The sequence below is a fragment of the Tasmannia lanceolata genome, unplaced genomic scaffold (assembly GCF_043159265.1).
Source record: "Tasmannia lanceolata isolate RefF3 unplaced genomic scaffold, GAP_Taslan_0.1 ptg000002l, whole genome shotgun sequence".
Taxonomy (NCBI): Eukaryota; Viridiplantae; Streptophyta; class Magnoliopsida; order Canellales; family Winteraceae; genus Tasmannia; species Tasmannia lanceolata.
In genome coordinates this window covers 22,920,104-23,208,461 of record NW_027518679.1, presented here as the reverse complement: position 1 = coordinate 23,208,461, position 288,358 = coordinate 22,920,104, and the positions used below count along the sequence as shown (strand labels likewise).

Below are 288,358 nucleotides of genomic sequence, written 5' to 3'. Positions count from 1 at the left end.
TTTCACAAAATGAATAAGCCATCACTTTTCGAGAATGATTGAAAATGTATGATCTTTGCTGAAGACAAGCCTTGAACAAAAAAATGAAGAAATTAGGTATTAACCCTTTAAAACAATTGAAAAGCATTCTGCTGGAGTTTGAAAATTGCAGGAGTGAATTCTAGACTCCGCTAGGGGAAGGGAAAGATTTTATGAAAACTTGACTTCCAAAAGAAAACAATTTGGTTGAGGAGCTTGAACAAAAAGAATGTGTTCAAGCTTCCTATTCTCTATTTGATGAGACTTGCCATCTCAAATATCAGTGTTTGACTATAATCTTTTATGACTCAAGTAATAAAAGATGTCCATAGTTTGATTACTTCCATGACGAGATTCATTGGAGAGTAACACAAAAGGGATCAAAAGGATAAGCAGAAAGCTTTCATTAATGAACTCTTGGGGTTACAAAACTTTTCTCATGAACACTTGGGCTTACAAAATTTTCTCATGTACAAGAAACTGATTTTGCTCAGAAACTCTCTTCATCTCTGCCAACCGCTAATACTTCAGATGGGTTTGAGACTTTGCCACCTTCTGAGCTTTGCTCTGCTTTGCATTGTCCACAGGAGCCTCAAATTCTCACCTCTTTTCCCATTTTTTACTTGTCACACCGGCTTTGGGAAGACATTGACTAAACATGACTTCAAAAATTGACTTTGACTCTGCAAAAGAAAGACTTTGACAAGTGACGAACAAGGACTTTGACAAAACACATGACATGAACACTAAGAGAGACTGAATCTGCTCCTCAGCCGATAAAATGTTTTAAAATGGTAAAAGTCTACCACTCTTAGATTCTTTTGAATACCATATTTAAAGGTGTCTCATTCCTCTTTTCAGTATTTCCGTCATGGTTATTATCCCTTTAGATTGCTTAGTTTCAACCTCCTTAACTCAAAGAGTACCAAAGGAAGGTTTGCTGGCGCTTACTCAAACATTGGAGTGATGCCAAAGGAAAATGAAAGTCTAGCTGACTCTTTGAAGCTCTGTCATCTCTGCATGAAGTCACTGCCATGACCAAATCGCCTTTTTAGGTTTTCGATTTGGCGGACCGTATGCCTTATATTTTGCCTCGACTGTCTGCCCTTGCAGATTTTCCATCCAGCAGGCTCTGCACCCTAATTTTTGCCTAAGTCGCCCTTTCGGGTTTTCAGCTTAGCAGGTGAATGACCCTAACTTTTGCCTAGACCGCCCTTGCGGGTTTTCAGTCTAGCGGGTCTAAGACTCCATTAATTTTTGTTTTCTTTCTGTTTCTCTACAAACCTGGGCCTAAGTACACCAGAAGGACTTTTAGGTAGGCTTAGGTTCAAGCAGGGTAAGCCTTGGTTTGTTTGAATTTATTTAAACTGGAATCTGGACCTTCCAGACTGCCTACGTATCTCTGAAGAAAATGGGACTCAGGTCTGCGTAGTTCGCCCATTTGGGTTTCAAGAATTGTTGTTTTCGAAATGTTACGAAAGATGTGGCCGAACCTGAATTGATCAGGCTACCTACGTACGCTGTAGAAAGGAATCAGGTCATAACGTAGTTCAAACCACTCTTTTTTTTTACTAAAAAAAATGCCCCTAGTTTGGGTTTATCAAAGAAAAATAAATTTTGTTGTTAAGCCCAAAGGGTTTACAAATGGTTTAAAACATTTGGGATGTTGGCTTGAAGCTCGAATTGATCAAGGATGGCCTTCTGATGTACTTAAGCATAATACTTCTTGAGTTGATCCAAGTTTGTAGGTTCATTTAGTTTTTCTCCATTTTCATTGAGGAGTTTTACGGCTTTTCCAGGCAGGACTTTATCGACGATGTAAGGACCAGACCAGTTTGGCCTGAATTTCCCTCGAGGATCAAATATCGGTGCCCTGTAGGACTTCAAGATGAGATCTCCTGGCTTCAGGTCTCGGACTTTGACTTTCTTGTTAAAGGCTATTTCGATTCTCCTTTGATATCCCTGGATGTGATACAAGGCTCTTAGCCTCTTTTCATCTATCATCTGCAGCTCATGGTATCTGGCTTTTGCCCATTCAGACTCTGGCAAGTCAGCTTCCACCATCACTCTCAAGGATGGGATTTTCAGCTCAACAGGGAGGACTGCTTCCATTCCGTACACTAAAGAATACAGAGTTACACCTGTCGAAGACCTGATCGATGTCCGATAAGCCCACAAGGCATAAGGGAGTTTATTCGACCAGTCTTTATAAGTCTCAGTCATTTTACTGATAATGACTTTGATATTCTTGTTTGCTGCCTCTCCAGCCCCATTTGTCCGTGGTCTGTAAGGAGATGACTTGTGATGTTTTATCTTAAACTCTTCACACAGGTGTAACACCTCTTTCTTGAAATGCGACCCATTATCTGAAATCAGCTCATGAGGTACTTCGTATCTGCAAATAATGTTGGCACGGATGAACTTCGCAACTGTGTTCGAAGTGATGGAAGCATACGAAGCGGTTTCAATCCATTTCGTAAAATAGTCAATCGCGACCAGAATGTACTCATGCCCGCTTGAAGACCTCAGATAAACTTTTCCAATGATACCAATCTCCCACACTGAAAACGGCCACGACGAAGTCAAAGAATGCAACTCCGACGGAGGAACATGAATAAGATTCGCATAAACTTGGCACTTATGGCATTTCTTCACAAAGGCAAAGCAGTCTGCTTCCATTGTGGGCCAATAAAATCCAAGTCTTAAAATATTTCTAGATAACATCTTGCCATTCATATGCGGTCCACAAACTCCCTCATGAGTCTGCTCAATAAGCTCCGCAGCTTTGTCCTCATCAACACATAAGAGTTGGATTCCGTCAAAAGATCCCCTATACAGCTCTTCACCACAAATGATGAAGTTAGTAGCTAGCCTCTGAAGAGTTTTCCTCTCTTTGCTTGAAGCTTCAGGAGGGTGACCCTTGCCAGAAATGAAGTTCTTGATATCCGTGTACCATGGTTTCCCATCCGGACATCTTGCCAATATTTCTATCACATTCACATGTGCAGGAGCCCACTGTAATCTAACAGCTAACGGTTGAACCTCCATAGTTGCAGAGATGTTTAGCATCGAAGCCAAAGTTGCCAAAGCATCAGCAAAATGGTTTCTGGTTCTTGACAAGTGAGTAAAAGTGATATTCTTGAATTTTTTAACCAGAGATTCCAAATATGTATTATAAGGGATCAATTTATCCTCTCGAGTTTTTCATTGCCCATTGATTTGACAAATAATGAGCATTGAGTCCCCAAACACATCTATGTCTTGAACTTGAAGAGCTAAAGTTGCCTCGAGTCCTGCTATACAAGCTTCATATTCTGCTATGTTGTTCGTGTACTCAAACTGCAACTTAATGGATATAGGGATATACTCTTTCTTTGGAGATATCAACACTGCACCCACTCCTTGACCTTGGTTATTGACTGCTCCGTCAAAATACATCAACCATTTGGTACTTGGAGTTTCTTCTTCAATATCCATTATCTCTTCATCAGGAAACTCAGTTTTCAGGAAAGCATTCTCCTCTGTAGGAGAATCAGCCAGCTGCTCAGCTACAACCCGTCCTTTGATGGACTTCTGAGTGACATAAATGATGTCAAACTCAGATAACAATAACAACCACCTTGCGGTTCTTCCAGTAAGGGCGGGTTTCTCAAACAAGTACTTCAGCGGATCCATCCGTGAAAGTAAAAGAACCTTGTTCGACAACAGATAATGTCTAAGCCTTTGAGTAGCCCAAACCAATGCTAGACAAGTTTTCTCCAAAATGGAGTACTTTATCTCATATTCCAGCATCTTCTTACTGATATAATAGATAGGCTTTTTTCGCTTAGACTCCGGATCTTTCTGAGCAAGCATACAACCCATTGCCGTGTCTCTGATCGACAAATACAACAACAAAGGCTGGCCCTGAATGACGGGTGATAAGACAGAGGCAAAGATAAACATTGCTTAACTTTTTCAAATGCTTCCTGACATTCATCATTCCACTTCTTTGAAGAATTCTTCTTCAAAAGCTTGAAAATTGGTTCACATGTCATTGTCAGTTGAGATATGAACCTCCTGAAGTATTGAACTTTCCCAAGGAAACCTCTGATCTGCTTTTCTGTCTTAGGTGGTTCCATTTCTTGGATTGCCTTGATCTTTTGAGGATCAACCTCAATTCCTCTTTCACTCACCATGAATCCTAAGAGTTTTTCTGATGTAACTCCAAATACACACTTATTTGGATTCAGGCTAAGCTGATATTTCCTAATCCTCTCAAAGAATTTTCTCAAGGCAACTGTATGCTCTGGTCTAGTCTTCGCCTTTACAATCATATCATCTACATAGACTTCAACCTCTTTATAAATCATGTCATGAAGAAGAGTAGTTGCAGCCCTCTGATATGTAGCACCAGCATTCTTCAAACTAAACAGCATTACTCTATAGCAATATGTACCCCACTGAGTAATGAACACTGTTTTCATCATGTCCTCGGGCGCCATCTTATTCTGATTGTATCCAGAAAATCCATCCATGAAGGATAAGAGTGCATGTCCAGCTATATTATCCACCAGGAGATCGATGTTTGGCAAAGGAAAATCATCTTTAGGACTTGCCTTGTTCAAGTTCCGAAAATCAACACACATTCGAACCTTCCCATCCTTTTTGGGCACCGGCACTACATTAGCAAGCCATTCAGGGTATTCGACCTCTTGGATGAATTTCACCTCTAGAAGTTTCTTGACTTCTTCATAAACTTTCAACTCCCCTTCTGTCTTGAGTTTTCGGAGTTTCTACTTCTTTGGCTTGATGTCAGGGATTAAAGGTAATCGATGTTGAACAATCTCCTCATTCAATCCCGGCATGTCATCGTAAGACCAAGCGAAAACCTCCTTGAACTCTTTAAGTAAGGCGATTAATTCTTCGCGCTCTTCAGGAGATAAAGTTTTGCCAATCCTTATTTTCTGAATCAAGTTTTCGTTACCTATATTCATGATCTCAACTTCCTCTTTGAGTGGTTTTGCTCAGCGACTCTCCTCCTGTTGAATCATATGTTTGATTTCAGGGGGAGGTTCGTCGGCATCCTCATCAGAGGGGGAGTCTTGATTATTATTATTATTATCAGATTTAAAAGCAGATTCAGTAGAAGAAATAGAAATAGGAAAGTACAATGAAGAGTCATTTATTTCACAGAATCAATGATTACATCAGTGATTGAATAGCCCACAGCAGGCTTTACAGACTCTGGAACATTATTTACAAACTCAGAAACAGACAAATTGACATCAGTGTCAACACACTCAGAAATATGTACATGTGAAGCATCAAGTTCATCAACAGAAATATCTTCAGACCCGACCTCACTAGCAGGAGACACATCACCAACTCCAAGGATTGACTTGACCTCTACAGTACCTGCATCAAAAGAAGAGTTAGAAATGACAGACTTGGTATCTGACTTGGAAACAGACTCATACTTAGACACAACTGACTCTTTTGGAGAAGTATGACTATACTGAAAGGTAACCTGAGGTAGGACCTAAGAGGTCCAGTTAGTCAAAGGCTCCTCTGCCGGGGTGATAAGGTGTGTCGGGTTCAGAATTACTGTGCTCTTGTCAATAACAGCTACAATTTGTGACCCGTCCTAAAAAAGTGAGTTTAGAAATTCTGGCACCATGCAGTCAGCCCAATCTGTATCTGACTCTATCTCTGCGATCTGTACACTTACTGGCTCATCATCTGGTAGCTCGAGGTCGAAGAAAATTTCAAACCCTGGCAACCTTTGCCCAGTCGACTCATCAACCCAGGCCTCAGCGAAACCGCAGAATGGAACATCTGCTCCCTCCTTAGGAAAATGGCCATTCATTGTCAAATTCAGAGGTCCCATAGGTAAGTCTAAGCCACGGCGACGACGCTCGGCCCATTTCAGCATATAACGCTTCATCTCTATGATCTCCTTCTTGGTGGGCTCATATCCAAGTCCAAATAAACCATTGAAAACTCGGAACTCTGGGAACTTAGTCATACCTTGATGATATTTACCCAACCCGGCACCTGGCATATACCCTTGTTTGCGAATCATCTTGACAACTTTGGAATTAGTGCTACTTAGGAAGAAGATCTCTTCATTCATCGCCTCTTTCATAGTAATAGCAGTCACCTCTAGTGAAAATCCAGTTAAACTTATATCATCTGCTTTACCAACAGTCAATTCCTGATAAATCCGGCCTATCTCTAAATTAGGGTCGCCTTTCACAGTGACCACCCTATTATTTCGAATAAATTTCAACTTCTGATGCAGTGTGGACGGTATGACCCCAACCCTGTGCAACCATGGGCGACCAAGCAGCAACAAAAAAGATGCTTTGATATCAAGGACTTAGAATTCTATTTCAAATTCCTCACCGCCTATTTGGATTTCCATGACCAAAGTCCCGATGACATCACGACGGGTTCCATCGTATGCTAGAATGCCTTGCTCAGAGGGGACAAAATTTTCTGGCCCCAATCCAGGGGTAGTTGTTGTGCTTAATGGGCAAACATTCAGAGGAGACCCATTGTCTACTAATACCTCAGGAACTTTCTTCTTGTTGCAGATGACTGTAATCTTGAGAGGTTTAGTATGATCTTGACCCTCCGGAGGAAGGTCCTCATCTGTGAAGGACAAAACCTTAGATGTCTTAGCTGGGGCGACTAGGCTCACCAATTCATCAGGTGTAACATCAACAGATACTTGTGCGGCATTTAACTCTCTGAGTATTACTTTCCTATGCTTGGAAGAAGACATGAGCAGACCCCATATGGAAATATTCGCTTGGGTTTTCTTTAATTGCTTCAACAAATTATCATCTTCCTCTTCTGCAACAGGCTTATTCAGCCTCTGATTCCCTGCAGCCCTTGCTATCTCTGCTGGATTCTCTGCACTCAACTCTGGAGGCTTGAATACACGACCACCCCTTATGATGTGTTGAAGCTCATCACACTGGTCATCGAGGAACAACAAATCATCATCCTCGATTCTTAAAACATATGGTACTTTGTTCATCTGCTCTTCCTCAACGTCTTCACAACGAAGTATATAAGATCGAGAAGAAGACTCTGCAAAATCACCATCAGCTAGAGAAAGGACATAAGGCCTTTCCTTCGTCAATTCTTCGATCTCCTCATCATCCAACCTCAGTACATAGGGTTTATCGGATGTTATGACACAAATGAGGGTTGAAGGGTCAAGAAGAGGCTCATTGACAAAAATTGCATTGGTAACAGGCGGAGGAATAGCACGATGATTTGGGAGGGGGTTTTGAGTAGTACTTGGTCGTTCCACTTCCAAATCTTTATTATCTATCATTTTCTGAGTAGCATACTTCATAGCTAGGCATCTTTCTGTGAGGTGACCCGAATTCGGATGATATTCGCAGTTTTAGTCTAATCTCCAATACTTAGGCAATGGATCTGGTACTGGCCTAATATCAGGAAGCTTTATCTTCTTATCCCTAATCAGTTTCTTCAAAATAACAGGGTAGGGATAAGGAAGCGGATCAAATTGCTTAGGTGCCTGCCTCTCTGCCGGTCTTGACACCTCAGTTACTGCTCTTGCCACTAGTCTGCCATAGTTCACACTATTCACCTCTTTCTGTATAACCATTGGCCTCTTGCCTTCTCTGACATCAGATGACGATGGTCTTGCCCTCAAACCTTTGCCGATGGCATCCTCAGTTTGCGTTCCCGTTTGTATAAAATGATCGAAATTAGGATAATGTTGTGGCGCCATGAAATGAAAATACTGGGTGGACAGACTCTTGACCACCAACTTTATCTGATCCTTTTATGATAACCTCTGATTTAATTGGGCAGATTTGTGCCTCCAGCCCCTGATGAATGAAGGTCTCTTGAGGACCTTGTTTCAACTGTTTGAGGTCTCTTTTTGTGACCTCTATCCCTTCCTCAATTGAAAATTGTTCAATAAGCTGGTCAGAGATGTCTTCCATGGTTCTGACCTCATCTGGCTTCAACCTTAGGAACCACTTCTTCGCTATCCCTATCTGAGAAATAGGAAATAGCTGGGCCATCTGTTCACGATTCAGGCCATATTACTGAGAGAGGATAATAAACCACCTTATATGATTCCGAGGACATCCGGTCTGTGGACCCCGATCCTGAGAGGACGGTGACGAAACGAGTCCCTCACATCCTCTAGATCTTCACAACGTGAAGGAGAGCTCTACAAAGGAACTCTCAAAACTGTTGCCACCCTCACAGCATAGCATGAGTGGTGATATAAAAAGAAAGAGATACATCCTGATCCGGAGCCAGGGCTCGAAACCAAGATATATCTAAAAATAACTCAGAGTCGCCATCCATGGATACGCCATGGAACCAAAACAAATGCTCTATCTGCAACGGATAACCAGAGATACAAAAGGTTCGTGCTTGATTACGAATGGGGAAGTTCCGAAGAGCACCCCCAATTCGTCCGAGTGCAAACACTTGGTCTCTTATGCCATTTATTATTAACCTCGAAGAGTTTTGGGCGAAAATCATGTGAAATGGGTACAAATATCCCCGAGTGGACATCTAACTAATCATGCATGACTCGGTGATGAAATAATAAGCATACACAACATAAATGAAAGAAGCGTGCCACCTAAGCATCGCTAGGTTATGTGTGACATGCCTAATGGGTGTCTAAGTTCTGGTGGGCAAACACATACAAGCTACAGCTAAAGGTATAGGATCAGTACAAGAAAGTAAGAGTGTTTGATGAAAATGTCAAACACTTGTGAAAAACTTAAGTCCTAATGGAAAATCAAGATGACAAGGGTTTGCTCAAGAAATCCCAAAAAAACCCGAATATCGATACTAAAACCCACAGGGGTAAAGATAAAAAAAGAAAAAGGAGGGGCTCCGAGTAGCCTCATCATAGCCCTTTTACCCTCTCCTCTTCGAGATGCCAAAATCAAAGTAGAAGACTCTGTAAAGTTAGGCTCAAAGACTAGACTCCATACTTCTATTTGAACGCCAACTCTATCATGGAATACAACCGAAGGGAGTGAACTTTCTAAAAGAAAATGAAATTTAAGAGAGATCAAGACAACACAATGTGCAAGAAGCCTGACCCCAAGCTCCCAACCTCTAGGATATAAGCGCTAAAAATCAGAAATAAACTTCAATGAACCTAGAGGGAAGACTTGAAAGAAGAGGATATTAAATGTGACCATGAAAAGTGCTAGGGCAAATGACAAGTAGCTATTCCAAAAATGCATGAGCACGTTAATCTTCAAATAAACATTACCAAATGACAACTTAGCATGCACGGACAGGGTAATACTTAACTCAAAATTAAAATGTGCTACACTTGGAGCTAACTACTATAAAATCAGCAGAAGAACAAAGATACAGACAATGACATTGATGTCTTAACCACTGCACAATATTCAATTTATCCGTCATTTCAACATAACCATTACTCCTCATCACAAATGAAAGTCCATATCAATTCAAGGTTTAACCCGTTACGGAAACTGAAATAGCATTTGGATACGCAACCAAAAGAAATCACGTGATGGAGGTTAATAATCCAAATCATAACAGAACCGAGACTTTGGTTATGAGACTTTTGTAACTATTTTCTCCGTTCTAATGACATTCAAATCAGAGTGAAAATCGATCCAGAGAAGAGTATAAAAATCAAATTGATATACTAAAAGACCAGAGAAGAAATGAAAAATTAATCACATCATGGAATCAAAATGCACTACACCGATCTCGTCCCAAGAAACCACACTGATTTAGAGATCTTGCAAAATGAAAGAGTAAAGAAGAATCAATACCTGGCTGAGAATTGGTTAGTCCTCCGTCCTTTTACTCGCCCCTAAAAAAAATCTAGAGCTATGTCCCTCTCTTCTACTTGGATCCCTCGATTTCTCTTCATTTCTCTTTCTCGGATATCTCTTCTCCCATCTCTCGTCTCCCTACTCTCTGCAATGAATAAAGCCCCAAGGTCTCCTCCTTTTCTTTTTTTCTTTTTTTAGGGTTTGTGTAACCCCAAAAAGGCAGCAAACCCTTTAGATCTCTCTCTCTCTCTCTATTGATTTCTTTCTTCCTTCTTGGATTTTCTCTCTGAAAATCAGCAAACCCCTTTGAGAAAATGGCTGAGTAATAAAGGGGATGATGGTGGTGGTTGCTAGGGAGATGGGGGTTCGGCCGGTGAGGGGATGGGGTAGGGTTGATGGTGAGATGGAGATGGAGGCCGATCGGAGCTCCGGCCGGAGATGGGGTTGATGGTGGTGGTTGCTAGGGAGGATGGGGAGATGATGGCGAAGATGGAGATGAGGCCAATCGGAGCTCCGGCCGGAGATGGGGTTGATGGTGGTGGTTGCTAGGGAGGATGGGGAGATGATGGCGAAGATGGAGATGAGGCCGTGGAGATGGCGGCTCCTCCCCTTCTCTCTTCTCTGCTGCTCCTTTTCTAGAAAAGGAAAAACCCTAATTCCTCTCCCTTCTCTCTCGAGCTCTCTTCTCTCTTTGCTTTTATAGCCTAAACATTTTCATCACTATGATCTAAACCCTTCATTGCAAAACCTATTTACCTTGCCTAATCTCCACCCTTGATGTCTTCCATTTGGTTAGCTTAAAGGGAAGTGATATATTCATGCCCTTCTCCTCGTTCCCTGGACTTCGTAACTACTTTTTTTTAACATAGGGGGGGCTTAGGAAAGAACATGGATCAGCATTTGGGCCCTGTTTCATTGTATACGATGTTAATAATGGCACACCCTGGCTGGGTAATTCACCTCTCTTTTGCATTGGTTTTGGGATAAAAATAAGTATTGGGGGACAACTCGGGTTAAATTTCCTGGGATTCAAGCTATGCCCTCAACATAAAATCGGAACGGGTTCAGGCCAATTAACCTCATTTCTTCACAAAAAAATTTAACTTGAAATGACCTGAATAGCACATTTAAGCGCGGGGTATCGAAGTTAGCGATTCAAGGCTCGAATAACGGGGTACCGGCATCAAAGCCATTTAGGCTTCATAACAATGGTCAAGGATATTGGGGCAACTAAACAAAGGGTCTCAGTAGGCACTTGGGGACCATTCAGGCTTCAAGAGATTTCGAAAATTATCCACCAATGAGAATTCTTCAGGATTTCTTTCATTTCGGCACTTCGACTCAACTTCATAAATGTATTCGATTTTGGGGAAGAGGGTTCAGCCAAAATGGGGTGTCTACAGATGCCCCTCTTTGTCAAAGTGTGCTTATCACACGAATGGCAAAGCTGATAAGACAACGCATTTTGGCCGACCTGGCTTTAAAAGATTAAATTTTGGAATTTTAGTTTTGAAAAAGGTTTACACAAAAGCAAATTGGTGAAATAGCCTTTCACCGAACTCTAACTCTGCAAACATATTTGTGAGATAGTCTCTCACTGACTCTTAACTCGGTGCTTGCATCGAAGATTCAAGATTTTGATCGACAAATTAAACCAAGAATCACTTGACTAATCATCGGGTGCTAAAAACGGGTAAAGAATACTTGAGAAGATTCAAAACTGGATTATGAAATTACCAAAACGGGTAAAGAAGTATTTGAGAAAACTCAAATTTTCGATACCAGATTACAAGACAAGTAGAGAATGTTTGAGAAGACTCAAACTATCAATACCGGATAGGATGATGATACATCGAGTTTTTATCCTGGAATCGAGAGCTAGATCATTCAAAACGGGTAAAGAATGTTTGAGAAGACTCAAACTTTCAATACCGGATTACAAGCCAAGTAGAGAATGTTTGAGAAGACTCAAACTTTTAATACCGAATAGGATGATGATACATCGAGTTTTTATCCTGGAATCGAGAGCCAGATCATTCAAAACGGGTAAAGAATGTTTGAGAAGACTCAAACTTTCAATACCGGATTACAAGACAAATAGAGAATGTTTGAGAAGACTCAAACTTTCAATACCGAATAGGATGATGATACATCGAGTTTTTATCCTGGAATCAAGAGCCAGATCATTCAAAACGGGTAAAGAATGTTTGAGAAGACTCAAACTTTCAATACCGGATTACAAGACAAGTAGAGAATGTTTGAGAAGACTCAAACTTTCAATACCGAATAGGATGATGATACATCCAGTTTTTATCCTAGAATCGAGAGCCAGATCATTCAAAACGGGTAAAGAATGTTTGAGAAGACTCAAACTTTCAATACCGGATTACAAGACAAGTAGAGAATGTTTGAGAAGACTCAAACTTTCAATACCGGATAGGATGATACATCGAGTTTTTATCCTGGAATCGAGAGCCAGATCATTCAAAACGGGTAAAGAATGTTTGAGAAGACTCAAACTTTCAATACCGGATTACAAAACGGGTAGAGAATGTTTGAGAAGACTCAAACTTTCAATACCGGATTACAAAACGGGTAGAGAATGTTTGAGAAGACTCAAACTTTCAATACCGAATAGGACGATGATATCGCGAGTTTTTATTCCGGAAGCGACAGTCAGATCGCTCCTAACATAACCTTCTAGAGGTCAGAGAGGAGGAGAAGACGGTTAAAACATAGCAAAGCTAGAAACGGTTAGGAAAATATGACTTTTACCAAAGGTACAACTCAAAGAAATTTGATGAAATCTTGCGGGCATCGACCCCTTTAAACAAGTGAACCAAAAACTCTGCTTATATTTTGAAAATTGCAAAACTGAATTCCAAATTTCAATGGGGATTGGATTCTTTTCTTTTATTTTGAAAAGAAACTGAAAATCGAGAGTCCATAGTAATAACCATGGAGAGCCACGCAGGGAATCAAAGGTCTGTGGCATTATACCACGAAGAGTTAACCAAACAGAAATTGAGGGTCCATGGTAATAGACCATGAAGAGTATAGCAATAAATCTGAGGTCCATGGTAATTAGCCACGAAGAGCCCAGCTGATAAGGAATCGAGGGTTCACGACAATAAACAGTGAAGAGCCAAGCATTAAATCCGGGGTTCCCAGCGATAAGCGACGAAGAGCCCAATAGGAACAAAGATAAGCAATGGAAATGAATGGAATGATCAAGGATAGTGGGTCCATGATATACCTTAAAGGATATATAACAAAGAGCCACTCATAGAGCAAGGGTCCATGGTGTACCTGACTGGTAGACCATGAAGAGCCAAGAATGAACAAGGATAATGACAAGCACTGGAGATGAATAGAATGAGTATGGATAGTGGGTCCATGATACAACTTGAAGGGCAGATCACGAAGAGCCACTTGGGAAGCAAGGGTCCATGGTATACTTGAATAGTAAACCACGAAGAGCCAAGAATGCATAAGACCTACACAGAGGACTTACTGAATGGAGAATTGATTTTGCTGGGATTAAATGTATCTTGCCGAGAAAATTAGAAGTACGAGTTCCTTGCTGAGGATCGTACTTAAGTAGCTTGATGGAGTTTTCCAGGTATTGACCCTTACATGTGAAAAACATTCTGCTGAGGTTTGAAGTTGCGGGAGCAAATTCTAAACTCCGCTAGGGAAATTGATTTTCTTTGGAAATTGACTCTTTTAAAAAGAGGGCTCACTTGAAGAGTTCAGAGATTTGGCTCAAGACGTGCTCGCATCTCTCTTACTTCAACTTGTTGTAAACACTGGCACTGATTGCCTGATATCTTTTATGACGCAAGTCATAAAAGATGCCCCTAGTGTATTGTACTTCCATGATAAGAGTCTCAAGGAAATTAGAACCAGGATAGATAAAGAAGTTTTGGATTTGTATGGGTTCTTTCTTTGGAATAAAGATGGGATAATGGCTAAGTTCAAAGACTTCTCCTTTCATTGACCACTATTTGAGGTTCGTTCTTTCCACCACCCACTACTTGAAACTTGACATATTCAACCTATCTGAACAGGATACCTAAACCAGTGGAAAGTATACACCCCTTCCTTTCAGTGCCGTATAATGCGGACCTTGAAAGAAGACACATACAAATGAGGAACAGACTTCCAAGGACTCTATCAAAGAAGATGTACATTATTCAACGAACTCAACTCACTTTTGATTCACCTTTAGATAAAATGGGTTATTTTTTAAATGGTAAGGTCAGCCACCCTCGGAATAATCTCAAAAACCATGTCAAGAGGATCTAATTTCCTCCATCAGGATTTCCGTCATAGTTATTACCCCCTTCGGATTGTTCAGTCTTAATGCCCATAGTTTAGAAAAGTATCAAAGCAAGTCTTGCCGACACTACTCGGATTCTGGGATCCTGCCCTGTTTGAGAATGCTTCTCCGTCTCCTTGATTTCTCTCTTCAAAAGAAGTCACAACTCAAACTTGAAAATTCTGCATAACTGAAGAACTCCTTCTGTATCTGATCAATTCTCTCTTCATGAAAATTCTTTTACTCTGACTAGATTGCCTCTTCAAATTTTCAATCCAGCAGACCGCTACCCTTGCCTTTGCATAAGCCAACTTCTTTGGTTATTGACTTAGCATGCACATGATTTCATTTAGGCCGCCCTTTTGGGTTTTCAACCTAGTGGGTCTTTAGACTCTCGTTTTTCTTATTTTTCTGTTTTTCTTTTGATTCGCCTCGAACCTTTGCTTGTTTCACCAGATGGACTTTCTAGGAAGGCTTAGGCTTAAAAGGGTGGGATATTTAAAGTTCAAATGATTTGAACCGAATCAGGTCTTGCCAGACTACCTACGTACCCCAAAAATGGAGGATCAGGTCCGCGTAGTTCGCCATGGGGTTTAACAAAGAATGATTTAGCTTTTTAGCTTCAAAATTTTAAAATAGGGATGATTTACCTTTTATCTCCTGGTTGATCGAATCTGAATTAATCAAACGCCTACGTACCCCTGAAGAGGTGGGGATCAGGTCATAACGTAGTTCAAACTAACTTTTTCTTTCTTAAAAAAAATGCCCCTGGTTTATAATGTGGTTAAAAGGAAATGGTCTGATTTGACTTTTGGCCCAAAAGGTTTACAAATGGATTTTAAAACGTTAGGATTTTGGCTAATAAAGGTTCAAACGTCCAAGGATGGCCTCCTGATATATTTGATGTACAAGCTCTTTTGAGTGAAGAAGGTTCAAAGGCATTGAATATTTTTGTTGAGGAGTCTGGCGGTTTCCTGGCGATACTTCAACCACGGTGCCCATCTCTTGTCTTGAAAATCTCGAATCCATGTCTAAGATTCTACAACTCTCATGAGTCTCCAAATGTTGAAGACAATAATCATATTCAATTTATCTCACTGACTCCATCATTTGGGTCCTTGATATTTCTAAGGAGTTGTCTTAGAGACTCATTCACTTCTCTTCTTTTTTTGTCTTTCTCTCACACCTTTTTTTTATACATTAAAAATGTCCATACGCTTGAGATGTTGTGACTCAGAATCCCATTGAATACACGTAGACCAAGTGTTTCTCTTCTTTAGGGCTCAGATCTGTGACTTCATTTTCTGAGAGTCTTCTCTCAATATCTTATCAGCTCCACTGGATGTCTGATGCTTCACTCTCTAAAATTTTCACTTTCAACTTGATGTCTAAAGATGGTGGAGCCCTGTCTTGCATCACACTAGAGCATTCACCCGGTTTATCCTTGTAGGATCAAACAAGACTTCCTTGAACTCCTCTAAATAGGTTTATCAATTCTTCACGCTCCTCGGGAGATAAAGTTTTGCCAATCCATCTTTCCCGAGTTTCGGATTTTGATACCACTATCGATAGCTTCGATTTCTTCTTCAAGTGGCTATGCTAGACGCTCTTCCTCTCGTTTGACCTTTTCAAATCTCGAGGGGAATTTTGTCTGCAATCTCATCCAAGAGGGTGTCTTTAGTTATTTAAACATTAGATCTAAGAGTGAATCATAGAACATCAATGATTCGAAACCAACAACTTTATTGAATTGAAGACTCTTAACTACATCAGTAACTCTCTTTTTTTGACGCACCTTAATGGGCTCTACATTGAACTTGACAAAGGACGTAAACTACAGACTCTGAATGAACACGACTGACAAACATGACACACATCCTCTTTTTTTTTACATTAACATAGTAAGACTTACCAACTCTGAGAGAAGAAAGTTGGTACAAACTTAATGAAAGACAAACCTTAACAACACAGGATATTTTTTTTTTCGATAATGATGAACTGGCACTGAAAATATATGAGTAGTACACCTTCTTCCATGATGTCAATGACTTGGGGTTCAACCCTGATATAAGTCTTGTTGACTTGATTAGGTGAAATGAAAGGAAACTGGTTCAACAAATGGGTGAGGTCAATTAGGTCAGACTCCTGTCATGGAATTGACAAAAAATGATTTTGGTATGAGGCAATCTCATGAAAATGATATACACAAGTTGAAACAAGAAATAATATAAACGCATCTCTGCATTGGGTAGGAACCAGCATCATAACCATTGTAAGAGGGATCATGGTAGGGTAAGCACATGACTTATCAATAACCCTAAAGGATAGCGATCACACTGAAAATGAGTTGAGTAAAATCCGGCAGCATGACGGCCCTAAAAGGATCGTGGTAGAGTAGACTCATGGCTTATCAATAACTCTGAAAAGATAGCAATCATGCTCAAGGTGTTTATATAAAATCCGGCAGCATGACGGCTTTATAAGGTGATCCCCACAACTCAACATAAGGGTAAATGAATAGAAACTCAGTAATGTAGGACTCTCAGCAAGGATACTTGCACTTAAATAATGATGGCAAGATAAGCACACAATCGGCAAGCAGAATATGGTCACCACGGAGATGTAATCACATAAAGGACTGACCATGAATGACGACGCTTGGTCATGGGTCGGATTTTGTGACCAAAAGACCAAAAGATATATCATGGCTATAGAGACAGCGGACAAGCCATCGACCAGATCGAAGACAAAACAAGTAAACAAGCAAAAACCTAACCTAATGAGTAATATATACACAACACGAATCTATGACACAACAAAAGGATGGATATACAATCAAAGGACAGCAAATAGACTGTGGCCATGAGAGTGACAAGTACAGGCCACCTGTCAGGTGAATCTAAAAGAATGTAAATATAATTGATTAAACCAAGAATCCCCCACTAGAAATGGGTCCTAATCTAATCAACCAACAGAATCATATACAAACAAGAGATATGTACAATTTGAGGACGAAATGACAGGTTATGGTTTCAACAATGGCAAGGGAAATGCCACCAACCAAATCAAGAGATTGTAGATAGGATGAATTAGACAAGGAATACCCACTGAAAATGGGTCCTAATCTAGACAATCAACTCAACAAATGGTGTAGGTACAAGAAGGTAACTACAAATCGATTCAGCAAATAAGTCATGTACAAAGGAACGACACAACTGTACACTCGAGAGACAAAATGCAGACCATGATCAGAATAACGATAGAGGAAAATTACTGACCAGGTCCGAAGGCTGGGGAATGAAACAATGTGGCTAATGGATAGACCAGAAAACTTCATTGATAGACAGGCCCTGGTCTAACAGCTAGCAAGGAATGATTAGGTTCACAAATTATAAATGAAACGGATAAAGGGATAACGAGGAATTGAGAAATGGATCATGGTCATAAAAGGTGGTGAACAAGAACCATCGGCCTGATCCAAGACTGAAATAGTGAACAAACTCTAATCGGCGATAATAGATCAGAAAATCTCTGTAGAAAGCAGGCCCCGATTTGACAGCCGACAAAACGGATGCAAATCCGAGATACAGGAATAATCATATGATAAAGATGACAGGGTAGACCGCGATCTGGATGATGACCAAGCAAGAGCAAGAGTCATCGACCGGGTCTGAAAGAATGGTATGACTGAAATAGATAAAGAAACCTTATTCGAAAGGATAAGCCCTAATATAAGAATAATACACTATACACACATATATATACATATATATATATATGTATATATATATATACACCCTAACCAGGGGCACCAGCCCTAATCTAATCTAACGGAGTCGAGAAAGTCTCGACTCAAGATAGACTGATGAGTGTACTAGGACCGTGTTATAGCCATATAAAATAAGCTACCCTAGTCTACAAGTGGGACAAAGCTCCTGACTCTAGGCTCCACATGTGTAAGCAACACGTGTTCGACCCTATATGAATGCAAAATATACATATATAAACACGGGTACTTCCTAGTTGGGTTTCACTAAGTCAGTAAGTATATACATAATACATAAAACAAAGTAGGGCTCCGGACTCAATCTATCGGGTACTATGCGTATGAACCATACTTAATATGTATAACTCAAGTGCACCGGGTGTTACACATAATATGCTTCATTGCTCATCGGCTGCTGTAAACACAAGTGCACCGAGTGTTTACGGGTGCAGCGCCGGTGCATAGCTTGGAAATAGATTCAACAGCGCCATCAGAGTAATGACATCCCAGTCGGGCGCGCATTGTATCTATCCCATGGAGCCAATAATAATGAAAAACAATAAAATAAGTAAAGAATAAACAATATGATAACATATGATGTGCAGTGTGTGAATCTCTTGTTTTAATTACGCACCTATCTGGTGCCCCTGGATTCTAACGATATAATTCCCATTTAAAATGATTTTAGCTCAAATTTCTCCAAAGTTAGTAAAAATGGCATTTTTATAGAGTTAGGCAATGTTTCAATAACTCCCCAGCAGAGTCGCCAGCCTATGGACCCCGATCCTGAGAGGACGGTGACGGAACGAGTCCCTCACATCCTCTAGATCTCCACAACGTGAAGGAGAGCTCTACCAAGGAACTCTCGAAACTGTTGCCACCCTCACAGCATAGCATGAGTGGCGATATAAAAAGAAAGAGATACATCCTGATCCGGAGCCAGGGCTCGAAACCAAGATATATCTAAAAATAACTCAGAGTCGCCATCCATGGATACGCCATGGAACCAAAACAAATGCTCTGTCTGCAACGGATAACCAGAGATACAAAAGGTTCGTGCCTGATTACGAATGGGGAAGGTCCGAAGAGCACCCCCAATTCGTCCGAGTGCAAGCACTTGGTCTCTTATGCCATTTATTATTAACCTCGAAGAGTTTAGGCGAAAATCATGTGAAATGGGAACAAATATCCCCGAGTGGACGTCTAACTAATCATGCATGACTCGGGGATGAAATAATAAGCATACACAACATAAATGAAAGAAGCGTGCCACCTAAGCATCGCTAGGTTATGTGTGACATGCCTAATGGGTGTCTATGTTCTGGTGGGCAAACACATGCAAGCTACAACTAAAGGTATAGGATCAGTATAAGAAAGTAAGAGAACATAACAAAACACACAACATAACAAATCCTAAGACTCTAAACGATTTAGCCCGAGTCCTTGGATGGTCTGATGTTCATCCAAAGAAGCCTACTATCCCCGCCTCCACGAGAATCAAGACAACGTAGTTCTCCGTGCCTATTCTAAGCTAGGATGCCTAAGACACCTAGACCTCTATCCTATACTCGACCTAAAAGACCGGACTAGTTATTAAAGTTTCTTGAGCGATTATTTAAATTCCAATGAATTGTAGATTTTAGGACACCCTATATGCCCTAACTAAATGCAGCTTAGCCCTAAGCTAATGCAAGTGGTTCCTACAACCTATGTGTAACTAGGCTGTGCGTCCTATGAAAAACAATGGGATCACTAGCGTATCCAAGACCTAGTCATCAGTCGGCGATGTGAATCGCCAACTGACCGGACGGAGGCGCGACAAACTCCTAACTCTAACACAAATACAAACAAGACACACAACACATCAAAGACAAACTCCTAACTCTAAAACTCTCTATCCAGGACAAACTCCTAACTCTAGAGGAAGATCTTGTTGAAAATAAGGTTTTGAAGTTGTTTGAATGATTTTTGAAAGATTTATAAAGTCTATTTACAAAGTTTGGCTGGACTTGGGATAAAGATCCCAAGCTGCACTACGTACCTCGTGAGAGAGGATCAAGCCAACGTAGTTCGAAAGCAAACTTTCTTAACTACGCACAAAAACTCAACACTTAAGATTTTTTTAAAGGTTTTTGATATTTTCAAATGCTTTTGATGTGTTTTTATATTTTTGGAGTTTTAAAAAGAGTTAACACCCTTTCAGCTAAAGGGGATCCGATAGAAGAGCCTCTATACCCACCATATCGCGGTAGAGTATTACAGAGGGAAACGGGATCTCTGACGCCTAAGGGGAAAGAAATCAAAACGGGGGAACTAAAAATTCTGATACGAGAAAAGCAATCTCAAAGAGATGACCAAAAGCTGACGAGGCTTAGCCAATATCCAAAAGAGACGAGCTCTGACCTGTGAAGGAAAACCCTAAACAAATGACAGATGAAAAGCCTCTAACCCTATGGGCAAACTTCTAAACAGAAGGGGACAGACAAAAAACTCTACAAGAAAATCTACTAAACGATCAATCACTTGGGAAGGGTCCTAACTGGCTAAACACTCTAAGAGGAGAGAATCCCTTAACCTGCGAAAACTCTAAGGCAGGAAGGGAAGAGATTGGCTCAAGAATCATTCCGTCATCGCCTCAAACCGACGATGCATTCCCAAAATCGATGAAATCTCGAAACTTGAAACGGATCCCGAGGAACGTGCAAAGAATAACTCCGAAAGATAAGAGAGGAATAAACCCCAAACCCCGTGAAGATCGTAAGATGGGAAAAATGATAAGAAGGGCAAGGGGCTGGCTCAAGAAACATTCCGTCATTGCCAGAACCCCAAGAGGAAAATTCTCAAAAATTGATGGAAATGTCAAACACTTGTGAAAAACTTAAGCTCTAATGGAAAATCAAGATGACAAGGGTTTGCTCAAGAAATCCCAAAAAAACCCGAATATCGATACTAAAACCCACAGGGGTAAAGATAAAAAAAGAAAAAGGAGGGGCTCCGAGTAGCCTCATCATAGCCCTTTTACCCTCTCCTCTTCGAGATGCCAAAATCAAAGTAGAAGACTCTGTAAAGTTAGGCTCAAAGACTAGACCCCATACTTCTATTTGAACACCAACTCAATCATGGAATACAACCGAAGGGAGCGAACTTTCTAAAAGAAAATGCAATTTAAGAGAGATCAAGACAACACAATGTGCAAGAAGCCTGACCCCAAGCTCTCAACCTCTAGGATATAAGCGCTAAAAATCAGAAATAAACTTCAATGAACCTAGAGGGAAGACTTGAAAGAAGAGGATATTAACTGTGACCATGAAAAGTGCTAGGGCAAATGACAAGTAGCTATTCCAAAAATGCATGAGCACGTTAATCTTCAAATAAACATTACCAAATGACAACTTAGCATGCACGGACAGGGTAATACTTAACTCAAAATTAAAATGTGCTACACTTGGAGCTAACTACTATAAAATCAGCAGAAGAACAAAGATACAGACAATGACATTGATGTCTTAACCACTGCACAATATTCAATTTATCCGTCATTTCAACATAACCATTACTCCTCATCACAAATGAAAGTCCATATCAATTCAAGGTTTAACCCGTTACGGAAACTGAAATAGCATTTGGATACGCAACCAAAAGAAATCACGTGATGGAGGTTAATAATCCAAATCATAACAGAACCGAGACTTTGGTTATGAGACTTTTGTAACTATTTTCTCCGTTCTAATGACATTCAAATCAGAGTGAAAATCGATCCAGAGAAGAGTAGAAAAATCAAATTGATATACTAAAAGACCAGAGAAGAAATGAAAAATTAATCACATCATGGAATCAAAATGCACTACACCGATCTCGTCCCAAGAAACCACACTGATTTAGAGATCTTGCAAAATGAAAGAGTAAAGAAGAATCAATACCTGGCTGAGAATTGGTTAGTCCTCCGTCCTTTTACTCGCCCCTAAAAAAAATCTAGAGCTATGTCCCTCTCTTCTACTTGGATCCCTCGATTTCTCTTCATTTCTCTTTCTCGGATATCTCTTCTCCCATCTCTCGTCTCCCTACTCTCTGCAATGAATAAAGCCCCAAGGTCTCCTCCTTTTCTTTTTTTCTTTTTTTAGGGTTTGCGTAACCCCAAAAAGGCAGCAAACCGTTTAGATCTCTCTCTCTCTCTCTATTGATTTCTTTCTTCCTTCTTGGATTTTCTCTCTGAAAATCAGCAAACCCCTTTGAGAAAATGGCTGAGTAATAAAGGGGATGATGGTGGTGGTTGCTAGGGAGATGGGGGTTCGGCCGGTGAGGGGATGGGGTAGGGTTGATGGTGAGATGGAGATGGAGACCGATCGGAGCTCCGGCCGGAGATGGGGTTGATGGTGGTGGTTGCTAGGGAGGATGGGGAGATGATGGCGAAGATGGAGATGAGGCCGATCGGAGCTCCGGCCGGAGATGGGGTTGATGGTGGTGGTTGCTAGGGAGGATGGGGAGATGATGGCGAAGATGGAGATGAGGCCGTGGAGATGGCGGCTCCTCCCCTTCTCTCTTCTCTGCTGCTCCTTTTCTAGAAAAGGAAAAACCCTAATTCCTCTCCCTTCTCTCTCGAGCTCTCTTCCCTCTTTGCTTTTATAGCCCAAACATTTTCATCACTATGATCTAAACCCTTCATTGCAAAACCTATTTACCTTGCCTAATCTCCACCCTTGATGTCTTCCATTTGGTTAGCTTAAAGGGAAGTGATATATTCATGCCCCCCCTCCTTGTTCCCTGGACAGCCCATACATAGCATATTCGTAACTACTTTTTTTTTGGGGGGCTTAGGAAAGAACATGGATCAGCATTTGGGCCATGTTTCATTGTATACGATGTTAATAATGGCACACCTTGGCTGGGTAATTCACCTCTCTTTTGCATTGGTTTTGGGATAAAAATAAGTATTGGGGGACAACTCGGGTTAAATTTCCTGGGATTCAAGCTATGCCCTCAACATAAAATCGGAACGGGTTCAAGCCAATTAACCTCATTTCTTCACAAAAAAATTTAACTTGAAATGACCTGAATAGCACATTTAAGCGCGGGGTATCGAAGTCAGCGATTCAAGGCTCGAATAACGGGGTACTGGCATCAAAGCCATTTAGGCTTCATAACAATGGTCAAGGATATTGGGGCAACTAAACAAAGGGTCTCAGTAGGCACTTGGGGACCATTCAGGCTTCAAGAGATTTCGAAAATTATCCACCAATGAGAATTCTTTAGGATTTATTTCATTTCGGCACTTCGACTCAACTTCATAAATGTATTCGATTTTGGGGAAGAGGGTTCGGCCAAAATGGGGTGTCTACACGGTCCCGTCATACTTATCATAATCTGGGACTTTGAAGTTATGCTGTAAAACCACTGCAGAGGACATCATCAACTCGGAGACGTCAAATTTCTTCGGGCCCTGGACTTTCATGTGTTCCATCTCTTGAGCCAACTTCCCGAACTTCTTAGACATTTCTCTCTCAAATTTTCATACATTTCCTTCTCCCTGTTGATCCTAGGGATACAATACTCTTCGGCATATTGTTCATCATCCATGTCAACTTCTAACGGCGAAATAGTAGGTCTATTTAACTCTGGAGATGCAACACGAGGAGGTTGATGAAATGTTGGTCCTCCTTTGGAAGTAGAGGTCTTATCGCTAATTTGGGTCTTCATCTGAGTCATTTCTTCCTTCATACTCGCCATGTCACGAGTAAGGTCTTTTAGCATCTCATGTATGGCTATCATAGGATCAGTGGGTTCTGCCATTGAGACTGGGGTGGGTTGGATGGGTGAGAGTATTTCTTGAAAATGAGACACAGGTAACGCTGGGGAAGTAAATGAAACAGGGGACAAAGATTGTCTACTCAGCCTGGAATCAGAAGACTGACGGGACCAGGTTGGTTTTGAAATTGTAATTTTCCTTGGAGCAATGGTTGCTCAGTCAAGAATCCTGTGAATGGAAGTGTAAACACTAGATTAAAACGAATGATAAATGAGATAAAATATTCTGACCAAATGGTGACAAGAGAAACAGAAACCCACTTTCATATAATGAAATTCAAAGTGCGATTACAATTGACAAAATTACTAATCTCTGATTACAACTGGATAAGCAAACTGACAATAAAGGGAACTAAAGAAGTCAAGATAACAAAACATGATAGAGATCTTCAAGGTCCCTCGATTCGAGCTCTCCTGCTTGCGGGCTCTTTCCATATTTCTCCACGTCGGATTTTAGATACTAAAGAAAATCTCCTCCCTATATTTTTGTTTTTCCAAGCAGCCACAATGGATCTAATGAGATCAGGAGTGAGGTCTTCACAAAGAGGAAGGACTATGGTTCCGGGAGGACATGGAATTCCCGTAACCTGATGGAGAAATCGCGTAGGTGCGTAAAAAGAAGATTTCTTGATACCCATGAGGTAAACAAACGGATGTGGGTAGGTGCTAGTGAAAACTTGGAAGCATGAATGACTAACCCAACGAAACTGGTTCTCCTCTACATGCTGCAACCAATTGCGCCATTCATCAATGGACTGAGGTTGATTAGCCATTGGTTGCCATGCACGGAAATTCTTCAGGGCATACAAAATTTGGTTTTGTTGCTGAAGAACCTGAAGTTTTTCACCAAGCCAAACATACAACAATTTAACACATCCACAAAAATTATTTTTGACCTCTTGAGAAGCAATAAGGTCTAGTCCCAAGAAGGTCTCTGCTAGCATGGTGGGTACATGATTCCTTCCTTCATTAATTTGGTCTACCACGGTTAACAAAGTTAACAGGGCAACACGAGAGTTTTTTCGAATGACATATCGAGCAAAGACACCGAAAATCAAAGCATTACGTCGACAACTCTGAAAACGGGAGTTAGCATGATCAACGTTTTCATAAAAAAGGGCAATGAGGTTTTGAACTTGCACACACGTATCCGTTAAGCATGGAAGAGCATCAACGATTTGATTTTTGAATAGCTTGTAAAAAAGAGAATGAGAGGAATCTATAATCGAATGTCGTATCCAAAGTCCCTCTGTTGGGAGCTCTAATAAAGCACACCAATCTTCAAATATAGGACAAAGCTCGAAGGATCCAAATTGAAAAACGTGAAGATTAGGATCCCAGAATCCAGCAGCTGCTTGGAGAAACTTCCAATTTATATCAGAGACACTCAAGTGATTGAAGGTGCAGATGAACTGATCAGCCATACTCCTTTCCGAAGATTCTCGCGGAAGGGCCCTAATAGTCTCGCTTATCCAGCCTTTCAATACATTATTCGCCATGATTTAACCTAAACACAAAGATAGGATGGGATAATCAGGGAATGAAGATAATCTGAAATAAACAAAGAATAGGGATAAATTTAACAATCAATCATAGGAAGGATACAATTGGCGACACTGAATATTCCATTGATGATCAAAGATTATCAGAAACTCAGAAAATAAACCACGGTCACAAAATGACAAAAGTAGATCATAGACCGGGTCTAAATCTGGAAGATAGACTTCAACTAGTATGATCAAAAGATCGATAATGATAGATTATGGCCATAGAGACAGCGGACAAGCTATCGACCATATCTAAGACAAAACAAGCAAAATCTGAGTAATATATAAGCGATACGAAGCTATGACACAACAAAAGAATGGATGAATGAGGTTTGAATTCAAAGGATAATAACAAGCAGAATTTATCATCACTAGATCAAGGAGTAAACCACGGCTATAAGTGTGACTAGTAGGAGTCACCAACTGGGTTTAAATTTGAAGGATGAATTTACATGATTGATTGATTAAGACTAGGAATCCCCACTAGAAAGTAGGTCCCAGTCTTATAATCAAAGAAGTATACAGACAGATTTTCCAAGAATAGATCCAAAGATAGATCACGACCATGAGAGTGATAGATAAGAGTCACTGGTCAGGTCTAGATCTCGGAGATGGACTGAGGAAATTGATTAGATTAGATAAGGAAACCTCACTAATGAGTAGGTCCTAATCTAATAATCAATATATACATATATATACATACATATCCTAACCAGAGGCACCAGCCTTAAATATAATCCCGCGGAGTCAAGACACTTGACTCAAGACAGACATGTGAGTATACTAGGACTGCGTTGTAGCCACATAAGGTGAACTACAATAATCTATAGACAGGACATTGCTCCTAAATCTAGGCTCCACATGTGTAAGCAACACATGTTCGTCCCTATATGAATGCAGTACATATATAGCCACATGCGACTCCTAATTGAGTTTTACTAATTCAGCAAATTTATTCATGTACATAATATATGTAAAATGAAAGTAGAGCTCCGGACTCAATATATCGGGCACTATGCATATGATCCATACTTTAAGTGTATAACACAAGTACACCGAGTGTTATACACAGCATGCTTCATTGCTCACCGGCTGCTGTAAATACAAGTACACCGAGTGTTTACGACTGCAGCACTGGCGCATAGCTTGGAAATAGATACAACAGCACCATCAGGGTAATGACATCCCATCTGGCACGCACTGTATCTATCCCGTGGAGCCAATAAAATCAATAAAAGAGAAAAAATATGATAATGCATGCCGTGTAGTGTGTGAATCCCTTATTTTAAACACCTATTTGGTGCCTCTGGATTCTAAGCGATTAAGTTCCCATTCATAATGATTTTCACCCAAATTTCTCCAAAATAATAAACATGGCACTTTTATTAGAGTTATGCAATGTTTCAAGAACTTTCCCAGCAGAGTCGCCAGCCTGTGGACCCCGATCCGGGAGAGAGGTGGGGGACGAGCCCCCAGCGGCCTCTTGGATCATCCACGTGTGAAGGAGAACTCTACCAAGGAACTCTCGAAATGGTGTCACCCTCATAGCATAGCACGAGTGACGATATAAAAGAGATACTTCTCGATTCGGGAATAAGTCCGGATTTGAAACGTACCTAAACAAACTCAGAGTCGCCATCCATGGTATACGGCCATGGATCCTTAAACAAATATTTTCTGTATACCATGATAACCAGAAATGAATGGGTTCGTGCCTGATTACGAATGGAGAAGGTCCGAAAAGCACCCCCAATTCGCCCGAGTGTGAACACTTGGTCTCTATGCCATTTTTATTAATTTTAAGAAATTTTGGGCAAAATCATATGAAATGGGAACAATCCTCAAGACTCGTTTACCTAAGCATGCATTTCCTGAGAATAGAAATAATAAGCACACAAAAAATAAATGAAAGAAGTGTGCCACCTAAGCACATCTAGATTATGAGTGACATACCTAATGAGTGTCTAAGTTCTGGTGGACAAACACATGCATACTACAGCTAAAAGTATAAGGTATGAACAAGATATAACAATAGGATAAGTAGAATAAGCAGGACAACAAAATAAGCAGTAAAAGCGATAAAGCTGTAAAAGCGATATAGCTAAGCATATAAGCAAGAAATAATAGACTGGTAAGCAATAAAGATCTACAGTTAAACATGTAAATGATCAAATAAGAAAAATAATCTCGATCTAAAAGAAAACACACAAGAAAATGATAACCACAAACATAAAACTCTAAAAAGAAACATTAAAAACAAATCCTAAGGTTCTAAAATTGTCCTCGACTCTTGGATGATCTGATATTCATCCAAGCAGCCTACGTATCCCTGCCTCCACAAGAATCAGAGGGACGTAATTCTTCGCGCCTATTCTAAAATATGATGCCTAAGACACCTAGACCTCTATCCTAGACTCGACCTAAAAGACCGGACTAGTTATTAAAGATTTTTGCACGATTATTTATGTTTAAGTGGATTATGAATTTTAGGACATCCTATATGCCCTAACTAAATGCAGGTTAGCCTTAGGCTAATGCAGGTGGTTCCTATATCTTATGGGTAACTAGGCTGTGTGTCCTAAGGGAAACAATAAGATCACTAACGTATCCTAGACCTAGTCATCATTCAGCGATGTGAATCGCCAACTGACCGGACGGAGGCGTTCCTATAACTCTAGGACGAACTTCTAACTCTAAAGCAAACACATAACCACTAAAACACTCCACCTAGGACATACTCCTAACTCTAGAGGAAGAGCTTTTTGAAAAACAAGTTTTTAAAAGATTTACAAAGTTTGGCTGGACTTGGGATAAAGATCCCAAGTTGCATTACGTACCTCGTGGGAGAGGATCAAGCCAACGTAGTTCGGAAACATATTTTTCTAAACTGTTTCTAAAAACTTTAAGATGTTTTGAATTTTAAATGTTTTAACACTTTTAGCCAAAAGGAACAAAATAAGGAAATACACTCTGTAATCCAAATTGCGGCAGAGTACAAACACTATAAGGTAAAATTCCTACGGCCAAAAGGTTAAAAACTAAAAAGGTAAACTGGTGATCCAACTATAAAAGTTAGATCCCAAAATAGACAGGCTCTAATAAGACTGAGCTAGTCTTTATGGAAGAATATGAAACACTGTCTAAAAGATAAAATTCTATCTAAAGGATAGACTTCTAGTCTATGAGAATAAACTTCTAAACTAAACTCTTTAAAAGAGGAGAGGCAAATAGGACATAGCATGTCTCATAACTCTATAAAAAGGGGTCAAAGAAGTCTAAAACTCTCTGAAGGGGTTCTTATAAATGAGGCAAGATATGCCTCCTATAAGTTTACTCTCTATAAGACCATGATAGACTCCTTAAGGATGGGATCTAAATGAGGCTTGTCTCCAAAGGAGAATCACCTCACAAGACAAAGTGTGTCTCCTAGTATGAACTCTAGATGACTTTTTCATTGCCCTTGCAATGAATAAATGTCCTAGAATCTAAAGTGTCTAAAAGACTGAGTGAGTCTACTAAATGAGAAGGGAAAATATTATTAAGACTTGGTAAATTCCCCCTAATATGATAGGCTTGGGATGACTCCTTCATCGCCCTAGCAATGATGAGAATAATCAAACACCATAGTTGGTCAAACCCCTATGTCCATACCAGACTCTTTTGCTCATATAATAACCAGCTGATACCTCAATTTACATTCCTACTTCATTTAATAGATGGCAAAAGATCAATCATGACAACCATGATCCAAACGTTAATGACCTGCCAACTGACTACTCTTTTGCAAATCCTCTACCTATTTTTGACGTTATTATAAAATTACTAAATTGAAGATACAGAGACTAAGTAAGGTCATCAAAACATGGCAATGTTTAGCTTGACAATCTGAGCACAAGATAGTGATCCCTGAAGCCTATGTCCGTGATATTGTTACAATTATATTTTCATCTTGCAATCAACTACTCTATTTTACAAACTAACAGCAGCTCATATGTGTTATCATGCAAAAGTGTATGCTGATAAGAAGATTTATACAGTTCACAAACTCTTTCAAAATCAACATTTAGCCCAAATTGAATTATCTCCATATCCTAAAAAAATAGAATTATGTAACTGATAATACATTGTTAGGTTGATATTTCTCTTTTTTTTTTAAAAATCAGAGAAGAGAATTTAAAATATGTCTTTCATCAATGAATAAAATGTAAATAACCACGTATAACCTACACATACATAAGTAGCTCAGATTCTAAAATGAATATGGGCAGCTGAAACTAAAACACATGGAACTGAAATGATTACTTTAGCATAAAAATTGAAACTCTTCCAAAATTTAATCAAATATCCAATGGCTCTTAATTATCACAAGCACCCAATCAGACCATTTGATATGAAAGAGAATTCTATATCCTTACTCACGATTGATGGTAGAAATGTATCAAAATTCCCTGTCTAGAATCATTCCAACAAAGGCTAACATAATTAATAATGCTATAACCATTATACCAAGTGAGAGTAGGGGTAAGGCTAATAAATAAAGAAACATAAATAAATAAATAAAATACCATCAACATAACCACATAAATTTAGTTTGTCTTAGATGTTCTAATCAACAATCATAACTATCATAACTTCAAAACAATGTTGCTAGCAGATACAAGATATGATTTATGCAATCATAACCTGATTATATTGATAAAAGTTGCACTCTTTTACTGAGACAAAAAGATTCTGGAAGAAAATAAAAAATAATAGAAAGCCTAAATATCAAAACAAATTCAAGAGCTGAAGTGTAATGAAAGGTTGTAATTCAGGGATCTCTTTACTACTCTAAGGATGGTTTCTGAATTCTCTTTCAATTCTCATATTTCATTAAAAATGGATTCAAGGCTCTTATTCACTTTGAATCTCTTTCACCTAAACTTTGTAATTAAAATTCCACAAGAAATTTCCCCTTTCTTTCTCTTCCTATTCTTCTTTTTATTTCTTTTTTTTCTTTACCACATTTTTCATAACAGCACTACCACCTCATATTCTTTTTTTTTTACAACCAAGCAGTATACCATCAGTAATGCTTACTACCTGGATGAAATATCCACACATACTATCAAAGAAAGGACACAACAAGTTTCAGGTTTACCATGACTTAATCACTTTAATATCATTCTAAAATGACAAACCTAAATTCTTCTATCATAGCACCATACAATTCAGACATTATGTACTGTCAAACAAGAATACACTAACGGATGTGTGCGCGATTTCAAAACCTGACATTTTAAACATGTATATTTTACTTTACTAATTTTTAAGCATGCGAGTCCAAAGGAATATAAAAAATCGTTTCCAATACTCAGCCTCAGATTTCACACCCTAACACTCAACAATTCTTCTATTGAACTCCTTATACAAGTAATTTTACAACCACCTATCATGATACCCTAAAAATATGGAATGGAAGAAAAATATATCCAAAATGTAAATTAAACTATGGTTCCTATACATAATATAGATATAAATTTCGATTGAATCAATTGAAAACATAAAGTAATTTCTTTCTAGGAAAATCTTATACATAATTCATATGTTTTTAAGATAAATTTCAAGAAGAAAAAAATTAAAATAGCACCATTACCCATTATTACAGACCTCATTTATACTATATCAATCATCTGGCTCTAATTTAATTTTCATAAGAAAAGCTGGAATATCCTTTATAGATCACTAAATTAAAGTATAATCCAATCGAAGCATCACGTAAAGCTGAAAATGCCGAAAATCAAGGCCAAAACGTACATAGTACAAGGTTCAGTAGCAGAAAACTAAAAACTGAATAAAAGATGTTCTCAGCAGCGAGTATATATAAAAAAAAAAAACAAAGAGCAGGGGGCTGCCACAATAAAAAAGGATATACAAAGCTAAGCCCAATTTATAGTCATAGCCAATGTAGACTCAATCACTATCCTACAAATTCTCAAACTACTACCAAATATCTTCCAAAATTCCTAAAAAGGGTATTTTTTCCAAACGAGTCTCAAAACTAATGGAAGACAACCGAACATAAAGAGGATAAGAAATAAACAAATTGTTGAGCATAAAATGAACAGGAAAATCACTGGTTCATCAAGAATCAATTTAATAATCTCTAAAATCTACAGAGAATTTACAAGGTTTCTCATTTATTTGCATTTTATAAAAAGATAATTAACAAAAGAATCTCTTAAGCTTTTCTACTAGAATAAATCTGAGCAAGTTAAATAATCTTATCCACATATCTGGACGTTTTTTTTATTTTATTAATTAGAAGGAACATTGCTAACGAGAGTAGCAGAAATTCCAGGCATTGACAAAGACAAACAAGATCAAACAAATATTCATGAACAAAGTATTAACTAGAAAATAAACTCATGATCATGATATTTAATCGGAAAACCTTAAAATGAAACTATAAGGCAAAATTAATTTTCTCCTTACCTCTCCCGATGAACTTTTCTCTGTGAAGATTTGCTTAAAAATACCTCTGCTTCTGGATCTGAGATTCCATATCCAAAATCTACCTCTTCTTCTTCTTCTTGATTTTATTCTCAGCAAAACAAAAAATCAATGATGATTTTTGAGAAGATTCCACAGATCTGTAATGCTTTTGTAAGTAGAAACTCCAATCTGAAGTTTTAGAGCTTAAACTAGTGTTTAAAAACGCCAAATCCAAGATTTCTTGCTCCACAGATGAAATCAAAACTCGTATTTCTCAGATCTGATATTTAGAAAAGAGCTAAGGGAGAGTTAAGAAATTGCAAAGGGATGAGATTGACAAAGTTAATGACGAAGATAGAATTAACAACGGCAAAGAAGTAACCGGATTCTGGCAAGTTTACCGGAATTAATGGAAGGTAGAGATGAATGAGGTTTTTACAGTAAAATAAAAGAGGGTTTGAAAGAGAAAATAGAAACTAGAGGTGATGGAACGATGATAGATGAAGTGAAGATGTAAGAAAAATGATGGCTTGTACCGAATTCTGACCGGACTCCGGTCGGATCTCGGCGGAGAAGATGGAAATGGGTTAGGGTTTCGGAACTTTGGGGCTTTCTCTCTGCTCTCTCATGTTCTCTGATTTGGGTAAAAAAAAACAGATTCCAAATGAAAAATGATGATTAAGTTGGTATTTATAGGAAAAACAGGTGTTGATATCGGCACTCCAATTTGATGAGCGCACAAATGCGCGATTCTGCCCAGATATTGCACCCCGCATTTTTGATATCAGCACAAACTTGCTCTGTCCTTAGCGCAATTTTTCATTAAAAATTTTTTGAAATTTTGCAGAGAGATTCCTGGGGTCCTAATTTGTTGAAAAATGTATTTATGGGCACCTAAAGCATTAATTTGATAAGGATTGTCCTCCAAATACATGGATTTTAAAGTGTACAGCTAGATTGGATTAGCTCACCCCCTACTGCACCACACTATACACTGAACTTGTTGAGGAGTAATTCTTATCTAATTCCTCTAAAAATTTGTGGGGATCTTGGTGGGACCCTAACCTATTCTAGAAAGAAATTTGGGCATTAGATCATTGATTTGAAAGGTTTATTGTTAAATCACTTAATTGGGGTTCGGTCAAAATGGGGTGTCTACAGATATTTCCATCCTCGGAGGCTAAACCGGGGTTACCACGTGCCCTGCTTTGATACCACTTGTTGGGATCCGGGTAGAACTCGCCTTCAAAAGCTAGCTTTTAGGGGTGAGTTCTACGCAGTTAGATTTCTTACAAATGGTATCAGAGTCAGGGCGTGGTAACTCCTGGGAAGATCTCGGTAATCCCGGTGTGCCTCCGAGGACGGTGGAATTCCCTAGGAGAAGATCTCATGGTTCCCACGTTGCTGCCACGTGGAGGGGTGAGATGGTCCACGTTGCTTCCGCGTGGAGGGGGAGATTGTTGGGGTTCCACGCAGAAGCAATAGTCCCACATCGGACATGTGAAATGGATGTGGATGGGTAATAAGGGAATGGGCACCCTCGCTCTAACAGCTAGCTTTTAGGGGCGAGTTCTACCCAGTTAGATTCCCTACACTAGGGACACCAACGCCAGTGTACTCGACAATCAAACCCTCTGGATTCTTCTGACATCAAGTACATTAGCCTCCCTTTAGTCATTGATAAACTGACGCTGGGTGTCCCTGGTGATCAAAAGGGGCGTAAATATCACTTCCCTTTTTTTTTATCATTCAACTCTTAATGCCAATGATCATTTTTAAGTTCATTCCATCTAAAATCCCTTTTATAAATCCAATTCTCATTCTTTTCTTTTCTTTTTTCAAGACCCATCGAAATCAATTCTCAAATCCTACAACAAGCCTCAGATGGAGCAATAGTGACCACTTCAAATGCCTCGGCTGATCACTTGAGTACCTTCTTTTCAAGTTTAGTCGAGTCTGTAAATCATTTCAGTTTAAACAAATAAAGTTGCTTTATTTGTTTAATGCATTGTTAGTTAGAAATTGGTCTATAATGAATTGAAAATGCCTGCAACCATAATTTTTTTTTCCACAGAAGAGTAGCTTACCCAATGTTGAGAGCGGAGGAGACGAGAGAACTGTGAGTTCCCGTTTGATTGCCAAAAAGTATGCAAGTTAAAGTAAAAGTACATTTTTTTCCATTTCCAGCTTTAGTTGATTGCCATTTACCACTCACATGGCTGTCATTGTCGCCTATAAATTTTCCAAATACTTTGTTTGACTTCCCTTTCAAATCAAGAGAAAGGGAAAGTAAACAATTGAGAATCTATACGCCTTTTCTTCTGCTTCTGCTTCTGCTGACCAAGATTTGTGCCTTTTTGGATGAGTGTTTCAAAACATGGACCGGTCAAAACGCTGCTGAAGAAACTCCTATTCCCGCTAGACATGACGCGGTCGAGTACTCAGTTAATGTGGTAGTAATTCAGAAGAGTCAAAGAAGTTTTTATGGATTATGTAGGGCGAAACGCGGAATGTGGCGGCAAAACTTGGAATGCGACTAAGTTAAAAGGGAGTCGACTCGGGAAAGTCCACGATGACGTGGGGGAGTTTTAGAACTATGGTTTGGATGCGCCGCATAGACTTGGAGGGTAGTGGAATAAGAAATCAACAAGGAAGAGACAAGCATTGGATTTGCTTGGAATTACCTCCGGGAATAGTGGTAAGTAGGGGGTGTCATAACCAATATAGAGGATAAGAGAGAGAATGGAAGGAGAGAGAAAAAGCAACATTTTCAAGACTTTTCAATTAAAATTTCACCTTTTTTGGAGAATTTGATTTGAAACTAACAGACATGCAATAATTATTTAGGAGACATCCCAAGGAGTAGGGCTGCAACTTGGGTCGGGTTTTACCCGACCCGCATCGACCCGACCCGAAAATAGCTTGGGTTGGGTTCATGTTTTGCGGGTTTCGGGTCGAGCCGGGTTTGAGGGGGCCCAACCCGACCCGAGTTACTTAAGTTATAATATGTTTTTTTTTTCAAAAAATTTATTACTTTAAAAGTGAAAACTTAAAAGTAAAACTCACGCACGCAATCACAGGGACTCTTTCCATCTTATGTTCGTTTCCCCCCTTTAGCTCTAGGGTTTCAAGTTTCAACTAAATCGTTAATGCACTAAATAGTTTGTTGTTTATTTCATATGAGTATAATCATTTTCATTTGGTAATTAATGCATCAATTAATTCTCTTTGGACTAGTTATTAGTTAATGCACTAAAGAGTTTGCCATGCTTGAGTTTTTCTACTTCTATGAATTGAGTTGCCTTGCCAAACAAGAGTTTTCCTTAAAAAATTGCGTCAACGTAAAAAAACCCGACCCGACCCGACCCAACCTGAGATATTTCTCGGGTAGGGTTGGGTTCTTCAAAACCCGACCCGCCCGACCCGAGTTGCAGCCCTACCAAGGAGTCACCCGAAAGTTCAATGCAATATTGACTACCAAACCAGGAATGGCATCCCGAATCCAAACAAATTCCCAATGGCTGCGGGGATTTTGTGCAACCAAACACAGCCCGGATTGAGAGAGAGAGAGAGAGAGAGAGAGAGAGAGAGAGAGAGAGAGAGAGAGAGAGAGACCCAAAAGGGGATCCGCCCCGACCAGGGAGGTGATTCCCCGGTTCAAGTGTGGATGGGGATTGAAAAAAATTCCCCGAAGCGGGGACACGGTGGGGATGGGGATTGCCCCACCCCGCCCCGTTATCCCAATACAAAATTGAATTTTCCGCTAATAAATTTCAGTTTGCCGCTTTTAATTTGGGTAGCCGCACTTGCCATCGAACAAATTTCCTTTGGTATTCTTAAATTTTCCATAATATCTTTTTCAAATGCATTTTTAGTAGAATTTTTCAATTAAAAAATAGATCAAAGACGTTTCACTGTAGTGTGCAGGACGGGGATGGGGAATAGATTTCCCCCGCAGGGCAGGGACGGGGATTCCACGCCATCCCCGAAGTGGGGACGGGGCGGGGATGGGGAATTTCCCTCGAGGCGGGGACGGGGAATACAACATCCGGCCCGCCCCCATCCCGTTGCCACCCCTAAGTTGAACCCAGGTCAGGTCAGGTTGACCCAACCCACATCAAAACTTGACTTTTTTTAAAAAATACCATTTTTCTTTTTTGTTTTTTTAGAACATAAAACCCTAAAGGGGAAAGATATCACCATAACTAGGTCAACCGGACCCAACCATACTCAACCTGGCCCGAATTGGGAAATCGGGTTGGGTTCGGCTTGAGATATTAATTTTTCGGGTTGGGTCAGATCATCAGGTTGAGAGTTGGGTCGGGTCGGGATTAGGTTGATGGTTTAGAGTTTTGGGTTGGGTTTGGGCAACCCGACCCAACTCGACCCGAGTTGCATCCCTACTACCTCTCTACCACTCTCTAACCAATTGATAAACTAATTTTCCATAGAAAAAAAAATTATGGTTGCCAAAAATTGCTACCTAGGTGATAGACTGTGAGCACCCAAAGTTAATCCTATATAGGTGCAGTTTGGATATATGGATTTTATGATCCAGGATTTTCTTTTTCATAATTTAGAGGGAAATGATCATTTGATTATGGCTAATTTAAAGGGATATCATCACAAATTATAGGTCCCTCTAACTAAAAATTGATTATGGTTGGTTCTGAGTTATCTTTTTTATTGTGCAAAATGTAGTGAATTTTAGAACTGCTTTTCCTTTCCAGGAAATTCCTGCAGTCCAATTAGAGAGAGCCGCCTTGGTGTGTGTGTGTGTGTGTGTGTGGGGGGGGGGGGGGGGGGGGGTTGGATGATGTGGGGTGGTCGTTGTTAGCATTCCCTCACTCCTAACCCGAGCCTTGGGTTGAGGGTGCTCAACCCTAACCCAACCCATCTAACCCGAAATTGGGCCGGGTTGAGTCGGATTGGGTTCCGGTTTCCCTAGGGCCAAACAGAAAAATACAAGAAAAAACATTACCCATAGACGATCAAGATAAAATTAGAAGACCGAGGTCGGGTTCAGTTCAGGTTAGGTTGCCAATGTCTCAACCCTAACCCAACTCGAAATTAGATCATGTTGGCTTTTCCCAACCCGAGAAAATGCCATTCCAGCCAGAGCCAAAATTGGATTGAACCTGTCGTGTTCATGTTGAGCCCGACCCAAGTTGTACCCCTATAATACAGAGAGAGAGATGACCAGAATCATATAAAGATGAGAACATAAATATTTCTCTTAAAGGGATACGATGTCAGCACAACCATGTTTTAACAATTGAACAAACCTTTTTTTTTAATTTTCTTTTGAAAGTTAAATTAGAGGTGTGCAACAAGAGGACTTCCCAGGAGGTCACCCATCCTAGTACTACTTTCGTCCAAGCACGCCTAACTTCGGAGTTCCGATGGGATCCAGTGCATTTGATCTTTTATTTTTTAATTGACTTGTGAAACCTATTTCGGAACTGTAATGACCTTTGGCAGCTCTTTAAATAGTAAAGGACAAGATGGGTTAGTGCAAATATCAAAACATGGTTGTGCTGATATCATTTTCCCTCTCAAATTGGAGACACGTGTTGCTCAAATTTAGTAGCCTTCACTGAATCAAAACTGGTAACAACTAGAGTTGATGATTTTAGCACAACAAAATTAATTGGAATGTATTTTTATACAGAATTCCCACTTCCAACAGATTCTTTCCTTGTGCATCTCCCTCTCCCCTCAAACCTACATTTCTTTGAGCCTGTTTTATGGCTTTCATCAAACATGAAGGAAAAAATTGATGAAAAATGAGAAGTTATGGGGATGTATATTAGGCTACGATCAAGCCACTGTATCTTGGTCTCCTCCTATCAACAGAAATGCCTTCATCCATGGCCTTTCTTTTGTTGTTGGATTGTTGTTTCTCTATAGATTTTCCCTTTAATAGATGTGGTCTAAGCCTGTTCATATCTGATAGTTGGACTGGTTTCAGAAAGAATTCTTCTGCCCCTTCTTCCAAGCATCTGTTCAATAGAATCATCATTTCAGGAACGGAATCCGAAATCCGTAGAGGATTTATTTTCTTAGTTTTTTTTTTTTTTTTGAAATATTGTTTCTAAAACTACGGGTCAAGGAATTTTATACATGTTTTGATGTAAGTTTCAAAATGATTGTAAAATTAGATTTCCAATGCACCTTAACTTATGGACACTAGTTGGCAAAACCCTTAAAACATTTGTAAACATCTCAAACCATCCTCAAAACGTGTTTAAAATTATGTTTCCAATGCACAACCAGTGCCCCAATCGTTTGCAAAAGCCTTTATTTTTTCAAGATTTGTTCTCTAAAGAATCTGTTCAATACCAATCAAAGCATTTCAGGTAGAAATCCATTGTGGGTTTCTTTTATTTTTTCCAAATTTGTTTCCAACAAGTTAGAAAATGCAATTCTTTTAAAGATGGGCAAGAAAAAAAAACTATTGGATTTTTGCATTAAAAAACTCTCTAAAAAGGAGCTCTTCTCATTCCTATGCTTACCTGTTGATCCTTGAAGGTACATTCTCAGATGACATGATCACAACAGGTATGTTTTTCAGGGATGATGATTCCTGATTAAAAAAGAAAAGGAAACTAAATATAAAAAAATTGGAGGGGAAAAAAAGAGATAAAAGGTCATGTAGAACAGAAAAAAAATTAAGGAAAAAGGAAAAGAAGGCTGGAAAAAATTGATGTACCTTGATTTTCTTGAGCAAATCGTAGCCAGTCATTCCAGGCATACAGTAGTCTGTAATTATCAAATTCACTTCCATTTCCTGCTTTCCCAATCAGAATGTCATCAAATTAAAACTATAATAGCACTTAATTCTCAGAGATCATTATTTCAAGATTTTATATGGTATAAGTCCACATATAGTCCAGTATTTTTCAAAAAGTACTGTACAACCCACATCATAGGATGATCCAAACCGTCCATTTGATGGGCCAGAACATAGATAGGCTGCGCCACAAAAATCATTTCCATAGGATGACCCTAACCCTCCGATATTTAGAGGTTTTCATAATAAGCAGTTCCTCTATAAAATGGAGTGCTAGGATCATCCTATGGAAATGATCCGTTGGTCACAACCTATATCCGTTGTGGCCCATCAAATGGACTGTTTGGATCATCCTATGGTGTGCGCAGTACAGTACTTTTTTAAAAATACTGAACTATATGGGCTTACACCATATAAAAACTCCAGAATTTCATTAATTCAAAAAAAAAAAAACACATCTTTCTCCTAAAAAATTGGCACCAATCACATAAGGAAAAAGAAATACCTGATTGTCTAGAGATACAGAAGGTGGGTCTTTATGGGTATCTTTCAAACCCAAAAATTCTAGAGCCTTGCTTCCAGAATCTACTGCAGTAACTGAAATACATAGAAGAAGAAAAAACCAATCAAGGAAAAGGTAAAATAAATGGTTAGATGATGAAAAGATTGGTTTTCAGACAAAGAAAAATCATACTATTCTAATTTTTACTTTGCACACATACCTTGATAAGATGAGGTCTTGAGGAGCCTCTCAATCAGTTTTCTATCTATAATACTATCATCAACAGCTAGAACATGAAATCGGGTTGCCATTATAAGCGAGAAGAAGAATAAGGAGATGGGAAATTTGTAAGAAAAAGGAAGCAAAAATTCTCTTGTTATAGACAAGTAGAACCAAGTTTGTTGAAATAAGACCCCCACCACAATCTCTCAAATCATAGAAAGCAAGATCCGATCAGATTTCATAGGAATCTTTAGAATAATAAGAGGATTTCTGAATTGTTGATCAAGCAAAGGTCTTGCTTTCCTAAAAGAGATTTTGTTATTTGGTTTAGATTCTTTTATTTCATGTGAGTTTTTTAAATGTTTAAAGGATTGGAGAGAGATAGAGAAGGTGTAACTACAGATTGGGAAATGGATAGAAAATCAAAGGATTGGGTCCAAACAAATCCCATTGAGAGATACTATGACGTCACAACTGTTCTTTTCCTTTGTGCCAAATCATGTGCGCCTGCCATATCTTGAAAAAGTGGGGTTCAAAGTCAGGAAAAATTTTATTTGATTCCCCCTAAGATTTGCTTCCCATGTCATTTAATGGACATGCATCCAACTTCACATGAATGCATGAGGGATCACCATAACCATTATAATAAGTGTCTATCTACTAGTCGACCTGTTGGCTGTTGCAGCTCAAATCAGGCCGAGTGTCCGAACGGCTCAATGCGCTGGGTCCCGCCTTCTATTTGGTTTGGATGGCAAGTGGATGGTTTTGACCTATGGCCTTCGCTCACAGACAGACGATTAGGGACACCCAGTGTTGGAACTAGGGGTGGACATGGTTCGGTTCGGTTCGGTTTTGGGCTAAACCCAGAATCGAACCATATATAATCGGTTCCCTGAAATTGGAACCAGAACCGAACCATATATGTATGGAACCGAACCGAACCGAACCAGAACCATATATAATCGGTTCGGTTCAGCTCGGTTCTGGGTTTACCCAACCTTCACCAATGGCCCTGTTTATATATGAATAATGAATTACACTTGGTTATTCTGTTCAACATGGGATAAAGACAATGTGGGCTCCCCCGTAGTGATATAGAAGATCAACGGTCTTGATCTCACTTACTCTATACCTTGTGGTGATATAGAATAAGGCCATGTTTGGAAACCATAATTTTTTTTTATCCATAAAATATTAGTTTATAGTGGAGAGAGATGGGTTAGGAGGGTGGGAGGAGACACTTGAGGACACGAGCGAGGAGAGGGTGAAAATTTTCTAAAAAACAGGGAGAAAATAATTCATATTTTCAATAGTTTTTTTTTTCCTTGTTTTTAGCCCAACATTTCTTGGGCAAAAAAAAAATCAACCATGAGAAATTATTTCAAGGAATATTTGTGGACCCACTTCGGTTCTCGGTTCGGTTCTTGGTTCCGGGATCCCAAACCCAGAACCGAACCGAATTTGCACCGGTTCCCGGATTTCTGAACCTGAACCGAACCATATAGAAATGGAACCGAACCGAACCGAACCAAATGTGCCGGTTCGGTTCGGTTCCTCGGTTCGAACCGGAACCATGTCCACCCCTAGTTGGAACCCCGAGAAACCCTTCAACACTCAAGTCAGATACGAGGCAAACAGAAAGAGAACTCAGCATTAGAAGTTGATGTGTTGCCAAGGGAATGAAGTGGAGCGCTCTCTTTTATAGGTGAAGGTTCCGTATTCTAAGGTACAACAACGCCGTGGCGTCGTATCAATTGCTGGAGAGGAGGTTCCAACATCTGGCATAGTACAACCACTAGAAGATACCGATGATTACAGGCTTTTGGGGCATGGTACGGCTGCCTGAAGTGTCAAGTACAGGGAATGGAAGTAATTTGAAGGTCTGGGCGGATTCTTTCTTCGGAGCAAGTAGCTGATGTGACATGTTCCATGGGAAGCGGCGCACTTAAGTGAGATGGCAAGCACTAAGGGGCCTTGTGCAGCCCCATAGTGTTGTTGTGCTTCAGAGGGTTGTCGGCGTGCTCATGGGTGGCAACATGTCTGCAATCTTGCGGGTGATCTGATAGTGGCGTGTTTATAGTTGGTTGCAAGACATTGGGCGTCAGTTGGCCGAGGGTCTCCTCTTGGCTACGACAGTGAGGGAGACGCGTGGTAGCACTCGGTTTTGGCCTTTGGATGAGAGGGCCCCTCCCGAAGCGACAAATTGGGATCTTTGGGCTTTCGGGCTGTCCAATGCCATGTCATGCCACGTGTCATCATCCGAACATATTCGTAGACTTTCTCTCATAAATAGTTTTCCTATATAGATTGAACTCAATGTGGCAAATGGACAATGCTGGGCCGGCACAGCACGTCAAATTCCGGCCGAGAGGGGCCCGCGGGCCGGGCACGGCACAGCACAGAAGGGTTCACGGACCATGTCGGGTCGGGCCATGCCGATTTCCTCCGAGGCTATGAAAGGCACGGCCCGCCGGGCCGTACCGGGCCGGCCCTCTATTATTTTTTTAATATTGTTTTTTTTATATGGGCCTATGCAGCCATTTTATTCTTTCCAACAGAAGGTCCCACGGAGCTCCATGGTTATTCACGGAGTTCCGTACATTTTATTTTTTTCAACATAAGGTCCCACGGAGCTCCATCAAGATCCACAGAGTTTTGTACACGGAGCTTCGTGGATACCCATGGAGTTCCGTGAAGGCTTTTGTTTCAACAGATTTGTCATTTTTGTGCTGTTTCGCTTTGGGGCCTTCGGAACTTGATTTTATCACAATAAATGAGATGCCATATGGGTTCAAAGATGCATGAACACCACTTGGTAATCCAATAGTTCATTTGAGTTGATTTTAATCTCTCTTTAGTTCATTCGGATATCACCTAACCTTACAATAGTAATTTTAAAAAAATATCGATTGTGCTCGGAATATTTATCTAGAAATCCAGCCGGCACCTTTAAATTTTATTAATATAAAAAAATTATTGCAAGAGAAGAGGAGCTGAGGAGGACATGGAACCTTGCCTCTGACCCACCAATATACAATGAAAGAAAAGATAAAAAAATAAATACAATTACATTGAATTTCAAATTTCAAATTACAACTTCTAAATTAAAAGTCTTCATCAATCTTCAAGTGACTCACCTGAGTCATCTTCCTCTTCTACTATCTTACAATCTATCATCTGTATTAAGCAAGTCCTTCAGGCACATACATATCTCTAATGTATTTTTATGACATTTTGGATCGTTTGTCATCTAAAACATTGTTACCTGCACTAAAAGCAGACTCCAATGCTACTGTAGATATCAAGGGGTTTAGTAAATCACGTGCATGACGGATATCACTGAATAAGTTTTTTCATTTACTTTCCACCACGGCAAAATTTCAAAAGTTTCCCATTATTTGGGATTGATGTAATGATCATTTTTCAAATACAATGATAACTCATTATAAGATGTAGCACTAGTACCACCAGGTTTGGTCTTTTTAGGTTTAATAACGTAAAAATTGGATAATTTTTAGGCCCAGAGCTCCTAGAAGAACTCGGTCTTCTTTATCCATGTGTCCACCTGATATATATGATACATAGATCTTAATACTGATCTAATTTCATTTAAATTCATTTAAACTATGCTCCAATTCATTAGGATCATTATCGAGGTTTTTATTGCACTCTTCTAACAAGGCTTCTAAACCTTCTAACTTAAACCTATGGTCCATTATTGCACTTAAGCAATATAGAAGTGGAATTTTATTAAAATATTTTTTAAAATTTAGTCTCCATGACTTCAATTTTTTGTTCATATTGTTCAGTTCAGTTTGATTAAAGATTAAGTAATGTTATAGAAGTTACTCATAATTATGTTTGAGGTTGGTTTATAAACAACAGAAAAAGTATTAGTTGCAGTGTAAAAACTTCACGCAAATTCATAAAACCGTTACAAACGTTCCAATCTTCTAGAGATACAGTGTAACAAAAAGGTTGAGGTATATTTTTATTACAAATTGATGTTATTAAATTTTATATGGAAAGCAGTGTTTGAACATTAAATAAGTTGAATTCCACCCATGCTTAACATTTAATTTGGATTTGAAAATTTTCTTTCCATGGGTGTTGCATAATTTTACAAATTCTTGTCTTTTATACATTGAAGAACTGATAAATGAAAGATAAGTCTTAATTTTTTCTATTTGTGGTTCAATAACAGTTAAACCATCTTGCACGGTCAAATTTAGAATATGACATTCATATCTAACATGAAAAAGATCTCCATTTAAAATAGGTTGCAACTCATATTTTAATAATTCTACTGAGGAATTATTATTACTAGCATTATCAAGAGTTGTAGGAATTTTTTTTAGAATATTATATTCACGAGCAATAGATAATATGTGTTGCGATAGCATTTTCAGTATGTGGGAATTCCAAAAGACTAAAACTAATTCTTCTTTTTTCTAACATCCAATCGGAATTGATACAGTATGCAGTTACACAAATATATGTTTTACCCTTTTTAGTACTCCAAATATCAAAAGTGAGTGAAAATTTTCCATTAAATTCTTGAAAACTTGAAATCAGTTTTTGCTTACGTTCATAAAAAAGTTTAAAAGTGCCTGATTTTATAGTGTTTCTAGGCACCTTTTTAAAAGTAGGGTTTAAAGCAGATTTAGCATATTTTTCAAAACGTTTCTTTCCCAAAAATAATTTTTTATTCGGAATGTATAATTTATACTACTTGTTCTCTTCTATTTTGATCTTGAGGGTAGGAAAATGTTCCTAATGAGCTAAACGTGTGACTTAGTTGGGTTTGTTTAGGGTCTAATGATCCATACTTTTTAGTACAAGCTTCAGCATACCTTTTCAAGTGGCCTGTTCCACCGGCAACACTATAACTAAGATATTTTTTATAATATTTACAAACTGCCCTAATTTTACTTTTTCATCAGGACGTTTTATCTCTTCATGAATAAAGGTAGACCAAACAGTTGAAGTTCTACCTCTTTTAGGTTTGGAACTAAAAGAAGCTTGGCTCCCACTAGCATTAGGGTTATGCTTATTTTGGACTTGCAATTGCAATTTAGGGGCTAATTCTCCCTCTTCCTCACTCCACTGACCTCCTAAATAAGCTTCCATTAACTCATCATTGTCCATGACTTGGTTGGAGTCATGGCTAATGATGAGGTAGAAGACTTCTTCGGAACCAGTACCCCCAACTAGCTGTTTGAAACACCTTTCGGAGGTATTCTCGGGTTTTCACAAAAAAACGCACATATTTTAAAATTGTTGGGTTTCGGGCCGACGGGCGGTGCCATGCCGGTGTGGGCTGGCAAACCAAGTCCAGCACAGCCCGCTGATATTAGCGAAACGGGCTGTGCCCATGTCGTGCCGTGCCGTGCCGTGCGTTGCCGGCCGTGGGCTGGCACGGCCAGTTGCCACCTTGAGATTGAACTCTAGACTGTTACTATTTTGACTTATACAACGTGTATGGGAAATAAAAGAAAGAATATAAAATATTAACTTTCATTTGATGTCTTTACCATAAAAACGGATTTCAAAAGATTTTTTTTTTATAGAAACAATAAGTCACCAACCATACATTCATTGAACTAAGTTTGCATCATCCTATCCTCTACAATTTCTTGATTTACAATATTTTATAGTTTTTTATTCGTTTTATTACTTTAAACTAGGGAATCAATGTTAAGGGTATTCTCATTTGTTAGTAATGACACTCTTAAAACAATTCTCAGATTGGATGTTGATAGCTATTGAAGATAGGTGTGCCATTATCAATAAGGGAGTATGGATATCATTTACCGTTAAAATAATGTGTAGAATTTCTTACTGATACCATTTTCCTTTAAAATAAACGAATCGTATTTTCTTATGATAAGATGCTCTCGCATTGCCAGCTCTTCTTTCTTGGTATTCCATAGACCTGGCAATCGGGTGGGCCGGGCCAGTTTCACCCAACCTGTAAGGATCCGGGTGGAATGGGCCGGGTGGACCTGCGGTTTTTTTATTTTTTATTTTTTTTGCTGTTTTTATTCCCACACTATAATAGGATGATCAAAACCATCCATGTTATGGGCCATAACGTACATAGGTTGTGCCCGAAAAATCATTTACATGGGATGATACTAACCCTCTGATCTATGGAGGAATTGCATATTATTATTTTTCAACATGGAGTACAGATAACATGTCCCTTTAAAATAACGTATCGAATTTCTTACTGATACGATGCTCCCTTTGCTCTTTCTTGGTCATTTACAAACAATTTCTTTATTTTAAAAGCTTTCTAATCTTGTTACGAATGGCAATCAATTTGCATGAGCTTAATATATAAATGGAAGGAGGGTGTCCAAGTGACCAAAACCAAGGGATGGCAACACCGGTTCCCTTTGGCAATCTTGTAATAGTAGGGTTGTCCAAGTTACTAAAAACAAGGGGTGGCAACACTAATTCCTTATGGCTGTCGCAGTCCGTATTAAATAATTGGGTGCAACCCCCCCTTTAACTCACTTTTTTTAGCATATCTTTTGGGTACCCCTTATTTGGGAAATGATAAATGCACCCCTTTTCATCACTTAGGACACCCAGCTATAGCGTATCAATGATTGCAAAAGGGCTGATGTACTTCACATTTGAAGGAATGAAGTGGCTTGATTGCCACGTACAATACAGCTGGGTGTCCCAAGCGATGAAAAGGGGCGCATTTATCATTTCCAATTCTTTTCTTTTCTTTTCTTTTTGAAATGGAAAGTGTATACATGAAACTTCACTTCTTTTCTTTTCTACACCATTCTAATTAGCATTTAAAAGGTTTTAACCGTTCCTGAAAAACTATCATCAACCAACTAAAAATGTTTAATATTGTGTGGAGTATCGATATCACTTCCTGTTGTAAAGATACGCCCACTAGCAATTTGCGATTTCAATGGCAAAGTAAAACAAAAGAAACCAAACACAAGCAAACACACAATAACACAAAGATTTATGCAGTTCGGCAAAGCCTACATCCACAGCAAAGGCGACGAGAAAACTATAGAAACATGAGATTACAAGAGAAGATCAGTGTCTATCATTAAAACCCCAAGATACCTTAGTACACCATTTTCCCATTTTGCTCTCAAGCCTCTTCTAAAAGAACAAGAGACCGAAAATTAGCCCTAAATCCCCTACATATAAAGCGAGCCGAAACTTACTCAAATCGGGCCGAAATCACTTAAAACAGGCTAGGACAGGCGGCCGGGGGCTTCACCTCGATAAGCAGGCTACATCCGAGTCGCACAAAATATTTCGGACCCCACCGGATTAAATTTAAGACACCCAACTCAACACTTCGCTATTGATCTTCTTAGAGGGAAGATTGGCTTCTTGATCCACTTCGAGGGAAGGATCGGTCCTCCTTTGTGCACAAGACACAATTTCTCAAACTAATTTCTTCATTGATTTCCATTAACAATAACATCTGCTTATATAAAACACGCAAAGATAAACATAAAAAGATCTAGAAAGATCTATTATAAGAATAGAAATAGCTAACTAGAGACTATCATAATCTAACCTAACTACTAAATATATTAAGATATGATCTTATACACTAAATATCTAATTAACCTATTCTACTAAGTGGGACCCAGCTAGGTACGTATCATTCCACCCACCATGAAATTAACATTGTCCTCAAGGTTGAAGATTAAGCACTAGTTGGAAAAAAATGAGATCTTGCGTCCCTTTCTTCCTCCCTTCGTCTTGTAATTAGTCATCGTTTCGCATGTCGTCATCAAGGGTCGTGACAGCTTCATCTTCAAATGAATCTCATCATGTAGTTCATCAAAGCTCTTTTGACATGCTTTTTTGAAATAATTGAGATTTGGATGCACGAATGGTCTTGGATGAGAATCTTCTCGATGGCGTTGGACATGTTGAGAGGGATGACGAATTTTCCGAAGACGAACTCGTCGAACTCGACGACACTGAAAATCAAAAGCGACTTTCTTTTGTGGCTTCTTCGCATTTTCTTCTAGCTGATTTTTTTCTCTCTTGTTCTTTTCTCCTCTTTTTCTATTTCGCTGTTTCCTTTTCATTGTGCAAGCCTTTCCGATCGTTGTGCCGATTTTGTTCAAGCCTTTCGCAAACCGTCGATGTCCTTCCATCATTTCCAAAACAAGTGCTTTAATCTCCTGCAAATCTTCACTTATTGATTCCCAAAACTTCGAAGACGCGGCCATGACGCTGGATCGACTGCTCTGATACCAATTGTTACGAACTCGAATCGGTTCGTAACACGATTGATCTTCTTAGAGGGAAGATCAGCCTCTTGATCCACTTCGAGGGAAGGAACAGTCCTCCTTTGTGCACAAGACACAATTTCTCAAACTAGTTTCTTCATTAATTTCCGTTAACAATAACATCTGCTTATATAAAACACTCAAATATAAACATAGAAAGATCTAAAAAAATCTTATTATAATAATAGAAATAGCTAATTAGAGACTATCCTAATCTAACCAAACTACTAAATATATTAAGATATGATCTTATTCACTAAAATATCTAATAAACCTATTCCACTAAGTGGGACCCATCTAGGTACGTATCAACTGTGCTAAAAAAGATGTGGGTATTCTATTTGTCCTCACAGTGAAAAATTCTCTTATTTCAATTAATCAAAGATCAACTATCTCAAATCAAATTCGGTGACCGGATATCCGATGCAGGAGCGGATAGCGGAAGCTTTGATACGAAGCGAATGGATGTAGGAATCTGTTAGAATCTTGAAGGAAGGTGATGTTCCAAGCGGTTACAAGTGGGTGGTTAGAGGGAAGGAGTAAATAAATAAAAAATGGGTTGTTAAACAAGAAACAAGAGGAAGCAAGGTGTCAATTTGGGTTTTGAAGATGTTGGCCTAAGTTTAAGATGATAATTAGATGTGGTTTTGGGAAAACAACTAGGCTGAGCATAAAAGGTTGAAATTGGCTTTTGGGTGGTATGGACAGCTAGCATGATATGGAAAGGTGTTATGGTTGGTGTTTTCGTGTGGCAAGGTGGCAAAGTTGGATGTGGTTGGGATAGATGGACTACAAGGGATATTCGGGACTGGTTTGTAAAGGTGCTGGGGCTAAAATTTATACAAGGAAAGAGAGGTGTTAAGGGTTGGATTTGCAGGGGATTTGGATAGTTTTAGAAAACATGCCTACATGGTTGTTATGAAGAGGTAAGTAGGCTGAGAATAAGGCAAAAGTTGGGCAGCTGATGGAAGGGTTTTGCCTCCTAAAAGACTAGGGGAAAGTAAAGCTGGTTGGCGTGGATTTGGTGAGAAACACAAAGGAACCGGTTTGGCTTGGGGTCGACTAAATTCCAAATGGGGTCTAAGTTACCACAATCTCAAGTTACTACGAGCTTATGGATGTTTCAAACCAAGTTCAATAAATCCATTTGATTCAAATGAGGTGAAAAGACAGACAAAATGAGTGAAAATACATGTTTGGATTGCAGGATTTTTCTGGAAAAGTTCGGAAAAGAAATTTTTTTTTTTTTTTTTTTTTTTTTTTTTCAGAATTTCCGGTTTGAAAAGAGTGACTTGAACCGCCATACTTCATGATTCATTTACAAGGATCTTTAGTTTATAATGATATTCCTCTAAATAGGCTATAACCATATCATTTTTCTCTAAGAAAAGATTTCCTGTAAGGAATATTTTTCCTGCAATCCAAACACGGATTAGGAGAAGATAAATAAAAGGGAGGGGATGAAATTAGTAGAAAAGTTGAAGAAATATCATTTTCCTATATTTATTTTTGATGAAAATTTTCTAGATTCTTTGGGAGAACAAATGGGCTAATAAGTTTGGAGATACCAAATACACCAAAAGGATGGTGAACCCACATAAACATCATCTCTTTCCTAACATTATCAAGAACAAACAGGTCTAAAGTACTATATAACCCAAATGAACAATGTACCCGATACCAATGTGATACAGAATCCAGAGTAGTATAAATTCAAGGGCTGTTCTTGAGTTTAAGTGTCCTTGGCCTCAAGATCAATCAAGTTCCCATCACTATCAAATTTTGCTGGAGGTTGGAATGCATGTAGGTAAAATCCTGGCTTGTTGAGGAAATGAAGATCAAGAAAAACTCCAACCTGACACAGATGATATTGGGCTCTCACACCAGCAAAACGTCCTCCTGTGCTTATAATGGCAGCAGGTTTACCAGCCCATACATTTGGGGGTCTAGACGCCCAGTCTATGGCATTCTTTAAAGGTGCTGGTGTCACAAAAAAGAGTTAGGAATAAAGAGCTGAAGGAATGGCATGCTATCAATGGGTATTTTAAACATCTGAACATTCTTAACATGAAGACTATATGCAATTTCAACCTGCATACAATACTTACATATGGAATTCTATTATGGACAAGGTTATCAACCATTTAATAAACATGCTAGCCTCAAACATCAACACAGTGTAAGTACCTAAGGATTCTTCCTCACAAAAGAAAAAGGGGGAAACTTGTAGCTCTTGAGGTATCAATCAAAATTAAAATCCTGCTTTCCAAGAACAATATAAATATGGTTTTAAATTTCCACCGAAACAGATATGAAATGACAAAATGTTTCTTTTTTTTATCCCCCACCAAAACAAAATCTCAACGGATTCACTCCACTTCATTATTTCGGTTGAAATTTCAAAATTTTCACCGAATCTTGATCGAAATTCGACCGAAATGGTTGAAACGACAAAAATATGTAAAGATATTTCGATTTAGTGTATAAAGCTATTTTTTCTTAAAACAAAAAACCATGCCCTAATCAATAGAAAATCGAAAAAAAAAACTTTGCAAATCAAAGAAACCCATTTTTTTCCTGCCTTTCTATGAATTTTTTCTGGAAAACCCTAAAAAGTTTGGAATTTTTTTTTCTAGAAAAGCTTAAAATGTTTGGAATTTTTTCTTTAAAACTTGTTTCTTTGATTTGATTTTACTAAGGCCCTGTTTTCAGTTTGAAATTTTTTCTATTTTTACTAAGGCCTGTTTTTCAACCTTTGAGTTATGCATGTATAGATAAATTATCATTCAGATGTAAATGGTGCAAATAGTGGTGCCAATACCAATTGCAAAGGTTGAAGAACATTCAAATGTGAATGGTGCAAATAGTTACCTAAATTTTAACTGAAGAAACATTCAGTCGATTATGACATTTTGGAAGAAGTGAAGCTGCTCTCCATATCAGTGTCTATAGTAACCTATACATATATCCGACCATCGCAGGTGTGAGTAGTGCTATCAAATTAAACTGGGTTCAGTTCAGTTTTGAATCCTTACAAATTTAAAGTTTAAGTAAATGGTACCAAATTTTGCTCCAGATTCTGTCACCTTTTACTTCAATACTAATTATCCCCAACTAAATTGAGTGCCATTTCCAAGTTTGCATGAAAATCTTATCTCCAATATTTCATAGGAACACAAATTTCTATTGGAAGGAACTTGCAACCCAAAAGTAGTATTAAAAGGCTTTCTCCTCTGCAAAGATATTAAACTCAGATTGCTGGGTATCACGTAGCCATCATTTTCCTTTTTAAATCAACATGAGGAAGATAATCCCATGACGAGTTTAAGCACTATGTACTGGCTTTGGGAGACTGTTGATAAGTTGATATTTGAACTTCATATATGAAGTTAATATCCCCATCATAGACACCTAACTAACAAAGTGAAAATCAAAATTGATGCATTTTTCCTCTTTGTGAAAGACTAGATAAGAATCAATTTGTATGGCTACTTTATTGTCATAATCCAAATTGGTTAAAAGTCTCATTGAGATTTCTAGACCTTCCAAAAGAGTTCTCAACCATGACATTGCAAAAGTCGGATGAGCCGTCGCTTTGTACTTGGCGTCGACACTCAAAAGCATGACAATTGCTTCTAAAATAGTGCAAAATCCAATTGTAGATTTTTCTATGTATACACGAACCTGGATATATAGCTACATTAGAGTACGCTTCCAAATTTTCCTTCTTAGAATATATGTGAACTTTAGTAGGACACTAAAATTCTATAGATAGTTTCAAGACTAGATGAGAATCTTGAGCATGCATGAAGCCATGAACTGACTAGACAAATGTGCTATGCATAAAAGGCCAACTAACAGTAAGGTATATTAGCTTACAAACAAGTCTTTGATTAATAACAATAACATCATCTAATAGTTTTCCATTTTAATATGTCGATGGTTTTTCTCTATGGAAGTTCACTTAGTTTTTCAGTAGGTTTACCTACCTCTCACATACAATAAAGAACATACTAATGTCGGGAATAAGTAGTTTTCCAGTAGGTTTACCTACCTTCCACATGAAATAAAGAATATACTAATGTCGGGACGAAGTGTTCCTCTCATGGGATGTACTAACTTAATGTCAAAAGGTACTTCGGAGAAAAGTTCTCAATGCCAAAAACTACTCCAAACTACTCCTTCAACTCTGAAGTAGTGTTAGTGATAAAAGGATCCCCCTCATGAGCTGTACTACCTTAATGCTCACTTGCTCAGTAGGTACTTTGGAGAAAAGTTCTCAATGCCAAAAACTACTCCAGACTACTCCAACTCCTAAGTAGTGCCAGTATTACCACTTTTTCCTGATTATATTGTCTACATATACTCTATTGTGATCCCATACCATTACTATCTACTACTTTGAAACCATATCTTCATCAAAACATAATTGATGACATGAATTCTCATCTCTAATTCCATAATCTGGATCCTTAAGCATTATTATGGGTGATGGATCATCCATCTTCAATTATTCACAGTATTTCTCCTTTTCAAATGTTGAGAAGGTGTAAGCCAGATTTTTTTTCCTCTTCATTCATGGGTTGCATTTGCTTCTTCCATGTTCCAAGAGTTATAGGACACTTTCTACAAAAGATGAGCTTACAGAGAAGAATATAAGGTTATGAATGCTACTCTCTAACAATTGAACCTTCAAATCAGCCTTTCTAGCAATTGGTGGAGCTTGACATGGGGCCTGAATCATATTCCTGGAATCTTAAAAAGAAGTGCTCGATGGTGATTGAGAAGGGAAGGATCTCAGAAACAAAGCTAGAACTGAAAATTCAAGTGCATGTCTAGTCAACAACCTGGATCTATTCAACGCAGTCACTATAGAACTTAACGATGCAAAAGGTGAATGGATTCCTGTGACTGCAATAAGGAGCAAAAGGAAAGGAAAAGCAACGGGTTATAGCATAAGCTCTGGAAAAATATATGGTAAAAATTTGCCACGATGCAATCAACGTATGGAATGCTAGAGGCATAGGAAATCCAATGACTCTTCACCAATTGAAAAACCTCATAAAGATTAATAGAATCTAAGTCTAAGCAATCCTACAACATATGCTCATGGAGGAAAAAATTTTAAAAACAGCCCAAACCATTATCTTGGAAAGATTCATACACAATTCACGCATATGGATCTTCTGGAGTAAATATCTTGGAAATCTCTATAGTCCCTACTAATGAACAAACACTCACCGCGGATATCAGAAGCCCAATGAGTAACAATCGTATATGTGATCGTATATGTGAGGTGCTGCCCCATTGTTAGGAAAAATCTTTGGAGCTACCTAGAAGATTGCAGCAACACCATCAAGCCACGGGTTGTGGGGGAGATTTCAATGCAGTGTTGAGCAGCTCAGAAAAACTTGGGGGAAGGCCACTAAACACCCATGCCTGCCAATACTTTTGGGATGCTATTAATAGTTCCAGGTTGATTGATCTGGGTTTGAAAGGGAGCCAGTTTACAAGATACAACAATCAAACTGGCAACAACTACATATGGGCGAGATTAGACAGAATTCTTGTAAATCACACATGGGTTAGCTACTTCCAATCCTCTAAGGTGAAACACCTTGCCATAATATGTTCGGATCATCACCATCTTTTGCTTTCATTTTCTGAAAACATATCAAAATATATCAGGCCTTTTAAGTTTCAGAACATGTGATTAAGTGATTAACACATGAAGGCTTCATGGATATCATCAAAGAGGAATGATCTAAGCCTACATATGGGAGGCCAATCGATATCTTCACTCTAAAACTCAAGAACATCAAGAAAAAGTTAAAGATCTAGAACAAGGAAAGCTTTGGAAATACCTTCCAAAAAGTGAAAGAAGCTGAAGATTTAGTCCTTCAAGCAAAAACAGAATTTGAAGATTCTCCATCTGATACGCTACCACATCAAATACGCTAATGCCAAGTTAGATCAAGTGCTCGAGAAAGAGGAAATCTTCCTGAGCCAAAAACAAAAAAAAATCAAAACAAAAGAAAAATGGTTACCAAAAGGAGACTGGAACTCAAAATTTTTCCATGCTGCCTTTAAATTCAGCAAGCCATTGTGTCATCAAAAGAATTTGGCATGCAGGTGAATATCACTAGACAAAAGACGTGAATATCATTAGCAAAGTTGTTAAAGATTACTTCTAAAATCTTCTCACTAATGGAGGGACAAGTGATGACAACGAGCTCTTCAATCTTATAACGTCCCTCATCAAGGATGAAGACAATGAAAGTCTTCTAAAAGATCCCGATGAATATGAAGTCAAAAGTATTGTATGGAGCCTTCCTAAAGATAGTGCCCTTGGCCCTGATGGATTTAGCAGATCCTTTTTCATTAGCTGTTGGGACATTATAGGAAAGGAAGTGGTAGAAGCTACTAGATAATTCTTCACAGGTGGCATGCTCACAAGGCACTACACCTCGACCTTCATAACACTGATCCCTAAAGTTTCCCAACCTAAATGCTTTGCCGATTACCGCACAATCAATTTATGCAACTTCTGCTACAAGATTCTTGCGAGGCTTCTTGTTAGAACTTAGAACACTTGCCCCTCTTCTTCCAAAAATCATTTCTCAGGACAAAAGGGCTTTTGTTACAGGCAGAAGCATTATAGAAAATATTGAAATAGCTCAAGAAATGATGCAACCCATAGATCAGACTAACAGAGGAACCAATGTTGCGATGAAGCTTGACATGGAAAAAGCTTATGATAGGCTAAATTGGAACTTCATCCCGAAAGTCATTGAAAGATTTGGTTTCAATGCCAAATGGAGAGAGAACATTACAGAGACCATTCACGGCTGCTGGTACTCAATTATAATTAATAGGGAGCCAATGGGTCAATTTCATTCATCGAGGGGTGTTAGACAAGGTGACCCCCTACCTCCAAGTCTCTTCATCATAGATGAAGAAATTCTAAGCAGGGGTCGCAAGGAGCAATTCCAAAAAGGATATGACCAAATTCTATTCGTTACCTGAGGGTAAACTTCCCCATCACCCATTGTCTTTATGTTGATGAGACAATCTTTGGAAAAGCAATAAACATATCGTAATAATTCTCCAAACTGTTATTCTCCTTTGCCTATAACCATCAATCGGGATCCACTCACCCAAACTGGCATCGTATTTCTTCGCAATCACAGTCCTACAGAGTTGGGATCGGTCCTACCCAAACCTTTAAATCCCACAACACACCCAAGGCTGTAGATGAAGCTTGTCAATATTGAATTTGCTTGTTCGAAACATCTGTAACTTCCAAACATAGTTTTAAAACTCCCTTGCGTCATCCTGGACTCCAGTCGACTCTTATTTTCCTTGGCTGCATTCTGCGTTTTGTCACTGGGTTCTGCGTTTTGCCCTACAAAATCAATAAAAATTCCAATGACTCTCCCGAGTTATGACCGTGTCCACTGAGTACTCATCCGTGTCAACTGTGTTCTTGGCCACATCCGCACTAAGTCGTCAAGGATTTTTCTTGGCCGCATTTTGACCTGCATATTTTTAAACACCACTTACAAATTATTGACTCCCTATTAACCACATGGTGTGAAAATTCTACAAAGACTTTGGAATAAGAATCTCATATGGGCTAGGGGATTTGCAAAGTAAATGAAGCAGCATCCACATCATAGCCTTCAACTTCATTGAATCCAAATACCCAGTTGGGAGCCCTTCACAACATGCTAGGAGAAAAGATCACAGAGAAGGCAAAGCTAGTTTCATAGTCCAAAAAAATCTTGGAAAGAACAAACTTGATACCGGTAATTAAAAATCAAATAATAATAATAATAAGGGAAAAAGGTTTATGAGCTCGAGCGCAGATAAATTATGTGGGCCCACATTTATGGGGTGATCCAAAGCATCCATTTGGAAGGCCCTTCCATAGATAGGGTGTGTACCAAAAAATCAGATCTATAGGATCATCCTAACCCATCCAATAGTGGAGGGCAGACACTGTTTGTCCACAAATCTGCCCATTTTTCTCCTCAACAAATGGAAGGGTTATGATGATCCAATGGAGCTGATTTTTTGTGGACACCCTATCTATGATAGGGCCTTCCAAATGAATGCTTTGGATCACCCCAACAATGTGGGCCCACCCTGTTTCTGCACTCGAGCGCAGATAAGCTTATCTAAGCTCGAGCGCAAGATCAGTAAGCTCTAATAATAATAATAACAATAATAGGACGATAATACCCCTTGCCCTATTATTGTTCATCTAAAATAGACTTCTATACAGTTTGTGCAAGTGAGTTCTGAAAAACGTAATGATATATTCGCCCCCTTTTCTTCCTTGCGACAGCCCACTCCAATGTATCTATGACTACCCTTTTGCACTACAAGAGGGTGGCCCAAGGAAGAAAAAGGGGCAAATTTATGAATTCTCGTTTTTCTTTTGTAAATCACAATGTGTACGTTTGGCTACTAGGAATTTTTTTTTAAGGAATGAATCCTTGTTTTTCTTTTGTAAATCACAATGGGCACGTTTGGCCACCGTAAATTTGTTTTACGGAATTTTTCTTTTTCCTAGAAAGCTTTTACAAGGAAAAGCTTTTCACAATTTTTTTTTTCTCTGATTTGGCTTGCATTCAACAATTTGCTTGCATCTTTAACTCCTACTAATTGGTAGCAGGTTTGGCTACTCTGAAATTTTTTCATTGAATTTTTGTTTTCGTCCTAATCACACAGTATATACAAGAAAATAATGAGACCAATGGAAGCTATGAATGCCTTAGCCAAAATCTCAATGGGGACCATCAACCGGTGGTTGAGATCTTGAAGCCTTTACACATGCCGGCTGAGACAAACACACTGATTCGGAGCGGAGGCCTTTTCTTTCAATTCTTCACTCTTGTGATTAAATTAGCCCGACCACATTATATTTGCAATAACAAATATAATGATATGGATAAGGAAATGATTCATCGCAATCATGTTTTACTAATTGCACTAACTCGTCTTGTCTTGTTATGTAAAGGGCAGCCAAAGGTTATTCCAGTTCCCAAAAAAACTCTGACCAGCCAATTTAAAAAGAAACACAGATTGAGCTTGTGCAACTATTAAATCATGGTTGTGCCTATATCATTTCTCTATGGATTTCCAAAAGCAAACTTCAATAATAAAGGAAAATGATTTCAATAAACTACACAGAATCATCAATGGACCATCCTATAGAAATGATTTTTTGGCCAACAAAAATTTACGCTCTGGCCCATCACATGGACGGTTTTGATCATCCTATAGTATGGTCCGTACAGTACATTCAGAAAAATACGGTACTATAAGGGCTTACACCATATAAAAACTCCCAAAAGAGGAACACAACACAATATCTGTCTTTAATATTAGATCTTAATAAGATAGTACTCAAAACTCACGCATTAGATGTAAATATAAATTGCTAATCCTATCTAAATTTCAATTAAGAGAGATGGGGTTAAGAAGGCTTCGAAAACCGTAGCGCTAATTAAAAAAAGAAAACAAAATCCAACATTTGTTTCTGTAACGGCACCTTTTTAATGAAAGCTTAGTTTTCCATCTGAGAGGTGAGAGATTGAAGGGTCTGAGAGGTGAAGAGATTGAAGGTAGGAGAGGAGAAAGATTGAAGGTCTCGAGAAGGCAGGATAAAAGAAGGCAAAAAACTAGGTATAATAGGGCAAAGGGTACTATAAGAGATTGAAGGTAGGGAGTTTTTATATGATGCCCGACCGTGAGAATCACAAGGGCTAGGTGGCAAATCACCTGGCCCTTGATTTTTCATCTGGTCAAAACACTCAAAAAAGGTGTTTTGACCAGATGAAATGAAAAATCAAGGGCTAAACCACCTAGCCCTTGTTGCTTTGACGGTTGGGCATCATATAAATTCTCAAAGGTAGGAGATGAGAAAGATTGAAGGTCTCGAGAAGGCATGATAAAAGAAGGCAAAAAATTAGATGTGGGTGAGTAAGATTCTTCCACATTGAAGACTCTTTAACACAAAAAATACTCAACTTTCATGAGGATGATAGTACCCCTAAACCCTTTAACGGGTACACTTTTAGGCGAAAAAAACTTAAGTCAGCAATTTCCTCCTCAACGTTGAGGAGCCAAGTTTTGTTCTTTTTTGCATTAAAGAGTCTTCAACGTGGAAGAATCTTACTAGCCCACGTGTAATTGTGCAGCAATTTCCTCCTCAACGTTGAGGAGCCAAGTTTTGTTCTTTTCAATAAAACACAAGCCGAAGGACTTCAACTTCCACAAGGGTACTCTGTCGATCAACTTACAAACTAAAAATAACCCAACAAATCTGTTTTTACTATCTGCTATTTATCAGAATTCAAATCAAACTAATTATATGCTAGTGAAACAAAAAACCCAATGAAAAAAGCAAAATGGAAAGAGAAAGAGGTGTATAGTATACCAGTGAGAGAGTAGTTGTATTCAGGAGAAGCAAAGAGAATACTATCAGGTTCAAAAATCTTGCTACGGAAGGATTCAACTGGGGTGGGATAAGAACCGTTGATCTCAAGATCAGTGTTGAGAAAAGGGAGGGGAGAGATGTCTGATGAGGTATGAAAAACAACAACTAATTAGCTGTCGACACGTGGCCCTTAAAGGGCCCACCACGAATTCGGCACTTGCCCAGGGGTAGTCTGGTAATCCTCCAAGAGCAAGCATACCTAAACCCACAAACAGGCCGACACCTGTCCTAGAGTAGGTAATTCAACCACCCTAGGGCTCTCTCTATAAAAGGTCTCTCAAGGCTCAAGAAGGAACTTCAAAAACTACCACTCTTAAAGTTTTGGCTTTGCACTTCTGCTCATACTGACTTGAGTGTTGAAGGGCCCGTCCGGAGTATGACTCCGGGTTGGTCTTCCGACCCCGTGCGTTCTTGTGCAGGGCTTCATTCCTTCACGTCCATCCCTTGGACCCGTCAGATCAACTCTTACATCACTGCCGTATCTGTTAGCAATTTTAGGCCTAACAGATTGGCGCCATCCGTGGGACCCTGAACTAAAAGCTGTTCAAATCCCCTTCATAAAATGCAGGACGGAGGAGTGTCCGGGTACCAACTGCTCGAACGGCCCGAGCTGAAGCGCCTCGCAGGACTCGGAGCGAACGAGTGGCCTCACAGATAGTGGCTCCTTCAGCAATAGCGGAACAGAGCCCGGCCCATTCGGAACACCTGAACCATGCTCCTACTCCCGAACAAGTCCGACCTCTCTTTCAACAAATGACCACCCTTGTTGGTCAATACCAAAATGTAATCCAAGCACCTCCCCAGCATCCCCAAGAGGCTCCGCGACCTGTACAAGAAAGGTCGAGTGCCCACAGGGGGGAGCCGGCACACCCTAGTAGAGACTGGACCCACCGCTCTACGAGGAGAGTTCATCACTCCAAGACCAGGCACGCCCACACGGAACCTCACTATCATCGCAGGTCACGTTCTCACTCAGTGCAAAGGCACCGAGCCCAGGAGGACCGTGCACCGCGAGAGAGGCCCAGACACCGTCGAAAAAGCTTGGAGAGTCACTCCGGCTCCGCGGTGAGTCCCTCTGTGGAGAGAAACAGATCAGTGGGCCGAGTAGACCAGAGGGCTGACCCGATGCTACGAAGGATAGAAGAGATAGACCACTGTATATAAGAGCTGGCAAAGGATCAAGGCCGGCCTGCCGCAAAGACGTTCTCAAGCAGACCGCCGTTCACCGACAATGTCATGAACGCGCCAGCACCCAGAGGGTTCAAAATGCAAACCGTTCCACAATATGACAGAACCACCGACCCGGTAGACCACCTGGAGACGTTCAAGACTATGATGCTCCTCCACGGCGCCTCTGACGGGTTCCTCTCCAAAGCGTTCCCGACCACGCTAATCGGTGCAGCCCGGGACTAGTACTCAAGGATCTAGCCGAACTCCATCAGCAACTTTGAGGACTTTGGGGATGATCTGGTCCGCCATTTCATGAGCAGCCGGAGGCCAAGGAAAACAACAGCATCCCTAATGGCCTTGCGGCAGGAGGATAATGAACCTCTAAAAATATTAGTCAGCCGTTTCAACAGGGAGGCTCTCCAAGTGCCAAATTTGGATCCTTCAGCCGCCATGAATGCACTCCTCGCGGGCGCCAAATCCAATAATTCCCGCCGATCAGTAGCTCGCCAAAACCCGCACTCACTGGCGGATTTGATGGCGGGAGCCGAGGAGTACATAGCTGTGGAAGAAACTCTTGCAGCCTTGGATTCAAACCGAAGGAGGACCTCTGAAGAAAAGAACCTTACCAAGCAGCGTAGGGATGATAAGGCCTCCAGAAGAGAAAGGTCCCCCCAAAGGAGGGAAGATAGTTATACCCCTCTGAACACCTCCCGAAGACACAAACTGACCACGATCAAAGGAGAAGAATTCGTAAGGTGGCCGACCAGGATGATCTCCAAAGAAAACAAGAGAGACAAATTGAAGTATTGTCGGTTCCACAGGGACCACGGGCACAACACAGACGAATCCTGGCAGCTTAAGGAAGAAATCGAGCTGCTGATCAATCGGGGATACTTGAAAAAATATGTCAAAGATGACGGCCACAGGAGAAAGCGCAGGGAGAAGAGTCTTCAAGGCCAAAGCCCTCGGCGGTCACAACCGCCCCCTGCGTGGAATCAATCTCCCCCACCATCAAGCCCACAGCCAGAGATGCGCTGATCCCAGCCTAATGGGGTCATCAACACAATTATGGGTGGACCGGCCGCCGGGGGTACATCATCTGCTGCTCGAAAGGCCTACGCACGCCGAGTCAATGCCGTGCACACATGCACCAAAAAGATGAAGACAGAGAATGAGATCTCCTTCTCAGATGCGGATCTCAACAACTTGATACTCCCCCATGACGACGCCCTTGTCATAACCATGCTAGTTGCAAACTGGGAGTTGAAAAAAATCCTCGTCGACAACGGGAGTTCGGCCGACATCCTCTACTATAATGCATTCAAACAGATGATGATAGGAGACGACCGCTTGAGGCCGGCGAACTCTAATTTGTTCGGTTTCTCGGGAGAAATTGTTAAAGTTGAAGGACAGATTGAACTCTCAGTCCTCGTCGAGGAACTGCCCTGTCAAGCTTTCGCAATGGTAAACTTCCTGGTAGTGAGGGTCACTTCGGTCTATAACGCTATCTTGGGACGACCCAGCCAAAACCTCATCTGCGCCGTTGCCTCTGCATATCACCAGAAAATGAAGTTTATAACGCCAAGCGGTGTGGGAGAAGTCAGAGGAGATCAACCACAATCCAGGGAGTGCTATGCCATGGCACTCAAAGGCAAAAACGCATCCGAGTCATTGCCGATTGAGCTTCTCGATCTAAGAGATGAAGCCCAAGTGATTGAATCAGCTGAAGACCCCATCCCCATTCTTATGTTCAAAAACGATGGCGAGAAGGTCATCCAAATCTGCTCCTCTCCGGACAGTAGCACCCGGCAGAACCTCACCTGGTTTCTTCAGGACAATGCAGACGTCTTCGCATGGGCTCCCACAGACATGCCCGGCATAGAGCCGGAAGTCAGCATGCACAGACTCGGTGTCGATCTCACCTGCAAGCCGGTAAAGCAAAATAGGTGACATTTTGCCCTGGAAAGGAGACAGGCGATCAAGGAAGAAGTGGAGAGGCTCTTGAGGGCTGACTTCATTCGAGAAATCCAATATCCGGACTGGCTGGTGTGGACCCCGATCCAAGAGAGGCCGGGGGGATGGGCCCCACACGCTAGTCTCTATGGATCATCCACATGAATGGAGAGCTCTACCAAGAAACTCTCGAATGAAGTGCCCCTCACAGCATGAGTGGTGATACAAAGGGAGATACCTCTCGATTCGGGGACTAGCCCAGATTCGAGACGTACCTTAAACAAAGAAGAGTCGTCATCCAAGGAAGTGGGCCTTGGATCCCATACTATGCTCTGTTGCAACGGATAACCAGAGATATAAAAAGAAGGTTCGTGCCTGGTTACGAATTTGGAAGGTCCGAAGAACACCTCGTCCGCCCAAGTGCAAGCACCTGGTCTCTTATGCCATTTATTATTAATTTTGAAGAGTTTTGAGCGAAAGTCATGTGAAATGGGAACATATATCTCCGAGAAGACGTCTACATAATCATGCATGTCTCGGAGATGAATAATAAGCACACACAAATAAATGAAAGAAGTGTCGCCTGAGAATATCTAAGTTATGAGTGTCATACCTAATTGGTTTCTAAGTTCTGGTGTGCAAACACATGCATGCTACAGCTAAAAGTATAGGATCTGTACATGAAAGTAAGAAAACACATCAAAACACACAACACAAATCAACTCTATACATGACTGGACAAGACGAATCCTAAAACTCTAATGCAATACTTGACTCGGACCAGAATGGCCATCCACCCTGGCTGCTCTACGTATCCCGGCCTCGGGAAGAATCGGAGTCAACATAGTTCGATGACCTATTCTAAACTACGATGCCTAATCATCTAGAACCGCTATCCTAGACTCATATCCACTAGACTCGACTGATTTTTAAAGCTTTTTGTACTTGCTTAAATTCAAGTGAATTATAATTTTTAGGACTCTCTATATGCCCTAACTAAGCAAGTTGATTAACCTTAAGCTAATGCAGGTGGGCCCTACATCCTATATGTAACTAGGATGTTTATCCTAGAGAAAACCATGGGCTGACTATATGCTTCCTAGTCTAGTCATCGGTTCGACTAAATGTCTAACCGGCCAAGACTCGAGGCCTCCTAACTCTAGGGACACTCACACGATAGGACACACCATATCAACACAAACAGGACAGCCTCCTAACTCTAAAACACCCCAAACAGCTAGGACAGACTCCTAATTCTAGGAGAAGATATTTTTGAAAAGGGTTTGAAAATTTTTGTATTTTTTGGAAGGTTTGAAATATTTATTTTTAAAGGTTTGGCTGGACTTAGGATAAAGATCCCAAGCTGCACTACGTACCCTATGGAAAGGGATCAAGCCAACGTAGTTCGGAACAGAATTTCCTAACTACTCTCCTATGACTCTTGACATTTTGAGATTTTTAGATTTTCAGATGTTTTTGATGTTTTTTGACTCAAGAGGACAGGATCCTATCATAAGGGTAGGATAGACTCCTGATATCCCGCAAAGGTTGGACAGCATCCTATGCTTTGCAGGGGAATGAACAGAATAACAACTCTGCAAGGGTTAGACAGCATCCTATACCTTGCAGAAGCGGATAAAAAAATCACATGATTTGATGAGAGGTTGGAAAGAATCCTAACCCCTATGATGATAGGACAGACTCCTGAAAGAATGACTGACTCTCTAGCTAAGGATGGACTCCAATGCTAATGGAAAGACTTTCTAAACCGATAACTATATGAGAGGGTGATATCTAGACAAAGCATGTCTTCTTAGAGAAAGGGGAGACAAGGAAAGGTGCTAATGAGACTAGGCAAGTCTCCTAAAAGAGAGGTAGGCTCCAAGTATCCTTGTCATTGCCCCTACAATGATGAAAGGATTAGGACAACTACCAAACCAAGTTGGTCTTCAACTAAGAAGGGACGCGACTTATGAGACTTGGATAGTCTCCTAAAGGGTAATCTACTAATGAGACATAGCCTGTCTCCAAAGGGCATGACTTTCTCTGCATGAGACATAGCCTGTCTCCCTGAGGATAAGCTTTTCTACGAGACAAAGCATGTCTCTCTAAAAGGGGGTGACTTTGTGAGACTTGGATAGTCTCCTATGTGTGACTCACTGACGAGACAAAGCTTGTCTCTAAAAGATTTGACTTTCTGATGAGACATAGTGTGTCTCCAAAAAGGTATAACTCTTTTCTACATGAGACATAGATTGTCTCTTAAAGGGGGGTTCTAATGAGACATGACATGTCTCCTAAAACAAAAGAATAAGTAGGGCCAATGAGCCAAAGCCTGTCTCCAAAAGATTTGAATTTTCCTACATGAGACATAGCCTGTCTCCTCCATGCTCAAGATGACTCTTTTACTACCCTTATAATGAAAAAGCTCTTAATGCTTAAGGGTATCGAAAAGACTGGGCAAGTCTTGAAAATAAACGATGAGACGGCTACTTGGACTGAGCGAGTCCTCTACGGATGGGCTTGGGCTAGCGCCTTCATCGCCCCTGCAATGAAGACTCATGAAACTCACTAAAATACAATAAAATAAAATCTTTGAAGACAAAGCAAAATGGTTGATCCTGAAGCAATAAGAAATCACATACACAATTATAATGCCTACTATTGCATTTAATCTTTACAACTGTATATTTTAATTCATACTGCTGACTTTATTCATAATTATTTTTGTTTCAGAAAAGCAAAAATCAGTATACTTACAATAACAAATGGATTTCCAGCAATTAACAACACTTAGCTATTATTATAATTGACTATCTCAATTAACTACTTAAAGCTTTCAATGAACAAGAATGACTAGTACACAATCTTCCGTTGACACAAATCAGTACAAAATACAAATATGATTCGGCAATTTATAAAATAGTGTCTCTATAATTCTTATAAATGCAAAATTGCTGACAACTACATATTTATTTGCTAAAGAAAATATATAACCAATCAAGAAATTTTCATCCAATCGGCAAGAAACAAGTTATGAATACACATTTCATCATATCCACTCAGTAATGGTGCTGACTTTGGACAGAACTATATGAATAAATGACTACCAAAGTCGAGAATTGCAAGGATTGCCAATATAAAGGTGTAAGGGCAGCCAATATCAAGGTGTGTGGTTTCTTAAAATCAAAGGTATGTGTTGGCTGCCATTAGCAAAATGAAGTAGGGTTGATATTAAAAAATAAAGGTGAGGTGGCTACCAATACAAAGGAGGTGAGGGCTGCCATTCAACAGAATTATACATGTCTGAACTTATCAAGCTACCTGAAATTTACACCCATTGCAAAAAGATATTGGCATAATTTCAAGCCTGATCAAACCAAATTTAGTACAAGTATATGATATCCTGCTCAATCACTCAATTCATCTCATAGATTTAATTTCTATTAAAATCATAGGGTAAACACAATATCACGACATGAACACAACATGGAAATTGAACTCAATTTACAAATCTTAAAGCTAATGAAATCAAAGCAGGGGACCAACACCTATTGATATTTAAACAAATGACCCTGCTAGTATTATAACAAACCTGAGAACATTAGTAGGCTGAATTAATCATATGCCTCTACCAGATCAAGTATAATTTGTACAAACTATCACAGGAAACTCTCACTGATCGATATATTCACAAGCATATTTAGAACAACTGTTCTTAAAACACTATCTGTAAATAATTTTTCATACATTTCAAGGCAATTTTATACAACTTAAAATCACATACATCATGTAAAGCCATGTCCAGATTATATCCCTATACGTTTACAAAACATCCTGAAATAACTATTTCGTGAGTTATTTATTTCAAATCCTAAAAACTATTTGGATCTCAATTTATTCATCCCAATCCGAAACAAAGAAAAGTAAGAAAACTATGAATCATAAATAAAGATAGAAATCAAATATAATGAATAAATGCTCATGATTAATCACTAAATGACTGGAACAAAGAGAAAAGAAAATAAAATAAATAAATACCTGAGATTCGGGATTTGTGAAATTACCTTCCCCTTAAGCTAGAACGAGATCTCCACTGAGATTTCCCTCAAAAATTAGTTGAAATCAAACGAAGAAGATGAATTTTCGACAGGAAAATTAAGGTTTGAAGCAAAGATCCCCTTCTTCTCTCAATCACAAAGGATCTTTGTGCTATTGAAACTTCAGTCTAGTGAAAATTTTTGACAAGATAACATAAATCCGAACAGATCATAAAAAATAAACTCAAATTTTCATGATGAAGATCTAATCTAAAATTAACAACTAAAACAAGATGAAAATTATCTAAATCTATGTATGAAGAGTAAAAGAATGAGTTAGGGTTTCAAACGAGTAGATCTAAGATTTATAGAGGAAATTGCTTGGCTTAGGGTTTAGATCAAGATCAAATTTGAAGCCGGTAGAGGAGCAAAAACAACTGTGATGTTGAAGCCGGCCGGAGCTCTTGATCTTGCAAGAATTTGATTGGAGAAGAAGAAGAGAAATTAAAGGTTCGGACATGAGGGAATGATAGATCGCAGGTTTTATAAGAAATAAGAATGGAGAAATAGCATGAAAGTAGTCTTGCCTTGCCGGAGCTTTGGCGATCCCACCGGAAAAGGTTGATCGAAGAAGATAAACAATCAGATCTTAGGGTTTCTTGAGGAGAAAAAATAGGGTTTCGGTGGAAAAATACCTCAGATCTAAGGTATAACAGCAAGTCCTAGGGTTATAGGTATGTAGAAGAGCGGGATAACAAATTGAAATTGACCGGCTAGAGCTTCGATTACTTCGCCGGAGAAAGGTGACTTGATCGGAAAAAATGGAGAACCGAGGTTAGAGTTTGGAAAAGTAAAATAAAGCAGATCTTGAATTGTGAAAATGAGGAGGATGAAGGATCTAGGTTACAAGTGCTAATCGGCATTCAAATCAGTTGGCCGGAGGTTTGCCGGAGAATGGAGATCGGAGAAGAAGACCGGTAGGTTAGGGTTTCATAAAAAGGGATTTTCTCCTCTCTCTCTCTCTCAAACGAAATTTCTTTTTTTTAAAAAAAAAACAAGCTTAAGTCTCTTATTTATAAGCAAATTTCGAAATTGATATTAGCACTTCAATTGATAAAGTGCGCGAAAAGTTGATATGGCGCGCCCGCCATTTTTGTCTTATTTGGCTCGGGTGCGTCCTCCACAGGATAAATTCACCCCCTTTTCTGGTTTACACTATGGTTCTCTCTCGGCTTGTTCGCTAGGCAAATGATCGCGGATTTCGATGAAATTTTGCAAGGACCTTGCTGGGACCCTAACCTACTTTGGGGTTAAATTTGGGGCTTTAAAACTATGATTTGGTTGGGTTTTGTACAAACATGGACGGCTTAGGGCACGGTCAAAATGGGGTGTCTACAGCTGGCGAACGTGGTCCTGGTAAAGAAAGCCAATGGGAAATGGAGGACCTGCGTCGACTTCACCGACCTGAACAAAGCTTGTCCCAAGGACAGCTACCCGCTCCCAAAGATCGACCAGCTGATAGATGCCACTGCAGGTCACGAACTACTGAGCTTCATGGACGCCTTCTCCGGGTACAACCAGATCAGAATGTATGAATCAGATATACCAAAGACTTCCTTCATAACAGATCAGGGGACGTATTGCTGCCGCGTTATGCCTTTCGACCTGAAGAATGCCGGGGCAACATATTAGAGGCTAGTAAACAAGCTCTTTGAAAAGCAAATCGGCCGCAACATGGAAGTCTATGTAGATGAAATGTTGGTCAAAAGCCGAAGCGCACACGATCATGTCTCCGACCTGAAAGAGGCGTTCCAAGTCCTAAGGAAGCATAACATGAAGCTCAACCCCACCAAGTGCACATTCGGTGTCAGCTCGAAAAAATTCTTAGGATTTATGGTAAGCCGGAGAGGGATAGAAGTCAATCCAGAAAAGATCAAGGTCGTGGTGGAGCTCACTCCACCAAAAACCATTAGATAAGTACAACGGCTAACCGGGATGGTGGCCACACTAGGGCGCTTCATCTCGAAATCTACAGAGAGATGCCTGCCTTTCTTCAATGTTGTCAAAGGAATCAAAACAGCACCCTGGACACAGGAGTGCCAAGTCGCATTCGAGGAGTTGAAGCAGTACTTGTCCTCTCCACCGCTGTTGATGAAGCCATAGCCGGGGGCTTTTATACCTATCCATAAGCCCCATGGCATTAGCAGCCGTGCTAATCCGATAAGAGCACAACCAACAGAAACCGATCTACTATGTCAGCAAGGTCCTACACGATGTTGAGATCAGGTACCATCGGGTCGAGAAATTGGCATACGCTTTGATCATGGCGGCTAGAAAACTAAGGCCGTATTTTCAAACCCACAAATAAAGGTCCTGACCAATCAGCCGCTCAGACAGGTTCTCCACAGACCAGACATCTCAGGGCGACTTGTGAAATGGGCCGTGGAGCTGAGAGAATTTTATATCCAGTACCTGCCTAAGCCGGCGATAAAAGCCCAAGTGCTGGCAGACTTCGTGGCCGAGTGCACCATCCACCAGCAAAGCATCGAATCCGAAGTCGCCCAGACCCCGGTTGCAGAGAATGCAACTACAACTGGGGAACGAACGGGAGCTGAGACTAAACCAGGAAGAACAGAAGACATCCCTGTACCGGCAGAACAGAATCCATCGTCTAACGAACCGGTCTGGGAAGTATATGTGGACGGATCTTCAAACAAGGTTGGTTGCGGAGCTAGTTTGATTCTCATCGGGCCAGATAACTTTGTTCTGGATTACGCGCTAAGGTTCGGATTTCGTCCGTCCAACAATGAGGCAGAATACGAGGCTCTCATCGCCGGAATGAACCTAGCAGTCCAAACCAGCGCCCAAAGGCTGAAGGCATATTGCGACTCCCAGCTGGTCGCAAACCAGATCCAAGGAGTCTATGAGGCCCGCGATGGGCGCATGATTAAGTATCTCTCCAAGGACCGCCAGTTGGCCAGCAAGTTCAAAAACTTCGAGGTCATCAGAATCCCTAGAACGGAAAATGCAAAAGCGGATGTGCTGTCTAAGCTGGCCGCATCCGGTTACACCACTCTTGAGAGCATATGTATGGAATTTCTAAAGAAATCCAGTATCGAAAATGAGGCCGTAGAAGTAATGCAGGTCGAGCACAAGCCGTGCTGGATGGACGAGATCATTGAGTACCTGCGTAGCGGGAAGCTTCCTGAAGCAAAGAAGGAAGCCCGCAAAGTGATACAGAGAGCAGCCCAGTTTTTCCTCAATGGTGAGAGTCTGTACAAAAGGTTGTACACCCTTCCATACCTAAAATGCCTCTGACCAAGCAACGCCGCATACGCGCTTGTGGACCCTGATCCTAGGACGGCGAGGGAACGGGTCCCTAACACCCTCTCTAGATCATCCACAACGATAGAGAGCTCTACCAAGGAACTCTCGAAACGGATGCCACCCTCACAGCATAGCACGAGTGGCGATATAAAAAGAAAGAGATATGTCTTGATCCGGAACCAAGGTTCGAAACCGAGACATACCTAAAATAAACTCAGAGTCGCCATCGATGGATATGCCATGGAACCCTAAAATCAAATCCTCTGTGCAATGGATAATCAGAAATATATATGGGTTCGTGCCTGGTTACGAATGGGGAAGGTCTGAAGAGCACCCCCGATTGTCCGAGTGCAAGCACTTGGTCTCTTATGCCATTTATTATTAACTCCAAAGAAGTTTGGGTAAAAATCATGTGAAATGGGAACAATCTTCAGGAGTCGTCTACCTAAGCATGCATTTCCTGAGGATAAAATAATAAGCACAAATAAAATAAAATGAAAGATGTGTCACCTAAGCATAGCTAGGTTATGAGTGACATGCCTAATGGGTGTATAAGTTCTGATGTGCAAACACATGCAAATTATAGCTAAAGGTATAGGATCAGTACGAGAAAGTAAGAAAAAATATCAAAAAAATACAATAACTACACAACAAATCCTAAGACTCTAAATGATTAGCCCGAGTCTTCGAATGGTCTGGTATTCATCCAAAGAAGCGTACGTATCCCCGCCTCCGCAAGAATCAGAGCCACGTAGTTCTTCGCGCCTATTCTAAACTATGATGCCTAAGACACCTAGACCTCTATCCTAGACTCGATCTAAAAGACCAGACTAGTTATTAAAGTTTCTTGTACGATTATTTAAATTCCAATGAATTGTGGATTTTAGGTCATCCTATATGCCCTAACTAAATGCAGATTAGCCCTAAGCTAATGCAGGTGATTCCTACAACCTATGTGTAACTAGGCTGTATTTTCTAAAGAAAACCAAGGCTGGACTAGCGTATCCTACTCTAGTCATCACTCGGCGATGTGGATCGCCGACTGACCGGACGGAGGCGTTCCTATAACTCTTGGACAGACCCCTAACTATAAAACAAGCACACAACAAACAAACAATCAAACAACCTATCAAAAGAAAATCCTAACTCCAAAACTCTCTATTTAGGAGAAACTCCTAACTCTGGAGGAAGATCTTTTGAAAACAAGGTTAGAAATGTTGCTTATTCAAAAAGATTTAAAATGTTATTTACAAAAGTTTGGCTGGACTTGGGATGTAAATCCCAAGCTGCGCTACGTATCTCTTGGGAGAGGATCAAGCCAACGTAGTTCGAAACGAACTCTCCTAATTAAAACCTAACAATCCAAAAGATTTAAGGTTTTTAATGTTTTTCAAATATTTTTGACATTTTTAAAGTTTTCAAATGTTTTTGAGTTTCGAATTTCTGATGTTTTTGGATTTTAAAATATTTCAATGCTTTTGGATTCTTAAATGTTTTTACCCTTAAAGGGGACACACAAGCATAACCACAAATTAGGGAAAAGCCCTAAATCAAAAGGGGAAACCCCGAACAAACAACAAGCGTTTCAAAGAGACGAACCACAACACGTAAAGAAGTACCCCAAGAACAGAGAAGACGAATCTAAGATCTCAAACAAGCAAAGCTCTAATAAGACTGAGTTAGTCTCTAATCAAAGTGGAATAATGACAACTCTAAAGGAGAAACTCCTAACTAATAACACTAAAGAGGGGTGCAAATGAATCAGGGACTCTTTAATAACACCACGAAACGATGAATGAGTCAAAGACTCTCCGATAATACTGCTAAGCAAGATAACCGAGTCAAAGACTCCCTACTATGGACAAATGAGTCAGAGACTCTCTAATAACCACCTAAAGAAAACTGAGTCAAAGACTCTCTAACAACACTGCCTGAAGGACGAGGGAGTCAACGACTCTCTAACAATGCTATCCAAAGGACGAGTGAGTCAATGACTCTCTAATAAAAACCACTAACGAAGACAAATGAGCCAAAGGCTCTCTAATACTACAACTTAAAGGAGGAATGAGTCAAAGACTCTCTAAAATGAGCTGCTCTAATATAAGGCTGGGTAAGCTTTCTAAAAATGGAAATCCTCTAAATGAGACAAGATTTGTCTCCAAATAGGGGCTCTATAAATGAGGCAAGGCATGCCTCCTATGGGTACATTATCTATCAAAATCAAGGCAACCTCCTTGAGGGTAGGCTCTAAATGAGGCTCGTCTCCAAAGGAGCATGGCCTAATGAGACATAGCATGTCTCCTAGTAGGGGTCTAATTTCTATCGGTGTCTAAAAGACTATTAAAGTCTACTATACAAAGGGAGGGGAGCTCTATTTGGACTGAGCAAGTCTCTTAAGGATGGGCTTGGGCTAGCGCCTTCATCGCCCTTGCATTACAATGACAAGGGAATCTAATGCCTAAAGGGAATATCTAAAAGACTTGGAAAGTCTCCTAAAGTGAAGAAAGAGAAGGGGACGTAGGACTTGAGCAAGCCCCCTAAATATGGGCTTGGGTTGACACCTTCATCGCCCATGAAGTGACTATTATTTTATTGCTTGCCCGCTGGGCTTAGAAAGAAAGCGTTGATGCTGAAGTGATAGAAATGATATCAAATTGAAGTAAATAGGTTGAAATGGAACCCTAGAATGTAAGGGTATTACAAGAAGGTTTCATTATCTGTGATGACAACTCAAAAAGGCTACCGCAAAATGGTGAAGCTCCCGGAGCTGTAGAGACTTCCGAAGAAGCTAATCAATTCTTTTCTTCCTTACTCTCTCTACTGACCTAATCCACATACAAGTTGTGTAAAATGAAAGTCCAACATTCATTGGATCCACATAGAAGATGAGCAAGAATCATGTAGATGACAAAGCATGGTTGTACTGATACTTACCCCAAAAGAACTAAAGAAAGGGGTTGCATACAAAGAGCAATCTTTCAACCAAAGAAATCAACACACAGTGGGTTCACATAATTTGATATTTCAATAAAGCAGATCCACATTATTGGACGCTCAAAACAACTGACTCACATCCCTAATGATCTGACAAATTAAATTCACATTGTTCGGTGATTAATAGACAAAAAGTTTACACCATTGGATACACACAGTCCTCTCAAATTGTTTGGTGAGTTAGCTACTCATTTGCTGAATTTCTAAGTTTTCCCACAAAACATAGCAGCTCAAAGAAAAAATTCATGATCTCTTGTAGACACATACCTCGAAACCATGAAACGAAATTTACTCATATTGCTACTGATATCAAAATTCATGATCCTATATTTAAGTAACAACACAAATCGAACTCTATTACTCCAAATACATGCATATTCCAGGAGATTAAATCATAAAATCAAAGATAGTCAAAAGAAACGAAAAATCCTCGAATAGAGTAGGAAGAAAATAAGCACTCACAAATGAGCCAAATGAGGGAAAATGGCGTGCCTTTCCTTCTTGCTATTTCTTTCAATTTTGAAGAAAGTTGTAGATGATCATTTGATCTTGATCAAATCGGAGCTTCAATGATTTAGATTTGAAGTTTCTAGGTCATGATTCGAACAAGTTATCAAGGCATTGACCGGCTGGAGTTCAAATCCACCAGAGAAGATGGGCGGAGGTGACAGAGGTGGCCGGCTGGAGATGGTGCTCGAGGAGAAGATCCCCAAAATCCCTTTCTCCCTCTCTGGTTTTTGCCTCCCCAGAAAAAAAAATCGATCCCTCTACAAATCGGGGGGGGGGGGGGGGGTTCTCCTTAATTTTTGAAAATCTCAGATCCAGATCTGAGATTTTCCTTCTTCTTCTCCCCTCTCTCTCTCTCTGTTTCCGTTTCAACAAGAATGAGATCTTCCTCTCTTCTACAAAAAATTATATATTTGCCTCCTTTTTTTTTCCGCGGACAACCTCATTTTCAGATGCATTCACTCCCCTTTTTTGTCTGTACTGCGCACATTCTCTCGGTTCGTTCACTGAGCAAACGCGCTCGGATCTCGATGAAATTTTACGGAGACCTACGGGGGACCTTAAGCTATGCTAGGGTTAAATTTGGGGCACCAATTCACTCTTTGGACGGGGTTTTGCACAATCAACACGAACTTGGGTCTGGTCAAAATGGGGTGTCTACAATGCTACAAGAAACGCACGAAGGAATTTGCGGGGAACACCTGGGGGCAAGGCCTTGGCCATCAAAGTACTACTGAGAGGCCTGTACTGGCTGACCTTGAGGCAAGACGCTCTGGACCTGGTCAAAAGGTGCGAGAGATGCCAAAAGTTCTCTCCCACCATCCATCAACCTGCTGTATCCATGGCCCCGATCATCAGCCCACTCCCTTTCACAGTATGGGGGATGGACATCTTGGGCCCCTTCCCACCAGCCTCCGGAAGACGTGAGTTCGTCGTGGTGGCCATTGACTATTTTACCAAGTGGGTGGAGGTTGTACCTCTGGCCCAGATCACAGACCAAAACATGCAGACTTTCTTCTAGAAGTCAGTCGTTTGCATATTCGGGATACCCCGCGTCTTGATAACGGACAACGGCAGACAGTTCGACTGCCAGAACTATCAAAAATTCTGCTCCGACTTGAAGATCGAACAAAGATTCACTTCTGTGGCACACCCTCAAACGAATGGGCAGACTGAAGTAACGAACGGAATCCTACTCCAGGGGATCAAAAAGAGGCTGGACGAAAAGGCAGGCCGATGGGTAGACGAGCTTTATCACGTCCTATGGGAGTATCGTACCACCCCACGCACCGCGATGAGGGAATCGCCATTCAACTTGTCCTTTGGAACGGAGGCCGTAATATCCGTCGATGTTGGCGTCCCGTCTCCCAGAGTCACCAACTTCAATGAGCAGCTCAATAGAGATGGGCTCCGTGCGAACCTTGACCTGCTGGAAGAAGCCCGGGAAGAATCCCGAATCAGGGTCGCGGCCTAAAAACAGAAAGTGTCCAACTATCACGACCTGAAGATACGTCCGAGAGAATTCCGAACATGGGACCTAGTCCTGAGGAAGGCAGCTATCTCCCAACCAAAGAAGGTAGGCAAACTCTCCCCGACCTGGGACGGGTAGTACCGAGTGAAAGAGGTAATTCGCCCAGGGAGTTACAAGCTGGAAACACTTGGGGAGCACCTAGTACCCCATGCCTGGAATTCGAAGAACTCCGAAAATATTATCAATAGTTAGCCACTTGGCGCAAAGGCGAATGCCGTTGTAAGCACGCTTGAATGTGAATGATAAAAAGGATACCGTTTCTTTGCAAATCTCTGAGCATTCCGTCTCAGAAACCTAGTTCACCAAAACTTGGGTACTCGCTGCTTGGTTCACCCTGGCTCGTCTCCACAAAGACCGGAAGCGCACTTGTGGTCAGGAACGGCCCGGGCAGAAAACCAAACCTGCTCAGAAACCCAGTTCATCAAAGCTTGGGTACTTGTTGCTTGGTTCACCCCGACTCGTCTCCACAAAGACCGGAAGCGCACTTCTGGTTAAAAACGGGCCCGGGCAGAAAACCAATTCACCAAAACTTGGGTACTTGCTGCTTGGTTCACCCCGGCTCGTCTCCACAAAGACCGGAAGCGCACTTCTGGTCAAGAACGGGCCCGGGCAGAACACCAAACCCGCTCAGAAACCCAGTTCACCAAAACTCGGGTACTTGCTGCTTGGTTCACCCCGGCTCGTCTCCACAAAGACTAGAAGCGCACTTCTGGTCAGGAACGGGCCCGGGCAGAAAACCAAACCCGCTCAGAAACCCAGTTCACCAAAACTCGGGTACTTGCTGCTTGGTTCACCCCGGCTCGTCTCCACAAAGTCCGGAAGCGCACTTCTGGTCAGGAATGAGCCCAGGCAGAAAACCAAACCCGCTTAGAAACCCAATTCACCAAAACTTGGGTACTTGTTGCTTGGTTCACCCCGGCTCGTCTCCACAAAGACTGGGGCGTACTTCTGGTCTGGAACGGGCCCGGGCAGAAAACCAAACCCGCTCAGAAATCCAGTTCACCAAAACTCGGGTACTCGCTGCTTGGTTCACCTCGGTTCGTCTCCCCAAAGACTGGAAGCACACTTCTGGTCAGAAACGAGCCCGGGCAGAAAAATAAACCTTTGCGAGATCCGGGTCAATAAAAACTTGAATACCTGCCAAGGGCGCCGTTCTATTCGGAAACAAACTATTGTACAAGTTTTATCGGCCCACAGTTTGAGTTGATCAATACTAGTCAGAGGCACACAAGCGGAGACAGTAGATAACAAAATGTAATTTCTATTCATGGAAAGTTGGGCCTCCAAGGGCCATTACAAAGATAATCAAGGAACGGTGCCAAAAAGGGTGAAACAGGGGGCTCAAGACACCCCATGACCACCATTCTGCGGGGGATCTGCCACCAATGCCTCAACTGCCGCGGTGGTGTCCTGCTCGTCGTCGTCCCCGGCCACCGGCGGATTAGGTAGGATGAGGCCCGCCAGAACGACATTCGGGTTGGATCCCTTGACCTGCTCAAGGCAATCCACGAATCTCAGCTTGTAGGATTTAATGGACAAACTAATGAGTTTGTCCTCCTTCTTCTGCAAGGCCTCTTCGACGGCCGCTATCTGCCTCTCCCGGGCTCTCTCCCTCTGCGCATTGAGGGCGTCAGAGGCCTTCTGCTTTTAGGCGGCATTATCGGACTTGAGCCTCTTTATCTCGTCGTCCCTCTCCTTGATGGACCTATGGAGCTCGACAGCGTCCTGCATCAGCTTGCCGTTCTCCTCCTCAGAGTTGGTGATTGCTTCAGAAAACTTCCTGCTCTTCTCGCGGAAGTCATAATATTACAATCCAATATGCGGGTCAGCGAAAATGAATGAGTAACGGGTAAAAAAAAAACGGTACCTGGTAAAGTGAAGAAAAGACGGCTTCGTCGGTCGCAGCTGGAGGCTCGTTCAGAACCTGGAGCTTGTCTCGGTTCAGTAGGCCTTTGGTGATGATCTCTGCGGCCACCCAGCTCTCACCGAAGCCGGTGTCGCTCTTCTGAACGGCCCAGTTGGGCCGAAAAACATTGTCCCCAGGCTTCGCCTGGGTGGGGCGGACTCCAGTAGATGCTCCCCCTGACTTGGAGGATCCCGCTCCCCGGCCGAATGTGCCAACCAGTTTTACTATGGGCTTGCCCTTTGGGGGCGGTGCGTCCTGAGTCGGGGCAGGACTTGAGGTCTCAGGAGCTTTCCTCTTCTGGCCCTGCTGCCCCTGCCGAAGGCTCCTTGCCTCACCTTCTCCAGCTGGGACTACGTCTGTATTTCTGAAACTCAACAAGAACAAACAAAAACTGGTCAGGAACAAAAGAGAGAAAAGAGGAGCTCAAAAGCAAGACTAGCCACATACGTGCCGGGGTCGCAGTACTAACGCCGAGCCCGACCAGAACCTCTTCCCTAGAGAAGTCCACACAATGAATCAGGCCCTCCCGGTGCAACTCCTCACAGACTAGAGCAAACGTTCTCATGTCCTCGCCCTCCAAGAGCAGCTTGCGGCTCAGCACAAGTGTATCTGGGGTGTCCCATTTTAAAGGAACCGACCAGGGCTCAGTAGGCTCGCTGTCCTCGACATAGAAGAACCTATTCTTCCATAGATGTATGGAAGATGGAATGCCAGTAATCATTTTCACCTCAGCGCGTTGGCTGATGTAAATCCAACTCCGTCCTTATGTCTCTTCAGGTGCGTACACATGCGAAACAGCGGTATGGTCAAGCTCCTTTGGAGCCGGCCCTGGACGAGGTATATGAATCCGACCAGCGTCCTCCACGAGTTCGGCGCGACCTGAGCCGTAGCCAGGCAGTAATATCGAAGGACTGCGACGAAGAATGGGTGCAAAGGGAACCTGAGCCCTGCTCTTAACGACTCATCATATATACAGACGTCGGTACTGTCGTTGCAAGTGCTATCTCCCTCTATCGCAGCCCTCAGCCTGAACCTTTGGAGAATACAATACCTATCCCTAATGTCCCCCAGCCTGGACTCATCAAGGATATTCTCCTCGTAGAGAGCCTGAATGTTATATTTGGAATCGGCATCCATTCGAGCCCTAGCTACGACCTGGACGGCCCGGCCCGAAAGGAATGTGGTGGACGCCTCGGCGGTGTCACTACCCCCACTTGCCTCTGCTCGGAAGTAGCTATCCGTTGGGGCCGGGGTGGTATTCAAATCCAAAATCACCTCGTCCCCACTTTCTACGACCTCTACACTAACGCTAGGACTCGCCATGTACGGATCGGGAACCCTGGGCAGATTCGTTTGGGTTCTCTCTAATGAACTAGACCCCGAACTACTAGAGGATGCGGACTCCCCTGAGGATGACCCAGAACTGGGCTCAGAACCAGATTCACTACGGGACATGAAGGACGCAGGAAAAGAAACGAGTAAAAGATGCGCTCAAGAAGATTACCGGTCTGAATAGGGAGGCTCCTAAATTCGCAGACGACCACAACCACGGGCTATCAGAGCCTAACAGGCGGAGCAAAAAAAGAAAACCGAGGCAGAAGTAAAAAGTGAAAGTGAAATATGAAAGGTGAAAACCTCCTTTTATAAGCTTGAGGCTTGAGGTGGTTCGCATTCACGATCCAAGAGGCGCCACGTATCCCTCATTAATGAAGGGCACACACTTCGAGGCAAGGGCGTGAGTAAATGCGTGTGTGTATGGGCTACGCACGTGCGATGTGGATGCGGAAAAATCTCCAAGTGACTAAGGGTTATCTACGAAGTGCTTGAGCACAAAGTACCTTCGAAGTGATTGTGCACGTCTTAAAAATCTGCCCGGCCCAAGCCGGACAAAATAGGACGCGTCCGCAAGAAGACAAAAATCTGCCCGGCCCAAGCCAGACAGAATATGACGCGTCCGCAAGAAGACAAAAATCTGCCCGGCCCAAGCCGGACAGAATATGACGCGTCGTATAAAACGACAAAAATCTGCCCGGCCCAAGCCGGACAGAATATGACGCGTTTCATAAAACGACAAAAATCTGCCCGGCCCAAGTCGGACAGAATATGATGCGTCCGCTCCAAGTTTCTGCCCGTCCCAAGCCGCCCAGATGACTTGGCAGGACAGATTTCAGTCCAAGTTTCTGCCCGTCCCAGGCCGCTCAGATGACTTTGCCGGACAGATTTCAGTCTAAGTTTCTGCCCGTCCCAGGCCGCCCAGATGACCTGGCCGCCCAGATGACCTGGCCGGACAGATTTCACTCTGAATTTCTGGCCGTCCCAGGCCGCCCAGATGGCTTGGCCGGACAGAGTTCATTCCAAGTTTCTAGCCGTCCCAGGCCGTCCAGATGACCTGACCGGACAGATTTCGCTCCAAATTTATGCCCGTCTCAGGCCGCCCAGATGGCTTGGCCGGACAGATTTCACTCTGAATTTCTGGTCGTCCCAGGCCGCCCAGATGGCTTGGCCAGACAGAGATCATTCCAAGTTTCTGATCTTCCCAGGCCGCCCAGATGGCTTGGCCGAACAGATCCTTTCACTTCATTTTTCCAGCCGCTCCGGAGCACAGCCTCATACTTCCCCAAATCACTACAATGACTTGGAGAACTGGGGGGCAACTGATGGGGTATGAAAAACAACAACTAATTAGCTGCCGACACGTGGCCCTTAAAGGGCCCACCACGAATTCGGCACTTGCCCAGGGGTACTCTAGTAATCCGCCAAGAGCAGGTAAACCTAAACCCACAAACGGGCCGACACTTATCCTGGGGTAGTTAATTTAACCACCCCAGGGCTCTCTCTATAAAAGGCCTCTCAAGGCTCAAAGCAAGAAGAAGGAACTTCAAAAACTACCACTCTTAAAGTTTTGGCTCTGCACTTCTGCTCATACTGACTTGAGTGTCGAAGGGCCCGTCCAGAGTACGACTCTGGGTTGGTCTTCTGACCTCGTGCGTTCTTGTGCATGGCTTCATTCCTTTAGCTCCGTCCCTTGGACTCGCCAGATCAGCTCTTACGTCACTGCCGTATCTGTTACCAATTTTAGGCCCAACAATGTCTATGTATTCTATGCTCATGTTAGTGATAGACTCATTGCACACCTCTATTGATAGACTCATTGCACACCTCTATGGCTGCACAACACAACAAAGCAAGGAAGAAAAAATAAAGAAGGTAAGAATTTGTTAGAAATTAAAGAGAGATTGTTGAGAGAGAGAGAGAGAGAGAGAGAGAGAGAGAGAGAGAGAGAAAATACAGACCAGAATGGATGAGGCCACGATGGAAGGAAGCTCTGTGGAGGGACCCACATAGGGCTATTACTGGTGTCATTGCTTCTGCTGCCATGGCCTTCTCCATTCTCTCCCTCCCTCTCTGTCTTCTGTCTGAGAGTCTATAAGAAATTAAGAAGTACGTGTTTTTTTTAAAACGCTAGACTTTGTTTGACACGTTTCTGATTTGGATGGACATAGATATTGTAATGAGTCTAATGACCGTAAAAGGCTAACTAAGGTGTCAATGGACCAGGGACGGTGCAACTTGGGTAGGGCTCAACCTCAACCCAATTTTGGCTCGGGTTGGGTTGGGTTGGCATTTATGTGATTTAATTTCGGGTTGGGTTAGGGTTGAGGGCTTGGCAACCCGACCCAACTTGAACCCAACATCCGTCCTCTAATTTTATCTCTAATTTTTAGAGGCAGGTTGGGTTGGGTTAGGGTTGACCATCCTCAACCCGAGGCTCAGGTTGGGTTGGGTTAGGGTTGGCCTCAACCCAATCCGAGTTGCACCCGGTCTAGTGGACCATCCGAATCTTAACATTAAACGGACATCATCTAGACATATTACCAGAATCCATGGACACATTGCAAGACCCTGTGTAGGATCCGAAATCATTACCAATCAAACAACTAACAAAAGCCCCTGCGACAGTCCTGAATCCTATTTTTTTATACTATTTTATAAAAATACTCTATATTTTATAACTTTAAGTGGTAGTTGGGAGGTATTTTAGTAAATATAAGTCATCCTTTTTATTTCTCTATTCATTCACCCTAGTCTCTTGTCCACTGCATCCCAAACGCTTCGACTCACCCTTATAGCCATAGGTCACGCTTGCATTTTTCCTTTTCTAAGAATTTTAACTACGCAAAATGTAAGTAGCCCCTACTAGGACACTCTAATGGACGGACCAATTTGAAATGGATCATGACCAAGACAGGGGGAGTAGGATCAGAAGAGCACTCCAAATCAGATCCAACTGATAAGAGATTTGAATGGATCATATCATAACCAAGGTTTAAAATTTCGGTTTCGGTAACCGTTTCGGACCCCACCAAAAACTGAAATTTCGGATTTCGCCTAAATTTCGGTCCGAAATTTGGTAATTTGGTTCCAAATTCCGAAATTTTGGACCGAAATTCTGAAATTTCTGTTTTTTTTAAATAAATAATGTCTTTAAACAGAAATTTTGGTCAGAAATTTGGTAAATAGCGAAAAATTGAATTTTGGAAATTTTTGGTTTCGGTCCCACCGGTATCCGAAATTTCGGATTTTGGTCGAAATTTTAAACCATGATCATAACTAAGACATAGGTGGATCCGATCCAAAGTGGATCCATTGACTCTCCTCCTAAAAAAAAAGGTATGTGGTGTCATTATTAAAATGGAAATGACGTGGCCCGCTCTTTCTTTAACTTTTTCGCTTTCATTATTAGTGGGTTGCGTAATGTTTTGACCCCGAATAGTGGAATGATATATTCACCCCCTTTTTTTAGTTGGGACAGCACCCTTCAGTGTAAAATAGTGTAAAATAGTAGTGATAAAAACACTAGAGGGGGGCTGTATCACTTTCCCTAATTTAGGTCCCTTTACCTAACCCTTATTATGTCTTTATTATTTGTCTATCACACGATGCTGCTTTGTCCTGATTTTTCTTTTCCGCTGGGAAAGTTAATAAAAAGTGATTTGCTAGGGACCACCCTAGAAGGCATTTTCGCGGGACGTCTGTTGCATGAGAGAACAGCAACTAGGATGAATTAAATGAATAAGACAAAATCTACTGAAAAGTGAGCCTATGTAGCTGCTCTCTCATGCAACAGCTGGCACGCTAAATTCCTTATGTGATGGCCCCTAGCAAATCCCTAATAAAAAATTGAAGACTAGAGAATACGAACAATGGAGAGCCCAACTATGAGATGTCTCATTCTCTTGTCAAAATGCTCATATGAGAATCATCACAAATTCTAATTAATGCTGTTATTGTAGTCACCCTAAGGGTATCAATCTTAGATATAAATTCAACATAAAAACCTCATTTGAACAAAAAACCAGATAAACCGTGAACCGAACCGGTCAAAATCAAATTGGTTCGGTTTGGTTCGTTTATACCATCCCCCCATCGGTTCGGTTCAAAAAAACCTTCCTAAACTGAACCGGACCGAACCGTGAGCAGTCCTACTCCATCAGTTGTAACCTCTGTCTTCATATCATTTTCCATGGCAAAATCAGCAGCCAGTTCGCATTCGTCACTTTTTTCAAAGGGAGATGATTTTTTCACCCCACTGTAGGATTATGCGTCTCCCTGTAACGTGATTTGACGTCAAAAAGCGTTAAGTCTGCCAGAATTCACTTTACAAGGGGGCGCATGATCATACAGGGGGTGAAAAAATCATCTCCCTTTTTCAAATTGGAGTTATGGAAGTGTTTTCGTTCTATTTTTTATTGGGGATTTGCTAGGGACGATCAAAGAAGGCTAGCAGGCCAGCAGGCCGGCTGTTGCATGAGAGAGCAGACATAGGCTCATTTTTTGACAGATTTTGTCTTATTTATTTTATTCATCCTATGTGGCCTCTCTATGTGCAACAGCCAGCCAGCAAAATCGCTTCTGCCGTGGTCCCTAGCAAATCCCTTTTTGTTAACTTTTCTATAGGAAAAGACAAATTAGGGCAAGGAACAACGTGCCATAGAGAGTATAAAGACAAAAGAGTTACTCAAAGGTACCTAAATTAAGAAGGTACCTAAATTAGGGGAACGGCTATTTTTTCTCCAACTTTATTTTGTTCGAAATTGAAATTTTCAAAATTTCAGTCGAAATATCTGAAATTTCAGCTTTAAATAATTATCAAAAAGTAAATCCCTAAAATTTCCGGATAAACGAGGCCGCAATAAACTACACTTTTGGTTTAGTCGATTTCGATTTCATTATATTTCAGACCGAAATTTCGGATTTCGGTCGAAATTTAAAACCTTGTTTAAAAGTATCAAAATTAGGGTTAGTGATGTATAAGCCCTTCGTTTTTACTTGGGACAGCCTCAGCAGGTCGTCCTACATAAAAAAAAACACGAAGGATTTGCTAGGAACCATTGCAAAAAGCCATTTCGCGTGGGCTGTTGCATGTGAGAGGAGCCACACGGACTCAAATTTTATCTGATCTGAGTTGCTGCTCTCACATGCAGTAGCCAGTCACGAAATGCCAAGGTCCCTAGCAAATCCCATAAACGAAAGAGGCCAATATATCATTTCGGTCAATTCATTACCAACCGCACACAATGAACTGAAAATGCTAAAGAATGAGAGGACCACGTCATTGGAATCTTTAAAAGTCTTAATATATTGGCACTACACCATGTTCTTATAATTGCAAGAACTCATCTTGTCTTTTATTCTTTAAAAAGCTGTCAAAGGTTATTAAAGTTCTCAAAAAGCTCTAAAAAACAATTAGGAGAGAGAGGGAGAGGGAGAGGGAGAGAGAGAGATGGCCATGGCAGCAGCAGTGCAACCAGTAATCAAAGTGGCAGCCCTCTGCGGTTCTCTCCGCAAAGCTTCCTTCAATCATGGCCTCATACGTGCTTGTCAGTATTCACCTCTCTCTCTCTCTCTCTCTCTCTCTCTCTCTCAATAATCTCTCTTTAATTTCTAACATATCCTTAAGCCCTGTTCATTTAAGATTATGAAAACCGATTGTTAGTGCTGAACTGATTATGGGACTCAAATTTAAACATAATTTTTAGTCCAATAATCGGTTTGGCACTCACAATCAGTTGACATAATCAGGGGCGGAGCCCTATGTATAACTTGCCCCCCCCTATGTATAAATGCTGGCTCCGCCGTATAATCTTAAACGAATAGGCTATGAGTTTCTTATTTTTCTTCCTTTATTTCTTGTGTTAATAATCTCTCTTTAATTTCTAACATTTTTTTATTGATGGGTGTCTTTAATTTCTAACATATCCTTAGTTTCTTATTTTTCTTCCTTTATTTCTTATGTTATAGGCATAGAGGTGTGCAATGAGTCGATCAATAACATGAGTATTGAATACATAGACATCTCGGCACTCCCTTTTCTCAACACTGATCTCGAGATCAACGGCTCTTATCCCACGCCAGTTGAATCCTTCCGCAGCAAGATTCTTGAAGCCGATAGCATTCTCTTTGCTTCCCCTGAAAACAACTTCTCTCTCTCCGGTATACTATACCTTCCCTTTTCATTTGATTTTTTTTTATTGGGGTTTTACTACATACAATTAGTTTGGTTTGTGTTCTGATAAATAACCAAGAAATACAGATAGTAAAAACAGATTTGTTGGGTTATTTTTCTTTTTGTAAGTTGATGGACTGGAAAAGAAAATTCTATTTTTGATATGCATATGGGAAAGAATTGGGTTTCTATTTAAGAATCCGACTCTGTCTAGAGTCTAATTCAAGGAAAACCAAAAAAAAAAAAAAAAAAATGTTTATAGGGATTTGCTAGGGTCCATCGCAAAAGGCATTTCGCAGCTGGTCTGTCGCATGTCAGACCAGCCACCTCGTGAATGGAGATAACATCTTTTGTCTCCATTCACGAGTTGGGTGATGTGACATGCGACAGACCGGCCACGAAATGCCTTTTGCGATGGACCCTAGCAATTCCCATGCTTATAATGTTTAAAAAGATAAATGTTTCAACTCATTGTTATTATTATTATTATTATTATTATTTTGGGAAAAATAGGGATAGACCCCCTCAACTATCTGACTTCTAACCATATAGTTTCGAAGTCACCAACGATTTCGTTGGGTTTTTTTAACGTGGCAGAGTGGACAGAGAGCAGGAAATGACTGTAATGCCCCGTCTTCCCCAACTAAAAACAGACCTGAATCATTAGGGTTTGATTCAAACCCTCGTTTATTTATCAACACAAACGCTCGATGTAGGGGTTTTATTTATCTTCATTCAGATAATTATCATGCTTTGCGTATAAACCCTAATATTTTAGGGCTTTTTTTGGTCTTTATTTGAGTTTTTTTTCTTCAAATGTGGGGTTTGATGTAGCCATGGAGTGGGGTTTTGTTGTCTGTGGTGGGGGATGTCTTGAAGAAGAGCCACTGATCCCATTGAGGAGGAGTAACTGTCAACTAGGAAGAAACAAGCTTGGAGGAAATGGTGTAACCCTAATCTCTTTGCAAATGGCTTAAAACCAGTGAGGAGGGTATTTCAGTCCTCAAAATATTAACCCAAGTTAGTTTGAGTCATTCAGTCGGGTTAAAGTGACGGACTGTCAACGGAGGGGGTCTACTTAAATGTGTCATAAAGTTTAGGGGGTTGTCGTTGGTGACTTCAAAATTATAGGGTTAGAAGTGAAAATGTCAGATAGTTGAGGGGGTCTATCTGTATTTTTCCTTTTTTTTTTAATTATCACCTGTATCGAGGTTGTTCTTTTAAGAGTTTTTTAGACCAAGAGACTAGCTTTGCCTTCTCTGTGATCTTATCTACTAGCATGTAGTGAAGAGCTGCCAAGTGGGTATTTGGATTCAATGTGGTGGAAGGATATGATGTGGATGCTGCTTCATTTTTACTCTGTAAAGCCCCTAGCTTATATGAGATTAGTGTCGCAAAGTCTTAGAATTTTCACACCATGGGGTTAATAGGGACAGGGGCGGAGAACAAGCAAACTCAATATTGACAAGCTTCGTCTACATCCTTGGGTCTGTTGTGGGATTTAGAGGTTTGGGGAGGACCGATCTCAACTCTGAAGGACTGTGATTGCGTAGAAATAAGATGTCAGTTTGGGTGGTGGATCCCGATCGATGTTTATATACGAAGGAAAATAACAGTTTGGAGAAATCTTACGAGTTGTTTATTGCTTTTTCAAAGATTGTATCACCAACATAAAGACAGTGGGTGATGGGGACTGTACCCCTAGGTAACAAATAGAATTGTGCATAACCTTTTTGGAATTGCTCACCTCTGGATGGTTTTAAATTTCGACCAGAATCCAAAATTTCGGGTTTCGGTCGAGACCAAAACTGAAATCGGGTATACCCGAAACGTTATAAAATTTCGACCAAAATTTCGGTTTCGGTGAGGACCGAAACGCATTCCGAAACCGAAATTTGAAACCATGGGTAGCAAATAGAATTGTGCATAACCTTTTTGGAATTACTCATCCCCAGGTACAAAATAGAATTGGGCATAACCTTTTTGGAATTGCTCCTTGCGACCTTTGCTTAGAATTTCTTCAGCTATGATGAAGAGACTTAGAGGTAGGGGGTCACCTTGTCTAACACCCCTTGATGATGGAAATTAACCCATTGGCTCCCCATTAATTAGAATACAATACCAGCAGCCGTGAACGGTCTCTTTAATGATGTCTCTTCACATGGCATTGAAATCAAACCTTTCAAGGACCTTCGAGATGATGTTCCAATTTAGCCTATCATAAGCTTTTTCCATGTTAAGGTTAATCGCAACATTGGTTCCTCTATTTTTCTGACCTTTGTGGTGCATCATTTCTTGAGCTATTTTAACATTTTCTATAATACTTCTGCATTTAACAAAAGCCCTTTGTTCATGAGATATATTTTTGGAAGAAGAGGGGCAAGCGTTCTAACAAGCAGCTTCTCAAGAATCTTGTAGCAGAAGTTACATAAATTGATTGTGCGCTAATCTGCAAAGTGTTTAGGTTGGTAAACTTCGGGCATCAATGTTATGAAGGTCGAGGTGTAGTGCCTTGTGAGCTTGCCACCTTTGAAGAATTATCTAATAGCTTCTACAGCATCCTTGCCTATGATGTCCCAACAGCTAATGAAAAAGGATCCCTTAAATCCATCAGGGCCCACGACACTATCTTTAGGAAGGTTCCATACAATACCTTTGACTTTATCTTCTCATCCAAAAAAAAAAGCACTTTTGTCTTCAGCTTCATTGGGATCTTTTAGAAGACTTTCATTGTCTTCATCCTTGATGAGGGACAGTATAAGATTGAAGAGCTTGTTGTCATCACTTGTCCCTTCATCACTGAGAAGATTTTCAAAGTAATCTTTAGTAGCTTCGCTAATGATATCCATGTCTTCCATCCAGTCGCCCGCATGCCAAAGTCTTTTGATGCCACCAATGGCTTGCTAAATTTGAAAGGCAGCATGGAAAATTTTTGAGTTCTTATCTCTTTTTACTAACCAATTTTCTTTTGATTTTGTCTCAGGAAGATTTCCTCTTGCTTGAGCCCTTCATCCAACTTGGCATTAGCATATTTCATTCTTTCAAGGCCTTGATCAGATGGAGAATCTTCAAATTCTGTTTCGGCATGGAGGACTAAATCTCCAACTTATTTCACCTTTTGGAAGATATTTCCAAAGGTTTCCTTGTTTTGGACCTTTAACTTTTGCTTGATGTTCTTGAGTTTTAGAGTGAAGATATCCATTGGCCTCCCATATGTAGGTTTAGACTTTAGACCATTCCTCTTTGATGATATCCATGAGGCCTTCATGTGTTAACCACATGTTCTGAAACTTAAAAGGCCTGATAAATTTTGATATGTATTCAGAAAATGAAAGGAAAGGATGGTGATGATCCGAACCTATTATGGCAAGGTGTGTCACCTTAGAAGATTGGAAGTAGCTAACCCATGTGTGATTTACAAGATTTCTGCAGTTGTTACTATTTTGATTGTTGTATCTTGTAAACTGTCTCCCTTCGAAACCCAGATCAATCGACCCGGCACTATTAATAGCATCCTAAAAGTCTTGGCAGGCATGGCTGTTTTGTGGCCTTCCCCTAAGTTTTTTCTGAGCTACTAAATACTGCATTGAAATCTCCATCAACTACCCATGGCTTGATGGTGCCGCTGCAATCTTCTAGGTAGCTCCAAAGATTTTTCCTAACAATGGGGCAGCACCTCACATATACGATTGTCATAATGACCTTTTCGTTACTCATCGGGCTTCCGATATCCACATTGAGTGTTTGTTCATTAGTAGAGACGATAGAGATTTCCAAGATGTTTACTCCAGAAGATCCATAAGCAAGAATTGGTGTGAGAATTGTGTATGAATCTTTCCAAGACAATGGTTAGGGTTGTTTTTTAGATTTTTTTTACTCCATGAGCATATGTTCTAGGATTGCTTAGACAGAGATTCTGTTCATCTTAATGCTTCAATCTGCAATAGTCTCTTGATTTCCTATGCCTCTAGCATTCCATACGATGCATTGCATTGTGACGAATTTTGCCTTGGATTTTTCATGAGCTTTTGTTATAACCCGTTGCTTTTCCTTTCCTTTTGCTCCTTCCTGCAGCCACAGGGATCCATCACCTTCCTTTTCATCGTTAAGTTCTATAGTGACTGCATTGCGTAGATCCAGGTTATTGACTAGATATGCACTTGAATTTTCAGTTCTAGCTTTGTTTCTGAGATCCTTCACCTTCTCCTCTATACCGAAGATTTTCTCCATGATGTCGGGGCTGTCTTACTTCTCCTCATGATCTGGCATGTCGGTTGATTGAGGCCTTGGTTCAGATTGATGGTGTTCTTCACAGGTCTGCCATCATTACATTTGTGATAGTCTTCATTTCTTCCACTTCTGACAGTATTGGTTTGGCTAGAATTTGGACTACTTTCTTTAGCTTGATTGGTGTAGAGACGCCGGCACTTGAAACTTCATTATTCATGAGCTGCATTTTTGTATCAGATTGCAGTTCTTTGGCTATTGCTTTTGTTGGAACCTGAAAATGTTTCATCTGTGCAGGGCAGCAAAGTCCCTATTCTCTGTTTTTCTTGGGCTGGATCTTTGTTCACAACTGACAAGCTTTTCCAAATCCTTTTATCATTGCCGATGTTTCCAATATACATGGAATCCAAAATACCTAAGAAGTTTGCAATCTCTGTATTTCCCTATCAAGGAAATTATGCCTAAAATCTATCTTCCAGGAAATGAGACCCTCTTCTCTCCAAAAGCAGTCTTAGATCCATGCGTCTGTTGCTAATCACTTCAAAAGGTCCGGGAACACATCTTTGAAAGCCAACTCCTATCATCACTTGTCATGCCAAATCTTACTGCCCCTTTGTATACTCTATACCTGATACCTTCATGGAATAAGTGCTTTTGCTTAAGAATGTCCCTTCTCACCATCAAGGTTCTGCTTTTATACTTATCTTCAGAGTACCAACTGCTCAGGAGGACCCTATATTTGCCTTCAATGACTAGTCCACAATAGGTCCCTCTCCTCCTAAATCTCCAAAGCCATTTTCCAAGCAAAGCCTTGTTTACGTTCCTTAGGTTATGAATTTCCAAGCCACCAGCATACTGGATGAAATTTTTTTCTTCTCATTTGCACCCCCCATAAGAAATTTCTTTGAATTTGCTCGATGTGCTTAATCACTGCGATAGGGCATCTGAACATGGACAAGTGATAAATTAGGATGTTGGAGAGAACAGCCTTGATCAACACTATTCTTCCCCTAAGTGAGACTAAGTTACGCTTCCTAGTGGATAGTCTATGTTCCACCCTCTCGACTATGGGATCCCAAGCTCTTTTCTTCTGTCTGCCCTCTCCCAATGGAAGACCCAAATAAGAAGATGGAAATGATTCCACTGAAAACCCAAGAAGACCAGCCAACCTTTCTCTTTCCCCCTCCTCAAGGTGAATGTCCATGAGCTTGGATTTTCAGAAATTGGTCCTTTTCCCTGTGACCATAGCATCTGATTACAGATTTGAGCTTTAATACCTTTTCTTCATTTGCTTCTCTGAAAATCAATGTATCATCTTGGAATTGAAGGTGAGGCACTTCTACCCTTGGATCGCCATTGGAGAATCATTGAGTAAGCCCACTCTTTGCCTTATCAAGCATCTTGCTAAGCATCTCTGTGATGATGACAAAAAGAAAGGGAGAGAGGGGATCACCCTGTCTAAGCCCCAGAGAAGATTTGAAGAAACCTTCGGACTAGCCGTTAAACAAATATGGAGAACCAAGCAGAGGAAACACATCTCAACCTAATTCCTATCCGCCGCAGAAGTTAGTCCCGAACATCCCATTCTACACGATCTTAATCCTTTTCCATGTCTAGTTTGTTGGGTATATGATATACCCCATGTATGTTCTAATATAAGCCCAATAAGATAATGGACTGGTGTAGTGGGCCTACATGGGCTAGAGTCCATTAACCAGTCATTAACCCTAGTATATCTCTATATATAGGGGCTGGAGGCAACAAACTTGGTATTCCAAACTAAATACCATTAACATAGTTTGCAAACCAGTCATTAACCCTTGGGTGTAATGCTTTAAGTATCCTTGCTTAAACCCTAATACCATTAACATAGTTTGCATGCCACTCCTTCCTACCAGTCTTGGAATGCAAGTCAATCACCTCCTTGGCTATCAAAGCACTATCAAGGGTCTGGAACCCCTGGACGAACGCAGACTGGTTGTTGGAGATAATCTTATGCATCACCTTTTTAATTCTGATAGCCAACAATTTAGCTAAGAACTTAGAGAGGCTTCCTACCTAGCTAATTGGTCTGAATTTTGAAACTTTGACATCCCCTTTTACTTTTGGAATTAGGACTATAAATGTAGTTCGCATTCTTTTATCTAGGGTGAGGGCTTCAAAAAATTCCTTGAAAAATCTGGAGATATGTTCTTTCATTGTATCCCAGCAACTCTGAAAAAATGCTAAGCAGAAGCCATCTAAACTAGGGGCTCTGTCTCTATTGATGGAAAATAAAGCATCCCTTATCTCTTCTTCCAAGAACATCTTTCCCAGGGAAACGGTGTCGTCTTCGGAATAGCACTGAACTCCACTTTATCCAGTCAAGGCTGCCCCTCCCCTCAGAAGAGTATAGATACCTTAAGAAATCTACGATCTCCTTCGAGATAATATCCTTATCTCTGCATCCGGATGCATCAATCTGGGGGCACTAATCCTATTTTGTCTTGTTCTGTCACTGGTTATCCCATGGAAATAGGCAATATTTTTGTCACCCTCTTTCAGCCATCTCGATCTAGATCTCTGTCTCCTCCGATCTCTTCCTGAAGTAGATTTTGATCAAATTTAACTGTCAGATCCACCAGATCCGCCACAACTGACAAGGGTTTGTGCCTTGTCTTTGGGGATTTCCTGGATCATCTGTTGGTTTAGGCCCAGTTTTAACCCACTTCATGGAGTTGTTTTGGTTGTGCTCTTTTCTTCTGGTCATTTTATCAGTAGCCTTGTCTGTTTTTTTTTTGGTCTGAGGTTCTGCATTCTTCACTTCCATGTCCCAAGTTGAAGCATTTAAAACAGTATTTTGGTGGGTTTTCATAGATTACCTTTTGCCCGATTCCTCTGTCTTTGGAAGGTCCTATCCATATTCGCTCATCTTTCTTCTTCTGCTGGTCAAGCTCCACACTCAATCGTGCCGCATCAAATCTAGCCCTTTGTAGATTGGGGAAGTGATTTTTACGACTCCCAGTCACTCCACCTATGCATAACAATATATCTTTGTTGTAACAAAATAGGGGTAGTGCTAGGAGGCTAATCCAGCATGGAGTGATCGGTGATCATGCCTTGCTCTTAAAAGTGGTTACCGTCTGAAGAATCGAAACAGTTAGGGGCCGTTTGGATACGTTGATTTTAGAATCCAGGTTTTTAGTTTGAAAACAGTGTAAAACAGGGTTCATGATCTGGCTGCTATATGCTGTCCCGGCAGCGTTTCTTGGATTTTAAGTAAGAAAACCAGGTTTTAGAAATCTCATGGTGGGAGAGAGGTTTCTAAAACCCGGTTTTCTTACTTAAAATCCAAGAAACGCTGCCGAGACAGCATGCGGCAGCTTGATCATGAACCATCTTTTACACTGTTTTCAAACTAAAAAGCTGGATTAAAAAATCCGCGTATCCAAACGGCCCTTAGTCTTTGATGTAAAGCACATCCTTCAGCCACACTTTGGTGAAGTCATTTTCATTAACAAATCTCGGTAGAAGATGTTGACTGCCCATAACGTTGATCACAAACTCTTCATGTTGGTGCATTCTCATGATGTGTTCCTTGATGTCGAATAGATGAGGGCGTCCATAAGAGCATTTCGCGACAATTGCCATCTTGAATGGCTCACTGTCGGCCTGAATATCCGATTCACTCAGATGCACTCTAGGGTCACCCGAAGGGTGAGTCGAAGATCTTTTGACTCCAATTGAGGTTTGTGGAAGGTGAAGGTTATTGGTTAGTATGGAAGCAAAGGATTTTTGTTGTCCTGCTCTCACAAAGGTTGGTTGAGTGAGGAAGGCTCCTCCCCACTTGGAAGAGTCCCTCACGTTCAGCCATGGGAGGTGTCTGTGTGTCTTCTGTCTTTGTTCCGGCTTTCTGCTTCCTGAAGCTTCTTGAGCAATCCAAAAAGCTTAGGACTTTTTTAGATAATACCTTGTGCCACTGAAAGCCTACCAATTGAGATTTCTCCAAAAAAAATCTTCAAGAAAAGAATCTTGAGTAACTATCGATTTCCATGAATCTTCAGTTCCAATCAGATCTGGATTCACTTCGTCTTCAAGGGATCTGAACTCCCATCATCTTCACTAGATCAAACACCCTATTCCTCAGTTGGAGAGGGGAGAATCACGAATGTGGGGAAAGCAGGAGAACGCTCTACTCCGATAGCTTGTAGAAGGCTAGAAGCGCAGATTTCACCCAAGAAAAGACTCTTGGATAACTAAAGATTTTCAAGAATCCTCAATCCTGATCAGATTCAGACTCGCATTGTCTTCAAGAGATTTATACCCATGGTGTTCTTTTGGCCCAGGTCAAGCCCAGGTCTTTACTCCTCTGCTATTCAAGATTCTAGGAATATGATTCAAGCCCAGGTCAGCTCCACCAATTGCTGGAAAGTCCGATTTGAAGGTTCAATTGTTAGAGAGTAGCATTTGGTAGCCTTATATTCGTCTTTGTAGGTGTATCTGGCCATAAGACACCTCATTTTTGTAGAAAGTGTCCTATAACTCTTGGAACATGGACCAAGCAAATGCAACCCATGAATGAAGGCAAAAATCTGGCGTACAACTTTTCAACATTTGAATAGGAGAAATATTGTGAACAATTGAAGATGGAAGGATATTAAGACGTGAACAACAATATGAAAGGCTTCTATCGAAAGATGTTTCGATGCGCATTGCGGAACATCACCGAGAAACCAACATTAAGTGATGTGTTTGTTCTTCCTGCTAGTTACGCCATTCGATTCAGGGTTTGAGGACAAGTGAACTACTAATGGTTCTCATTCTCAAGGCAAAATTATAGAAATTATAGAATGTCTGAGAGGTACATTCATCGTCACTATCTGAGAATTATTTTATATACGTGTTGTAGTGATGGTTGGGAAAGGAATAGAATTTGGAAAACACATCATGCTTACATTTTAGAAAATAAATGTATATGTTTTGTGTAATCATGGTGTAGGATTAATAGAGGAAGTCGAAATCCATCTTTAAATTATATTAAAATTACCCAAATATGAAGCTAAATTAAGTTTCCCATTCTTTCCAAAAATAACTCAGATCTAACCACGCCCTCCCCCCTTGTGCACGAAGTAAAACTTCCCCTACTGTTTAAGATGTGGAAATGAGAGTGGGCTCTCCTTTAAAGCTATTCACGTAAGTGACTTAAGTGGCATTTAGAGAAAATCCATATTCTACCCTTATGACTTAAAACATGAAATACTCTATCTAGTGTTCTAAGCCCCAGATGGGGTGTCATAGAAATGACCATCTTGCCCTTTCTTGCTCCTACGAATATAAACCTTGAATTGATCCCTATCAAATCATTCACAGGAATAACATGGCACCGAGGACCTGAGAGATAGCAAACTAAGGCAAGGCCCCAAACATTATAATGCACTAAAACTGGAAAGAAGCACGGCAATCTTTCTATTGGAATCAAATGGTGGCAATTATGCAGGGAGGTAAAATTGAGAAATGAAAAGAACTTCTTTTGAATGTTGGGAGCAAGATAAAGATTAGGTACCAACAAACAGTGAAAATAAGAAGATTTTTGGCACACAATTAACATGCGAAACGGAGAGGGATGATCCATCACCCATAATAATGCATAAGGATCCAGATTATGGAATTAGAAATGAAATTTCCTGTCATCAATGATGTTTTGATGAAGATGTGGTTTCAAAGTAGTAGCGCAGACCATACAATATTTATAAAGATAGTAATGGTATGGGATCACAATAGAGGATATTTTGACTATATAATCAGAAAAAGTCATAATACTAACACTACTTAGGAGTTGGAGTACTTTTGGCACTGAGAAATTTTCTCCAAAGTACCTATTTAGCATTAAGATAGTACAGCCCATGAGAGGGATACTTATTCCCGACATTAGTTTATTCTTTATTTTCTGTGAGAGGTAGGTAAACCTATCGAAAAACCAAGAGAACTCCCATAGAGAAAAACCATCAGTATCACAATTAAAATGGAAAACTATTTAGATGATATTATTAATCAAAGACTTGTTGGTAAGCTAAGATACCGTACTGTTAGTTGGCTTTTGATTTCTTACATAGCACTTTTGTCTCAGTTCATGCATGCCCAAGATTATCATCTTGAAACTATCTATAGAATTTTATGATACTTTGTGTCCTACGTAAGATCACTTATATTCTAAGAACGAACATTTGGAAGCATACCTTAATGTAGCTTTGCATGTATACATAGAAAAATCTACAATTGGATTTTGCACTATTTTTTAGGGAATTTTTTCAGTTGAAAGATATAAGAAGAAGCAATTGTTACGTTTTTGAGTGTTGAAGCCAAGTACAAAGCGACGGCTCATCCGACTTGTGCACTGTTATGGTTGAGATCTCTTTTGGAAGGCCTAGAAATCTCAATGAGACTTCTAACCAATTTGGATTATGACAATAATGTAACCATATAAATTGATGCTTATCTAGTCTTTCACAAAAAGGGAAAATGCATCAATTTTGATTTTCACTTTGTTAGTTAGGTGTCTATGATTGGGATATCAACTTCATATATCAAGTTCAAAGATCAACTTATCAACAGTCTCTCAAAGCCAGTACATAGTTCTTAAACTCATCATGGGATCATCTTCTTCATGTTGATTTAAAAAGGAAAATGATGGCTATGTGATACCCAGCAATCTGAGTTTAATTTCTTTGCAGAGGGAAAGCCTTTTAATACTACTTTTGGGTTGCAAGTTCCTTCCAATAGAAATTTGTATTCCTTCGAAATATTGGAGATAAGATTCTCACGCAAACTTGGAAGTGGCACTCAATAAAGTTGGGGATAATTATTATTGAAGTAAAAGGTGACAGAATCTGGAGCAAAATTTGGTACTATTTACTTAAACTTTAAATACTGTTTCCCCAACTTTCCCCCCTTTGGTAGGTAAGCTGAGGTTCGACATACCCGGAAAAGTATTAAAATGATTAAGAAATTTATTACATTCATATAGAAACCCAATCGTACTTTCTTCTATAATGCTTAGCAAAGGATGGGGAATGTTAGGTCAGATCAGAATTGATGTCATGCTTAGACAACCAATTAGAAGTGATGTTTGCTTTCCTCCATATATCTGAAATTTTTATTGCTTTAACTTGGAAGCATTGGATGTGGTTGTGGATGATAAGCAATTAAGCACTGGATATGGGCGTGCAATCTTTCTCAGTGCCATTTCCATGTGGGTCCATTTCGTAAAAGCATGAAGTGCAGAAACATTCGCATTCTCAAGCATTTTAATAGAATCTGTCATTAAAAATCTTCATTATTAAGTGATATTATGATTTCGAATTATGATGCACCTAATAAACCTGTAAATAGTGAAATTATTGGTAACTCACTTATTCTAGATATATTGGGAAGTGAAAACGTGTACTGGATATGGGAGAATGTGAATTCCACTCTATTTAGAGGAAAACTTTGTTTAAGAACCCATGTGAACTAATTTTGGGTATATAGGAAGATAAAATACCTTCAAAATTGCACTAATACTTGAACCACTGACCAAATTGGCTTGATTATGCAACAAAGGAAATGACCAGAAAACTAAATAAAATTGCATAGAATTTGGTTGCATAATTTGGACTTTAGCTCAATTTACTGCATGGCTATACTGTGGTTAAAACTGTAGATCAGTTATGCCACCTTTTACTCAACCTTGGGGACGCAAATTCAATCATAGCTTAATCTAAGTTAGCAAACCAGTTTGGGCACTGATAGGAATATTTTTGTAAAGCTTCACAACTGACATGAACCCAGTTTCAATTTGATAGCACTACTCACACCTGCGATGGTCAGATATATGTATAGGTATAGACACTGACATGGAGAGCAGCTATACCACTTCACTTCTTCCAAAATGTCGTACATCGACTCAATGTGTCTTCTGTTAAAAATTAGATAACTATTTGCACCATTTACCGATGAATGCTCTTCTACCTTTGCAATTGGTATTGGTACCACTATTTTGACCATTTACAGATAGCTTATCTGCGCTCCAGTGCTGAAAACAAGGTTGGGGCCACATTGATGGGGTGATCCTAAGCATTCATTTGAAAGGCCCCATCATGGATGGGGTGGGTACCAAAAATCAGCTCCATTGGATCACCATAGGGTGTCCATTTGTGGGGGTGAAAATGGACAGATACCAAATATGCCCATTTTTCCACCCCACAAATGGACACCCTAAGGTGATCCAATGGAGCTGATTTTTGGTGGACACCCTATCCATGAAAGGGCCCATCAAATGAATGCTTTGGATCCCCGCCCCTCTCTGTTTCTGTGCTCGAGCGCAGGAACCTTTTTGGTGGACACAAACACATGTGTGTGTGCGCGCGCGCATAAATCAAAGGTTGAAAAACAGGCCTTAGTAAAAAATAAAACAATTTTCAAACTGAAAACAACAAGGCCTTAGTAAAAACAAATCAAAGAAATAAATCGCAACTTTTTAAGGTTTTCTAGAAAAAAATTTCAAACTTTTTATGGTTTTCTAGAAAAATGCCATAGAAAAGCAGGAAAAAATGTGTTTCTTTGATTTGCAGGTTTTTTTTTTTTTTTTTTTTTTGCTTTTCTATCGATTAGGGAATGGTTTTTTTGTTTTGAGAAAAAATAGTTTTATCAATGTAAATCGAAATATCTTTCCATTTTTGGTCATTTTTGGTCGAATTTCGATTGATATTCGGTGGAAATTTTTAAATTTCGACTGAAATAATGAAGTGGAACGAATCCATTGAGCTATATTTGATAAGTTATCACTGGCAGGAAGTAGTGAAGGAAAGGACGTGTAATTGTAATTGTTTACTTTGGTGTGGTGTCTCTGTTTTTGGGCTTGCTTGGTTTGGTTACTTATCATATCATGTAATAGGACGGTACCTCTGCTCCCACCTGCTATCTTAATATCAATAAAATTTGTCATTTTTCAAAAAAAAAAAAAAAGAAAAGAATCCTTTGAGATTTTGTTTCGGTGGGGATAGAAACAGAAACTTTAAAACCATGTTTATATCGGTCGTTTCGTATCAGTTTCGGTGGAAATTTAAAACCATGTTTATATTGTTCTTGGAAAACTGGATTTTAATTTTTATTATTGCCTCAAGAGCTACAAATTTCCCCCTTTTTCTTTTGTGAAGAAGATTCCCTTGATGCTTACAGTGTGTTGATGTTTAAGGCTAGCATGTTTAATAAATGGTTGATAACCTTGTCCATAACATAATTCCATATGCAACTAATGTATGTAGGTTGAAATTGCATATAATCGCCATGTTAAAGAATGTTCAGTTGTTTAAAATCCCACTTATTGCGTGCCATTCCTTCAGCTCATTATTCCTATCTCTTTTTTGTGATACCAGCACCTTTAAAGAATGCCATTGACTGGGCGTCTAGACCCCCAAATGTATGGGCTGGTAAACCTGCTGCCATTATAAGCACAGGAGGAGGTTTTGGTGGTGGGAGAGCCCAATATCATCTGCGTCAGGTTGGAGTTTTTCTTGATCTTCATTTCATCAACAAGCCAGAATTTTACCTAAATGCATTCCAACCTCCAGCAAAATTTGATAGTGATGGGAACTTGATTGATCTTGAGGCCAAGGAAAGGTTGAGGGAGGTTCTCTTATCATTGCAGGCATTTACACTTAAATTCAAGAACAGCCCTTGAATTTATAGTACTCTGGATTCTGTATGACATTGGTATTGGGTGCATTGTTCATTTTGGTTAGTACTTTAGACCTGTTTATTCTTGGGTTTATCAGAGATAATGTTAGGAAAGAGGTAATGTTTATGTGGGTTCACCATCCTTTGGTGTGTTCGGTACCTTCCTTCTTAGGTACATGAAAGTTGACTCTGATATCAAATCTCTTACAGTCTTTTATTATATAATCCCACCCTTTCCAGCTTTGGATTTCTAAAGTTAAATATGCCTTGCATTTATCTCAACAATATCTCATTTCATTTAATATTGGTAAATTGAAGATATGGTCTGATTTATTGACTAATATCTTCAATTTATCAGCCAATATCTCAAAACTTAATAGACCATATGTTCTCCCAAAGAATCTAGGAAAATTTCACCCAAAATAAATATAGGAAAATGATATTTCTACAACTTTTCTAGTAATTTCATCCCCCCCCTTTTGTTTATCTTCTTCTGCTAAGGCTGTGTTTGGATTGCACGATTCTTACAGGAAATTTTTTCTTACAGAAAACTGATATGGATATATCTGATTTAGAGGAATATCATTATAAATTAAAGATTATAGACTAAAGATCCCTGTAAATAAATCTTGAACTATGGTGGGTCAAGTCACTTTTTTCTAACAGGAAATTCTGAAAAACATTTTTGCTTTCCAAACTTTTCCAGAAAAATCATGCAATCCAAATATGTTTCACCCCATTTGAATCAAATGCATTTATTGAACTCTTACTTGGTTTGAAACATCTATAAGCTTGCAGTAACTTAACCATTGTGGTACTTATACCCTGTTTGGAATGCAAGAAAAATATTTCCTGAAGGAAATTGTTTTCTTTGGAAAAATTTTCCTCTGTACAACTCTCAGAGAAATTATATGATTATGGTTAATCTAGAGAAATATTATCATAAACTGAAGGTCCCACAATTGAAAAATTAAATAAGGTTGGAGTTATTATTCTCTGTGTGAAAAAAAAAAAAAAAAAAAAAAGTTGGAAATTATAGAAATATTTTTCCTTTCCAAAAATTTCTAAAAAAACCCTTCAATTCAAACAGGGTCTTAATGAATTTCTCTGTAGGAGAAGTTATGATAAATGGTAATGAAAATTACAAGCTCAAAAATCATTACAGGGATTGCATTTAGGCAAAATTGCATAACAATCTTTGAGATAGGGATGTCAATAGGCATGAGCATCAATGGAACCAGAGGATGCAATGGATCTAAAAGGGTCCAAGCTTAGTTTGACAGAACTTGGGCATATGGGCTAGATCCATCGGTCCCTGATCTGATAAAAATCATGCTAGATCGGATTCAGGCATATTACGAAAATACCATCATGTTATACATAAATGAATATTTATGTCAAATAAAATTCCTAACCAAATATGTTTTTCCCATTAAAAATACCCTCATTTGAACAACAAGAATGTTCGAGATTGAACCATTCGAAAAGAAAAGGGCATGAAAGTTTCTGGCTTTCATCAATTAAAGCTTCTCGTAACAATAAAAAAATATGCAGAATTCGATGAGGATTCTCAAAAGATTAGAGAAAACAATTTCCAAGCCAAGGTGAAAAACGAGAATGGCCTTGAAATTCAAGCCAAAATTCCACGATTTAAGGACGGAGTAGGGTTAGTGTTTCTAGTTATTGTTTTCATTTTGAGACGGAGAAAGGGTTTGATGTTTGGGCAAGGTGCATGTTGTTACGGTCCTGAGTGGGGGCCACCTAAGTATGGTACTGGGTGAGACCCAGTCAGTCTGGTATGGGACAAGTGGAACACGGCCAAGGTAAAGGGAATAGACTCGGGGGGATGTTGCCATGTTGGGGTTCCATGCAAAAGCAAAATAGTCCCACATCGGTAAAGTGAGATGCATGGGGATGGGCATCCTCCCTCTAACGGAACCATTCTCACAGAAACCGTTAAGGGAGGGGATTTTATCCGTTTAGTGGGTAATATCATTTCCCAAAAAAAAAAACATTAAAAAGTTTTCAAGAAAATATTATTTTTCATAATTTTCTTTTGGGTGATAAATTCACCCCCTACAGGATAAATTCACCCACTTGCTGATTGTGAAGGGGTACAACTGGGACTCTCTCTCTACCAAACATGAACCTTTGATGGGGCTTAACCAAGGTTTTAAATTTGGGCCAAAATCTCGGATTTCGGTCTTATCCAAAGCCGAAACTCCACATACATGAAACGTTACTCAATTTCGCTGAAATTTCGTCCGAAATTTCGGTATATGGACGAAATTTCTGTATATATACATTTCGCCCGAAATTTTCAAAGTTTCAATCGCTGTTTAAATTTGAACTTCAACAAAATCTACCAAAAAGTCCAAACCCTCCGATCAGCCTCTACAAGTTGGAGAGTTAGGATTGTCATATGGAGATGATTTTCAGGAAAAGTCCTATTTACATCGGGCCCATCAAATGAACGGTTTGGTTACTGGAATAAGGGTCACAATGAATTTTCTAATAAATATGAGTTATATGGTGTGTGTATATATAGGTGCACGTATATATTTTTAAAATAAAGTGGGGTTCACCTTGTTCAGATTTATAAACCATTGGATGATCCAAACCGTACATTTAATGGGCCACAAGGTACATAGGTCGTGCTCCCAAAAATCATTTCCATAGGATGATCCTAGACCTCGGATCGGACGTTTGGGATCATCCTATAGAAATGAGTTTTGGGGCACAACCTATTTAGGCCCATCAGATGGACGGTTTGGATCATCCTATGGTGTGGGTCGTGCATTATGTACCATATCAAATCTCGTAAGTATGTGTGTGGCATACCTTGTTCAAAACTTCAAATATTCAATTGTTAGGCACACCAACTGTTCATGTTGTACAGAGAGTGCCGGGTGTTTTAGTGTTATACCGGGTAGTGGCCTAGGTGGTGAATTTATCTTAGAAGAGGGTGAATTCATCACTGCCCTTTTCTCTTCCCTAGATACGTACTTCCTATTAGTGGCCCGTTACCTACACATGGGCAGATCTATGCTTGTTTTTTGCCATTCCAGCCCTTCTTTTAGGGAGATGGCAAATTCGAACCCACTGTAGCATTATTCGCCCACTGGAACGTGATTTGACGTCAAACCCCCTCGTTTTTACGCTTTTTGACGTCAAAATCACGTTAAAAGGGGCGCGAATAATCCTACAGTGGGTGCGAATTTACTACTCGCCTTTATTATTCTCCTTCACATACTATATAATATAGAAACAACGGCTCCCTAACCCACAGTTTCCTCTCCCCCTCTTCTTTCTTCAATTTCCTTCAATCAATTAATCAGGGGCAAAATCCCAAACCCCAACCCCAATTTTCCAAATTCGCTCCCCTCTGCAAATGCCGGACTCTCCAACAGAAGATCTCCTTCACAAACACAAGCTCTGTGGTTTCTTTTGTTCCGTGCTCTCTGTAAATTCCCCCCAACAAAAAGAAAAAAATGACCTCTTCAAAACCCTAGAAACCCTAGCTCCTGGAACCCCTTTTTCTCTCTTTCGTGATGGCCCTAACCTAGGGTTTCGCTCTTTCGATGACTTCATATCACTGTTACCGATCCAATCCAGCAGGAATTCGCAGCTCGGTTGCGAATTTTCGAGCCCTAATTTGGGGAAAATTAGGGTTCAAGCAAGCAATGATGGTGTGAATACTTCGCGGAAGAGGCGTTGGGGAGGGAAAATTAGGGTTCAAAAGAACGATGATTTAGGGAAAATTAGGGTTCAAGGGAGCGAAGATGGTGGTAATGGTTTGCGGAATAGGAGGCGGGGAATGGGGTTTGTGGATAGGAGTATAAATGTAATTGAAAAGGTTCATGCCTTGACTTTGCGTAATTGTTTGAAGATTGTTGCAAGCTTAGTTAGGGTTTCTGTTAGTAGGGATGGAAATGATGCGAGGGCTGTGCTTTTGATCGATGTGTACTTGCCATTGGCGTTGTGGTCTGGTTGGCAATTCCCCAAATCAGGCGCAATCGCGGCTTCTCTGTTTAAGCATTTGAGGTATAAATGTATAATGTTTTTTTTTCCCCATTTTTGTTTCTCAAGAAAAGATAAATTATTTGACTAGTTTCTTGTTGAGGAGGATTTTTTTTCTTGGGAGTTTTGAATTGCATTTTGGTTTGGAGATATGGTGCATTGTTATGGTCCTGAGTGGGGCCCACTTAGGTATGGGACTGGGTGGGACCCAGCATGCTATGGGACAGGTTTAAAGGTTCTAGACTAATGCGTTCCAGACAAGGAATGGGAGGGAGAAGTAGAAGAAATATGGGAGGAAGACGAGAAGAAGATGGCAGAGGAGAAGGGATAGAAAGAGAAACCCTAGGGTTTCTCTACCTTGCACGCGAAAGGGGGAGGGAAGTGCTTCATATGATCTCTTCAAAATTGTCAAAATTCATCCCTTTGGCCTCTTTCAATAGATTTAAGTGAGAAAAGTGGCCCGAAGACAAAAGGGTTATGTTATAACTTAGTGACTTAAGTTATAACAAATGACCTAACTATCCTTACTTAATAATAAAACCACCCTAAAATAGAAATCTGTTAATAAACATGTACTACGCCCGCAGTCCATAACTTTCTCAAATCACCTCCAATTGACTATCAGTTTTACCAATCATGTGGTCTCAAGCCATTGAATTAATAATCTAGGAAGTAAGATATGACAAAGAAGCTTGATGAGTAGAAGCACGATGGATACCTGACGATGGATCTACAGTGGACAAGAAGCTCAAAGTTATCTTTAGAGTTGCAAGGTGTTCGTGGAGATCATCAATGAATTGATCTCGAGGATCACTAGATGAATTACCCGAGGCCAGCAAAAATGTTGCATCTTTAGTTCTCTGTCTAAGTAACTAGCATTTTTTCCATTAGTAGTGGCAGTGTGAGTGCTAGATCCTCCGAATCTCTGACGTAGATGAGGATTTAGATCATAATAAACCTTTCTAGTGTTCATCTTTTTCCCATTGTGACTACAACTTATTGTTGTTTGTAGCTAGTATATTCTTTCCTCCTCTACTAGTTCTCCACTTAATCGTGGGTTAGAGTTCGAAACTAAGACAAATTGTTCACGTAGAGCTTCACCCCCCCTACGCGTATTTTTGGAGCTCCCGTTTACTGTTAGAAACTCAAAGATCCTCCTTTTCTCCGTGCGTTTCTTCATATTTTCTAGGCTAAGTGCTTTACCCTCTTATATCTGAGAGTAAAATAGTATACAATTATCTTCTCACCTTGAGCGAGATTTGCTATGTCCTGATGAAGTTGATAAATACTAGCAATATGATACTTATGGGTGTATTTCTAGACTACAATATCCCATAGTTCTTTTGCTGACTGCAAGAAGAAAACATACCTACCAGTGCTGGGCTGCATGGAGTGGAGCGACCATGACATCATTGTGAAAATTTTCAGGCTCCCACTTTTCATAGTTAGGTTCATTCCTCTTTGGTTCATTTATTCTCCCATTGATGTATCCCAACCTTGATCGCTACTAATAAACATTCTTGAAGGGTCAAGCTTGGAGACTTATCATTTTTGGGGAATCAAACTATAAAGCAACTTGCATTCCGTTTCTACATATCAAATTGGGGAGTTCCGGTGAACTCAGGATTCCCTATTGCTGGCATAGCGGGGACTACGGAAATCATAGTTGCACTTAAATGCCAGACAGAGGGCAGTTGGTCCAATTAATTAGACAATTATGTATTAACAAAATGGGTATTTGAAATTATCCTATCTTTTTTGGCTTGTGTTGCATGGATTCAAATTTGAGTGTCTGGATATGACATGGATTCTGTAACGACCCGATTTCCGTCGTGTCGCTACGAGCAAAAGAAAGTAAAAATCATGGAAATATTTTTTTTTTTTATACAAGCATCAACGACGATCCCGATAGAATCTTATTACAACTTAAAAATGATACATGACGTAAGACGTCAAAATGCAAGGACTCCAGGAACGAACTCTCTGATCACACAGTCCCTTATCCCATGGTTCCTTCATTTGCAAATGCTCCGCCATCTAATGCCTCAACCCCTGTGGTGGAGGAATCAACGTCAAAGCAGGGTCATCCAAAGACCGAGCAAAGTAAAAGAGACAATAATAACAGTGCATACAATAAAATCCACATTTCAATAATGTCTAGAATAAAGATTACAATGCCCATGGCAATATAAATCAAAGGAGTGACAATAATTTCAATGTATGCTATGTATGCATGTATGCAACAATTTTATAAAATGAGACAGCACATTCCCCAGGTACATCCGGCTTTTCCCCCATTTATTTTTCTGTCAGTTCTTTTCTGACTTTTTCATTTTCTTTTATTTTTTTCTGCCGGTGTCCTTGCCGCACGGCTAACCACTACCCCTGTCTGAAGGTAGTGACGTTATGGACTTGGATTACGGTCTCGCATTTGCCGAGCCGGGGATACTATCCCTCGGGGATACTTTCCCTTTTTGGTTGGTTTGCCAACGAAAGGCAGTACACGCTTCTCGCGTTGGCCTTTGGACCTTAGGTCCCAGGATGATTCCACCACACCCTTAAGTTCCCCTTCACTTTCCCCCATGTATGCAACATGTATGCAATTACTTACCTTTGCCTTTCTTCCTGCATTCATTTCAATTCATTTGATTCCAGCATTCATTTCAATTCATTTGATTCCAAGCAAGCGAGTATAAATTCACTAAGCAGGTATTTATCAGGCAATTTATAAGCAGAGCTACATTGCATAGACAATTATATTGAACACCATTACAAGACAAGGTCTAGCTGTCACCTGCCTTTTCTTATAGTCGCAGTAGGACGAGATGGCTCCTGTAGGCAAATAAGTGAAATAGGTCAACTTATTTTAGTCTAGGTCCTTTTAATATCACACAGACAACACTTGTCCTTTCTGTGTCCATTTATGTCCTAAAATAAGGTTCCCTGTGTTCACTATTCATGTGGGCCCCACATGCTACTATTCATGTGGGCCCCATCATGTCACTATTTATGTGGGCCCCGCATGTCACTATTTATGTGGGCCCCATCATGTCACTATTTATGTGGGCCCCATCATGTCACTATTCATTTCACCATAAGTTGATAAAGTTTACTTTACGGTTACTATGCTAGTATTTCACCGTTAAGTATATAGGTGGTAGAACCAACCATTACTTTATCCATATAGGTGGTAAAACCAACCATTACTTCAAATAAAATATAGGTAGGTGGTAGAACCAACCATGAAAGAGATCATTAAATAATTTAGGTGGTAGAACCAACCATTGAAAGAGATCATTGCTTTCAAATAATTTTAGGTGGTAGAACCAACCATGAAAGAGAGACTATTATAAAAGACTTACTTGGTAGTGGATTTTCTTTTTCCTTCTTCTCTCTCTCTTCCTCTTTCTCTTTCTTCTCTTCTCTTCCTCTCTCTCTCTCTCTCTCTTCTCTTCTCTTCTCTTCTCTTCTCTTCTCCTTTTCTTCTCCTCCTCCTCCTCTATTTATAGACATTTTTTTGCATAGTACTTTTTGCATAGTAAAGACTATTTACTATTTTAAATTATTATTTCTGTCGGTCAATAGTATTTTTGCATAGTACTTTTGCATAGTAAAAACTATTTACTATTTTAAATTATTATTTTCGTCGGTTAACAGTATTTTGCATAGTTAATAATATTTTTTTATTATTAATTTTGTCGGTCAATAGTATTTTTGCATTTTTTTATTATTATTTTCGTCGGTGCGATGATATTTTCGTTTCCACTAGGGATGGGTCCCGCTGGTGGTAGGACCCGCTGGTCGTGGGGCCCGCTTGTGTGGGACCTACTTGTGTGAGACCTACTTGTGTGGGGCCCGCTGATGTGGGGCCCGCTGATGTGGGACCTACTGATGGTGGGACTCGTTTGTAAATAGTACTCGGTGGGTCCTACTGTGAATAATACTTTTAAATAGTGTATCTCAATAGTGAACTTGCATAGTATTTCTGCATAGTAATCTCGCATAGTGACTATTGTGAATAGTGACTATTGGAAATTTTTAACATATATATATATCTATTCCGTTTTTGTTGACATCTGGGGCGGTGGCTTAGTGGTAGGAAGCCGTTCAATCTTAGCTTAGACTTGGGTTCGAATCGTGTACGCCCCATTATGCCAGATGTCCTCATGCCCGATTAACTTGGGGAAAATGAGTAATGGCCGATGATTACCCACCTATGAGGCCATTTTTATATTTATATATATATATTTTTTTTACCGGTTCTTACATTCTACCCCCCTTAAAAAAATTTCGTCCCCGAAATTCCTACGCCCATAACCTAGATATCTTGATAATCAGAATCTCGACACATGATAATTTAAGATCATCTCCTTTACTTTGTAAATCTTAATTTTGATTAGAAATTAACGTCTTGTGAAATCCATCATAATCTGCACTGCCTCTTAAATACTACTAATCTTCTATTCTAGGCAGACATTTTACTCCTATGAATTCCCTTGTTTCCCATAATCCAAAATTTATAAATAAGTTTTCTGACCTTCTGTTGCCCCATCCTGTACCTCGTTGTCATCGTTGATTAGGCCCCATCCTGTACCTCGTTGATTAGGGCGAAGAAACGCTTTTCAGTTCCTGGCTGTGCGTTCTTATCTTGGGTCAGAGGGCGGTACTGATTTCTTCTTCCCTGGTTCTGCTGATTGTTTGCACCGGTTGATATTGTGGCGGAGGTGGGCGGTTTTGGATGAAGGCTGGTGCCTTAGGGCAATCCCTTCTTCTCCAGCATTGCCCAACGTGAATCCTTCCACAGTGGGGGCACAAGTTCTTTGATGGTGGACCACTATCAATTTTTTTTTTTTTTTTTTCCAGTTTACCCTTGAAATGTGACACATCATATGTCACCTATTAGCTATCTAACCCTACTTAACGACACAACCCACAAGCACCAGGGTTTCCGTAAACCCGGGCTTTGATACCACAACTGTAACGACCCGATTTCCGTCGTGTCGCTACGAGCAAAAGAAAGTAAAAATCATGGAAATATTTTTTTTTTTTATACAAGCATCAACGACGATCCCGATAGAATCTTATTACAACTTAAAAATGATATATGACGTAAGACGTCAAAATGCAAGGACTCCAGGAACGAACTCTCTGATCACACAGTCCCTTATCCCATGGTTCCTTCATTTGCAAATGCTCCGCCATCTAATGCCTCAACCCCTGTGGTGGAGGAATCAACGTCAAAGCAGGGTCATCCAAAGACCGAGCAAAGTAAAAGAGACAATAATAACAGTGCATACAATAAAATCCACATTTCAATAATGTCTAGAATAAAGATTACAATGCCCATGGCAATATAAATCAAAGGAGTGACAATAATTTCAATGTATGCTATGTATGCATGTATGCAACAATTTTATAAAATGAGACAGCACATTCCCCAGGTACATCCGGCTTTTCCCCCATTTATTTTTCTGTCAGTTCTTTTCTGACTTTTTCATTTTCTTTTATTTTTTTCTGCCGGTGTCCTTGCCGCACGGCTAACCACTACCCCTGTCTGAAGGTAGTGACGTTATGGACTTGGATTACGGTCTCGCATTTGCCGAGCCGGGGATACTATCCCTCGGGGATACTTTCCCTTTTTGGTTGGTTTGCCAACGAAAGGCAGTACACGCTTCTCGCGTTGGCCTTTGGACCTTAGGTCCCAGGATGATTCCACCACACCCTTAAGTTCCCCTTCACTTTCCCCCATGTATGCAACATGTATGCAATTACTTACCTTTGCCTTTCTTCCTGCATTCATTTCAATTCATTTGATTCCAGCATTCATTTCAATTCATTTGATTCCAAGCAAGCGAGTATAAATTCACTAAGCAGGTATTTATCAGGCAATTTATAAGCAGAGCTACATTGCATAGACAATTATATTGAACACCATTACAAGACAAGGTCTAGCTGTCACCTGCCTTTTCTTATAGTCGCAGTAGGACGAGATGGCTCCTGTAGGCAAATAAGTGAAATAGGTCAACTTATTTTAGTCTAGGTCCTTTTAATATCACACAGACAACACTTGTCCTTTCTGTGTCCATTTATGTCCTAAAATAAGGTTCCCTGTGTTCACTATTCATGTGGGCCCCACATGCTACTATTCATGTGGGCCCCATCATGTCACTATTTATGTGGGCCCCGCATGTCACTATTTATGTGGGCCCCATCATGTCACTATTTATGTGGGCCCCATCATGTCACTATTCATTTCACCATAAGTTGATAAAGTTTACTTTACGGTTACTATGCTAGTATTTCACCGTTAAGTATATAGGTGGTAGAACCAACCATTACTTTATCCATATAGGTGGTAAAACCAACCATTACTTCAAATAAAATATAGGTAGGTGGTAGAACCAACCATGAAAGAGATCATTAAATAATTTAGGTGGTAGAACCAACCATTGAAAGAGATCATTGCTTTCAAATAATTTTAGGTGGTAGAACCAACCATGAAAGAGAGACTATTATAAAAGACTTACTTGGTAGTGGATTTTCTTTTTCCTTCTTCTCTCTCTCTTCCTCTTTCTCTTTCTTCTCTTCTCTTCCTCTCTCTCTCTCTCTCTCTTCTCTTCTCTTCTCTTCTCTTCTCTTCTCCTTTTCTTCTCCTCCTCCTCCTCTATTTATAGACATTTTTTTGCATAGTACTTTTTGCATAGTAAAGACTATTTACTATTTTAAATTATTATTTCTGTCGGTCAATAGTATTTTTGCATAGTACTTTTGCATAGTAAAAACTATTTACTATTTTAAATTATTATTTTCGTCGGTTAACAGTATTTTGCATAGTTAATAATATTTTTTTATTATTAATTTTGTCGGTCAATAGTATTTTTGCATTTTTTTATTATTATTTTCGTCGGTGCGATGATATTTTCGTTTCCACTAGGGATGGGTCCCGCTGGTGGTAGGACCCGCTGGTCGTGGGGCCCGCTTGTGTGGGACCTACTTGTGTGAGACCTACTTGTGTGGGGCCCGCTGATGTGGGGCCCGCTGATGTGGGACCTGCGGGTGTGGGGCCCGCTGATGTGGGACCTACTGATGGTGGGACTCGTTTGTAAATAGTACTCGGTGGGTCCTACTGTGAATAATACTTTTAAATAGTGTATCTCAATAGTGAACTTGCATAGTATTTCTGCATAGTAATCTCGCATAGTGACTATTGTGAATAGTGACTATTGGAAATTTTTAACATATATATATATATATCTATTCCGTTTTTGTTGACATCTGGGGCGGTGGCTTAGTGGTAGGAAGCCGTTCAATCTTAGCTTAGACTTGGGTTCGAATCGTGTACGCCCCATTATGCCAGATGTCCTCATGCCCGATTAACTTGGGGAAAATGAGTAATGGCCGATGATTACCCACCTATGAGGCCATTTTTATATTTATATATATATATTTTTTTTACCGGTTCTTACAGATTCTAGGTGTCAGATTCGACAAACCCCAAAATGTAAGATCCGTGGATTCGGTAATTTTATTAAATAAAATAAAAATAAAAATTTAAATATACACACACATGCGTATATGTTCATGGAAAATTTGAGGGTGGAGGGTCGAGGTGTTAGGGCCTTTATTTTTATTTTTTTGAATGGTAGCAGAATATATTAAAAGAAGACCGAGGAAGTCCCCCAAACAAAACAAGAAAAACAAACAACACCCAAGGAACTTAAACTATCCCGGGAGATACATTTAGGGAGGAAGAAAATCATAAAGATCGAAATCCTGCTTCGAAACTCCATCTTTCGCCAACTTATCGGCCACATCATTAGCAGATCTTCTCACATGCTGGAAAGATACCTGAAGCCCTTGTAAGATATCTTTAATTTCGTCAAAGAAATGAAGAAAACGCCACGGAGAACACCTAGGGCCCCTAAGCCATCTGATAACATTCAGCGAATCACCCTCCACAATACAACTTTCTAATCGGCCCCTTGCCAAGCACAGGATACCTTGATGCCCTGCTTTTACCTCCGCCTCGTTCGAATCTGCTATGCCGATTGGACCAGAAAAAGCCTTAAAGACCCCACCATCACTGTCTCTTAATACTCCACCAATCCCTGCCGGGCCAGGGTTACCCAAGCTTGAGCCATCGAAATTTAATTTGACTATCCCTTCAGGAGGAGGGCACTTGTGCTGGATGGAAACATTAATATTCTCCTGGCTATTGCAAACAACTCCCCACCCTTCCCACAATTCGAAGGCCGAAACGAATCGGAATAACGGAAGAGCTTGAGCCCAAGAAATAGTAAGAGCAATGACCTTAATAAATAGAAAGTAAGGAGATTTAGCTTTCCCTTCAAAGACTCGAGAGTTCCTTTCGATCCATATAACCCATAAGAAGGCCATTAGAGAAAGCCACCACAATCGCTTACCTTTTTTGCCCCATGGTGTACATGACCAGCCTGTGAACAAGTCTGGAAGAGAGGATGGAAACACTCAATTAATACCAAACCTTTCTAAAATCCTCGCCCAGACCTCCCGAGCTACTCTACAGTGGATGAAAATATGGTCTACCGACTCCCCTGATTCAATACACATAGCACAGTGATCAATAATCAGCATATTTCTCTTTCTCAGAAAGTCCACCGTTGGGATTCTATTTCTTAACGCTGACCATCCAAAGAAACATACTCTAGGAGGAGCCTTTATTTTCCATACCCTTGCTACCAGAGCATTTACCTCATAAGGCAACAGACTATTATAGAAAGACTTGACCGAAAAACATCCAGAAGAGTTTAATACCCACACCCTTCTGTCTTCCCCTGAAGAACTTATATAGATCTGATCAAGAGTCTGAAATAGATTTGTCACCGAGGGCAATTCTCGATCAAAAAAATTCCGACGAAAGAGAGGATTCCAGATAACTTTACCAGCGAGTCACTCATAGCAATCTTTCACTAAAACTGACTTATCAGCGGCAACTAAAAAGAGGTCAGGGAATAAAACTTTTAAAGGGGAACTCGAACACCACCTCATGGACCAGAAAGAGACCCTGTCGCCGAAATACACTCTATACCTAACTCCTCGATCAAATAGAAGAGTTAGGCACAGGATATCCCTCCATATTATCACCCCGGATTTGCTAAAGCTATTCATAGTAACCCAATCACCTTGAGCAGCACCATATTTCCCTGATATTACTTTAGTCCATAGTCTTGATTTTTCTTCATCAAACCTCCACAGCCATTTTCCCATCAGTGCTTGATTTACCTGCTTGATCCTTCGAATTCTGAGGCCTCCTCCTTGAATTGGCTTGCAAACCAATTCCCAATTCACTAAGGCCATAACCCGCTTCTGCTCAGGTCCCCCCCACAAAAATCTTCTCTGAATCTGTTCAATACGCTGGACAACAGACACAGGGCATTTAAATAATGATAACTGGTACATCGGTATATTGACCAATACGACCTTAATCAAGGTTAATCTGCCTCCTTTAGATACCAAGTTCCTCTTCCATGTATCAAGTCGTCGTTCGATTCGTTCCACAATGGGATCCCATGCACTTTTATGGGGTCGCCCTCTTCCCAAGGGCAATCCCAAATAAGATGCAGGCAGACTCTCCAGCGAACACCCCATAATATTGGCTAGACTAGAAGCTCCTTCCTCGTCTATATTAACAGCGTAAAGTCTGGATTTTGAGAAATTTGATCGAAGCCCTATTACTAATTCACAACACCTGAGAATTGCCTTAAGATTGAGGATCTTTGAGGCCTGGGGAGAGGAAAAGAGAAGGGTGTCATCCGCAAATTGCAAGTGCGAGACTTCAATCCCAGATTCGCTACATTTGACCCCTGAAATCAGACTCTCCAATCGGCCTTTCATCAACAGCACGCTGAGGGCTTCCGCAACAATAACAAATAAAAAGGGAGATAGAGGATCCCCTTGACGCAAGCCTCGAGATGATTTAAAGAAACCTTTTGCAGAGCCATTAATAAGAATGGAAAAATAGGCTGAAGATAAGCAACTTCTGATCCACCCTCGCCACTTCCCACCGAAACCCATTCTTTGTAGAAAGTAGTCCAAACATTACCAATCCACTCTGTCATACGCTTTTTCCATGTCCAGCTTACAAATAACACCTTGCTCACCTGATTTTGCCATCCAATCCACCATTTCATTAGCCACCAGCGAGCAATCCAAGATTTGTCTCTGGCCAACAAAAGCACTCTGATTCTCAGAAATGATAGTTGGAAGTACCCTCTTTAGCCGGTCCGCCAAAACTTTGGACAAGATCTTATATAGACAACCTACCAAGCTAATAGGCCGAAAGTCAGATACTTTCACTGCTCCTTTAACTTTTGGAATGAGAGCAATAAAAGTGGTAGTCAAAGAAGGGGGAAGGGGGTTGATGTTTGAGGGTTTAGGGTCAAGGCGTTAGGTTTTTTATTAAGAGAGGACGCGCTGTGCTTTTATAAAAAAAAGTTAAGAAGAAAACACGTTAAAGGGAAAATATACATGATTCACATTTTCAAAGAGACAACAATGTGTCAGATTCGTAAAAAAATAGCAGGATTCATGCAGGACACGGCCATAACAAGAATCCGGCTGTATCCCATGTGAATCCCTGTCCTTGTGTGTGGAAATTTTTCGACACGGATTCGGCATAAGGGGGCAAAGAATCCATGCAACACATATTTTGACCATTCAAGATAATTACTTCCATCCAATCTAACGATGAGTATCGATCTAATCGGGTATCTCAGAATCAGATGGCATCATAAGGTAAAATTATTCCAAAAGGAACACAAAATACCCTTGTTGTTCGATCAATAATTCCTTCCAAGATGAGTCTCGATCCAATTAAACTGAAACCATTTTCATTAAATCCCTCGTAAAGGAAGAACGACAGAGAGGGCTATACAACTTCGCATCAGATAAAAAAAAAAACTTCTATCCTCTTTAATTCAAAAAATCAGATGACTCTAGATTTTAAAAGAACCTTTTTTAAACTTCCCATAAAAATCAGAAAAGAAATCTGATAAATACATGTACGCGATCCTTAACCTTTAGCCTTTTTTTCAGATTCCAGACCTGAAAGGAGAGGTGCCATGCAACTGATGAGATCAGCTTCATGGCCCAGAGAGATCAGCCTTCATGTCGTTAGCACTATGGTCTTCTTCCTTTCGAGAACAAATAAGAAAACAAGAAAAAATGTAGTAAGTGATCATAACTATCTCATATCCACATTTTGCTCTGATACCGTGTTGTCTTCCGTAGGATCGACGATCTGTGATGGGATATGAATCTTTCTTCTATTTGGAGAAACCCAACCTACAAAGTGTTTTATTGAAGTCATTTTGGCGCGCGTGCGTGTTGGGGTGTTGAAAAGCCAACCAAAAGTTGACAGGCCCTTCTCACTTAAGTCATAAAACTAAAGTTCAATGCTTAAGTGATTTTAAAGTAAATTACAATCCTGCCCCCCACTACTAATAAAAGACAAACACAGTTCATTCACATTCTATTTACAATTTGTGGGCCCCATATCCCATCAAACCCATGCTACTTTCAACATTTTCAACACATTTATTTGCAAAAAAGAAACATTATTGGGACAATGCGCCTACCCATAACGGCAGACTGGTCCAGTTCTTTTGGTGCCTGTAAAGTTATGCCTAGACCCACTGTTGTGCTTCACGAAATGTTTGGATTTTATGTTTGTCATTTCTAGATAAACACTAGTTTTTTACTTCTAAATAAGCTCTGCATTACAGCACCATTAATTCATTTCCCAGAATGAGTTGTCACATTATTTCTGTTAAATTGATTTCATTGTTAGATTTGCAAATCTATATTAAATTTGATATGGATTTTATATTTTATCCAATTACTTAAATTTATGCCTGGTCTTCTAACACAATTCAGGGACATTTGTCTACAGTTGTGATTGGGAAGCGAGGAAATCATTACTTTTCTCTGGTGGAAATCAAGACATATATGCCCATGAAAATGATAAATTCATTTGGAGTCCCTCTGATTGTCATGTTCTTGGATGTAATTTGCATCCCAATATTTCTGGTTCTCCTAAAAATAGATTGTTTGAGCTTCACGAAATTTTTAAGAGTTTACCAGCTGTTTGTAAGGTGGGAAAGATATATTCTACAAAAATGGAGTCTGTAAATTCTTCTTGTACTTCTGGCATCTGGGATGTCTCTGATGATGTGTTGACTAATGTGCTGAGTGCTCTTGGCCCAAAAGACCTTGTTAGGATTGCCGCCACATGCCGCCATCTAAGATCCTTGGCTGTATCAATTATGCCATGTATGAAACTTACGCTTTTTCCTCATCAACAGGCAGCAATTGAGTGGATGTTACGACGTGAGAACAATGCCGAGGTTCTGTCACATCCTCTCTATATGGACTTCTCAACTGAGGACGGTTTCCATTTTTATATTAATGCTATTTCTGGTGAAATATCAACTGGGATGGCTCCCACCATTAGAGATTTCCGTGGAGGAATGTTCTGTGATGAGCCAGGCTTGGGAAAGACAGTGACTGCCCTTTCTCTTATTCTAAAGACACATGGAACATTAGCAGACCCACCGCAAGGAGTTGTAGTGACATGGTGTACTCATAATCCTGACCAAAGATGTGGTTACTATGAACTTAGTGCTGATTGTTTTACTCCAGATAGCTTTATGTCAACGTGGAAAAGGTTCATTGGTCAGAATGGACGAAGAAAACAAATTTGTCCTGATAAGTTCTCACCCGAATCTGTGGGGAACTCAAAATCATCCTCACCAAAGAAGGCAAGGTTAATGAGTTCTGAACTATGTGCCGGTTCTGCTGGGTCTCCCGACAGCAAATTATACATTACATCTTGCACAGATACACAGTCATTGTCTGCGGCACGTGTACTTCGATGCACTAAGAACTTGAGTCGTGTGAAAAGAAATCTTCTCAATAATTACGAAAGTAGCTCTCCTCTTTCCAACAAAAAGAAGGTAAGAAAAAGTGTTGTTGGCAGTAGACACATTTCAAATAGCGGGCCCGGTGAGTCTCATGCAAAGCAAGTCAATGTGTCACCCAAGAAGACTAAGAACGCTGGTGGTGTTTGTTCTGAATCTAGTGGTGGTTGCTCTGAATCTAATGAAACTTGGGTTCAGTGTGATGCTTGTAGCAAGTGGCGGAAACTTTCAGACAGAAGTATACTAGATGCTACAGCCGCATGGTTTTGCAGTATGAATAGTGATACCCTCCATCAGAGTTGTGCCATTCCAGAGGAGTCTTGGGACTTTAGACACACCATAACATACATGCCAGGGTTCTACACCAAAGGAACTCCTCAGGGGGAGGAGCAAAATGTATCGTTCTTTGAAAGTGTGCTTAAGGAGCATTGCACACTGATTAATTCTGCAACAAAGAAGGCTTTAACTTGGTTAGCTAACCTTTCAAATGAAAAACTTTTGGAGATGGAAACAATCGGGTTAAGACGTCCAGTTGTAGATACAGATATTAATTTGGGCAGAGATGGGCAGGGATACGGTAAAATATTTCAAGCATTTGGTCTCATCAGAAGGGCCGAAAGGGATACAAGTAGATGGTATTACCCATGTGCTCTTGTCAACTTGGAATTTGATACAACTGCACTTCGAATTGCTCTCACGAAGCCCTTAGACTTATTCCGGTTATATTTGTCAGGAGCAACCCTAATTGTTGTTCCTTCAAATTTAGTTGATCACTGGGTAACCCAAATTCTAAAGCATGTTAGGGCTGGGCAGCTGCGCATTTATGTATGGACTGATCAGAAGAAACCCCTTGCTCACAATCTTGCGTGGGATTATGATATTGTCATCACCACCTTTAATCGTTTAAGTTTAGAATGGGGCCCACGTAAAAGGAGCATATTGATGCAAGTGCACTGGCTTAGAGTAATATTAGATGAAGGGCACACACTTGGTTCGAGCCTTAACTTTACAAACAAATTGCAGATGGCCATCTCTTTGGCTGCTTCAAATCGATGGTTATTAACTGGTACGCCAACTGCTAACACACCCAACAGTCAACTGGCTCAGCTACAGCCCATGCTTAAATTCCTTCACGAGGAAGCCTACGGACACCATCAGAAATCATGGGAAGCCGGCATTCTTAGGCCTTTTGAGGCAGAGATGGAGGAGGGGCGGTCCCGTCTCTTACAACTACTTCAGAGGTGCATGATTAGTGCGAGAAAAATAGATTTGAAAGCTATTCCTCCTTGCATAAAAAAAGTGACATTTCTCCATTTTACTGAAGAACATGCAAGGAGTTACAATGAGCTGGTTGTTACTGTTCGCCGCAATATTTTAATGGCTGATTGGAATGATCCTTCTCATGTTGAATCTCTCTTGAATCCTAAACAATGGAAATTTCGGAGTAACACAATTAGGAATGTAAGGCTATCTTGTTGTGTCGCCGGACATATTAAAGTAACGGATGCTGGTCAGGATATTCAGGAAACAATGGATATACTTGTGGAACAAGGTCTGGACCCTGTTTCCGAGGAGTATGTTTTTATAAAATATGCTCTTCTGAATGGCGGTAGTTGTTTCAGGTAAATGTCCATTCTTATTTAATGTGCCATCTATTCTTTAGTCTGCTAGACTATCTAGACTATACCCATGTTTCGTTTGGTGCTTTTAGGTGCAAAGAATGGTGCCGTTTACCGGTTATCACACCATGTAGGCATCTTTTATGCCTCGATTGTGTTGCTCTGAACAGTGAAAGATGTACTTTTCCTGGCTGTGGGAACTCTTATGAGATGCAGAGTCCTGAAATATTAAATCTCGAAAATCCCAATCCAAAGTGGCCTGTTCCCAAAGATCTTATTGAATTGCAGCCTTCATACAAACAGGCATGCCTTGTTTTGATTGAGCTCTTGTTTATTCCCCCTCTCCCCCCCCTCTCTCTTTCTGTCACTCATTTTTTTAAATGGTTCTCCGTGTCACTCCTTAGTTACTAGAATATGACTTTTTCCTGGTTTTATGCAGGATGACTGGGATCCTGATTGGCAATCAACATCAAGCAGCAAAGTTGCGTACCTGGTAGAAAGATTAAAAGGCTTGCAGGAGGCTAATAGGAAGATTGGTTACTGTATTGATGAAAGTGATGATATGAAGTCCTGTGGTGAGGGTCGTTTGTCTTCTCAGAAAAGTCACTGGAGACTTAACTCCGGCATACATGACAAGTTTTATAAAATACTTCCTGAGAAAGTCATTATATTCTCTCAATTTCTTGAACATATACATGTCATTGAACAGCAGGTAGTTCACTTACCGTGAATGGTTAAATTATGACAGTGCTTTACAAATGGAAAGCTATGAATTCTGTTTATTTTCTCACAGTTAACTGGTGCCGGAATCGAATATGTTGGAATGTATAGTCCAATGCATTCTAGCAACAAGGTATGCATCTAGCAACCATGTCCATTCACTTTCACGCCGTTTGGATGCAAAGATTTTATAATCCAATATTGTAAAATCCTGGATTTCACAAGCCGAAACCTAGATTTATAAGCAAAAACCTAGATTGTACATTTTTAGGATTGTAAAATCCAGGTTTTAGCTTCTAAAATCTAGGTACATTTCCCTCCTTTTATGTTTTAGCTATAATACTAACTTTGGACTGATTTTCTCTCTGCTAAAGATGAAGTCACTGACTATCTTTCAACACGATCCAAACTGTATGGCTCTTCTGATGGATGGAAGTGCAGCCTTAGGTCTTGATTTGAGCTTTGTTACACACGTATTTTTAATGGAACCCATCTGGGACAGAAGGTAATCTCCTGCATAGAATATGCAGTATGTGGAAATTGTGCTTATGCATGTGTCCAGAACTAAAATAACCTATATATATTTGTAGTTCAATACTTCCTTGTTATTTTTTTAGTACCCTGCCCCTGGTTTGCTTTTCTCTACCCCACTCATACTCTTACCATCCTTTAAAAGAAGATACCATTTTTATTGGTTCCATGGTTAAAGTGCCATTCTTTTTCATGAGTTTTTTGACTAGAAAAAGAGTGTATCAGGGGTCTTGTCACCTGTTAGTAGTCTCTGATTTTGACTAAAATTGGATGCGCTGGATGATGCAGGGACACTATTTGTTACTTCTGTTTTCTACCCATAATTCTCAAACTTAATTAACTATTCATCCTTTCTTTTTCTATTGTATTGAGGCACAATTATCATGTATCTAACTTTCTTTTCAAATTTTTATTTCTGTATTTAATCAGCATGGAGGAACAAGTTATTAGTCGTGCTCACCGGATGGGCGCCACTCGCCCTATTCATGTGGAAACTTTGGCAATGCATGGTACCATTGAAGAGCAAATGGTGGAATTTTTACAGGTCCATATCATCATGAGTTTCTGGTCTTGAATGGTTTGCCAACTGCTTATCAGTTGGTAACAATTTGATATTCTGTTTACCTCTTCAGCTATCCTCTTTTTTTTTTGGTTGGAATATCATCTAGACCCCTATTTACATATCAGTTTATCAATCTTTTGCAAGGACTGCATCCTAATTTCTTTACGTTACTGGATCTGAACTTCTCTTCTACTAAGCACTCATTCATATTTCTTATGCCTTATAGTTGCAATATTCATCATACTGCATTAAATTAGCCAATAGGAGGGATGGTTAATACTATTTTTCTTTGAGATTCATGCAATAATGCTTCATGGACACTTCGGCTTTTGGTCTGCTGAAGTATTGGCACAGCCAGATACCTTGACACTTCTTGACATGCATGAAAATGATGTTTTCAAACATCCTGACACTTGGCATGGCAATTCTAAGCAGTCCTATCTGGATATATAGAAGTAAAAAAATATTCACTACTTCAATATATATATATATATATATATATATATATATATAGGGGTAAGTGATTGTGAGCGGCCCCTCATATAAGCTTATATGAGGTGACAGCTAAAAACATGGTGGGCCCACATTTTTGGGGTGATCTGAACCGGTCATTTGATAGGCCCTGACATAGATAGGGGGTGCCCAAAAAATCAGCTCCATGGATCATCCCAAGCCTTAGAACTATGGAGGTGAAAGAGGGGAAAATGGGCGGGTATAAATTTGCCCACTTACCCGTCCAATTTCCCCTCTTTCACTTCCACAGTACGAAGGGTTGGGATGATCCTATGGAGCTGATTTTTTGGGCACCCCCTATCTATGTCAGGGCCTCTCAAATGACCGGTTCGGATCACCCAAAAAATGTGGGCCCACCATGGTTTTAGCAGTCACCTCATATAAGCTTATATGAGGGGCCGCTCACAATCAGTTTCCCCATATATATATATATATATATATATATATATGTATGTATGTATGTATAAATTATATGTGATTTATAAGTTATATGGGATTTGCTAGGGGTGCAACTCGGGTCCACCCGAAAAAAGGTCGGTTCGGACCGGGTTCGGGTTGACTTTTCCCAACCCAGGTTGAGTTTGGGTCGGGTTCGGGTTTGGCAACCCGACTTGAGTGTAACCCGATATATTTTAAGAATAAAAACTCAGGTTGGATCGGGTTGAAGTCGGGTCGGGTTGAGTTCGGGTTCGGGTTGCGGGCTTGGCAACCCGACTCGAGTGTAACCCGATATTTTTTATGAATTTTTTAAGCTTAAAAACTCAGGTTGGATCAGGTTGAAGTCGGGTCAGGTCAGGTTGGAAAAAAGGGTTCCTCGGGTCGGGTCTGGTTGAACCTTGTCGGGTTGGAAATCGGGTTCGGGTTGGAAAAATGGGTTCCTCGGGTCGGGTTGGCCTCAACCCGATCCAACCCGACCTGATTTGCACCCCTAGGATTTGCTAGGGACCATCGCAGAAGGCAGTTTCGCGGATGGGCTGTTGCATGTGAGAGCAGCCTCAGATGAATTAAATGAACTAGACAAAATCTGAGCCTGTGTGGCTGCTCTCACATGCAACAGCCCATCAGCGAAATGCCTTCTGCGATGGTCCCGTAATTTCACGGCCCCTCTTTTTCAGGAGAGAAGTGAAAAATTGCCTAGACACTCCCATATACATACATAAATACACACACACGCACACACACATATAGGGAAAAGTGAGTATGGTCGGCCGATCATATAAGCTTATATGGTCGGCCGATCATATAAGCTTATATGGTCGGTCGGCCAAAAAACAGTGGGGTCCACAGTGGTGGACACCCTATCTATGATAGGGCCTTCCAAATGAATGCTTTGGATCACCCCAACAATGTGGCCCCCGACTATTTTTTGGCCGATCGACCATATAAGTAGAGGTGCAACTCAGGTCGGGTTGCGGCCAACCCTAACCCAACCCGAGATAGCATTCTCTCAACCCTAACCCAACCCAATCCAAGCCTCGGGTTGAGGATGGTCAACCCTAACCCAACCCGCCTCCAAAAAAGGTCGGGTTGAGCCGGGTTGGGTTCGGGTTGACGTGGGTTGGGTTCGGGTTTATCTAGGGCCAAATAGAAAAATACAAGAAAAAATAGAATAATCCTAGAAAATTAGAGGACGGAGGTTGGGTTCGGGTCGCCAAGGCCTCAACCCTAACCCAACCCGAAATTAAATCGGGATGGCTTTTCCCCACCCCCAACCCAACCCGAGCCAAAATCGGGTTGAACCTGTCGGGTTCGGGTTGAGCCCGACCCAAGTTACACCCGTATATATATGTGTGTGTGTGTGTGTGTGTGTGTGTGTGTGTGTTAAATATCCAATGTGGGAAAAGCTTATATGTAGGCACCCCTACGTATAAGCTTTTCCCACGTTGAATATTTAATACACACACACACACACACACACACACATATATATACACATGCATTATACTGTATATTTAATATGATAATATTGAGTATACACAGACACAGAGATGCATAGCAGAAACATGCCAGCCGAGGGTCTTGTAAAGGCAGGGTTCTATTCTGGATGCGCGACACATGTTTTTACTTGTGAGACCCGATTTAAATGAGATGCTAAGCTCCGATCAATAACCCACATTTGTGATTCATGTTTAGTGCCATTGATCCCAACACATGGCATCTCACAAATGCATGAGATTTTTGGACCAGGGATGTCAATGGTGCGGCTTGTCCATTTAAGGGGTCCCACGTGCTAAAACCTGTGTTGCATGTATCTCTGTGGGTCTGGACCTTATTAAGACCTTCGAGCAGATCTTGGTTTTCTGGTTTGGAATCTATATTAAAGAAAGTTGGCGAGGTCCTAGACTGAGTTTAGAAGCTTTCCTTGGTTTTGTTGCTAGGTATTGAGTTCTTTCTTTTTCCAGAGGACTGTACATTTACTTGTTTTGTTGACAGTTTATTTCAACCACGACTTCTTAGTTTTTCTTTCAATTGATTTCAAGTCTTTCTTCAGGATGCCAATGAGTTCAGGAGAAACTTGAAGCAAGATTTTTGTAGGAGTGATCGTGAAGGGGCACGAGCTCATCGTACATTGCATGACTTTGCTGAAAGCAATTATTTGGCTCAGCTTGGGTTTGTTAGGACTAATGCGAAGGTGTGAAGGTATTTGCTGCATCCTTTTATATCATTTATTTTCATATTCAGATATTTTTGTGTTTATTCTTTTATATCATTTTATATATCAGCTCATATGCCTTAATTCGGGCATTGAATGGCTAAACTATAATTATTTGTTTGCAGAAGTCATGTTTAATTTCCATAATAATAGTTGCGTACTAATTTCGTTTGTGGTCATTTTTTGATTATGCTTTTGACATCAATAAAGCTCGTCTTTTTGTCACGGTGGATCATATATTACGAATTTGGAGTCATATTAGCCTATTTTGTTTGTAATGGACAACTGGTAATTGATTGATATATGGAATTCATTTGGCCACCTACCTGTCTAAATGATCGTCTGTCAGTTTCTGCTATGCATCCTTCCACATTTTCTGTTCAAATATGCCTTATATCTAACCCTATTTCTCATTTTCATGTTAATATGTATGTTTAACTTCCAGCTCTTCTTCCTCCTTTTATCTGTTGACATGTCTTCTATATTTCGGCACTTGTTTTCTTCAAGCGTTTGGCCCCTTGTGCTTGAACTTATAGGATTTTGTAGGTCAAGAAAAGCATTGCAGTAGCTTGATTAGTTCAGAGGGGAAAAAGGAAAAAAAGAAAAGAAAAAGAAAACAAAAGAAGACGAGAAAGGCATAGCTGAGTCTATCTATTACATTGAGGAGTTTATCAGAAGCCTTATTGGAAACTTCTGTATGGTATTATATCAAAGGGGCAGTCTTGTTGTTCTTGGTCCGTAGTCTTGTACTCTTGTCCCTAAGTCTTTGATAAAATTTTCTCCATAGTTTATTAAACCCAAAAATCTTTGTAACATTTTTACATCTTTGAGATCATCTGGAAAGTTGTGTACTTTTTCTAAGATGTGTGGTTGGAGACTTATTTTTCCTTGATTTATGGTTAATCCTAGGAACTCGATATTAGGTTGTTCTAATATCGTTTTCTTTTCGGATAGGACTATTCCATTTTTTTGGAATTCCTCAGCGACCAGTGTTACGTGCTTTCTGTGTTCTTCTCTTGTCTTAGAATAGACAAGGACATCGTCGATGTATACTAGACAGTAGTCCTTATGGCTTCTGAATATGTTATCCATTCACCTTTGGAATATTTGTGGTGCATTACACAATCCGAATGGAATTACTAACCAATCATAATGCCCTTGTGGAGCACTAAACGCTGTATAAGGAATGCTTTTTTCATCCATTTTGACATGCCAATAACCTGACTTGCAGTCAAATTTTGAAAAGATTTGACTATTTGAGCATTCTGGATACTATTAATTAACACGTCTTTGTTTGGTCTTTTGTTTCCATCGAATACAGTATTAGCATTCAAGGCCTTGTAGTTAATTACTGGTCTGGCCTTTCCCCTCTTTAGTTCACTATGCTTTCTTACCATGAAAGCTGGAGAACTAAAAGATGATTTGCTTGATCTTATTATCCCAGCTTCTTGTAGCTCACTAATTTGGATATTAAATTCCTCGATATCTTTTAGACTATAGAATTCAGATTTTTCGTTAGTGACCTTTGTGGGGTCTTTCAGTACAATTTCTGCTTTAGGTTGGGTTTTCTCCCAAAGCTTTAGCGGGTTTTCGCTAAAGTTTTCCATCAGCAACTCTGTAAGTTGTTCCAAAGAGGGCTCCGATGGAGGTTTATCTTTTTTAGATTTTGCTAGGTAGAAGGCATTTATTTCTTCTGTCCATTTTTCATTGTCATCTTCTTTTTTGAAGATTTCATCAAACCAGATTTCTTTCCATGTAAGAGATTTATGATGTAGGGACCTTCATTGTGGTGATGAGATGACACTTCTACCATACTTGAATGTTTCTTCAATTTCTTGGAATGACGCTTTCCTCTTTTTCGGACCAAGAATCCCGTTATTTTCAATCATGGTATGCCAGGGATCGCGATGTCTGCTGAATTGATCTTGAATGAACCATCGGCCGGATTTTGCGACCTCTCTGTACCATTTTTCTTCTGCATTTATTTTTCTTTTAATGGCAAATAGGGAGCTTTTCCTGAGATGAAGATATACTGAGATGAAGATTTACTGCACTGGGGTAGAACAGTCTTCTAACTTCTTTCTGGTGAAATGCATCTATTTCTGAATCAGTAAACTCAAGTGATGAGTCGTATCCGATCCTCCTGAGTAGATGGAATCCAGGGTAGTAGTGAGGATTGCGATTTACTTTGTGGCAATCCCAGTATGGAGGGACTGAGTAGACATTGAGCATAATGTCTCCTTGATTTTGTGCAAAGGTCTTTTTACAATAATCCTGAATGATCCGTGGGAGTAGAGATATATCCTGCTTGTAGGTAGGTGATGTTGAGGACGCTGGAAACCGTTCTCAAGGAAGTAGGATAGGTCTTCTACTTTGGTTTCACTCCTGATGACCATCTTAAGCCCAAAATGTTCTGTTTCTTTGAACCCGAGTTGATTTGGGGGATATCTAAGAGCTGGAGATTTATAATCTGCTTCTTGGATGGATGTGAAAGTTTCGATCCAGAGGTTCAAGTCCATGTGGTTCTTTCTGGTGATGAGGTGGATAACCTCATAGCGTAGTTTTTCATAAATGCATTTGGTCACTTTAGTTTTTGGAACTGTGTAGCTGAACAATATTCAGGGTAATCTAGAGAAAAGAAATAGGGATCAAGGGGATTGATGTGGTGTGCAAAGCTGAGGTTTTTTGAGAGATACTGTTTTTCCACAGCATCCAAGCAATGAAGGTCCCTACATCATAAATCTTGGAGATGAAACACCATGAAAAGGCACCATACCCTAACCCTGGGTATACGTATCGGATACGTATGGAGTTTGTAGGAAAGTATGTATATACTCAAAAGTTACGTTTGTACGATAATAATGATGGTCAAACATCATGATGAGAATAAGGAAAAAGAGATCCATAAGACGACAAAAGCCATGAGCTGGTGGAATATCATGATGAGAAGATAAGAAAGTGAGCACAGAAGAAGACAAAAAGTTATGAATGATAAAATACCATAATGAGAATAATGCAAAAGATCGACAACACTCAAGTGCTTGTAGACTTAGTCACCTACAACCTCCAAATTATACCGAAGTGGCTGAAGGACCAAGACATCCACCAACTCAAGTGGATTAGTGACCATGGCATCCTCCTAAAGTCCTATATAAGGAGCTCTCCTCTCACTGAAAGAGGAACCGGTTAATTGCACTACAATAGTTAGACTTCTCATCTTGTAATATTTTTTCCTTTGATTTAGTTTTCCCTTACGAGTGTTTATAATGAGTGATTACTTATTTATGTAAGAGTGAGCCATATAGCAGTGTGTTGTAAGTGTGTTTTGAGATTAGTAAGATCTGAAGAGTGCTACTGCCTTTTCTTTTCCATTTGCATCTTTGCCATGTGTGTTGAGCCTCGCCGTGACCAGTAAGGCACAGGAAGGAGTCTGCAGCCGTTGGGTCCAAACGGTCTTGAGGAGATCCACCGAGTTCTATACGGAGTTCGGTAACAGATCAGATGGGATCCCGATCGGTAAGAAATCTCTTTTAAATTTATTTTCTCACGCCATTTTCTTCATATATTTTCTCTCACTTCTACCTATTCACCACTGTTCATCTGTGTCCACTTCTTTCACAGAAGATACACCCTTGTTTCTTTTCGTCTTCCCTCTCGTGTCAACCTGTTATAACTTGGTTAGAACCAAACCTGTCCCGAGATTTATGATGAAATCTCGGTATTTTGTCTAATTTTGTGCCTTACTGGTCACAGACTCCTTCCTGTGTGCCTTACTGGTCACGGCGAGGCTCAACACACCAGGCAAAGATGCAAATGGAAAAGAAAAGACAGTAGCACTCTTCAGATCTTATTAATCTCAAAACAAACTTATAACCAAGGTTTTAAATTTCGGTTTCGGAATGTGTTTCGGTCCTCACCAAAACCGAAATTTCCGAAATTAAGGCGAAATCGATCGAAATTAAAAAAGGCAATATTTTAGCTGTTACCAAATTTCGACGAAATTCCTGAAATTTCGGGATAATATTAAATAATCAATTACAAACTGATTTTTTGGGGATATTCCTTAAATTTCGGGCCGAAATTTATGGGGAAAAGAAATTTTGAAATTTCGATCGAAATTTTGAAATTTCGATCGAAATTTTGTAACGTTTCGACTTTACCCAATTTCGATTTCGGTCGAAATTTAAAACCTTGCATATAACACATTACTATATGGCTGACTCTTACTTACATAAATAAGTAATCACTCATTACAAACACTCGTGTAAGGAAAAACTAAAACAAAGGAAAAAAAGGTTACAAGATGAGAAGTCTTAACTATTATAGTGCAATTAACTAGTTTTTTTTTTTTTTTTTTCTTCAGTGAGAGGAGACCTCCTTATATAGACTTTGGAGGATGCCATGGTCAGTCACCAATTCACTTGAGTTGGTGGATGTCTTAGTCTTTCAACCACTTGTGTGTGATTTGGAGGTTGTGGGTGACTAAGTCTACATGCACTTGAGCATTGTAGATATTTTGCATTATTCCCATCATGGTATTTTACCATTTATAACTTTCTGTCTTCTTTTATGCTCACTTTCTTATCTTCTCATCATGATATTCTATAAGCTCATGGCTTTTGTCTTCTTATGGATCTACTTTTCGTTATTCTCATCATAATATTTTACTATCATTATTATGGTATATACGTGATACTTTTGTGTATATACATACTTCCTACATACTCCATACGGATACCCAGGGTTAGGGTATGGTGCCTTCTTACCATTAGCTCTCCATCATATTTTCCTGGTTGTACCTGGATTCATCCACCTTGGGTTTCAACCAAACCCTCTCTCTCTGCAAAATTTTTACATAACATACCATTGCAAGAGATGGATAACAACTGTGGAACAAACCACAATCCCATAGCATAAAAAATCTTCAAAACAGAAGAAGATGGTGACCAATGGAAAGAAGAAATGAAAACCTTCTATCCAGAAAAAAACAGTGCAGTCTAAAAAGGACAAACCACCACATGAGCCCTCTTTTGAAAAAATAGAAGAGTTGCTTACCATAAACCTTAGCAATGACTCGCTAACACTTTGGGACAACACCTGTCCACAAACAGAGTTTCTACTGAAAAGAAATCAGTAAACCACAGGAAGCTGGGTTGAAAAAGCCCAACTACTCAAAGCATTGCACACACTTTGCATATATGCATAATGCATGTCAAAATTGGAAACAATTTTATAACAACAATTGTCATGGTAATAATTGGAAAGATAAATTCAAGAAATTAGGAAGCCTTAGGGCTTGTTCAGTTGCGCGCAGGAAACAGAAAGAAAAAGGAAATGACGTGGCAGAAGGAAACGGAAAGGAAAAGAAACTGCTAAGAAAGCAGTAGGAGTGCGCATTCAGTTGCCAGGAAACAGAAAAGAAACAGTAAAGAAACAACAGGAATGTGTATTCAGTTGCCAGGGAAACGGAAAAGAAACAGTACATAATATGTTCTTTACAACATATAAAGCAAGTTATGCCCCCTAAGCCCTACCAAATAGTCCACTAAATACTCAAAAAAACTTAAGCAGATTTTAAAAGCAATATAATGGAACCAACAAGAAAGAGGGAAACCCATGGTAACACCCTCTGTGGCACCGCCTCTGCCCTTTCGCTGCTCCGATACCTGGCTCTCTCCAAATATGCGTCTAACTGTGATTGAGCCTCCGCTAACGGCCCAAATGAGCGGTAGCATTTTCCGCTAAATTTGTCAACTTGCTCATGACACTCTGGCCAAGTGTAGTAAATCCCAGGCCCTGCCATTAAAGACAGCATAGAACTTCTGCTTTCCCATACCCACCTAACAAAACGACAACATATCACATGATGAAAAGATGTCAAAGCATCATCCAAATGTCAAACTAGAAAATATGCACCGCCTGCCATTAACCGCCTTCCAAATGTCAGAGATCATTACAGATAAAAATAACTACCGCCATAACTACCAACATCCAAAATAAAAGCTACCACCATAACTACCAACATCCAAAATAAATAACCACCATCCAAAATAAAACAAAGACTGTAAAGTTCATATAACAGTAACCACCACTATAACCACCACCCAAAAAGTGCCATAAAAGTATTGTTCATTAACAGTAACTACCACCATAACCACCCTCAATCATCCATTTGCTGTCTGATGAAACGAGCCATCTTCCTTCTGATGTATGTTCTCCTCTCCTCGTACATGATGAAAAGATTCGTCTGAGATGGATTTACTGTGAGGTACTCCGTGGTTCTCAACAAGATATCCTGCGAAAAACCCCCAACCCCTCTAACAGCTTCGCGAAGCTGTGCAAGGTAAGCAGGGGCACTCGAACCTGTGAGGGCATCGGCAACTTTGTCCATGCTTGTTAAGAGACGCGACATACTGTCCAAATGTGCCTCACCCTGGCGAGTCCTCTATCGTCTGGTACCAGCCCGTCTTAAGGGAGATATCTCACTACCACCATTAATGGGATCTGCTTCTGGAGATGGTGGGTGGTGAGACATGGGGGTTGGTCATCTGCAAAGTCATCCCCAATGTCATCAAGACTGACTGGCTGCGAACTTGCTATGCTTTGATTCTCATGCGTCCTAGACCCGGCCCCTTTCGCAAAGTCATCTCCAAAGATTTTGCACATATCGTCATGCAAAACATGATGGGTAGTGAAGTGTTTATTATGTTTTGGATGAGCCTGTGACAAGGAGCATAAAAAATAAGAAGATATTGGATATCTTATTACTATAAGAAGATTGTATCCTGAGAGGAAGTGTTTCTTACAGCGACGTAGTCATCGTAGACCTCTTTCTCGCAGGTGACCATTTTGGTGTCATTGTCCCAACCAAAACCGCTTCTACTGGGGATGATGCAAACACTCTTGTATGTTTCTTTCATAGTCTTGATGCGGTTTTTTATGTGCTCCTTATTGAGTTGGAGGTTGAAAAAGGCATTCATTGCAGTGGCCGCAGCTACATAAGCATGATCCTTAAAACCATTTGGGATTTTGTACCCCTCTGCGATTTGAACTAGAAGGGTATCTACGAGCACCTTGTCCATTTGGTCATTCCAAATGATATTCTTCCTCCTCTTCTGCGAGGTTTGTGGCGTAGTTGCCATTCTGATTCAACGTGCACATATATGTTTGTTAGGAGTCAATAAAATGAGGGCTGCTATAACAGGGGTACCCAGAGACAACAGCTGAAGCAACAGAGTTACTTGAATAAACACACATACAACCATCAAAACATAACAAAGTTACAACATATATCATCCAAGCATAAAAAGATACAACATACATCATCCAAAATAACTAGCTACTATCTTCCTTCAAAACTTTAATCCTATCTTCCTTCAAAACTTTAATCCATCACACTAATAACAACAGAGTTACTTAAATAAACACACACACAACCATCAGAACATAACAAAGTTACTCGAAACAGTAAAAGAGTCATACAACCATCAAAACATAACAAAGTTACTCCAACCATATATGGAGTGAAACTATAATCCCCCAACGTTAATGACGTCACTAAAATCATTCCACATATGTGCGGTAAGCGTGTTTCTAATTTCCTCTCCTGCTCTTTTGTCATCATCCCTTGATTGAGGAGGATCTCTTTGTATGTCCTCATCTTCCACAGTTTGTAGCAAGAGTTGTCTAGTTAGAAAGTTGTCCACATCTTCTAGTATTGAATCATTAGGCATGAAACGCCGAATATGATTGTGGATGCAACAACATGCCAAGAAGATGTCAATCTGCTTATCGAAATTGTATACATTGGTTCTTCATTAAGAATATTGAAACGCTTCTTCAAGACGCCAAATGTGCGCTCAATGACATTTCAATAGGACGAGTGTCTATGATTGAACAACTCATTACTAGTCCGTGGACGCCGCCTGCTCCACTCACTTGGTGGTATGCGGTCATACGATGCGGGGTAATGAAATGTCGTAAGAGAGGGTACCCGCCATCGGCGAGGTAAAACTTTCCTACAAATAAAAAAAGATTCTATATCAGCAGCTAGGAATAAGTGGGAACTTGTTTACTACAATGTAACTATGTCATATACGATGTACCTGAAATAAGTGGAATCTTGTCAGCCATTGTTAATGTATCCGCTATCACTCTTGAGTCGGAAGCCGAATCCTTCCATTCGGCTAGGGTATACGTGTATTTTAGGTCAAAGTCACAGGCCGCTAAAACATTTTGAGCTATAAAATGCTTACGACAAAACTAGGCATGTTTTTCTTCACGTATATCCTAGCCGGATGGGATGGTTCGGCTTCCGACTCGAGAGTGTTAGCGGATGCATTAACAAGGGCTGACAAGATTCCACTTATTCCAGGTACGTCGTATATGACATAGTTACATTGTAGTACCACTTATTCCAGGTACATCGTATATGACATAGTTACATTGTAGTAAACAAGTTCCCACTTATTACTAGTTGCTGATATATAATCTCTTTTTATTTGTAGGAAAGTTTTACCTCGCCGATTGTGGGTACCCTCTCTTACGACATTTCATTACCCCGCATCGTAAGACCGCATACCACCTAAGTGAGTGGAGCGGGCGGCGTCCACAGACTAGTAATGAGTTGTTCAATCATAGAAACTCGTCCTGTCGAAATGTCTTTGAGCGCACATTTGGCGTCTTGAAGAAGCGTTTCAATATTCTTAATGAAGAACCAATGTACAATTTCGATAAGCAGATTGACATATTCTTGGCATGTTGTTGCATCCATAATCATATTCAGCGTTTCAGGCCGAATGATTCAATACTAGAAGATGTGGACAACTTTCTAGCTAGACAACTCTTGCTACAAACTGTGGAAGATGAGGACATACCACGAGATCCTCCTCAATCAAGGGATGATGACAAAAGAGTAGGAGAGGAAATTAGAAACATGCTTACCACACAGATGTGGAATGATTTCAGTAGGCGTCATTGACGTTGGGGGATTATAGTTTCACTCCATAAATGGTTGGAGTAACTTTGTTATGTTTTTTATAGTTGTATGACTCTTTTACTGTTTCGAGTAACTTTGTTATGTTCTGATGGTTGTATGTGTGTTTATTCAAGTAACTTTGTTGTTATTAGTGTGATGAATTAAAATTTTGAAGGAAGATAGTAGCTAGTTGTTTTGGATGATGTATGTTGTAACTTTGTTATATTTTGATGGTTGTATGTGTGTCTATTCAAGTAACTCTCTTGCTTCAGCTGTTGTCTCTGGGTACCCCTGTTATAGCAGCCTTCATTTTATTCACTCCTAACAATCATATATGTGCATGTTGAATCAGAATGACAACTGCACCACAAACCTCGCAGAAGAGGGGGACGAATATCATTTGGAATGACCAAATGGACAAGGTGCTCGTAGATACCCTTTTAGTTCAAATCGCAGAGGGGTACAAAATCCCAAATGGTTTTAAGAATCATGCTGATGTAGCTGCGGCCACTGCAATGAATGCCCTTTTCAACCTCCAACTCAATAAGGAGTACATAAAAAACCGCATCAAGACTATGAAAGAAACATACAAGGGTGTTTGCATCATCCCCAGTAGAAGCGATTTTGGTTGGGACAATGACACCAAAATGGTCACCTGCGAGAAAGAGGTCTACGATGATTACGGCGCTGCAAGAAACACTTCCTCTCAAGATACAATCTTCTTATAGTAATACCATATCCAATATCTTCTTATTTTTTATGCTCCTCGTCACAGGCTTATCCAAAACATAATAAGCACTTCACTACCCATCATGTTTTGCATGACGATATGTGCAAAATCTTTGGAGATGAGTTCACGAAAGGGGCAGGGTCAAGGACGCATGAGAATCCAAGCATAGCAAGTTCGCAGCCAGTCAGTCTTGATGACATTGGGGATGACTTCGCAGATGACCATACCATCATGTCTCATCACCCACCATCTCCAGAAGCAGATCCCATTAATGGTGGTAGTGAGACATCTCCCTTAAGACGGGTTGGTACCAGACGACAGAGGACTCGCCAGGGTGGGGCACATTTGGACAGTATGTCGCGTCTCTCAACAAGCATGGACAAGGTTACCGATGCCCTTATTGGTTCGAGTGCCCCTGCTTACCTTGCACAGCTTTGCGAAGCTGTTGAGGAGTTGGGGGTTTTTCGCAGGATATCTTGTTGAGGACCACAGAGTGCCTTACAGTAAATCCATCTCAGACGCATCTTTTCATCATGTACGAGGAGGAGAGGAGGTCGTACATCCGAAGGAAGATTGCTCGTTTCATCAGGCAGCAGATGGATGATTGAGGGTGGTTATGGTGGTAGTTACTGTTAATGAACAATACTTTTATGGCACTTTTTGGGTGGTGGTTATGGTGGTTGTTACTGTTATATGAACTTTACAGTCTTTGTTTTATTTTGGATGGTGGTTATTTATTTTGGATGTTGGTAGTTATGGTGGTAGCTTTGATTTTGGATGTTGGTAGTTATTTTTATCTGTAATGATCTTTAACATTTGGATGGCGGTTAATGGCAGGCGGTGCATATTTTCTAGTTTGACATTTGGATGATGCTTTGACATCTTTTCATCATGTGATATGTTGTCTTTTTGTTAGGTGAGTATGGGGAAGCAGAAGTTCTATGCTGTCTTTAATGGCAGGAGGCTTGGGATTTACTACACTTGGCCAGAGTGTCATGAGCAAGTTGACAAATTTAGCGAAACATGCTACCGTTCATTTGGGACGTTGGCGGAGGCTCAGTTACAGTTAGACGCATATTTGGAGAGAGCCAAGTATCGGAGTAGCGAAAGGGCAGAGCCGGTGCCACAGAGGGTTACCATGGGTGTCCGTCTTTCTTGTTGGTTCCATTATATTGCTTTTAAAATCTGCTTCGTAAGTTGTTTTGAGTAGTTAGTGGACTATTTGGTAGGGCTTAGGGGGCATAACTTGCTTTATATGTGGTAAAGAACATATTATGTGCTGTTTCTTTTCTGTTTCCATGGCAACTGAATGCATATTCTTGTTGTTTCTTTACTGTTTCTTTTCTGTTTCCTGGCAACTGAATGCGCACTCCTACTGCTTTCTTAGCAGTTTCTTTTCCTTTCAGTTTCCTTCTGCTACGTCATTTCCGTTTCCTGCGCGCAACTGAACAGGCCCTTAGTGATTGAGTCAACCAAATACTTGCCTTATTGTCTGAAATGGAGAAATCTGAAGTAGCCTCTAACAAGAATCGGGAAGAAACAGTCCTGGAATCATAGAATCATTCGCACTAAGTTTTCCATTCACTTGAAACTTTAAGTCTCAACCAAGATGAGATACACACCCTAAATACACAGTCCTTTTATCCTAAAAGTCCCCTTTTTCGTAGCCATATAGTATTTATGTTTTATCCTTAACAAAATCGATAAAAACTTAATTTTTTAAACTTAAGTGCTAATTTTCTAAAGGATATAAGTTAGAAAATAAAATCTTTCATTTAATAGGAATCTCTTTACAGAAATAAATAAGTTAGAAAATAAAATCTTTCACTTAATAGGAATCTCTTTACAAAAATAAATAGTATGCTTCCTATTACACATATACAAAAGTGTTTTTCCATAAGATCCTTAACCATTTATAAATAACACACACGTAAGGGACTGTTTCTATAAAAAAACAGTTAACAAGGTATATTAAACATGTACAAATAGTGCTGATTTTGATTAAAATAACACCGTAAAACTTGTAGATTATATTTATACATCATCCCTCACTTGAAAAACAATATTTACGCTTTACATAACTATTTTATAAAAGGGATTACTTAAAACAGTCCTTAAAATCAATGATACTCGCTGATTTTCTTAGGAATCAGCCCCTTAAAGGTTTAGAAATATTCTATATATGACATATACTTCACATACGGCAATACCTATAACTTGTACAATACATAAGGGAAGAAATCGACACAAAACAGCCGCCCCCTATTCACACTGTTTATATGCTGATTTTTCGAAAAATATACTCTTTTAAAACCTTTATAACACACTAACTAATCCAAATCTCTATGAATAACAACATATATACACTATACATCGAATATATAGTGAATTTGTTTGAAAAGCAGTAGTTATCATATGCCGATTTTTGTGTAAAAACCTTAGAAATCATTCAAGAAAAGACATGCATAGATTTTTGTCACCCAAAACTAATTTTCAAACACTCAAACAAGATTATTGCACAAAAAAACCCTAAAAAGAGACATCAAAATTCCTTTCTTGATCCAAAAGAAAACCCACACTTATCCGAATGAAAAATAAGGATTAATTTATTCGGGTACTTACTTGAAAATAAAAGTCAAATTGAATTGAAGCCCCTAACTTTTCGTCTCCTCTTCTTCCTTTTCTTCTTTTTCTTTCTTTCCTCTTAAGTTTCCATCTCTTCTTGCCGTACTCTCTCTCTCTCTCTCTCCCAAACGTATGAAATTTTGGGAAGAGAGGGGCGTCCAAAAATATATAGTGTGTGCGTGAGTGGTTTTCCAAAATTTGGTGGAAACTCTCCTAATCAATTCCTTATTTGATTATATATCTATTCTCCTACTTTATTCCTAATTGCATGATCCAATTGGGAATAGAAAGTTTATAAAACTCTATTGTATAAGGGTTGAAAATGGCCCACATGTAACTAGGCGTGTAAACAGATCGAATTCGATTCGGATATGGCTATATACAAATTCGATTACAGTATACACTATCCGAATTCAGATTCTGATTCGAATTCGACGTATATTTAATATCTATTACCGAATTCGATTCCGGCGGATATTGTTCGAATTCGAATATTATCCGTATACGTTTATCCGGTAAATTCGAACATTTTATTGCTGCACTTTATCTTACTTCTCGTTCTTACTCCTCGAATGAATTTTTCAAACCCTAAAACCAGACTTCTACCTTCTCTTCTCAAAATTAACTCTCAAACCCTAAAATATATGAGATCCTCTTCTTCCTTTTAAAACAAAGGCAGAGAGGGGGGCGGTGAGGATGGATGATGGTGCTGGTAGTGGTCTTTAGGTTTTTTTTTTTGTGTGTGTGTGTGTGTGTGTATGATGGAATGGGTTTGGGCTATTTGAACAGGGGAAGTGGGAGTGCTGATGGTGGAAGATGAAGGAGAAATGGGAATGGAGATGGGGATTGGGTTAGAGATGGAGGTGACTGACGGTGATGGAGGTGGCCTTGAGAAGGTGGAGAGGGGCGGCGGCGGATTTTGGTGGGGGTTGGGGCTCCAAGGAATGCCAGAGATGGTGTCTCGGCCTCGTCGTTTCTCCTCTCTATTGCTTCTCCTTGCAAACCTTAGAAGTCCTCTCTTTTAATTGCATTTTGAGTTTTTATGTAACCCTAAGTTGGAAAATTGATCTGAGTCGTCCATTTACCATCAATGACGATGGCCTTCTTGCTTTAGAATTCTCTAAAAGCTATGCTATCTTCTTTCAATCACCATCATCCATTTGTCTCTTTCATCTTACAGCCCCATTTGTTGCTTCATAAAGAAGCCATGTCAAACTCCAAGAATGCCCTTAAAATTCATTTTTCTTTTAGAAACAGAAGATAGTGTGTCATAACTAAAAATAAATATTAATGATATTATTAATAATAAATAAAAAGGATGTACTTCTCGGATTCGGATGTTAAACGGATCGGATATACCATTTACCAGATTCGCATCCGCTAAGAGCTGAATATTTGATAAACGGATTCAGTTAATATCCGCTTGAAATGGATTCGTATAATATTCGTTTTAAACGAATTTGGATGCGGACGGTTATCGAATTTTCAAATATCCATTTACACCTCTGCATGTAACTTGAGAAAAATATGGGAGAGCAAAACATGTGCACGCCCCTTATGGGAAGTCATGCACGCCCAAAGCTTTGTGGAGATTTGTAAATCTCCAAATTTTTAGCATCTTCCTATATTTTCTCCTATTTTCTTTCTTTCTTTATAGAATTAAATAGTTCCTAATCTTGATTCATGTATATTTGTAATATATATCCATATACTTTAGATATATAATTATATATATATATATGGCTGATTTTTTAGGGCCCACAATAGATGCCCAAGAGGGGAAAAGAATTGATTTGCCGTACCCACTCTAATTTGGAGTGGGCGGCTATATTTTTGGGGAGGATGGGGATACGACCAATATTTTTAGGAATTGGGAGTCAGTTACAAAATTTGGAAAATATGGAATATGCCTGTATTTTAGGGATTAAGAAATACGCCACGAATTTTAGGGGTTGAAAATACGAAGAGTAATTTCTCCACTCAACTTTACAAGTGCCAAAAATACCCCTAAGCCAACTTAAAGTAATATACTAATTAGGGTAATTTAGTCTCACTTGCTTTATTAAAATTAGGGTGCAATTAACAAAAGTTTAAACTATTAAAACTTAATTAAAAGTTTCAGTTAGGGTAATTTAGTCTCACCTACTTTATTAAAATTAGGGTGCAATTAACAAAAGTTTAAACTACTAAAACTTAATTAAAAGTTTCAGTTGTTACATTCTATCCCCCCCCCCCGAATAAATTTCGTCCCCGAAATTCCTCACTCCTAGTTAAATTTTGATTCTACTTACCCTTTACATAAGTCAATTGAGAGCTTATGAAATGTAACTACATTAATATGATAGGTCCTAAATTTTAAAGATACCTTCAGGGGTTGAAAAGTTATCGCCTACCGACTCTCCTTCAATAACCTCGATCCTTGGTCTCTTTCTCACTGCACTAGTGACTTCTTCTTCCGAGTGAAGTGATACTTGATCTTCCATTCTCCACAACTCTCGTAATCAGATGAAATAATATGGATAATCCTTTCTATTGTCTTTTCTCTTTCAAGTTCGGGAATTTCTTCTTCAGGTTTTTCCTCTGGTTCCCTTTTGAAATCAAAAGAATTGTCCTCATATTTCCTTTTTAAGGATTCAACATTAATTGGTATTGACATCTTTCCTCAGGCTCTGTCTCTTCGGAAGAGGAATCTTTGGTTGCAAACATTCTTTGCCAAGCTCTCCTTTCATTATCTGTCTGCCTATCCCATAAGTATGTCTTGTTGATGGATTTTCTGGCGGTAATCTTTGTGCGAACCATCCTAAATTTTCAATAATTTCGTGACAAAATTGTCAGATATAGCAATATACTATCTCTAAGAATAACCACCATATGTAGAGGAAATCTTCAAAAGTCAAAAAATTTATCATTGATAAGATCTTGGTGCATTTTCATTCTTATCATCATCAAATCTCTCATATACATACTTATATATTTTCATCAGCAATCTTTATAATCATGTAGAATTCAAACAGAAAAAATTATCTTTCTAATATGATCGCACTTTTGGTACATTGATATTAACCATCCAATAACGTCACTAATGAAAATCCTTCTCTCTACCTTGCTACCTTCAATCGTAGTTAACAATCAACTTCCTATCAAATCCACTTAGAATCTTCATACTCCTTCAGATTATCCTCAAATCCTTCTCTCTACCTTGCTACCTTCAATCGTAGTTAACAATTAACTTCCTATCAAATCCACTTATCTTCAAACTCCTTCAGATTATCCTCAAAATCCCTTTATAAAATGATCCGAGGCTCAAAAGGTTTAGCCCTTCTTCCTGATACTAACGCAAATCAATTTTAAATTTCCTAAGATCCACAAATCTCTCTCTTTTATGAATCCTACAATTTCATATCCATAATTCTGTTGCACTGATTATGGACACAAAGCCTCTAAGAATTTCTACCCTAGGCCAAATACTCTACTCTCTTATGATCTCCTTAAGGAAGAATGCTGCTAACATCTGTATGCACAAGTAAATCCCAAAATTGGTAATTAATTAGCAGACACTTAAAATTTTCTTGAACTAACCTTCCCCGGAAATATTAAGCGACTCCGCATCTCCTTGAGTAAGCGCGAAGAGTCGATTGGACTGCGCATCCTTTCCTGCATTTTGAGGGCGATTCTGGTTTAACTTCCATTGGTTTTGAGTCGGTACAGAAAGATTTGTTGATGAAGTCTGCCTCGGGGGCTAAGATTGTTGAGGCGGACGTACCGGTGCACCCACAGACTGCCTGCCCAACCAAGGGCAATTAAATTGTTTATGGTTCGGATCCCCACAAATATAACATACTTCCATTGCCCTCCAACACTGTCCAGCGTGACACTTTCCACAGGTTGGACATAAGGTCACCAAACCATTTCCTTCAACCCTCTGCTTCTTTTGGGGCGGTGCGGGATTCTTACTTCCAGATGAAGATATCCTTGAGGCTTGAACGATTCTCACTTCGCTACGCCACTTCAGCCTTCTCACATGCCTCAGCAAGGGTTTGCAGATCAAAATTTATTATGCTCGCCATGATAGTAGGACGAAGTCCATCGATAAACTTATGCATCTTGTCTGCCTCGGTTGATCCGTAACCTGGCACATAGCGAGACAAGGTCCTAAACCTTAAGATATCCTTGAGGCTTGAACGATTCTCACTTCGCTCCGCCACTTCACCCTTCTCACATGCCTCAGCAAGGGTTTGCAGATCAAAATTTATTATGCTCGCCATGATAGTAGGACGAAGTCCAGCGGTAAACTTACGCACCTTGTTTGCCTCGGTTGATCCGTAACCCGGTGCATAGCGAGAAAAGGTCCTAAACCTTCCCCCATACTGAGCTACCGTCAAATTCCCTTGCTTTAAAGATGCAAATTCCGCGACCAACACATTTTTGACATGGGTTGGGAAATACTGGTTGTTGAACCGCGTCTTAAATTGAGCCCATGTCTCATTCCTGGCTCCAGGATAGCTTTACTTCACTGACCTCCACCAAGTTCCTGCCTCCTTCGTCAACAAGAATGAGGCCAACTGAATCTTTTGTGCATCATTGCAACCCATAAAAGCAAAGATTCGCTCAACTTCGATGATCCAACTATTGTCCGCCATCAGATCCCCAGTTCCTTTTAATTCTGTGGGATGATAATCCCTGAACTGGCGATGTAGCCGAGATGGATCATTCCCCGGCTAGTGACCAGCAAGGTTTGCAACGATATTCTGAAGAGCTGTCTGACTTGTCGCTTGGGTTTTCGCTTTACCCCTCAATAAGTCTGCGATCATTTGCAGAGGATCTTGATCATTCCCTTCCTGACCGCCACTTGTTCCGGCAGCATCTCCCCTCCTTCGGTATGTATTCATCTGATGAATGAATTTAACATGCGTTATTATAAAAGATCTTCTTAATACAACAAACAACAAATTAGTGGTGAGTTGGTACATTTTATTTATATTTATCCTAAAAATCTATGCTGGTGTGTGTTTTCTTACATATAAGGGAGGTGTGCATAGTTCAATTGTGATGCGTAACCCATTCTTAGGACCTACCCAAGACTGAATTCAGGTTCCTCACTGATTAAATCTGGCCTAGCTCTGATACCACAACTGTAACTACCCGGCTGCCATTTGCCTGAGGTCACTACAAAAAACCACAACAAGATAAATAGTGGAAGCGATAAATGAAGCTTAATAATTTAAAACCTTTCCATAAATATTATTCTCAACAACTAAAATAATGACCATTTCTCAAATTAATAAACCACTATCTTAAATAATCAAATCCAACCATAACAAATTTATAACCAACTAACTAAAGTCTTTAAATCAAATGGATAAAAAGAAACTTAATTCCACTCATGTCAACTCTCGGTATTAACATCATATCACACCGAACTTCGGACACCAAACTCTTCCCATCCCGCATTGGTTTCATCAAATGTTTTCATTGGCGAAGGGTCCTTCCTTGACACCTACATTTCCTGTAGGGTGGGTTAGAAGCAAATATTGAAAAGGCTCAAAGACTAAATCTAAACAATTACTATGATATTTATCAATCTAATCACTACACAAAGAAATAGTAGTTTGATAATCAAAATTTTGAAATAGTTGGAACACATTTAAAATAATTATGAATGCAATGCATGACAAAATTAATCTCCTTATTCCCCAATGATCATGTGGCAATCCCCATCGATTTTCTTCTCATATACAGCGGTGGCTTATTAACCTGGCCGATGATGATTGACCATCAAGGACCCTCCGTTCCCTAATGGAACGTGATCCACTTTAGGATTTCTATCTACATACACCAAAATGAAATGAAAAAGAAGAAAGGATCTCTACGCTTGAAAAACAAGTAAGAGATTTGCAAGGAGAGATAAATAAAGCAGGTTGAAGCAGATGACAAGTTACAAAGAAAGGGAAGAGGTTATACAAGTAAATTCGCAGTCATCGTGCCTCATCGGAATTGGAAACAATACTTGAATCCGACGTGAATGAAGACTTAAGACGTTGAAAGTATTCGAAAATTTAAGCCTCGGCAAATCAGTTTCCAATGAAAAAATATTCTGGGACAATGAAACACATATGCCCGTGGTATTAATCTTTTAGAACATGGAGCCAGAAATAGTCTCATATTATTTCGAAAATGGATTCATAGGAGCATTTGGAGTTTTCAGACAGCAGAAGGAAATGATAAGTAGAGATGTAATATATCCTCATCTTATTGTTAGATCCAAAGAATAACATTCTAGTACGATTTCAAATATGCTTGGCAATGTCTAAAAACATAAGAGATCTATTGATCTTCGGCATTTAACTACAATTCATATTTCTTATCATTCGACTCGGGTTTATCAGCTCTTATGATTTCAACTTAGCTTTTCCTGTAACAAAAACTTCCACAGATTTGGCCCACTAAAAACAGTTGTTTCCATTAAGTTTTGTGTTCGTCATTTGAATGACCAAATCATTTGTATTTACCTTAGTTTCCATAGCAAAGAAGAGCATAGAGATGAAGGATAAGAAAACACCTTTTCACATGGCCATGGAGGTAGCCCTTCACCGCCATCGACAACACACATGCACACAATAGTCTACACATGAAACTGCCTTAGCGGACCTTTGTCAAACATCTGGTGCCCAAGAAATATGTCCTCAATCCACACACTTGCACACAACAAAACACAACATTAACAGGTTATATAATTATATCTGTATGCAGGTTCAGATATAACCAGACAACGCCTAGATCTGAAATAATTGCCTAATCTAACCAAACCACGTCCAAATCTAACATAACGACCAGACCAGATCAAACCCAACCATGCCCAAATCTATAATTTTCAGCAGCCACGACCAAGAAAAATATTATACCACTATGATCAAGCTTTAATCGTAAATAATGAGTACGCTTTTCTTGAAATCATTATTTGAATCACGCGACACCACGATCAAAGCTTGAGATCACCACATCACATATAAACATCACCACTATGAATACTTAGATCATCCACATTTGATTGCTTCGCAACGAGATTTCAATCACCACGTTGTCACAGAAAAAAAGACTTCACTTCTTGTTTCCTCCCTCTTTTGGTTGTTTCAAGAAAAGGAGAGCAAAAGATACCGAGGATCCTAAAAAAGAATCAGCCCTGCTCTGAGACCATGTTGTTACATGGTAGAGAGAGATGCGTTTTGCGTTAATTGTCGCAAAATATCTATTCCCCTTTTTTTCTTTCATTAAATTTGGTTAATGGCCAAACTACCCCTACAGAGTAAATACACATTGTAATAGGGACCATATTGGTCATATTGGCTTTGGTATATGTCACTAAGTGACAAAGATTTATGTGTCCGTGCTTGTGCCTCGCTGTAGTTTATATCTTATTCTTTGTTATTTCGTCAGTTTTCATGCATTTTTCATTTTCTTAGTGTTTATTTGCCTTGTTTTTTCCATGTCCTTTTTTTTGTTTTTTGTCGTTTTCTTTTGTATTTTGTTGTGCATTGTGCCAAGTGTATGTTAGTGCCACTAATATATATGTCTGAACTTCAAATAATGATACTTATTTTTTTAGCCTCATGGCTCTTTTTGGTATTCTATAATTAGTGTATTCAAGGTTCTGAAAATCGGAATCGAATTGTAAATCGTAGTAGGGTTCGAATCGTAAATCGTAAGATTTTTTCAAATTTATATATAAAAATGAGAACAAATATAAAAAATGTAAAAAATAAGAATAAAATGAGTAATTATCTATTTTCCATTTGAAACTATTAAATTAAATATAAAATTCCATGATTAGTAATCCGAAGCACAAACCATATTCATCGCACAATAAATTACTAAACAAAGCACAAACTATATTTATCATACAATAAATCATTATATAATTTATCTCAACAACAAACAAATCACATACTCAAATCTATAGTAATCATCAATGGTGCGCCTGAGGGATACTTTAAGGCTTGGAGGGGGATTCGTCATGGAGACCCTCTTGCCCCATACCTATTCATTATGGTGGTCGAAGCTCTTCGTCTCTTATTATCTAAGGCAAGTAATTTGGGACTTATTCATGGCCTTCATGCTGGATCGAGTGCTGAGGAAATCATCCATCTCCAATTTGCGGATGATACACTGGTATTTCTGCAGAATAGTCCTCAATCTATTCCTAATATTAAGAAGATATTTAAGTGGGTTGAGGCTTCCCCGGGTCTAAAGTAATCCGGGGAAAGCGGGTGTGGGAGGGGTTTTCAGAAATTCCGATTCCTCGACAATTGCTACATTCTCTGGCCCGGTGGGTATCTGCGATGCAAATGAGGCGGAAGTCAGAGCCCTTCTATTTTGTTTGCGGTGGGCACTTGTGAATAATCAAAGTCCAATAATTATTGAAGGGGATTCTACTAATGCAGTGGGTTGGGCATCTGGTTCCTCGAAGGGACCCCTGGAAGCTACAGGACCAAGTGGCTGAATACTGGACCTAATGCGAGTCCTATCCCCAAGAACTGAACATCGGAGACGATCGGCGAATGAGGTGGCATATATTTTGGCGAAGGTTGGAGCCCAACGGGATGAAATGAAAGTAATTACCTCTCTGGAATATGTAATGGAAGAATTCACGCACTGTGGTCAATGTAAACTTTTCTCAATATATGTAATGGAATCCCTAGGTATGCCTAGGGATTCCTGATTAAGTGTAATAGCATGCTGGGACTCCCGACTGCTAATCTATTATTAATGAAATGTCGCTTTTCAAAAAACAATCATACAAATAAATGTTAGCAATAACCAAAGCATTTTGAAATGATTTTCATTTTGAAATCACAATTAGTTCTCAAAATCCAAAACAGACAGAAACGTAAAAATCGCACGATTGAAGTCGAATCATACTTGAATTGTAAGATTTTTACGAAAAAAGATTCTTCATCTGATTTGAATCGTTCAACCCACGAATCGATTTGAATCGTAAGATATTTTAACAATAGAGAGTGTATTACTTTTTTGAATTTTCAATATTCATCCTCTAATATAATAATGTAGAATAATTTTAGTACTTCGGTGTATGTGTTAGGGTCTTACATATTGTTTATTTGTTTTTAGACATACTAGTTCTAGTAGTATCAAGAGTTGAGAGACGGAAAATAGACAGAAAAGCAAACAATTCGTGCCCAGTTGGATGGTAATATCTGTTGGTGAGTCATGAACTTCCTAGTTGTACACAGCATTTGGAAGTATTTGGGTGAATTTGTTTCTAAACCCTCTTTTGTGTTGGTTGTAAGATTTCGTTCTCCCAGTGCTAGGCTTCCTCCCATAGTCACATATATTTGCCTCGGAATTTATCATGAAGTATATATCTCTTGAAATTTTATTTTATTTGTGTTACTTTTTGGGTTTATATTGTGAAAATATATTTTAAAAACATGTGACAATATCTAATTTAAGAGAACTATAAAATAAAAAATATCGTTAAATTGTCGTGATATTTTGGTAATGGTAAATGATAAAATAAAATCTAGTGATATAGATTTTTTAAATCACTGGATTATTCGTTATTTTGTCATTTTATCAAAAATCTTAGTAAAATCATTTTTTTTAGCTTCCTCCAACAATCTTCCCTCAACCATCTATTCTTTCTCTGTTGGGGTATTTACCCTATGCCATATCCCCAGCTTATAAATTCATTCGTGTCATTGTTGTCATGGTTTTAGTTGCTTGTTTGAACTGATATTTCCTTTTTCCGATAGGTAGGGTGGGATCGAATCTGAAACATTAAGGCGGCAACATCAAGAACCTTCCGATCGAGCTACAGGCCCGGCCGGAGTTTGAACTTATGTAATGCAGATTGCTGTTGGAGGAAGGGATTTGAGGTGGTGTACAAAATTCATTTTGTGGCAAACCTTTTGTATTGTCTCTGTTTCATGGTGCAGCAGACTCGGAGTAAATGGTCCTTGCTCTTTGGCCTTTGTGTACAATTTCTGAAGCGGGTTAGGTGATGTTGGCACTGTCCATGTATTTTTCTGGTAGGGCAACTCGAATGCAGGTACTATCACACGCTAAGGGCAATTGTTTTTTGGGAGGTCTCTGATTCCTGGGTAAGTTGTTTGTACATCATTGCATAGTTAAAAGATTTACCCACATCGCTTTTGTTTGACTAGTACATTGAATGAAAAGTCTCGTTGATTATGCAACTCTTGGGTTAAGCTGTTCTCCTACATGAATTTTTGCATTGTCACGGTCCTGAGTGGGGGCCCGCCTAGGTATGGGACTGGGTGGGACCCAGCCTGGTTTGGGACAGGTTTAAAGGGCCTTGCCTAATGTGCTCCATCAGCTCTGGCCTTCCCTAAAGGGCCTTGCATAGTTAAAAGATTTACCCACATCGCTTTTGTTTGACTAGTACATTGAATGAAAAGTCTCGTTGATTATGTAACTCTTGGGTTAACCTGTTCTCCTACATGAATTTTTGCATTGTCACGGTCCTGAGTGGGGGGCCCGCCTAGGTATGGGACTGGTTTAAAGGGCTTTGCCTAATGTGCTCCATCAGCTCTGGAGCTTTTGGCGTATCGGTAAGGTACCTAACATTTGGTATCAGAGCAGCCCCCACGTCCCGTGTTCGAGTCACGGAAGGGGCAACTTGTGGAAAGGGATATTTGGAAAAAAAGGCCAGAGTGAAAGCCGTCACAGTGGGCTACCGAGGACGGTGGATGCGGAAGCGTGGTGGTATGTTACGGTCCTGAGTGGGGCCTGGGTGGGACCTAGCCCGGTATGGGACATGTTTGAGGGGCCTTGCCTAACGCGTTCCATCAGCTCTAGAGCTTTTGGCGTTTCGGTAAGGTACCTAACATGCATATAATCTGTATTTGCTTGCAAGAGAATGGCATCTATTCATGATCATTCCTCACTTGTGCATTCTGGTTGATGTTTGCTTCGATCTTTTGCTTTGAGAAAGTGTTGAATTTCCATGAAAAACCTTTTCTGACGAAAAAAATTTCTTGGTATTTTTTTTTTCTTCCCTTGATTTGCAAGGGGAAACGATGTAAATTGTGGTTAATTTAGAGATGTATTATCGTAAGTTGAAGGTCCCCCTTAAGAAAAAAATTGAATATGGTTTGTTTATCTTTTTTAAGTGTGTTGCAAAAGTAGAAAATTTTAGAAATATTTGTTCCTCTCCAAACTTTTCTAGAAAAATTCCTGAAAATTTTAGAAATATTTTTTCCTCTCCAAACTTTTCTAGAAAAATTCCTGCAAAGCCAAACTCAGGGTATTAAGCAAAACATAAGATTTGTAGAATATCCAGGCCAAAATCTAATATTATTTGGCATTCAATAGGGTTAGTTAATGGCTTAGGGCTTTTTATTCATTACATTCTTTAGGTTTAAAGATAATAATAAATTTGATAGTTAGACTTGATCTGATCCATTGGTTTGGCCTTCGACCAGAAGTTCAATGGTCTGGATTACATATTTTACCAAAAGTTCAATTTTGGGCCATTGATGATCTGAAAAATGGTCTGGATCAACACAAGGTGGAGTTAAAAAATGCATGGTACTATTAGTTTGGAATCCACCTCTGTTGATCTGAACCGTCCATCTGATGACATAGATCTCCAACACCCAAAAAACGCCAATTGGGTAAGTTGTCTCCAGAAGCAAAGAAAAACCTCTTCAATTGTCTCATTCTCTTCAATGACTAATGAGCCATCAAGAAGCTACATCCCATGGTGGTATTAGTTTTACTAGTTCCAACTTTTTACAGTTAGGATTTGCTAGGGACCATCGCATAAGGCATTTCACGGAACAGCTGTTGCATGAGATTGCAGCTGCACAGGCTAAAAGTTTGTTTATTTTATGAATTTATCATTTTTTTTCTTCAAATCTAAAGATTTCTTATTTATACACAGGCCATCGATTCAGCATTGGATACAAAAAGGGGCGGAGATGCCTTCTGCAATGGTCCTTAGCAAACCCCCATTTATTGTTTAATCAGCTGCCAAAAGTTATGAAAGTTCCCAAAAAGCTCTCTCATGCCAATTAAAAAAGGGAAGACAATATGAGTTTTTACAATTATTTTAAATCGGAGTGATAAATCGACCCCCATATATCTTAACCCCCCTCTCTCTCTCTCTCTCTCTCTCTCTCTCTCTAACCCAAAGGAGAGAGGAAGACACATAGGGGGTCGATTTATCACTGCCCTTATTAAAACGTGGTAGTGTGAATATCAATAGGATATTAGCACTACCATGTATTTTACTATCCCTGACTCACCTTGTCTTTTACTATTTAACCAGCTGTCAAAGGTTATCACAATTCACAAAAGCCCCCATAAGCTAATTAAATGGGAAAAAAGGGTTTTTGTGCAATTATCTAAACATGGTAGTGCCAATCTCAGCCCTCCACAAAAAAGTGAGGGCTAATTGTGCTGCAACATAGCTCTGAGGTGATGAAGTTTTACACAAAAAATGAACTCTATAATTTGAAAATTAATACTAATGATGCCTTGAAAAATGGGTTTTAGTTTAATACAAGTTTATTTTCTGAAAAAACTAATATTTTAGAGCGATTTGTTATGCAATTTTTTAAGGAAGCCAATTTGCAGCTACACAGGCTTACTTTTTAGCAGATTTTGTCCCATTCACTTAATTCATCTGATGTGGCTGTTTTCCTATAAAAAAGTGAGCAGTGAAATGACTTTCTGCGAAATTGCCTAACAAATCCCTATTTTAGATTATATTAACTCAGTCGAGTGCTAATTGGATCTATAATTTTAAAGGAAATATATGTAGATGATAATAGCTACCTCTTCTTCTTTTTCTTTTTTTTTTTTTCTTTTTTTTTCTGAAAGTTGACATATTTGATTAATTACTCAAAAAGCATTCGGGACCAGAAGTCCCAGCCTGCTATACAAGAGCATAGTATATATTGGCAAGGGCATACCCGAAACCAATTCAAAATAAACCATACAAAAATGACATAAAACCTAAACTGCTCCTTTCCTCTTTAAATGCCATAACACTATCTATTGCATTCTTGAGCTGCGCACAAAGAATTCTATATCCTTCTAAAAACTTCACAAAAAGGTGTTATGATGACACTCCCAGATTCTAAAATTCGAAGTCTTGCGACTCCCTATTTTGTATGTAGTGGTTTAACCGCCCAAAACTTATACTTGGGCACCACAACCTATATACCTCGAATGAAGCAGATATAGATAGCTAAAACTTCTTTAGATAGCTAAAACTTCTTTTCCCATCAAGCTAATCATGATAACATCATAGATACAGGTGCTATCACCGCCCTATGCTTGCATTAAAAACACATGTCGTCCTAAGCATAGAATCCAAGGATAATAGCTACCTCTTATCAAAATCATAATACATTTGAAGCCATCACGGCTGCAAATGTGAACAAGCACAAACCCAACATTTAACAAACACAAAAAGGGGACATTTTACCGTCCGTTGGGGTAAGGCACCCGTACTGGACTTCTAATATTAAGGAGTTGTTGGGTTTCCTTGGATAGGAGAGAATGGAACTAGTGTTAGGATTAGACTTAGTCACTTTGAGCCAGGTAGATTCTTTCTTAGTTGAGTTGAGTTGAGTTGAGTTGAAGTTGTTGGGTTTAGAACACAGGACCTACCCTGAGGGAATAGTTCTGGTAACATGTGAAGCAACCAATTACTATAAAAGCTTAAGCTGTTAAGAGTTGGTGTCATTTGACCATATTTATACTTAACATAGAGATAGAGAATAGTTCTGTTCTGATACCATGTGAAACAAAGTACTCTAAAAGCTTAAGATGTTAAGAGTTGGTGTTATTTTGATCATATTTATACTTCAACATAAAGATAGAGAGGCTATGGACAATCGAGATACGAAAAGGCTCACCTATTTCAGGTCATTTGTAGCTTTTTTGGTGGGTAAGTTGAGATTGAACTTACCACCATGGGGCATAAAAACAATCAAACTATTCGATGCGTTTCAAGATCTACAAATCCTCATTCCAAAATCACAGAATGGGGAAATTCAGGAACTGACGAAAAAATCTACACGAGCAACAAAAGAATAAATTAGGAATTTAATTAGAGATTAAGGAAAGATGGCAAAGGTGATGCAGAGATTGTGTCTATCACAATCATTGATCATCTTGCTGATCAATTCTTACAATGGAAGGGCCGACCACATCAGTAGATCGTTATTTCCAGATCCTATTACAGCCACAGGCCCAGAGATCAATTAGTCAGCCACAGGCCCAGCGATCAATTAGTTTTTATTTCAGTTGGTTGCTGCTTTAGCAAATCTACTTGCTAAAATCAGTTTTTTATTTCAGATAGTTTTAACTTCCAGCAAGTAGTGATCTTTAGAGAGTTTCTATCAGTCAGTTTTATTTCCACCAAGTAGTGTTCTTTAACTAGTCTTTATTTCAGTCAGTTTTTGTTTTAACAAGCAGTCATTTTCCTTACTTTTTATTTTAGGATTGTTACTAAATCAGTTGGTTGCTATTTTAGTTGCAAGAATATTTAAATTAAAGTTTCTGTTTTAGTTACAAGGGTGTTTTAAGTTGGTAGTTTCCATTTAGTTGCTTTGCAACTTAAAGAAAGTGTTTATATTAGGAAGTTTCTTTTTACAATGTATTGCAATTAAGAAAGGGGGCGTGGTGATTAAAAACCCAACACAGAATTGTAAAATGGGAGTTTTTTAGCCTGAATAAACATCAAAGAACCCTTCAACTTGGTAGCTTGTTTTCATCATCAACATAGCATTGCTATTGCTATGTTTGTTGACTTTTATAACTTGGTAGCATTGTTAACTTTTTAATCCAGGACATTATCTGTGTCAACCTGGTAGCATTGTTGACTTTTTAATAAAAGAACCCTTCAACTTGCCTGCTTGCTATTGCTTGTTGACTTTTATAATAATAATAATTATAACAACAACAATAATAATGCAAAATACATTTGAGTTCCAAAAAGGTCAGAGTAAGAACATACTTTACCATTTGGAGTACTGATCAATCACTTCCAAATTCTTCATAACTTAAACCTTCCGATATGGTGTCAAGCTGCTTATTGTCTTCTGGGCACCAAGAGAAAGACATACATTAACTACCAAAATTGTGACAGAAAAATATACAAAAAAATTGAAGAAGACCTTACCATGGCATTCCCTCCCAGGAGAATCCAGGACATTATCTGCGTCAGTTGCTAGGAAAGGGGACCTAGAGTAATTCTCCAATATATCTTCAAATAGCATTAAAGCTCAATGATTAGTTCTGAGAATTAGAAAACAATAAATAAAACAGAGACTATGTTACAAATATATATATATATATATATATATATATATATATATATATATATATATATATATATATTTGGGTTTACATCGGGACAATAAAAATAAAAGGGAAAGATACAGATACACCCCCTCAACTATGGTCAAATTCTACTTCTAACCCTGTGGTATCGAAGGTACCAAAGACACCCCCTCAACTTTCTGACATTTTTAAGTAGACTGACATTTTTAAGTAGAACCCCCCCCCCCCCCCCAACGACTTTTCAAAATTCATCAAAAACACCGCCTGACAATTTCTTCGTTCCTGTCAACCCCGTCACATAACAAGCATTATTGAAAACTAACAGGGTGTCTTTGGTACCTTTGATACGACGGGGTTAGAAGTGGAATTTGGCCATAGTTGAGGGGTTGTATCTGTATTTTTCCCAAAATAAAATTAGGGCGATGATATTTTCACCCCCACTACAGTATGCATTCGCCCCCCTTTTAACGTGATTTGACGTAAAAAAGTGTTAAAGTTGCCCACTGTTCACATTATAAGGGCGAATGCGTATTGCAGAGGGGGTGAAAATATCATCTCCCATTTAAAATATATAAAAAATATACAAAATGTAAGAAAAAAATAGAAAATAAAAATATCGGGATATCGTGATATTATCGCGATATTTTACGATAAAAATGAAAATATCGCTATATTTTTAAAATCTGGGGGGATTATTTCGGGATTTTGTCATTTTATCAAAATGCAGTGATAAAAATGCGATATTTTGAAAATGTCGGAGAGAGAGAGAGAGAGAGAGCACCAGAACTCTGAGAGAAGTCTGCTGTTAAATCAGAAAGGCTGAAATTCCGAGGAATTTGGCCTAAAAAACCAAACGAAGAAATATCAGCATCAAGGAGCGGTGGTGGTTCATTCAACGTTTGGTGGTTAAACTCTCCAAGCATCGGGCGAGTTTCCATATTGCCATCAGTGGTAAATGTAAAAGAACTGTTTGAGTAGTCAGGTTCCGATTTGATTGCAATCCCATTCATTCCTTGTACCATTCCCATGTGTGAATTCTGAGATGAGAGCATGGTAGTTGCGACATCCATTCTTTCCGCTTGTCCAGGAGTGGCGTCAGTATGTATGCTTTGACGAGTTGATGTTGCTCCATTTGCAAGAGCATTTGATGGAGCTAGAGGGAGCTGCGTGTTGTTTGGTCTTGAATTAGTTACTGTATGTTCTCCAACGTAGCATGATGGACCTTGGTGCACTACAAGGAGTGGTATAACATGAGATGTTTGCGTATTCACACACACATACACACAAAAGGAAGAACGAGATCTACTTGATCACCATTCACGCAATGGACAATTAAGCCGAAATTATAAGATTTTCACCAAATTGCCACTAGAAATTTTATTTTCGGTTGAGACCGAAACCAAAACTGAAATTTCAAGCCTTGATTAAGACACTATTCTCCATATAACAAGTATCCAATACTTTTTAGCTTTGCAGACCATTCCAGGGACTAGTACATATTCCCAACCAGTCAAAGAAGCATTAATATAGATAGTGTCAGTCAACCTCCAAACATATAAAAGATGGGTTTTGAGAATCTATGGTTACAAGGTTTAAAATTCAGAAAAAACGGCCAGAAGTGAGCATATGTATATTAGTATGATACAAGCATATGAAACACAAGGAGGAATCTGCATCATGGGATAAACTCTTAGAAATAAAAAAAACTACCTATAGTTGAGTTCAAAAGAGTTTAGCCTGTGCAATTTGGAGGAGTCACTGTGCAGGAATTAGGCACCGCTGTCTAGTGTCACAGAAGCCAAAATGATTGTATACTCAATAATAGGTGGTCATGTCTCATCCAGACAGGGTAAATCTTGCCCAGATAGAAATACTACAGTATCCTCAAGAGCAAATAAGAAGAGTTGGATCACTACTAACTTATTGATCCCAGTGTTGAAGACTGAAGAGATGAGCAAATAAAATACGCAGAGATGAAGCATTATAAAACCTCATTTTCACCATGTAGTAAAAAAGTTTGATTCCTTTTAACACCGTGCACTTTGATATATGGGGTCCTTCCCCGATTGTATATGGGTGAATACTGATATTTTGTTTCATTTATAGATGATTTTTTGAGCGATACTAGGAAATAACTTATGGGAAGTAGAAATGAAGCGCAAACATCTTTAAGATCTTTCACAAGATGATCCAAATCATGTACTCTATACACAATAACTAATATCTTATGGGAAGTAGAGATGAAGCGGCATACATCTTTAAGATCTTTCACGAGATTATCCAAATCATGTACTCTATACACAATAACTTTGTATCCTGTCAAAACTAATCATCTTCATAGAAAGTGCTTGTTGCTATGGTTTCTTCGTGTATGATATCTAAAAGATTTGATAGAAGCTCCTTGCCCTTCCTGAGTGAAGAAGGCTAAAACAAAGTGAAATAGAAGCTCTTGAGAAGAATGATAAATAGGAACTAGGCACCTTACCACAATGAAAGAGGATAATAGGATGTAAATGGGTGTTCAATCTATCTGTTAAAGTATAAAAGATTAAATAACGAAGTCTCCAACACCTTGAGCTTTTAGAGTAATTGGTCGTTTCACATGGTATCAGAGCAAAGGTCATGAGTTCAAAACTCCTTGTTATTAAAAATTCACATGTAATGGCCAACCCAAAAGAGAGGCCACGTGTCGGCCAATCCCAAAAAGAGGGGCCACACGTGAAGGGGGAGTGTTAAAGTATAAAAGATTAAACAACACCATCTCCAACAGCTTAAGCTTTTGGTGTAATTGGTTGTTTCACACTAATGTTCACAAGTAGTGGCTTGATTGATTGGCATAAAGCTTGATTCATTGAAGATTCTCTCAAACATATAGGGTAGACTATCAAGAACGGTGTTACCGGGTTCAGTATCTACATTGTCGTATTGCGAGTTGGTTTGGAGCGAACCAGTACGAACTACGATTCATAACAATTCACACAAAATAAGTAAATTGTGAACTAGCTTTAGTAACAAACAATTCAACTTAGTTTCTACTCAAAAGTCTCCCCTCTTGATAACCTTCCATTTTCCCTTATCTTGATGTATTGGAGGAGAGATGAATATTCCTTATAATATTGTTCAAAAAATATGTTCTTTATAATGCTCCCACTTTCCTCTTGTACATAGGGAATGAGAATCAATCTTCTTACTGCGAATTCATATGCTGTTTTGTTTCACTCATATAACTATGTGGTTTAGTTCATCGACCCAAATGGTGAATAAAAAAATCAAGATATCTAGTCAATACATTCAACCTCTTTCCTAGAAATAAAGGAAAGAAATAAAAGTTCATGTTCCAACGAATCACACGTCCAATATATCATCTAAAATGGAAATATCTGTTTCTTCCTCATAGAGTGCGGGGGTGGCAATAGTGCACCTTCCCGTCGATGTGGACTCTTGGGGAAGATCAGCCTAAAGTGATCCAATTTTTTTCATCGGGTCCGGGTGAAGACCAAAGATCTTGAGCGACCGATCCGGCAGAACAACTGAACAATGAAAATAAATGGCGAGTGCCTGATCGAATTGATCGGATCATATAGGAACAAGGTTCAAATCTCTCGGTTTGTTAGGATGCCTCAGCTGCATACATCACTGCACTTCCACTTGACACCTATCGTAAATTCGTAATGATAAACAGCTCATCGAAGTGAGCATTGTAAAAAATCTCTTGAAGCACAGCTCGAGGGGATTACAAGCGCAACAACCACAACATACTTTTGATAGATCTGAAAGGTAGTTAACGGGGCGAGGCAAGCAGGGCGGAACAAACAAGAAAGGAAGGAAGGCAGTCAAGAATAAAGATCTTTCTTATACGAGCTAATATTCATGGGAGAGTTCGCCCTAAGGTCTATCAGAGCAAAGGTCATGAGTTCAAAACTCCTTGTTATTAAAAATTCAAATGTAATGGCCAACCCAAAAGAGGGTCCACGTGTGCCACGTGTAGGCCAATCCTCAAAAGAGGGGCCACACGTGAAGGGGGAGTGTTAAAGTATAAAAGATTAAATAAGACCATCTCCAACAGCTTAAGCTTTTGGTGTAATTGGTTGTTTTGCACTAACGTTCACAAGTAGTGGCTTGATTGATTGGCATAAAGCTTGACTCATTGAAAAAGATTCTCTCAAACATATAGGGCAGACTATCAAGACCAGTGTTACCGGGTTCAGTATCTACATCGTCGTATTGTGAGTTGGTTTGGAGCGAACCAGTACGTACTACGATTCACAACAATTCACACAAAATAAGTAAATTGTGAACTAGCATCAGTAACAAACAATTCAACTTAGTTTCTACTCAAAAGTCTCCCCTCTTGACAACCTTCCATTTTCCCTTATCTTTATGCATTGGAGGAGAGATGAATATTCCTTATAATATTGTTCAAAAAATATTTTCTTTATAATGCTCCACCTTCCCCTAAATTTAGGGATTTGAGGAGAAACTAATCAGTACTTAGAAAAATGACAAATTACAACCTCCCAAGAAAAGGTTGGAAGAAGAAAGTATCAAGTAAGACTTCCTATATGAAAGTTTTTTTCCTCAAAAAACAGAGTACATATATACCTGATGGTTGTCGATTTCTTAAAATCACTACTCTCTATCTGATAGTTGTGTTTCTTTTAATCTTTTTCTGAAATCTCTGCAAAGACTTACACTTTTCTTTCTACCTCTCGTGGAAACAGTGCAAAAAAACTAGATACTAGATGCTAGTGAGCCTGATTCAAACGAAAGTTGTGAAACACAAACTTGTAATCGCACGAAACAGTGAACTGAGCTACATAGATCAAAAGACATTTGTTTCTTCAGCCTAATTATATTTTGTCTAGGTGAAATTATCTGTGGTGGACACTAAGATTGCTCTACATCACCTTGATCTCAAGAATGCAATCCTTAACGGAGAGACTATAAAAAGTGTATACGACTGTTCCTCTTGGATTCACTGTACAAGAACTGATGAGAGGAATAGCCTTAAAAAAGGATCTATGGATTGAAGCAACACCATTACGAATGCTTTAAAAATGTTACTGAAGCCATGTTGAAAATGAAATTTAAGAGAATCAATTCAAACTATTTTCTGTTTGTGCATTGGAGGAAGGAGGTATACTAATCTTGTTAGCTATGTAAATGACCTAGTGGTAACAAGAGATGGTAGTAGTTACGTCAAAAATGGGATCACATGAACAAGATCCTTGATATTAAGGATCTTGGACCACTTCGATGCTTTAGTAGGATTGAAGTTGCCAAATCACATGAAGGATTTGAAAGAAACTAGAAAATTAGGTTTATAAACTGCTGACACCCCTAGTGTATAATAATCTTTTAGCCCCAATGATGATACATTTTAAGATGACTCTAGGCTATGAGAGAGGTCAGTGAAAAAGTTGATTTAACTATTACCAGACTAGAACTTGCTTACATTTTAAGTTTAATTAGCCAGTTTATGCTTGCAACTCGAATGTCATATCTTAAGGTTGTTCATTGGATATCACGGTACCCCAAGAAGTTCCAATGTCGAGGTATCCTATATGACAACCCCCCCAACCCACGCACCCACCCACACACAATAAATAGCTAAATAAGAGGGGCAAAGGGATAGCGAGATAGATGGGCTAGCATCTTACTAACCTTTCCAAGGCATCTCAACATGGATTCAAGGTGTCTCACCATGGAGTCAATGCATCTCAGGTGTGGGGTTTCCTCATGATTTGCACAAGAGCAAAAAAGCCATATTTTTAATCAATATTCCATCCATGCTCAAAAATGACAACAAGCCTTATATATAGAGACTTGGAATACTAAAAGGCATAAATAACTTTCGCAACAACTTCTAAAGAACCTAGAGAACTTTCTTTTGAATGATAAGAACCTAGTGAACCTAAACATTTAATTAATTTAAACACTTACTTTCTAGACCATAAATGACTTAAAAACTTTGACTTAAATGACTTAAAAACACTTCAAAGACCATAAATTACTTAAAAAATTAACCTTCATCTAAAAAACAAAAATAAAGACAATTATACCGCTAAAAAGCCTAAAGCACTTCTAACAGACCCCACCATCATATTTAGCGTCTTATTTTATTCTCGTGAAGGATGGTCCCCATCAATATCCATATATACACCAATGAGAATCTTCAAGTATAACCAAGTTGCAATCCACATTTTCTCTAATTGAGTATTTCATGACAGAAAAAAACATAGGGAGATGGACTTATGCGAGAGAAAAGGTAACAATAAGGAAAATCAGTTGATATGTCCACCAAGGCAATTAGACAGAAAACAATGACCATCAAGGACATATTATGATCCTTGAATTTTTCTACCAAGAGCACTTCTATAGATCCATCAATTAAAAATGAAATAGTCCACGTGAGAGAGATAACTTGACTCTCATCTCTTTTTTTTCGAATGGTAATCTTGACTCTAATCTCTATACCCTCAAATCTTGTAATTATATTTCTTTATCATCATCAATGAGAAAATGGAGTAATCAACTAGTACTTTTAATACTTAGACCATATTCAATAATATCAATTATATTTCATTCATCATACTGTTAGAAAACCTTACTAGATGCATCTAACACAATCATGATTTTTTTTTTTTTTTTAATGGCTAACACAATCAAGATTCTACATGGAAAAATATAACTCTCACGACAAAAAAATATTTAAAGCGCTAATATGAGCATATCCAATATGTGGTATGCTTCTCACCACACAAAGCATATAATATATTTGTAATCAGACCAAAAATCCAAATTTCAAGTAGAGGGAAAAGTAATTGCAATCAAGAAAGCACTTAAACGGGAGATAGTGGATACAACATGCTAGAGAAATATCCAATTAGTCATACATGATGAGGAATGTGATCCGCTGGAAATGGATTGAGATGAAACTCCATCTGGGCATATCTTATGCATGAGCTCAACCTGTTTCTCGAGCAACTTATTGAAAATCAGTAACTGGTGCTTCACCATCAACCGAACATGGTATGCCTTGAAAAATTCTTGATTTTCTTCTTCAAGTTTTTGCCAAACTGAAAAAGAAGAAAGAAATGCGACTACTGAAGATACTAAGTTAACCACAATAAAAATATTCAATATAAAACTAAATAATCTCTGATATACCTACAAAACTTATTGGTTAAATCCACGATCCAGAGAAATTACTTTGGCAGAAATTTTTCATCAACAAATTTTTATAACAATTATGTTAACTTACCGACTTCTCCAAAAGCAGCTATTGGAGAAGTTGGTAAGTTAATATGGTATTAGAGCCAAAGGTCTCGAGTTCAAACCTCCCGGATAGCGAAAATCCACATGCAATGGTCAGCCCAAAGTGCGACCACATGTGCCACGTGTTTGCCAAGTGGGCCACACGTGCAGGGGAGTGTTAAAGTATAAAAAAATAAATAACGCCTTTCTCCAACAGCTTAAGCTATTGGAGAAGTTGATAAGTTAATACTTACCGACTTCTCCAAAAGCTTAAGCTATTGGAGAAGTTGGTAAGTTAACAAATTAATAATTGCTCACAGATGACTTGTTCAGTCGAGGATGTATAATCAATCATTAGTCCCTTAAAAACAGTTATATAACTAGAATGGTCATCTTTATTGAAAAAATTAGAAAAACCACTATTCCTAACTCAAAAATGGCTCGATATATCTGACATGTCCCAATGATTCTGCAGTCCCATAGTCACATAAATTCCGACCACAGGTGAATAAAATGGCAATGATATGTGATTTTATTCCTTTTTGTTGAAAAAACCGATCTCATTAGGCAACACATTCAAATGCTTACTATTTTAAATATCAGACAAGAATAGTTTTAGACGACAATTAACAACTCATTTCCCACTGTTTTGTTTGCAAAAGACAAAATGAGTGTCGAACTTTGACGTTTTTATTTATTCATGTATGTTTTTCAACCCAATCTTTTTGAGAGAAACCTGTTTTCCCCAATTAAAAAGTCAGTACAAACCACTCAACCATGCAGAACATGATGATGCCATCTTTCATTCACTACATTTTTTTTTTGAATTTATGCAGTACATTTTTCTGTTGATAAATAACGACAAGTTCTTAAATTCATTACAAAATCATGCATCCAGCTGAACAATCAACTGGTAGGTAACCTTTGTCTTATAGATGGCAACTATATTGATACACCCACTTCAGAATTTATTATAATGTTCAAGGTGTTGTCCGGTGGCAGCTATGGTTTAGGTATCGTCTGATACTAATACATATTGGTCTTTCAGTCAAAATACATGAGTAAGAAAATGATGATATCATCCAAAAAATACACTTATTTTGAAAAATAGACCTAATTGCCAGTGACAATGCATCAAATAGTAAGGTGCGTACAAGATTTTGGGTTGTTTGATACACACCATGTTTCCAACACAAATTCATGGTGGTAGCCATATAATCACCCACTCACAGGTTACTGTGTGATTTCATGGAGAAGCGAAAAGCAAAGAACTGTGGCAAGGTGTAGCACAAGCTGGATACAAGCCAATGGTCGTTGTTACTGCTAAGTTGACATGGATTTGTAACCTAATCATGAATTGGCGCTTCCACGAAAATCTTGGGCTCTTCATTGTGATGATCGGTGCTAGTAGTCATATGTCAGTTGTTGGAAATGATCATATTTTAGTCTTAGGGGTATTTTGGTCATTTAAAGCAAACCCTATATATGTGACATGTAACTTGACTTATTGACATGAATGAATTTTGACTCCCATACGAAATCTCTCCACTTTTCTTCCTATCTTCATTAATTCATCAAAGTGAAACTAAATCTTTCTTGAATCCAGTTTTTTATTTACACAAAACACATTGAAATGGATCATCAGTTTGTGCATGAAAAAACAGGGGATGGTGAGTAGGTTCCATACTATATTTCTTCTCTTGAACACATCACTGATACTTTCAGGAAGGCAGTCATCATCAGTCTTTAGTTGACAAGCTACTGATGTTAGAAGAAAAGTCATCACCAGTCTTTAGGTGACAAGCTATTGATGTTTCAAGAAAAAATATTACCTTGATGATATATTGAATGTAAATATTTAGGGTCTGTTTGGATACGAGGATTTTAGAATCTTGGATTTCCTCAAAATCCAAGATGGGGACAAGAAAAGAAGGAGACAGTCCGTTCGCTTCTCTCTAGAATCCTGAATTAAGTAAGAAATCCAGGTATCAGAAATCTCTCCTCCATCTTGAGATTTCTAAAACCTGGAAACATGGGATGATCTCCTACTCTCTTGCTGAAGGAAAGAAGGGCGAGAAATCAGAAAATGAAGATCGTTCTCCTTCTTCTCTCATCTCCCATCTAGGATTTTGAGGAATCCAAGATTCTAAAATCCGTGTATCCAAATGGCCCATTAGAGTGCTAGTAGACTACAATGTGCAGGTTGTCTTCTCACATGCAGAGCACAAGGAGTGGCAGTCCCGGGGCGTCCACAAATCATTTTCCAAATGTTTAAGCATGTAAGTGCAATTTAGACATTTAATTTTCCAAATATTTAAGCATGAAACTGTAGTTTAGACATTTCATATATGTGATGAGATGCGCTCTATTAATGTCATTTGACATATTTTTGAGTCAATCAAGAATTTTGTGCAGGTTAACTCCATATTTTAATCTGCTCTCTCACTCACCTTCTTTCTTCATGCTTCTTCAATATTTCAATTTTCAAATACAAAACGCAAAGACAAATTCCACCACATTCAAAGATAACAAATGATTTAAGGAAAAGTTATGACATTTAGAAGTTTCAAGGAAAAATTAGTCACAACCACATAAAAATGATAAAGATTAGTAATAATGGATGAATTACCCAGTTCTGTAAAACCAGGCTCTATTTTCGCCTGAACCAAAAGAGTGTCCACCACTTCCTTTTGGTTCATGTAGAGTTGAAGACATCTTTCAATAAGATTTTGCACCTGCAAAAAGCATAAGGAAGATCTCCATGTGTGACAGTAAGAACATAATTTTTCTACATAGCAGAGAAAAGGGAAAATCAGCTGCATGTTTACCATGAGCCTTACCAAGTAAACTACCTACAAGGCCCTGTTCGTTTCAGATTGTTGCAACCGATTGTGTGCCCCAAACTGATTATTGGACTCCAAATTACGTTTAGTTTGGAGTCCAATAATCTGTTTGGGGTCCACAATCGGCTCCAACAATCTGAAACGAACAGGGCCTAACTATATTGCAATCATCACAAAGAAATAAAGATATAATCAGAAAGTAAATCATCAATATGTCAATGTGCATTTTCAACTAGAAATATAAAAAAAAAAACACTACACCATGAACAACTAAGCTTGATAAGAAAACTTAAATTACAACCTCACTACTATTAAAGGACACAGACAATTATACTGAGATACAGCTTGTAGCGTTGACAAATCAAGTAATCATAACAAATACCTTGTTAAAATTAAATGTTCATGGAAGATGTATTAGCCTAAAAGTGGGGGTTAATCAATGTACCGTAGACCATGAAGAATTGTCTTAGGATAGGAAATGCAAAATAAACTCTTAAAACAATTCAATTGAACAAAAAAACTATATTTGTCTATACATTGGCATAAGGATCCTCCAAAGCAGAGTGGTTGTCATAAGCCCGTTGATATTAATAGTAGATAATACATCATAAGAGAAGAAAGAATAAGTGCATCAACAATACCCTACCAAATAATTTCATCCTCCAAATGTTGCAGGAAAGAGGTAGTGAATTAGGTCAGACATTGATCAAAGGTTCCCAAAGGACAAGAAGTCCTATAAATTGTGTTATTGATGAAAGAGGAAGTTTTAGGTTCTATGTGAAACATATGAAAACAAGAGAACCAACATTGGCATAAAAAAGTAGGAATGAGTAAATAACACATAAATAGAGGGCTATGCGGATCCTCGACCATATATGAAATGGAATAAAGATGGACCCAGCTACTTGTGGATGTAACCACACCTAACATCACTATGGTTGGGCTATCTAATATGGGGGTCAGAAGTGAATTACAACATTTGCTTATTGGGATGTAAGGCTTTCCTGGATAACCATGATAAAAAATGATGTTGGGCCTTGATCAATTATTTCAAATTCAGGTGAAGCTGAGGGTCATCTAGACCCTCAAATTCCATACGAATGCTTCCTTTCTTTTCTCAATCCCTTCTCGTTGCTGAGGATGAGAAGTGCGCATAGGGATTCACCAGAGTGACAAAAGCGAATAATGTGGAGAATTAGAGAGATGTAAAACCTGTTCCGTTTCTTGGTTGTGAAGTCCTCCAGAATTCAAAGCATCTGGTTTTATCACTAGACTGTAACACAAAGCTCAACACTCATTTTAAGACGTCTTCAGAACTTTATTAGAAAACCATAATGATGCTTCTGTACATTATGCCTTTTTGAACACATACAACTGATTATTTTTTAAATTGCTGCAAGAATAATTAACTGATTCTGAAAATAGATATGGTCATATATATATATATATATATATATATATATATATATATATGAGAAAAGTGTTTCTAGTCTGCCGACTAGAGATCATTCTGTAGTCCGGCGACCCAAAAACATGGGTCCCACCTTATTTGGGTGATGCAAAGCATTCATTTGATGGGCCCTGACATAGAGAGGGTGTCCACAAAAAATCAGCTCCATAGGATCATCCCAACCCTGTGATTTGTGGAGCTTAAAATGGACGGCTATAAATCGGCACAAATCTGTCCATTTTTTAGCTCCACAAATGGAAGGGTTAAGATGATCCTATGAAGCTGATTTTTTGTGGACACCATATCTATGATGGGGCCTATCAAATGAATGCTTTAGATCACCACAAAAAATGTGGGACCCAAGTGTTTTTGGTTGCCGGACTAGAGAATGATCTCTAGTCGGCAGACTAGAAACACTTCTCTCTCTCTCTCTCTCTCTCTCTCTCTCTCTATATATATATATATATATATATATATAGAGAGAGAGAGAGAGAGAGAGAGAGAGGAAAATGATTGTGAGCTTGAAGCTCATATAGCTTATATGAGCTTGAGGGCCCAAACACATGCGTCCCACATTTTTTGTGCTGATCCATACCATTCATTTGCAAGGCCGCATCGTAGATAGGGTGTGTACCAAAAATCTGCTCCATTGGATCATCCTAACCCCTCCAAAAGCGGAGAGCAAAAATGGGCAGATTTGTAGCAATCGGTGTCTGTCCATTTTGCCCTCCACTTTTGGATGGGTTAGGATGATCCTATGGAGCTGATTTTTTATACACACCCTATCTATGTAAGGGCCTTTCAAATGAATGCTTTGGATCATCCTAACAATGTGGGCCCACATGTGTTTGGGCCCTCAAGCTCATATAAGCTATATGTGCTTCAAGCTCACAATCATTTTCCTCATATATATATATATATATATATATATATATATATATATATATATATATAGGGATTTGCTAAGGTCCATCGCAAAAGGCTTTTCGCAGCTGGTCTGTTGCAAGTCAGACCAGCCGTGAAATGCCTTTTGCGATGGACGCTAGCAATTCCCATATATATATATATATATATATATATATATATTTGAATGATAGATCAATTCATTAAACCACAAAAAGGGGAAAGATATGGTCAAATATACTAAATTATTTATAAAAAAAGGTAAGGTGGCCGCAGATCACCAAACTGATAGATAATGTCGTACTTGGAAGTTTAAGTATATTCCACCAAGCAAAAAAAAAATACGAGTCAAAATTTAAAATAACAAACTAAAAGTCTCTTAGATGGAAAACAATCAGATAGGCAAGTTGTTGATTCCGAGTGCATCATAAATTTAAGTATATTAAAATACGAGTAAAAATTTAAAATAACAAACTAAAAGTCCTTTAGATGGAAAACAATCAGATTCGCAAGTAGTTGATTCAGGGTGCCTCCATTCTACATTATTTGACACTTCTTGGACCAACCTAAATTTCACGATAAAATTTCAGAAAGAAAAAATGTATATGCAACAATAAGGAAAAAAATCCAATCGACTAGCATGCATCTCTCAAGACAGCACTATCAATAAGAAAATGTGCAAACAGAGTGCCACATAAGATCAAAGGCATAGAAGAGGATGAAAGATAGAGATTAAATATGGATGTTAGAATGAAAGATAAAATAACAATATAAATTCAGAAACCTCCTTACCAGTTGAATATCATGACGCGACACCCTTCTGACTTCTCCACTTGACATTTTTTGAGGCTCCACAATTGAACTAGGATTAGCATGAGAATCTATAATAGCCGATTGATCATTCCAGGAGACATGATGTCGAGGGACATCAAAAGACTGCTCATGTTGTCTAACAAAGTGGTGATAATAATCAGCTAATCGCTTTTCACTTTGGTGATGATTTAGTGATGATGGCAGCAGGTAACCTTGTACCTACGTAAAAGAAGAAATATCATAATATCAGGTGCTACGAGGCCAAAAATAACTTATAAGTACAGGACAAACAGTAAAACATAACATATTTGTACACTATCAAATAGAACCCAATCATCTGAGGCAAAGTCCAGTGAAGTAATGGAGATTTCCTACATGATTAGACCTAGCATATCCTAGGATCCGATGGCGAACGTCATTCTGATAGTAGGCTACCCAATGTTTTAGGTGATTGCCTAGTGACCATCCAAGGCCCAGGGAAAACCTTGTGACTTGGGATAAAAATAAAAGCCCCAAGGCCATAAAAAACTCATTTTCTCCTCTCAAAGAGCCATAGGTCTGTCACTCCTCACCCCTCTAAAGCCCCCAAAATACACTTTCTTTTGCACAGTTCTGGAAATCGGTCGGATCAAAATTCTCGAGTTTCTTTCAAAGGATTTCACGTAAGTCTAAGAAGCCAATTTATCCTCCTTTTGATCGCTAAGACTACCCCAATTATAGTGGAAGGTTGACATGAGCATATTCTGATGGGAGAGGGTAGATTTTGACAAAAAGGCAACAACTTCTAAAGATTCAAGCTTAGGTATGCTCCTATTTTTAGTTTCTATTACTTTATAAGCAGCTCATTATGAAGGAAAGTCCTACTCTTTGTACCTTTCTAGGCTGCTGACAATGAAGGAAAATCCTCTTAATGTCATTAAATAAAGTAGCAAGTCAGTAACAATGGGGTATAGATGTGGTGGGTAACAAACTCAACTAAAGACTTTGTGCTTATGTAGGGCTCTAAAGATTTCTTCCCATCACGGGCATGAGAGGCTAGTGAGGAGGTGGATGCTCCTACCAAAGGAAGGTGGGTCTACTCAAACCCTTTAATTCTACTCTTCTGTTTGTTTTGTAATTTTTTCTTTCTTTCCAAGTTTGTAACAATCACAAAAAATTCAAGATATCATGAAAATCACTGCAAATGAAGGTAATCCAGCTCTTTCACCAAAAAAAGGGCAACCTAGTGCACGAGGCTCCCGCCATTGAGGGGTCTGGGAAGGGCTAGATGTATGCAGCCTTACCCCTGCTTTGCAGAGAGGCTGTTTCCGTGACTCGAACCCATGACCACCAGGTCACAATGGAGCAACCCGTGACCACCAACTCTTTCACCTACAGTTTCATAAATTACTCAACCAAGCAAACCAATGATGCCCTTCTCAGGCACCACCGATCACTCTCTCCTAGAGAACTAGCTAGACTTATATGCCATGTCGAGCATCTGCAAGAAGAACCACAGAAACCATAACTAGCTAGACATCTATGCCATGTCGAGCATCTGTATGAAGAACCACAGAAATCATAACTAGCTAGACTTCTATGCCATGTCAAGCATCTGCATGAAGAACCACAGAAATCATAACGGAAGGAACAGAATAGGATGAAAAAACATAAGAGGACATCACAAGAAGCATTTCTCTTGAGATGCCTACTATATATAGAGTGAATGTTGAAAACATGGGAAAGACTAGTGTCAGTTGCCTCCAGCCAATGCAAAATGCCTCTATATGTAGAGTGAATGTTGAAAACATGGGAAAGACTAGTGTCAGTTGCATTTAGTCAATCCAAAATCTATTATCTACAATTATACAACCAAAAAACCTAACCATAATTTCCTACCCAAACATCAAATTTAGCCTAAAGAATGTTATCCCATAATAAAAATATTGCACGAATCAGCTTGCTAGATACCAAACATGACGAACATAGAAATTATGTTGAATCCAACCAATTACACTAATATATCAAACCGTAAACAAAGTAATCATATCCCCAGAGTAGATATTCACAGTGAAGAGAACAATAAAGAATTGGATGTTGACTTCATTGACGTCGCACATTTGCATTGCTGACTAACGTAGAACTTCAATTTCCGCGTGTCTTTTAGGTTCCCGTCGAAGTTCCTTTAAGTCTACAAGAGCTTAGATGTCCGCGCATTCAAAGTCCAAGTCTGAGTGTCACAAACAATTTGCAAGAGTTCAAACGACCTTTAGGGGCTGTTTGGATATGCAGATTTTAGAATCCACGTTTTTAGTTTGAAAACAGTGTAAAGGAGGGTTCATGATCAAGCTGATGTATGCTGTCCTGACAGCATTTCTTGGATTTTAAGTGAGAAATTCAGGTTTTAAAAATCTCTCCCGCATCCTGAGATTTCTAAAACCTGGAAATATGGGCGGATCTGCCACTCTCTTGCTGACAGAAAGAAGGGCGAGAAGTAAAAAACGACGGCTGGTCCGCTTCTTCTCTCGTCTCTTAGCTACAATTTTGAAGAAATACCGGATTCTAAAATCCGTGTATCCAAACAGCCCCTTAAAATCCCACACGACTAAATCCGCCCTTAGGGAAGGTAATTTGTATAATACCCATAAAAGACAAACTCCAATAAGGGCAGATGGGGAATATGTCCAACAAGCTTTTTCTTTGGTTAGGTTCTCAAGTGTACCTCCCTTAGAAAGTAGAAGGTCAACAAGGGCATTCATGTTGACAAAATCGGACAAGGATTTCATCCCCGATGAGATTCTAGTGCAACCTCACTTTTTGTCAAGAAAAAGGGTCGCATTAAAGTCTCCCCAATACACCACTGGATCAACCAACAGTCGTGAATCACATTTATCTTTGACCAAAAAGAGGACTGGAGGAGCAGAGGGATCCCAAAAAGGGACTGACCATACATCGTCGTAGAAGCCCACAAAGAATTGTCCACAATCATTCTTAACCTATACAAAGAACGCATTAATAAACTCCTCTTCGAGAATCGCATTCGCCTCATCGCAAGCTAACAAAATGCCCTACACAGAACAAATTGCACCAAGAGACACACAAGCAATGCTAGGGGAACAACCAATCCCTGTAGATCCAATCTCGACAAGCCTTCAAGCTTCATTGCTTATAGGAAGAAAATTGAAGGTCTGTGCCTCCATAACACCCCCTTAACATTGGCTTTTTGGATGTGGATCCCAAACCACACATGTTCCACCTCAGGATCTTAATAAAGAAACACTGACAGAAACACTCCCCCTACCAATGCTTCTGCAGCTTCCTGCTCGACCTTCCAGTAACCTAAAACTAGATGATCCCTCATAGTTAACATTGAACTCTACTCTAGCCACCTCCCGCTCTCTACGGAAAGCTAAACATCTTTTAGACCTTTTGGAGGCTAAGGGATTTTTCAATCACGCATCTCAATCGCTAAAAACAAAAGTCATGACTTCCTTTTTCACCCTCTCAAAAGATAAACCCAAAACCTTACTCATCTCTAACATATGCTTCTCCACTAACTCCGTGTATCTCCTTATCTGAGACATAATCAGATCATTTTCATTGGGAGCCCATGTAATAGGTTCCTTGATTCCAAACATCTATCTATGCCATCCAAATCAAGAAGTTGGCATTCAAACAGGTTGCACAAAGGAGACTCACAACGGCTCTCTTCCCAAACCTGACCAAAGACCATAAGGGGATGATCCAGAAAACTGAAAAGAGAGGGCTCTAAGGAGACCTTCCTACTGAGATCTGGATCAACTGGACTAACCCCCAAGGGATCGGCACCATCATTGCTGCAACTTATCGGCATGTCAGGAAAGAGGAAAGATAAAGAGAAATTGAAAGGATACATACCTTTCAGTAATAGGTAGCAATTTTATATGGGAGCTCTTATTTATTGAGCACTAGGAAGCAAGCTAGCTACCCTCCTATCAGTCTCTCATCATCTATTGTTGCATCATGCCCTGTTAGAGCGCCATGCAGAGCAACAATGGCACGTCACCACCATGCAGAGACCAGACAGAAATCAAATAGGGTAAGAAAACTATATGATGTCAATTCAGTATGTGTGCTCTGATAAAGTTTGCTACCATAGCTGGCTTCCCTCAATGCAGATCTTCTCTCATTTTCAAGAATAGATTGGATAAAAAGTAACATATATAGAGTCATACCGGCTTAGATTCTCTTCTCTAAGTTGTGGCTTTTTATTTAATAAGACACATGTGCCTGAAGAACGTAAATACTCAACAGGTTCAATGGAATCCGCCTACTAGGTTAAGGGGGAAGTATGGATTCAAACGTGGATGAGGGAATAAGTGGTCCTTAAGGAAGAGATATGGAATCTTTCTCAAGGGATTCGTCTTTGTGAGAAGACCTAATATCAATGTTAAAGCGAGTCGTTGATTTCCTCTGTTGTCTGGATCCTAATAGTGTTGATAAAAGCCGGGCTCTGTGACCTTACTACTATAGATGGCAGCCTCCCAATTGTTCGTGTTTTCATGGATTTATCCTTGGAACTATTGATCCCTTATGCTCCTCTTATAGCAAGGCCGAGCTCATTCTGAGCGAAGAGTTGAGCTTAGAGCATGTCCATACATGTGTCTTTCAACTTTGCTTGGTGATAGCTCGGGACAAGCTCGATGACTTTGGGCCTTCTGGAGCTAGCTAGTTTTGAGTTGTTTCACTTAATTTCATATTGGTTGATCCTATTAGATTAGGCTGTAGCCACAAAGAGATAAAGATCCATAGAAAAAACTCCAATAGAAACTAATTGGAATAGCTAATATCTGTGGCCTTAGCACTATAGCCGGTAGCCTCTCAAGTGCTCATGTTTTTCACGGATTTCTCCCTAGAACAATCAATCCCTTCCATTCCTCTTATAGCAAAGCCAAACTCGTCCCGAGCGAAGTTTTGAGCTTACAACATGTCCGTAAATGTGCCTTTCAACTCTGCTTGGTGATAGCTCAGGACAAGCGATGACTTTGGTCAATTCTGCAGCTAGCTAATTTTGACTTGTTCTCTTAATTTCATATTGGTTGATCCTATTAGATTAGGTTGTAGCCACAAAGAGATAAAGATTCATAGAAAAAACTCAAATAGAGACTAATTGGAATTGATACTGATTGTTCAATTTTGTGACAAATACACCAAACCAACACTCTTATTGGCCTCTGAGTGCACCGGTGGAGTACAAGGCCGTATGCCTTGGTATATTAGAGGTGGTGATCTCTCATTGAGGCAAAGTACTAAATGGGGTCCTTACTTTGTGTCTCTGCATCCTGACCGCTTCTTGCTATGAGACCAGCGTGATTGCGCTCATCTTGTTGTGAACTAGAATCTCCTACTCAAAGACTTATATTTCTAGATCCCCTCGCTAATGTAAGGCTTATCCTCAAATCCCCTAATGTATCGTCCTCCCATGTCTAATATGGTGTCACCTATATTGAGGAATGTGTCATCTATATAACGAAGTCTGGAAGTCCACGCCATCCTCCTGTTAAGTAAAGAGTAGGGGGTCACGGGGATGGTGTTTCATCGCACAACAAGTCAACAACCTCCAGTCCTCTTCCTCCAATAGTCAAATATGTGCTCTCATCTTGCCCAATACTCAAACTCAGTGGCTCCTATGGGATTCTATCAACACCAATCACATGGAGGATTTTAGAGACTGAGATGCTGGAGAAATGATTGGATCCCCATCCTCATAGATCAGCAAGCTAGAATTCAGCTATGGTAGCAGTCCCAACCGATCTTGTCAGTGAATGCTAGGAGTAAGCCTTTGCACCTCTCCTCCCGTGAAAATATCAACTCTCTCAATCCCATGCCTGTTACATGTTGAACTACTCCCTCCTTCGGCTGTAGATTAATAGTAGTTGTGCTAGTTTCTAAGACCAAACCAATCAGATCCTCCAAACCTTTGAGTCCCGGAAGCACTAGCCCACCAAGCACCCCCGGGATAAACCCGCCCTCAGAAAATGAGCCACTCTTCAACAAAAGACCCGCGAAAATGGCCTCATTAAAGTCAGAGTTGAGTTGGGCCCCTCTGAAGTGCCTCAGTAATTACTGCCTGGCCATCTTGGACACCCAACCTGAAACTCTCATTCACACTAAGACCCACCAAGCAATCAATACACTAGACGGTATCTAACCCATGGATTTAAATTTTGATTTCGTTCCCAATTTCGGCCTTGGTCGAAACTGAAATTTCGGCCGAAATCCGGTAATTAAAAACGAAATTTCATTTTTTTGTAACAAAATTTTGGTCGAAATCTTGTTAAAAAAAAAATTAAAAATCAGCATTCCAACGAAATTTCCAAAATTTCAACCGAAATATGGTAAATTTCAGTCATTTTTGGTTTCGGAACATTTCAAAAAAAATCTCCCCCATTAAGTATGTCAGCGACCCCCTCGCCCCCCCCCCCCCCCCCCCCCAACCCAAAACCAAAGATAAAAAGTTCATGTTCTGTTCAAAATTTAAATCGAACGCCTCCCACCCATTAACTACTGCAGCAATCTGGGGACCAACGTTCAAATGTTTTGCGAGGCACTCGTTGGGAGAATCCATGTGGCATCCATCCTCCACGATCGAACCAAAAATCTCACACCTCGATACACCACTACAGGGGCATCCCTGACAGCAACTCTATCCGAATCAGAAAACATAGTCTCCAAGGTTCTACAACTTTCTCTCCTCCGCCACTTTCACATATCTCCCTCCATCTCTGTTCCTTCGGACATCCCAGCTCCCATCATCTTGATCACCAATCGCCTGAACCACCTCTATGCCATCTAAACGATTAGTGATCCTCTCCTAATTAATCCCCAAAACTACAATTCGGGGAGAAGGTTCTCGCAATCTTATTCTACGAGGGGCTCCTCTCGACGACCTTCCTCTCTGCGATCCTTCTCTCTAGGTCTCTGCTCTCCGAATCATCTCGAAACTTACAATAAGGACAACATGAGGGAATTCATTAATGTAACAATTAACATTACAATGCTGTTACAGTATTCGTTGTATCAAATCAGAAGTTGGAGCAGCCATTATGTCAAGATGATTTTGACAGCTCAATTCGAAATTCCAGAATAAATGAAAAGAGTCATTTCTGCCCTGAATCATTTTATCATGCATGAAGTTTTGGAGTTTCAACCTAGTTATAAGCATGATTTTAAATTTTGACCGAAATCCGAAATTTCAGATTTCAGTGGAGGCCGACACTGAAACACCCAAAACCGAAATGGTCATTTATTTTGGCCGAAATTTCGGAATTTCGGTCGAAATTTCAGTTTTTCCGAAATCTGACCCAAAAAATCTGTTTCTTTTTAATTAATTTAATATTTCACCGAAATTTAATATTGAATAAAACATTTGTTTCGATTTTTGTACTAGATTTCACCGAAATTTCGAAATTTCAAGGTCCGAAACCGAAATTTTAAACCTTGGTTATAAGCATGGTTTTAAATTTCAACCGAAATCCGAAATTATTTCGGTGGGGACCGAAACCGAAATTTTCCGAAATTCAATTTTTTGCCATTTACCAAATTTCGGTCCTAAATTTTGATCTAATAACATTATTTAATAATATAAAAAAAGTGTTAGAAAATTTCGGCCGGAATTTCGGTCCGAAATTTCGAAATTTGGGTCCAGAATTTGGAACCAAATTACCAAATTCGAAATTTCAGTAGAATTTCAGTTTTCCTTAAGTCCGAAACCGGTACCGAAAACGAAATTTTAAACCTTGGTTCTAAATACCCATCTAAGAAATTGAATTCAATTCCTATCCAACCACAATATCCATTTGCATAAGCTGTTAGAGTTGGTTACATTTAATCATTTTTATACGTTAATATATGAATCATCCAAAGGGTTACAAAAGCTTCAAATATTAAGATAATAAGTAAAGAAGAAGAAAAAACCCAAAAATAGAGACGATCCCGCAAAAAAAACGGATATGAGAAATTCTATCAAATGATGATAATGATGTAGCAATAACCTGATTAAAAGCAATTGAAGGATCCTTCATAAAACAAGAGATTGAGATTTCTCAGACGGACGGAATCAACGAGGATCGTCACAACTTCACAACTCCCTCTCTCTCTCTCTCTTTTCCCCTTGTTTCTTTTGCCCTTGTTGCTGTGTAAATAATGGAATCGTTATATAGAGTTTTTATATGGAAGATTATTTTTTCACCCCTAGTAGGATTATGCGCCACTGCACCCCTGTTAAGTTAAAAAGCCTTAACTTCTACTCACAATTCACGTTAATATGAGGGCGCATTATCCTACAGTGGGGCGAAAAATAAATGCCCCCAGACTTTAACGCTTTTTGACGGCAAATCACACTACAGTGGGGTGCATAATCCTACAGTGGGCGAAAAAATCTTGCCCTTTTATATGCAGCTAGAAAAAGGTAATAGTAGTTGTAAAATGATGGGCCCACACCATCAAAACATGAGGTGTAAAATGGTTGGGCCAACCCTAATGCATAGGTTTGGATAGAGATGATAGACCCCACATCATTAATCTTAGGGGTAAAACGGTGGGCTCCACCCTATGCATGAGTTTGGGTGGAGATGGTGGGCCCACCACCACATCAAAACATAAGCTGTAAAATTGTGAGCTCCACGTACCCTCATCACCTTAAGTGTAAAATAGTGGGTCCACAAGATCAAATGTAAAATGGTGGGCCCACCCATGCTAAGCTTGGGTATAAAGTGTTAGGGCCACCCTATCAAAACAAAGCATGAGGTATGCATAAAGAAATAGGTTTTCAGAGAGAGGCAGATAGATTATCTAGGCAATTTTGCAAGCCCTCTTTCTCGTTAGAGAAGTGCCAATTCAAATGAGTTAAATGAATAAGATGAGTTTAGCTATGAGGTGGCTCTCCTCTCACTGAAATGGCTTTTTGAAGTATCATTATTTATAGGAAAATGATATATTCGTCCCCTTTCTTCCTAGGGCAACCCCTTCTTACTTCTGTCAGTGTAAAAAGAGATTCATAAATACACAATAAGCGGTGGCCCGGAAAAAAAAGGGGATGCATATATCACTTCCCTATTTTATCAAAAAATTGATATTGGCACAGCCATGTTTTACTAAGTACACAAACTCAGCTTGTCTTTTTCTTTTTTAAGTAGCTTTGAGAGCTCTTTGGGAACTATAATAACCTTTGATCGTTGTTTAAATAATAAAAGACAATATGAGTTAGTGCAATTATCAAAACATGGTAGTGCCAATATCAGTAGCCTTTTTATTAAGTAAGAAAATCATCTTGCGGCATAACCACTGCCACGAGTACGGTGATGGATTTTCGCCCCCATTTCTTTCTTCCTTGGGCCAGCCCCCGCTAGTGTATTTATGAATTCCTATCTCCGACTTGATCAATTCTCAAAATCCAAAACGAACATAGCCTTAGGGCCCGTTTGGATGCCCACAAGATTTTGATTTGGATTTATCACATTTGCAGCCCTTTTTGCATTGTAATTTGGATCGGATCAAAATCTTGGATTTCTAATTCAGCAGGTGACAGTGAAAATATCAGATTTCTAAATTTGCTATGGAAATACGAAATTGGAAATCCACAGATCTCGCAGTTTCCTTCACCCTCTTTGCTCCTCAACCTCTCCCCTCCGCTAGGAAGCAAGGCTTTAAATTTCGATTTCGGTCTTGGGCGAAATCCAAGATTTCGGATTTCGGCCAAAATTTAAAACCTTGCTAGGAAGTACCCCCTTCCCTCTCTATCTCCCTCTACTTGAGCTGCTAGATCTTTTCAATTTGTATTCAAATACAAAATGGGAGGTATCCAAATGGACCTTAGTTTTTTTCCAAAATGAGGGTGAATGTGGCTAACAACGTTGTAAATCATTTCCATACGATGATCCTAACCCTCTGATCTATTGAGGGATTGCACATTTTGAAAACTTTTATAGATCGACTTTCAAAAATAAGGTCCCGTGTCATGGTTCTCTAGGTATTCATCTCTAAATAAAAATTTGGGAAAATTATAATTACACGCCCTCTAATTTATGACACATTCAACTCTAGCCCTGACTTTCAAAACTTGACAAGTACACCCCATGAGGTTTCAATTTGTATAAGTTAGACCCCCTCTGTCAACGGCTCATCAGTTTAACCTGACGGAAAGATCCAAATCAACCTGGGTTAAAATTTTAAGGACATAAATACCCTCATCACTGGTTTTAAGCCATTTGCAGAGGGATTTGGGTTTGCCACCACCGCCGCTGTCGCCATCACCATCTCCGGTCACCGCCATCGTCGCCATCTCTAGCCACTGCCATCATCGCCATCTCCGGCCACCGCCATCGTCACCATCTCCGGCCGTCGCCTTCCATTCTCGCACAATTCTGAAACCCTTTTCTGCCGTCCCTTTCTTCTACCCTCGACCCATTTCTAAAACACAAAAGCAAAAACATATATATATATATATATATATATATATATATATATATATATATATATATATATATATATATATATAGAGAGAGAGAGAGAGAGAGAGAGAGAGAGAGAGAGAGAGAGAGAGAGATCTTCTCTTCTTCAAGACATCCCCACCACAGAAAAAGAAACCCCACTCCATGACTATATCAAACCCCACATTTCAAGAAAAAACACAAAAAAAGACAAAAAAAAACCCTAAGTTTCAGACAAAGCATGATAATGATGTGAATGGAGACAAATAAAACCTCTAAATCTAGGGTTTGTGTTGATAAATAAACGAGGGTTTGAATCAAATCCTAATTTTCAGTTTTCAAGTATGAAAACCCTAATTTTTAGTTGGGGAAGACGAGGGCATTATAGTAATTTCCTCTTCTCCGTCCACTTCGTCACGTTAAAAAAACCTAGTGAAAGTCAGAGTTAAAGTTGAATATTTCAGAAACTAGAGGGGGTGTGTGTATTTTTCACTAAAAAATTTGATTGAAAAAATAGAAAATAGAAAATTGAGGATCGCTAGCGCCAAACGGGACAACCGGGTTGATATTGATCCAAACTGAGCAGACTTGCTACAATTGAAGCAGTTTGATGGTGCCGAGTGTCATTACCAAACTAAAGAGGCAGTAGAGATGTTATTACCAATATAGAGAGAATGGAAGAAGCATCCTAAACCTCAAGACTCTACTAGCAAAAAACCTTCTTTTTTAAAGTCATTTAGTAGGGAGGCCAAACTCATTCCACATGGGCTTGCAAGGCAGATAAGACAAGTAGTCTCCTAGTAATATGAATCAAAAGACTGGGAAATCCGCGCCAATCCAATTTCAAACCAAAAAGAGCCCACCCAAAAATCTGCGACTCCATCTTCGTAAAAATGATCAAAGAGCTATAGTCATTGCTAAACATACTGAAAAGCCACATACAAAGAACCTCTCCTGGAGTGCCCTCTTTGCAAATAAGTAAAACCAAGTCTCTTCTCAATTGAACTACTTCCCACCCATTAGAGATGAAGAAGGCAACATATAAATAAAAATTGCTGAGAAGGAGATCCAAGAGGCAGACAAGAAATGGGCCAACTGCTTGGGTGGCTATTTTCTCATAAGGAAGCCCTACTTCATGGCACTCAAAGACCATCTCTACAAGAAGTGGAAGTTAAAAGAGGGCTTACAGCTATATACTCTATCAAATGATTTCTTTCAATTCAAATTTACAAACCATGATGACTGCACTCAAGCGTTAGAAGAGACAAATCTCAACTATGGAGAATGAACAGTAACACTCATCCTTTGTAAATGGAATCCTGGCATTCCCTTAGAAAAGCTCCGTCTCACCTCCATTCTCATATGGATTCGGCTTCCAGGCCTCCCCTTGGAATATTGGAAAACATCTGCTATAAGTAAAATTGCCAGTGGAGTTGGAAAACCACTCTATATGGACAAGCAGACCACAGAAACAGGCAGTTTAAGTTATGCCCAGATCTGTGTTGAAATAGAGGCCAGAGCAGATCTCCCTGACTGCATCAATATAGCCACTCCTCGAGCGTCCAGAAGACAAACAATTGAGTATGACTGGAGGCCTACTTCATGCTCTGTATATAAAGAGTTCTGTCACATTACAGAGGCTTGTCACTGAAAAAGCAACTCCAGGTTCCATGAAAAGAAGGAAAAACAGGAATGGAAACAACTGGGGCAGAATAAGAACAACGAAGAGGAAGTGAAAGCAGGCCCACATATAATGACTTACAATTCAATGCCAAAAAGTTGTAAAGGAAGAGCCCAAGGCATCATGACCCGGGTTGTTCGGCCCTCTTCCATGGACATTGTTCAAAGGATTGGGTAGTGGTCTTGTTCTTACTATTGTATCATCTTTGTTCCTACTATTGTATCATCTTTCTTTTTTCTAATATATTGGTAGGGGTCCACCTAACCCAGCTTAAAAAAAAGTCAGCCCATTGCACGAGGCTCCTTCATTGCGGGGTCTGGGAAGGGCTACATTTACGCAGCCTAACCCCAGCTTAAACATACAAAAAAAACAAGACAAAATTAGAGGACAGGGGTCAGATTCAGGTCAAGTTGCCAAGGCCTCTACCCTAGTCCAACCTGTCAGTTTGGCTTTTCCCAACCCTAACCAAACCCAAGGAAATGCCAGCCCAACCCGAGCCAAAATCAGGCTACCCGACCCAAGTTTCACCCCTACATTCTGCCACAAAATGGCAGCAAGCCCCTTATAGGGATTTACTAGCGTCCATCGTAGAAGGCATTCCGCAGATGGCCTGTTGCATGTGAGAGCAGCCTCCTCGTGAATGAAGACAAAATCTGTTGAAAAGTGAGCCTGTGTGGCAACAACCATTTGCAAAAATGGCTTCTGCGATGGACGCTGGCAAATCCTTAAATTATAACATGGAAGGAAAAACAACTACAGAGTTTTTATATGTCTCCCAACCGTGACGTATCGTAAAAAGGGTACCACCCTTGATATTTGATCCAACAGTTGCCCACTTTTTAAGAGGCTGCTGTTGGATCAAATATCAAGGGTAGTATCGACAAGGGTTATTTACGTTGGGACCCAACCAATGAACGGTTTGGATCTTCGAACAAGGATTGATAGACTACATTAATAGACCACATTTTTTTAGAAAAGGAGAAGCCATAGAATACATTTCTAATGGAGACAATTGTGTATGGATTTACAAGGTAGCCACTCTCAATAAAAGCCAGCTACCAACTAAGAATTTACATTCCTCACCCTCAACCCCACTCCACTTTCCACACAAGAAAAAAAGAAGAAAAAAAATCCAAGCAAAAACACAATCCCTCTCTGTGTCATTTAGATCATCCCTTCTTCCCTCCAGTATATAAGATGAATGCCTTGTCTAATCAATGAACATGAGTTGTAGGATGGTTGGTTGTGGCCCAAACTCTCAGACCATTTTGACTTATGGATTCGTTCAATGTAAATGAGTTGTGTCATCACTGCCAATGCCAATGCTTGATTTGTCAACCATGCGCACGTTGTACCGTTCATATACCCGTGCCTGGTTCTCAGCCCACCACAGTTCTGCTTGTTTCTCGCTGAACCGCTTTCGACTGCATTAGATGTTGATTAAATCAGATACTAAACAAAAAGCTGTGGCGCTTATACAAGTAGAGTGCATTATGCTTATCAATATTCATATGTCCATTAGTGTATTGCTCTGTTAAACAACAGTCAAGCAATTGAGTACATTATGCTTTGATTCATATGTTCACTAGAATAATATTCTGTTAAACAACAAGCAAGATTTCTCTGAGTTACAGTCTATGTTACATGGATTCTTTTGAATGCGTGAAGAATCTGCTTCGGACATGTCTCGGATTCCTATACTTTAGGATTCACAAAGACACTTCTACGTCTCTTTTAATTATTTTTTCTGAACACTGCTACTACAACCTTATAATTACTGCATATTTTAAGTTTTATACATCCTAATAGTAAGTTTTTTTAATATTTTCATATGAAAATAAAAGATTATATTTACTCAACCTACTAAGAATTTTAATATATTATTCATTATAATTAAAATTTCATAATTTTTAAAAATATTTTGCTGAATCAATGAATCTTTCCCAATATGACACTCGATACCCGTGTCGGATTCCGACACCAATACTCTTACTGATGCAACATAGGTTACAGTTTAAAATGGACAAGAGATGCTTTTACTTACCTGAAACGGACTCGCTTGAGATCTTTGGCACCATCAGGTAAAGAAGTAAGCGTAATGTATACACCAGGCTCGTCTTGCTCAACCCATTCTGATTCATGATTGGCTTCGGCATCTATCATTTTGCTCCCATTCCTTGCAATTACTTCAGAATGGCCCAATCTGTTATGGCTTGAATTCCCGTTGCTATTGGAGTTTGAGCCATTAGAAAGAAGTATGGTGTTTGATCCCTTTGAATCCGATTCACGGAGAGTCGTTGGATTGCTGAGTCGGTCAGCAGAAATATCACTAGAAGTAGGGCCCACAGTAAAAGATGCCATGGGTGGTGGTCGGCTGTTCCGCACTGCTCCTACAGGTAGCCTTTCAGCCATGTCTTTCAACTATTACAAGTACAAAATGCAAATGAAATGTCAGCAACAAGAAGAAACATGCAATAGCAACACCAAATAAAATGCAATAAGATATCACCTAACCAAATCATCAACATGGGTACTGGGGATTAATGCATACCATTACTTAATGAAGAATTATATTACAAAGAATTGAGATTGGCTAGCTTCTAATATCAAGGGGTTTTGAGAAAAATTTAAGAAAAATATCACGGTGCATGTAAAATTATTACTTTTTAGAGATCTTAATCCCCATGAATTTCAAAACATTAGTTCTAGAGAATTTTTTTAGCAGGACTCCCATGGAAAAATAAGATCGCAGTTTCACGGTGAGAATTAAAAACTAAGAGAATTAACAGGTTCGGCAGAAGAATGTTGATCAGATCTCTAGTATATCATCTCTGTACTCCAAAAGCCAATATCTGCCACTTCCAGATTTTGTGGGTGAAATTTTTCTTTCATATCTGATCCAATTTGAGTGATCCAAAACCGTCCAAAGTGTAAATTTTTGGGAGTCAGTGTTAGTTCAACCATTATCGAGTTGTTTGTCATAAGCAAGGTTTGAAATTTCAGTTTCGGTTTTGGCCTCAGCCGAAAACGAAATTTCGGTGGCAATTTCAGTTTCGGTGGAAATTTCAGCAAAAATCTTATACTTTTGGATGATTTTTTTAAATTTCAGTCGTCATAAGTAGGTTGGGACCAATTACCCTTTATGTGAAGTAACCGCTCAAAATCCAAAATTTCGGTATTTGACCGAAATTTAAAACCATGGTCATAAGTAGGTTGGGACCAATTACCCTTTATGTGAAGTAACAGTAATTTTTGTGCAGGCTAAAGAATTACATGTGCGCTAGCATAAACTCAACAAGTTCCAGATGCTCACATCAGGTTTAAGTGATGGAATGTTCAAATATTATGAGCATATGCAGATAGAATGGTACTTTTGTAAGTAAATATAACACAAGCTCATACTAACCATACTGTTTATCAGCTTATGACAAATGCCTTGATATATATATATATATATATATATATATATATATATGTGGTTAGAGTTACCCGTTTCCATGCTGATATGAAATTAGCCTTCCATGTTTACAGTCACCAATGGTATCTCACCTTAAGTGAAGCTAATTTCATAAAATGGGATCATTTAATAGTTAATAGATGCATGATTCCATAATTATTTACGTGGTTTCAGGGAGTCAGGTTCTGTTCTGAAGTAGTGAAGCAACAAAAAAACCTTCTCTTTTCCCTCCCCTAACCCTAACTCAATGTAAAGTTTTGTATAGATCAAGGAAAGTTACTGGAAGACCCTAGCAGATACAGAAGACTTGTTGGTAAACTGATTTATTTGACCGTGACTCGTTCTGACATATCTTACGCAGTGTAGTTACTCAGTTTATGAGTTCACCCCATACTTCTCATTGGGGAGAAACCCTTCAGATAGTTAAATATTTGAAGAATGCTCCTGTAAAAGGCTTATTCTTTAGGAAGCATAATCATATGAGATTGGAAGGGTTCACAAATGCAGATTGGAGAGGATCTCCAGCTGATAGGAGATCAACTACGGGTTACTGCACCTTCGTTGGAAAAAAATATGGTGTCTTGGCGGAGTAAGAAGCAAGATGCGGTAGCTAGGTCAAGTGCCAAGGCAGAGTATTGAGACAGGGCTCATACATGTGGAGAGTTAACATGGTTGAAGTCTCTCCTGTCGCAGATTGGTATTCCTTCTTCATCCCCAGCATCACTTTATTGTGACAACAGGGCAGTACTTCATATCGTTTCCAATCCAGTGTGACATGAGAGGACGAAGCATACTAAATTAGATTGTCATTTTGTTCGTGTGAAGCTCCAAATAGGAGAAATTAGCACAATCTTCACTCGATCTGGAGATCAGTTGGTAGATGTATTTACTAAACCATTGGGGAAATCCAAATTGAGAGATCTTTGTAACAAGCTGGGGTTGTTTTTTTTTTTTGGATGGGAGAGATCTTTGTAATAAGCTGGGGTTGTATGACATATACAATTTGAGGGGGACTGTTAGAAGAGTATTTTAGTCTTTATGTATAAACCGAGTATTCACATATATATATATATATATATATATATATATATATATATATATATATGAGAATAGAGTTCCTGAGGGTGCCCTCATATAGCTTATATGAGGTGGCTCTTACAAAACATAAGGGGCCCACATTGTTAGGATGATCCGAAGCATTCATTTGAAAGGCCCCATCATAGAGAGGGTGTGTACAAAAAAACAGCTCCATTGGATCATCCTAACCACTCCAAAAGTGGGGGCAAAAATGGATAGACACGTTTTGTCCACAAATCTGCCCATTTTTGCCCCCACTTTTGGAGGGGTTAGGATGATCCAATGGAGCTGATTTTTTGTACACAACCTATCTATGATGGGGCCTTTCAAATGAATGCTTCGGATCATCCTAACAATATGGGCCCCTTATGTTTTGTGAGAGCCACCTCATATAAGCTTATATGAGGGCACCCTCAGGAACTCTATTCTCTCTCTCTCTCTCTCTCTATATATATATATATATATATATATATATCATATTATGTGAGAGGTCTGATTTTTGACATACTCACTTTCTCCTTCACTCCTCTTCTCTTCCACTTCTTCTTCCATGGAAACTAGGTTACATCGAACAGTAGACAATAATCTCCCTAATCTCCGGAGGGAGATTATTAGAAACATTGTATCCTTATCATTAAGGATTCCACGCCATAAAGACAATTTTGGTTGGACTGCTATCAACTCTTGTATCTTCTTCACTAGTTCTTCTTGGAATGCTGTTCACAAAAAGTTTTCGTTGAAAACTTGGCCTAAGTATATTTGGATGGACTTGCCTTTGAAAATCAGCTGCTTCCATTAGGTCTCTTTGAAATGGCAATCCCTATGGACAGTAGGGTAAAGGATATGTTCATTCCTACTCCATCTAAATGCAATTGTTGTCAAGATGCTAAGAAAGAATATTTTGATCAACTTTTTTATAAAAAGTGAGCTGGCTAGAGCGTTGTGGAGCCATTTTTATAATATTTTGGATGTTTCTCTGGTGCACAACCAATCAATCTTCTTCATTGATTGGAATTATCAAGGCAAGAGAAAGATTCGACTTTTAGATTCTCATCAAAACTCATACCTTCCCTTGTCACTTGGAGATTTGGAAGGAAAGATGCAAATTTCATATGGAAGGAGTTTCCATTCCTTGTAATACCACATTAAATTTTGTTTCAAGATGGTGCAATACGCTCTCTAGATCCTTCATCCCTTCTTGCAAAAGCTCTCCTCGTGAGTGCATGGCTCTAGGGGCCATTGGTATTTCTCCTGAGAGGGCTTTAAGCTAAGAAGCACGGGTACTCACCCGGGGGTCCCATACCTGTACCCCACACGTATGGAGTTCGGGTACGGCCCGGGTACGCACCCTGAATTTAAAATTAAAAAAAAAACATTTTTAAGGTCTGGGTGCGTGTCGGGTGCGCACCCGCGCGTACCCGACACGTTTGGTTGGGTTTTTTTAAAGAAAGGGGGGTGTTTCAATGAAATAAGGGTGTCTGTTTATAACTTCTTTTTTTTTTTTTTTTTTTGGGGGGGGGGGGGGGGGGGGGGGGGGGTGGGTGGTTTATAAAACAAATAAAGGGGGAAAATGCCCGATCATTTCCTCGCCCAGTCGTCCTCTCTCCCTCTCTCAAACCCTAAATCCCTCTTCTCCGGCGAGATCCCCTCCACTCCAGAGAGGTCTCTGCACTCCGGCGGCATCCCTCCCCTCCGGCAACCCTTAACGGTATGTTACTATCTCTAACCTCTCTCTCCCTCTCCCTCTCTCTGATTCTCTCACTCTCTCTCTCTCACCTCTCTCTCTCTCTCTCAGCCTCTCTCTCTCAGCCTCTCTCTCTATGTTACTCTCTCTCTCTCTGTTTCCCTCTCTATCCATGACTCTTTCTCTCTCAGCCTCTCTCTCTCTATCTCTCTCTGTTACTCTCTCTCTCTCTGTTTTTTTTTTGGATTTTGTGAATCGATTTTGAGTCCAAAACAGATTATTAGGCCCTGTTTGTTTTGGATTTTGAGAACAGATTGTGAATCCAAAGCAGATTTTTGGACTCACAATCTGTTGAGTCTAATTTTGACTCCAAGAATCAGCTTCGGACTCAAAATATGTTCTCAAAATCCAAAACAAATAGGGCGTAAATGCTTTTTTTTTTCTCCAATAATCTGTAAGATTGTTGGACTCACAATCTGCAATAATCTGTTGGATTGTTGTCTGTGTATTTTTTGGGTGCAATAATCTGTTAGATTCAAAACTAATTTGGGTGCAATAATCCGTTTTTTGGGTGCAATAACTGTTGAGAGTCCAAAACTGATTATTGGATTCAAATTTTTGTTTAATTTTGAGTCCAATAATCTGTTTGGGGCAAAATCTGGTGTTTTTACTTTGATTGTTTAGGCCTTCAGGCCTTGCTGTTTGTTTGTTTGACAAAATCTGCTATTATTTGTTTAGGGCCTTCTCTCCCATTTGTTTAGGCCTTGTTTGTATGAGATTGTGGGCAACCAATTGAGACTTGAGAGCCCAAAACTGATTATTGGATTCAAACTAGAGTCCAATAATTGGGTTGGGGCTCACAATTTCGACCTTGTTTGTTTGAGATTGTGACAATAGAGTTCAATAGTTGCATTGTTTTGTTGGGTTGCAAGTTGCAACGTTGCGTACTAAAATTGTTTTTGTTGTTTAATAGGTTTTAGAATGTCTTCATCCGGTGCTAGTAGTGCCGCCCAAGCCGCACATACATCTTCTACTGATGAAGATTTGTATAAGCCTTTATGGAAGCATGTCTCTAGATTTGATAAAGATCCTAAGGGTGGAGGGAATGTGAGGTGGCAATGCAATTTTTGTAGTAAGAGTTTCAGTAGCTCCTACACAAGGGTTAGGGCGCACTTGTTGAAGATAGCGGGACAAGGAATCGGACCATGGCCTAAAGTGAAAGCAAGTGATCTCATTGCACTGCAAAGGTTTGAGAAAGAATGCAAAGAGCGTATGAAGCAAAATACTCCCAAGAGAGTGCCATTGCCGCCATCATCGAATAGTGGATCATTGGGTTGCACTAGTATGTTTGTCTCTCCAAGTTTTGATCTAAAGAAGAGGAAGACAAGTGGTCCAAGTGGGAGTAAGAGTGCTATTGAAAAGGCATTCAATATGGCGGCTCGCGATCAACTACGTGTTGAGATTGCTCGGATGTTTTACGCCGGTGGCTTGCCCTTTCACCTAACAAGGAACCCATATTATGCTAGTTCCTACACTTTTGCCGCCAACAATGTACTTTCGGGTTATTTGCCTCCAGGGTACAACTTGCTTAGGACAACTCTACTTCAAAGAGAGAGGGCTAATATTGATAGGTTGTTGCAACCTATTAGAGACAAGTGGAGGGAGAAAGGCGTGAGCATTGTTAGTGATGGATGGAGCGACTCACAGAGGAGGCCTCTCATTAACTTCATGGCGGTATCGGAAGGTAGACCTATGTTTCTTAAGGCGATAGATTGTTCGGGGGAGACAAAGGACAAGCATTTCATTGCTAACTTATTGAAGGAAGTCATTAACGAGGTTGGACAAGATAAGGTTGTCCAGGTAGTTACTGATAATGCTCCAAATTGCAAGGCGACCGGACAACTTGTTGAAGCTCAATTTCCTTCCATATTTTGGACCCCGTGTGTGGTGCACACACTCAATCTTGCTTTGACGAACATTTGTGTGCAAAGAATGTGGAAGTAAATCAAATTGCCTATGGAGAATGTAGTTAAATCTCGGATATTGTGAGAGATGTCATGCTAGTGAAGAATTTCATTATGAATCATTCGATGAGATTGGCCATATTCAACGACTTCAATAGTTTGAAGTTGCTTTCCGTTGCCGAGACTCGCTTTGCGAGTGTTATTATGATGCTTAAGAGATTTAAACTCTTAAAGAAAGGTCTACAATCGATGGTGATTAGTGACAAATGGAATTGCTATCGAGAGGATGATGTAGGAAAAGCAAAGTTTGTGAAAGAGAAGGTGTTTGATGACATTTGATGGGATTCTATCGATTACATACTCTCTTTTACATCTCCTATGTATGACATGCTTAGAGAGTGTGACACGGATAAGCCTTGTCTTCATTTGGTTTATGATATGGGGACACAATGATTGAGAAAGTGAAGACGGCAATCTATAGGAAGGAAGGAAAGAGGAAGGAAGAAGAGTCTAGCTTTTATGAAGCGGTGCAAGAAATTCTTTTTTATCGTTGGAACAAGAGCAACATTTTGCTTCATTGCTTGGCTCATTCATTGAATCCAAGGTTAGATGACTTCAAATTTTATTTAGATTAATAGTTATGTTCATTGTGAACTTTATTTCCTAATTTTAACATTAAACTGTGAAAGTATAAAAGATAAATAACACCTTTCTCCACAAGCTTAAGCTTCTGGAGAAGTTGGTAAGTTAACATGGTATCAAAGCCAAAGGTCTCGAGTTAAAACCTCCCGGATAGCAAAAATCCACATGCGATGGTCGGCCCAAAGTGGGACCACATGTGCCACGTGTTTGCCAAGTGGGCCACACGTGCGGGGGAGTGTTAAAGTATAAAAGATAAATAACACCTTTCTCCAAAAGCTTAAGCTTCTGGAGAAGTTGGTAAGTTAACAACTAAATTATTTTTTCTATTATCGAAGAATGGCTTAGTGCTCGTTCAAATCGTATTCCTCCACATAAAGATACAGAGATATATACAGAGAGGGTAAAGTGCCTCAAAATGTACTTTCCCAATTCAGCAGATCGCACGAAGGCTAATGTGGAGTTTGCCTACTTCTCTATGAAGTCTGGATTATTCAATGACACTGACTTCATCAATGACCGAGCTACTTTAGAGCCTCATGATTAGTGGGCTGTCAACGGTACATGTGCTCCTATGCTTCAAAGCTTAGCTTTGAAGCTTCTTATGCAACCTTCGTCTTCATCTTGTGCCGAGAGGAATTGGAGCACTTACTCCTTTGTGCATTTTTTGAGAAGGAACAAGATAATTCCACAACGGGCTCAGGACTTGGTTTTTGTTCACAGTAATCTTCGTCTTCTATCAAGACGATCTCCACAGTATGTACATGGAGAGACGAAGATGTGGGACATAGGTAGAGATTCATTTGATTCTTTTGAGGATGTTGGGGTGTTTGAAGTTGCTAGCCTTTCACTCGATGAGCCGGATTTGGAGGCCGTTGTTTTTACCGATGATGGAGAGGATGATATTGTTGATGAGGCGACGAACATTGTATCTAATGAATGATGCGATCGTAACATCTTGTACTTGAAGTTGGAACTTATGAAATATGGAGTAATATTAGATTTTGCTATTTTGGTGATGTTAATTGTAATTTGATTGTTCTTTAATTTTTTTAATTTTTATAAATAAATAATAAAATAATAAAAAATATTATTATATTCAGCGTACCCGCACCCGGGTTTTTTGGAAAACCACGTACCCGCGTACCCGTGCTTCATAGGCTTTGAGGCCTTCAGTTCTTAAATTCACTTGGCTGAAACCTAGAAGTTTGAAGATAAAGATGAACATGTTGAAATATGATCGCACCGTTTCTCTCAAAACAGAAATTCTGGAAAGGTTTTTCATTTCCTTACTTTTCTAGAAAATTCTTGTAATCTAAACACTTTGAACTAGTGTTATCCCCCAACAAGTGGCAATACTACGCCCTACATAAAGAAAAAGAGGTTACACTTATTTTTGATGATGGAGTGAAACCGAAGTAACCTAGCTATCATAAGAACGAAAATAGGCCCGCACTTACATGCAGTCAAACCCAAGAAAAAGAGTACTGTATTTCTGCACTTAGTTTTGGATCTCTAGCCACTCTAACTTGTGCAAGTCTTGGCACTTGTTGAAGATCCACACCGTTTATTGATTGGGCCCCAATGTAAATAGGCCTGCCCTAAAAGTCATCTCCACAGGATGATCCTAACCCTCCAATCTGTAGATGTTTATATATGGTATTGTTCGCCTACAGATCCGAGGGTTAGGATCATCCTATGGAGATGATTTTTGGGGAACATCCTATTTGCGATGGGGCCTGACAAATGAAAGGTTTGAATCTTCGAACAAGGTGTGGTTGTGTCCCCGGGACTTTGAGGAGTTAATGTGTGATGTGTCTGAAACTTTGTGTCCATGTCGACATGCAATACTGCTATTCTTGTCCACAAATCATAGCTTTCGGTGAGAAATAATTGACAAAACATTGATAACAATATGCCTACCTGCAATTTTCTAGCCCACAATAACAATCTAAGAATGGAAAGGAATAATAACGTCATTTATATCAAGATTTAAGACAACCCAGGGTAGACAATTAGAACTCGACGTCCAATTATACACACACACAATACAATATTATATAATAAAATTAGCTGAGATAGTACTATTGACAAACTTGTGACCGTCGTTGATGATTGGCCATTCTATGCCACTTTTATTTCTTTCTTTTATGCATTTTGCACTGTATCTTATGGTTCACTTGTACAATTTTTCATTTAATCAATAAATATTCGTTATTCAACTGAAAGAAGGCAACATTAGTTCCAATTATTATGGCCAGAATTTGCCCGAAAGCGAAGCATAAAGACTTTATGCAACCAAAACAATACTTTACTGTAGCAATTAAAATACATTTTCTTGCCCAAACAGTAGAATTTCAAACTTCTCAGATATCAAATGGAAACAAATTTAAATCATGACATTAAGTAAACCTAATCGAATTCAATATCATGACATTAAGTAAACCTGATCATATTCAATAACATGTGGCTGATGTATATTTTCATATAAACTAGATTAATTTTCAAACAGCTTGAAATCAGAAAATTATTTTTGCTTAGAACTGCATAATGCAAAAATGTATCATTATCTTACTTGTGCAGTAAGAGACTTGATCACTTCCTTCGCTGCTTTGCATTTTGTAGTTTCTTCCCCTGCAATTTTGATTGCCTCCTTCAACTGTTTAGTTGTTCTTTCCAACTCAACTTCTTGAAGTTGGGCTTTACGAGTGAGATTTTCTACCTACAAAAAAAGGTTCATCACAAAGGTCAAACAAAAGTTTACACATTGAGTTGGAATCATCTGATGTATTATGTTAGATATGGGAAGGGATAGTTGTGTTTGCTTTAGAAAGAAACTGCAGTTCCAATACCTAATACTCTAACCCTACTTTCTGCAAATAAATAAGAATTCATCTTCAGATGAATAATCTCGTCTGAATTTTCTTTAGGATTGTATAGATTTTTTAGAATATTTTAAAGGGGATTGAAGGAATATTCGGTTGACCTCAATTTTTTATTCCCGAAAAATTCAACAGATCTACACCTACTGGACATGAACTCATTTGTGGAATGCTAGAATAATCAGGGGAGGATCAGTTTATATACATAAAGTATAGGAATCTGATCACATGGATTTTGGATCAGATCTAAGTGAGATTTGTTAAATCTCCCTCTTTAAAGTTGTCGTCGTTGAAGGGTTTGGGCAATATGTTCTGATCATTAATGGTTGAGGAAGAGTCTTCTACTTTCCAGACATAGGATTTACAAGTTTAACCATTCAGAAAATCCCAGGCTGCAAATTACCACTGTCCGGTTCAATGACACCAATTTTCCACAATTATCACGAGCAGTGACATTATTTATTGGGGAAGGGAAAAGTAAGGATATGTAAATGGATCCATCAAGGCCACAAAGTTGGAAGACCCAAAGTACAGTGACTATAAGTGCAATAACTTGGTGGTGCTGTCATGGTTATTGAACTACAAATTGCTTCAAGTGGCTCAATGGATGTATTAGACACATGAATTATATTCCGATCAAAATGATGTTTCATGAGTTTAACAGTTATAGTAGAAGATTGCCCAACAAAAAAAGAAGTTATACGAGAAGATTTTGCACTTAGGATAAGGAAGCAAATCCCTGCAGGAATATTACATTGAGTTGCGATGGCTGTGGAAACAATTGGCCTTTTTATGAATATCATACTAAAGATGCTGAGAAACATAAAGACGCATCAGGAAAACAATTTTATTTTGAATATTTGGAAATCAGACATTACCCTCTCTAAATGGTGTACATGGAATGCTCAAACGATAGCAAAGGATACCTCCTCTTCTATGAGTGATAGATCTTCCTTGGTCTTTGATTATACGGGATCATGAGGAAAGAGGTAAAGGTCGTGGTCAGATGGGAAATAATTGTAATCATGAAACTAGAGGTCTTGGTAGTAGTAGAGCAATGGCAGATAAGAAGTGTTCTGACTGTGGAGGAGAAATCACGCTAGAGAGCGATGTTGGGATCGCCATGGTAGGCCTTTATCTACGGTCAATAGTACAACTACTCATTGCAATGGGAGAACAAATAGGAAAGCTACGAGCAAAACTAGCAGTGTCATATGGAACCAAGTCATAGATTGGACAACTAGCTAGGAGATTTGACGACTAGTCGATATCAGATACTGGTAGGAAATCTTATTTATCTCACGATTAATCGCCCATATATTGCATATGGCGGGAATGTAGTTAGCAAATTCATGCACTCACCTCGATCTACACAGCTATAAGCAGTTCATCGTGAAGGCAAGACTGCTCACCCTATTTCCCATTTTGTTTCCTATGATTGTCTGTCTACCTCATATATGAGTTTTCTTTCATCCTTATCATTTCACCCTTTACCTAAGTTTGTTGCAGAGGCCTTATCTCATCCAAGTTGGCACTCTGTTGTGGAGTCTCTTGCCTCTAACCGTACATTGGAGTTAGTATCACTGCCTAGAGGTGCTCAGGCTACTGGTTGTCGTTGGGTGTTTACTGTGAAATATCTGTCTGATAGTACAATTGATAGATTGAAAGCACGTTTGGTGGCTAAGGGCTACACCCAGACCTTTGGTGTGGATTATACGGAGACCTTTTCCCCAGTGGCAAATATACAGTATGTGTGTTCATTTCTTTGGTTGCTAACCCTGGTTGGCCTCTCAATCAGTTGGATGTGAAAATGCCTTTCTAAATGGAGCAACCTCCTGGATTTGTTGCTCTGAGGGAGATTGGTTATGTGTGTCGTCTTCAGAAGGCATTATACGGGTTGAAGCAATCTCCACGAGTTGAGTCTGGTAGATTCAGTAAGGCAATTAGGCGCTTTGGTATGAGACAGTGTACAGTTGACCACTCTGTATTCAGTACTTGTTTTGATTTTGGCTACATCTTGTTGATTGTGTATATCGATGATATTGTGATTACTGAGAATGATGAGACAAGTATTCAGAGACTTAAGGCGTTCCTTCAAATAGAGTTTTGCACCAAAAGACCTAGGACATCTTCGGATTTTTTTGGGTATTAAGGTGGCATATTCTAGAGGTGGTCTTTCCTTGTCTCAGAGGAAATATGTTTTGGGCATATTAGAGGAGATAGATCCTTAGGAATAAAGCCGACTGAGGTTCCTATGGATCCCAACGTGAAACTTCTTCCAGATCAGGGGGAGTTGTTGGATGACCTAGGCAAATATAGGAGACTAGTTGGTAAGCTGATTTACCTGAATGTGGCTCATCTCAATATATCCTATGCAGTAGCAGTGGTTAACCAGTTTATGAGCTCTCTGAGTACTTCACATTGGGCAGCGCCCTCCAGATAGTTAAGTATTTAAATAGTGCTCCTGGAAAAAGGTTTATTTTTCAGGAAGCATAATCATATGAGACTGGAAGGATTCACGGATGCAGATTGGGCAGGATCTCTAGCATATGGGAGATCAACTACATGCTATTGTACATTTGTGGGAGGAAATCTTATATCTTGGCGCAATAAAAAATAAGACGTTGTGGCTAGGAGCTATGGCACATACATGTGGAGAGCTGACATGGTTGAGGTCTCTTCTGACACAGATTGGTGTTCCTTGTTCATCTCCAGTATCTTTGTATTATGATAGTAGGGGCAGCGCTGCATATTGTTTCATGAGAGGACGAAGCATATTGAAGTTGATTGCCACTTCATTTTTGAGAAGCTTCATAGTGGAGAGATTAGTATCACTTTCACTCGATCTGGAGATCAGTTGGCAGATGTGTTCACCAAACCATTGGCCAAGTCCAAATTGAGGGATATTTGTAACAAGCTGGGGTTGTAAGATTTATACACTCCAGCTTGAGGGGAGTGTTAGAAGGATATTTTGGACTTTGTACATGTAACCCTACTTTACACACACACACACAAACACATGTATCATTTTACATGGGAGCTCCCTTAAGGCGATTCATCTTCTCCCTCATCTCTTCTCTTCTTCTATCCTTTGGCACCATGTAACACTCAAGATATACCTTCAGTTCATCCATTCCAAACGTAATGATTAGGCCATGCTGAAGGCATACTAAAGACAAGTGTGAGAAATTCAGACACAATTCATGTTTCACAAAGTAAGGACCTGCCCACTGGACTTCCAATAGGTGGAATCCCAAGACTCATCTAGACAGTTCTGGTGACATCTAAATCAGTCTATCCTTTGGTCAAGAGAATTCCATTTTCCTTGAGAGCCTTTAAGAGAGATGTTGAAACCCTATGCCCAAACATTACAGTCAGATGGGAGGATTCTATCACGGCTTAGTGATCATGCATGTTAAAACCGTAATATGGGTTAATATGAAATAAAATGAAAAGCAACGAGAAATTGTCTTTTCAGTGCTTTGCCACATCATGAAATTTTAATAAGCATAGGCTCCGAAAAGAGGAGAAAGCCAACAAATTATCAAACAAAGTGAATGCAATAATTGTATACCTGTGCCCTTAACTGAAGAACCTCTTGGCTCAGGCTATCATTTGTCCTTTTACCATCATCTATCGCGATTTTTGGAGAAGTCAGACCGCCCAAAGTTGGTGTAGGTGTTGTAGAACGTGGTGGGCTCGGCCGTCTTGATATGGGTGACGTAGCTCGAGAAACAATTCTGGACCCAGGAACAGAAGCCGAGAAGAACTTTTTTGATGATCCAAATACAGGATTGAAAGATTTTGAAATGTTAAGGGCACCCCATTGGGAGCTTACATTAGAGATAGGCGAAACACGACTACTATTAAATTCAAATTTCTTATTTTTCTTGGATGATTTGCTTTCCACATGCTTGAAGGATTCCATTGAAGAAAATCTAGAGAATTGCACATGGGATCTAGAATCAAAATTTTCCTCCTCAGCCAGCTCACTTAAACCTTGGCTCATGCTTCCTCTTTTATTCACTGCAAACTGGGATGTCGAATCAGTTTCAATGGCTTTCTTTAGTTTACTAAAGCAGCTGTCACAAACACGATAAGGTTTGTTAGGGTTTGGTGCCATAGAAGCTTTAAGAGACTTTTTACTGCTACATGAATGACAGTAAACAAGGCCACAGTTATAGCAATTATGGCGTTTTCTTTTGAAGTTAAATGGCAGGCGGCAGCCAGAGCACATGGATTGATCAACCCCAGACACCCACTTATGGAGACAGATAGCTGCAGTAAAATTAGTACCACAAGCAATACTTTTGACTTGTTTGTCTTTCAAAGCTTCGACTACTGTCGGAGAATTTTTATCACCAGTGTCCCCATGACCTAATCGACCATTCGCCCCCTTGCCCCAAGTGTAAACCTCAGTTCTTGAGGTTAAAACTACAACATGATAAGCACCACAGGCTATCTCCTCCACAAAATTCTTTGAAAGCTTTCCTTCAACACGAACGGGGAGCTTCCCATCGGCTTGAGGGTTTCCCAGCTGACCATACATAGCACTACCCATTGTGTACACATGGCCTGATGTGGTGAGTCCAGCTGTCAGGGTGTGACCACACACAACTTGACAAAAGGTGGGCTCCACCAAAGCGGCTACACAAGTAGGAACGAGTTTTGGTTCCTTATCACCATGGCCAAGCCGACCTTTATCTCCATCCCCCCAGGTAAAAAGCTTCCCTGAAGAACAGTTGCTGGAACTTCTGGAACTTGAAGTTCCGACCATGACTTCTACAACTGCCGCAGTGTGCCAAACACCACAAGCTACTCTCACGCTGCGGAGTCCCTTAAGAGATTCTACTTCCCTTGGTAACAACACACTAGTGCGATCTCCATGACCCAAAACACCAAAAGTGCCATCGCCAAAAGTAAATAATTGCCCACCAGAGGTTACAACAGCTGTATGCCAAGGTCCACATGCAATGGATGACACACGTATACCCTCCAAAGGCCCATTTACCTTTTTCGGGACCCAATGACTAGCTCCATTTCCATGTCCAAGGAGCCCAAAATTGTACGTACCATCACCCCATGTATAGAGATCTCCTGACAATGTTACCGCACATGTATGATGGTCCCCACATGCGACAAGTTCAATGTTGGTATTGCCAAGAGCATCAATGAGCTTGGGCTGCGACACATCAGAATCTACACCGTGTCCAAGCCTGCCTCCAAGTTCCTCCCCCCAAGAGAATGTCTCTCCTTGCTTGGTGACTAAAGCTGCATGCCTTGCACCACATGCTATATTGTGAACATCAAGTACTACGGCAGATTCCAAGGCTTTAGGTACAAGTGAGTCCATTTTAACACCAGAACTTCCAACTATATGAGTGCCACAACCAAGAACTCCATCCCCAGTGCCTTCCCCCCAAATAAAAACATCCCCCAAAGCATCGCCATCGTCTTGACCAGAGCCTTGACTTGATGAGCTTACAGCACTAGATAGACTTACCCTAAAAGCATCCATTGCCATGCCCTTCATGTGACCATTTACACTGTCTGAGCCTCCTGATGACAAAGAATGGACCGAGCAACCAGCAGAATCTGTCGGACAGAAACTTTTCGGAGGTACAGCATATAAAATCATATCAGAAAATGCTTTATCCAGACCATTCTTAGGCGGGCTTTCATATGGACTATGGCCACGGAGGGAATCTCCCCCATCCTGAATAGTTATAAAGAATTTTATGTTACTTGAAATTCTTCTTTGCTTGAGCAGGGATAAAAGGAAATAATAAGATGAATGGAATTAACGATACCTTTTGGAGGCTATCAACACTACCAAATGGAGAACTCAAAGGCGAACTTCTTCGGGTGTATGTTTTAGGACTGTTTGGTTCTGTTGAAATTCCATCACTTCTTGATTCTGTTCTATATTTCCGGTGATGACCACGAGAAATCAATGCTTTGAGACCAATGAACCAGACTTCAGCTTCATCTTTATCCTTGCATATCTGGTCAAGGAGATAATGAGACCACCATATTATGAAAGGTCTTCAACCTTCAAGAAATCTAGAAATTATTCAAAGAGAAAAAGTGTATTACTTGGAAGAATCACATCTCATGAGGAAGCAATTAAACAAACAGAAAATGACTGATACTATAAAGGAATTCTTACCAGGTCCAATGACCCATCATTGTATATAAGAGAAAATGACTGGTATTCCTTCTCAGGTCGTGGATACCTTTGAAAAATTGCCTGCACAAATGAAATACAAACAGATTAGGTTATATGTCAAATCCAAATGTTGGAGGAAGAAAACTTGAAATCTTTAATAGGAGGCCAGCGCAGCAACAGGAAACAGCAATAAAGGCATTTCAATATGAACAACTTGTATGAAATAAGATGATTGTAGTAATAAAGGCATTTCGATATGAACAATTTAGGGTTGCAGGTGATGAGGGGAAGAGAATAGGTGGACTGTTGGGTTTAATGGGCTTATAGGTTGCAGGAAGACAACTTGGAAAAAGATTGAAGATAGAAAGAAGGCTCAAAAAAAAAAAAAAAACAAGAAGGATGCACTAACCTGGAATCACTCCAATCTCCAAGCTTCTAAGACATCACACCTTAGGATTTCACATCGATGAAAAGTGCCTTGAGACAGACACGCGCGCGCGCACACATAACAAAAGAAAGAGAAATACAAAGCTCTAAAATCTTAAACAAACCTAACACTTTACACTTTTGGACTTATAAGCTCTACCTTATAGTGGTTCTATTTAGGGCCACATTAGGGTAGTATTGAGTCTTAGGGCAAACCCACGAGGTCAATAGGGATGCTCGACAGGAATTCTCCACCCCGGTTTTTAAGGGATATCATCTACAGTTTCGGTCAGAGCAGACGGCCTAAAAAATATCTTGGCCAGGAGGATTTGATTTATCAAATGATTTTCTAAAAACACTTGCATGTTTTGAAATGGTTTTTTGCGAATACATTTGCGGGCCCAGACTGCTTGAATAGAAGGTATACCATGAGTGGGCCCAGGAGGTAGTAGGTCTCCACTCCTCTGTAGGACCCAACTCAGTAGATGTATATTAGAGAAGGGACCTGCACATTTGATGTGATTAGGGGTATGGATGATAGGACATTCTTGTCATTTTACATATGTAACTCTCTCTCTCTCTCTCTCTCTCTCTCTCTCTCTCTCTCTCTCTCTCTCTCTCTCTCACACACACACACACACACACACACATATATATATAATTTTCGTGCGGCAGAGGAGACAACTCTCTTTATCTCTTCTCCACTTCTTCTCTTCTTCTCTACATCTCTTCTCTCCTCATTGAAGATAGGATACCTTTAACAATCATAACAGAGACAACCTTCTCATTGAGGGTGGAGGGGTCACTGGTGATGTCGTTGGAGGCGAAGGACTCCTATCTGGTGACAATGATGAAGTCTGAGAGGAATTGTACTCTTCAATGATCTGAGATGTGTGAACTTTAGAAATTTACCATCACTGAAAAACGATGACGAGTCCCCATACGGTGGATTCTTCAATGATAAAGGAGCAAAGAACTCTACTACTTCTTTGCCTTTAGAGGCCATTATTGTGGAAGCTGGGCCTGCAAGGTTCCATTTTGTCATTAATGTTAGAACAATTATGGAGATTTTTACAGGATTTTTAAAGACTGGTTTCATGGGTCCCAAAAACCATCAGACCTCCATCAAATTTATTAAATGGGTTTCTAATTTTGAATACTAACAGAAAATTCAGGATTGGAATAAGATCACAACAATGGTAAAAACGGAGGAATTCAAATTTAGGTAAAATTGCTGTGGACTTTCCAAGGTTCTAAAAGTGACAATATCTATTTTGGGTTTGTGTACACATGAATCAATATTCTTAGCATGCATGGCAGAGAGACGGATCTAGTTTGGGTTTCTCTGGGAAGTAGGATTTGAATGTGGTTTATGGTTTAAAATAGGAAAGTAGAGCTATTGACAAGGTCATATATGGTTTATAGTATTTTTTTTTAAATGATGGATCGTTTTATTAAGAAAAGAGAGTGGAGGAAACCCGCAACCAGGATGGTCAATACAAAAAGACAAAGAGGAAAGAAACGAAATATAATACTCCAAAAAGCAAAGCCCTTCAAGGAGGGGGAAAATAAAAAATCACTAAGCTATCCCTCCCAACGCTCGCTCAAGCTAACCTATCTACATCACTGTTAGCCGATTTCCTAAATTGCTAGTAAGTAATCAGGAAATCCACCTCTCGGTCAAGAATCCCGTCGATCATATTCCAAGGATGAGGGTAACTCCCGTCTAACCACTTGATTAGGTTGACGGAGCCTCCCTCAACAATCAATCTACCCAGATCTTTACTCTCTAAGATCCTGAAGCCCTGAAGGACCGCCCCCACTTCTGCTTCATTTGAATCTATAATCCCAATGGAGCCCAAAAAAAGCCCAGCTAGTCAGCCCACTCTCATCCCTAAGAACTCCAACACCAGTTGGCCCTTGATTACCCAAACCAGAGCCCTCAAAGCTAATCTTAAGGAATCCAGGCCAAGGAGGGTCCCACCGAGGGGCAGGGACCTCTACCTACAACCTACTAGAGCAGATCTCTCTCCAACAACGCCAAAGGTCATAGCTATAGGTAAACCTGAAATGTGGGAGGATCTTCACCTAGGATATGGTTAGCGAAATCACCTTTGTGTAGATGAAATATAAAATTTTAACCAAACTTCTAAAGAACCGAGCCCCCAAATGGTACACAAGAGCACTACTCTAACACCGAATCCTCCCTTTCTCCCGCCAGGGTACAAAAAACCAGCACTCCAAAAGATAGACAAGCCGGAAAGGGAAGACCCAATAAATTCTGAACCTTCCTAGGATGCAGCTAAAATAATTCCAGCTATCCCCCAGTGAAAAAAAATATGGTCCCCCTGGTTCCAAACATAAATTAAGCATTCTACGATCCACCATAAAATTCATGAAAATTATTGTTATTGTGCTCGGAATTTTTGGATAGAGTGTTATTTTATCTCAGTATTTTCCAATACTTGTTCTTGAGTTTTTCTAGTGTCGAATAGCTTGAATGTGTTCATTTTAATTCTCTGTATCAATTTAGCATCAGATTCTTCCCTGTTGTAGTAAATGAAAAATAGGTTAGATTGATGTAACTAAAACAATGAATTTATGCACTAAAGAACTATCACCGCAGTCACTCGTCATTCATTTGAACAGCAAAAAAATTGATGCACTTTCGTTTTCCTGTACTTGTTATTGAATAGCTCTAGAGTGATTAGTCATCATCCACTAAAAAATATTACAATCCTTTGATGGGCCCAGATGCTACAGACCTATTTCTATCTGCCACAACAGGGGAGAGTCCCTATCCAGCTGAAGGTTGTTTGAATTGATGTAACTGATAAAAGAGATGTTTCTGAATACAAAAAACTTCTGGAAACATCAAAGTGCTATTCCAGGAAAGGCTTACATCATTAGAGTGCTAAACATATGCAGATAAAGTGAAAGACCACTTGGAGATCAGCATAGGGAAGGACATGAAATAACTACAGGAATTACTTTGATGTCATGCCAGAACTAACTCAAAGACTTCCTCACAATGAAAACATAGTTAGCTAGCAGAATACACCCAACATTTTACAACTAAAGACTTAAAGAAAACTGAAAATGATCCCTGTGACAGGTCAAAAGTGATTACAATGAGAACCAATGTTTTTTTGTTGGAATGGTACAACCAGAATGAATGTTACTAACAAATTTAGCTTAACTTTAATGAAAATGGGCAAGGCTATTCATTCTACTAATGTTCTTCAACACAAAGGTTTCAAGGCTTGAACAAGAGATCTCAGTAGACGGAAGTCTTACAGTACGTTGTCCAGGTAAAATTCGGGACACATGGCTTAGTTTAAGATGTTTTTCCTCTTTCCCCGAGAACCATACTAGAACCGATTCATCCTGAAACATTTCAGAGACCCATTTTAGAAAATCTGCCATTACAAAGGAACATATAATAGCACTTAACAATCTGTAAAAGCACAAAGGTAAAAAGAGAAGAGCCACTGCACAAAAAGGTCTTTTAATGAAGAATTTGGATTCATAGTTCAATCTCTGTGTTCGACAGATCCCCGAGCACAAATATACATGGGAAAGCAACATGAAGGTACAGAAAGAGAGAGGGTAGACACCATCACACTTTCCATTTTCCCCTCCTACTTTTGCATCTGCAAAGCAATGTGCTAGTTAAAGTAGGGCAGAAAAGTGGTTACCTGAAATAGATATAGGCACACACACCTACATGGGTAATGATAGATGCACTCCCTTATTTTGGTAATGGCACTCCACCCGTAATTAACACTTTCTGTTTAGCTGTTACAGGCAGTTACAATCCCCAGAAAGTAGACAAGTGTCAATTAGAAGTGTTAAATAAAGGAATGCCATTATCAAAAAAAGGGGTTTGGATATCATTTCCTTGTATATAATATATTAAATAAATACGCACACATTTGATAGGCCCTGACATAGATAGGGTGTGCCCAAAAAATCAGCTCTATAGCTCCACAAATCGAAGGGTTGGGATGATCCTATAGAGCTGATTTTTTGGGCACACCCTAACTATGTCAGGGCTCATCAAATGAATGGTTTGCATCACCCAAGCAATGTGGGCCCCCAATGTATTTTTAGCCGACTGAGCAGATAAGTTATCTGCTCGACCGAGCAGAAACATTTTTCCACACACACACACATATGATCATCCTAACCCATCCATTTGTGGAGGTCAAAATGGACAGACATTGTTTGTCCACAAATCTGCCCTCCACTTTGGAGGGGTTAGGATGATTCGATGGAGCTGACTTTTGGTACACACCCTTATCTATGATAGGGCCTTGCAAATGAATGCTTTGGATCACTACAAAAAAATGTGGGACCCATGTGATTGGGCACTCGAGCATACCATAAGGTTGTTACGCTCGAGCTTACAATCATTTTCCTCATATATATATAAAGAGAGAGAAAGAGAGAGAGGTAATGGTTTCTGCGCTTGAGCACAGAAACAGGGTGGGGCCACATTTTTTATGGGATCCAAAGCATTCATTTCATGGGCCCTTTCATGCATAGGGTGTCCACCAAAAATCAGCTCCATTGGATCACCTTAGGGTGTCCATTTGTAGGGCCAAAAATGGACAGATTTGTGGACAAACAGTATCTGTCCATTTTTGGCGCCACGAATGGACACCCCATGGTGATCCAATGGAGCTGATTTTTGGTAGGCCCCCCATCCATGATGGGGCCTTCCAAATGAATGGTTTGGACCCCCCCAATGCCCCCTCCCCGCTGTTTCCAGCACTCGAGCGCAGATAAGCTATCAAATGAAAGGCGCTCCAGTGCAAAAACAAAGGGTGGGCCTACATTGTTGGGGGGATACAAAGCATTCATTTGGAAGGCCCTTTCATGGATAGGGTGTCCACCAAAAACCAGCTACATTGGATCATCTTACGGTGTCCATTGATGGGGTGAAAAAATGGGCAGATTAGTGGACAAACAGTATCTGTCCATTTTCACCACCCACAAATGGACACCCTAAGATGATCCAATGAAGCTGATTTTTGGTACACACCCCATCCATGATGGGGCCTTTCAAATGAATGCTTAGGATCACCCCAACAATGTGGCCCTGCCCTTGTTTCTCTCTCTCTCTCTCTCTCTCTCTCTCTTATATATATATATATATATATATATATATATATATATATATATATATATATATATATATATATATATATCTGTGTGTGTGTGTATGCCCAAAAAATCAGCTCCATAGGATCATCCTAACCCTTCGATTTGTGGACGTTAAAAATGGACAGATTTGTGGAGGTTTAACGAGTCCATTTTTAGCCTAAAAAATGGACATATTTGTGGAGGTTTAACGAGTCCATTTTTAGCCTTCACAAATCGAAGGGTTAGGATGTTCCTATGGAGCTGATTTTTTGGGCACACCCTATCTATGTCAGGGCCTATCAAATGAAAGCTTTGGATCACCCAAATGATGTGGGCCCACTGTGTTTCTGGCCAGTTGAGCAGATAAGTTCTCTGCTCGACCCAGCAGAAAAACTATTCCCATATATCTATATCTATATCTATATAGCAAGAGAGAAATTAGAGAATTATTTGAATTTCTCCCAAAATTCTATGAGAATTACACATCACTTTTTTTTACTTTTTCTAACAAAGGCACCCATTCAACCCACATATTTTCAATCCTACCCCCTCCTTTATGCTTTTTAACAAAGGCATCCATTAAAGCCACATAATTTCAATCCTACCCTCCTCCTTTATGCTTTTTTAATTAAAAATCTATAGGGTGATCTTAACCATCCGATATAAGAGGAACAACGTATTATGGAAACCTCTATAGATTGGAGGGCTAGGATCAACCTATGGAAATGATTTTTGGGGCACAACCTATTTATGTTGTGTTCCATCACATTGATGGTTTGGATCAACCTATGATGTGGTCCGTACAGCTCTTTGTCGGCCCGTGCATCGCACATGGTTTTTTACTAGCATATATATATATATATATATATATATATATATATATATATATGTATATATATATATATATATATAGAGAGAGAGAGAGAGAGAGGAAATTGTTGGTGAGCTTAAGCGCCCCAATCACATGGGGGCCCACTTTGTTAGGTGATCCAAAGCATTCATTTTAAAGCCCCTTACATGGATAGGGGGTGTACCAAAACTCAGCTCCATAGGATCATCCTAACCCCTCCATTTGTGGAGGACAAAAATGGACAGACACAAATCTGCCCATTTTTGTCCTCCACAAATGAAAGGGTTAGGATGATCCTATGGAGCTGATTTTTTGTACACCCCCTATCTATCATAAGGCCTTTAAAATGAATGCTTTGGATCACCTAACAAAGTGGGCCCCCATGTGATTGGGGAGCTTAAGCGCACCATAGGTTTGGTGCGCTTAAGCTCACCAACAGTTTTCTCATATATATATATATGTTAGAATAAGCCCAGTAAGGGCATTATAGTCATTGTATCTATTTCTATCGCTAAATATATAAATACTATAGTGAGGGGGAGCTAGCCCTAACTCACTTTTCTCTTTCTCTCTATTCTCTCTCACAACATGGTATCACAGCCCTAGGGTTTCTAATCCCTAGGGAAACCCTGTAGCCTCCATCTTCTCCTCCTCTCCGAAAACCCTAACTCTTATCATCTCCCCCACCTAACCCTAATCCTAACCCTAACCCTAACCCTTCAAAACCCACCCTCCACCACCACCCATCTTTGAAGAAACCCAAAACCTAGAACTTCTAAAACACAACCCTGAAGACGAGACGAACTGAGTTTCATGTGTTAAATTTGTCTCCTGAAGACGAGACGAGACAAACTGAGTTTCATGTATTAAATTTTGTCTCCTGAAGACGAGACGAGACGAACGCAACCCAATTTTCTCCTTTAGTTTCATACGTTAAATTTGTCTTCTTTGTTTTCATCTCCCGCATCTTCCTTGCTTCTCTATGGGCGCATCTCTGCACCTCTTTTTCACTCGTGCGATCGTCCTATGAGTCCCTCTGTTGATTAGTTGGTTTTATCCTTCGTCGTCTCCACTTCTACTAGTCCTAGCCATTGGTGTTGGTCTCTCTGTTGTCGACATTTGTTGTCCTGATGAATCTTCCTATTATTGTTCATCCCTCTATTGGCATGACCACTGAGGTTCGTGCTTCTACCACACCCTCAGCCCCTTCTTCATCTTCGCCTTCTACCTTGGCACTTGTAGACAACTCTTACCCACAATTGATTACTGCCAAACTTGATGGGACCAACTACTACCAAACTAGAGCACATCATCTCACTCGTATTTGTAACACATATTATGACTGGATGCGATTACGTTGTGGTGATCTGTCGCTCGAGGTTCACTATGGCCACTTTGTATCTCTACGTCAGCAGCTTGATGTGTTCCTCTTACATCGGATGTCACTGTTCTTCATTGACAACGGGAACAGATTCGTGTAGTTCAGTACCTGGATAGCCTAGGCCCTGAGTTTACTCATTTGCGTCATCAGATCCTTGGGCCAGGCACTGTCCCTTCACTATCTGAGGCCTATAATCGTGCACAACAGTGTCTTAGTGAGTCTCTGTCGCGCCTCTATGCTGATAGCTCTGCACTCACGGCTTATACGACTGGTAGTCGGCCTATTCGGGGCGGTGGCTCCTTCCCACGAGGCCATGGACGTGGGCGTGGTGGTGGCCGCATTGGCCGAAGCTGCCCCTACTGTACACATTGTCAGCGTGATGGCCACCAGATTGAAACTTGCTATACTCTCCATCCTGATTTTCGACCGTCTCGCTTAACTCATCTCTCGACGACCAACCCCTCTGAGGCGCCTCTTCTACCATCTAGTATTGTCGTTGCACCTACCGATGATGCCTTTACCTTCACCAGGACAGATTATGAGGAATTACAGCGCCTTCGTCAGAGTACTCGCGCTCCCACCGCAGTTTTTGCCCAGCCAGGTAGTTCACCCACGACTTTACTCTCTAGCTCCGGGTCCTGGATTATTGACTCGGGAGCATCCAATCACATGACTGGTAACTCATCTCAACTCTCATCCTTTCGCTCTTTTCCCTCTGACCATCAGACCATTACTCTAGCTGATGGGTCCACTACCCCCATCACTGGTATTGGTATTGTGTGTCATTCCCCTAGTATCTCATTATCTTCTGTACTCTGTGTTCCTAAATCTCCTTTCAGTCTACTTTCTGTTAGTCAATTGACGAAAAACCTTCACTGCTCAATCTCATTCTACCCATCGTATTGTTTGTTTCAGGATCTTTCGACTGGGAAGATGATTGGTTCGGGTCGTGAAGTGGATGGCCTTTATCGTCTTGCTTGCAGACCTACTTCTACTGTTTTGCATAGCTCTCTGGACACCTTCCAATGGCATTGTTGTCTTGGACATCCTTCCCTTCAGAGGCTCCAGCAAACGTCATTACTTCCAGCTTCTATGTCTTCATTCCAGTGCGAGTCCTGTGAACTCGGGAAACACCACAGGGTGTCTTTTCCTTCCCGAGTTGTTAGTCGAGTTGATGGTCCTTTTCAGTTAGTTCATTCCGATGTCTAGGGACCTTTTAGGATAGCGTCAAATACTGGATTCAAGTATTTCATAATATTTATCGATGATTATTCTTGTATAACTTGGGTGTATTTGCTCAAGGACCATTCTCAGGTTTTTCAGCTTTTCAATCTTTTCATGCTGAAATAAAAACTCATTTCATTGCAATATTAAATGTCTTCGTACCGATAATGCTTGAGAGTTCTTCTCGGCCACTCATGGCTTTCAGGATTATCTTTCCTCTCATGGGATTCTTCAATCCTCTTGTGCCAGCACTTCCCAGCAGAATGGAGTAGCTGAGAGAAAACCGGGCTATTTACTAGAGGTCACTCGTACCATAATGTTTCAGATGCGAGTTCCAAAGTCATTTTGGGGTGATGCGGTTTTAACTTCATGCTTTCTTGCGAATCGCCTTCCATCATCTGTCCTTCGTGGCTCCTCCCCCCTTCCAGGTCTTGTATCCTAAACAAGACCATTTTCCCCTCACACCCCGTGTTTTTGGGTGTGTCTGCTTTGTTCATCTCTTCGGTCTAGGTCGTGACAAACTTGATCCACGGTCAGAACAGTGTGTTTTCCTGAGTTACTCTAGAACTCAGAAAGGCTACTGTTATTATAGTCCTCGTCTTCATCGGTGGTTTGTATCCGCCGACGTTACCTTCTTTGAGTCTGAGTCCTTCCACTCTCCATCTTTGCCTAGTTCGGACCCTCTGGAACCCAAAGTGCCTATATCTCTTCCTGTACTTCCTGAGTCAGTTCCTCTACCGACCTCTTTACCATCTGTACCTCTAAGTCAACCTATTGTTGTTCAAGATGGCGATTCAGTCCCTATAGCAAATCCACCACCAGTAACAAAGCATTATCATAGATGGCAGCCCAAAGATGGGCCTCCAACGACTCCACCCGAACCATCATCTTCACGGGTAGAGATCTTAGTTCCATCTACAGAGGTTTCGTCTATCCCTTCTCCTGTCGTTCTCAGCGACTCACCTATTGCCTCTAGTACTCGTTCTCATTCTACTGCTCACCATCTTTCTAATTTTATCTCTTATGATCGTCTAACTCCTATTTTCAAAAGTTTTGTTTCCTCTTTGTCTTATGTTGTGTTACCACAGTCGTTCCAGGAGGCTCTCGATCACCCAGGCTGGCGTGCTGCCATGGACTTTGAAATAGGTGCTCTACACTCAAACCAGACATGGGATCTGGTTCCTCTTCCCTCTGGTGCTAAACCTGTTAGCTGTCGATGGGTATTCTCTATCAAATACTTGTCAGATGGTACTGTTGAGAGACTGAAAGCCCGTCTTGTGGCGAAAGGATATACTCAGACGTTTGGAGTTGATTACCATGAACTTTCTCTCCAATGCCAAAGATTCCTTCTGTTCGCGTTATTCTGTCACTTGCAGTTAATCATGGTTGGCATCTTCATCAATTAGATGTGAAAAATGCCTTCTTACATGGCGACCTTCATGAAGAGGTTTATATGGAGCAACCTACAGGGTATGTTGCTCAGGGGGGAGAAGTCATCTTCTGTATGTCGCCTCAGGAAATCTTTGTATGGCTTGAAACAGTCTCCACGAGCATGGTTTGGCAGATTCAGTGAGGCTGTTATGCGGTTTGGTTTGAGACAGTGCATTGTAGATCATTCGGTATTTAGTCATCAGTCCTCAGCAGGGTGCATTCTATTGATCGTGTATGTTAATGATATCATCATCGCAGGTAGTAATCCAGGTGGAATACAGAAGCTGAAGACCTTCCTGCAAAGAGAATTTGCTACAAAAGACTTAGGACGCCTTAGATATTTTCTTGGGATAGAGGTAGCATACTCCTCTCGCGGTTTGTCCCTATCACAGAGAAAGTATGTTTTGGACTTGTTGGAGGAGACAGGGAATCTTGGCGTAAAACTTGTGTCTGCACCTATGGATCCTAATACAAAACTAGTTCCAAAAGAAGGAGATTTGTTGGAGGACCCTAGCAAGTATAGAAGACTGGTGGGCAAGCTCATATACCTCACTATTAATCGCCCTGATATATCTTATGCAGTGGGGGTAGTCAGTCGGTATATGAGCTCCCCACGTACTCACACTGGAGTGCAGTGATTCAGATTCTTAAATACCTGAAAGGTGCGCCAGGAAAGGGCCTACTATTCAAAAGACACGGTCATATGAGAATTGAGGGGTTCTCTGATGCTGATTGGGCTAGATCTCCTGCACACAGGAGATCAACTACTGGGTATTGTACCTTTGTAGGAGGTAACCTGGTGTCATGGAAAAGCAAGAAGCAGGACGTCATTACAAAGTCGAGTGCTGAAGCAGAATACAGAGTGATGGCGCACACAAGCACAGAACTTATATGGTTGAGATCACTTTTGTCAGAGATCGGCATTGTATCTTCTTCACCGTCACAGTTGTACGGTGACAACAAGGCTGCCATCTATATTGCAACAAATCCAGTCTTCCATGAACGAACAAAGGACATCGAAGTCGATTGTCATTTCATCTGTCAGAGGATTCAGAAAGGGGAGATATGTATTGTGTTTACTCGTTTCGCAGAACAGTTGGCTGATATATTTACAAAGCCATTGAATAAGCAAAGTTGAATGATATCTGTAACAAGCTAGGAATGTATAATTTATACATTCTAGCTTGAGGGGGAGTGTTAAAATAAGCCCAGTAGGGGGAGTGCTAGTCCTAACTCACTTTTCTCTTTCTCTTTATTCTCTCTCACAACAATATATATAGGGAAAATTGTTTCTGAGCTTGAGCTCAGATAGCTAATCCGTCAAAAACTCATGGGGGCCCACATTTTTTGGGTGATCCAAAGCATTCATTTAAAAGGCCCTTACATAGATAGGGTGTGTACCAAAAATCGGGTACTAGGATCATCCTAACCCTTTCATTTGTGGAGGGAAAAATGGACAGATACTGTGTTTCCACAAATCTGCCCATTTTTTTCTCCACAAATTGAAGGGTCAGGATGATCCTAACCACCTGATTTTTATGAACACCCTATCTATGTAAGGGCCTTTCAAATGAATGCTTTGGATCACCCCAAAAAGGTGGGCCCACACTGTCTTTGAGCTCGAGCTCGGATAAGCTTATCCGAGCTTGGGCTGAGAAACATTTTTCCCCCCCCCACACACACACACACACACACACACATATATATATATATATATATAAGAGAGAGAGAGAGAGAGAGAGAGAGAGAAGACCTCGGATTTAGGCAGTCAACTAATAATATGGTGTGCAAGTCAACTTAAAATAATACTGTGAATGGTACGATATACATTTTTCTTTTGAATGGTCGGTATGACATACATTATATGACTCATATTTTTTATACCATCGGTGTTCCATGTAACTTAAAGTATAGTTGTATTGAGTGCAGGGTTTCTTAAAAATCACGATAAATTTATGGAAAGTTCAAAGTGGGGATTGATCCTGAGAAAGTATGACAAGGAACATACAATATATAATCATATTTTAGATACCATCGGCTTCCCATATAATTAAATCTACAAATTCTAACTTCAATTAATCAAAATTTGAACCAAAGGGATTATAACAAGCAAAACGAAAAGTGAATGTGCCAATAATAATAATATTTAATCAATCTAATAAGAGTAACAACATGATAATTCTATGTGCTAAAAAACTGAATTACGGTCGGGTTGGGGAGAATTGCACAACTAGACACATTCATGGAGCAACAACTTGATCAAGGATGATGAGACTCTCAACACCATCCTCCCAAACCACATATTTATATGGACATGGAACAAGGCCGAGGAGTTTGGGGTGTAGAGTAGAGCGTAGATAGATTTTTTTTCCCTGGAATAAAGTGGAGGATAATAAAGACTCTCAAAGGCTTCCAATGGAATGAAGACAGGTTTGATAGCCCGGGTATGGATGGACCAAATGCGACAAAGTTGGTTTTTTTTTTTTTTTTTTTTTTTTAATAGTGACAGGTTTTTCTTTTCTGTAAATAACATGTATCTAAGTTCACAAATGTGCGCGTGCTGCCACATCAGCCAAGATGTGAGTGTGTCAAGTGTGTATACACTGTAAGAGTGAATGTGGTAGAATTGGTGTACCACATCATCAGAGTCTACAACTGGAATGACAGCATTAAATGAGCTGTTTTTGGTCCACATCAGCATCAAATGAGCTGTCTATAGCTGGCAAGACAGCTGGCAAGAAAGCTGGACATGCTAGAAGGTCCCAATGTTGCCTATAAATATGGCCTTGGGGTGTACATTTTGAAGAGTCCTAGATTTTGAGTGAAGTTAGTAGAGTTTGGGGTTTGGAGAGCTTGAGAGCTCTTGGAGGAGTTCCCCTCAATGGAAGATGAAAGTGATGGATCATTGGAGCAAGATATCCTCACTTTCCCTCTTATCTTGTCGTTAGAATGTAATCATTCTAACTTCTATGAATTACAGTTCCCTAAAAAATCACATTTTGTTCAAATAATTGAATATTTTATCTCGAGGATAATTAGATCTGTCACTGTTAAGTTCTTTCAACATAATAGATCCAGTTCTCTTAACATAATATATCTGTTCTTTCTTCCGAATCTTAGATAGCTTTCTATTCGTTACTGTGAACTATGAGTAGTAAATTGCATGTTCCAGTTTGGGAATTTCGGCCGAAATTTCGGCATTTTTTTTTTTTTTCAAATATCATTTCTTACCGAAATTTCGGCAAAACTGGGTTGGGGAAGACTCTAAGTAGGCTATTGGGTGTCAACTGAATGCAGATTGAACCCATCCCCCATAGCGTTTCTCAAAATTCTATATAAGATGGAAGATGTGTTGGTCAGTTTATGACATGCAAAAGATTTCTTATATATATCGAGAAGCTAATTCCTTGGCAGATCATTTAGCCCACTTCAGAATTTTATTTAATAATGTTGTAATTGGGCATTTCATGTCCGACATGCAGTTTTGTTTTAGTTTTTACCTAGGAGAGGTGGGCCATTTTTTTTTCGAGGATTTATTTGTGTGCAATGCTTTTCCTTCAATGTCACTTCACTCGTCAAAAAAGAAAAAAAAAACACACATATTTTTTTTTAATAGGAGAAATTGAAAAAAAAATGCATATTTATTCTCCAACCTTATTGTGAAAAAAACGCATATAAAATAGGAGAAATGGAAATTAGCCCAGGTCCCACAATTTATGGGTGGCAATATCCGAAGTTGTTTATCTTCAGCATATTTTTCCGTCCTCATTAATGGCTCTGCTAAAGGATTCTTCAAATCGTCCCGAGGCTTGCGTCAAGGGGATCCTTTATCTCCCTTTCTCTTCGTTATTGTTGCGGAAGCCCTTAGCGTGTTATTAAAGAAAGGGCAAGTGGAGGGGCTGATTTCCGGGGTTAAATGTGGTGTCAATGGGGTCGAAGTTTCGCATTTGCAGTTTGCGGATGATACTCTCCTTTTTAGCTCTCCCTTGCCCTTAAAGATTCTTAATCTTAAGGCAATTCTTAGGTGCTTTGAATTAGTGACTGGGCTCCGATCGAATTTCTCTAAATCCAGACTTTATGCGGTGCATCTAAGCGAGGAAGGGGCCTCTCGACTCGCCAGTATCATGGGGTGCTCGTTGGATAGTCTGCCGGCATCTTATCTGGGCTTGCCTTTAGGTATAGGGAGACCTCCTAAAGAGGCATGGGATCCTATTGTGGAACGTATCGAACGTCGTCTTGATACTTGGAAAAGGAAATTGGTATCTAAAGGAGGGAGATTAACATTGATTAAGGCCGTTTTGGCCAACATTCCCCTCTATCAGTTATCCTTATGTAAATGCCCTGTGTCTGTGATCAAGCGTATAGAACAAATTCAGCGCAGATTTTTGTGGGGGGGATCCGATAAGAAGCGGGTTCTGGCCTTAGTGAGCTGGGAAGAGGTGTGTAAGTCAACCAAAGGCGGAGGCCTCGGAATTAGAAGGATAAAACAGGTAAATCAAGCACTGATGGGAAAATGGTTGTGGCGGTTTGGCGAAGAAAAAAACAGATTGTGGGTCAACGTCATCTCAGGGAAATATGGGGCTGATTCAGGGGAGTGGGTGTCTCTCAACAGATTCAACAAACCTGGAGTGACATTATGGCGTGATATCAGATGCATTATCCCTCAATTTGATCTCGGAATTAGATTTCGAGTGTATTCCGGTGACAGAATTTCTTTTTGGCTCTCAAAATGGTGCTCGAGCTCCCCATTAAAAGATTTATTCCCGGACCTTTTCTTAGTCGCGGCGGATAAGTCAGCTTTAGTGAAAGTGTGCTATGAGCGCTCTGTGAGTAAAGTTACCTGGAACCCCCTCTTTCGTCGGAACTTCTTTGATCGCGAGATGCCATCGGTGATAAGCTTATTTCAGTTGCTGGAGCAGAATTATATTAGTTCATCAGGGGATGACAGAAGATTGTGGAGATTTACCTCGTCAGGAGGGTTCTCGGTCAACTCTTTCTATCACAGTTTGGTGCCGTCTGAGGTTAATGCTCTGGAAGCAAAGGTGTGGCACATCAAGGCTCCACCACGAGTATGTCTATTTGCCTGGTCTGCGTTAAAAAATCGGATCCAAACGGTGGATTTTCTGCGGAAGCGACATATGTTAATAATTGACCATTGCGCTCTGTGTATTGCGTCTGGGGAATCGGTAGACCACATTTTCATTCACTGTCGAGTAGCTCGGGAAGTATGGGGGAAAATTTTGGACAGATTTGGACTACTTTGGGTCTTTCCATCCTCTCTGCAAGACTTATTTGAAGGCTGGTATTGTTCACCTTGGGGTAAAAAAGGCAAGCGCCTGTGGTGGCTCTCTCTGTTGGCTTTTCTATGGGTCATCTGGGTCGAACGGAACTCTCGCCTGTTTGAGGGAAAGGCTAAATCTGCCCACTTCTTATTTATTAAGGTCATTGCCCTCTCTATATCTTGGGCGCGAGCCCTCCCTTTATTTCGATTCATTTCGGCGGTTGATCTGTGGGAAGGATGGAGAGTTGTTTGCAACAGTCACGAAAATGTGACGGTCCCGCAACAGATATGGTGCTCTCCTCCTGCAGGTAACCTCAAATTAAACTTTGATGGTTCAAGTTTAGGCAACCCTGGGTTGGCAGGAATCGGAGGAGTCTTGAGAGATTGTCATGGTGCGGTACTCAAGGCTTTTTCGGGTCCAATTGGCATAGCAGACTCGAATGAAGCGGAGGTAAAAGCAGTGCATCGAGGCATCCTGATCCTGAGTGAGGCCAGGGGCCACTCAGTAAGGTGTATTGTGGAGGGCGACTCTTTGAACGTCATAAGATGGCTGAGGGGCCCAAGGGGCCCTCCGTGGCGATTTCTTCACTTATTTGACGAGATGAAAGACGTATTACAAGGCATGCAGGTCTCTTTTCAGCATGTGAGGAGAAGTGCCAATGCTGTAGCTGATAAGTTGGCAAAGGAGGGCGTATCGAAGCAGGATTTAGATCTTTTCGACTTTCTTCCTCCTTAATCCTATTTGTATTTCCCGGGTCAGGTTCTGTCCCTAGGGAGTTTTATTTTCCTCGTGTATGTTTTTGGGGGACCCCCTCAGTCTTCTATTAATATATCTTCGCCAATATTCAAAAAAAAAAAATATCAGCCTCCCTTGATGCCATTCAAAAAAAAAAAAAAAAAAAAATTATATATATCTCAGCCCTCCTTGAAAAAGAAATTCATATTTGATAATTTCATTCTACCAAGCATTCTCTCCATGATCCCTCTAGTGTAGTACAAAGTACAAACCACTAAGCCCTTCCGAGCAAGTTCTACAAAAACCTCTGTGCATTAACATGTTATAGGCAAATTAATGCACACTATTTGATGTCCAATAATGGTGAAAAGGTCAAATGGAAGGTCTAGTAAATGCCAAGCATGTAATTTTTATGTATTAGATGAATGCAATTAAGACTGGAAAAAAATGGAGCTACAGGAAAAAAAAATGCATTAGATCTTAACATGTTAAATCCAACTTACATTTGCAAGCCTAAAAGGGCAAAACTTTGGCTTCCCTCTACGCCCGTACTTAAGCAAACATGCTCCTTTCTTAAGAGCAATAATGGCCTGTGACAAAGATCATACCAACAGCCTAATTTAGCACATAAGTGATAAGTCCCTCACCACAACAAATAGAAAGCATAAATCAAAGCTTTCTTATGATGAAGGAAGGAGAATAAAATAAAAGGCACGGGTACATTGAAAAGATCCATTTTTTGTCGAAAATTTATGTAACTTGGGGGGTATATGGACAATTAGCAGTAACATTAAGGTAAAAAAATTGATTTTTTCATAGCATCAACAATAAAATGGCATGAATAGAGAAAGCAAATTGGCAAGCAATCTCTAAACTGAATATATTAACAGCAAAGTATGAAGTAGGAATATAAATAAGATATTGACGCTATATAGAGCATAACAGTCCACAAATTGATGCTGAGGCATAGTAGTCCGATAAAGGTCCAGAAGCCCAAAATGAGGGCAACAGACAGCTCTCATACGAAGCAAAACAGTCCGCAGATTGTTGTTAAACAGATCCATATCATACTCATTAATAATTTTGTCGTTATGAATAAATTACCTTCATGTAAAGCATCCTCCTTTGATTAGCACTCGGAGGAAGAAGGATGAGAACACACTAATCGACACATATCATAAAGTAACCCATGAGTGTGCAAGAGGAGTTCCAGGGTTTTGAAGAGGAGTTTGGGAGTTTAGGTGTATTTGAATGTGAAATGAAGGGTTTAGCATATTTGAAGGTAGAAATTAGGGTTAATGGTGTGCAAATATTGAGTTTCGTAATTTAGGGTTTTGGAAAGAAGCGTTTGGTGGATATAGGGTTTGTAAATATGTGCTATTGTTTTGAAAGAGGGGATTGTGGGGTCACAGGTGATGGGGTATAAAAAGGTGACCCCAATCACCAGTCGACACGTGGCACCAAAGCAAAAGGGGAATTATACACCAAAGACGGGGGTAAGTAGGAATTACGCCCTAGGAGAAAACCCTAAAAACTTGTATTACCCAATCACAGGTTAACAGCTGTCCAAGGGTAAAAAGGTAATCCAATACCTAAGCCCTCACTATAAATAGCCTTCATAAAGGCAAAGGTAGGGGTCTGAATCCCAAAATTTACTATTGATAGCTTTGGTTTCCATATTTGTTCCCATTACTGACTTAAGCATCGGAGGGCCTATCCGGAGATACCACTCCGGGTTGGTCGTCTAACCGGGTGCTATCTTGTGCGGGACTTAACTTCTCTGTTGGTTCAGCTACCAAAGTATTCCAGATCAGCCCTTCTGTCACTGCCTCATCGTGTTACAGATTTTGACCGTAACAACAGGGATTCGAAGGTGGGATTTAAGGGAATAGGGTTTCAAAGGTAGGGTTTAAGGTGATTAGGGATTTCGAGGGTAGGTTTTGGTGAACAAGTTTTTGTATGAAACTTATCTGCAACCTGCTTTGCATCAGAGGATGTTGCTAGCGTAGAATCTGAATCTGAAGCCGAATCTGATCAAAATTTCCATCGAAACTTCAGTTTCAGCCTGAAATTTTGATTTTGGCTGAGGCCAAAACCGAAATTTCAAACCTTGGATGCGCTCTCACTCAATCCTTCTTGAAACTTGGATGCATCTGAAGAACAATACGCTTAAAAGTCATCATGATGCTTCAGCTCCTTCCAAAGGCTGTGAAAGGTATTGTAACAGGCTACCACGGACTAGTCCCCTTACTTCATCCTAAGAATTCGGCACCTCAACTCATAGTTCTAAACCATGTCTCCCCTCTGGGAATAGGTCATAGTTAATCCATCCCTAATTTCTTGTGTTGTCTCCATAAGCATGTAGCTTTTAGGTTCCTTGACTCTTTCATTGTCATACCCCATTTTTCCTTTTCAAAAATCATTCAACCGACTGTGACAATTGCCATGGATTTAAATTTCGGTTTCGGTTTCGCCCTTGGCCGAAACCAAAATTTCAGCCGAAATATGGTAATAAAAAAATATTATTTTATTAACTCCCAAATTTCGGCCGAAATTAGTGCAATTTCAGCAATTTCGGCGGAAATTTTGGAATAATAATATTTTTTTAAAAATCAATTTTTTGAAATTTAAGCCGAAATTTTGGATTTTGCGAAATTTCGGTTTCGGTCCCTGCCGAAATCCGAAAGTTTGGACAGAAATTTCGTATTTCAAACTAAATTTAAAATTATGCCATTGCAAGTAGTTTTCATCAAGCTTCTCAATGATATAGTGAGCCCAGTTCTCATTTGGATTTTCTACCGAACCAACCAACCCTTGAGTGGAATTCTCAACGGTCTCAGACATGATGTAATCAGCCCCATAATTCCAAAGAAACTCCAAAAAGTCATAAAAAACCAACAGGAAGAAGCGCACACATTAGATCACAAAAAACACAGCTGAAAGGCATATGCAATTGTTGCATAATGATCTGGAGCAAGGCAGGTACAAAAATACAAATCCTAACCCCCTTTTGCAACCCAAAAATGCACAACACCTCCAAATGACAAAGCCAAACATAATCAAGATTTCTTGTTTCAAGTTTCAGTTTCTATATGTGCCTCGTGTGTGATGGAAATATAAACATGACGACTTCTGACAGAAATTTGGAGAAATTACATAAACATATGGAAACATATGCAAAAATTGGTCATTTAATATAAAACTTCAAGAAGTGCTAGAATAAGACAATTACTTGCTAAAAAACCATCACATAAGTAAAAAAATCATAATGGTTTTAATATCGAGCACCTAGTGACATGCGTTGTCGAGCATGTCTAATAATTCAGTACATACCACATTTCACATGTAATTAATATAAATATCTATTCATAATAAATACACCACATTTCACAATTTGTTAATACACATAGGGGTATTATTTTAAATATATACATATATAATAAATGGTGGAGGGAGATATATGACTCTTTTTCTCTCATATACGTTCTCTTGTTCTTCTTCTTCTTCTCAATCACAATCTCTGCAACCCTAGATCTTAAATCAACATGGTATCAGAACCATGCCATGGAGATCCACCTTAATCTACCTCACGCCTAACCTTATTCCCTAATCTACCTCAGCCCCTTTTCCGTAATACCCCCTCCAGCCCCTTTTCCACAATACCTAACACTCACGTAATACTGAAACGACCCCCCCCCCCCCCCAAACCCTTTCTGTAGACATCCGCTCCTTGCTAGCCGTCACACCCCCAGCCCCTTCCCCCCTTTTCGTAATAACCCCACGACACCCCACACCCTTTCCGTAATACCCCAGCCCTCCTCTTCCTTCCGTAATCCCCACCAGCCCTTTCCGCCGTACCCCAGCCCCTCTCACATCCCCTCTGCTTCCGTAACCCCCCTCCAACCCCCTCTGTTCCTCTTCCTCCTTCGTTGTGTCGTCTTCAGATATGCCTTGATTTTGAAGGGATCGCACGTTCTTGATTGTTTCTTGGTGGTAATATGGTATCCTAGAGAAGTAAAAAGCAAGACATTGTGTCTAAATCTAGTGCAAAAGCCGAGTATTGAGCTATGTCTTATACGACTAGAGAGTTAATTTAGTTGCGTTCCTTCTTGTCAGAGATTGGTTTTCCTCCTTCGGGACCATCACGGCTGTATTGTGATAACCGGTCAGCTATTTATATTGCCAACAATCCAGTTTTCCACGAACTAACCAAGCATATTGAAGCTGACTGTCACTTCATTCGTCAAAGGATCCAAAGAGGAGAGATTTGCACCATGTTTACTAGATCCACAGATCAACTGGCTGATGTTGTCACCAACGCGTTAGGGCCTACAAAATTAAAGGACGCATGTAACAAGCTAGGAATGTATGATATATACATTCCAGCTTGAGGGGGAGTGTTAGACACATAGGGGTATTATTGTCATTTTATATTTATCTTCATATATACATATATAATAAATGGTGGAGGGAGATATACGACTCTCTTTTTCTCTCGTACACATTCTCTTGTTCTTGTTCTTCTTCTCAATCTCAATCTCTGCAAACCCTAGATCTTAAATCAACACAATTCATAAAAATATACCTCTGTAACATACATATAGCACTAACACAACTACGGTTTAGGTTTCTCTATATGTATTGGTTTTGATGTGTTTCAATGGAAGTGAAAAGAAAATATTCCAGTCGTTTCATGTCGATTTTGGTGGAAATTTAAAGGTAAGATCAGAATATGATAAGAATAAGGGTTATATTAGGTTGTTCTCCAACCAAAAAGGACCTAGTCCCTTGAGTTTTGCGATCTGAACACTGGCTGGCTCCAGATGTGAAATTGAAGCATAAAAAAGCCAGTTTTGTCGACAAATGAAGATGGGTTTGAAACCCAAGCAAACGAGATCCAAATCAGTTGAAACTTGCAGGCACATTGGCCTTGAGGGGACGATCCAAACCCTAGGGAGCGACGACGCTGATGACATTTGATGATGTCAGCATTCATACAGTGTTGACATCAGCACATATACGGACACCCTAGGGTCCTTCCTTGGTGCTTTGACTGCATGTTCGGGTGCTTTAGATTGTGTAGAAGACGCTTTGATACCGAACTGATTTGTGAGAAAAGGATTTCATGCAAGAAAATGGAGAAGAGAAGAATGAAGGTTGAGAAGAGAGCACCCAGGGAAAGAATGGGAGAGTTGGAGAGCCTAACTCCCTAATCCCACTTAACATAATATGAAGAGAGAAAAAGTACATGAATACCCTTATGGTTCGGTAAACACAACAACAACTGGATATAAAATAATACACAAAGCTAATAATGTTCAACAAAATGCACAATACCAACTAAGGCTCAAACACTCAAATGGACAGCAGTGAGAAAAAATGAAGTGAAAATTGTAAAAATGAAAGATAAAACACTTCGAACATAGACATTAAAAAAACACTTTGAACATATTAAAAAGGAGAAAATTCAACTTGGCAAACAAACAAACGTATCATTTGCAAAGAGGCGAAAGAAGCAATAGATCACCTGTTGGTACATTGGAAATGATCAAGAGCAATATGGGTGGAAGTGCTTAGTTGGTTCGGCATACGTATGAAACAACCAAGAATAATTAGAGAAGTGTTGGAGAGCTGGCAATGTAAGCACCTTGGCAATTTGGGGAGAATCATATGGAATATGACACCGTTGACGATTTGGTGGGGAACTTGGGAATGAACGTACATTTGATAATAAGCATAGTGCATTAAAATCAATGGCTAAGAGGATCAAAGAATCTCTCACCAATTGGGCACTATGTAGGAAAGGAGTAAAAGGCTATTCCCAAGAGATAATGCTTAGCAACTGGAAGAGGTCCAGAAAGGAAGAACAAAGAATGTTGAATACCTCATCCTCCAAATGCCATCAATCTAAACTTCGATGGTTGTTCACTCGGTAACCCCAGACAAAAATGCATAGGGGGAGCTTTTAGAGGTGCAAATGGAGGTATCATTCTAAGCTATTTAGGAGCCATCAATCATACAGACTCAACAATAGCAGAAACTAGAGTACTCATAACAGGTCTCAGGTTGTTTAGATCAAAAGTAGGGGGAAGATTAGCAATTGAGGGTGATTCATCTAATGTGAGATCTTGGTTAAGAAAAGATGAAGGTGGTCCGCGGAGGCTTGGAAATTATGTAAATGAAATTATTGAAAGAAAGGGAGGATCAGTGGAGGGGTTTTGTGATGTGCCTAGGAGTGAAAATGAGATATCCGACAAACTAGCAAAAGTAGAGATGCGAAGGACGGAATTGTATTTTGGGCAGATGTTTCCCGAGGATTTATCTTGTAAAATTTGCTTTTTCTTTTAATAAAGTTGCGCTTTTTCAAAAAAAAAAAAAAAAATAGAAAGAACAAGGAGTAAACTCGAGAGAAGATGGAGCCTTATAGCAAAACTTATAGAAGCTTATGTTTTTTTTTTTTTTTTTGAAAAGTGACAGAAATATATTGATGATACGAGAATTACATGAAGAAGGGACCAGGAGTCCCCCATGAACTACATCGTATTAAGGCCAAGGAGGTAACTCAAGGGCCCTTAAAGAAAAATCCAAAACCATTCCCCCTTTAACATCCCCTTTACATTCACCAATCCAAAACAAGAACACTAAAATTTCAAATTTTGCGATCTTCCTAGAAGTTGTCCCCGATATCCATGATAATAACACCCCTACAGTAATTACAACCCCCCGAATACAATTCAGTGATCCTCCCTGTCAAGTGCAATAAAGACACTCGTGACCAGGAGAAACACCTTCTTTGGCCAGGCAGTCTACCATCACGTTTGCCGACCTCCTCCTAGTGCTACCATCGATCTGATTTCACGAATGAGGTCCTTGATATCCGAAATCATTTGCTCATCTAATCAGAATAACCTTCCAAGCAGCGATAATATCCCAACGGTTCCGACTGCATCTATTGGACTCAAAATTTTACAACAAGGGCAAAATAGTAAATCCCTTATTAAAATAAAAATGGAGAGAAAAATGGTGGTTATGCATCACCTTATCCCTGAAGTAAAAGGGGATAAATATAAAAAGTTAAATCCCTAAATTTTAGGAAATAAAAATGACTCTCGCAAAAGAAGAAGTGAGTCACCCACTTTTCAAAAAAGGAGTTACGTAATTCCCCGCAAGAAGAGAAGTGATCGTGGAATCCCAGATAAGGGATGAGGTGTCACCCACAACGGCTCCAAAAAGAGGAAGTAGAGATCATGAAGTTGAGAAAAAAGGGGTGAGGTGGCAGTTGCTAACCACTTCAAGAGAATTCTATAAATAGACTCAAAATCCTTTAGAAAGGGGATTGGATCTTTGCGCAAGAGAAGCGACGTGAAGAAAAGAAGAAGGAGAAGAAAGAAAGATGAGAAAAGGTTACTGGCTAACAGTATTTTCCTTGTTTTTTCTCTTTTGCAGGCTTCTCCCAAAAAGTTCCAGAAAGGAGACCAAGAAGAAGACCTTTCTCCTTCGGGAAAAAGAAAAAAATCCCTTTAGAGAATCTCTCTCTAAAGGTCTCTTTAGGATCTCCTTCCAGAGACTCCCTAAAAGGAGAAGGCCTCTCTCTTCCGGGAGAAAGATGATAAAGACGACGGTTTCCTCCAAAAGATGCAGATGACGGTTCCTCCAGAAGAGAGAAGACCTTTCTCCTTCGGGAGAAAGAAGAAAATCCCTTTAGAATCTCTTTCCAGAGACTCTCTAAAGGTCCCTTTAGGATCTCTTCTTAGAGACTCCCTAAGGCTCTGTTTCTTTCAATGTAAAATAGGCGTAAAACAAATTTTACACCTATTTTTCCACATAAAAATGAGCGTCAAATTTGTTTTACACCCCTTTTACATAGAAAGAAACAGAGCCTAAAGGGAGAAGACCTTTCTCTTCAGGGAGAAGACCTTTCTCTTCTGGGAGAAAGATGATAAAGACTGCGGTTTCCCCCAAGAGATAAAGACGACGGTTCCCCCTGAAGAAAGAAGACATTTCTCCTTCGGGAGAAAGAAGAAAATTCCTTTAGAATCTCTTTCCAGAGACTTTCTAACGGTCCCTTTAGGATCTCTTCTTAGAAACTCCCTAAAGGGAGAAGACCTTTCTCTTCAAGGAGAAAGATAATAAAGACGGCGGTTTCCTCCCGAAAGATAAAGACGGCGGTCCCCTCCAAAGAAAGAAGACCTTTCTCTTTCGGGAGAAAGAAGAAAATCCCTTTAGAATCTCTTTCCAGAGACTCTCTAAATGGCCCTTTAGGATCTCTTCCCAGAAACTCCCTAAAGGGAGAAGACCTTTCTCCTCCAGGAGAAGGATGATAAAGATGACGGCTCCCCAAAGGAAAGATAGAGAAAGTTTGGGGAATTGAAGAAAGTTACTAGGATAAAGAAATTCCACCAGAAAGGACCTGGTAATAAAAAATCAGATCTTTCTAACGGATAATTAACAAAGTTGTATTTAGAGAGGGAACCTTTTGATGGGTAATCAGAGGTGTTTTCTTCTTCAAGAAATGTAATTAACGGCCGATAGAGCCGGAAGTGTACAATCCCAACCAAAATTAATAAAACCTCTTCTCGCAAAAATGAAATTTGATCCAAATTTATTTTATGTGTGTGATTCTCTTTTTCATGCATGTGAAATTTGTTGCGAACAGCATCGTATGAGTACCATTGACGATTGTTTTGACAAATCTCATTGATAGAGTTTTCCGCTTATCCCCGAAATTTAGATTCAATGATATCAGAAATTGTCAGGTTTTCTCCTACGGCCGATGTCCTTTGCCGTCATCTTCTTCCTCTCCGTCCCCAAACCCATAATCTTCCAGATTATGATCTTTTAAGGAAACGAGTGCCCCTAAGAAGCTTTTGTTATTTGAATGTGCATGTCTGATACGCATCGAGCGCTATGAAATGAAAAGCAGAAAGCACATGGTTAAGACCTACTTTTCCATTACTTCTGTCTTTGAATCCCTGCATCCCAAATGTGATGATCATCATGAAGAGGAAACATGGAGGTGGCATTAGTCAACTAATTAATAGAGCCAAGATTCTCCACAGGATAAGAAAGGTGATTGTCACTAGATAGTAGACACAGTAAAAGGTTTCAAAATTCAAACTCCTTTATTCGGCAGTTTTGCTTCACCCTACTCAAAAAAATAGAAACGATGCAAGCTAAATTCACTGCAGTGTATACTTCTCAATGCTGAAAATTTCTATCGCTAGAATGTCAATTATGAAGACTACCCTTTCTTGCACTACAAGAGTATCACATTACCAAATTAACTGCTAAAAAAAGAGAAGAAGGGAGAAAGAAACACAACAACAACAGAAATTTCAAAAGGAAAGAACTACAAAATGCTAAGCTGTTTTGGACGTTGTAGACTCCAGTTTTAATTAATCAAGAAATCGAAATAAACATTTCCTGGAGAAGTAAAAATTACCTGCTCGATGTCCCTTTCAACAGGTCAAGTAATGGTAAGACCCATCGTCGTCATCTTCATCCTCAACATCAAGAACCAATTTTTCCAAAGGAGAATCAGCTCCCCGATGCAACACTCTCTCAAAATAGAAACCTTTCATTCATTTGTTCATCCAAGAATGAAAGAAACCATCCGAAACTCACAGAAGTACCCGAATTCGCTGAAGGGGCAGCTTGCATTGACCCTAAAGATTGAAGCAGCCATAGGAATCCATCGAAATTTCACCCAGAATACTTCGATTAAGGTACTAGGATTGCTTCCACAGTAAAAATATATACATAGCTTAAATCCCTCAAAAACCCACAACCATCGTCACCAGCTCTAAACGAGAGTAAAATCAAAAGACGTCTCCCTAGATCCTTTAATTTTCATTGCACTATTGTTTCTCTCCTTCGTTGTATCTTCAGGACCTCCTCACTCTCGTTGGCAGTAATGAAAACCTTTCACCAAAAAAAAAACAAAGATTTGGAGTTTCAGAAATGAGGAATTGAAGTAACTTGAGGATTTTTGAAAGGAAATCGTCTCCAAACATGCCGAAAATCCAATGTTTTCAGCTGTTTTTTGGGTTCCTCGAGCTCCTATTGATTGGAGGGGAAGGTGAGAGAATAGTAATAAGAACAAAGGAAAGTTCGAGGGAATCGAGGAGTGTAAGATCAGTTGCAGAATTCTGGCAAATGAGTAGAGAGAGAGATAGAAGGATTTTTTAACTGGTCAATCCAAGGGCAATAAGGGGAAAAGGAGGAAAGAAAGAGAGGGAAAAAAGGAAAAAAGAAAAGGCTAGTATTATAAAAAAAAAATGGGGTAAAAGACAAAGTAATTACATTTCGAGTCTGAATTTACAGATGGTTGGTAGTTTCAACTCTATTTACCCTAGAGGGGCGTTGTACAATCCAAAAGACCATTTTGCCACCACAAGGTCTTCTAATTTTTTCTGTTTGCACTTCAGATCGCCGTTGTAACTCAGAAGAGGAAGAGGAAACCCTAAAGAAGATGAATGCCTTCTAGCAAAACTTATAGAAGTTTATGTTATCAGAATGTGAATGTCTACTACACTTCGAGTGACATGAAATGAAAATCAAAAGGCACATGGTTAAGACCTACTTTTCTATTACTTCCCATTGTCTTCCTAATTCCAGCACACCAAATGAGATAATCATCATGAAGGTGAAGTTAATTACTTAACTAATTAATAAAGCCAAGAGTCTCTACAGAATAAGGAAAATGATAGTCACTCAATAGTAGACAAAGTAAAGGTTTTCAAACTTCTTTCTTCCGCAATATTGTTTCAGCCTATTAGGAAAAAAATAGAAACAATGCAAGCGAAATTCACTACAGAACATACTTCCAGTGCCCGCAATTTATAGTGCTACAGTGTCAATTATGAAGATCACTCTTTATGCACTACAACAGTATCACATTACCAAATTAACCGCTAAAAGTGTTGAAGCATAAATGATTAAATAACACCAACTCTAACAACTTAAGCTTTTGGAGTAATTGGTTGCTTCACATGGTAAAGAGCAATTGCCTCACATCGGGTCTTGTGTTCAAAACCCAACAACTCCTCGATATTAAAAATCCACGTGTATGGGCAACCCCAAAAAAAAAAAGCGGGGGCCACATGTGAGGGAGAGTGTTGAAGTATAAATGATTAAATAATACCAACTTTAACAGCTTAAGCTTTTGGAGTAATTGGTTGATTCTTATGTTGCATCAATTCAGGTACGAGTGTCGGAATCCGACACGGGTATCAAGTGTCAGATTCGGCAAACCTCAAAAAGAAAGATTAGTAGATTTGCCAGAATATTTTAATTAATTCTGAATTTAATTACAATAAAAATATATTAAAATTTTTGGTAGATTGAGTAAATAGAATGTTTTATTATCACATAAAAATATAAAATACTTACTACTAGGATAGATAAAACTTAAAACAGGTAATAATTGAAAGGTTGTGGTAGCATGTTAGAAATAAATTTTCTTATTTAGATGTTTTCCTTATTTATGTTATGGCTATCTTATATTAAGCTTCCTTTCTTTTTTTTTCCCTTTTTTGCTAATTTCTGTTTCCTTATTTTGCTTCCCCTAATTTCTATATAATATAGATGTCATATGGCTATTCCTCCAATTAGCATATTGGAGGCCGAGTTTCCTCGAATTAACTCATTGGGGTTCTGAGTTTCCTCGAATTAACTCATTATTTCCCTTTTCTCTATCATCTTCTTCCCTATTTTCTTTTCTGATAGAACAGTGTTCTATCATGGTAGTATTCAGAAAACAAAAACAATTAAAAGGGACCTAGAAGTGTCTCCATGAATGCTAAAGTATTGGAATCCAGGACGTGTCTGACACGGATTCTTCATCCATTCATAAGAATCCATGTAACATAAATTTTTTCGCAAAAAGAAAAAAACACAATAACAACATAAACTTCAAAAGGAAAGAACTACAAAAGTACCCACAAAAAAAAATTCAAAAGGAAAGAACTACAAAATGAAGGAGAAATAAACATTACTTGCTCGATGTCCCTTTCGACAGGACGAGTCCTGGTAAGATCCATAGCCATAGTCTCCATCCTCAACATCAAGAAATGATTTTCCCAAAGGAGAAACAACTCTCCAATGCATCACCCATTCTCAAAATAGAAACTTTCTATCCATTCATTCATTCATCCAAGAACTAATCTCAAAATAGAAACCTTTCATTCATTCGTCCGTACAAGAACTTTTCTCAAAATGGAAACATTTCAAGATTGAAAAAATGGCTCGAATCCCTCAAAAACCCTAAAATGAGAGTGAAGTGAAAAAAACTTTTGCTAGATTTGGAGTTTTAGAAATGAAAATGAGTAAATGAAGATTTTCAATAGAAAAAATCGACTAATTTTTCGTATAGAAAGGAAAGTGAGAGAATCGAAGTAGGAACAAAGGAAAGTCTTCAGAGAATCTCGGAATGTAAGATTAGTTGTAGAGAGAAAGAGAGAGACTCTAAAAGTAAAGGGTGGTATTATTAAATGGCCTTAGTCTTGGCTTTTAATCTCGAAAACACCTTGGGGCTTTTCTCAGGGACCATTGCGTGTGGCACTCGAGAGAGAGAGAAAGGAATCTCTTTCGTCTTGTGGGCCCCTTCATAGATGTGCAATGCCTAGGGGTGGCAATGGTTCGGTGAACCAAACCGAAATTTGAATCGGTTTGGTTCTACCGACCCGAAACCAAACCGAAAGTTGAATTTTCAGTTCGGTTCGGCCAATTTCGCCACCCCTTACTCATAATCATTGGAAATCGGGGGGCAACGGTTCGGTTTCGGTTTGAAATTTGAATTAACCGAAATTTGAATCGGTTTGGTAAAACTGAATTTTCAGTTCGGTATCAGTTCAGTTTTGGTTGGATTGCCACCCCTAGCAATGCCCCGAACACCTTGTTCTTTTTTGGATTTTGAGAATAGAGTTTGAGTAAACTGATTACTGCACTCAATATTTTTTTTTTTTTGAATGACTCTATTGGGCTGAAAATTAAATGTAATTTAATAGGAAAAAACAAGTCTAACAAACAGCTAATCAGAGGTTGTCAACGGATCCATTTCCTACATCATGTGTCTCAATTACGATCTATTTCAAATCGGACCGTCCATCAGAGTGTCTTAATAGGTCCTACCTACATTTGACATAGTTAAAATTCTCCGAAGAGGTTGAGGGAGAGGATGAGGATGAGAACGAGCCTGACTAGTAGCTAAAAGAGGGTGAGCCGCAACAACATCGACGCAGTAGGCTAGAGACTTAGGGTCAATGGTTAGAGAAGGAAGAGAAGTTGGTGATTGAAAAAATACTAAAAATAAATCTTTGTCAACAGAAAACATATGACTTAATCTTACTAAAATATCCCTGAAATGATACTTAAAGTTATAAAAAATTAGAGGGTGTTTTCACAAAATAGTATGATAACATCGGAGACTATCCTACGGACTTTTGTTAGTTGTCTGGATCTGAAATAACTTTGGATCCTTTGATAGGTCCCTAAAATGCATCCGTGGATCCTAATAATATGTCCACATCCTGTCCGTTTTATATTTTTTTATCATTGATTGTTACGATTTCCAGCAAATCGGAATAGTAAAAAATAAGAATAAAAAGGACAGGAAATGTCTAAACCATAGATTTTAATATGAATATATCTAAATATATATATCAGAGGGTTAGGATCATCCTATGGAGATGATTTTCAATGGACTGCTTAAGTCTGAGCCAATAAATGAACCGTGTAGATCATCTAATGATGTGGGCCCCATGATATTTTGTTTGATCTACTTGCACGAAAAAATGATAAATTTTTTATACACGCCCAAAATGATAGGTTGTCTATACCAAGGTTTAAAATTCGGTTTCGGTACCGGTTTCGGAGTTTGAAATTTCAAAATTTCAAAATTTCGGTCAAAATCTGGTACAAAACCCTGAAAGTAATATTTTATTCAATATTAAATTTTGGAGAAATATTAAAATAATATTAAATTTTTTTTTTTTTTGGTCAAATTTCAGGAAAACCGAAATTTCGGTCGAAATAAATGACCGTTTCGATTTTTATGGGTTTCGGTGTCGGTCTCCACCGAAATCCAAAATTTCACCGAAATTCCGGATTTCAGTCGAAATTTAAAACCATGGTCGATACATATAAATCTATATAACACTCCGAATTTCGGATTTCGGTCGAAATTTAAAACCATGGTCTATACATATAAATCTATATAACATACATGCTACTAGAATTTATATTATAGAAGGAAATGACGTCTCCACACTAGGCAGGGGAACTATCATTTCCATAGGATGATCCTTAGCCCTCTGATCTATAGAGAAACGGCATACAATGGAAACTTGATACGTACCTAGATGGGTCCCACTTAGGATTTTGCAATATCTAAATTGGCTTTTGATATAAATGTGGTTTCTGGCAATACTTTTAGTAGTTATCTATATTTAGTAGGAGATGAAGATTTGATAGGACTCCTAGTAAATTGACTACTCTTAGAATAGTAAGGTATTATTTAATTAGGAAATGGATTTGGGTAGGATTCTTATTATGTAGGAAAGTATGTAGGATTATGGGATATAAATAAGGTGTAATCTTCTATTTCATGAATGGGAAAATTATTATAGAAATTGTGTTTCTGCACAAAGGAGGATTGATCCTTCCCTCGAAGTGGATCAAGAGGCCGATCTTTCCTCTAAGAAGATCAAATCACGTTACGAACCGAATTGGGTTCATAACAAAACTATTGGAGTAAATATGGAAAAACTATAAAATGGAAACTGCAATAATATGAACTTAGAGAAACGTGAAAAGACCAAACTGAGTATAGATAATCCTTAATACATGTAGAGTTGTTGTACGTCCTCAAATACTTCGCTTAAGACGTTATTCAGCCCTATTCCGGTGTAAGGAACATACGACTGGACCGTCTCTAGGAACAACAACTTAGTGTCAGTGTGCACCTCCCAAACATTGTGAAGGCAAAGCTTTGATTCTCTTTGGTTAAGCAAATCAGGCTCTACAATCTTCTCGTGGAACATAATCTCACATGATCGAACTGTGGACCAATATACCATATTGGAGACCAATATCACACAGACCATACTGTGGACCAATATCACACAAGATTTTGACGCTTCTTGTATGGACCTTAATCTCACAGAGTAATTGTAGAACAAGTCACACTAAAATTATGGGACAAACCCTTTGGCTTTTCCTTTCTCACACCACAATAATGGTCGAAAACCTTTCTCTTCTCTCATTTATCTATATTAGAAAAGCTGTACTTTTTCTCTCTTTATAAAAGCAAGCCATGAGTCTCTACATCTTCTCAAATCACCCTTAATGAGAGCACTCAAGGCACACCACTAAAATGAGAAAACCAGAGAGTCAAATTAAATGGAATATGAAGAATTCTCACAAAGAGTCAAAGCTCATCATGAATCTATTAATGTAAACCATTAAATAGATTAATTAGTCTAACTGATTCACTTATCCAGGTAATATGAAAAGCCACCTTAAAAGCCTCATCCCGAATTTAATATTTGAAACTTAATTGGATTAAAAAATCCAACAGAAACCACTATAGATCGGAGGGTTGGGATCATCCTATGGAGATGGTTTTTGAGGTACAACCTATTTACGTTGTGGCCCATCAAATGGACGGACTGGATCATCCTATGGTTGGGCTAGTATCATCGATATGTTTTTTGGGGCACATGGTATTTACGTTGAAGCTGATCGATCAAATGGATGGATTGGATCTTGGCACAAAGTGACACAGTGATTTTTCTAAATAATACAGGTTTTATGATGTATGCATGTAGGTGAGTGGGCCCCTGTGTATATGGGGTCTGGTCGTAGCTGAGCATATATTCCAAAAAATACAATGAAGGCCACCTTGTTTGAATATCCAAGCCATTCAAAAAATCAGCTCCATTGGATGATCTAACCATTTAATCAATGGATAAACTATACCATATAGAAATCTCTATAGATCGAATAGTCAGATCATCCAATGGAGATGACTTTAGTGGTACTGCGTATCTACGTTGGGGACTACCAGTCCCCAACTGAATGGTTTAGATCTTTGAACGAGGTGTTGGGGCTCAACAAAACGTTATAGATCTTTTGACTCAGGTGGGTCAGAAAGATTTTTTAAAATAATACGCTTTTTATGATGTAAGGTAGGCCCAAAAGATTGTTGTATCGGTGTTGTACTTGATGCAAAAGGGGTTTGAATTTAGGGAAAACTATAAAAACCCCCTACATCAAAACATATCTACAAGAATCGGCTTAAAATTTTGTTAATTACCACTAGTATGATTATATGCCTTAAATAACTTTCAAATTTTTTTTTACCGATTTTACCCATGGTTAGAAGATACATTTAGGGAGATTTTATATGGTGTAAGGCCTTACAACAATACAGTAGGGATATTTTGATCCAACAGCAGCTCACTTTTTGAGGAGTTGCTGCTATTAGATCAAATGTCAAGGGTGGTACTTCCACCGTACAAAGGCCTTATTGTTGTAAGGCCTTACACCATATAATTTCTCGCATTGATAGCAAAAGATGAATCCCTAGAATCTCTCCCTCCATCTATAATGGCAATGTTAATTGTTTAAAAAAAAAAAAAAAAAACAAATTTCTCTCTAGTCTCACATAGGTGCATGCACCAACCAAAAATTACAGTGGATCCCACGTTGTTTTGGGCTATCCAAACCATTCATTTGTTGGGCCCTGACGTAGTATCCCAACCCTCTGATCTGCAGAGGTTTCTATACCGTGCTTTCGATTTTAGGGATTTATCTTCCGCTATCCCTTAATAGATCTTCGATGCAATAGTTAACCTTATCTATTGATATAATTATGGGTAAAATCGGTAAAGAAAAAAAAAAGTTATTTAAGGCACAGAACAGTTGTATTAGTAATTATGAAAATTTTAGGAGGATTTTGGTAGACAAGTTTATATGTTGGGGGTTTCTAGTAGTTTTCTCTTAAATTTATCCTACAAAGGGGTGAATTTATCATTTACTGTAGTAATTTAGAGAATTTATATGATGGGTGGCTGTGAAAACACGTGAAGTCTAAAAAAGTAGGTACGTCCCACTTTTGTTGATGATCCGAACCGTTCATTTGTTTGGGCACAACGTAAATAGGTTGTGCCCCAAAAATCATTTCCATAGGATGATCCTAACCCTCCGATCTGTAGAAGAATCCATAAATGATTTTTGGAAATCTCCATATTCATATCAGTTCAAATCCATAATTTATTCGCTCCAACAAAACGGTTTGGATCTTTGAATCAGGTGGGCCCAATGAATTTTTTAAAAAAATATGCTCTTTATGATGTAAGATAGGCTACAGAGAGAGGTATCATAGGTTGGGGTTGAATTTATCCTAACAAGGGGTGAATTTATCACAGCGCTACATTAATTTATCACTTTTTGAAATTTTGACCCTTATTTAAGGGTATAGTTGTCACTTTATTCACCAACGGAATCCCATTTCGAAAATGTTTTCCTTTGTCTATGGCCCATTGGCCCCTGCCTTAATAATTAATACTCCACCAATTCCGACTTCCGAGACATAGAGGTTTATACACTGAGATTTGGTGTATAGCTTTAAGGCAATACATTGTTTGAATGTCTGATATCCGTGTAGAACAAAGTGGCATTCCCGTAGTTTAATGTGAAACGAAGACCCCTTTTTTGTTGCGCTTTTTTTTCTCTTCCTTTTAGTTGCTTTTAAGCGACGAATGGTCAACCATCACGACACGTGCGAATATGGGGTTGTCGGCACGTGCGACGTCTCGCAACCGCACTAGAAAAGGCGGAGAGCGAAAGCAAAATAAAGTCGTGGGCTAGCCGTTGAACTTAACGTCACACTATGGACTCGCGGCAAATTCCTCTAACGACAATCGTCAGACTTAACGTCACACGTGGGACACACCTTCAGTTCTTTCACGACATATAACATGCTGGAGTCCATGCCACGTGGGAGCTGATTGTAACGTGTGAGTAGGCCCCACTTGCTTGACGCTGCATGGCTTTCTCAGTTAGTCGTTAGGTACACCAAAAAAATCATCACGAAGTGGAATAGGGATCATATTTGATTCCACCTGATTCCGATTGTTTGATCCAAAAAGATGAACGGAATCAGGGGTTTGAAAATGACACCCAGGCAAATGACTAGGGGTGTCAACGGATCCACCTAAGTCTCAGTCATGATCCATTCAAATCCCTTATCGGCCGAATAGGGGTCATGATCCATTCTTCGGGTCCTACTGGTCCTACTTCTTGTGTCCCGGTCATGATCCCTTTCATATCGGACCATCCATCGGAGAGTCCTAGTATGTTGTACTTACATTGTACACAATTAAAATGTTAAAAAGAAGTTAGAATGCTTGGTTGACTGTGAGTAAATCACTGTCTTTTATTAGATCATAAGATATGTAATATCTCCCAAATGACTCTGAGCCCTAGTAATTGCACAATGATGGAAATCCATGAACAGTGATGTTCACCAAATGAAATCCAAACAGGTATTTTGAATACACAAATGAATATAAATGTGATTCTTGTTTTTTTTATCTTGACTAAAACTTGAATATAGCAATTAGAGAGTGAGCTAAAAATCTGATCCAAACAAGTTGTTTCTTTCTAGTTATTGCGGATGGAACACCTATCGATAGAATAAAGTGGCCTAGTTGATTACGGTAATGGTGAACAACTAATGATGGCGTGAATGGATTGGCCGAGTGGATTAGGGTTTCGGACTTACGGGAAGAAAACAATGGAGGAAGAGGAAGAGGAAGAGGAAGAGATGTATCGATCGACGAAAATGGAGGAAAATGAAAGTGAATCACGAAATCAGAGAAATGTGAAATTTATTCATTTTTATAGAAAAACCCTGCACATTACATATGTTATTACATACTTTATAAGGGGTACTTTTGTAACAATATTTCGGATCGTGACTATCCATCGGATTTTCTTTGCACCTCTGGATCACATCCTAAAAATTTTCGGATCCTATGATGAGGATCCAAAACACGTCCATGGATTTTCTATAATGCCCATATCCTGTCTATTAAAGTTCTGATTCAAAGTATCCATCGGACCGTTTGGATCCGTTGACACCCCTACCCAGGCCAATGGCCGGAAATTTTTGTTCGAATCTAACCCTATTTTAAAAACCGGAATCAGAATACCACCTAATGTTCATCTAAAAAAATTAATTTAAAAAACATACAAGAAAATTGTTATTCCAACTGGGCAGAATAAGAATACCACCTCTTGGGGTAGGGAACAAATTTAGGAGTCGACACCAACACTTCACATTGCTCACCCGCATGGGCGCGGAAGGCCTAAAAGGGATCAAATCATCACATGTACCACAAAACAAGTATGCATAGCAACAAAAATTCATAATAAAATGAAATATCCTACAATGTTCCATCATAAATAAATCTCATCTGAATAAATGTTCCAAACCAATGATGAACAAACCAATGATGAAATAGCCAATATAATCTCTATTTCAATATATCTACGAAGATGAATATGGTGATGTACTGATGTCCCACTAATCTACATCACGCTCTCCCCAATCCTGTATCATCCGACGTACCTATTTCTTGTGACCTGATAAACATAATTATTGGAGTGAGCTAACGTTCAACCGTTACCAAATCACTATAACATGTGGATCAAGCAAGCAAGGAAACATGATATAAACTATAAAGCATGATAAACTCATCACAGATATATCCAAACATTTATCATGGAAGAAACAAAAACTTTTTAAACAGAAATGTCTAATCACGATGCCGCATGCACTGAAACATGCAATGATCAATTGTGTCTCTTAGCCTACACCACGGTCAATGACGTAGTCCCAAATGACAGGTAGTTGATCGGTCTAACATGGTCACGGCCACTGCCACACCCCCAACTAGCAGGTAACAATACCATAGGTACCAAAGGGTAACAACCCAATATTGCGCATTCGACTGATCTACGTGACCACATGCCAGTACCATAGCCCCAACTGGCAGCTAACGATGCCATAGGTACCACGGGTATCCTATTTAGTTACAGTTCCACAACTCCACTGGCAGATAGAAAACCCAAATATGTGTCTGGTCTAATAACATGCATGATCAAATCACGACCCAAAGGACAAAATTGATTCAATGTAACCAACAATGTAATAAAACCAATAAATCTTTCCACCACAAAACATGCACACATGCTTTATCCAGTTTTTGTTGGGTATATCATATAACCCATGTATGTTCTAATATAAGCCCAATAGGTAATGGACCAGGTGTAGTGGGCCCATTTGGGCTGGAGCCCATTAACCTCTTCTAACCCTAGTGTATCTCTATATATAGGGGCTGGAGGCAACAAACTTGGTATTCCAAACTAGATACCTTGGGTGTAATGCTTTAAGCATCCTGCTTAAACCCTAATAACCCTAACAATCTTAAAGCACTATAACGTTTAGGGTTTCTCTATTATTTTTTCGGAAAACATCGAAGCATCACTGTTTGGGCATGGGATTAATCCCTTAGACAAGCGTTAGGCGTCGGATCTTCTCTCTGAAGGAGCCGTCTCTACCTTGAAGAAGGGAAAGGAGATACTCTATATTTTGGGCATGTGATTATTGTCTTTCTGCAAAACAGAGAAGGATTACTCGACCAAATCTGTGGCGTGGGTTCGTCTCCCTCAACTAGCCGCGTGGGTTCTTTCTGCAAATTTGTTGGTTTTTCTTCTTTGTCGGATTTACAGAGGTTGTTTTGACGGCCACTCCTCAAACCGAAATTGTCTGTGATTGTTGGCTAAAAACGAGTGACCATCCATTGCTTATACCCTAATTAAACCCATCCTTGGATCGATTGAATCAAGGGTGCAGCAAGGGATCTCCGTCTTCTTCAATCTGTTTCTCTGCAATCGAAGGTCTGCATTACAAACCCTCGTTCTCTTTTGAAGTGGGTTTTATCTGTTGAAGTGGGTTTGGATTAAAAACGCTGCTGAAACCCCATACGATCTGCTGTTCGATTGTTTTTGGGCGGATTTCTCAACCGATTCAAGTGGGTTTTTGGGCAGAATAAGGGTTCTTTATCAACCAGATTTTCTCTCCCCATTTGCCAATTTTGCTTTATTGGTTTCAAGGTGCACTAGATACGGCAACCGAAACCCATCTTGTAGACTTTTTTCCTTTGCCTAAACCCATCTTGTTGACCCTAATTTTGGGTCCAAACCCATCTGCAATTTTTCACGTGGGTTCCAGTTAATGGTAAAAAGGACCATCAAGTTGTCTGTGCCCATCTTGAGTAGACCAAGATTTTGATATTCTTGCAGAGGAGGCCAAGAAGCCATTAGAGTTGCAGCCTCGCAGAATTTTTTTTGTTTTGGGTGTGGGTGGGCAAATCAGTCACTCGTTGCCGAATTCTTGTTGGGCGAATTTTTGGTCGTCATATTCCATTGGCTGCCACTCTTATTGGAATTTGGTTCTGCGATTCGCCAATCAGGTGCACTCTCTCTAATTTTTAATTTCATCTGAAATATCCAATGGAAAAAATTTCTATGCCTTTTGAGATGGTCAAACTTCACTCCTTTGGTGGATCTGAGTTTAACTCATGGAAGCGAAAGACTCAATTCAGTCTCAAATATATGAATTGTTTTTACACTGTTTTGAGTACCTTTGCTGAGACGGATGAAGAAGTTGATGAATCTCAATGGCTTAGAGATGAGGATTTCTGCAAAGACTACCTGTTGAATTGTCTTTCAGATCGTCTTGCAGAAACCTATAGTAAATTTAACACTGCTAAAGCAATATGGGACAACTTAGATGCTCACTTTAAGAAGGAAGAAGAATTGTCCAAGACCCATCTTGTGGACAAATTCATGGATTTCAAGTTTCAAGAAGACAAGGAAATCACTCCTCAAGTTACTGATCTAGAGAATTTGAGATCTAAGTTGAATAATGAAAAAATAGCTGTCTGTGATTCGTTTCTTGTGGGTGCAATTATATATAAATTACCATCTGCATGGCATTCTTTCAAAACCGAGATGTATCGGAAAAAGGTGCAAGTGGGACTGGATGATCTCAAACGATTCATTCGAATCGAAGATGAGAATCGAGCTAGGAATAACTTGGAGATGGTTAGACAGCAACAGTCTGCTGCTAACGCGGTAACATATCCCAAGAAATTTCCTCGGAAATCCAAGTCACCTAAAAGTGAACATCCCAAGTTGGAGGCCAAAAAGACTATCTTTCAGAAAAAGAAGGGCAAGTGCCACAACTGTGGGAAATGGGGTCACTTTGCTGCAGAATGTAAACAACCTAAGAAGGCTAAATCTGACACACCACAAAAGGAAGCTCATATGATGGTGGGCAGTGCTGCGCCTAAGAGTTTTATTGCCATGTTAGGCAATGGTAAGGCCAGTACTTCTTCAGACTGGTGGTTAGATACAGGAGCCACCTGCCATGTTTGCAACTCAAAGAAACTTCTTACGGATGCCATTGGCGTGAAAGAGACCGTTACAGTGGCTAGTGGAGCTGAGGCACAGGTGACTCACACTGGAACTGCGAACCTGGTCCTTTCTTCAGGTAAAATACTCACTTTAAAAAATGTTAAAGTAGTTCCTGCTATTCAAAAGAATTTAATTTCTATTAGTCTTTTAGACAATGCTGGCATGTGTTCATCTTTTTTGGGTGGTAGAGTAACTTTAACTGTTAACTCTTATTATTTTGGCTGTGCTTTCTTAATCGATGGTATGTATAGACTGAGTTTAGCAAATGAAACCGTTAGTCAGGTTAGTTCCACTTTGATTGATCCTAAGTTGTTACACACTAGATTGGGACATGTGAACTATAGGAAAATGGTCACACTTGCTAAAACTTATAATATACCTTTAGATACATCGATTAGATTTGACAGGTGTGAAGTGTGTGCACAAACCAAGATCACTAGAAAACCTTTTCGTTCGGTTTCTAGGAGCACACAACTTCTTGAGTTAATACATTCTGACCTCTGTGACTTTAAAAGTTTCACTACTCGAGGTGGTCGGAAGTATTTAATCACATTTATAGACGATTTTTCTAGATATTGTCATATTTATCTCCTAAAATCGAAAGATGAAGCTTTTGATAAATTTAAAATTTTCAAGAATCGTGTTGAAAATCAATTGAACTTGAAAATTAAGCGATTTAGGAGTGATAGAGGAGGAGAATACACTTTGACAGAGTTCAAGGAATTCTGTGCCTCTCAGGGCATAATACTTGAAACTACTGCTCCTTACTCACCTCAATCTAATGGCATAGCTGAACGTAAGAACCGGACGTTAACTGAAATGTTAAACTCTATGTTATTGACAGCTGGCATGCCTACTAGCTATTGGGGAGAAGCAGTTTTAACTGCAAATCACATCCTGAATAGAGTACACCACTCTAAGTTGACCACTACTCCTTATGAGTTATGGCATAAACATCCTTGTAGATATGACACTCTTAAGACTTGGGGTTGTATTGCTTATGTGAGGATACAAGACCCTAGGAGACCTAAGGTAGGACCTAGAACAAACACTTGTGTTTATCTAGGTGGTGCAGAAGATAGTGCTGCTGATCGGTTTTTGGATCTATCTACCAATTTGGTTATAGAATCTAGAGATGCAGTATTCTTTGAGAATAAATTTCTCAGAGATCATGGTTTGAACCTACCTGGCGATACTGAGATGGTTACAGAATCGCATGTAGAGTTTGAACAGAATACTTCTGACACCTGTCCTACACTGATTTCTACATCAGAACCTTTAAGGGTTTCTACAAGAGATAGAGTACCCAAGAACTTTGGTGAGGACTTTGTGACCTACCATGTCGAGAATGATCCATCAACCTATAAGGAAGCGATGAGATCTAGGGACTCTTTGTTGTGGGCAGAAGCCATTGATGATGAAATGAGCTCTCTGCTACAAAATCAAACTTGGCAGCTAGTCGATTTGCCAAAAGGGGCTAAGACTGTGGGCTGTAAGTGGATTTTGAAGAAGAAACTTAATCCTGACGGATCCATAGCTCGGTATAAAGCACGTTTAGTAGCTAAGGGCTATACTCAAGTCAGTGGGATAGACTACTTTGATGTTTACTCACCGGTCTGTCATTTGGCAACGATAAGAATTCTTCTTGCTTTGGCTTCTATTGAGAAGTATGTTGTGCATCAAATGGATGTAAAAACGGCTTTCCTTAATGGAGACCTCACAGAGGAAATCTACATGAACCAACCTGAAGGGTTTGTCATGGAAGGTTTCGAGAACAGAGTTTGTAAGTTACACAAATCTTTGTATGGTCTTAAACAAGCACCTAAATTGTGGCATCAAAAATTTGACAAGGTAGTAAAGAGCTTTGGTTTTCAGACCAGTTATTCAGATAAATGCCTTTACTATCGTTCTGTGTCGAATAAGGTTGCGATTATTTGTTTGTATGTAGACGATATGTTGATTCTTGGTTCCGATCTCTCTGTAGTGAGTGACGTGAAAACCACTTTGGCTCAAGAATTCGACATGAAAGATCTTGGTGTGGTTGACACCATTCTTGGTATGAAAGTAAGTTTTGAAAGGCAAGGGATTACTCTTAGCCAAGCCCATTATATTGAAAAACTACTTTCTACATGGGGATACAGTGAGTGTAAACCGATTGAGACACCATTTGATTATACCAAGAAGCTGATCTCTAATGGAGGAGACAGTGTGAATCAGTTAGATTATTCTAAACTGATTGGTAGTCTCATGTATCTATGAGTTGCACTAGACCAGACATAGCCTTTACAGTTGGCATGCTGAGTCGTTTCACTAGTAATCCTGGCCATGAGCACTGGGATGCCCTTATGAGGCTGATGAGATACCTTAAGGGTACTCAAGGATATGCTCTATGTTATACTAGCCATCCTCCTATCCTGGAAGGGTATTCTGATGCATCATGGGGAATAGAATTAGGAGACAGTAAATCTACCAGTGGTTATGTTTTTACACTGGGTGGAGCCGCTGTTGCATGGAAGTCAAAGAGACAGACTTGTATTGCTCTGTCATCTATGGAATCGGAACTTTATGCTTTAGCTTCTACAGGAGATGAAGCAGAGTGGATAAGAGATCTGATCATGGACATTCCATTGACCCATTTAAAGATTAACTCTTTAAGTTTGTTCTGTGATAATCAAGCTACAATTACGATTGTGAAAAACTCACTCTTTAATGGTAAGAGGAGACATGTCAGGCTGAAACATGCCACGCTGAATTATCTTCTAGAACAAGGTATTATCACTTTGGTTGATGTGAGATCGAAGGATAATATGGCCGATGCTCTTACGAAGGGACTGAACAAAGATCGAATATTCAAAACTGTGGGGGAGATGGGGTTAAAGACTGTGTAGACGTGTCTTAACCTACATTCATATTATTTTGAATTTTTCGAATCTCCCTATCTTGGCCAAGATAAGCACTTGATATGTTTCAATGATGTTTACAGTTATCTTTATGTCATTCCACATTTGATGACATGTCCTTCTTGGGAAAGGTTGTTTCATTCCAAACTTGATGATACAGCTTAACTCAATTTGGATATGATGCCTGTAACATTCCAAATGGAAACATGGAATGGTTCTTTGTAAAGAAACTGTTTAGGTCTGGTTCTTGATTGAAACTTGACATTGATGCTTATTGATATTGATATTTATTTTTCAGCCATTATGAAATTGTACTAAGTTCTTCTGGTAGAACTAGATACTTTTAGTAAAATACACAAATGATTGGATTCATTTTTTAATGAAATTCATATTTGATAATTTACAGGAATTGGCGAAAATGGAGGAGATTGCCTCAATTTGGATCTTGATGAGGATGACTTACTTGATGAGTGAATCCTTATAGTGCAGTGGAACTATTATTTTCTTTTCCGTTGATTAAATAGTTCACCTACATATAAAACTGCTTATGTTTGAGTTTAGATTATTTCTAAAACTCTTGGTTATTCTTTAAAGTATTTTTGTTTTTCAGTTGGATTACAAATCTTTATTGATATGGTGATATGGATGATTCAATAATTTTGTTTGGACATCACATTATCTATCTATTGGATTGTGCTATATGTAGAACATAGGAGGAGATTGTTGGGTATATCATATAACCCATGTATGTTCTAATATAAGCCCAATAGGTAATGGACCAGGTGTAGTGGGCCCATTTGGGCTGGAGCCCATTAACCTCTTCTAACCCTAGTGTATCTCTATATATAGGGGCTGGAGGCAACAAACTTGGTATTCCAAACTAGATACCTTGGGTGTAATGCTTTAAGCATCCTGCTTAAACCCTAATAACCCTAACAGTTTTCATATATACAACATGCTAAATACATGCTCACTTTTCCCAAACATAATTTCATGAATATATAAACATGGCAATAATCACAAAAACACAAATAAACATTTCCAGATCAACATGAGTTTGAAAACACTGGTATCGAGATAAGGCACTTACAATTGTTGATCAAATTCTTCCTCACGACTATGTCTCTAAGCTAAGTCACGGTGTAATATCACCCCAGAATCAAGATAAATCATAGTTTAGTGATTGTAAGCTTAAACAAGCCATCTGGACGAAATCACCCCCCCCCCCCCAAAAAAAAAAAAAAAAAAAAAAACGACCCTGAAAGGCCAAACCTGAAAATTCCCCCAAAACCTATGCCCGGTCGATCGGCCTGTCCCAGTCGACCAACTAGATGTATCGGGAAAAGCCTGATATCAGACGTCGGTCGATCGGAATCCCGCGGTCAATCGTGCCCGCGAATCTGAGTTTTCTCCCAGATTGTGGTTTCTCCCCTTTTTACTTTACTTTTTGACAAAAACTCAAAATTTTATACTTAAAACAATCAAGAAAGACCCTAAAATCCTAAATCTTTAATTTTCCAAGGTTTTCTCATATCAAATCAAGATAATTAATGTGGATCCGCCGGAAATCTTTGCGATTGTAAGGATCCCCATGAATCTAACGCCTCGCTGAAAGCTCTTTGGACATTGGCTCTCGATGAGCAAATGATTCGAATCATAAATATCCCAAATCCGTGTAGAAATAAATTTAAAACAACTCTATGTTGTTTAGATTAATGATTAATGAACTCTTTTACCTTACTGCAAAGCAAGCTTTAAAATTTCGATTTCGGACTTCTGGAAAACCGAAATTCCAAAATTTCAGTCGTAATTTGGTAATTTGGTTCCAAATTCTGGACCCAAATTTCGAAATTTTGGACCGAAATTCCGATCCGAAATTTTGTAACACTTTTTTTTTATATATTATTAAATAATGTCATTAGATTGAAATTTCGGACCGAAATTTAAAACCACGCTGCAAAGTTCCTCATTCTTCAGCAAAAACTCCCTCTTATAGGGTTTCTCCTTCAACTCCTTCTTATAGGGTTTTCTCCTTCAACTCTCTGTAGGGTTTTCTGTTACGAACCTAGATCGGATCGCAATAGATTTGACCTTCTCAGAGGGAAGTTTGGCCTCTTGATCCACTTCGAGGGAAGGGACGTCCTCCTTTTTGCACAAGACACAGTTTCTCGAAATAATTTTTCTTCACTAATTTGAAAAATGCCACTTACATGTTATTTATAGAAAATCTCTACTATAGCTAACCCTTATCCCTAAGAATCCTAACCATAACAAACAACTAAGAAAGAAAATCCTAAAAGCAACGAATCTAAACAACTTTATTCCATCAACATGGGAACGTAACATTCCTCCCCCCTTGAAATCAACCCCCCAAGGTTGGATTATTGGAGAAATAATTTATTCCACCCGGGTCCCAAATTGTATTGGGCATGATTTTTTTGAGCAACACATTTGACATTGGACTCCCACCTTCAAAAAAAGCGATCGTGAACCTTTGAACTCCACTTTCAAAATTTCTTGTGATCAAACTGAAAAAGAAATATGATTTTTTATCGTGGTGCATCGAAACGATTGAATGATCGAACATGCCGCCAAGATCGAGATGAGCCTTAGCATGGCGTTTCACCTCCACCAAATCATCTTCGTTGGCATCAATTTGCACATTTTTTAGATTTGGCTTTCTTTCTTCTTGCATTTCCTTGATAAGCATGCTGATTTTGTTCAGGCCTTATGAAAATGGCCGTTGTTCTTCCATAAATTCTGAAGAATCTTGCAAAAATCATCACGCAATTCGAAATCTCACAACCCATGGTGCATGATTAACGGTTCTGATACCACTTGTTATGAACCTAGATCGGATCCCAACGGATTTGATCTTCTCAGAGGGAAGATCGGCCTCTTGACCCACTTCGAGGGAAGGGTCGTCTTCCTTTGTGCTCAAGACACAGTTTCTCGAAATAATTTTTCTTCGCTAATTTGAAAAATGGCACGTACATGTTATGTATAGAAAATCTCTACTATAGCTAACCCTTATCCCTAAGAATCCTAGCAATAACAAACAACTAAGAGAGCAAATCCTAAAAGCAACGAATCTAAACAACTTTATTCCATCCACGTGGGAACGTAACATTTTCTTTGGAGAAAAGTGATGAGTTATGGAAATAAGTGAGTATTTATTGCTAGTAACCCTAGATTTAAAGTAAATTGACTTAACTACCCCTGGAAATTATTTAATATCAGTTTTGAAGTCACACACGCACCGAAGTGCCAATGATACTGCAAACACCCTTGCTAAAAGGAGGGGTGCTTCTAGACCTATATTGTTTATGGGGGCAATCTTTGCCCTCGCTTTAGCTTCCACATCTCGTTCTTGATTTTCAATAAATTCCTCTACCTTTTTTTTTTTTTTTTTTTATAAAAAATTATAGCTAAGAAGAGAAGCATGCCATACCATATCTGTAAATTGATAGCCAAGACGACAGGATAATTGATCGTTCTTATAGCCGGTGGCTCATTAGGAGCAAGTTTCCCACCAAAGAATGAATCAGGGTAAGGGTACGCAATGCAGAAAACTTAGTTACTTGTTGCAGTCTACAACAAAGTGGTCATAACATGCGACCTGGTGTGGTCGCATGGTGCTACCGGGTTGGTCGCAGTGGTTCCACATGTATCAATGTTTACAGTTGTTGACAATTAATTTGATAGGGTTATGATAGCTTCATCAATGGCATTATATGCATCTGCTCGCGCCCACATACGTTACTACCAAGCCCTACATCTTTCTTATTTCTTATTTTCTTCCTTCTTCACCTGTTCACTTCTTCTGTTCTGCATCTTGGTGATCTTCTCATCTGCTTATATTATGTCACTTTTCCTTTCATTGCCTTCCTTAGAGCCGTTTTGACATATTCATCTTCGGAATTAATCAAAAGGAATTCTGTTGAAAAGGCAAGCGTAAATGTCATTGACTCAATGAGCACAACCGATTATCTGTCAAATCTTGTGCATGATGTGGGTTTCATTCTGGGATTCAGTGTTGAGCATATGAGCCAATAACTCGTCTTCTTTGGAGATATGACCACATAATGTCCTTTTGAATGTTCTATGATTCTGAATATGTTCTATTGGTATGAATAACTAGACTTCTTTAGAAGTCGATCAGAAGAAAAAGCGAAACGAAGGGCAAAAAGCCATTTAGTCTTAGAGGAAATGTGAAGGACGAGAATAAAGGATGTGAGGAAGAGAATAGCGACTTGAAGGGTCTGAGCTTAATGAAGCTAAAGTGGATTTTCAAAGAAAAGGACAGCGTTGGTAAAACCACCAATATTGAGTTTAGAGGTTTGCTCTGCGAATGCTGAATGAGAACTGCTTACTAAGAGAGAGAAAAATGAAGGGCGACAGAATGACAGGAAAACTATGCCAATGTTTTTAGTTGTTTCTTTTTTGGAAGTGTTTCCCTTTTTCAAAACCCATGTCAAATTACTTTATACATGTTCCCATACCAAAGCTGTAAGCATGCTGGCTATTCTACTAGGTAGATCAAATACTATAAATGGTAACAATTTATATTTTTGGCATGCTGTTGGCATTGCTGGCTGCCAAAGGTATAGGCATGCTGTTGTACAATTTGGTTTAAACTAACTGACTCAAGACTAACCGAGTCAACGAGAGAGAGAGAGAGAGAGAGAGAGAGAGAGAGAGAGAGAGAGAGTTGAATCTAATGATCATCTAGACAAGACAGCCATTTCTACTCTATTAAATAACCTGTGTATTCTTTATATAATGGGAAAACACGGGTTGAGATACCTGACAGCCCTATGTTATTTAAATCCTTCAAATGTAAAATTTTCTGGCATGTTTGTCAACCATGCATGGAAAAAATTCATGAAATATTTGTTTAGCAAGGTGAGAGAAGAGCAGAGAGGGCTGGTGAGAGTGAGGTTTGAGAGGGCCGTGAGTCAGGATAGCATGTGATGGGGTTGGTAGACAGGAAAAAAAAAACATCATGTTCAAAAGAGGATATTTTTTTTTCACATTTTCAACTCCATTTCACATGCTCCCCTCGGTCAGCAACCCTGCAAACCTCCTTTCTCTTCGCCTCTTCGCTCCTCTTACACTATTAGGGGCACTTTTGGCTGCCGGGAATTGTTTTTCATGATGAATCGGGAGTTTCCGAGTGGAGATGAGGAGGAAATCGGTTAAAAATCTGGAAAGAAAATCCGGAAACTAGTGTCTCTGGCGAGAGAAGTTGCTTAAAACCGGAAAAGGTTGATCTGGTTTTGAGTAGTATTTTTGTTTCCGGATTTTTAGCACTCATTGCCAGAGACACTAGTCTCCGGATTTTATTTCCAGATTTTTAGCCGATTTCACCCTCATCTCCACTGGGAGATGGCCAATTTATCATGAAAAAAGATTCCTGGCAGCCAAACGTGCCTTAGGTAAACAAAATTGTAATGAATTTTTTTTCTTGATTGCCAAACATGCCCTTAGAATATATTTGTACGTCAAAATGAAATACGATGGATGCGCATAATCTGAGCTATAGAAAATAAAAAAGTTGAGGGCATTTAAATCAAACACCTTACTTCCTACGTACGCTATATTACATTTTTTTGTACGGGAAATGAATATCTGCACATTTTCCTTCCCCGACCACCCCCTTGTAGTATAAAAAGAGTAGTCCTAAATACACTAGAGGTATGCCACTTCCCATTGAACGAAACTACATGTCTAAATGTAATTATAATACAAAGATCTAACATGTTTTGAGCTCCCCAAAAGCAACCTTGAGTTTAGGACGCCCATTCATTTATTGGTCAGACTGTGCCACAAAATCTTCTCCCTAGAATGATTATACCACTTAGACTTGTGGTGCTTTTTTACATCATTTTTTTTTTCAAATTTCTGAGCCATCTATTTTACTCCAGATATATCTGAGTAGGATCATCCTCTAAAGTAGATTTTGTTGCTCAACCTATCTACGGAGGGACCAACATATGAACATGATACATCGACTAAATGGGGGGCTTCAACTTGCTTTTGTAGCCCTGAATTTACACTGAAGTACAGGTTCATGTATCATATGAAATTTCATGAAAGACTATGGACATGTTTGGAAACCAATAAATAATATTTCATGGAATATTCGAAGGCCCGACCTGTGTAAGGGGGGCTGAGAAGGAAGGAGAGGGAGAGAAATGACTGAGCGGGAGTAGAGATAGCATCGAAAATCCCTAAAAACTATTGGCAAGAAAATACCTATTTAGAATCGGGTTTTTTTTGGGTGGTTTATATATAGGCATTTGTTCGAATGGAAAGACATGCTATATGCATGAGATTACCTCTGGTTAGACAGGTGGGAGCAACTTTGTCAAGTATCATAAGGGAAGTGACATATTTGCCCCCTTTTCTTCCCCAGCCACTCTAGTATTTGATCTACCTAAGATTTGCCTAGTAGAATAGTGATATAGTAGTGTTTGGTTGCCAACCTAACGGGAGGGAGTCGTTACCGGCCAATATAGAAAGAGTAGAAAGTAGGGGTGGACATGGTTCGGTTCGGTTCTGGGGTGAACCCAGAACCGAACCACCTATTGTCGGTTCCCAGGTTCTGGAACCAGAACCGAACCATGTGAACCTGGAACCGAACCGAACCAGAACCGAATTATTCGGTTCTGGTTCGGTTCGGTTCTGGGTTTGCAACAGTAAAAAAAATGGTTGGTTTTTAAACCAAGTGAACCTGAAAATTCTGAAATACATCCTCATACTAAACACTGAACCAAATCAGTGTCCTCCAAATGCTATCAAAACCAGAAACCCTAGGTAGAACAAACATGAGACACTACCAAAAAGACATTTTCGGAGCAAATTCGACTAAAATATATCTCAAATCCATGAATGAACAGTTCTGCTAGTACACAAACCAAATCAGAGTCCTCCAAATGTAATCAAAACCAGAAATATGAATGTTGAACAGTAAAAAAAAGGAATTACAAAAAAAAAAAAAAAAACCACAAATAAAAATCAAAGTACAAGATCCATTTATCAGCCAGGAAACAAGTACTAGATGTGAAAAATCGAGTAAAAAAGCAGAGGACTATGAAACTTACCTTGATTCTTTGAAAAAGTTCTTGAAGAAGAAAGAGAAAACAGAAATTGAAAGAGGGATAAAGAGGGATTAATACATACCTTCTTCTTTTTCTTCTTCTTCTTCTTCTTTTTTTCTTCTTCATCTTCTCACGGCAGCAATCGATGCCGGAGTGGAGGCAGAAACGATCTAGGGTTTCGTTAAGTTAGAACAGTGGAGGCAAAAAAGATCTGGTTTCTTCTCTCAAAACCCCTCCTTTTGTTCCCTCCACCCTCCAAAAACAAATCCATGGCTGAAAGAGGCGAGCGAGGCGGATTCGGACGCGGATTCGGCCGAGACCGCGGCCGAGGCGATCGCCGTGGTGGCCGACGTGGCGGTGGCTGTCGTGAGGAGGAAGAAAAATGGGTGCCCGTAACAAAACTAGGCCATCTAGTAAGAGAAGGAAAAATCCGAAGCCTAGAACAGATCTACCTCCATTCCCTCCCTGTAAAGGAGCATCAAATCATTGAAACCTTTTCAAAAAAAAAAGATCTGGTTTCTTATCTTTTCTTGTTTCTTTTTTCTTAATTTCTTTTGTCTTAAAAATGATATCCGCAGCCCCTTTTGTCATACGAATTTGTTATAAAGTTAAAAATGATATCAACACCCCCCACTTAATACTAATAGTTAATATAATTGTCGGTTCGGTTCGGTTCTCGGTTCCAGGTCCCCAAAACCAGAACCGAACCGAAAGCCATCGGTTCCCAGATTAGGGACCCAGAACCGAACCGTGAAGTTCCAGAACCGAACCGAACCGAACCGAAGCAGCCGGTTCGGTTCGGTTCTTCGGTTAAAACCGGAACCATGTCCAGCCCTAGTAGAAAGAGAGGGAAGAGAGAGAAAGAGAGAAATCAAAATTCAACTTCCCAAATTCCTTTGAATCTTGTCTAGCAGTCTCTAGAGATTGTGATACTAAAAATTAGCAACTAAATACACTAAAGTTCTTAAAAAAAGCTTTTTTTTTTTTTTTTGCTCGGGACATTCTTGAGGATGCCAGGCCTGTGGCAACGAAACAGTCGTGCTTATTAGTAGTACTCTTTTTACAGTAGAAGGGGTTGTCTGGGAAGAAAAGTGGGCAAAAATATCATTTCCCTTGTCAAAACCATTTATTTCCTAGGCCTTGCTATGGATTGACAATAGTGCAAAATCCACCTTCAACTTTGTCTGGCCTAAGTAGAAAAGGTCGGCTGTGATATCCGAACTACGATACGTTGATATGGTTTGGCCTGAGTAGAAGAGTGTGCCTTGACTTAAAAGGGTGGCAATACCTGTAGGGAACTTAACCGGGTAGAACTCACCCCTGAAAACTAGCCATTAGAGGGAGGGTGCCCATTCCCTTATAACCCAACCCAATCCCATCAACTTTACAAATGTGGAACTGTTTGCTTTTGCGTGAAACCCCAACAATCTCCCCCTCCACGCGGAAGCAACGTGGACAATCTCGCCCCTCCACGCGGCGTCAACGTGAGAACACGAGATACAACACCGGGGTTTCCGAGATCTTCCCTAAGGGACATTCCCGCCCTCGGAGGCAAACCAGGGTTACCATGCCCTGAGCTTTGATACCATTTGTAGGGAATCTAACCGGGTAGAACTCACCCCTAAAAGCTAGCCATTAGAGGGAGGGTGCCTATTCCCTTATAACCCAACCCAATCCCATCAACTTTACTAATGTGGGACTATTTGCTTTTGCATGGAACCCCAACAATACCAACTCACCACAAGGCCTAAAAATGTGTGATTGCCTCACAATACCCATATGTCGTTCGATCGAATTTACTTTAAACCCTACCGAATTGTTACATGATTGTTGACACTTTTCAATCAAATTAGCCTCTTTTTTCCTTGTTTTCATCACGATAGTCCAGTTCATGGCCGAATTTGATGGGAGCATTTTTCTTCCTTGTTCGCCCAATTGTCCTACATGGGATAGCCACCTATGGTGTAAAAGAGTAGTCATAAATACACTAGAGGGGATGCCCCAAGTAAGAAAAGGGGGCCAACATATCACTTCCTTTCCATAAATACTTCCGGATATCCGCTATAAATTATTAGAAGAATGCTATAAACTGAAGCACACCCTTGCAAAAGCCCAGCCACAAGGGAGCCTGAGAGATCCATGACACGCAACTACATTTATCATTCCTTTAATTCTGCATTTTCAGTGCTGTTTCAAACGCAGTCAGAACGTGGAACCAATAGGACACCTTTCAAATTAGCATTTCTCAAATTATTATATTACATATATTCCCCTCAATTTTACTTTTTTTTTGTGACTCATCTCATGAACAATTACAAAGCATGTCACCATGATAAATGCAAAGTTAAGTTGCATGACTTATATTAAATTACTAATTAATAATGCCAAAATCTGTTACAATGCCATTATTTATTGATTCCATAAGTTAGTAGTCAAGCTCAATGTAAACAATGGCATTTCTTACCTGATGTTATTCCACTTTCTTGCTGGGTTGAGCATTAGTTCTACTTGTCTCCCCATCGTGCAACGCAGAGAACTAGTACTTAAATTTGTCGCAGTTTTCTACTCGTCAAACTCCATATCTGCACAAGGCACATACTAATCAGGGCGCTTCCCCATCATGAAATGCATACAATGGTAATTTATACATCGAAAGAACATCACACAAAAAAAAACCATTAAAAAAAAGTCACCACGTTGAACGTAGATATGACCATAATCACAAATATCTCCATTTTTTTTCCAAAATATTACAATTTTATCACGACATTTGGATAAAGCGACATAACCCCGGAATTATCCCGTTATTTAAAAAAATATCACGATATTTTTATTTTTATCATTTATTGTGAAAATGTTTGGGTATGATAAGAGTAGATCATATCCAATAAGAAATGGCCATGGGATTACCACGTATTGGATGGGAAGAGAGGTAGTTAGAATATACAAGGGAATCGGTTTAGATTAGAATTAGAAGGATTATATTCATCTTATTTTCTCCATTTCGTGCTACGTACCATTCTTCAAAAAGAGGTGAAAAGACCCTTTTACGGTTATTTTCGTTTGATACACCATGTGAAAAACCAGAACCCTTTTACGGTTATTTCAATGTGGTTCAAGTGAGTCTAGGATTCAAGAGAGACTAGGGTGCATTCAGAAATAAAATAAGAATAAAATAAAAATGGAAGTTTTTTTCTTGTGGTGAAACAAGGCATCATGGTTGCAGATAACATTGTGGAGAGAGAGTTTTGTCAGAGAAAAGGATTGCATGCGATCGTTTAAAGAGAAGATGTGTGAAATTAGACATTCATTTTTCATTCCTACACCCATCTATTTTGTCTTTCATATAATTTCTAACCTTTGAGCTATTGGTGTTGATGTAGGTACATTTCTCACTATCATGAGATCAACGGTCAAGATCGTTGAAGCCTTAATTGGATCGTCCAAGACCCGCATATCAAAATATATCGAACGCCGTTTAAATCAACAGCCCACGTTGATAACTAACCTTTGACTTATTAAGCCTTTTTTTATTTATTTGGAATTTTATTTGGGACGAATTTCACAAGTCTTGGAAAAGTAGCTTGGCTTTTGGAGACTTGTAGATATTTTAGGAGGTAGAGAGATTTTAGGGAACTTTTAGAGATCTTTTAGAAGTTTTATTAGATGATGGAATTTTAGAGATAGAGTTACGTTTTATTCCCTTTATTTTAGTTGCTTTGAGATTTAGGATTAGATGAATTGTGGAAATTTTAGGAATTTCAGATTTGGTAGGAGATCTTTTCAAAAGCCTATAAAAAGGCATCATTGTAAACGTTTTTATTATCTTGTTTTGAATAAAATTTATTTTGCTGCCTCTTTGTTAGAGCCATCTACTGCTCGTGTCTTGCCTCTTGATTCGAGCCATCCGTTGCTCGTGTTTTACCTCTTGATTCAAGCCTTCTATTGCTTGAATTTTACCTCGTGAATCCCCAACAACCACCTCCATATTCATCCTAAAATACTAACCCCAAGCTTCATTAATTGGCAGCCCACCAGTCCTTGTTTCTAGCCTCAACCACAAACCCTCCCAAATCATCCGATTGAAACCCAACTTGCTACCATATTTTCTAGCAGCCCATCAACACTTTAATCACCTTGGATTTCAATAGCCAACATAGCCTTCCTTCAACCAATTAGCACATAAACCCACCTTCCATCTTCCTTAGCTTTAGGCACATTAACCGCGACCTTGCCAGCCATACTTTACTACCCTAATAGCCTTTAGAACTAACATATTTGTTGCCACCCAATCACAATAAAACCAGTCTGATATTTCCAATTCCCTTGATCCTAAAACCCATAACCCAATAACTCATTTTCTCTATTTTCCTTCCTTTTCCATTTTGCTTCCTCTTCCTCGTTATCCGCTGTAGACACCCCATTTTCGCCGAACTCTAAACTACTTGGTTTGAATAATTTTTCTTTAAATAATAGAATTAGAATCCCAAATTTCATCCTAATGTAGGTTACGATCCCAGGTAGGTCATTCTAAAATTTCGTCGAAATCCGTCGAGGTTCGTTTAGCAAACGAGCATAGTAGGTAGTGTAGTGTACGTATAGTGTAGAAGAAGGGGAGTGAAGTATCCAGTAAGTCAGTCAGTTTTTACACTAGAACAAAAAGGGGGTGTATTACCCTGTAATGTCGCCCATGAAAAGTTTTACTTGAAATTACCCACCATTTAGTCAAAATACAAAATGAACATGAAAGGGGTTGTCCTTGTAACTAATGGGGTATCCATTTGACTTTTTTTGTAATTTTCATTATGTTTTTTTTTTCTTTGGACCACCCATCATTTTTACAAAGCATGAGATCAAATACATAGGGGGTGTCATAAGGCAACTAATAGGCTCAAATATTAACAAAGAAATCTATAAATAGAGGATCAAGGGTCCTCATTTGGGGATCTCTCTCCAAGATCTAAGGTTTGTGCTTAAGAGAGAGAGCTTTCTAGAGATAGAAGATTCTAGAGAGAGACAGAGAGAGCTTTCTAGAGAGAGAGATAGAGCTTTCTAGAAAGAGAGAGAATTCTAGAGTGAGAAAGAGTTTTAGAGAGAGATAGAAGGAGATCTAGAGAGAGAAAGAAGGAGGAGAAGAAGCTTTTAAGGAGAGATCCAAGAGAAGAGTCTAAGAGTTGCTAAAATTTGAAGTTTCTCACATAATGTTGGTGGATTTTGAGTTTATTTTAAGTTTTCTCTTGAAAATTGGCCTAAAAATGATAAATCTAGGCTAAATATGCATGAAAATGGTTAGATCTAACAAGCTAGGGCTAAAATTCATCCAAACATGTCTAAAATCATGCTTAATAACAAGATCTAAGAGAATTCTCCACAAATTTTGAGTTTTGATGCAAAAATGGTAAAATTACATGCCGTTTAGCATCATTTCTATCAATTTTTGGCTAGATCTGAGTGAAATCTCTTTCACATGGTTGTAGAGAATTCTGATATCTTCGATTTGACATATTATGGCCCAAAATTGGCCAAGAAATGAAGAAGTTATGCCAATTTTAAGATTCCAGCTGAAAATTTGGGTTAAAATGGTGAATTCTTGGATGATTTTTGTGAAAATCTTTATGCTCTGTTTGGTTGCCGGGTTTTTTTTGTTCCTGGGAGTTTTGTGGGAGAGTAAGTTAAATTTTGGTCCCATCCCATGTTTGGTTGCCTTTTAGCACTAGGTTTATTTTAATCCCACTCTTGTAATGATTACTTGTGGGGTGAATTTTTTAATCCCACTTTTGTAATGATTGCCTTTTCATCCCATCCCAAGATAACCCCAGGAACAAAAATAAACTCAGGAACCAAAAATATGCTTGAGAAGAATTTTTTTCTACCCAACCGTTCAAGCAACCAAACAAAGGTTTTTTGTTTTCCCACCATATCTCCCAGGGTATTTTTTTCTCCCACATAACCAAACATGAGATTTTTATTTTACCACGATACTTCCAGGACTTTTTTTCCCCACCTATCTCCCAGGGTATTTTTTTCTCTCACATAACTCCCGGGATAAATGCAAAGCATGTCACCATGATAAATGCAAAGTTAAGTTGCATGACTTATATTAAATTATTAATTAATAATGCCAAAATCTGTTACAATGCCATTATTTGTTGATTCCATAAGTTAGTAGTCAAGCTCAATGTAAACAATGTCATTTCTTACCTGATGTTATTCCATTGTCTTGCTGGGTTGAGCATTACTTCTACTTGGCTCCCCATCGTGCAACGCAGAGAACTAGTACTTAAATTTGTCGCAGTTTTCTACTCGTCAAACTCCATATCTGCACAAGGCACATACTAATCAGGGCGCTTCCCCATCATGAAATGCATACAATGATAATTTATACATCGAAAGAACAGCACACACAAAAAAAACCATTAAAAAAAAGTCACCACGTTGAACGTAGATATGACCATAATCACAAATATCTCTATTTTTTTCCAAAATATTACAATTTTATCACGACATTTTGATAAAGCGACATAACCCTGGAATTATCCCGTTATTTTAAAAAATATCACGATATTTTTATTTTTATCATTTATTGTGAAAATGTTTGGGTATGATAAGAGTAGATCATATCCAATAAGAAATGGCCATGGGATTACCACGTATTGGATGGGAAGAGAGGTAGTTAGAATATACAAGGGAATCGGTTTAGATTAGAATTAGAAAAGGATTATATTCATCTTATTTTCTCCATTTCGTGCTACGTACCATTCTTCAAAAAGAGGTGAAAAGACCCTTTTACGGTTATTTTCGTTTGACACACTGTGAAAAACCAGAACCCTTTTACGGTTATTTCAATGTGGTTCAAGTGAGTCTAGGATTCAAGAGAGACTAGGGTGCATTCAACATAAAAAAATAAAAATGGAAGTTTTTTTTCTTGTGGTGAAACAAGGCATCATGGTTGCAGATAACATTGTGCAGAGAGAGTTTTGTCAGAGAAAAGGATTGCATGCGATCGTTTAAAGAGAAGATGTGCGAAATTAGACATTCCTTTTTCATTCCTACACCCATCTATTTTGTCTTCCATATAATTTCTAACCTTTGAGCTATTGGTGTTGATATAGGTGCATTTCTCACTATCACGAGATCAACAGTCAAGATCGTTGAAGCCTTAATTGGATCGTCCAGGACCCTCATATCAAAATATATCGAACACCGTTTAAATCAACGGCCCACGTTGATAACTAACCTTTGACTTATTAGGCCTTTTTTTATTTATTTGGAATTTTATTTGGGACGAATTTCACCGGTCGTGGAAAAGTAGCTTGGCTTTTGGAGACTTGTAGATATTTTAGGAGGTAGAGAGATTTTAGGGAACTTTTAGAGATCTTTTAGAAGTTTTATTAGATGATGGAATTTTAGAGATAGAGTTACGTTTTATTCCCTTTATTTTAGTTGCTTTGAGATTTAGGATTAGATGAATTGTGGAAATTTTAGGAATTTGAGATTTGGTAGGAGATCTTTTCAAAAGCCTATAAAAAGGCATCATTGTAAACGTTTTTATTATCTTGTTTTGAAAAAAATTTATTTTGCTGCCTCTTTGTTGGAGCCATCTACTGCTCGTGTCTTGCCTCTTGATTCGAGCCATCCGTTGCTCGTGTTTTACCTCTTGATTCAAGCCTTCTATTGCTTGAATTTTACCCCGTGAATCCCCAACAACCACCTCCATATTCATCCTAAAATACTAACCCCAAGCTTCATTAATTGGCAGCCCACCAGTCCTTGTTTCTAGCCTCAACCACAAACCCTCCCAAATCATCCGATTGAAACCCAACTTGCTACCATATTTTCTAGCAGCCCATCAACACTTTAATCACCTTGGATTTCAACAGCCAACATAGCCTTCCTTCAACCAATTAGCACATAAACCCACCTTCCATCTTCCTTAGCTTTAGGCACACTAACAATGACCTTGCCAGCCATACTTTACCACCCTAATAGCCTTTAGAACTAACATATTTGTAGCCACCCAATCACAATAAAACTATATTTCCAATTCCCTTGATCCTAAAACCAATAACCCAATAACTCATTTTCTCTATTTTCCTTCCTTTTCCATTTTGTTTCCTCTTCCGCGTTATTCGCTGTAGACACCCCATTTTCGTCGAACTCTAAACTACTTGGTTTGAATAATTTTTCTTTAAATAATAGAATTAGAATCCCAAATTTCATTCTAAGGTAGGTTAGGATCTCAAGTAGGTCCTTCTAAAATTTCATCGAAATCCGTCGAGGTTCGTTTAGCAAACGAGCATAGTAGGTAGTGTAGTGTACGTATAGTGTAGAAGAAGGGGAGTGAAGTATCCAGTAAGTCAGGCAGTTTTTACACTAGAATAGAAAGGGGGTGTATTACCCTGTAATGTCGCCCATGAAAAGTTTTACTTGAAATTACCCACCATTTAGTCAAAATACAAAATGAACATGAAAGGGGTTGTCCTTGTAACTAATGGGGTATCAATTTGACTTTTTTGTAATTTTCGTTATGTTTTTTTTTTCTTTGGACCACCCATCATTTTTACAAAGCATGAGATCAAATACATAGGGGGTTTCATAAGGCAACTAATGCGCTCAAATATTAACAAAGAAATCTATAAATAGAGGATCAAGGGTCCTCATTTGGGGATCTCTCTCCAAGATCTAAGGTTTGTGCTTAAGAGAGAGAGCCTTCTAGAGATAGAAGATTCTAGAGAGAGACAGAGAGAGCTTTCTAGAGAGAGAGAGAGCTTTCAAGAAAGAGGGAGAATTCTAGAGTGAGAAAGAGTTTTAGAGAGAGAAAGAAGGAGATCTAGAGAGGGAAAGAAGGAGGAGAAGAAGCTTTTAAGGAGAGATCCAAGAGAAGAGTCTAAGAGTTGCTAAAATTTGAAGTTTCTCACACAAGGTTGGTGGATTTTGAGTTTATTTTAAGTTTTCTCTTGAAAATTGGCCTAAAAATGACAAATTTAGGCTCAATATGCATGAAAATGGTTAGATCTAACAAGCTAGGGCTAAAATTCATCCAAACATGTCTAAAATCATGCTTAATAACAAGATCTAAGAGAATTCTCCACAAATTTTGAGTTTTGGTTGAATTTTGATGCAAAAATGGTAAACTTACATGCCGTTCAGCATCATTTTATCAATTTTTGGCTAGATCTGAGTGAAATCTCTTTTAAATTAGTCGTAGAGAATTCTGATATCTTCGATTTGACATATTATGGCCCAAAATTGGCCAAGAAATGAAGAAGTTATGCCAATTTTAAGATTCCAACTGAAAATTTGGGTTAAAATGATGAATTCTTGGATGATATTTGTGAAAATCTTTAGATATTATGTGTTAGACTTTGGAATTCAAAAATAAGTGTGTTGATATGAGTGTGATGTGAATATCTAGTAAAATCTATGATAGATATAGGGTTTTGATGTGAAATGCTCTTGTAAGATGTTGAAAATGTTGAAATATATGCTGTCCGGATTTGTATTTGTACTTTTTCGCTAAATTTTGGTTAGAATTTGCAAAAGTGATATATGTAAAGCTTGTAGAAATTTTCAAGACCTTCGATTTGACATATTTTAAGTTATTATCGGATTAGAAATGAAAAAGTTATGGCGATTTTAGTATTTCAGCCATTTTCAAAGGCTCAAATGAGAAATCTCCTTGATTTTTCTCATTTTTATAATCTTAAGCTTGGAATTTGAGCCTAATATTTATTAATACAACTTTGGAAACATATGTAATGCAAAGGTTTAGAGCTAAGCTTCTTGGATGTGAATTTTGGCTCTAAAATGTCTTGAAAAACCACAAAATTACATGATGTCCAGATTATTTTTCACCATTTTCGCAATTTTCAGTACCTTCAATTTTAGTCAAATATGAAAGGAATGGACCACATAGGTTGTTGAGCTTTTCAATACCTTCAATTTTACATATCATGGCCCTAATTTGGCCAAGAATGAAAAAGTTATGACATTTTAAAGATTTCATCCAAAAAAACCCTATTTCCAGCTTGCAGCTTGACCGGAGATGGCCGTTTTCCGGCCACTTCCAGCCAAATCCAGCCGGAGTTGTCAACTCAGAAAGTTTTTCTCAATGAATTTCCTGAAACTTTGGTGTTGAACACTTTTCCTAAAATGTGTTTTGGTTTCTTTGTTTTTCAAAAGAAAATTGGAACTTTTCAAAACAAAATTGCATAAATGAAATATGAAATCAGCCCAAAGATGACCGTTTTCCGGTCACTTCCAGCAAGAACCGACCGAAGTGCATAACTAATCAAATGTTCCCTGATGTGTCCCCTACACCTTTGATGTGTATCACTTTTACTAGTTTGGCCATTTGGATAGTATGATTTGCAATAGAAAGCTTTAGCTTCCATGTAGAATGCAAATGCATGCTTTTGATGCTTGATTCATGCTTAGCATAGTTTGTGATGGATGAGATGAAATGCTTTGAATGTTTTGAATTTAGTTTCTGATATTATACATGTTATAGGTTTTCACTCATGCTTAAGTTCTTTGACTTATTTGCCCATATTTTTTGGTAGTGTTATTATAGAGTTTTTGACTTATTTGCCCCTTATTTTTGGTAGCGTTATTAGTGAGTCTTTAACTTATTTGCCCAGCGTTATTAGCGAGTCTTTGACTTATTTGTCTCTATTTTGGTAGCGTTATTAGTGAGTCTTTAACTTATTTACCCCCATTTTGGTAACGTTATTAGAGAGTCTTTGACCTATTTACACCCTCTCCTTAGTATTGATTGTTTAGGAGTCTATCTCATAGACCATCAGTGTGTCCTTTAGTTTAGTAGTTTACCTATTAAATAGGAGTTTGTCCTTTAGTGTTGTTGTCACTTCTTTTATCTTAAAGACTTGTTTAGTCTTATTAGAACTTTACCTACTTGGGATCTTAGATCATTTTTACTGTTCTCGGGACACTAGTTACTTGTTTAGGGGTTTCCCCTTTTAGCCTTAGGGTTTGGCCCTAGTGTGCTATTTTGTTTGGTTGAAAAATATTTTTAAAATCCAAAAATATTAGAAATTTAAAACTCAAAAATATCAGAAACTCTTAAAAACTCAAAAACATTAGAAAGTTGAAACTTAAAAATATTAGAAAACTAGAAAATTTCATAGTTTTAGGAGTGTGGTTAGGAAGTTTGTTTCCGAACTACATTAGCTTGATCCTATTCCATGGGGTACGTAGGCAGCTTGGGATCTTTATCCCAAGTCTAGTCAAACCTTTAAAAAGAAACCATATGAATCTTTTCATAAAACTGTTTTAAAAAAGATCTTCCTTTAGAGTTAGGAGTTTGTCCTAGATATAGTGTTTTAGAGTTTAGGAGTTTGTCCTAATTATGTTTTGTGCTTTGTTTGCATTTATTTTAGAGTTTTGTGTTTATGTTAGAGATAGGGGTCTATCCTAGCCATGAGTCTGCCCTCGCCTCTGTTCGGTCAGTTGGAGATCCACATCGTCAACTGATGACTAGAATAGGATGTGTTAGTCCGCCCATTATTTTTCTTAGGTTACAGCCATGTGCATATAGGATCTAGGGTCCACCTGCATTAGCTTAAGGCTAACTTACATTTAGTTATGGCATATAAGGAGTCCTAAAAGTTATAATTCACCTGAACTTAAATAATCGCTTAAGAAGCTTTAAAAACTGGTTGAGTCTAATTAGTCGACTCTAGGATAACGGTCCTAGATGTGTTAGGCATCATAGTTTAGAATAGGCGTACAAGAACTATGTGGCCTTGATTCTTGTAAACGCGGGTGTAGACACCCCATTTTGACTAACCCTTTACGTCTTGTTTTAAATAAAAAACTTATTAGGCTAGTGTTCTGAAGTCCTAAATTTCTTCCTAGAATAGGTTATGACCCCATCTAAGTTCCTTTAAAATTTCGTTCGAATCTGTCTCTGTTTGCTTAGCAGATGATCATTGTAGCATAGTGTAAGTGTAGTAATAAGGCGTGGGGTGAATTATCTGCACCAGGGGCTGTCTATGGAAAAAAGGACATAAAAAATATCATCTTCATATAGAGGGGGGTGGATTATCCTGTTTGAGACCGAATCCATTGGCACGCCTATCACTTTTTGTGCGCACATTAAATAGGTAGTGCCGATAGTCGTTGCTATGGTTTGGTATAAAAAAGCCAACGATGAAAAAAGAGAGGGAGTTATTCATTTTCGTTAAAACACACAGAGAGAGAGAGAGAGAGAGAGAGAGAGAGAAGAAGAAGAAGAAGAAGAAGAAGAAGAAGAAGAAGAAAATGTAAAAAACCCAAATCCTAGCCCCTCTTTTCTTCTTCTCCGATTATCCGACCCAATTTTTTCCGGCTAGCAGCTCTTTCTCCGGCACAATCTTTTCATCTTCCATTGTTAAAGCCACCTTCTTCTTCCTAAACCCTAGCGCGCGCGCGCGCACACACACACACAGAGGGTTTGGAGGTGAAATCAGCGAGAGGAGAGAAGAGAGATCTTTCCCAAACCCTAACTTTTCATCTTCTTTGGGATATTCGCCGGAATCCAACAGATCTCCATAGATTCCGGCCAGCCATCACCATCTCCATTACATTTGTTAATTTCCTCTTTTTTTCATCCATGTACTTTGCAAGACTATTTTCAATGAAATCTAAACATTAATCTTAGCCATCTCCATTAAATCCGGCGAGGCCACCAGAGCTCCGGTGACTAAAATTTCCACTGGCAGAGAGCTCACTTCTATCATTTTTTAAAAGAAGTTTTGATCAATAAAAAAGTAAGAAAGAAATCTGGAATTCTCAAGGGCTCAAGGATTAGTCCATGTGCATCAATTACTGTGAGTATAGATTGTTTCTTCATTTCCTTTTTATTTATTTCTCATCCTTGATCTCATGATATGTTGATAGTATACATTGCTATGATGATGCTGAGATTATGTGTATTTTGTGTGCAATTTGAATTAAAAAAAAAAACATTATGCAAATGGAAGATTTCAGCTCAAAAAGGGGTTTAAATGAGGATTTTTGGAATTTCTGCTCCGATCCAATAGGAATTAGTAAAAGCTTTGAACATGAAAGTTGTTAAGCATGATGTTTAGAATGATGTTTATGTTCATGATATTCTCCGATTTGAAGTATATGAAGAGTTATAGTGAAAACGAGTTTCAGTTGCTTGAAACTTTATTTTCCTAGAATCAGATCGAAAATGTCAATTTTTCGGCCATCTCTGGTCAGATTTGGCCGGAGTGATGAACTAGAAAAGAGTTCTTCCATCTATTCTCTAAAACTTTTATGTTGAGTACTTTTCTTGAATGTGATACTTGAATGGTTAAAATTGCGATTCGAACTTTGAGCTGTCTTGAAAAAACAAAAAACAACTGAGATTCTGAAATTTGACAGAGATGTCAATTTTTCGGCAATCTCCGGCAAGATTTAGCCAGAGAGGTGAACTAGAGACAATTTATTTAATGAGTGCCCTAAAACTTTGTTGCTATTAGTTTTTAGTGAGAATGAAGTTTAGTGTGTGAAAAGTTCAATGCAAAATCTCAATTTCTACACTAATGTGTTTTTCAAAGGAGATGAGCCGAAAAAGGCCGTGAAAACCGCCACTTCCGGGCTGAACAGGACGAAGTGGTCAATTGAGAAAATGTCATTCATGATGGTATCTACAACTTTGAATGATGAGGTTTTTAGTGATTTTGATGTTTGATAGGTCCAAAATTCAACGGAAAGTGGTATTTTTCACACTAATGTCATAATTATGTCATTTTTTTTATCATGGACAACTTGAGCTCTATCAAATTGTAATGATTGTTTTGGATGTTTTGAGCTTGGTAGCAAGTTTTAGATCATATATTGAATAATTTTCATGAATTGTTTCACATTTTTTACCCTTTTTGGCAAAAAATACATGTTGGGTGGAAATTTCACCTTTTTTTTTAACGATTATTTTGAGCCTATATTGATTTTAATGCTTATATTGGGATATGATGAGCATACTAGCAAGTCACAAATCATATATTGATCAATTTTAGCCTTGCTACTCTTTATTGATTTAACCTGTCGAATGAGTAGATTTGTGGGATTTTCCTAATCTTTTAAGTACCTTTAGATATAAGTTTTTCTTCATTGCAAGGGCAATGAAAGAGTCATCTAGAGCCCCCATTAGGAGACATACCCTGTCTTATGAGGTAGTTCTCTTTTTAAAACAAGCCCGTTGTTTAAAGCTTATCTCTTAGGGAGTGTACCTTGGATTTAGTATAGAGTTAACTCTAAGGAGGCATGACTTGCTTCATGTATAAAACCCTTTCTAAGTTGTACCCCAACTTGTACCCCCTACTAGTTGGAGACTAACTTGGTATGTTAATTGCCTCGTCCCTATTTATCATTGCAGGGGCGATGATAAGGTTACTTGGAGCCTTTATTAAGAGACATACACTGTCTTATTAGTGGTAGTTGCTTCCCCTTTATATGAGACATGCCTTGTCTCATTTACTTTGGTTGTTCTTGTCATATAGGAGTCATTCTTTGACTTATTTACCCCCATATTTTGGTAGCGTTATCAGAGAGTCTTTGACTCATTTGTAGTCCCTCTCTAATGTTATTAGTTAGGAGTATTTTCTTTATAGTTATTGTTACTTTACCTTCGTTAGAGACTAACTCAGTCTTATTAGAGCTTACCTGCTTGGGATCTTAGATCAGTTTCACTTTTCTTGGGATACTAGTTTACTCGTTTTGAGTTCATTTCACTTTTAGTGAGTTTGTTTGTTTAGGGTTTCTCCTTTGCCCTAGGGTTTGGCCCTAGGGCGTTGCTTTGTTTGTTCCCTTTGGCCTTCGACCAAAATGGTGAAAATATTTAAAAGTTCAAAAGCATTTGAAAACCAGAAAACATAAAAAATATCTGAAAAGTTTAAAGATTTTAGTAGTAGTTAGGAAAATTTATTTCCGAACTACGTTTGCTTGATCCTCTTCCACGAGGTACGTAGGCAGCTTGGGATCCTTATCCCAAGTCCAGTCAAACCTTTCAAAATAAACATTTCAAACTTTGTAAATAAACTATTTAAACCTTTCAAAAACATAAAAATATTTCAAAGCTTTCTCGATAAACATTGTTTTTAAAAAGCTTTTCCTCTAGAGTTAGGAGTTTGTCTTAGATAGAGTGGTTTGGTTGTTGTGTGTTTGTGTTAGAGTTAGGAGGTTGTTCTAGCTGGGAACGCCTCCGTCCAGTCAGTTGGTGATCCACATCGCCGACTGATGACTAGAATATGATGCGTTAGTTTGCCCATTGTTCTTCTTAGGACATACAACCTAGTTACACATAGGATATATAAACCACCTGCATTAGTTTAAGGCTAACTTGTATTTAGTTAGGGCATATAGGAAGTCCTAAAAATCACAATTCACTTTAACCTAAATAACGTTCCAAAAACTTTAAAAATTAGTCTGGTCTTTTAGGTTGAGTCTAGTTTAGTGGTCCAGATGTCTTAGGCATCATAGTTTAAAATAGGTGCGAAGAATTACGTTGCATTGATTCTCGTGGAGGCGGGGATACGTAGGCGGCTTTGGATGAACACCAGACCATCCAAAGAATCGGGCGAATACATTTAGAGTTTAGAGTCTGTTGTTAGTATTTTAGGAGTTCTGTTTATTGCTCTACTGTTTATTGCATATGATCATGCTAGTGTGCTTTCATTCTTTGATATATAGTGATTTGTCATTTGCAGTTTTTAGTTATAGCCGTTATCTATTCACTATAGACTTGTTTAGTTGTAGTTTATCATGCTTAGCCTTAGCCCTTGTTGCTCCTTACAGTTTTCATTACTGCTCATACTCTTGCTTAATTATAAGTTATTCACCGCTTTCTTTATTGTCTTAACCCATGTGTAGCTGTAGTTCTTTTATTTGTTCATCTCATCATATACATATATTTATTTTGTTGCATATACAGGATCTTATATTAAATTAGAAGCTATGTGTTCGCCCTAATTTATAGGCGCTATGTGTTCGCCCTAATTTATAAGCGCTGTGTGTTTGCCCTAATGTATATATGTGCTATGTGTTCGCCCTAAGTTCCATTCCATTATTCTTTTATTTGTCTGTTATTTTGTTTATTCTTTATTTCGTTTACTATATTCTTAATTCATTTCATGATTAACTGCTAGTTTTAGATTTCTTTTCCTGTACAGACCTTATACCTTTAGCTGTAGCATGCATGTGTTTGCCCACCAGAACTTAGACACCCATTAGGCAAGACACTCTTAACTTAACTATGCTTAGGTGACATTTCTTTTATTTATTTTGTTTGTGCTTATTATCCCTGGGTCATGCATGTTTAGGTAGACGTTTTTCTCGGAGATATTTGTTCACATTTCACATGCTTTTTGCCCAAAAACTCTTCAATGTTAATAATAAATGGCATAAGAGACCAAGTGCTTGCACTTGGGCGGATTGGGATGCTCTTCGGGCCTTCCTCATCCGTAATCAGGCACAGACCCATATATATTTCTGGTCATCCATTGCACAGAGGATTTTGTTTTTGGGTTTCATGGCCTATCCATGGATGGCGACTCTGAGTTATTTTAGGTACGTCTTGATTTCGAGCCTTTGCTCCGGATCAAGAGGGGTATTCATTTATCGCCACTCGTGCTATGCTATGAGGGTGGCACCTGTTTCGAGAGTTCCTTGGTAGAGCTCTCTTTCACGTGGGTGATCCAAAGGACCGACGGGAGACTCGTTTCTCTCGCCGCCTCCTCAGGATCGGGGTCCACAGGCTGACGACTCTGATGGGAAAATCCCATGGACTTTGCAAATATGAATGTAGAGCCCATTGAGGCGCGTAAAAAAAGAGAGTTGTTCTTGTCTTCAATTCAATAAAGTTGTTGATTTGTATCTTTGATGTTCTATGATTCACTCTTAGATCTAATGTTTAAATAACTAAAGACACCTTTCTCGGATGAGAATGCAGACAAATTTTTTCTCGAGATCTGAAAAATGGTCAAACGAGAGGAAGAGCGTCTAGGATAGCCACTTAAAGAAGAAATTGAAGCCATTGATAGTGGTATCGAAATAAAAAAACTTGGAAAAGATGGATTGGCAAAACTCCCTTACAGGGTGAGGGACCGAACGGAACGACTAAACCGGTACGGGCACGGGCACGGAGGGAGTAGTCCAATCATCAAATCTAACACTAGCGGTTTTGAGTTGAAGAAAATCCTTGTGTTGGGGTTTTGAGTTTGATTTGACTAATCAATTGAGATTGCCAACTCACGATGAGGTTCCGGGCTGGAGGCGCCCGCCCGAATCGAATAGTAGAGAAGTTGAAGAAGCAGTCTTACCTGGCAGGAGATGAAAGCTTACCTTATTATTATGAAAAGGGGAAAGGGCTTTTTCACTTTATCTCCCGAAGAGCGAAAGTCTTGCTTTGTCCTATAAGGATAAACCGGGTGAATGCCCTGTCATGGTGTAAAGTAAGACTCCATCATTTTTAGACATTCAGTTCAAGAGCTAAATTCAAGAGAGATGAACATCAAATATCCAGTGGAGTTGATGAGAGTGTTGAAAGAAGATTTTCATATAATGAAGTTATGGTTGCAAGACTTGAGCCTAAAAAGAACACTTGGGCTGCATATTTTCGACGTGATTCTAAGATAGAATACTTCAAAATTGAGGGTATTCTCAATGTCCAAAAGAAACAGAACATTTGAAAGAAAGAAAGAGAGTGTCAAAAAAAAGAAGGGAGAAGGGATGTGTCCCAAAGACAACTCCTTAGGAGTATCGAAGACCCAGATGATGGAGTCAATGAGTAGAATGAATATGGGAATTGTCTTTGGCATTTGAAAACTCATAAGAGTTGTAGAATCTTGAGTACAAATTCAAGATCTCCAAGATTCGAAAGTGGAGCATCGTGATTAAAGTCTTGCTGGAAATACCGCCAGACTCCTTGACAAAATCATTCAAAGTCTTTGAACCTTAAACAAAAGAACTTGTGTGTCAAATGCACCAGGAGGCTATCAATGGACGTTTGAGCCTTATAGCCAGAATCCAATGTTTAAAAAATCCTTTTGTAAACCCTTTGAGCCTAAAAGTAAAATCAAACCATTTCTTTTCAAACACATTATAAACCCGGGGCATTTATGCACCCGAACTACGTCAGACCTGATCCCCAACTCTTTAGGGGTACGTAGACAGTCTAATTAATTCAGATTCGGTTAACCTTGGGGACAAAAGCTAAATCATTCCCTTTTCAATTTTGTAGCTAAAAGCTAAACCATTTTTGATAAACCCCAAAGCAAACTGCGCGGATCTGATCCTCCATTTTTGGGGTACGTAGGCAATCTGACAAGACCAGATTTGGTCCAAATCCTTAGAACCTTAGGTATTCAGCCCCTTTGAACCCAAGCCCACTGAGAAAGTCCTTCTGGTGAAACAAGTAAAGATTCGAGGCAAACAAAAGAAAAAACATAAAGAAATGAGAAGAACGAGAGTCTGAAGACCCGCTAGGTTGAAAACCCGAAATGGCGGCCTAGATAAAGTCATTTTCTTGCTAAGTCCATTACCAAAGGGTTTGGCTTATACAAAGTAAGGGTAGCGGTTTACTGGATTGAAAACTTGAAGAGGCAATTCAGTCAGAGGCAAAGACTTCTCATGAAGAGAGAGTTGATGAGATACAGAAGGAGTTCCTCAGTTACGAAGAATTTCAAAGTTTGAGTGCAAGTAGTGCAAGCAAAAGTTGAGACAAGTGGTCTTTTAGACTGAAAACTTGGAAAGCAAAAGTTATGACTTCTTTTGATGAGAGAAATCAAGGAGACGGAGAAGCAACATCTACATAGGGCTGGATCCTGAAATCCGAGTAGTGTTCACAAGACTTACTTTGATATCCTTTTAAACTAGGGGCGTTAAGTCTGAGCAATCCGAAGGGGGTAATAACCATGACGGATGTCTCGATAGAGGGAATTAGAGCCTCTTGACGTGGTTTTCGAGAAGTACTCTAAGAGTGGCTAGTCTTACCATAAAACATAACACATTTGATCTAAGGGTGAATCAAAAGTGAGTCGAGTTCCTTCAATAATGTACATCTTCTTTGATAGAGTCCTTGGAAGTCTATTCCTCATTTATTTTTGTTTTCTTTCAAGGTCCAAGTTGTCTGGCACTGGAAGGAAGGGGTGTATACCTTCCAAAATGAAAGATCCTGGTTTGGGTATCCTGTTTAGATACGATGAAGATGTCAGGTTTCAAATAATGAGTTGTGGGAAGAACAAACCTCAAATAGTGGTCAATGAAAGGCGAAGTTTTCAGGCTCAGCCATTATCCTATCTTTATTCCGAAGAAAGAACCCATGCAAATACAAACTTCCTTACATAGCCTGGTTCTGCTTTCCTTGGGATTCTTGTCATGGAAGTACAATACATTAGGGGCATCTTTTATGACTTGTGTCATAAGAGATATCAAACACACAAAGGCAATCAGTGCCCAATATTTTCATCAAGTTAAGATAAGAGAAGTACGAGCATGTCTCGAACCAAATCTCTAAACTCCTCATATGAATCTACTTTTCAGAAGAGTTAACTTTCAAAGAACATCAATTTTAGAATTCGCTCCCCCAATTTTCAAACGTCAACAAAATGCTTTCACTTGTTAAAGAAGGGTCAATATCCAAATCCCTGCAAGTTACTTGAGTCCGATCCTCAGCAAGGAACTCGTACTCCCAATTTTCTAGGCAAAAGACATTTAATCCCAGAAAAATCAATTCTCCAATCAATAAGTAAGTCCTTCGTGTAAGTCTTGTACATTTTTTGCTCATCATGGTCTACCATTCAGGTACACCATGGACTCTTGCTTCCTGTGTGGCTCTTCATGATCTGTCTTTAGGCTGTTTCACGGACCCACTAACCTTATTCATTCAAGGCTCTTCATGGTTTGCCATTCAGGTACACTATGGACCCTTGCTTTTTATATGGCTCCTCGTGATCTGTCTTTTGGGCTGTATCATGGACCCACTATCCTTGTTCATTCTTGGCTCTTCGTGGTCTACCATTTAGGTACACCATGGACCCTTGTCTCTTGAGTGGCTCTTCGTGATATGCCCTTTAAGGTATATCATGGACCCACTATCCATGATCATTCCATTCATTTCCATTACTTGTCATTGTTCCTGCTGGTCCCTTCGTGGCTTATTGCTACTGACCCCAGATTCAATGATTGGCTCTTCATGGTTTATTGTCGTGAACCCTCGATTCCTTTCCAGCTGGGCTCTTCGTGGCTAATTACCATGGACCTCAGATTCATTGCGTGGCTCTTCACAGTTTGTCACCGTGGACCCTCAATTACTTCTTGGCTCTTCATAGCTTGTAGCTATGAACCCTTGATCCTCAGTTTACTAACCCATCAATCACACAATATCCTTTTTGCTAGGCTCTTCGTGGCTTATTGTCATGGACCCTAGATTCATTGCGTGGCTCTTCACAGTTTGTCACCGTGGACCCTCGATTACTTCCTGGCTCTTCGCAGCTTATGGCTATGAACCCTTGATCCCCAGTTTTCTAACCCATTAATCACCCAATATCTTGCTTGCGAGGCTCTTCGTGGCTTATTGTCATGGACCCTAGATTCATCGCGTGGCTCTTTACAGTTTGTCATCATGGATGCTCGATTCCAGGTCTCTTGGCTCTTCGTGGCTTATAGTCATGGACCATAGACTCTTTCCTAATTGGCTCTTCACGGTTTATCACCGTGGACCCTTGCTTTCAGCAAGGCTCTTCGTGGCCTATCGCCATGGACCCTTGATTAAAATTTCCATTCAACTGTTGTTCTTTCTTGTCTAGTTTGGTGAAAAGTTGGACCGCAACTCTATATGTTGTTGTTATTAAAAGAAGTTAAGTCATGTTTTACATGATTCGTCGTTGCGCATTATACCGCTGCCCACGTGTGGATTTAGGTTACCGTTGCCCACGTGTGGATTTAGGTATACTTGTGTTTGTTTTTTTGATGTATTACCATGTTATGTCTGGTGAGGGTTTTTCTCACCAATATGTTTTGAATGCCGGGTTATGTGTCCATTATTTCACCAAATTACGTATAAGTCATGTTGAATATTGAAATTTTAAAACCAAAATCCATTTTACCCTTGTGAATACCGTTTCAAAACAGTAAAAAAAAACTCTGAGTGTTTGGTTTGTACGTATTTTAGTAAAGTTTAAGTAGAAAAAAAAACTCTTTGAGTGTTTTGATTTGTGCTTGCTTTGACAAAAGTTTCAATACAATGGTTTTTTTTTTAAAAAAAAAAAACTCTTGGAGTGTTTGGTTTGTGTTTGTTTCAGTGATTGGTTTCTACTTGTTTGGTTTGTACTATTTGGGTGAATGTTTAGTGTTTGCTTCGATAAAGTCTCAGTTTAAGAATAAAAAGTGTCTATGTTCTGTGTTTATGTGTTCTTAATAATAGTCCTTGTCGACTAATGTGGATAGTTGAGTCGTAAGCGCTAGAGAGAGGCTATCTCTTTGAGATGTCATAGCTGCCATGTTAAGAGTCGGTGATAGGCTATCTCCCTATTGCTTGTAGTCTTAGAGTCTTGTTAAGAATCATTTTGTGGCTTTACCTTGTGAATACCGTTCTTAGAACCAAAAACCCAAAAATTTATTTTACTCTGTTTTTGGGTCGATCAAATTGTGTTGTCTGTTTAGCTTTGGCATTCGTGTGACAAGCATACTCTGCAAAAGAGGTGCATCTGTAGACACCCTATTTTGACTGAACCCTTTACGTCTTGTTTTAAATAAAAAACCTATTAGGCTAGTGTTCTAAAGTCCTAAATTTCTTCATAGAATAGGTTATGACCCCATCTAAGTCCCTTTAAAACTTCGTTCGAATCCGTCTCTGTTTGCCTAGCAAACGATCATTGTAGCATAGTGTAAGTGTAGTAATAAGGGGTGGGGTGAATTATCTGCACCAGGGGCTGTCTATGAAAAACGGGAGATAAAAAATATCATCTTCATATAAAGGGAGGTAGATTATCCCGTTTGAGACCGAACCCATTGGCGCGCCTATCACTTTTTGTGCGCACATTAAATAGGGTAGTGCCGATAGTCGTTGCTATGGTTTGGTATAAAAAAAGCCAAAGATGAAAAAAGAGGGGGAGTTATTCATTTTTGTTAAAACATAAAGAGAGAGAGAGAGAGAGAGAGAGAGAGAGAGAGAGAGAGAGAGAGAGAGAGAGAGAGAGTATAAAACACCCAAATCCTAGCCCTTCTTTTCTTCTTCTCCGATCATTCGACCCCATTTTTTCCGGCTAGCTGCTCTTTCCCCGGCATAATCTTCTCATCTTCCATTGTTAAAGCCACATTCTTCTTCTTCCTAAACCCTAGCACACACACACACACACACACACACACACACACACAGAGAGAGAGAGAGAGAGAGAGAGAGAGAGAGAGAGAGAGGGTTTGGAGGTGAAATCAACGAGAGGAGAGAAGAGAAATATTTCCCAAACCCTAACTTTTCATCTTCTTCAGCATATTCGCCAGAATCCGGTGGATGTCCATAGATTCCGTCCAGCCATCACCATCTCCATTACATTTGTTAATTTCCTCTTCTTTTCATCCATATACTTTGCAAGATTATTTTCCTTGAAATCTACACATTAATCTTAGCCATCTCCATTAGATCCGGTGAGGCCACCGGAGCTCCGGTGACTCTAATTTCCACTGGGAGAGAGCTCACATCTATCATTTTTTTTAAAGAGGTTTGGGTCAATAAAAAAGTAAGAAAGAAATCTGCAATTCTCAAGGGATCAAGGATCAGTCCATGTGTATCAAATTATTTGATGTATAGATTGTTTCTTCAATTCCTTTTTATGTCTTATCCTTGATCTCATGATATGTTTATAGTATACATTGCTATAATGATGCTGAGATTATGTGTATTTTGTGTGCAATTTGAATTAAAAAAAAATTACTATGCGAATGGAAGATTTCAGCTCAAAAAGGGATTTAAATGAGGATTTTTGGGATTTCCGCTCTGATCCAATAGGAATTAGTAAAAGCTATGAACATGAAAGTTGTTAAGCATGATGTTTAGAACGTTTGTTATGCTCATGATATTCTCCGATTTGAAGTGTATGAAGAGCTATAGTGAAAACGAGTTTCAGTTGCCTGAAACTTTATTTTCCTGGAATCAGATCGGAAATGTCAGTTGTCCGGCCATCTCTGGTCAGATTTGGTCGGAGTGATGAACTAGAAAGGTGTTCTTCCATCTATTATCTAAAACTTTGATGTTGAGTACTTTTCTTGAATGTAATATTTGAATGGTTAAAATTATGATTCAAACTTTCAGCTTTTTTGAAAAAATAAAAAAACTGAGATTCTGAAATCTGATAGAGATGTCAATTTTCCGGCCATTGCTAGTCCGATTTGGCTAGAGTGATGAACTAGAACAGTTTTCTTCCATCTATTCTCTAAAACTTTGATGTTGAGCACTTTTCTTGAATGTGATATTTGAATGGTTAAATTACGATCCGAACTTTCAGCTGTCTTGAAAAAATAAAAAAACTGAGATTCTGAAATCCGTCAGAGATGTCAATTTTCCAGCCATCTCTGGTTCGATTTGGCCGGAGTAATGAACTCAAAAAGTGGTCTTCCATCTATTCTCTAAAACTTTTATGTTGAGAACTTTTCTTGAATGTGATATTTGAATGGTTAAAGTTGCTATTCGAACTTTCAGCTGTGTTGAAAAAAATAAAAACTGAGATTCTGAAATCTGACAAAGATGTCCATTTTTTAGCCATCTCTGGCCAGACTTGGCCAGAGTGGTGAACTAGAAAAGTGTTCTTCCATCTATTCTCTAAAACATATATGTTGAGTATTTTAGTCTGGCCAGAGTGGTGAACTAGAAAAGTGTTCTTCCATCTATTCTCTAAAACGTATATGTTGAGTATTTTTCTTGAATGTGATATGTGAATGGTTAAAATTGCGATTCAAATTTTCAGCTGTCTTGAAAAAAAAACTGAGATTCTGAAATCAGCATAGAGATGTCCATTTTCCGGCAATCTCCGGCAAGATTTAGCCGGAGAGGTGAACTAGAGACATTTTATTTAATAAGTGCCATAAAACTTTGTTGTTTTTAGTGAGAATGAAGTTTAATGTGTGAAAAATTCAATGCAGAATCTCAATTTCTACACTAATGTGCTTTTTAATGGCGATGAGCAGGAAATGGCCGTTTTCCGGCCACTTCTTGCCGGAACCAGACGAAGTGGTCAATTGAGAAAATATCATTCATGATGAGATCTACAACTTTGAATGATGAGGTTTTTGGTGGTTTTGATGTTTGATAGGTCCAAAATTCAACGGAAAGTGGCATTTTTCGCACTAATATCATAATTATGTCATTTTTTTTTATCATGGACAACTTGAGCTCTATCCAATTTTAATTATTGTTTTGGATGTTTTGAGCTTGGTAGCAAGTTTTAGATCATATAGTGAATAATTTTCATGAATTGTTTGGCATTTTTTTACCATTTTTGGCAAAAATTAGATGTTGGGTGGAAATTTCACCTTTTTGTTTTAGATTATTTTGAGCCTATATTGATTTTAATGCTTGTATTGGGATATGATGAGCATGCTAGCAAGTCATAAACCATATATTGATCAATTTTCATGATTTTCTTTGTACTTTTGGGCATATTTTCTCAAAATTTCATGTTGTGTGAAATTTTAGCCTTGCTACTCTTTTTGAATGATTTAACCTGTCGCATGAGTATATTTGTGGGATTTGCCTAATCTTTTAAGTACCTTTAGATATAAGTTTTTCTTCATTGGAAGGGCAATGAAAGAGTCATCTAGAGCCCCCATTAGGAGACATACCCTGTCTCATAAGGCAGTTCTCTTTTGGAAACAAGCCTCGTTGTTTAGAGCTTATCTCTTAGGGAGTATACCTTGAATTTAGTATAGAGTTAACCCTTAGAAGGCATGACTTGCCTCATGTGTAGAATCCATTCTAAGTTGCACCCCAAGTTGTACCCCCTATAAGTTGAAGACCAACTTGGTCTGTTAATTGCCCCGTCCCTATTTATAATTACCAGGGCAATGATAGGGATACTTGGAGCCCACCTTTGTGTCTAGTGGACTTGCCCAGTATCACTAGCACCCTATTTGGAGTCTTTGACTTATTTACACCCTCTCTTAGAGTTGTTAGATATGTTTTGATTTACTTGTATTCCCTCCTTAGTAATGTCAGTTATGAGTTTATCCTTTAGAGTTGTTGCCACTTCCCTTGATTACAGACTTACTCAGGTGTGTTAGAGTTAGTTGGGATCTTATCCTTTTCATACTTTGGGACACAAGTTTGCTTGCTTGAGATCTTAGATCAGTTTCACTCTCTTTGGGACACTAGTTTACTCGTTTTGGAATCATTTCACTTTTAGTGAATTTCTTTATTTGGGGTTTCCTCTTTATCCTAAGGGTTTTGCCCTAGGGTGTTGCTTTGTGTGCTCTCTTTGGCCTTTGACCAAAAGGGTTAAAACACTTTAAAAATCTAAAAAATATTGAAACATTTAAAAATCTAAAAAACATTTGAAAACTTTAAAATCCAAAAACATTAGAAATTTGAAATCCAAAAACATTTGAAAGCTTGAAACTCAGAAACATTAAAACTTTTGAAAAGTTAAAAGATTTTAGAAGCGTAGTTGGAGAATTTGTTTCTGAACTACGTTGGCTTGATCCTCTCCCACGAGGTACGTAGGCAGCTTGGGATCTTCATCCCAAGTTCAGTCAAACTTTGTAAATAAAAACTTTTCAAATCTTCGAAAAACTTCGAAAAGATCTTCCTCTAGAGTTAGGATTTTATCCTAGGTAGAGGGTTTTAGAGTTAGGTGTTTGTCCTTGATATGCTGTATGTTTTGTTTGTGTTTGTGTTTGTTTTAGAGTTGGGAGTTTGTCCTAGCAAGGAGTTTGTTGCGCCTCCGTCCGGTCAGTTGGCGATCCACATCGTCGACTGATGACTTGAATAGGATGAGATTAGTCTGCCCTTTTGTTTTTCTTAGGACATACAACCTAGTTAAACATAGGATATAGGAACCACCTGCATTAGCTCAGGGCTAAAACTTGCATTTAGTTAAAGCATATAGGGTGTCCTAAAATCCACAATTCACTTGAATTTAAATAAGCGTTAAAGAAGCTTTAAAAATCAGTCTCGTCTTTTAGGTTGAGTCTAGTTTAGTGGTCTAGATATCTTATGCATCATAGTTTAGAATAGGCGCGAAGAACTACGTTGCTTTGATTCTCGTGGAGGTAGGGATACGTAGGCGGCTTTGGATGAATACCAGACCATCCAAAGAATAGGACGAAATCGTTTAGAGTCTAGGGTTTGTTGTGTTGTGTCGTGTGTGGTATCGAGTCGTATTGTATGTTTTGTTGTGTTTTCTTACTTTCATGTACAGACCTTATACCTTTAGCTGTAGCATGCATGTGTTTGCCCACCAGAACTTAGACACCCATTAGGCATGTCACTCATAACTTAGCTATGATCAGGTGACATTTCTTTTATTTATTTTTCTATATGCTTATTATCCCTGGGTCATGCATGTTTAGGTAGACGTTCGCCTGGAGATATTTGTTCCCATTTCACCAGATTTTCGTCTAAAACTCTTCAAAGCTAATAAATAAATGGCATAAGAGACCAAGTGCTCGCACTCGGACGGATTGAGATGCTCTTCGGACCTTCCTCATCCGTAATCAGGCACGGACCCATATATATTTCTGGTTATCCATTGCACAGATGATTTGTTTTTGGGGTTCCATGGCCTATTCATGGATGGCGACTCTAAGTTATTTTAGGTGCGTCTTAGTTTCGAGCCCTGGCTTCGGATCAAGAGGTATCTCTTTCATTTATCGCCACTCATGCTATGCTATGAGGGTGGCACATGTTTTGAGAGTTCTTCGGTAGAGCTCTCCTTTCATGTGGATGATCCAAAGGATCGACGGGGGACTCGTTCCTCGCCGCCTCCTCAGAATCGGGGTCCACAGGCTGGCGACTCTACTGGGGAGTTCTTGAAACATTGCCTAACTCTGTTAAAATGTCATTTTAATTAATTTTGGAGAATTTGGGCTAAATTAAGTAAAATGGGAACCTTTTCGTTAAAATCCAGGGGCACCAAGTAAGTGCGTAATAAAACAAGGGATCACACTGTGGACACCCCATTTTGACCAAACCCTAATATCGTCATTAGATTAGAAATCTTGCTAAATCAGCATTTTAGAGTCCTGCAGACACCCTCATTTTGCTATACTTTAACCAACAATAGCCTAATATATTGATCAATGGAATTTCACTGCTAAAATACGCATCATCGCATTCCTCGAAAACCAAAATGATAAAGAGATGTACTTGGTAAGATGATTTGATCTGAAAATTAGAAAAATACCCTGATTGATGACTTTAGAGTGTTAAATCCATGTAAGAGTCTCTCTATCATGGATTTATATGTTTTAGGTCATTAATATCTTGATCTAACTTTACAGATCATCAATCGGTACAAAATAAGCTATAGATACTTCATAGCCCGGGCCCTGATTCCATTCTGAGACCTGATTTCCGTAAATCGTCAGATCGACTTGACCTGGGTGTCTTTCTTTACCAATGATTTGTTATCATTTAGTCAAAATAATATCAATGAAGGTTAATCTCAAATCCGGATTAAACATTGGGTTACTTAACTGAGCAAAAGGTTAATCTCTCTACTCTACTCATTGTTGGTAAATAATATATTCGTGCCCCTTTTGTTCCAATTTTCACTCCTTTGTTGATTCCCACAAAAATGAAATCCAAAAGTTGCTCAATTTAAAGGGACACATGTCACTTTTTCACTTTTGCTAAAAGAAACAAAAGTTGCTTCCTTTTTATCATATGTTGTTTTTTAGTAAAGTATTGTGTAGAGAAAAGTTAGTTTCCCAAATCCAAAAGATTCCCTACACTATCTTTTTTACAAGGCTCATAATTAAAGCATTATCTCTACACTAAAATATCTTTGAGCAAGTGTCTTTGATCCAAGCCATTGAAAGGGTTGCTAAAATCTAAAATTTAGAAAGGGTGTATCAATAGAATATCTTTGAATATATGCTATTAACCCAAGCCATCAAATGTATTTCCAAAAATCAAAGATCAATCTACTCCCTACACTTGCCTTCACCTACTTTAGCAACTTTGGTCTCCCCATCCCAAAAGAAAAAAGCAACCCAAGAAGGGCCACTAGATAATTAATCTCTCTCTCTCTCTCTCTCTCTCTCTCTCTCTCTCTCTCTCCATCCTATAGAATTTGTTAGAATTGTTAGATCCGGCCAAAACATCACTTTAGCCGAATCATTCTTTTGGATCACTTGGGTAAGGAAGCAACATCCACAAAAGGAGTTATATTTAACAAGGAATCATTATTCTTCATCATCAAAAGGGGACTGTTGGAAAATAATATATTTAGAATATGGATCTGATCTATGGTTTATTCGAACCCAAAAAATCTGCAATTTGAAATGAAAAAAACTCTTTCTATTTGGAAATCAGAAATAAAATAGAACTTATCTGTTTGATTGAAAAAACCCTTTGGAAATCGGATTGAAAAGAATAAGGCTGAGTCGTGCCACTGATCACTCTCCTTAAGAATCGTATCCGCCCCTACTGGTGCAACCGGGATTTGCGAACTGACGCTCCAAGATAAAACAGCCGAAATTGGCTCCAGTCCACGTGCACTCGCTGACTGGTCCATCTAGAACTGTGCTTAGAATGAACGGAACGAAGGAGGAAGAAGAATAGAACAGAAAGCCTTGAGTTATAAATTTCAGAATGTGCAAAAACGTCTGTGTAATTTTCTGTGTTCAAAACAATCTGTCTCGTCCCCTTTTATAGACCAGAAAGTGTCTGTTGGGGAGAGCCACTATTAAAACACACCCTTAAAGGCCAGTAACATTTTTTCTCCCAACAGTCATTTTTGTGACCGTTGAGATTTTAAACGGTTTTTTGCAATTAAGGTAGTGTGTCCATATCAAAACCAAAGGGTAAAAATTAAAACGGTTTTTTGCAATAAAATAACCTTTTCATTTAAACCCAAACCCAAACCCGGACCTCGGACCTCGGACCACGGCCCGGCCCGGCGAGGCGCGCGTGTGTGTTTTTTACACATGGGCTTGTGCTCTTCTAAAAGCCCAAGACCCAACAAATTCTAAAGCCCCTTGAAGGCTCAAGCCTTTCTCCAACTCTCCATCTTTCCAACTCTCCATTTTATATGGAAGAGAAAAATTCTCTCAAGCTCCTATGTGAGATTATTTGTTTTGCCTTGGTTTAGAGAGCACAATGTTCACACACACATCAAGGTCTTGGGTTCAAGTCCCCATTCATGCAATTGATTCTAGTTTTTCAAAGAAGGAGGGGGAGAACTTTAATTTGAATCTTCCCTCCAAATTTCAAACACAAACCAAAAGCATCTTTGACTTTTCTAATTAAATTATTTGAAATTGTCCAACAACTTTCATCAAGAGAGGTAGGCCACTCAATATTTTAAATTTTAATGGTTAAAGCATGCAAATTTCTCTTTAGATTTTCAGAATTTACAAGTTTGGTTTTTCCGAGTTTGGAAAATTCCGAATTTCGAATTTCAAAAAAGGAATATCTTTGATCAATCTCGGTTAATTTCCAATAAGCTAAAAAGTGTAAAGTTTTCTTGATTCGGGATTGGAAGCTTTCCAAAAATAGACCAAAGAAAAAAAGGGGAATTGCATGTATACATAATATTAAATTTGGGAATGTTTTGCTTGCTTCCTCTCTCCCTCTTCCGATTCTCCTTTTCAACCCTCAACCCCAATTCAACCCAAAATCAATACACTTCCCAATGTGTTGTGTGCACTGTGCATATATTTCAAAGTGTTTAAATGAATCTAAATATGCATGCATGTATGTGTGTTGCATATGCATGTATGTCTCACATACACTGTACGTGCAAACGTGCTTCCAATATGTTCATTGGGAGCATACCCCAAAACAGTTTAACTGAATTTAAATGCTTATACACATAAGTGTGTCACATGCACTGTGAATAGGGGGCTCGGCTCGTTAAGCTCAAAAGCTTGGCTCGGGCTTGGCTCGGGCTCGAACCAGGCTCGGTCAGGCTCGGCCAGGCTAGCGAGCCTTACCGAGCTCGGGTTATATTAAGTTCACACCCCTCATCTTCCCTGGACAGCCCTATCTAGTGTAATTTGACTACTTTTTTTACACTATGGGGGGTGGTCCAAGTAACAAATGGGGTTCCAAAAATGAAGTGACATATTTTGCCTCCCCCTTTCACTCCCTGGATAACCCTTTTAGTGTATATATTAATATAATATATATATATATATATATATATATATATATATTTAAATATATTAAATTCTTAACGAGCCTTAACGAGCCGAGCTTGGCCTAAATCGCGCTCGGCTCGTTAAGCTTAACGAGCCTGGCAAGCCGGCTCGGCTCGGCTCGTTAAGGATTCGAGCCAAGCTCGAGCCGAGCTCGAGCGAGCTCCGAGCCCGAGCCAAAATTGACACCCTTAACTGTGAAGCCCAATTCCTTATACATTGCATGCACTGTGTGCGTTAAATCAAACTACTTCGGGTCCCTTCACCTCAACAACACTACCTCCAGTTAAGATCTCATTTAATTCACCATGTGGACCCACTCGGTTCAACCAAATCAGTTCACCCAAGCAACCCGAGTCAACTCCTTTTAAAAAGAAAGATTCCAAAAGAAAACAAAACTAAGAAAGGAAAGTATTCTTTCTAATTTTTCAAATTCCAAAATTAAAATATCCACTAACTTTATTTCTTAAAATAAGAGAACAACTTTCTTTCTAAGAATACCAAGTTCTTTCTAATTTGCGAAAAAATTACCAAAAATAAAAAGAAAGGAAATTTTCTAACTTTAACTATAGAAAAGATTAGAAAAGAAAGTTTCTAAAAGCTACCCCCTCCATACTTGAATCATGCAGTGTCCTCAATGCATGCAAAAATAGAAACAAGGACAATAAAGAGAAGAGAGGGGCGTACCCTTTTCTTTTAAGAGAGATTTGAATAAAGAGGCTCATGAAGATCCATGACCTCTTCTAAATTAGATCTTGGTAACTCAACAAAGGACTTCAATCTGAGTAAATGAAACTTGTCCTTCCAAGTAGAGTCCTTATTTTCTTTTAAAAAATTAATTAACTCTTCTTCTTGGGTCGAGTTTAAGTCCATTTTGATTGTCACAGGAGATGTGCAAGTCTTACCCAAATATGCTTTTCTTAAATTTGAATGCAAAGGCGGCAAATTTAACTGTGGGGCCTTTTTGGGTGGAGGCTTGGGAAGGGGCGGAGATAGGGATGCTCCAAATTCTATTTGTTGGATGCTAAGGTCATCAGAAAAGGAGTCCCCTATATCTCTTGCATTCTCCAAGCCTTCTTCATCCAGAGCTTCATCAAATCCTGCATTCAAAATATTTTCACAATTAGTCTCAGGAGAGGAGTGCAACATATTAATTTCTTCTTGTAAATTAGGTTGCTTACCTAATCTAAAAACATTAAAGTCCATGGAAGCATTCCCAAAAGTTAATTTCATTAAACCATTTCTACAATCAATTAAGGCGTTGCTCGTAGCAAGGAAAGGCCTACCAAGAATTATAGGAATTTGATCCTTGATATTAGCAACGGGCTCAGTTTCTAGCACAATGAAATCTACAGGAAATAAGAACTCTCCTACTTTAACTAGGACATCCTCAACCATCCCTTTCGGTTTCTTCATTGATCTATCCGCCAACTGAAGAGTGACGGTGGTGGGTTTGAGTTCTCCTAATCCTAATTGTTTAAAAACAGAAAGAGGTAATAAATTCACACTGGCCCCTAAATCTAAAAGAACATGATTAATATGAGTATTTCCAATAGTGCATGCAATGGTAGGACATCCCGGGTCCTTGTACTTAGCCACCATCTGTTGAGACAAGATGGAACTAATGTTTGCAGCCAAGAATGCCTTCTTGGGTACATTAGACTTGCGCTTTTGTGTGCACAAGTCTTTTAAAACTTTGGCATAAGTCGGGACTTCGGAAATCGCATCTAACAATGGAATATTAATTTGCACTTGTTTAAACATATTTAAAATTTTCTCCTTAGCAACCACATTTTTATTATTAGCAAATCTCCTTGGAAAAGGAGCTTTAGGCACATACTCTTTTTCAGGTGGAGAAACTGCCTGCTCTGTACTTACCTGTTCGGGCTCTTCTTCTGAACCAATGGAGGATGACTCTTTACTTACCTTAATTGGAGATTCTTGAGCATCTTTAGAAGGTTCGGATCTGCCCTCCTCCCTTTGATATTCTCTGCCACTCCTTAAAGCAAATACAGCGTTACAGTGATCGGAGGGCTCCTGCTGCGGCAAGTTTGGTTGCATGGCATTCAATTGATTTACCTGTGGTTGTTGATTCCCATTTATGGCCACATTCCTTGGATTAAGAACTGGTTGACTTGGCATCTTCCCCTTTTCCCTTTCATGCAAGGCCATGGCAAGTTGGGAGATTTGTTTCTCCATATTGTGTTGGCTTGTCATGAAAGTGCTAGTGAGAAGTTCTATGCTCTTTTCTAAGGAAGTTATGCGTGCCGACTCCCCTTGTTTTGGAAAACCCGGTGGTTGCTGATTTGAAACATTATTTAAAATTGGGTTTTGAAAAGGTGGAGGTGTGGTTAGGGGTGGTCGAACATTCATAGAAGGGAAGGTGGGCCTAGGTTGGCCAAATTGGCCTTGACCTTGGAAATTTGATGGCCCTCCTTGATAATTCCCTTGATTCCAAGAAGAGTTGGGATGATTCCTCCATCCCGGATTATATGTGCTACTATATGGATTATTTAAAAACATGGCACTTGCATTTTCATTAGAATTACCAAATTTAGCAAGAGTTGGGCACTCTTCCATGACATGGTCCGTGGCTTGACACCAATTGCACATAGTGTTTTGATGGACCTGTGAAGGTCCCTTAACCACTATGGCTTCTAGCCTTTTGATAAGAATATCTAGGTGAGCCTCTTTAGCTACAGTACCCTCAATGAAACCCTTACCAATGGCTCTTTCACTCTCTTGAGTTGATTCCCACTCACGAGTCTTTTCAGCTAATTCAATTAAAAAGTTCCAAGCATCATTTTCATCCGTATATGATGTAAATCCTGTTGGGCACATAGATTCTAACAACTGCTTGGTTTGATAGTCAATACCCTCATAAATAATTTGGCATAAATGCCAAGTGTCAAGTCCGTGGTGAGGGCACTCTTGGAGAAGATCCTTAAACCTCTCCATGAATTTGGAAAAAGACTCATGGGGTTTTTGCCTAAACTGAAGAATGTCATTCCTTAGTTTATTCGTTTTATGCATAGGAAAGAACTTTTTAAGAAAGGCAACAGTGAATTCTTCCCAAGTAGTGATAGAATTGGTGGGAAGACCATAGAGCCATTTCTTAGCCCCATCCTTGAGTGAAAAAGTGATAAATCTAAGCTTTACCGCATCATCTGAGAGTTGCTGCATTTTAATGAGGACACACACTTCCTCAAACTCCCTAAGAAATAGATAGGCATCCTCAGAAGGTAGCCCATGAAAATGAGGTAACATGGTGATGAATTGGGATTTGAGTTCAAAATTATTTCCCTGCACAGCAGGCAGACGTATGCATGAAGGTTGCGCGGTTCGGGCCGGATAGAAGCGATCGCGCAAACTCTTGGGTGTCTCTTGTTCTTCCGCCATGACTACTTGATTTGGATTTGGTGTGATGTCTTCCGCCGTCTCTAACCGGTTTGCTCTTTCTAGTCGATTGGCCGAGTTCCGCACCCAACCTTCACTCATAAACACAGGAAAACCAAGTAAGAGAGATGGATAGCCAAGAAACAAAAAAAAATATAGCTAAACTAAAAATAACTACTAATCTAACACTTTGAATAATTAAGATTCTAATGCAACTCTCTTCCCCGGCAGCGGCGCCAAAAACTTGTTTGAGAAATTAAATAACCGCAAGTGCACGATCGTGTAAATACGGGTCGAACTCAAGGAAGAGAAATCTAGTTGTCAATCCTATTCTTGTACCGATTAGAATACTACCTATGATATAATGTTGCTTGGAATGGACTCAGGATTTCCGTGGACTTAGACCTCGGAGCCAACACTATATATAAGCGTGTATTCTATTCAATCTAAGAATCAAATTCAACTACGATCTTGATTTGGAAATCTTAATTTAGGCAAAGTGTACCAAAATTCTAATGATCTTTATTAACTACTTATCTAATCTAATTAGAAAACTAAAATTCTAAAGGCCTAAGTTAATTGAAAAATTGCGAAAGTAATTTGGAATAGTGTAAAAATCTTAATTCAATATAAAAGATTACTTAGGGTTAGAATCCACCATGGGTTTGGATTAGATTGATTAATTAAAACATCTCTTGAATTGGGTTGAAAATTCGATTAACTAGTCAATAAGGGATAAGATCAAAGGGATGTCATTCCTTATAAGTAATTAATCAAATCCACTCTCCAATTTACATTGATTATATAGAAATTTATATTTGTTAATCAACAATCATTCATACGAAAGGGGAAAGCCAATGGCATGAATGATTGGGATTTTCCAAACACAAAATCCTACACAATTTTTCAATTGAGTAGATTGATTTAATTATAAATATTTCTCCTTCCCCATGGTTTCAACTAAACCCTAAGTAAATAAGATTTAGTTACTCATGAAGAAGGGAAGAAAAACAAAAATAAACGAGATAGATGGGAGAAGAATTGCCATATAGAACTTGAAAGAAAATTAAACAAAAGCTAATTACTTCTTCACTAACTTGAATTGAAACAAAATTACATCAAATTGAACTTAAAATAAATAACAAAAATTAAATAGAACTTAGTCTTTTTCTCCTCCAACTTTGGTTGAATCTTCCTCCTTCAAGCTTTAATGTCACCCTGAGTTTGAATGGTGGATGATGATGCCTTAGATTGAAAGTTGAAAAGAAAAAGAAAAAAAGAAAGAACAAGAAAACCTAAGGGAGAGAGCTTGAGAGTAGTGGAGAGAAAAAGAGAGAGAATAGAGTCTAGAGAATGTCTTCTTTTTCCCATATGTAGCTTTCTTCCCCTTCTATTTTCATCTCCAAGAAAAGACACAATCTTGGCATCTTTTTTTTATTTTTGGCAACCCCACCTGTCTTTGGCAATTTCTGAAACTTTTAGTATTTGTTGGTAAGAGCAAACTTACTCTTTTCTTTCTTCACAATTTCAACAACTTAGCACCCATTTTTTGGTAAGTTGTCTCTTCCTTTTTGAATTTTCAACGTGAGAGAGTGGATGGAATCTTGCTATAAGACAAAAGAAATATATTAATATATTACCAAAAGTTATGAGAGTAATATTAAATAGCAAATGGGGCCACTTTCTATGGTATATGATTTCAATTTATAAACTTACTATCTTTCTACAAACCCAAAACGTGGGTGCAAGCCAAATTAGCAAGTGGGTCCAATGTGTGCATGGAATAACAATTAGAAAAAGCTATTTTCTAACAAAAACATGAGAGGGCTGTTGTTATGAAAAAATTACATGCTTTAGAAACAACTAGAAAATACTATTTTCTAAAAGGAAAGAACCATGGGCTGTATGTAATGTGAAATGGAAAGTGGGTGCAAGTGGGCCCCCACTAGCTTGCATGTAATAACAACACACAGTTTAGAAACTATCAAAACGTTGGCTGCTGTGCTTTGTTTTGGAAACGTGGAACCCACCATTTCTATTGTTAAAAAATTCAAACCTCTTTGTTCAACGATCCTTACTGTTTTCTCTCATCTCACGTGCATGTATATGCATGCTTTTGTAACTCAAGCATGAGAACTGAAGTGGGTCCCACGTTAATTGCCATTCCTAATCCAAAAAAATAGAGCCACACGTGGGCCCCCATTGCTTGCTTGCTTCCGGTACATACTAAAAAATACGGGCTGCTCTTGTACAATTCCAAATTGTTTTCTTGCCCTTTATGTGGAACTTTGCCTAAATGTTAACAGCCCACTTTAAATCTTTCAAGAAATGATCTCAACCATCCAATTTTGTGGACTGCATCATAAATGGATCGCACCCTACAAATTGACTCCATAAGAAGATCCGAACGGTCCAAATGGTGGGCGACTATGTAAAGTAGTTGTACCCTTCAACCCACTGCCACAACATAATCTAAACCGTCGAATTGATGGACCTCCGTGTAAATTGATGGTACCCATAAACAATTCTCTAGGGTGATCTAGATCAATTGATGGATCGCATTACAATTCACTTGCCGCCCCCTTTCTCAACTTTCAGCCATAATAGGTTCCACTTTCAAGCTCACACATAAACTCTACTTTGTATAGAATCCAATGATTTGTGAATTTTTTCTTTGGAATTTCATCTCTTTAGCTCCATTTTCCATGAACTCCATAAATAGCCCTGCACACCACAAACACGGAAAATACTTTAAGTAGCATCGCACTAAACATTAAAAATATGCATGATTTCTTACCTAAGATTCACACATAAATGTATTCATCACTGTTGGTTTACGATCCCCATAGCTCACGTCATCACACCTCACTCTACTTCCATCCATAAATATTCATATCCTCATCACATACACCATACATCACCTAGACCCCCCATCCATATCCCATAAGACCTCTTTACAATGAAGATGTTCTATTTGAGACTTGGACAGTCTCCTATGGGCAGACTCACTAATGAGACAAGGTATGTCTCCGAAGGGTTTGACTTTTTCTACATGAGACATAGCCTGTCTCCCTAAATGGGTATGACTATCTGTGGGTCAATTATGAATCAATTCATCAACACTAAAATAATTCTACCCAGAGAATAATAATTCTCACACTAGTGTTTTCCTAATGTGTAGAGAAATATGAATACATCCAATCAGAGCATTGAAACTGACGCTTAAACTAGAGTGGATTCTCCTTCAAACTAATATGACTTTATCATTTACCTCAAACTTACACCAAGAACCAAACCTTTTTTATGGAACACTACAAACTAGTACCCCCAAACATAGCATCACTTTCCAACACATATTAGCATAACTCAGGGATGACATCACTAGCTCCCTTCTATTTCTATGCTAAAAAAAATCTATAGAACTCCTTCAACTAATCCTTGGTACTTTAACTCACTGAAATTGGGATAACGATAGTGAAGTTCCCTATGGGTTAATGTCACAGAATCATAGGGTCAATGTAAACTTTTGATTCTCTAAATTCCATGGCCTCAAACCAAAAGGTTATAAAGTGTTTATGATCAGACCATGAAACAAGTGAAACTTATGAAACTAAACAAAAGAAACCCTTCTTCTATACTCTATGACACATCACACCACACAAATTTATAAAACTTTGGAAATATTCAAGTAGATTATGAACAAACTCGTTCTTTGCTTCCTCATATTTCTCAAATGACATTAGGCAAATACTAGTGTGAGAATTATTATTCTCTGGGTAGAATTATTTTAGTGTTGATGAATTGATTCATAATTGACCCATAGATAGTCATACCCATTTAGAGAGACAGGCTATGTCTCATGTAGAAAAAGACAAACCCTTTGGAGACATTTCTTGTCTCATTAGTGAGTCTGCCCATAGGAGACTGTCCAAGTCTCAAATAGAACATCTTCTCTCAGATAAAGACCAACTTGGTCTCTTAGTTGCCATGATCCTACTTATCACTGTAGGGGCGATGAAGGCGCTAGCCCAAGCCCATATGTAGAGGGACATACCTTGTCATGGTAGTACCCCCTGTTTTCTTTCTCCTTTAGATAGAAGTTTCTTAATTTTTTTTTAGACACCCTTTGAACCTTTGCTCTTTCTCATTATGAAAGGGCGATGAAGGCGCTAGCCCAAGCTCATCTTTAGGGGACTTGCTCGGTCCAAGTAGCACTCCCCTCTTATTTTAGACGTACTCAGTGTTTAGAAACCCTTATAATTTGTCATCTCATTGCAAGGGCAATGAAGGAGTTATCAAGAGCTTACCCTTTTAAAGAGACATGCTTTGTCTCGTAAGAAAGCTTACCTTTAGGGAGACAGGCTATGTCTCATGCAGAGAATGTTCTATCTTTTAGAGACAAGCTTTGTCTCATTAGTGAGTCCATCCCTAGGAGACATGCCATGTCTCATTAGCACCTCTTTTAGAGTCATTTGTTTGAGAGTCAGTCCTATCATCATAGGAGTTAGGGTTATATCCAACCTCTCGTCAAGTCATGTGATTTTTATCCGCTCCTGCAAGGTATAGGATGCTGTCCAACCCTTGCAGAGCTGTGATTCTGTTCTTTTCCCCCGCAAAGCATAGGATGCTGTCCAACCTTTGCGGGATATTCAGGAGTCTGTCATACTCTTATGATGATAGGAATTTGTCCTCTTGAGTAAAAAACACTTGAAAACATAAAAAACATCTGAAAAACCAAAAATCTCAAAAATCTTGAGTCATTAGGGGAGTAGTTAGGAATTCTATCCGAACTACGTTGGCTTGATCCCTTTCAACAGGGTACGTAGTGCAGCTTGGGATCCACATCCCAAGTCCAGCAAAACCTTTCAAAATAAACATTTCAAATCTTCCAAAAATACAAAAATACTTCAAAACCTTTTCAAAAAGATCTTCCCCTAGAGTTAGGAGTCTGTCCTAGATATTTGGGGTATTTTAGAGTTAGGAGGCTGTCATGATTTGTATTGATATGGTGTGTCATGTCGTGTGAGTGTCCCTAGAGTTAGGAGGCCTCGAGTTGGTCGGTTAAACATTTAGTCGAACTGATGGCTAGACTAGGAAGCATATAGTCAGCCCGTGATTTTCTTTAGGATGCACAGCCTAGTTACACATAGGATATAGGGCTCACCTGCATTAGCTTAAGGCTAATCAACTTGCATTAGTTAGGGCATATAGAGAGTCCTAAAAACTACAATTCACTTGAACTTAAGCAATTTTACAAAAAACTTTAAAAATCAGTCGAGTCTAGTGGATCGAGTCTAGGATAGCGGTTCTAGATGGTTAGGCATCGTAGTTTAGAATAGGTCATCGAACTACGTTGACTCCGATTCTTCCCGAGGCCGGGATACGTAGAGCAGCTAGGATGGATGGCCATCTTGGTCCGAGTCAAGTCCTGCATTAGAGTTTTAGGATTCGTCTTGTCCAGTCATGTATAAAGTTGATTTGTATTGTGTGTTTTGCTGTGTTTTCTTACTTTTATGTACAGATCCTATACCTTTAGCTGTAGCATGCATGTGTTCGCACACCAGAACTCAGACACCAATTAGGTATGACACTCATAACCTAGTTATTTTAGGTAACACTTATTTTATTTCCTTTGTGTGTGCTTATTATTCATCTCCGAGACATGCATGATTAGATAGACGTCTTCTCGGAGATATTCGTTCCCATTTCATATGACTTTCGCCCAAAACTCTTCAAAATTGATAAATAAATGGCATGAGAGACTAGGTGTTTGCACTTGGGCGGATGAGGTGCTCTTTAGACCTTCCGAATTCGTAACCAGGCACGAACCTTCTTTTATATCTCTGGTTATCCGTTGCAACAAAGCATAGTATGGGATCCTTGGCCCACTTCCTTGGATGGCGACTCTTCTTTGTTTAAGATACGCCTCGAATCTGGGCTAGTCCCCGAATCGAGAGGTATCTCACCTTTGTATTGCCACTCATGCTGTGAGAGGCATTTTCTTTCGAGAGTTCCTTGGTAGAGCTCTCCATTCACGTGGATGATCCTGAGACTGTTCATGGGGGCCCGTCCCCCGCCCCTCTAGGATCGGGGTCCACAGGCTGGCGACTCTGCTGGGGAGTTCTTGGATCATTGCCTAACTCTGTAAAAATGTCATTTTTACTAATTTTGGGCCGGGTTTTTTTTCCGGAAAACCCACGATTCCCAAACCCGGCCCTACCCATGATAAATCTCGAGTCGGTTCGGGTTTTTTCACACTGACGCAATTTTTTAAGGAAAATTCTTATTTGGCAAGGCAACTCAACTCATAGAAGCAGAAATTTCACTCACATTACACTTGAATCAAACAATGATGTAATTACACTCACATTACACTTGAATCAAACAATGCTGTAATCAAACAATGTTGTAATTACAATCAAACAATGCTGAATCAAACACTTGAATCAACTCAACTCATAGAAGCAGAAATTACACTCACACGCAATAACAGTGGGTGCGTGGGTTTTCACTTTTAACTTTTAACTAACAATAGAAAAAAATGTACATACTATAACTTATGTAACTCGGGTCGGGTCGGGTCGGGCCCCTTCAAACCCGGCTCGACCCGAGATTCATGCGGGCTTTTGAATGCTCAACCCGGCTCGACCCGAAACCCATGAAACCTGAACCCAACCCAGGCTATTTTCGGGTCGGGTCGATGCGGGTCGAGTTGCAGCCCTACTCAATTGCAATACACTGTATGCATTTCCTCACCATGTATTACATGTTGTAAGCCCATGCACTGTATGCATTTCTTCACCCAATGTGCGCTGCACATCCATGAAGAATCAAACATAGGTACTGTGTATATTAACTAAGCCATAACCTAAGACTAGACCACATGGGTTTCATGCTAACCCATCAACCCAGTCCAAAAGCCGAGTCAACTTGACCCAACCCGAGTTAACCCGGGTCCAGCCCAAGCTAACCCGGGTTCAACCTGAGTCGACCCGAATCAGCCCAAGCCAACCCAAGTCAACCCAGGTTCAACCCGAGTCAAGCCAACCCGGACCAACCCGGTCCGGCTCAATCCGATCTGTCCATCCCAGACCTAGTCCGAACCCAACTCCGACCACAAACCCAACCCCAACCCGAACCGAACCCGATCCCGAACCCGTTCCAAGCTCAACCCTGAACCCAACTTGTCTCAACCTATAACCCAATTTGATCCAACCTTACTTATAACCAAACCACACCCTTTAACATTGCCCGAGTTGCACCTACATTCCTAATCAAGTTGCATTCCCATTCCCAACCCAAGTGGCACCCCTATTCCAAATGGCACCCCTATATTCTCAACTCGAGTTGCACCTAAACACAACCCAAACCCCATTCTACCCGAACCCAACTCACTTGGCAGAATTTCATAAGCTCGTCACTTAGATCCCCAAATACAATTCCTTGAATATAAGTGATTCCGTTCCCAATTATTTAGAGCCCAATTCCAAGTTCCAATCCCAATTCCATCTTCAAGATCCAAACCCCTTCAACGGAACTACGTGTGGCTTGATCCCTACCATGGGGTACGTAGGTAACTTGGAACTCCCAAGTTCAGTCGCACCTTTCTCCATCCTTCTCATTCCCCTCCACCATTTCTCATCTCTTTCATTCCCCTTTTCACCCTTTCTTTTTCCCTAAACTTTTTTGCATGATAGATGTTTCTTTTTATATTCTAGTCGCATGAGTAATTTGCATGTTTAGATTTCTTCGTTTGATAATTGTTCTCATCCTATGCTAGAAATAATATGTTGCTTGCTTGTTATGCTTAGAAGTCGCATGCTAGGTTGTTTGTTTCTGTTAGAATAATTGTTTGTATGCTTAGTTATTTGTGCTGTTGAAGCTCTAAAAGAATTTGAAAATCTAAAAGAACCTAAGAATTCACATTCATTGGAAAATCACTATTTGAAAATTTTAAATTCCAAGAACATAAATACCTTAGGTTCTAAAACTTAGAAATTTCACTCTAGGTTTCACATCAGAACTTTTAAAGCCCAAAAACTTCACAAAAATACTACAAATGCAATTTAGGTCTATTGTATTAGATCTAGGTTCATATAGCATAGGTCACTTCAACTCAAATCAATTAATCAAATTCAACTCAAGTCAAATCTCATCAATCTCAAAACAATCACATAGGCATGTAGTTGCATATAGGATGCACCCCTGGCCCGCATGAGTCTAAACTGTGAACGGCTAAACAATTAGAATGCACTTAGGTCAATAAAATTCACATTCACCCCCTAGTTAAACCTAAACAATTGAAGCTTTTAAAAGTGAAAGTCTGACTTTCGTCAGGCAAGATCGTTGTTGTACACTTTGTGCGGTACACCTTCCGATCTCATAACCAGGTAACTTACCCAGGATTTAAATCGTAGACCAAATTAACAGAGTTAATTATGGGTCTTAGATCCATAATCTAGGTGGCGACTTTGGTCATGGCTTCTCTCGTAAATTAGGATTTTCATCACAAATTTACGAGAAAAGCAATCATATTCAAAATCAATGAACAAAGACGCTATCGTAACACACACACTCGTGGGCCACCCCCTTCGGGACGGGATCCACAAGTCCTAAATTTTACCCTAAGGTAGGTTTGGATCCCAAGTAGGTCCCTTTAAATTTTCGTTTGAATCCGTTGATGTTTGCCTAGCAAACGAGCGTCGTAGCGTAGTGTAGTGCAGGAATAAGGATATCAATTTAGCCAGACAGGGGGGGTGCGCTTAAACCTGGAAAGCCAGTTCAAATTTACTGCAGTGGGCTGTCCAGGAGAATATGCAGGCGTGCAGATTAATGTGTTACATAATCAGGAGGTGCATTATCCGGGAGCAGGGCAGTTTGGTAAATAGGGAAGATTCTTTTCTTCCTTTTCAAGTTTTGTTTAGGGTCTAATCCAGATTAATGAAGGTTTAAGGGCTAGGATTAGTTGAAGGGAATCATAGGAAGCTTCCTAGGTGGTTAAAATATCTTTGATCCTAACCCTTGAACAAAAAGGTAATTTGGAGGGTTAAGATCATAGAGAGAGAGAGAGAGAAAGGAGTTTTTCTTTTTACTCTGTTTTCTACTTGGGACATCCCTCTGCTAATATAATAGTTGTTATAAATACACTAGGGAGGGGCTGTCCATGGAAAGGGAAGGGTCAAATACATCATTTTTCGCTTGGGCTTGTCTTACCCGAGGCCCCTGTAGAATTGAAGAGTAGGTGCAAATACACTACCATGGGGGCTGACCTGGGAAGAAAGAGGGGTTGAATTTACCATTTGCTTATAAAACACCCATCGACCCAGACACTAGGGGTCTCATTTTTTCGTTGAAAAAATTGGGGAGAGAAGAGAGAGAGAGAGAGAGAAGGAAGGGTTTGTGGGTTCTCTTCTCCGATCTCACCCCTGCCGGAGCTCCGGCCAAATCTCACCATCATCTCTAACCGAGCACCTCCAGCCACACCCAACCCCATTTCTTCTTCTACAATTTCCAGCCTATCAAACCCATTTCCCAACCTCCTCCATTTTCATTTGCAAGAGAAAGATTCCGGCCTTCTTCTCTGGAGATCCGATCTTCTTCATCTCCACCACCACCATATCCTCAAGCTCAGATACTCCATCTCTTTCCCCTTTCCACCACCAAGTACCCCCACCTTCACAACCTCCATCACAGCCATCATTATCTCGACCCTAACCTCATTTCCCACTTTTATCTCCATTTTCATTACCTCATCAGACCCCAATTCCACCCCTAGCTCAAACCCCATTCCCATTTCTCCATTAAATCTTCACCTAATCACCTGCCATACCCATCTCCATTAATTTTGGCCAGCTTGCCGGAATCCATCCAATCTGACCATCAATCCACCTCCAAAATAAGGTCTGAAGCCCACTATCTCTCTCAGACCTTCTATCATCATCATCACCTCTTTCAAGGCTACGGTCTCTGTCACTCTCGCCATCGTTTTCTCCGGCAATTGCATCGAAATCCGACCACGTCTGAGGTTCCTTTGCTCCATTTTTTTCCGCTCAAATCCAGGTAATTTTTCATTGCAAATATGATATTGGCAATATCTTGAATTGGATATTGTGAAAAGCTTGTTGATTCCATAACAGATTTGGTATTTGCACTACTACGAATGGGTTATTGCACTACACCTGTTATTAACATGAATTGGGCACTGTACCTGATGTGCTTGTCTCATTTCTCTAGTCATTTTTTTATAGGTGTGGTAATTTTAACAGTAGTCTTGTCCAATGAATTAGTAGGGTTATTGATTGTAGGTGTTAAATTTTGTGTTAGCAGGCCTATTTGAGTTATAATTGTTCTTTTTTTTGTGCCTTTCATTTATACTATTTCTGCCATCTGTTTTTATGGTGTTTATATAGGACCAATTTATTTTATCAGTTAAATTTCTTAAAAAGAAAATATGTTTTGTTGTGGTTCTTTTATAAGAATTTAGGGCATGCTTGAATAATGCTTGATATCAAAGCACTTTAACTCTTTTCATTATATGGATCATGTAATTTGTTTAGCATCATGATAAAATCTGCGATTAACTGAATGATAGAATAGAATCACATTATAATGATTAATGTCCTGTTAGTTGTATTGTTATCAATGGAACCATTGGAATGGTGATGTATAACCAGATAGTTGATGAGCACCAAAAATTTGATGAACTTGAAAAGGCTATAGTGGCTTTCAATGTCTATAGTTGCATCAAGTTATTTGATAGGTAGTTTGGTACTTTGGTTGCTACAATTGATTCCTTTTAAACTAAATATATTGGAACTCTATTTTTGGAAGTCATTAACTAGAAGAACAAGATACTATTAGATGTCACTAGTAGTTCTACTCTGTTGCGTTCAAGGTAGATAATTTGATTTCCTTAATCATTTTAATTGTTGTAACTCTGTTTTTGGAAGTCATTAACTAGAAGAACAAGATACTATTAGATGTCACTAGTAGTTCTACTCTGTTGCGTTCAAGGTAGATAATTTGATTTCCTTAATCATTTTAATTGTTGTGACTGTTGGGAATTGAAAGGAACTTGATGATTACTGGTCGTATAGATGGAGGTGTGTTTTAAAACAGAGTAGAGATTCCATTGGTTTCTTTTTATATGGTCATTATCTCAAGGTGATGGTTGAAAAATCGATGCTCATATTGCTCTGTGACATTTGGTGTAGTTCAATGACTTGATAATTGTAGGTATTGTTGATAGTTATACAATGATGTACAGTTTTTTAAATACAGAAATCTGCATGTTTTGTTGTGTAAGAGCTACGCTGAAATCTGCATTTTCTTATGCATAAGCTGAAGCATCGCTTATGGGGTTTTGGATCCGCATTTTTTTTTACTCAGTAGAGAATAGTTTGGGCAGTACTTGGAGTGCAATACGAACATAGGGCCTACGGTTATAGTGTAGGCATTTATGGGCTATGAAACCTGTAGTTGAATGCTCATGACATGCTCAGATGTTCAAGCTATGCATACATTAGTTTGGTCTTGATTAATCCTCTGTCTTTTGTTGTCATTTTTTCATCACTGGTAAGTACTAGCCTTATTTATGGAAAATCTAGAATGCCTTGAATCCTTTCATTTTCTCTTACTATAACATTGTCGTTAGCAGTATCAGTATTGACTTGATATGATGACTATGCATATAATTTTTCCTAGTTGAAAAAAAAAGTAAAGCAATAAAATTTGTTGCCTTGTTGACCTACTCAAAATGTACAACTTGTATTGATGAATACACAGGAATTGCTTGTTCTTTAGCTAATACATGCTTTATTATGTTAATTTCATCACATAAATTAGATTGGTATGATTCTTCGTAACCATTTTGAGTTAGCAAAAATTGTAAAATGTGTAAGTCTTCAAGCAGGATTGGTAAAATGTAGGGGAAATTATGAGGACAGAATTGCTTGCTACAATTTATAAGGTCCGCAGATTTTTACCCGTTATCAAATTAATAGGATTCGACCTGTCATGTATTCTCATCATGGTATGGTTTCCCATTCATTGTAGGGGCGATGAAGGCGTTAGCCCGCCCATCCTTAGAGGGACTTACCTGAACATGGTAATACCCTCTTTCTTCTTTCTTCCGCTTCTTTAGGTAGAGACCTCTAACTCTTTTAGGTGCCTTTGAATCTTAGATAGCCCTCCCTCTTCAGGGTGATGAAGGTTTTATAGACCAAAACCTCTTTTAAAAAAATGATAGAAGTGAGCTCTCTGCCAGTGGAAATTTGAGTCACCGGAGCTCCGGTGGCCTCGCCGGATTTAATGGAGATGGCTGAGATTAATGTGTAGATTTCAAGGAAAATAATCTTGCAAAGTATATGGATGAAAAGAAGAGGAAATTAACAAATGTAATGGTGATGGTGATGGCTGGTCGGAATCTATGGAGATCCGTCGGATTCCGGCGAATATCCCGAAGAAGATGAAAAGTTAGGGTTTGGGAAAAATCTCTCTTCTCTCCTCTCGCTGATTTCATCTCCAAACCCTTTCTCTCTCTGTGTGCTAGGGTTTAGGAAGAAGAAGAAGGTGGCTTTAATAATGAAAGATGAAAAGATTGTGCTGGAGAAAGAGTAGTTAACCGGAAAAAATGGGGTCGGATGATCGAAGAAGAAGAAAAGAGGGGCTAGGATTTGGGTTTTTTACATTTTCTTCTCTCTCTCTCTCTCTCTCTCTCTCTCTCTCTCTCTCTCTCTCTGTTTTAACGAAAATGAATAACTCCCTCTCTTTTTTCATCGTTGGCTTTTTTATACCAAACCATAGCAATGACTATCGGCGCTACCCTATTTAATGTGCGCACAAAAAGTGATAGGCGCGCCAATGGGTTCGGTCTCAAACGGGATAATCCACCGCCCTCTATATGAAGATGATATTTTTTATCTTCTTTTTTTCATAGACAGCCCCTGGTGCAGATAATTCACCCCACCCCTTATTACTACACTTACACTATGCTACAATGATCGTTTGCTAGGCAAACAGAGACGGATTCGAACGAAATTTTAAAGGGACTTAGATGCGGTCATAACCTATTCTAGAAAGAAATTTAGGACTTTAGAACACTAGCCTAATATGTTTTTTAATTTAAAACAAGATGTAAAGGGTTCGGTCAAAATGGGGTGTCTACAGCGGGGATACAGAGGCGGCTTGGATGGATGTAAGGTCATCCAAGATTAGGGCGAAAACACTTAGAGTTTTAGGGTTTGTTATTAGCATTTTGGAATTTGGGTCCGTTATTTGGCATTGTTCCTTGTGTAGGATCATGTTAGTGTGTTTTCTTTCTTTGATTGGATTGATTGTGATTTGCTATTCATACGCTTTAGTTATAGTTTCTACTTGACCTGTTTAGCTGTAAGCTCTTATAGTTCTTTACTGCTTTTCATATTGCTTATGCACATGTTTAGTTGTAGCTCTTTACTGTTTTCTTTACTGCTTATTCACATGCTTAGCTATGGCATTTACTTCTCTATTTTTACTTATCTACTTATCATTTACCTGCTTATCTTATCTTGATCACATGTTTAGCCGTAGATTTTTATCTGTGTTTCTTGCTTATCATATCTCATTATAACTGCTTATTTATCTGCCATTTACCTGCTTAGCTGTAGCTATGCATGTGCTTGTTTATCGCTTTCCTAGATGTGTTGAGTTAGGATTAGATGGATGTTTGGATACAGATATCAGGGTTATCTGGAATTAGATCAGCACTAGCCTTCTACGCCTCTTTAGGAGACGGAGGATTCTAGTGTTCGTTCTAATAACAGATAATACTGGTGCCAGCTCTCTTTAGGTATGGATGTTAGATGTGATGTATGGAGATAGATAACGGGGTTATCTGATATTGGATTAGCTCTAGTTTTCTCCACTTCTTTGAGAGATGGCAGATTCTAGTGTTTATTCCCGTCAGGTGACACTGATATCACCTCTCTTTAGAATTTAGAAATTTATTTTTATTTTTCCCATCCCTGGGTCTTGCATGTTTAGGTAGACATTTTCTCGGGGATAGTCGTTCCCATTTCACATGATTTTTGCCCAAAATTCTTAAAAATTAATTAATAAATGGCATAAGAGACTGAGTGCGCTCGGACGAGTAGGATGCCTAACACCTTCCCTA

At 39.3% G+C, this 288,358-nt stretch overlaps 6 protein-coding genes and 1 long non-coding RNA gene across 13 annotated transcripts; 2 read left to right on the top strand and 5 right to left on the bottom strand.

Annotated features, from left to right (window-relative positions):
* Positions 1 to 37,373: 37,373 nt before the first annotated feature.
* RR3 (response regulator 3) lies at positions 37,374 to 39,671 on the bottom strand. The gene is made up of 5 exons (XM_077386317.1): positions 39,259 to 39,671; positions 39,042 to 39,133; positions 38,456 to 38,533; positions 38,259 to 38,329; positions 37,374 to 37,745 (listed from the first exon to the last, which is right to left on the bottom strand). The coding sequence occupies exons 1-5, from the start codon at positions 39,347 to 39,349 to the stop codon at positions 37,553 to 37,555; spliced, it is 525 nt and encodes a 174-aa protein (XP_077242432.1). The 5' UTR covers positions 39,350 to 39,671; the 3' UTR covers positions 37,374 to 37,552.
* Positions 39,672 to 49,405: 9,734 nt separating this feature from the next.
* Positions 49,406 to 53,664, bottom strand: LOC143882935 (uncharacterized). The gene is made up of 4 exons (XR_013252325.1): positions 53,602 to 53,664; positions 53,419 to 53,494; positions 52,796 to 53,217; positions 49,406 to 49,534 (listed from the first exon to the last, which is right to left on the bottom strand). It is a non-coding gene; the product is annotated as an uncharacterized LOC143882935 (long non-coding RNA).
* A 28,585-nt stretch (positions 53,665 to 82,249) lies between these two features.
* LOC143882929 (NADPH:quinone oxidoreductase) lies at positions 82,250 to 97,155 on the top strand. Its single transcript, XM_077386310.1, has 3 exons — positions 82,250 to 82,370; positions 82,792 to 82,983; positions 96,616 to 97,155. Exons 1-3 carry the CDS (start codon positions 82,274 to 82,276, stop codon positions 96,918 to 96,920), a joined length of 594 nt encoding a protein of 197 aa, XP_077242425.1. The 5' UTR covers positions 82,250 to 82,273; the 3' UTR covers positions 96,921 to 97,155.
* Positions 97,156 to 100,179: 3,024 nt separating this feature from the next.
* Positions 100,180 to 143,036, top strand: LOC143890036 (SNF2 domain-containing protein / helicase domain-containing protein / F-box family protein). 2 transcript variants are annotated; one of them, XM_077394667.1, is made up of 9 exons: positions 100,180 to 100,960; positions 112,866 to 115,514; positions 115,604 to 115,814; positions 115,951 to 116,223; positions 116,305 to 116,364; positions 116,606 to 116,736; positions 117,192 to 117,306; positions 120,329 to 120,477; positions 142,597 to 143,036. In XM_077394667.1, exons 1-8 carry the CDS (start codon positions 100,308 to 100,310, stop codon positions 120,473 to 120,475), a joined length of 4,239 nt encoding a protein of 1,412 aa, XP_077250782.1. In that variant the 5' UTR covers positions 100,180 to 100,307; the 3' UTR covers positions 120,476 to 120,477; positions 142,597 to 143,036. The 2 variants fall into 2 exon arrangements, with proteins under 2 accessions (XP_077250782.1, XP_077250709.1); XM_077394594.1 differs by having other exon boundaries at positions 100,183 to 100,960; positions 142,593 to 143,036.
* Positions 126,959 to 127,632, bottom strand: LOC143889663 (uncharacterized protein At2g29880-like). The gene is made up of 2 exons (XM_077393956.1): positions 127,297 to 127,632; positions 126,959 to 127,210 (listed from the first exon to the last, which is right to left on the bottom strand). Exons 1-2 carry the CDS (start codon positions 127,630 to 127,632, stop codon positions 126,959 to 126,961), a joined length of 588 nt encoding a protein of 195 aa, XP_077250071.1.
* Positions 143,037 to 146,641: 3,605 nt separating the features above from the next.
* On the bottom strand, positions 146,642 to 169,593 carry LOC143889767 (uncharacterized). Of its 6 annotated transcripts, none has more exons than XM_077394212.1 (8): positions 169,437 to 169,593; positions 161,404 to 161,643; positions 158,045 to 158,150; positions 155,055 to 155,237; positions 148,940 to 149,389; positions 147,998 to 148,081; positions 147,833 to 147,917; positions 146,642 to 146,887 (listed from the first exon to the last, which is right to left on the bottom strand). In XM_077394212.1, the coding sequence occupies exons 1-7, from the start codon at positions 169,464 to 169,466 to the stop codon at positions 147,853 to 147,855; spliced, it is 1,158 nt and encodes a 385-aa protein (XP_077250327.1). In that variant the 5' UTR covers positions 169,467 to 169,593; the 3' UTR covers positions 146,642 to 146,887; positions 147,833 to 147,852. The 6 variants fall into 6 exon arrangements, with proteins under 6 accessions (XP_077250327.1, XP_077250390.1, XP_077250514.1 ...); XM_077394275.1 differs by having other exon boundaries at positions 147,838 to 147,917; XM_077394399.1 differs by having other exon boundaries at positions 147,833 to 147,914.
* Positions 169,594 to 174,497: 4,904 nt separating this feature from the next.
* Positions 174,498 to 220,359, bottom strand: LOC143889693 (PH, RCC1 and FYVE domains-containing protein 1-like). Its single transcript, XM_077394028.1, has 9 exons — positions 219,899 to 220,359; positions 208,406 to 208,492; positions 195,149 to 195,238; positions 191,426 to 191,506; positions 191,067 to 191,261; positions 188,831 to 190,972; positions 184,950 to 185,096; positions 175,598 to 175,974; positions 174,498 to 174,977 (listed from the first exon to the last, which is right to left on the bottom strand). Exons 1-9 carry the CDS (start codon positions 219,965 to 219,967, stop codon positions 174,839 to 174,841), a joined length of 3,327 nt encoding a protein of 1,108 aa, XP_077250143.1. The 5' UTR covers positions 219,968 to 220,359; the 3' UTR covers positions 174,498 to 174,838.
* Positions 220,360 to 288,358: the final 67,999 nt, after the last annotated feature.

Excerpts from the sequence above, each read along its gene's own strand:
- RR3 (XM_077386317.1), bottom strand. The coding sequence starts at position 39,349 with ATGGCAACCCGATTTCATGTTCTAGCTGTTGATGATAGTATTATAGAT. Across the intron at positions 38,330-38,455 it reads ATTTGCTCAAGAAAATCAAG|GAATCATCATCCCTGAAAAA; the intron begins GTACATCAATTT and ends TTTTTTAATCAG. Across the intron at positions 37,746-38,258 it reads GTACCTTCAAGGATCAACAG|ATGCTTGGAAGAAGGGGCAG; the intron begins GTAAGCATAGGA and ends TCTATTGAACAG.
- LOC143882929 (XM_077386310.1), top strand. The coding sequence starts at position 82,274 with ATGGCCATGGCAGCAGCAGTGCAACCAGTAATCAAAGTGGCAGCCCTC. Across the intron at positions 82,371-82,791 it reads TCATGGCCTCATACGTGCTT|GCATAGAGGTGTGCAATGAG; the intron begins GTCAGTATTCAC and ends CTTATGTTATAG. Across the intron at positions 82,984-96,615 it reads AAACAACTTCTCTCTCTCCG|CACCTTTAAAGAATGCCATT; the intron begins GTATACTATACC and ends TTGTGATACCAG.
- LOC143890036 (XM_077394667.1), top strand. The coding sequence starts at position 100,308 with ATGCCGGACTCTCCAACAGAAGATCTCCTTCACAAACACAAGCTCTGT. Across the intron at positions 116,737-117,191 it reads GAACCCATCTGGGACAGAAG|CATGGAGGAACAAGTTATTA; the intron begins GTAATCTCCTGC and ends GTATTTAATCAG. Across the intron at positions 117,307-120,328 it reads AAATGGTGGAATTTTTACAG|GATGCCAATGAGTTCAGGAG; the intron begins GTCCATATCATC and ends GTCTTTCTTCAG.
- LOC143889663 (XM_077393956.1), bottom strand. The coding sequence starts at position 127,632 with ATGGCAACTACGCCACAAACCTCGCAGAAGAGGAGGAAGAATATCATT. Across the intron at positions 127,211-127,296 it reads TCTACGATGACTACGTCGCT|GCTCATCCAAAACATAATAA; the intron begins GTAAGAAACACT and ends TCCTTGTCACAG.
- LOC143889767 (XM_077394212.1), bottom strand. The coding sequence starts at position 169,466 with ATGAAGGATCCTTCAATTGCTTTTAATCAG. Across the intron at positions 161,644-169,436 it reads CTTCAATTGCTTTTAATCAG|GTACAAGGTTACCTGCTGCC; the intron begins GTTATTGCTACA and ends TCTTTTACGTAG. Across the intron at positions 158,151-161,403 it reads CGCGTCATGATATTCAACTG|GTGCAAAATCTTATTGAAAG; the intron begins GTAAGGAGGTTT and ends TGCTTTTTGCAG.
- LOC143889693 (XM_077394028.1), bottom strand. The coding sequence starts at position 219,967 with ATGTTGAGGATGGAGACTATGGCTATGGATCTTACCAGGACTCGTCCT. Across the intron at positions 191,507-195,148 it reads TTTTACCTGGACAACGTACT|GCAATTTTTCAAAGGTATCC; the intron begins GTAAGACTTCCG and ends TCATTTGTGCAG. Across the intron at positions 174,978-175,597 it reads CTCAAGCGAGTCCGTTTCAG|TCGAAAGCGGTTCAGCGAGA; the intron begins GTAAGTAAAAGC and ends CATCTAATGCAG.